This window comes from Lepeophtheirus salmonis, chromosome 6, assembly GCF_016086655.4.
Source record: "Lepeophtheirus salmonis chromosome 6, UVic_Lsal_1.4, whole genome shotgun sequence".
NCBI lineage: Eukaryota > Metazoa > Arthropoda > Copepoda > Siphonostomatoida > Caligidae > Lepeophtheirus > Lepeophtheirus salmonis.
The window spans coordinates 35,206,048-35,451,787 of NC_052136.2; the positions used below are offsets into that span (position 1 = coordinate 35,206,048).

The 245,740-nt window shown below is 31.7% G+C and overlaps 2 protein-coding genes and 1 long non-coding RNA gene across 4 annotated transcripts; 1 reads left to right on the top strand and 2 right to left on the bottom strand.

The window, feature by feature from the left end:
- Positions 1-923: 923 nt before the first annotated feature.
- LOC121120022 (general transcription factor II-I repeat domain-containing protein 2-like) lies at positions 924-17,763 on the bottom strand. Its single transcript, XM_040714871.1, has 2 exons — positions 16,933-17,763; positions 924-1,217 (listed from the first exon to the last, which is right to left on the bottom strand). The coding sequence occupies exons 1-2, from the start codon at positions 17,761-17,763 to the stop codon at positions 924-926; spliced, it is 1,125 nt and encodes a 374-aa protein (XP_040570805.1).
- Positions 17,764-54,108: 36,345 nt separating this feature from the next.
- Positions 54,109-240,278, top strand: LOC121120344 (irregular chiasm C-roughest protein). 2 transcript variants are annotated; one of them, XM_040715194.2, is made up of 13 exons: positions 54,109-54,271; positions 73,454-73,819; positions 211,621-211,850; positions 221,102-221,392; positions 227,374-227,581; positions 228,308-228,435; positions 229,264-229,525; positions 232,814-232,972; positions 235,039-235,277; positions 235,331-235,483; positions 235,985-236,149; positions 239,099-239,239; positions 239,904-240,278. In XM_040715194.2, the coding sequence occupies exons 2-13, from the start codon at positions 73,576-73,578 to the stop codon at positions 240,117-240,119; spliced, it is 2,436 nt and encodes an 811-aa protein (XP_040571128.2). In that variant the 5' UTR covers positions 54,109-54,271; positions 73,454-73,575; the 3' UTR covers positions 240,120-240,278. The 2 variants fall into 2 exon arrangements, with proteins under 2 accessions (XP_040571128.2, XP_040571129.2); XM_040715195.2 differs by lacking the exon at positions 239,099-239,239 and having other exon boundaries at positions 54,129-54,271.
- On the bottom strand, positions 163,536-168,359 carry LOC121121043 (uncharacterized). The gene is made up of 3 exons (XR_005865323.2): positions 165,392-168,359; positions 164,420-165,278; positions 163,536-164,317 (listed from the first exon to the last, which is right to left on the bottom strand). It is a non-coding gene; the product is annotated as an uncharacterized lncRNA (long non-coding RNA).
- Positions 240,279-245,740: the final 5,462 nt, after the last annotated feature.

A 245,740-nucleotide genomic window follows, 5' to 3' on the forward strand; every position in this document is an offset into this window, starting at 1 on the left:
GCATGGGTAATCAGGTAGTGAAGTTGCCCGAGCTGACACTCTGAAGTTATCAAAAGGAAGCATATTTTGAATGTCTCGAGAAATCGGTCTACACCCGTAGTATAGAAAAGCTAGAGAAACGTTGGAATGATTGTATTGTTCTAAAAGGAGATTATATTGATGAATAAAAATGAATTTTGTGATTTTTTTTTCCTATCTAACCCCGGGACTTACTGACCTATCTGTTAGATATTAACGAGAATCTCTGCCTCAACGAGTAGTTGAGATACTCTTAATATTATAAATGTCCCAGGAAAAATACGGTCGTTTATATGAAGATTTAGTTGAACACATTCGTAGGATGGAATGGATAAACCAAAAGCAGCTTTCAGAAAGAAGGATAGTTTTTTATCTATTGATGTATAAAAAGGAATTACACTGATTTACGCGCCTGTATCAAAAAGGAAGTTTTTCTGAGATATTTTATAGTAAATTATAAGCAAGCGAGGAGATGTGAATCTTTGACAGGCAATTTCAGCTATTTCTGACTACCTGGTGAGCTTTCCGAGTGTCTAAAGAGTTTCCATGCATAAGGAGGCAGAAAATCCTGGCGTAATTTCCATAACGTTGATGATAATAACAATTGGTTTTATTGTATTGATCAGTGGTCACCCACTTACAACTTCATAGACATCTTTTTAGAATAAATAAACCCCTTGACCCGATTTCTCGACTCTGTGAAGAAGATGAGGTTACACTATTTCATCTTTTTCCATGAATGTGGCCGTACAATATAGGGAATAATTGAACTCTCTATGGAGTCTGCGGAAAAGAAAAGATCAATGGAGGACCAACTATTGAGGATCTTTAGTATGTTATTTAATTACCATTTATTTAATAATAATACACTTAGAAACTCATAGATGAACGTCTACCTGCTGAGCTTAGATTGAATTCCGATGTGGTGGTGTGTATCTAGGAGCTAAACAAATATAGCTCACGGTGTAGGAAGACGTCATTTGTTGTATTTTCCACTGTGCATCCAACCGATCAGCATTATGTTCTAGGTTGTATGGATCTTTAAAATCAGCTTGCACTAGTTGGACCCGGATTGCAGATGGTAGTGCTTTTAGGAAGAAACTTCTGGCTAACAAACCAAATTCGTGTCTATCCAGGAGATTTACTGTTTCGTCAATCATGCCGATGGTGTACGCGAGCTCAATTCCCCAATATTCTCGCTATATGAAGGATAGCTTTCATGGTAGGATATGGGTCATTGGGAGGATTTTCTATCAAAGGTACCGCCCGAGAAGCTGGCAGTGACAAGTAGACGTTCGTCTTCTCTTGGGTTATACCTTTAAAACGAAACTGCCGTTCGGATTAAGCAAACCATAACGAAGGATGTTCGGTATAAAATGATGGAGGTTTAACTGATGGTGCACTGACCGATGGTATTTCTTTATTGTCGATTTCCATCATCGATATTCCAACGTTTAGGGTCACCAATTTAGGTTTATCTTTTTCTGTTTGAAAAGTAGATTCTAATAACTTTTATTATTAAACTGTTCATCGTATATTATTATATACATACTTGCACAAACTTGCTTTCTTAAAGATAGCCAATGAAAAATAGTAAATATTTTATTCATATTTAGGTTATTTATGTTAAAATTCTAAACTAAAACGATCGACTATAAATTATAAATATATAATAAGTAAATTTCTATTGTAAAACTGCCTTGTATACAATTTTTTTTCTGTTCATTTGATGTAAATATAATCAAACTGCACCCCTTTCGACACTCTTAAAGTTGCAAGAAATAATTGACCATGTGAAAATACATATTTTGATACATATAAACCAATCTTTTCAAATGTTTGACCGTGTGATTTATTTCTTGTCATTACGATTGCTAACCTTCTTCAACCATATTGAAGAAAACATACTAAGATGAACTTGTTCATACTCTTCCTAATTTCTTTTTTTTAATTCGTTTTTAATATACGTTCTGTTAGTTGAATAAGTTGTTGTTTAGATTTTTAATTTCTTTGGTGCATTTTCGATTCAACAACACATACCTTAAAAATAACTTTGAGACAAGGAAAATCGATATTTTGAATATTTTTGGATTGGATTGGGAATTAAAAATGATTTTTTCTTGAGTGGTTAAAAGGTGTTTTCGCATCCAAAAAGGAAGGCTACAATTGAATTTAACGCAATCCCTCCCCCTGTGCAATAAAAATTAACAAGAAAATACCAAAATACGAGGTTGGTCACGTTTGGTCAAATAAATTACTGTTTTGAGATTAGAAAAAGAAAATAGTTGGTAGATTTTCCTTTTTTTTTTTCTTTCTTCTATTTTTCTTCATTATTTAACAATATTTCTAGTACAATACAGGTGTGTGCGTCTAAAGCTGAACACACTTTTAAATTTTACGCCATGCATATATTCTTGATTTTATTGAGTTGGAACCGAGCTATACTTCTAGGCAAGGGTCTTGACAAGTTATAAACAAAACTCCAGCAAAATCTAAATAGAAACAGTGAAACAGCAGCCGATAATATGGATAGACGTCGAGCCACAATTTCGGAACTTTCCGCGTGGGGAAAAACTCCCACTGAAATTCCCAAGGTTCTGAACTACAGTCGCACCACCGTTTACAGTATGGTAGCCAAAGGGAATCCTGAGGCGACCTCAAGATCTAAGTCAAGACCTCGAAGGTCGGACGAAATTGTTACTGCCGTGAAAAAGTCTGTCGAGGACAAGAGGCAAGGTCACCGTCAGCGGCCTCTCCACGGAGTTCAACGTCAGCAGAAGGACCATGGACCGGCTAGTTAAGAAAGATCTTGGGCTTAAGGTCTACAAGAGAACCCCTCGTAAAGCTCTCAAGCCGTAAAATTTAAAGGAGTGTTCCGTTTTAGACGCACGCACCTGTATCTCCCTGTAATGAAGACTATAGTTTGCCGCTTACCATAGTGCAATATTGAATATAATTAATTTTATTTGTCAAATGCCTTAAAGAATTTCCCCCTCCGCCTGGATTGCATTTAATTGGACTTCCATCTATCCATTTTGCCTAAGAGTTCATATTTTCCATTGGGATATCCTAGTCACACGCCTTCTGATCCTCTCTCTGAATTCTGTTTCTAAGGATCTCGTCTCTGTGTGCCTCACTCGGTGGATCTCATCTACTTTAATGGAAGGATCGTTCATTTTGCAAATCCCCCTTCCCATCAATGTCTGTAAGAGTGATTTCTGACCTCGTGAATCATTGCTCTATGGTCAAAAATTCATTAATTCCTCCAAATCTTCTACAAAATAAACGTATACTTCTATTAGAACTAATGAGTTTCATAAAAAGGAAGAATAAGCGACTGAAAGCCCAACTGAGGAACAGCAAGAGCTCTCATCCTCCATCCACAGCTTCTTCATTGAAATTCTGAAATCTTCCACTCGTTTTTCAATATCAAAAGATGTAAACAAGTAATAAATAACGCGTGGATAATTCTAGGCTCTTAAAGATAATGTGCCTCTCTTTTTTGGCAATGCATATTCTAATATGCTAATAAGTATATTTATTTATGCATAAAAATCTTCCATTTCATTTTGTATATTTGTAATGTCCCTAATAATTTGTTGAACCTATTTGATTAATTTCATATTAATCACTTCTATATCGTATCATCTGTTATAACTCTGCTTATAACTTCTATAAAAATTTATATTTTTTTATTTACCCATACTTATTTAACTTACTATTAAAAACAAACGTTATAATATTTTATTAAACTATCTTAATAATGTTCACCATTCCAATGTAACAATAAAAACATATATTGCTAAATAATATCTTACTTCATATAAATTAAAATAAACTAAATGCTAATTATATTTGAAATATTGAAATTCCCTACTCATCGTGAATGGATCTCTTCAATGATTCGCAATCTTGGAATCTCCTTCGCAAGGAAGGAGTCCAATCTGCTCTCTTAAGATTGATGATCAAGTTAAAAAAATTTTGTTTATTTTTTATTTTATATATCTGGTTTTGGTCCAATGTTTGGGAGAACATATCTGAAGAGTTTCCGATTTATCGTCTCATCAAAAATACAGACCCTGATTTTCGCAGTTGTAGGTTAAATTGTATCTGGATTTACGAATAATGAAGAAAAACTGACGGAATGGTCTCATAGGGGGGTCTTAGCTTCAATGTGTTTGTATAACATATAATATTTTGTATATAAATAACATTTGTCGCGAATAATTTGTTGATTCCAATTCAACAATATTTAATATATTCTATATAGTATCATTTGTCATCATTAATTTGTTTGATTTTCTATGTATAACTTCTGTAAAAATTCTTAATTAATATTTTTTATGATAGTTAATCGTTTTTTCAGTTGTTTTTTTTAACCAATACTTATTTAAATTAATTATACAAATATACGTTATATTACTTTAAATGAACAATTTATTAGTAATCTACTGCTACAACCAAAGTGTTAGCCATTAGTTTTTGATTACTCAATGTATAACTTATCATATTAACGACTTTAAGAGATCTCAATGTTAATATATCAAAATTAACATTGAGAACTGATTTTTGTTTTTAGTTTCAGGAAGTAAATTAAGTATTCCTGAATTTGAAAATTTCAACTAATTTTATATTAACTGTTCTAGTGTGATTTGATGTATAGAAGATTCTCATTTCTATAACAGAATCACGAGATATCCTCCAAAACCATAACTTTAATCAATAGTACCATATGTCTCGCTCCTGTATTTTCATCACACTCCCTCGATGCCCAGCCCAACAAATATGTGTGGGGATACTAGTGATGGGACGATTCCAAACAAAATTCCAATGGCAAGTCCAATGCGATTCTAGTAAAAAATCCCGTTGCTGATTCTTTTTTATGTTAAATAATAGTTAAAAAATACAATTTTGCTTTAAATTTCTAAGAAATAAAATTGATAAAATAAGTCGCCTTCATTTATTTGAGGTAAATAATTTTTATAGTAATGTACCGAGACTTGAATTTTGCAGCATGTGTATTTTTGAATTTCTGAAAAAAAAAGCACTCGAGGAATTTGGTGCTTTACTCGTTAATCGCTTAAATTATCGTTAATCCTCTGAATACTTTTTACTCCCCCAAACACTTTTGTTTGCTAAAAAAACTCGTCACATACACAAAAAATATTATATTTTTTAAAGAATTATTGAAACTTTTAATTGAAAAAAAAATTTCGTAATTTATTTTCCAAGATTGACTAAAAAAATAATTTTACATATTTAAATCAAGATCATAAGCGTAGTTTAACTGTTTTCATAGTCTACACGCTAATATTTTAATATAGTCTGGATATAATTTATGACCAATACGTTTTTAGTATTACTGATGTTTATTAATATGAATATGAATCGCACATACTAAGGACTGGTTTCTTAAGACTGGCGTATTAAATATGACGCACCAGGTTTGTTTATTATCATCACACTCAAATTATGTATCTCTTCATTTAAGACTGTCGTCTTTACAATGCCGAAAACTATACTTCTCTAGAATGGGAATAGTACGGGGTTCAGTGATCGGAAAGGAATAAGCATAACACAAACATGATACTTCTCTCATAAATAATTAGTACCCGCAAACTTCCTCGTCTCATAATAACTGATTTTTTATATTTTTTTTTCGTAAGGAATAGAAGAATGTCCCAGTTTCTTTAGGTTTCAAAAGAAAATCTCTATTAATTTTTGGCCCAAAACTTCGAAACCAATTTGAAGATAAAAAAATAGTCATATTATTTATTTGCAAATACAAAATTATACATCTTATAAAAACTGATTCCGATAATCAACTTTTACATTTTTTTCATTAATGAATAGAAAAATATTGAAGTTTCCTTAAAAGTGTTTTTAAAATGTTTCTCCTTGAGATAAAAGGGGCCATTATTTGGCTCAAACTGTCACACCAGTCTCTAGTTCATTATAATAATAATGAATGTAAGGCACATAGCAATCAATATCTTCTAGTTTTCCCAACAACATATTCAAATTTAAATTTGATCACAAAGTTTCGTGTTCAAAACGTTTTATAAAGCACATTCAAGTACCGTGAACTGACATCGTGGACTGATCTTGCCGGGGGCCGTAGTTTGGAGACCCCTACTGTAGATTGAGAAATAGCTGCAGATGGAAGAAGGATTTCATAGTCTGGGACATTTTCAATTCTCACTAAATTCTTATTGCATACAGCGAACTGTGATTGGGTCTACATGTGTGCACGTCTAAAACTGAACACTTGTTAAATAATTCTGTAATTTTTAATGTGTTCGACGAATTAATTTATTTAACATGGAAGATGAGAGTCTTAGATACATGCCTATTCAATATGGCCGCCCACTACCAACTCCAGCCTGGACCGGAACTTGCTGCATAACTTGGCGATGAAGCTCTTGTCGAGGTTGACTCAGGCATTCTTGAAGGCAGATTTAAACTGGTCCTTGGACTTGTATTGGACTCCCAACAGCATCCCATCTAAACGCCCAAACACTGTAAAGTCAAGCAGCGAACAATCAGGCGAGTGAGGCGGCCAAGAACTCCGATCGAAGAAGGCTGGAGTCTCGATCTGAAGGAACTCTTGGGTTAAGTTGCTAGTGTGGCAGCTGGCACCGTTTTGCTGCCACCAACACCTATCGCTGTAAGTAGCCTTGGCCCAAGGGAACACTTTGTCCTTCAAATATTGGCAGTACGCCTCTCGTGGTCCTCCAAGGAGATGAGATCATATTTCTGACCGTCGGACGCAACAACAGCCAGGATCTGTAGTTTGGCGAAATCTTGCCTAGGCTGAAGGGTGTCTCATCACTGAACAAAACGACGACATCGGCTGGCTTTTCTTAAGCATGTTGAGAAGAACTTTCGACCTTGGGAGGCGTTTTCCTTGTCTACAGGCTTGAGGGATTCTCTTGTAGACCTTAAGGCCAAGATCTTTCTTAACTAGCCGGCCCATGGTCCTTCTGCTGACGTTGAACTCCCTGGAGAGGCCGCTGACGGTTACCTTGCCTCTCTTGTCCTCGACATACTGTTTCACGGCAGCAACAATTTTATCCGACCTTCGAGGCCTTGACTTAGATCTTTTTGTCGCCTAAGGAGTCCCTTTGGCTACCACGCTGTAAACGGTGGTGCAGCTGTAGTTCAGAACCTTGGGAATTTCAGTGGGAGTTTTTCCCCGTGCAGAAAGTTCCAAAATTGTGACTCGACGTTTCTCGATATTATCGGCCCTTGTTTCACTGTTGCTATTTAGATTTTGCTAGGGTATTGTTTATAACTAATCAAGACCCTTGCCTCGAAGTATAAACCAGTTTCAACTCAATTAAATCATGAATATGTGCATGGCGTAAAATTTAAAGGAGTGCTCAGTTTTAGACGCGCACACCTGTATAGTTGTTTTAAGATTCCTTCTGTAGTTACAAGCTATGTAAATTGATCTTTCGTTACGTTCATAACAACAGCTAAGAAGTTACAGGATTCACCCCACCCTTTGTCTACGTGAGATATTGGAACTCGTCCTATTACATTCAAATGCAGAAAAGTAATTTTTATGTCAGACTCTCTTTTCATTTTTTGCTGAAATCTGTAATTTTACTATGATTATTTTGCGTCATTAATTCCTCATAGTATATCCATCTCACCTTCAAAATTAAGCAATGCCATTTTCAAATGCAATGCAAGCAGTATAAGATAGAGACCTGAAGTCCTCTTAAGAGGAAACTTGAATCCCCCATCATTGAAGAGATCGGATGAGTGCATATCGTGACTTGCTAAAATGTCGTTGCTAATAGTATGTTTTTCCAAAATAGACGGATCCTTTAATTTTCTGAGGAAAAACTTATTACGAAGTCGCACATTAGTTATTTTAAATGAAATATCATGACATCTAAGCTGTTCACCTTCCATACATTCTACAAATTGTCAGGATGACCACTTTTATTTTCAGTTTCTTTTTTTAACATATCGGTGTTTCAAATTCTTTGGATCTCTGTCTATCATCATATAAGAAAACATGGTAATTGTCTTTTTTAATTCAAAAATGTATTTACTGAATAAGAGATATAAATTAATACCTCATATTTATTTCTAATTCATAAGGTTCTATAATTATCTTTAGTCTAAATAAATGTAGTCTATAAATTTATGGAGGTTTTTATAAATTATATAACTAGCTACTCGTATATAAAAGAATTTCTTTTTACTTACTATATCGGATTACTTTTTTTTCTTCCTTTTTTCAAAAGCATACTAAGTTTCAAGCCTTTGTTCATCAGTACATTGTTAGAAAGTACCTAATACTCAAGAATAATGTGTACTTAAAAATAAGTAGAATATACAATTGACATAAATATACAGGATGGGAATTTTATATCCGGAACAAGCTTAGACCTAATACCTTGGTAACCCTGAAATCTAAGTTTATGGAACTGTCCTTATCAGTCTTAACCGAGAAAATTGTAAAAGAAAATATATAAAAAAATTTAAATGTTCTACGAATACGAACGCTTCGGGGCCATTATTCTGGTGCCTGGTAAAATGATTGCAGTAAAAAGTTTGCAGACAAAATGATTGTAGTAAGATCATCGTGTATATTTTGATTTTGAGACAAAAGGGATTGTAGGTAATGTGATTGTCAAGCAAAATCATCGTGAGCAAGATAATATTATTGTAAGACAATATTATCATGTGTAATTTGATTGCAATTTATATTATACTCGGACAATAAAAAACTTGAAGGATGAATATGAACGACTGGGCTTCAAGACAGTTTGAATTCAACCGTCACTGATTCCCTGAGTATCAAGGACCCCGTCGAATGCCCCCGAATACACACCAGCCTACGTGTTGTGCAAGTAAGCTGCTGGGCTTCAAAATAGTTTAAATTCAACCGCTGCTGCTTCAAAAACATTGAATGCCCCATAATACACACTTACCCATGGGTTGTGCAAGTGAACTTCTGGGCTACAGGGCAGGTTATTTTCCTTTGTCACTGCTTCCCTGAGCATCAATAGCCTCTTATAATACTCCATAATCCATCCCGGTCCTTACTTGTGAAGGTGAACTGCTTGGCTCTAAAAGATGATATATTCCACCGCCCGCTTCATGGGGCATCAAGGACCCCATCGATTGCCCCATGATACACCTAAGCCTACAGGCTGTGCAAGTAAACTGGCTGTCTCCAAGGGAGAATAAATTATACCACCGCTGCTTCCCTGAGCATCAAGGACCCATTTTAATAACCCATAATCCACCCACGTCCCTCAGGTTGTGCAGGTGAACTGCTTGACTCCAATTCAGGTTATTGTCCTTTGCTTAGGCTTATCTGAGCATCAAGTACCCTTTCCACTACCCCATAATCAACCCACAGGATGTGAAAGTAAACTGCTTGACTCTAAAGGAGGATAAATTCAATCACCACTGCTTCCCTAATGATCAAGGACACCTTCTAATACCCCAAAATCTACCCCAGCCTACGGGACCAAGACAGGTTATTTTCCTTTGCTGAGGCTTCCCTGAGCATCAATAACCCCATAATCACCCCCACGGCCCTTGGATTGGGTAGGTGAACTGCTTGGCTTAAGATAGAATAAATTCTACCGCTGCTGAACCGCTCATGAACGTAAACACCTCTGTAATACGTCTGACGATGCATAACTTACCGTAGTTGAGTATATTTTAATAAGAAATCCGAAATAAATCAACAAATTACGTACTAACAGCTATATTTAAGCTTTATCAAGCACTATTTCAGGTATGTATGTACACAGACCTACAATTAATTACATTACTTCCTCTTTTAATCCTATTACCAGTGAATATTTTTGGTTATGATGATTAATTGATTGAGAATACTATAATACGCTATCATTTTAATTTATTCACGAGTTATTATTTATATAATACATTAATAGCATTATTACTATGTATCTCTGTAGGACTGACTGTTTTAGTCGTTTATGAGTACTTTTAATAACTAATAAAAGTCTAATAAATAATAATGAATACAGGTATATCGTAGATTCATACTAATATGTTTTTCTAAATACATATATAAATTTCTACTAAACATCACTTAAACATATAAGTTTAGAAAATGTTCAAAAAAAGATAAATTAAAATTTCGTAATTTCAACTTAAAAAATATATATTTTAAAAATATATATATATCAATAAATATACATCTTTACAATAAAAAATATTTTCTTTAAAATATATATGTATATCTAAAAACTTCAATTCTGGATAACACCTCTCTAAAAATCAAGGATATTATCCAGATTATTGAAATCATTAACAATTCCATGGATCCTCAGATTGGTATATTTATATTTCTTCTTTCTTGTAGGAATTTCTCCTCCCGCTACATTTTGCTCAATCAGTGATTCATTTTTTCCCTGTTCTTTATTGAGGATGTCTAAAAACATCCAAATAGTGGGGTGAGAGGCTCCTACGAGTTCGCTAAAGGAACTATGGTATCCTTCACACGATGTAGTCGTTATAGAACCATCCTCCTTTGCTGGATCATAGAGGGCATGACTGAAGCGTGGGGGCTGTCTTGTAATGTTGGCTGTCGGCCTTCCAATCCAATTATCTTTAAGATAGTTCAGAACTGGCAACGATTCCTCTGGATAATCATTGTAAATGAGGAGATGTTCAAAGTATTGTTCCACAAACCTTGGTGGAACAAAAGCCAGACATGTGAGCATTCACATTTTCAAAGAAAAGTTTGGTTCATTTTCGAAGATCGATTGAAGAACATTAGACTGGAAAAGGCGAAAAATAAAATAAAAAACATTCCTTTTGGAAAGAACTAAGGAAAAAATTGGCGAAAGAATTGATGGCTGCACGTTCAAAATCAGTCATTATTTTAGGAGGAGCTAGACTCGGCTCCAACTCCTTCATTTGTTGAGAAGTATTGTGTAACTTATTTCAGATTTTGCAGCCATTAAAGTATACACTATAGGTTTCACGTCCCCATTTATCAAACCATGGACGCTATAAAGTTGGTGAAAAAATAGGGGCACAACTTTAAAGGTTTCATCTGCGTACCAAGTCGAAGACTGAGACAAGAGTTGGAGATTCTTACGCGCCAAAAAAATAATGAGTATTGCAGGACCATCTTTATCGACAGGGAGAAAAAATTGTGCACCTGAATGCGTTAAAGTATATTGTTCTGAAATTTCTAATTCCAGGAGAGATGAGGGCTTGATTTTTGATTCGCCAGGCATTAGCAATGCTTCTTTTAACATTTTGAAAATTGGGGAGCTATCCAGAAATTGCTACAGGTACAACAAATACATCGGTGGCTATAGAGTGGGTAGATACTTTTGAGTTCGTAGCCCTATCTTTAGCCAAATTAAAAAAATCCAGTCATTAGCACCTGAGCTCTCCAATTCTTTTAATAATGGTGTCGTCCACTGTATGAAGTCTTGCCCGCCATTTTTTTAAGTACAGTACCACATTTAGAAAAACTTTTGTTCCCGACTGTTCTCTCATGGACATATAAATGTCCTTGGTCTACTAATTTATTTTTATTTTATAAACTTTGCTCATATTCTAAAGGCATTATGTATAAAGTCTTGGGTGTGGAATAATGACTAACTCAAATAAACAATCAGTACATACAACTTAGTGAAAGAAGTACTTCATAATTCAAATCAACCCGAAAATCAAGAAATTAACGACATATAAAGCAGTGGTGCTCAAACTTTAAACCAGGGGTTTCCAACTTTTCAAGCTATCCTAAATTTAAACTGCCTTGAAGCTAAGCAGTTCATCTACACAACCCGTGGACCAGGGGGATTATGGGGTATTAGAAGGAGCCCTTGATTCTGAGAGAAGCACCAGCAGTGGAATTTATCCTGCCTTGTAGCCAAGTAGTTCATCTGCACACCTCGAGGGTTGAGGTGTATTATGGGACATTTGACGGGTTCCTTTATGACCAATGAACCGAGGCAGTGGAATTAATCGTCTCTTGGAGCCAAGCAGTTCACCTACAACACCCGAGGGTTGGGGTGGATTAAGGAGTATTAGAAGGGGTCATTGATTCTCAGGGAAACAGCGATGAAGGACAATAACCTGTACATCCCGTGGGGTGGGGTATATTATGGGGCATTCGATGGTGTTCTTGATGTTCAGGGAAGCAGTGGCGGTTAAATTTTAAATACTTTGAAGCCCAGCAATTTGCATTCATCATTCAAGTATTTTATTGTCCGAACATAATAAAAATTGCAATCAAATTGCACACGATAATATTACATACAATCATGTTGTTCAATAAGATTTTGCTTGACAATCATATTACTCACAATCATTTTGTCTCACAATCAAAATGTACACGATAATATTTCCACAATCCTTTTATCTGCAACCTTTTTACAGTGAGCCCATTATTGTGTCCCTCTGGGTGCACGTCCAAGGACGCAAATAACTCAATAGAAATTAATGTTCGAGAGCTTCAATTGATGTTAACATTCCTGGTGTCACGCTAGAATCTTAAAGTGGTCCAGTTTGTTCAAATCAGGTATTTGGAACCTGTATTTAATCCAGAAACCCCCATAAATTAAGACCTTCTTGTGCAATGGAAGTGGGGTCTCCTAGCCAGCCGGATCTGATCCCCTTGGACTACTATATGTGGGGTGTCTTGGACAAACATTGTAATTGTAATATTAATTATCCTTAATTCTAAAATCCCCAACCTGTAAGTAACTATGAACAAATAGAGGGCGCTTCAGTTTGATATTTCAAAAAGGAGGGGAAATAACAGCGATACTTTCCTAACACAAAAAAAATTACAATATATATTTGTTTTAAGCTGTCGATGTTTTTCCTTCCCACCTCCCTCTAATCAGTGTTGCAAGGCTCGTTTTTATAAGTAAACAAAGATATTATTATTTTTATTATTTTCTCATCCGCTGTTTTCATTGATTTTCATAATTTGTAGGAATTAAAGCAGGTGACTCTACGTATTATTTACTCAAAAAAGTTATTACATAGGATTTTTATTTTTATAGCAATTTATATCAATCAAAAGCCTACGTTTAGACTTTGTATCATTTCATATTCTGTCATTGATACTTATTTTGATAGAATTATCAATTCAATGTAATAGTTAACAGTTGGTAATAAGAAAAATACAGAAGACTAGCTACTCTAAGTTTTTTTTCTTCTAATTTTTCCTTTCACGTTTTTCAGAGTCGATGTTGAAATTGAATAAAGAAGCTAGTTATGTTGTAGAGTTGAATTTTGTGGTACGTGCTGACTTTAGGTTTATCAAAAAGCTAATGTACTCCCTGGACCATCAAATCATAGTTTAAAAAGTTATCAACCTGTTGTTTTTTTTACTATTATTCTTAAGTGGATAACATATAAGTATTGAGTAACTACGTGTGAGTATGCCCATAACTAACGGAAAGTAACACCAAGGAATTTGTTCGGAGTTATCTTAAATATTATTAAAGTAAAGTTTGTCTGTTTGTATACGCATAATAACTCCAACAATAACTACCACTATTTAGTGCAGGATTGCTCAAAGGACTTCAGTGTCCTAGTAATCTTTTTATTTTTTTCACACCTAGCTAGGATTGAAGAATATAAGAACTAAGAAAATAATGACTGTATATCGTATATAACATCAATGAATTCATCACTTCGAAAAGGGTTATGAAGTGAATATGTTGAAACTTTAGAGACTCAAACGACGTAGTTAGTAGTAACTACTTAATTTCAGCTATTGCAGTTTCCATAAAAGACCGATAATGACCGATCCTAGCCCTTACAAATTGTATTAGAACCAGACTAACAGGACTACAATCTTTTTTTATACCGATTTAACACTACAGCTAACAAATTAATAAATAATGTAAGGTTGTGTGAAAAAATGTTCCGATATTAAATATAATTGAGTCAATTATTTGACAAATTGTAATATGTAATTAATATATGGAGGTAATTAGATTAACTCTAATTTAGATATGTTTGATATCCAATCTATTTGATTAGTATGTATTACAGATTAAGTCATCTAAGCGACTTATTTACATTTAATTACGGAACTTTTCATGTAATCTTGGATTATTCATTAAATATTCAATAAGAATATTAAAAGTTAACCTAAAAATAAATCAATAAAATCGATCTTTTTCTTCTTGACAGGGAATATTGAAAGATTGCAATATATTAAACTGTATTCCGGATAACTTAATAAATAATTTATCTTTAGAATGCTAAAATATTTTTATCAATTGTTCTCGCCTTTAATTTTCATCTCCATAGTTATTTCACCTCAAAATACAGCTTAATGATTAAAATCAAAGACTTTAAAGGTCAAACCTATCGCAGTTGACGGTTTTGATGGTCATTTTCGTGTTCCACAGTTTAAATTACAATTATTAATGAGTTTTTTTAGCTATTGGGCGTTCCAAATCCTGATTTTCATTAGTGTGGTAATAACGAAAACTGTTTTGTTTGACATGGGGAGAGATAGCAACGTGTGAAATGCGTTATATTGTACAATTTGTCGATTCTGGAGTCTCAGATATAATCTTTCATTCCGATACTTGTAGTAGACCGAATATACATATAATAGTTATCATGGATTTTGTTTCGTTTCTGTAATATCCTTAGAATATTAAGAGAGTTAAGCAGAAGTTCTTTCAAAATTGATCACTCTCAGATGGAATGTGATGTTGTGTATAGTAGTGGAGTTGGAACCACTTATGCGGAATTAGTATTTGCGGAATTAGTAAGTGTTTCATATAAAAAATTGTGTATTTCCTAAAAAATCATATTTTTTTCAATTACTTTACATTGTAGCTATTAAAAAAAATTATATAACAAATGAACGAGATTTGCTGTACAAAAAAGATCGATTTGGATTTATTTTTCAGTTTAGCTATTTATTCATTTTCTCATAACATATTAAATAAATAAGTTATGTAAGATTGCGTGAAAATGTTACAAAATTCAAGATACATAAGTTGATTATTTGACGGATTTTAATTTAAGAAATATAACCTCCCCTAAAATGCTCTATATTGTTGTCAATTTGAGATAAAGTCATGACATTATTTGAAGGATAAACCTCATTTTGAATTGATCTCATTATAAAAGTCCATATTTATTAGCATGCCCAGCTAGAAGAGATAGAAACAAAGAGAGATAAAAAGAAAAGATGCCATTTGTTATAACATTAAGCCTCATGTCTCAAACTGAGTAAATAAATTGTTTCCTGAGCTCCATTGATACAAAATGACTCGTTGCATACCCGTAGTAACTGAGGGATTCCAAAAAACGGACATTCAAGGGAGTCTATAGAACAAATCCTTTTTCTTTTTCTCTCTCTTTGATTCTTTCGATCCACTTCGATATCAACTTCTGTAGAGCCTTTTCACTGACGTCATAATTTGCATCATAATTGAAAGATACGTAATTTTTGAGGCTCAGTGTTGATATTTTTATTAAATAGAATTAACAAATTTCCAATAAATACTGATTAAACTCCATCAAATGGCTTTAAAAATAAAAAGACTTCAGATCTGCATTGAATAATACTTTATGCCAATGATAAATAGTGATATTCGAATTTATTAATAAATTAGAAAACTAGGTTATTTAAGCCCCTTAAATGACTGACATTAACAATGCTGACATCACGTAAAAATGCTATATTCAGTTACTGCGTATAAGTTCTATGATAAAATTTGTTTAAGTCTGAAGAAATTCAGTTGGATGTATATCAATATTCGTATATTTACATAAATATAATATAATTTACCTAACTATGATTTTCGTCTGAATTTTTTTGTCTAAGAAGATCCCACTTCAGCCTCCAACAATAATCTGCATTAAATGTCAACTCACCACAAATGAAACAAAAATCATCGGGATTGTTTAAGCAGTTTCTTTACATTTTATTCTATTTTAGATACAGTTGTATCTGAGTTCCAAATAGCTAAGGGTTTCTTATGGATCTGGCAAAGGGGTTTTAGGTACCAGACAATGTAAATACAAAAGGGAAGGAGTGGGGTAGGTTATGGATCCAGGTCCGCTACTAAGTATGTCAGGGCCCTAAAATATGATAACTATATTATTTATTAAGCCAGGGGTTCCCAAACTTCACTATGCAAAGCTCCCCCTACACTAATACATTTATAATGAGGCCCCCTTTATACGAGTTTTCAGGGGCGCTGCTGGAACTTTGGGTGCTACGCACTCTGTGTATAAGGTAATAGCGGTCCTGTTTGTATGGAATATCATTTCCTGGGGATGAAGTTTCTAGTGACGCCCCTTGTTATAAGTGCCTCTTACCAAACTGATTATGTATTTTTAAAAAACGGGGCCGATAAAGCTGAACCGAGACCGAAACCGTTGAAATGAAAGAACCAACACCGGGACTAATAGACGGCTGAACCTGAACCCGGCACATCATTGATTAATACCGATCCCAAATTTGAGATCCTTATCTCTCAAGAGTAATTTATTTTCACACTTTAAATCAGGGGTGGCCAACCTTTTCAAGAGCAGGGCCACTTTTCAGAATGCAACAATTTTCGAGGGCTGCACCACAAAACCCTGACTTGGTATTTTTTTGCTTTTTTAAAATTTCAAATAATAGCATATACAACTTGGATATGAAACAATTAACATGCATGTATTTTTTTATGAATGACAGGATATATTAAATGCATATTTTTATAATATTCATAGTTAGTGAGAAGCTTGATGTTGGATGTTTTTAGCCAATTGGTTAATGTTTGGTTCTATTCTTGATGTGCACAGACGCAAACTATGCAGCAGATGACTGTCAGTTAGATTGCTTCTCAGTTTGCTTTTATGTATTTCACTTTGGGAAACAGTTGCTCAGAGGTATGTATACGTAGTTCCAAGCATGCATACAAATCTTTTGGCAAACCGCTTTAAATTACAGTAATCTGCAGCTGGTAGAGACTTATAAAAATCAATTAGGTCCATATCTTTGAAATCATAAAATATGATAATGTCATCGTCCTGCAGCGCTTTCAATTCATGCTGGAGTTGTACAGCTGCTGAGCTTATCTCACAGGTACAAGGCAATGAGAAGACAGTCATCTCTCTTCTGAGATTTGTGAACTCTGTAAAATGAGAGGAAAACTCCTCGCTATGTACTGCCTCTCTCTGAGCATAACTATCCAGGATCTCATTGTTGTCATAAAAGACAGATTTAAAGGTGGGAAAATGGTCAACTTTTTGTTCATAGAGCTGAGAATCTCTTTCAAATGTTCGGAGGTGCTTAAACAAGTCATGTACCAAATTGTTTTGTCCTTGAAGCTTGACACTGATTTGAGATAATTTTTGAGAGATATCATTTAAGAACGCGAGGTCCATTCGCCAGAGAGGATCACACAGTTCTTGAACCTCCTTTTGTTTCAACTTTAGGAACAGCATGACCTCATCTAATAATAACCAGAAACGTTGCAATTTTGATGCTCTGCTAAGCCAGCGAACCTCTGTGAAATAAATAACATCTTCAGCCTGGCTCTCAAGTTGTCTCAAGAACTCCTGAAACTCTCTGTGGTTTAGTCCTCGTGAGCGTATGTATTTTACTGTTTTTACTGCAACGGAGTTGACATGATCCATATTGATAAGTTTAACTCTCAGGTTCTCCTGGTGTATGATGCAATGAACTGAAATAACATCTGGCGTGAACTCACGTACATTGGCAATGAGGCCATTGGGACAGCCAATCATAGCTCTTGCACCATCTGTACATAGTTATACACATATCCTGAAGTCCTCAATACCCATTTTCTGTTGTGATGCTTGAACACCTTCAAATATATCTACACCTCTTGTAGCGCCTTTCTACGGGTTCAAGTCAAGCAGTTCTTCAGCTACTTTGAAATCCTTATCTACAGCTCGAATAAATACAGCCATCTGTGCTGTGTCTCTGATATCTGTACTCTCATCTAATGCAAGTGAATAGCATTCAATATCACTTAGCTTCACCTTTAATTGATATACTATGTATTAGCCCATATCTTCTACTCGTCTGACTATAGTGTGGCGTAAAAGAGATGCATCTGAAACACTTTTTAGCATTTGTGAGCACTTAACTTCAGCAAATTTCTGTAAGCACTCTTTTACTATTTGACCATCAGCCTTTTGGTGTTTGGAGGGACTCTTTGCACTCTAAAACCTCACTATAGTATTGGCAATTTCACCCTCAGATGATCGGGTTAACACTTGCTGCTGCACTTGTTGGTTTTTGGTCAACTTTTCTGCAAGCTGTCTTTTCTCCTCTATGTTGTACTTGCCAAACTTTTTACCGTGATTTGTTTCAAAATGTCTGTTAATGATGTATTCCTCGGTTTGAACTACTGAAATCTGGCAGATTAAACATATAGTTTTGTTATTTACTGATGTAAATAAGTATTTATCTTTCCATTCAGTATTGAATTTCCTGTTTTCTTCAGCCATAGTTCTTCTTCTTTTAGTAGCCAGGATAACTAGACAGAGAGTCCCAACACCTTAAAATTTAAATGATATCTAGTAGACGATAACTCGATAAATATGTAAATAACTCTTGTGGATTAAATCCATAAGTCTCTACTGGTTCCAAAAAGAAGGATAAAGATCTTTTTCCACCTGTATTTTTGCGTGTATATTCTCTTATTTAATACTCTTTACATTACCTCTGTAATCATTATCCTTGATTCAAAATTTAGTTGTAAGGATAATTGCATTTCAAATAGGTAAAATAGCTTATAATTATTTTTTTTTGATTTGTATAATATTAATATAATTTTCATATTTATTAAAATATGCTTAATTTGTTTCCCAGTAAATATCCATAAATAAATTACTAGTAGAGGAAGAAGGGGCGCACAATAAATGGCATTGTCCCGTCCGACCCGCAGGCCACACGTTGACCAGCCCTGCTTTAAACCATCCCCTCTGTATTTCTCTCTCTTTCTTTGAGCTATGGCATACATATATATACTCTTTTCTTATGAGATCAATTCAAAAATGAGATTTATCCTTGAAATATTGTAGTGGCTTTATCCCAAAAGGACAATGATATAGAGCGTTTTTGGGGTGTTTTTTTTTTTTGTTAAAGTTAATATTTTCAGCTGTTCAATGAGATACTTTTAAATTTTTTCAATATATTTGTTTTGAAGCTATGAGCCTCTAAAAAGCACATATTTTCAACTTTAAACAATGATAACTCGATTTATAGAATTTAGAATTTTTCAACATTGGAGTTTAAAATATATTCAGATAATGTATATCTTTGAACCTTAAAAATAGCCAAAAATAGAGAAAAAAAATGTATGGCCTTTTTCTGAAGGGCATGAGGTTAGCAGATAAACTCTGAAAGTTCAGCACCAATCTTACCGTATTTTAATTCTATGATCATAAAAGTTTTAAGTAACATGATATGGCATAACTAGTCTTTTTTCTCCACTTTTCTATAATTAAAAAAAATCAACATTTTTAATGATAAATTAACATGCTCAAAAAAGACATTTCTACAAGCTGTTGTTACATTCATGTGACACAAATCTAACGTTTATTTTGATTATATCAAAGTTGACATCGATTTTTGTAATGAAAATTGTGAAGTAGAACTTTGATCATTAATCTAATTTTTTTTATTTCGAATTGAAAAATATATTCCCTGAAAAGTTAATTACAGACAAAATATGTAAATCTAAATAAGTTTTTACAGATCACACATATATTGCGTATAAGTTTTTTTTTTTTTAACTATAGAAACATTTTTTTTATAAATAAAACAATCATAAAAAGAAGACGAAAAAAGGGAAGTGAGAAAAACACAAAACACTGACCTCACCTATAATACATAATAGTAAAAATAAAAATATCATCTGACAAATTAGTAAAAAAATATCTAATTAAAAATACAATCACAACACGCATGATAAAAAGCGAAATTCATTAAGAACAGGGTAAACTATACTTTTGTGAAGTTTAATATTTTCATAATTGGACCTTGCAATCATTTTTTGCAACTTTGTAATGGATTTGGATCCAATTCTGAACGGAACAGCTATGTAGTTGAAGTCATAAATTTTTTCCTCTTGTGGGCCCTCTCTGTAGGTTGTGAGTGAGTCGTTTATCCATTATAATCCATATTCCTTCTAAATATTCATAGTCACGAAATACATCGACGAGCGTTTTATTTTTGTTCCAGTCTTTGCAAGGGGTGTCTCTCTCTATATAATCAAGGACTCCTGTAAGCAGGACCGGGCACGAGCAAACATGAATTCAAATATGCATACAACATGGGTCTATTGAAAAAAAAATGCAAAGTGTTTGGTAAGATAATAACTAATAACTATTACTTACTTTGTGGACGCCATCTTTATTGTGTTTTGTAATTCCAATCATGCCCACCCAGTGTTGTGCTCCAGGGTGTAGAACAGGCTATGACAAGTATCCACAACAGTCTGGTGTTACGATCCATCTGTGACCAAACTAAGAGAGAAACCCCGGACTTGATACCGCCTGGCTGAGAACCATTCCAAGAGAAGCATATCTGAAGAAGACAGATTAGGGACCATCCAAAAGTACAAAGCTCTGATTTAATCTGTGAGTCTAAAAGAAGTCAGTCCCCTTGGAAGGCTCTAAAGAAGAGGTAAGGCAGCTGCTCATTTATGACCTTATGACTTAAAGACCTGGAAGAAAGGGACTGTTGACTCCAATTCTTTGAAATAAAGGATCATTGATGGAGATGCTAGATGAGATCCTACTCCAGGAAATGAATGTCCTTCACTTTACTTGTTGGAAATATGGATTCCTAATGTCTCAAAACTAGGAGTACATAAGGAGGATGGATATAAGGGATGACTGAATATAATTAGACATCGACAGCTGGCATATTTTACAGACCCACTATGGTAGATACATTGAATGAAGTCTAATTCTGTAGTAAGTCCCCCTTTTTATATGTCCTAGACTAGGAGCACTACTTTGGACAAACATTCATCACGTGGTCATGTGTCATGTGTTGTTACAGCTTACCTGCTCTTTTCCAAAAGATTTGTCAAATTTTCAGAGTTACAATGACCATTTCTAGTTTTATTTTAACATACCAATAGGCCATAATTTTTACAAGTCTATTAGACTATTGGTCAATTATTTCTTGAATGCCCATAAAAAAACAATGGATTGGTTCCTTGATATATTGATGTATGTTCTGAATAACGTAAAGCAGTCATGCCTATTTTTCTGACTAAAAAAAAAAAGCAACAAACTAAATAAATAAAGCGTGCATTAAAACGACACCAATGTTATTATTATATATACTTAAATCTATTTCTTGGGGATGCAGAACTTTTAAATAATAAAGTATTCAAATCAAGTTGTATAAAACATTATATGTAACCATTCAAGCATCAAGTAAAGGATTTAAAATCCTTCAAGAGGAATTTATATATTCAAAAATAAATATATAAAACAAAACAGCAACACAAAAAATCCACATAAATACAATGCAGATTTTGTTAAAAAATTAAAATATAAATACACATTAAATGTATTTATTGTGAAGAATCAGCGCTTCATAACTGAGCCGTGCAAGACATAATGATAATTGCCTTCATTTAAGAAAAAAAAATACATGCTTATTACATACTTGGAATGTTGCAAGTGGCAATTTTTTGTAACTCACAAGTTATGTCGAACATCTACAATGCCGTGCAAAAAAACTAATTCCACGCAAAAACAATTATTAAAAATGACATTTTTTTTACTCAAAAATATAAAATATTTGCCATACACTTGGCATTGCCCAGAGTAATTAGACCTCGGCTAAAAGACAAATGTTTCTTTAGTAATAAAGAAAATAACTATTTAATACTTATATCAATTCATGTGGTCTGTCCTCCAGAAAGAATGAAAGAATAATTGTAAGAGTTAAAGAATAAAAATTAATATGATGAGATGACTGATGAGTACTTTAGCCCCTCGAGCGCTCACTTACAAAAACAAACAAACTTTACGTTTATCATTCATATACTTTTTGCTTGAACAATTATGGAAAGGTAATTATGATTCAAAATGATTTTCATATACAGAATGGTAGGATTTGAGAACCATTTTTTCTTCTTGCGACTTCTTTTGTATTTTGAGGAATGAGAAATTTAAAAAAGCGAACGCTCCCTTCAAGCTTTTGTTAATTTAACTCAGTTCTTTTTTTGTTTCCTCGGACACTACAATGAACCATTATTTTGGAGTAATTTGTTTCAAATTTCCTTTATAATCATATGTAAATATAAAATATAGAAGACAAGAAAAAGTCATATACGTATTTATTACTTATTCATACTACGTAGTACGTATACTAAATAAATGAGTGACGTCATAAAAAAGCAACATCTTGTGAAAATATTATGACAAATATTGACCATACTATTTCCTCAGGGTAACGGTGCCCGATGCGCTACTTGGTTTAATGCTTTAGAGTTGTGGGAATCGTATTTTGCGCAAGTGCGCCTGCAAATACAACTTCTAGTTCCTCTGTTTTCTTTTGGACATAAGCAAACCTTTATTCATACATCATACTTGATGGCTGATGGGTAATTTTGAACATACTTATATCATATATTAATCATGATTTTTTTAACAATATAGCTTATCTGAAAATTTAGTACACAAAGAAGCTTTCCTTCACCAAAATATACCTGTAACTTGGTTTCAATCAAAATAATATTATCAAGAAAATGTCTTAATCTTATAATTTATTGTATGATACAAATAGTATTAATTGCCATTATATAAAAATTATGTTACGAACATCAATATACAAGGTGTATATAACAAATTGTAAATAGCATGTAAGTAAATTAAATAAAACTAAAATAATTTTTGCATGAGCCTATAGAATTTTATTCGTTACATGCGGAAGTAAAACCATTTAGATAAAAACAAATGTGTCACGACAATCTAAGTCTAAGGGAGAAATAGTTATAAAATTTGGTCAAAATACTTATACTTCAGGTGGAATAAGTTGAGTATCAAATTAAAGAATGGTAGTGGTATGAAATCCTATTAGAAGGGACATTCAAGGATCACGTCTAATAAGGAGATCAAATTGACCGGAGTCCGGAAGTATAGAGAAGCACAATTAAGATTGTTTGATGCTGCAAATAAAATATGTGAAGTATATATCTGTGGTGACGTCATCTGTTATCCCTTTGAGAGGTTACGGGGTAATGTGATTTGTTTGATGTTTAGGTAGGAGGAAAAAGAGCGGCAATTTGCAATTAATAAAAGGAAGTTGAATAGTAAAGACGTGTAGTTATGTATACACTAATTAATACCAGTCTCCTTGGAGGCGTGGGTTCGAATCCCGCCGCGGCCACGAATTGTTGTTTTAATTAGTATATTTATAACTACACGTTTTTACTATTCAACTTCCTTTCTATTAACTGCAAATTTTAAGAGAGGCCACTATGCAAGAGTATGCAGGTTAGACGGGTTTGATTTACAACATTTTTCGAATTTCGATTACGAATAGTGAGGAAAAGTTATTATCTACCTTATTTTATTGCCCTATGATGCCATCTTTAGGTAACACATCCAGTTCAATGTTTGAAAGGAGACAAAATTTATTAGCTTAGTAATAAGGATTAAAATACAGCATTAATTATTATTTTACCTTTATTAATTACGATGAACATTATTCTAAGCTATAAAAGATATAAATAAAGTTTTTTTCTTAAGCTACTCTATTAATCAAATAGAGCCAAAAAATTGATCCTTCCTTTCTGAATATGTAAAAAAAAAGAAATCACGTTCGAAGAAGATCATCAACGCCTTTTTTCTGTTTTTTTGTTCCATAGGATAATTTTTAAACTTTATTTCAATCATCAACTCAATTCAAAAATTTGAACTGAATAGATAAGCTATCGAGGCATTGAATGTCCATAGAAATTAGTTCAAAAATATAATAGCTACACATGAGAGTGGAGTAATTGTATCTGTCGCTGGATAAAATTTCAAAGTAAATCTCGATTCCAATCCCATTAAAAGAGTATCGTTTAGAATATAACTTTAACTTAAATTATTTATTTCTTTACACATGAAGGAAGAGGGTTTGTTGTATATTATTAATATATAACTTCCGTATAAATAACTATATATAAATGTATAACATAATATTCTGTAAATTATGCAAGACAAAATATATTGTCAGTTAATTAGAGAATATTAAACCCATCATTACAGGATGTGGGCTAATTACTTGTTAGTGAGCATAAAGGATGAATAGATAACTCTGGCATGAAATCTAAAGAATAGAAATGAGGCAATAAAGGAACAAATTATTTAGAAATACTGTTTATATTTACGTGTTCACAATCAAATGTTTACAAAACATTCATTCCATTTGGTGATCAATAATTCCCTCCATTTCTTTGTACATAGTTTGGACCTCCTTTTCGTATTGATCATATTCATCATACTAAAGACACTCTCAGCATCATAATTGACATTTGGGAGTATTTTTGTACCCAAGGTTTTCACTTGTTGAGAGTTCCTTTAGTTTTGTGTAGCCAGGGTTCTTTTGAAGCACTTCTTTTAACTTGGTCTTGAATGGCTCTTCCTTCAAATCTTGAGTCAGATTTTCTGCAATGGTCAGGCTAGTAAGAAGAGGCAATTTTTTCTCAAGCGCAGTTATAGCCAATGGTATTTGACGAAAAAATTTCTGTCTGAATACGATTTCTTCTCTTATGGAATCATTATTAATAACTTATTGTACTCTTCTGGTTGCTGCCAAATCTTCATCAAAGCGGTTAAATATTCTCTGAAGACGTCGAAGTGTGGTATTTAGTACTCCACTGCTTTTAATCAACTTCCCTATCTTGTTATAATTAGTGATAGAGGGAAGGGAATTTTGTACGAATTAGTTAATACTCTTTTTCTTCTTCCAGAATTCAAAAACATCTTCTTCACATTGGAAATAAGTTTGTTCGTTAGAGGAAACTTTTTTTGAACCATATCTGCGACCCTATGTAATCCATGACCAACAGATGTAATGCGAACCAATTCCGTTAAATTGGTTAAATTCGAAGATCTTCTCCTGCTTTGAGACAATATGTACAAGGCGGCATCAATGATGAAAACTTTAAGTCTACATGGGACAAAATCTTCTCCTAATAACTTATAAACTGATATGAAAATCTTCTTTACATTGTTTCCGTTTGCAATCTCAATATCAATCAAGTGAATAGGTAAGATCTCCGTCCAAATGGACAATCAAAATTGCCGTCGTTGATCTTCCTTAATGATCTTTTGTTTCATCTAGTGAAAACTAAAATGTCATTTTCTTTCAATTTTTCTTTTATTCAATTTAAAACTCCTTGACATATTTCCCCGACTAAGTTATTAACGACTCATCGACCTGGAGTAGTTTTTCTTGTATATTTTTCATTGAACTTGGAGAAATTAGGATGATCTACGATATTTAAAGAGATGTTATACGACACAAAATAACTTTGCTACGTCCAAATTGAATGATGTGCTGTTTAATTCTCCTTCGTTTCTGGAAGACTTATAAGTTGTTGATGTGATTGGAGGTTTTGGAGTGGCGGATAACTTACCATAAACATCGAAATGGGCACGAGAAACTGCTACAACAGCAAGACATATAATTATTCTCCCAATCATAATTCCACACACCAGTACCTCCATTGTTAGAGACCCATGAAAAAAAGGGGAACTTGCTTTGTTGACAATTAGTGAGGAGAAGTTGTTTAAAAGATGCAACCGTACCAATGTTTTTTATTCCTTTTTTTTAATATAATCTCTTTCAACCAATCAAATTCGCTTTTTTACAACGATTCAAACTACCCTGCATACTGAACATGTACATTAAATATAAATGATTAGGGCCAGGCATCGAGCAAGTGCAAGAAAAACGCAGAGGAGAAACAAAGGGTGCAATTGATTAAAGTTATGGTTTTAGAGGATAGAATATCATTTGATTCTGATATAGAAATTAGAATTTTCTATATCTCAAGTAACACAAAAACAGTTAATATAAAAAGTAGTCAAAATTTTCAAATTCAGGAATACTTTATTTACTTCGTGAAACTATTTTTTTTTGTTTCATGTTTCTATACTACGGATCTATTAACTTTGAGATTTTTCTTAAATTTATACAATTAAAGTCGCTATATGTTGTAAAATGAGTGAACAAAAACTAATGATTAACACTTTAGCCGTAGCAGTTAGTCTAGCTTTGCTGTTGGTATCAGGGCACCTCCCCTGCTGCTTACTCTTAACCATAGACTGCATCCTTCTGTTTGTTTCAATAATATCCCATGCTCTTCCCAAAGATGTCTCCGCCTCTGCTTTCATGCCATAGATATGATCAGGTCCCGGTTTAAAATCAGAGGTTATTTTAGAATCAGCAACGGGATTTCGATAATTTTTGCCCTTTGGTCGTGTTCTTGGAAAAAAACATTTCCGACTTATTGTTAAGAATGTTGAAAACGTAAGATAAATTACTGAGTGACGTCATATAAAAAGATACATCTTACGAAAAAAATATTAATAATAACAACCATGGTATCTTCTCAAGCTAACAGTCGCATTTGTTACTTGATTTAAAGCTTCAGTTTAGTTAAACTCATATAAAAAAAGTATTTTATAAATAGGAATCTGATTTTGGATGAGGTTTAGTAGGAGGCTGGCTCAACAAATCAGGTTAATTTTTTCCCCGGAGTTGTTATTATTATTTTTTAGAACATAACTCGCACCTTACATTAATCCAATAATAAAAATACATAATGTTTAAAAAAAAATAACAAAAAAGTAATTAACAATTCTCAATCACGACATTCCCATCGCATTAAATGAATTCAAAGTCTGGCTATATTCCTGTTAGTTTAAAATCGTGGAAAGCCAACTTGGCCGTTCTTTGTGAAGGGCGAACACCGCCGAAATGTGTTGTAGACATAAGAGTCTGGAGCCTGCATAACACCTTCGACGCTAAACGGAGTCCCTCCTTGGTTCCTTCGCAGCCGTACATAAGCTCATCTGGATCAGGGTGTCTCCCTATTTTCTCTATTAGACCCTTCCAACATTCTTTATAATGCCACTCAGAGTCCCCAAGTCCCGGAAAATGTGAGGTGATTATTATTAAATTATTCTTGCGGAAAGAACATCTAAATATTGAGTGAGTACCTTTGATTGAGTGTCCTGATGAAAAACAGTGAGTAACTGCAATGATTTGTTGTGGAATTATCTTCTATATTATTAAGTACAAATTTCTATGATCGTCAACGCATTATAACTCCAGGCACTTCCGGGTACTATCGCTAGTATTCTATTAAAGAAAGCAAATTTCCCCCTGGCAAGTTTTACCCACAGCAACTTTCACGACAGAGAATATTCCAAGGCTAGTTTTCCACAAGGCGAATAACCCAGAGAAAACTTTCCCATGGCAAATTTTCTAAAGGAGTGCTTTCCTGACATCAACAATTATATGGAAATGCTCAGACTAAATTAATGAACGTTCTAGACCGGTCTGAGATCGTTGTGACTTTCAGTGGGCCAAGCTAATTAACTCCTTTAAAACAGTCTTATTTGTAGGAAAAATTTGTTCTACATTTATCTGTCTTACAAAAAAGAAATGGTCTGGATCGGTCTCATTTAAAATTTGGTCTAGACCGATTTTTAAAGATGAATTGTTGATGACGTCATGTATGTTTTAGAATATTAAACACACACCTTTATATTGTTATGTGAAGGTCTTGCATTGGTCCACTATTTGAAAGCAGTTAACTTCCGATCTACGGTATGAGATCGCGGCCTAGTCTAAAATATCCGTCAAAATCGGTCTTGAAACACTTAAGAACGAACTGAAAAAAAATTCAGTCTTACACCGAGTCGCAACTCTAGTATTTACCCTATGTACAATATACGTAGTAAAGCTTACAAACAAAGTCGGAAAACGCAATGTGTTAGAGAGAGATGGCACATAGTCATTATATAAGCAATAATTGAATTGAGGGAATTGTTTTGTTGTCCGAATACATGGGGTATTGTTGTGTCGATCCTTGTTTATTCTGTCCATTTTATTCTTAGGACCAGTCTTTGGGAGTATTGATCTTTCCGACTGTCAGTTCTTGGAACCGGTCCTTAGGATCACTTTGTTGAACGGACATTTTTTCAAATGACCACTTTGCCGAATTACCCTATTGCCAAACGAAGACTGTCCCAAAAAAAAAATTATTATCTTTCACGATGATTCTTTCTCCAATAAGGGGTGTTTAATCTTGAAGTTCGCTAGCCGAGAAAAAATAGTAAAACACTACTGTGACTTTATTTATACACCGATTTTATTAAAATTTTCACAAAAATCAATGATAAAACATAAATTTAACATTCAATCCAAAACTTTGTATATATAGAGAATGCATGGGAGAAATTTAAGGGAATAGATTATAAATGATTATATATGATTTGATTTTACCTTGAATAATTGATCTTGTGGTAACTCCATATGGTGCAGTCTTACTTACTTAGTTAAGTAAATCATAGTAACACTCACCAAAAAGTACCCCTTCTCCCCCAGATTCAGAGATCAAAAACATCTCTGTCCACATCTCGTAACATATCCATAACTTCTAAATTCCGCTCTGCTAGAATAGTCAGGGAAAGGGCAAGGAAGGACGTAGACCCCAAGGAAAACATAACTCTGACGTACAGAGAGCCTCCCACTCCCGATGACGATCCCTTATCCACTCCTCATGCAACCCCACTCAGAGACCAGGATCCTGCTGGAGTAATACTATAATTGTTTTCACCCACTGGTCAGGTCACAGCTGAAGAACTCCTCAACATAAGAGGAAATGGCAAGCAGAACCACTATTCTCCGGTGAACTCTCCCTAGTAAAATAGACTTAGATCTTAGGACCTCTAATTTTCAGCAGACAAATGCAAACTGATCGAAGCTATTCGATCAAGCCTACCCAAGAGATTGCAACCGACTTCTTTGAAGTCAGAAGCAAGTACTATTTGGCAATAGTCGACTGATACTCCAACTTTCTTCTCGTCCACAAATTCAGAGACAATATTTAAGTCGTTTATAAGCAGTCTCCTCCACAACATCACCATCTTTGGTAGACTGTTTAGATTTTTTTCCAACGGAGGACTTCAATTCACAGCTGTAGAAACACAAAATTTAAGCGCTCGTTGAGGTATCGTACATAGACTATCATCACCACACTTCCCTCAATTTAACAGACTACCAGAATCTACCGTTAAGTACATTAAGACTATGCTCTTTAAAACTGGGATCACAGAATCTGAAGCCTTTCAGAAGGGGCTACTCGATTTGAGAAACACACTGCTTCGTCATGGCTCACATCCCAAATCGTCTTCCGAAGACCAATGCTATCAAAGACCCCCGCATACATACTATCACATGCCGAGAATTGGCAGGAATGCCTCCCCAAACTTGACCGCTATATCGCTAAGCAGCATGAGTACGCAAGGAACAACTACGACAAGACATCAAATCAGCTCAAGCCCATCCCTACTGGCTCCAAGGTCTGAATCTAGGGTCCAACTACCAAAGTCTGGGATTTGACTGCTACCTCCTTCCATATGCAGAACACTGTGTAGAAACCGACGCTTGATCTTGGTTCTAAGAAATTGCCAGGACTTCATTGCAACACCTTACTGTAAAAGTACTCTCAAGTATAACGGCCAAGTCGACAACACTTCAAACCTACGACGATCTCAGAGATTGAAATTTGCTCCAAACAAAACCCCTTCGGATTGACTCAGGGCTCAAAAACGGGTGTGAAGATAGACGTTAAGAGATCGCCTCACTCCTCATCCCTAATCTTCTGACCTTCTGACGTCAGGAGTCATCTCTCAATCTGTATATTTGTTATGTAGGTATATATATAGAGAACGCATATGAAAAGTTTAAGTGAATAAATTATATAAAAGATTATAAGATTACCTTGTTTATTTGATGTTATGGTAACCCCACAGATTCTTTAACCCATCTCTAAATATTAATAGCTGGTTCATGATATCATCTCAAAAGAACCATCAGCTCTTTCACCATGAACAAGGCACAAAATTTGAATTCTTCCAAGCATGTTTATATCTTTTATAACTACGAGAAATTTCCGAGAGAAAAAATTCCTTGAAAACATCGCATTTAATTATTGTATATAGACTATATACAGGGTTTTCAAAAGGAACTTCCAAAAGAAATTAGGGAATTTTTGATGTCATTAAGAACAGATAAATACCATGATTTTATTATGTAACAGTATTCTTCCTCTTCTTCTCCCTTGACTCTAATAGTGAGTGTTTTTGTGAAAATGTAAAAAATCGAGTATCGAACTATAATTAAATATTTGTTGTCCAAAGTGGCTGAAACAGTCTCTTGACAGTTACTCACCAAAGTTTCAGCCATTTTGGACAACTAATATTTAATAACAGCTCAATACTCGATTTTCTGATTTTTTTTCCATTGTCTGTGTACTCAATTTTAATTTCGATTACTAAGTGGACAAAAAATATTATCATAGCTAAATAAATACAAATAGATCACGTTTTCCGAGTTTTGCTACATACACTATTAGATTTTTTTAATGAAGTAATAATAAATAAATTTAATTTCACAGTATTTATTATTTAGTGTCTCATCTCGGAATTTCCCTGAATTTCTGTGAAGTATTTGTAATTCGCCGGGATATGAGAAACCCTAGTTCAGGTCAAGTGATGAGCATATATTGTTCATATTTGTCATGTTCTCCATTTTACTAATTGTTATTCATTCAAAAAAATGAAAATACTTCAAACAAGTTTGACTTGAGATAAACAGTGACCCCTCCAATAATCTTTCGAATGATTTAATGCCAAGTATGTTTATTATAAATATATATACATATTAGACTGTCCCATTTTTGGGTCAATATATTTTTGTTCCTCCTCAAAGACCTTTTCTGTTAGGAACAATAAAAAAACTGACTTTACTAAAATTTCAGACCTCTTGAGCCATTTTTGACGTAATACCCGCCATTTTTAATTGAAAAAATGTATTTTTAAATCAAGCTTAGCCCCTTTTTAGGCTTCTCGTGCCGGTCCAAATATGATGATGCTATGATTCAAAAATTGTACTTTGATATTTTTTAGTATTTGGCTTATCAATAAAAAATACAGTAAAAACAAAAATTATATGAATGTACAATAGGCCTTAAAATAACCCATCAAATTTAAATGTCCAATTATACCTTATCCAAAACTTTTGTGCTTTAAGCTCTCTTTATAATGAAATTATAACCTGATTACATCCTAAAACTAAGGTTAGTCAAAATTAAATAGTTATCATTCGAAATTTGAATTCCATTTTAGTAGTAACTTGAATCTGTAATTTTTTATTAATCGTTCAATTGGAAGTGCAGAAAATTTCAGCCAGAAAGACCGATAGAATTTTCTTTATTATAAAGCCTTGATAAATCTCTCAATGGACTAACTTAAATTGTTATTTTTTAATATCAAAATTAATTTTAAATTAACTAAGGTTGGGTAATTTAATTTAACATCAATTACTCTAAAGTTAATTAACTTAAACAAACAAAAATCTCGAAATTAACTTTAACTTAACTAGTTGATTTTCATAGAAATCGAAATTAACTTTAATTTAGCTAGTTATAAAACAATAAAATTATAATTAACTTTAACTTAAATAGTTAAAAATATAAGTTAACGGACCCCTAACTGCTTCTTATACAGCATAAACAAAGACCAAGGTCACGAAAAAGGTTAAAAAAGGATCAATATTGTAAATGTTTGATTAATACAGTTGAAATGAATGTTAATTATTAGGGGAAATGATTTAATGCTCTACCAAGTTTTTATTTTAATTTGAAACTAAAATGGCTTGAACCAGGCCAATAATGACCTAAAGGACTCAAACTTTGAGCAAAGTAAGATTTTTGATTGTCTCCAGTAGAAAATAACTATGTGCATTTTTTTTTGACCCGTTTTTTGGGTCAATATCCCCCCCCCGATATTCACCAAAAAACGGGACAGTCTAATATATATATGTATGAGTGTAAGTATTTTAACCCCAACTTCTCTTGTGTGTTGTGATATTTTAACCGTTAATAATTATTATTTAATAAAAAGATTCGCCAAACTACGTTCAAATGCAAAAGAATATAATATTTGTGAATAAAATATATTAACGACATTTCTCGATAAAGTATGTATTCCATTGACTTTGACCTCCAAGAATTCACAACTTAAGAATAATATTTATACTTTAGAGATGGCATCGTTATTAGAAATGAAGGATTTTTTTTTAAATTATCCAAATAAATAAAATGGAGTCAAAAATAAAATATGAAAAGCGTATCATACATTTGCTTGACAATTTAAAAGACATTTCCGACAATAAACAAATAAAAAAATATTTAGATGTATATCATGAATATATCTATGTCTCATTTTCTGTAAAATAATTGAGATATTATTTGTATTTTTAGCGAATTTCATTTAATACGTGAATGTAATTTGGGGATCCAGGACTTTTATAAAGTTTTACGTGAAGTTCTTTTCTAACAAAAAAGAAAGAAAAAAAGAGGAACAAAATCAATTGTTATGCAATTTTTTTATTATTGAGCAGGGTGTTAGATGAGATTGGGGCTTCATGCACCGGCGATTTTGTTATGATGCAAGTGTCTGATAGCGTCTATTTTTTACCAGTAGACCAGTAGATAGTTGATGTATCAATAACCTGTACTTTAGTTGTGGGCATCATGGCAAAAGCTGCTCCAAAAATAAAGAAGATTGCATTTACAGAGGAGGAACGCCGTTGGGCCGTGAAGATGATTTTTGTCCACAACAACAGAGAGGTTTCGCATTGGAAGGTCTCAAATTTAACGGTTGTCTCGATCCAGACAGTGCAAAAAATAAGTTAGACTCTCCTGGAGCTTAGCTGAGTAAGCACTACTATGACGTCATTAGGAAGGAAATATGGAACCTCAGAAGTTCAAATCTTAAGCAATTGATTATTTTGTCTGGGACTACGTTAAATCATAAAGAAATCGAACATATCATGCCTTCAAGGACTCGCTGATTAAAAGGAAACAATGACCAACATGCCAAGGAACTAACTCCTCAACGCTTTCTCCTCCTTCCGAGTCCGGATCAAGTCTGTGATTGATGTTGGAGACAGATACATCCAATACATAAATACAATTCGGTCCCATATTCAGGCAAATCGGCCGAAAAATGTGGCCTCAGTGATGATTTAAATATTTTTATAAAAAATGTGTCAATTTTTATATAAACACTCCGTATTATGTTTCATTTAACAGGGCTTTATCTCACAAAACTACAAAATTACAGTGTATTTTATTGTTAGGTGTCGATTTATATTTTTCCCCCTCATCAGTGTTCTGAACGTTGATTGGTCAAATTTGAAAGAGCTATTTTTGAGAGAAATTCTCAACAATTATTAAATAATATTTAGATGAGTTGGAAAACTACTAATTGATTTAGGGCCTTTTTTTTTTTTGGTTTCTTTCCCTATGGAAGGTTGCATAATACAATAAATTGTGGAATTTACTATATTTGTTTTGAAATGCATCTCAAACAGTAATTATTTAATTTGTTTATATCCATTTTTGTAGAATTTTTTTTTCAAAGACTAAATTTTGCCTCCCAGGGTTAGAAGACATATATTAGTGATTAAAGTGTTTGATTACAATTCTAGTATTTTTTACGCAAGGTAAATAAAATTTAGACTATAAATATATGTTATATGAACAATTTACACTAGTCCATATACATCAGTCACTTTAATTACTAACTATTTATTTGTCCAATCATTTCATTTTGATCCATTAAATTACTACCTTATTATGTATTAGCAGTAGTAGGCATTTTTGGGAGTATTAGGGGTCTGTCTAAAAGACAAATTTTGCTTTAATAATATCGAAAATAACTCCCAAAAAAATCATTAGTGTTACTCGACGTTTTTCATGAGACACGCAATCACTCAATACTTAGATATTCTCTCCTCAAGAATAATAATAACAGCTAGAAAAAAGATAATAGTATGAAATGATGATTAATGAGTTAGAGAGTACTTTATTCTCTAGAGCGCTACCTATTTGAGCCTTTGCAACAAACGCTCGGTGCTACATGCAAAACACCTGCAGTATTTCATTAATATGACTTAATTGTTATTTCTTAGATCAAAAATATGTATACAATATACATCAGGTAGCACTATATACAGCCCACAATGTATACACGCTCAAGAATACATGACAAATGTTAGCAAGTTTTCATTAATATGACTAGATTGTTCTACTATTGTAAAATTTAGCAAGATAATTTTTTTATTATTTTTCTCAATCCCCATTAGTAACGGGTGGCCCATCTAGCGGTTTCATTTTGAACTATCACTTTTTTTTACGTCTGACAGCTGTAGTAACATTCTCATTGTGTATAATATTTTGTAAAAGGTCTCGGGTTTACAAAATGCTTAAGTTTACGCTCGAAGAAAATTGGGAAATACTGAAGACTTACTTCCAAAATGGAGAGTCTTCAAACGAAACTGCAAGAAAATTACGTCGGTCGAAATAAAGCGCCTTCCAGGCAGTTTGTGGATAAATTTGTGAAGCGTGTGCGCGAAACTGATTCGTTGATGGATAAAACAACGCGTTCCCGTGTTCGTCCAGTGCTCATAAAAATGATCAAAAGTTCTACTATAAATTCATGTACCATTTAAGAATATTCATTTATTGCTTTATCTTAACCACAAGTAATTTCTAAATTATTCATCTCAGATTTTGGTTGCAACATGTACACAATATATATAAAGGTGATACCTTGCTAACACAAAAATACTCAGTTTATTTAGTTGCCATCTGCCAATTTATTTTACTTCTTTCCTCCTAATCAGTGTTCTCAACGTGGATTGGATAAATTTGAATTAGTTCTTGTGAAGCTGTGAACAATTTGCAACAATTATTGGGTAATCATTCCATAGTTGGACCAGAATTGGCTAACAACCAACTGATTTTGGGCCATATTTTCCTTCTTTCTTTTCAGAAGAAAGGTTGCGTGCTATACAAAAATACATCTATTTAAATGTACGCAACCTCTCTCAAAACTTGTAATCCAATTATTCTAATTATCTACATAACATCCAGTATGAATTGATTTAACTTTTTAAGGGGTTTGTAGGAGTAAGACTAATTGATGAGTAGACAATGATGTAGCAGGTTTATTAGGTTACCTCTATAAGTATTTTAATATTACATTACTGAAGACTCATTGCCTAGAAGAGGAAATCATTCTTTTCTTCAAAAATAGGGCGGGTTTTTTTCGTTTTTTTTTAGTATTTTTTTCAAATAAAATAACTACATATATGTTTATCTAATTTTGGGATATATAAAATTGAATAGGATGATTAATTAGACGAATCCCTTAGTTTAAAGATTACTTTGACTTATTCATAAGATTTTATACCATTCCAATATATTGAACCATATTTAATATTTAGGACCAAACACTGCGGTCCAATTTGTTCCCATTCCGTCCAATCCAACTAATTGGTCCTTATATACGTTAAAATTGATCCCTTTTGAAGTCACTGAGGCTAGTGTTTTGTCGGTCCTTATTTATTCTGTACAATTTAGTCTTAGGACTGGTCCTTAAGACCGTTGGGCCATAGAAAGGTACAATTATACAATTCAATTGCAGGTATTTAACAATATCAACTTTTACAAAATACCTACTCTGTAATTCCTGAAAATTTAATTCAATTCTCTTGATGTTTAAGAAAGCCGTGTTCTTTTATTGAAATATCATATTTTATTAGATCACAGATTTTGGTGTAGGACATTCGAGTACACAAATATCTGCCCACGCTCTCCAGACAATAAATGAGACTAATTGAGAACAAAAGAGAGGTAAAAAATTAAGACAAAGTACTTTCATATTGCGCAGTAATAAAGATAGAAGGTGCTAATGCCGAATTAAAATTGATATATGTCTCAGGATCAGAGTAAATGAAAACTTCATAAAATATTAGATAAATAAATGTATAAAAGTCCATTATAACTTCTATTTGATCCATTACACCCCATGATTAATTTTGAAGGCTATCTGAAGATGACTTATTTTCCAGCAAATGATGCAATTAAACGAAGCAATTGATTGAAAAAAAAAAAAATTAGACTGGGTGAAATATTAAGAATTTATATACATTAAATATAAGTTACATCAACTTGATTTTTCCCATTTAGATAATGAATGGGAATCTCCAAAACACTTCTATACTTTCGTGCACGCCTCTTTTAATTTCTTTCGCTCCGAAAAAAACTGCATTTTGTAACATATCTACTTTATTTGTTCTATTTTTGGTGAAGGTATCATATATAATTGACACTTACATTTAGATTTTCATCGTGAACTCCAATCCAAGATAATTAATTTATTGAAGCTCCAAAACACTATGAAATGAACCCGTCATATATTTGGGAAGTTTCCCCCAATAAAAATTATCTAATAAATTTAGAGACAGACATATGTTTTTAAGGCCTTAATGGGCCATTTAAGCCTTGGAAGATTTATTATTGCAATATTAAATTCAAATCATTTTTCTTAAACTATAATTCGTAGTTTCGAGTCTTTGAGACCATACATAGTTCTTGTCAATTTTATAGCTTTGTCTTCGACTTACTTAGACTCAGTTACTCTTCTTTGGGCCTCAGGCAAAGCCACTAAAAAAAAAGCCGAATGGATAACGTTTGACTCTTCTCCCTACTCTTGTCTTTTGTATTTAAATACTTCATTTACATGTTATTGTGATCAACCATGCAATCGAACAGGGCCAATCCGAATCAATTTCGCGCCCTAAGCAAAATATTAGCCAATAATATGTATATTCAATATTACAGGGTGACCACGATAAATGGGAACTACTTTAAACTTCCTCCAGATCCATAATGTGGATATTCGGGGTTAAATCATACTAATATAAAAGGTTGCGTGAACAAAACACTATTACTTCAACCACAATTGTTTTGACAACAAATAATAGTCATCATGGAACAAGCAAGGAGAGACGCCATCCTCGAATTGGCTCGCGCGGGGCACAAGCCCTCTGCTATCTACATGCTTCTTAACTACCCCAAGACCACGGTGTACCAGATCTTCAATGCCTGGGAGTTTGAGGAGAAAGTCTGCCACAAATACCACAACATGAGAAGTGACCGAATCCGCACTCTCCGCTTCCTTGAAGGCCTCTGGAATTCCATCAAGGCTTCGCCATGGACTTCCTTGTTTAGGTTGGCCAAGAACCGTGGATTGAGAAAGCAGCTGGTCTCCAAGGCTGTGAATGAGGACCTCGGGTACGGGTCATACCGAATGGTCAAAGAACACATCCTCACGGCATCCATGGAGGCCACCAGGCTCACCAAGGTTAAGTGTCTCCTCAATGACCTGAAGAGCCATGGAGGAAGAATCATCTTCTTCTCCGACGAGAAGAACTTGACTGTCAACAGAAGCTACAACGTCCAGAATGACAAGTGGCTTGCCAAGGAGAGAGAAGAGGTCCCTGCAGTCTTCACCACAAAGTTCCCGGCCTCCGTGATGACCCTGGGTGTCATCTACAGCACCGGTGAGGTGATGCCTCCTTTCTTCTTCAATCCCAAGGAAAGGATTAACGCGATAAGGTACTGCAAAGTCATGGAGAGTTCGTCATCCCCTGGATGAAGGATACGCCTGCTGGGAGGGAGTTCATATTCCAACAAGACTCAGCACCCGCACACATCCCCATGAGGACCACTAACCTCTTCAACCCCCACGACATCACTTTCTGGGATCGCAACACCTGGCCCTCCAACTCACCTGACCTCAATCTGTGTGATTACTTCTGGTAGGGGAAGTTGGAGAGGGAGGTGTGCAAGGTCAGCCACAAGAGTATCGTGGCCCTGAAGGGCTCCATTACGAGGGAGTGGAATGCTGTCGATTCCGTGGAAGTCATCAGGGCATGCAAATCCTTTACGGGCAGGATGGAGAAGATGGTGGCTGCTGAGGGAGGACATGTTGAATAAATTTATTGTTTAATATCATGTCTAACTTTTTCACAAATTATACACTCCAAATTCTACTTTTATCAAGCAGGTTGAATTTTAAGATAGTTCCAATTTATCGTGGACACCCTGTATACTGCTACACAAAGGTGAATACATTAATTCCCTTAGATATTTATGCGAATGCAAAATTAAACAATGGACAAAAAGAAAACTGTAGCCAAGTATTATAAAATAAAAATATTACAACTAGACAAATATATGTTTTGTGATATGCACGGATTATTTTCGTACTAAGAAATGCAGCTATTAACTGGTCGGAGCAATGCATGTAGGTCGGTTGAAAGCCGAAAATATAGACAAGTGATTCGGGACTAATTTTAACCTCTCACATGGCAAGTAACAATAAATAATAAAAATAAAAATAGAACCCCCTTGTCTGGAGACGTTAACACTATAGACAAACTAGGACCACTTAGGGTATATCAGAGATGAAATCACAGGAGGAATTTAGAACCTTTTGAAAAAATCAGCAAGTCAATTAAAAACCAATCAGAGGCCTCTCCAGACAAATTCAGCCAGTTAATAATAAAAATGAAATCCGACTGGGCCTGACAATTAAAGACCGAGCAAACCCTAGTTTTATGGGTGCAACTTGGCCCAACTATAATGTTGGAAGAATTAAGGTCGTCCACATTTCTTGAGATATGGCATCCTAGGGATTCCTACTTCACCACTAAAGTCTGGAACTTTGCTACTGCCTTGGATGCAATCCTCGAAGGTATAATTTGGTTTCAGGCAAGGACCCGTAAAGTAATTCATTTTGTTGTTGGTGCTCTCCGAATATTTTACAGAATACCCTCCTCCGCCTGGACTCCTACGCCTTTCTCCAGTCTTTCACATTCCCCGAAGTCGTGTTCTAATATTCCCGTCAAATTAAAGAGACAGCAGAGGCTCAACTCATAGTGAAATACTCTTTGCATGAATTACAAGGCCGAGGCTATTCTTTATTTCGTATATCTTTGTTTTACTCATTTTATAAGGTCCTATATTGATTTAACATATTATTTCATTTTTTCATTGCAGATCTAATAAAAATGCATAGTTTATCCGGATTGGGATCTTGCGAACCCAATTTACTTTTGAAGGAAAAATTTGGAACATTAATTACCATGTTCATAAGGCTGGGCCTTATGAAGTTTCATCAAGATTTATTGTAACTTTGTCCATTTTATAATCTAAAAATATCAACTTTGAGTGTTTCCTTCACTTGTGATGTAATTTATGACGTGATTGAAAATCCTCTATGAATGTACTTTAAGGACCATTCATAGATCAGATGGAGTTAGTGTAATAGAATACTATGATACTTTATCCGTACAACTCCATCTGACCAATTTAACAAATGTTAAAAAAAATGTTGAGTAACTCGAATATTTAAATCCAATTCCAATGACCCTTGACCTCATTTGAATATAGCATTGACACCATTGATAATAATCATAATAAATAAGCTCCAGTAGAAGAAAGAGATAGAATTACAAAGTATCTTTTGAGTAATAACATTCATAATAGAGTGTGACATTAGTACAAGGGACTTCCATAGTTATTGTCCCCTATTTGATATCACAAAATCTCTGCTACCACAAAGCTCTTGTCCCTTTGGTTGAGGTTAAAACCTCAGTGAGGAGAGTATTTTTCCTTTCTCCAGTGTGCATGTTGGGAACACACCATGTCCGTTGAGATAAAATAAATTGTCAGAGGTAAAACTTTAAACCAAGTAGATAACGTGGACGAAAACAATAAAATGGTGAAAAATGTCTAAGGAAAACTAGATCGAAATCGAAACTAAAAAATCTCCAATTCAACGATTGCTTCAACCTTAGGAGGGAATTTACGGACTGTTCAGCGTATCTGTAAGGAGCTAGAGGACGCCTGGGATGTTGATGCCACCATAAAGAGGGCACCCAAGGAGGAGGGCGCCGTCAGGAAGGTCAGGGACACCGACTTTGTCGACAAGGTGAAGAAGATGGTTGAGGATGACCCTACCAGGTCCATGAAGGCCATGGTGAGGGATTTGGGCTGTCATGAGAAAACAATAAGGGACTGTGTATCTGAGGATTTAAAGTGCAAGAGCTACAAGATGCAGGTGGGCCAGATCTTGACCCAGAAGGCAAAGGACAACAGGCTGATGAAGTCAACAAAATTGCTCAACAAGCTCAAGCACCCAAAGCAGCCCGGGATGCTGTGGTTTTTCTCTGATGAAGAGAATTTCTGTCAAGATCAGAAGGTCAACAAGCAGAACAACAGGTGGATAGCCACCTGCACCACAATTGTTTTGTTTTCCCTCAAAAATTGCCATGTGAGGAAGGTAATGAAGACCAAGTTCCCTGCAATGGTCATGGTGTTCGGGGTGGTCAGCAGTGAAGGTCATGTTATACCTCCCCACATGTTTGAAACAGACTAAAGGTCAATACAGAGGTCTACCTGGATGTTATGGAGAAGGTGGTTCTGCCCTGGATCCAAGGGGTGACTGGAGATAGGCCCTGGGTGTGTTAACAGGACTCAGCACCCTGCCATGTGTCTAAAATCTCTATGCAGTGGTTAACAGAGAACTGTTATGACGTCGTAACCAAGGATTTGTGGCCTCCTAACTCTCTTGGCCTTAATCCTTTGGACTATTTTGTCTGGGGCTATGTCGAGTGACATACCAACAGACACCCCCATAGCACCAAGGCCAGCCTGATGGACTCCATCAAGGAGGTATTCGGCAACATGGACAATGAGATGGTCAGAAGAGCCTGCAGCCGGTTCAGAGGCCGTATTGAGGCCGTTATTGATGTCAACGGTGATTATATCAAATGAATGGCTACTCTATACCTATATGCTCGTCATAGTTTGGATTTTCAATAAAAAAAGTTAAAAAATGTATAATTTTTGTTGTTTTTTGTAGAAAAATATTTTGGCGACAATTTGATCCCCACTCCCTGTATTAGTCTTGCAAGTATGGAAGTGAGTCGGACTACATGGTGTTCGTTTTTAAAATATTTTAAATGGTTTGTCCTCGCCTGTATGTGGATGGAGCTCATCTTCTGTCTTCTCGTCATGGGGTGGAACACAGTGAATCACTTGCATGGGTTTCGTGCTTGGGGGTGGTGTTTTGTATTTACTCGTCATCCAATGGATCTTCTTACCCCTTCTTATTTTACTTGATGTCATCATTTAATATGTGTTTTATTAAGTAATTATTTGATATTTCATACCATAAACACCCTAACAAGATTGTAAATGTCAGAGTAGTGTAATATTCCTTGGTAAAGAAAAAATAAGGCATTATCTTATTCTTCCACGATCACTCTCTTGAATTTTCATGGCCGTTCCGGATCCTTTTTGTAAAGTTTTGTATGAATTAGCCTCGTCAGACACAACCGATAATATAGTCAAAATTGCGATGAGTGTAAATTTAAAAAAAAAAGTACATTGTGGCATATGTTTATTGTCACTTTTTTTTATTCTGAAATTAAAGGTTTATTTATAAGCATTTCAAGAAGCTGTTGACATCAGTTAATTTCTTAGGTTATCAACTTTCAAATGATATACCACGTTCAAGTTGGATTAAAGGTGTTGTTACAAACACATTAAACATAACAGATAGTGTCTTTGATCGTAGTGTAACAACCACACAATGTATCTCAAAAATAATGTTTAACGGCTTCCAGAAATTTCCATAATCTTTTTTTCCTTTTATGAATCAGATGGAGTTGACCAGATTATGTATTAGTAGAGTTGACATATTTATGACGATAAACTACCATTAAAAATTAGAAAAGGAAAAACTGTTGTTACATGTGCTCCTTTTTTCTTCCCTTTTCGACGTGGTGTTTTTTACTCTCTCTCTCTGAAGTAAGCAACCAAGCCTATCTTTGGTGTAAATTGTATTTAGAATGCATGATAAATGTATATAAATTTGAGTATAATTAGATTACTTTCCATTCACTAATACTATACACAAAGCAATTATATAACAGACAAATGATTTAAGCAAGATCATAATTTTGTAGTAAAAATGTCTCGCTCCCACTTTCTCCTAGGATTTTTTTTTCCTAACAAAAATGTCAACTCTCAGTATAATTAAACACCAAAGTATTACAATTACTCCCTCCGACCTAGCAATTTCTTAAAAGTCCAAATACATCACCAGGTGGTCCATTGAAATTTGAACACTTACTAATTCAATAATTAATTAAGGTTGAGTGATTGAAAATCATTCATATTTTGATACATTGAAGCAAAAACATTTAGTTACCAAACAAAACAAACCTGAGCCCTCCAGCTTGAGTACATATTGATCAAATACACTTGAACATGATCGACAAATTTCCATTCGTGCACTCCAAGTGTTATATATATGTATTTATGTAATCTGTTATTGTTATTGACTTCTATATATGTGTAATATGCACGTACCTTGGTAGAAGTCTCTCGTATTTATTCCGTGATTATTATAAGAATATATCCGAGATAGGATCGGATAACACATGGCGCAGTTGGATAATTAAAACAGTTGTAAACAGATGCAAGGAATTCGGAATCACATTAACTCTATAGAAATTTCCATTCGCGAAGGAAGAAATTGAGTTCGTTGGTTACAAAATCAATAAGAATGGAATTGCCGTCAACGCAGATAAATTGAATGCGATTCGCAAATTTCCCACTCCTACAAACAGAACCGAATTAAGATCATTTATGGGTATGTCTAATCAATTAAAATCCTTTACCTCACAATTGAGCAAAGTGGCCGAAACATTGAGAGACTTGTTGAAGGCAAAGAATGAATTTAATGGGAGTTAGTTCGCTCACATGTGATGGACAAAATTAAAGATGTTTTACTTAAGCCACCAATCCTAGCACTGTTTGTTCTGTTGGGAGAAACACTTTTAGAGACAGACACATCAAGAACCAAAGGTCTTGGATTCAATTTAATAAAACGGCATGGAGAAACATGTAAACTAATTGAATGTGGTTCGAGATTTATCACTGAAACAGAATCCAATATGCGATGATCGAGTTAGAAGCCCTTGCGATCAAGTGGGCCATTAAAAAAATGTCATATTTACCTTAGCGGACTACTGCACTTCGAATTAATAACTGATCATCATTCTCTCTCTACTATATTCAATAAATATTCTTTAAACCAAATCGAAAACGCCATCTATTATATGATAACTTCAAAAGATTTGCTGCAATAAAAATAGGTTGATTTTGATTGTTTTTTCTTTCTTTCAATATTTTTATGGAGTGTTGAATAAATAAGCAATATAATGTTACGTGACAAAGTACAAAGTTTAAATATCATTAAGTCTATTATTTGACTAATTGTAATAAGTAATTAAATTGTAAAGGCAAATAGATTAACTCCAATTCAAATATGGTTTATATCTAATGTAATTATCATATTTTCTACAACTTTAAATATTAATCACAAAGACGATGCTTCGACTTTTCAACAAGTTTTCTTCATACTTATAAAAATTTAAGTTTTTGTATCCTTCGAATAATGTGTTGAATCATTTATATATCACTTCGAGACAGTGGAATAAATTAATTAAAACTATATATTCAAACCTACGTAAATCAATTAACAAATTGATATTTGGACTAAGACATCATGTTGCTCGTAAATGACCTCATTTGCAAAATAATAAAAAAATGTTCATTTATCCAGCACTGTAAGCATCATTAAAGATTATTTTTATTTTACTAATTTATGACTCAATCTGTTGAAAGCTTTCCTATTTCAATTTGTATATACAAGGGGTCCTCGTATAACGAGGTTTTTGGGAAGAAAAAAATTGGAAATATGCGTTGTACGAGGACTATTTTACTATTAAAAATAATGAAATGTGAGGGTATTTTATTTATTTTAAAGTCTTCCGTCGACTTCATCATTTTTTGTTTATTTTTATAGCTAAGTACAATAATGTAACTTCATGGATGATTTTTTTTAAAGTTTAGTCATGCCTAATTCAGTACTATTTTGGGTGGGGGGGGGCACAGGTTTCGTACCCTGCTCTAAGTGAAGACCTTGCTCCTAGTGTAATTTTGTAAAATTTTAATTGCATACACTAGGATTTTTTTTTTAAAACACCTTTAAAAATAAGAATAAATATTTATAAAAAAAAGTTTTTAAATTAAATATGAAGTAATGTCTTAAAAATAGGCCATAACCATAAGAAAGCTTAGCCTTTTCTAAAATAAAACATGTTATTTCAAAAATTATCTGAAATATTTATCGTGTCCTAGGCCCTGCTCATGCTAAAATCGGCCATAACCCTATCAGAAATAAAAAAATTGACTAGTCGAAACACAAACACTATTTATGGTATTGCGTTATGAGAGGAATACATCCCACTAAGAGTGACTAAGTGTAGTTTGAATAATTCAATTCCACTTTGTAATACAGGGGCTCCCTGTATCTATAAACATTATTTCTCAAAGACCTGCTCAATAGAAGGGAATTAATTATTTTTAAATAGCGCATGCCCAAATATGAAAGTAATTACGTAGGGCAAATGCTGAAAAATCAAAATTCTACGTAAATATTAGGGTTTCTCTCTTTGCCCTTTTGAAATTGCCTTATGTCTTGTTAGTAATTTCTCAGTTCTTGTATCCCATTTTTAGCGAGGGTGCTTGAGCCTTCCCTGACAAGTTTCTAGTATTATGTGCCAGAATATATGTTTAATATTTTCTAAAGTTTTGTCATCATTCTTATTTTCTTGAAGAGAGAACATATTTATATTAATAAAGCAAGGATTGTCTTTCTGTCTGTAGGAATGTCTGTATAAATGACAACGAGTCACTGCACGCGGTCTACATATTGCTCCATGATGTATATCCAAGAAATAACAATGTAGTCGTATTAATGAAATATAGCAGGTGTATAGTTGAACATGTATATAGGGTGCACTGCATATAGTCCTCTCTGATGTAAATCATGTCAACAGTTTTGATTAATGAATATGAAATATTGAATTATTTTATTAGTGAGCGCTCTAAGGACTAAAAAACTTGTCAGTCCCTTTTTTTTCTCTATATTATTTCATTCTTGAGGCGAGAATACAAATAAATTGAAGTAAGTATTGAGTAGTTACGTGTGAGAGTACTCATGAAAAATAGAAAGTAGCTCTAAGGATTTCTTGAGGAGTTATCTTCCATATTATTAAAGCAACATTTCTCATTTAAACCAAAGGTTAATAGAAATACAAGGTTATACCATAACGCGTGTACCACTGATGTTTGACTTCCACTAGGCTGTTAATATTGACGTCATAGTAGATGAGTAGTTGCGTGTTTTGTCAAAATCTGTTTTTCTTCCCCAGGAGTTAGTAATATGTATCAAATTGAAAATTATAGAAATAGTGACGTCATAGACTATGAGTGGTTACGTGTTTTGTCAAAATCTGTCTGTCTTGCCGAGCAGTCGGTAGAATACATCAAATTGAAAATTTTAGGAAGCCCGATTACATGATGGTCTAACATTGTATTTCTATAAGATTTAGCCTACACATAATTACTCCAAGCAATGCCCCCCACTACCACCGGTAACTTATAAGTATAAAGTAATCAATACGAAAAGTAACACAGATGATTTGTTGTGGGGTTATAACTGTATTTTCTTGTTGTGCTCGTAGAGTATCGATATCGGAGTAATTCCTCTGTATGTCATTGCAATAAAACATATTATACATCCCTAATATTGGACCACAGAATTATTTAAAGAATTATAATGTTAAATAAGTCTCATTTTAGATCAATATAGAATACTATTAATGCAATGCCTCTTTAATTAAAAAGAGATATATTGCTGTGATATTTGAACATACAATGAGTACATATATTGACTTAATTTATTACGAATATATTTATTATTTAATATTGATGAACATACATTTTAATTTTATGTTCATAAGGTAACTTTAGTCTAGCAAAAATGACTGTTCCACCGTCATCAGTTATAAAGCATTTTCACTAACCTCGTTATTTAATCATATCTCCATATTGTAGATACAAATTAACTAATAGAATAAGATATTTTGCTCTAATTATCCTACATTTTTTGTACATAATCGATAAAAAAAGGCAATACATATGTAGCAATTTTATTGATTTTATTTTCAGGAAGTACAAATTACTTTGATTTAATTCAAATACCTGTGTTTATCATTGACATATCGTAGTATTAAATCCAGAAGATCAGTTTTTTTATTCTTACAGCTATTTGATGAAGTTTGATCAAGATTTATTGGAAATTTTGTCAATTTTATGTTGTAAAAATCTCAAATTATGACGCAATTTACGACGCAGTGAATATGCTCTATATGTATTTTAAATTTATCCTCAATAAATAATTTTATCTTCAAAAAACGCCTTTCAATTATGATGTAATTTATTACAAGTTGTAAAAAATTTCTTAAGCGTGTTTTCACTGACTTCATAAATTTAATCATAATTGAAGAAGAGACCAATTTGAACAATTTTTACTAAAGGAAAGAAAGAAGTTGATTTACAACCTATGAATGTACTATTATCAGAGGTCCAGTTCCTCTTCTTGAGGTAAATCTAGGGGATTGGTACAGAATTATTATCAAATATTTTTTTTTATTTAAAGATCTAATCAGACTATCTTTTTACTTAACTTATTTTACATACATAATTATTTGTAAAAATACATTATTTTTGAATTAATTAAAGCTGAACAATTTATAGACAACAATATAATTAAAACCAATCAAGATCCTGTTCTCAAATAAAAATTGACGAATCTATAGACATTTCATAATCCTACCAAGGATTCTGCAACATGTCCTTTAAAGAATGATAGCCTCAATCCAACTTCATGTTATCTTAAATGTGCTTTAGTTTAAGCATAAATTCCAAACTGCTTTAGGATTAACTCGACCTTTTATCAAATACTAGATCAAGCAGTTTATAGACAAGCTTTTTAATATAGAAAAATAGATTATTTCCTTTTGGATGAAATTAAAGACTAATCAATCCTTTATCCTAAATAATAATACTTTGATATTAATGAAAAGATAGCCAATATAAAGTATTTCAACAAGATCTTTGATGGCACACAAAGGAATAGGTTTAAGACATGATGCAGTGAGCTGCAATGTACTTTAACGACATTTCAATTATTGTCAACCTCTTTGTATAAGTCCTATAAAACATTACGTTACATTTTATTGCTGAACGCATTTTCCTCAGTGTTTTTTCCTTCTATCATAACTTGATGAACATTAAAAAGATGCTTAGCTGCAATGAAAGCACAGCCTTTTCTTTTTTTGAAAAAGCTTGGATCCTACCCTGTACGAGTTATGCACTAAAATCCTATTTAAAGCACTAGGATTTTTAATTATATATAATAATTAGTATAGTATATTTAATATTATTTAAATATACTATACACTTCCACTTATTGTTTTCAATTTGAGATTGTGTGAGCTGTTTTAAATTGTTTGAATAGAAGGCGTCCTAGTGGGAATTATTGCACATATAACAGCTCACATAGAGGGTTTTCACTGACGTAATAAATTGCATCATAATTGTATGATACGTCATCTCCGGGGATCATAGTTCATTTTTTTACTACATAAAAAAATGGACTAATTTCCAATAAATCTTGATTAAACTATATCAAATGTCTTTAAGAATAATTAAAAACAACATTGAGAACTACTTGATACCATTGATAAACAGTGATATTTAACAAATATCACTGTTTATTCCTTTTAATAATTAATTGATTCTTTACAATATGGAAATAAGATTATTCAACGATGTAATAACATATTTTTAATACATTTTGGGTTAGATATAGTGGCGTCACTTGTCCAGTTGTTTTTTTTTTTTGGGGGAGGGGGAGCTGTATTATAATGTATACTGTACGTATATGTGCTTCATTAAAAAATTGGGGTGAATTAAAAGTCTGTACATATTCTATGTCATAGAAATAATAATTTTGTTTCAAATGGTTAAAAATTCTGTTAAAAATATTCAATTATTTTTTTAAATGTATAATATATGAGCTCTTATTTGAATCTACGGCATTTTCTCTATTAATATGAGAAAATTATAATGTACTCACGTCAAGCAAAAAAATGAGTGCTTACCATATTCATTTCAGTGTTACCTGGTTTGTAGATATAAATCTATAGGAGGGACGTTACTTGCTTTAATCTTCTTTTTTTAGGGGGCTTTCCCCCAAAAATTATCAACACCGTTATATATTTAGGTTTCTTTTATATATACAGCGTGAAGCCTCAAAGATTAGATAATTTGAAAAGCCGTATTCACTTCTACATATTTCTATTTTGTGGCAAACTTTTGAAGCAAACGTTGATAATTCAATAATTTTCTACACTTTTATTTAAATTCAATATGTCCACAACTGGCCAAGATGAAGTCCGAGGACAAGTTGTTAACTCATCTGTGATCACGACCTTCAGGGCATCGACATTCGGGTGAGAGTTCTTGTTCGTCTTACCCTCTAAGATGCACCACACAGCGAAGTCCAAGGGGTTCATGTCGGGTGAAGACGAAGGACTTAAGTCTGCCGGACAGCAGTGATGCTCTTCCGATAGAAATGTTTCATCTTCTTGGATAAATACATAGTTGTCCCTGAGGAACGTGCTTTTCAACTATGCTAAGACATGGTACCTGAGAAATTTGTTGTAGTCGTTCGTGTTGACCGTTTCGTTTTTCTTGAAGAAGTAGGGAGGCATCTTGCTGCTGTTGGACGCCAAGACGCCCAGGAACATGAACTGAGCTGGATGTTTTGGTCCGGAAGGTTCCCTCGACCTCCACCCTTGATTAAGCCAAGATGCAATCGTTGCTCCAATTAAAACAGCGTCCACTGTAAAAATCTTCTTGTTGGAGATTGACTTGTGCGCAGAGGAGAACGCACACCCTCTGTGGGGTTGCTTGTTGCTAGAACATTTTTGATCGCACAAAATCAAAACAAATATAAAATAGTAGCTTTTTTTCAACTCTTTCGAATGGAGTAAGTATTGTTAGACATCTAGAACTGAGGCTAGACGTCCTCGAAGAGGATTCCAATTTTTGAGTCCTCACTCTGTATACTAGGAAGGGGCGCCCGCGTTGAAGGAGTGAGTAGAGGGGAATAGAAACAAAAAATGAAGATAGAAGAAAAAAGAGAGAGGGGGAATAAAGTTTGAAACCAATTAGCAAAACATGGACTAAAATAATAAACAGTTGAAAAATATCTTGGTAAGAATTTACTTTTTTTTTGTCCGCCAAAGGTAGTATTTTGGTATTATTTCTACATTCCAGAAAATGACAACTCTAGCTCATTTAAACTAGAATATATTCCTTTATTAATGAAAAAATAGCTAGATTTGAGTCACAAGTGTAGAAATTAGATCGAAACTAGAATATAATGGTCGTTGTTTATAGATGGAACCCAAATTAATCCTGGACTACAGGTGACAGATATTGATGGAACCTGAGCCCGTTATTGAATTAGGAATTTATCAAGTTTTAGAGCTTACCTCAGATGAAGGATATATATTGCATACTAAATAAAAAGAAATATAGTATATAAATTATGCTTGATTTTGAGTTCCTTATTTTCAACTTGTTCGCTGTAAAGCTTTCATTTGATCTTTAGTTTTAAAATCATTCATGGGAAATTACTCACTTCACACATATATCGCCTTCTAATATGCTATAATATACCCCAGCCCACGGGTTGGCCAAGGCCTACCCGTTTTATTTCTTCATGCTTAACGTTTTAATAAAAACAAAGGAAAACTTTGTAAACTCCTTGTTAGTCCTATGTACATAAAAACATTGATAAATGAAATTAAAATAAAATTTCAACCACGGGAGTGAGCTCAGAGTCTTAAACTACTTTGGATTAAAAAAAATAATGTAAATATTATTACATTATGGGGCCGAGGTGGGGAGAAGGATTCTATGACGCTCATGGAAGTGGCAGTGGATAAATTTAACTTGCCTCGTAGCCCAGCAGTTCACCTACACGACCCTTGGGCCAGGGTGTATTATAGCATATTAGAAGGGTTCTTTGGTGCTTGGAAACTCGGCGGTGGTGGAGTTTAAACTGTCTTGGGGCCCAACACTTCACCTGTACAAAATGAGGGTAGGGGTGTATTTGGTGATATTAGAAGGGTTCTTTGATGCTCAGGGAAGCGGCGGCAGATAAATTTAAATTTCTTTGGAGCCGAGTAGTTCACCTACACCAGAATGTATTATAGCATATTGGAAGGGCTCTATCCTGGAAATTTTTCTTCATTATTCAATAGTTTTATCATAGAATAGAATATGAACTCCAACGAAATTGCATAGGATAATATTATCTTGCAATGAAATTACGTATAATCATCTTGCTTAACGTTTTTATTTTGACAATGATAATGTACACAACGATTTTACCACGCAACGATATTTCCGTAACGTTTTTGTTCGCAACCTTTTTACCACCATCATTTTACAGTGACCCCACAAAATCAGATCCCTAATTTTTCAATAGATATTTATTTTATTTTAGGCACCTTAAAAAATAATCTAATTAATGGAAAAAATTGTAGTAATCTTTGGAAAAGTAGTTATAAGACACTTCAAAAATGAACAACAAATGGAAGGCCATTCATATATTCAAAAATGAACAGAAAGCGTGAACACTGTTTTTGTTTTGCATTTTTTTCAAATTATATTTTTTACTTTTAGACCTGTTTTATCTAATAGATAATGGTAAAAGACATTTTGATACCAAAATCATGTCTCAGTTTTCAATATTAAGGAAGTTATGACCAATTTATCATCGGAATTTCACGCCTATTTTTCGTAGTGTTTATATTATTACCTACACCAAAATTTGTGATCTAATAATATATGATATTTCAATAAACCAACACACAACTTTCTTAAACATCAAGAAAATGGGATTAAATTTTCAGGAATTACAGAGTACAGTATTGTGCAAAAGATGAAACTTTTAAATACCTGCAATTGAATTCTATAATATGAAATTCAAGTAATTTTGAAGACTATCTTGAAATTACTTATTTTCTAGCGAATATAGGGATTAAACGAAGCAACAGATTTAAAAAAAAAAAAAAAAAAAAAAAAAAACTGAGTGAAATTTAAAAAAAATTTCTACAGTAAATATAATTAACATTAAAGGGATTTTCCCAATTTAAGTAATAAACATCCAGCATTTTTAGTGGAATCCCAAAACACTTCTAGACTTCTGCGAACGTCTTCTGCAAGATTTTCACACTCTGTAAATCGACCTTTTGTAACATACCTATATATAAAACAAAAAATACTTCATCAAATGGTTTTAAAATTTTTTTATTGATGATACTATTGAACAACAGTAGTGTTGATTAAAATCAAAAATATATAATTTACATATGAAAGGTATTATTATAATCAATTTTATTTTGGATTTTTTAGAGACAATGATACGATAATTGGAAAAAAGATAATATTTTAATAAAGGTAATAGTTGATTAATGTCTTAATTATGAAATTAAGGAAGTATAATGGAGTAATTCAGGGGCGTATTTAGCCTATTTTTAAAAGGGCTCCAGCCCCCCCCCCCCAAAAAAAAAAAAAAAAAAATATCATATACATATATATATATAAAATAATCCTATTTATATAAGTATTAGGGCGTTAATGATTTTTGGGGCTCAGCTCTCCCTCCCCCAATGATGATAAAAGCTAGCAATGTCCTGTTATAATTAAATAAATGCAATACATACATATAAAGATTTGATATATAAAGGGTTTTTCAGTGATAGTGTTTCAAGTTTTTTTATATATACATAAATAAAACACATACTCTCAAAGATTTTAAAAAATTATTTTTTAGTACAAATTATACAACTATGTATGGATATCGATTTACCTAGCGTGACCACCCCGAGCACATTTACTAAAGGCCAATCGGAGAAATTAATTTTTCACTACTTTTTTCAATAAATTCACCGATATTGCAGCAATTTGGCGTTATATATTTTCTTTGAGCTCTTTTAACGTCTTATTGGTATAGACCAATGACTTCACGTAACCTTAAAGAAAATAGTATAAAGATGTTAAATCGCATTATCGAGGCGGCCAATCAACTGGTCCATTTCTCGAAATAACACGATCCCCAAATTTGATGGCAATAAATTTATTGTAACGTTGTAAGTGGCACGGTCTTGTTGAAACCACATGTTTGCAAAATCTATGCCTTACAATTTAGGAAAAAAAAAACAATTATCATGCTGGGATAGCTATTTCTATTTACAGTAACGTGGTGATTATCATCATCAACGAAAAAATATGACCCAATGATCCCTCCAGCATGAACTCCACACCAAACAATATTTCTTTCGGGTTACAATGATGTCTCGTGAAGCACTTGTGGATTTCTGCCAGACCAATAACGTATATTTTACTTACTAACAAAGCCATTAAAACAAAAATAAGCTTCATAAACTGAAGATGATTTTGCTATGAAAATCAGCATTGAACGGTTATTTTGATGATAAATTTAAATAATTTTCAATAGCTGATCAAGTGTATATTGCTACATGATGAAATGTAAACAAATGAAGTTTTTAAATCTCAAAGGGAGAAACGAAATATGGCGTCATTTTTTTCCCTCACGGGGAAAAAAATTGAAGTGTCCCTAATGAAAAAACCCTTTATAATGATTAAGATATATTTTTGATAAACGGCCAAGGTTTAAGTCCTTTATATTTTTCAGCCCTATTTGACATCCAAATACACGGAAATAGCTCACCATTGTCTTTAATTTTCGTGATAAAATGTTTTTTTCTTATAAAACTTAAATGCGTAGCCTCCCAAAAATGGCCAACGTCACATGAAAGCGCTCTTAAAGATTTTTTTTTTTTTTTGAAGTAAATGAACCAAAAAAAAGACTTTAGAAATGCCTTATTATATTGCAAAAGAAACATTTATTAAAATAGAGCATTTGCTACTCAAACGAATTTTATATGATGCTAATTAATTCTTACCCTTTGTTTTATTTTCAAATGTCAGGCTTCTGCATTAATTTCTTTTTCAAATTGAGAGTAATTACACATAACAGTTAGTAATGAACAGTTACTATGTAAAAAATGTACATCAACCCTCGTCATTACAAAAGCAAGCTCGAATCATATTTTCCGAAATTGAATCTGGATTATATTTGTATTCTTCGACAAATACTTCTAAATTTATATTTAACAAGCTATTCTGATTTATCATTACACTTAAAGTAGCAAAATTAAACATTACAATGAAATAATTAGAATTTGAAAGATTTTATACAAAAGGGGTCAAATCAGGGCTAAATGGCCCTTCTCATAAATAAATTATGGTTCTAAAATATAGTTAACATTATTGTGTATCTCAATTTATCCCAGAAATTTGAATACAAAGTCCATACTTCACCGCAATATGTCAATGAAATATTGTCTTTAATGCATATATGAAGTGAAAAAGTAAATAGGAAGTTTCTTCTTCTCTTGATTTTATTGTTCAATATTCTTTTTATATTGACGCATCACATATAACATAGTTAATAAGTAGAAACACATGAACCTAGCAAATTTCATTCATTCAAAAACGTCTTTAGTAGATTCCTTCATTCTTGAGGATTAAACAGAAGTACTTTAAGGATGTACATTCTTTTATGCGATATAAATCTATTTGCACCAATGGCGTACATTAATTACCTCAAGTTGGGAAATAATGACTTATTCCCTATTGGGTACAATAGTTTATATGTCATAACAATGCATAAACATGAAGAACTAAAATTAAGAGAGACAATCCCGCGCATTTTATTTTGAAAATTTGTAAAAGAAAAAAAAAAGGAGTGCGCTTTTTCCCCCTTCCTACTTTCCCCCTCTATAGCGCTTCTTAAAAAACATCTAGAGTGTGGGTAAAATTCCCGTGGATTTCCTTCATATTCCCGCGATGAACGTGGACGTGAAAGGTTAGTTTGTTGTGTACTTCGAGTTAGTGCGTTCAACTGTGGGGCTTATAATATATGCTATATAAAACAAAAGGATTGACTGTCAAACAGGTGGATTGAGGTAAGATCTGATTTCATTTCTTGATATGTTCTACGCACTTAAAGCAGCTCAATTTGATTCAATATCAGTATCATATTATTAATTATCTTACTATGAATGGCATAAAATAATGGGCTTGATCCTCCATGACTTAAGAGAGATATTTGCTTCACTGCTTTAAACATATTACTCAGAATGTAGTTCAGGGATGTTAAGATCTGAGTTGCTTTTGTTCAAAACAATTTCCAACTTTTGTCACTAATTTTTGTTCATAGTGAATAGTACTTTAGCCATTATATCAAAGCTAATATTGGACATTTTTTGAACCCATTTGCCCCATCGATTGGGACAAGTTGGTATTATAGGGATTATCTATAATTAATAGTAGAAAATCTATGTATTTATCCATGTAATTGAAACAGCAGATAATTTAACCATAAAGTATATATTTCAAATACTCTTGTAAATTCAGAAAATCAGTCACAATTCAACATTGGATGTATTTAGCTCCCCTAAAAAGTCGTAATTAATGCAGTACTAACTGTTGCATATATCACTGAGGTCTTATAAACTTCATAATTGTTTTTTTATTAATTGTAAATGCCATAATGGAACAATAATCTGCGGAATTTGTATCATGGATTTAAATATCCTTTACTATCGATTTTTTTTTTATTATCAATTTTTAAAACAAATTTTGTATGCCAAATGTCCATATTGTATTCGCCGTTCAACACAAAAGCAATCAATATATAATGGCTTTCCTCAAAATTGAATGTGAATGACTTTAGTATTCATCAACTATTAATTTCTGTTGATGAAATATTCCGATTAATCCTTCACAAATTGCACTAAAGGTTCGCAAAACAAACAAGTATTTGCTCAAATATACCTAAAAGAGAACTTATTTTGCATTCAAATGCAAAATATATTGCTTGTCAACAATAAAGCAAGTTAGAATGATTTTTTTTCGCGAAATTTAGTTGATTACATTTGTATTCTTCGACGAATAATTATCGTCAATTTTGTATCAATTCTGATTAATCCTGTGAACAGCGCAAATTATACTAAATTAAAGATTTCAATATAAAGACGTCTTGCCTGAAATAAATGATAGAAGGTAGCTTGCGTATTCTAATACAACATGTTGCTTGTCAACGCTGAAGCAAGCTCGAATGATTTTCTCCAAAAAATTGAGTCTGAATTATATTTTCTTTCTTTGACAAATTTTTAATCAATAAAATATCCTGATAAATACTTTAGAGGAACCCAAAATTGCACTGAGAGGTTACAAAAGTTCCTGGTCATAATTATAAAATTCGATTATCGTAAATTTTAAAGTTTTGTTCAACAATACTTGAAAAATTTCATAATTTTTAGGGGACTTATTATTTTTTGTAATGACTTTTTTTATTAGAAGAAGGTGTTCTCTAATTGTTTTGAAATTCGATTATTCGAACCTTAAATTATATCCTCAGATTGAATAGAATAAGTTAAAAAAGACCAATATTCTAATATTCCTTATTTAATTTACATATATATCCATAATTAATGGGATACTATCCGAGAGACTTTATTCCAGAATTGTATTTTTTTTTTTTTTTTTTTTTTTTTTTTTTTTGGGGGGTGAGTTTTAGAATTTTATACAAAAAAATCAAATCAATAATTCATAGCTATTCACAAACAATTTAAAAAATCTATGGTTATAAAATAGAAATAATTTTTTTTTCTCATCAAAAATCTTCAGCTTTTCACCACAATTTCAAAAATTAAATTTGTTAGAATTTTTTTTTCAAAAATCCATGGTTATGAAATAGAAATAATTTTTTGGAAAAAAAAATAAATTAAAAAAAAAATCTTAAGTTTTTCACCAAAAATTTCTAAAATTAAATTTGTTGGAAGTAAAATTTCAAAAATCCACAGTTATTGACAATAATTTATATTTAAAAAAAAAATTCAAATTATTCAGTTTTTTGGAGAAAAAAATCCTTAATAGGGGGTTGGGGCTGGGGGGGCTACAGCTACCCCTGAATGTGCAATTTGCAGCATATTCAAATTCTAATAAGAATCATTTATTGATAGAAATTGACCATAATTTGTCGAAAAATAAAAATGTAATCGACAGAAAAATCCATCTTGCTTACTTTTATGTTGACTGGCCACAATTATCATAAAGCAGCAACAAAACGTGATTATGTTCAAAAATCCATAGTGGAGCTTGTTTAGTAGATTACCTTTTTAAATGCGGCAGTACCCCAGTACCACTATACAGTAAGGTATACTAAACAAAACTATCCATAACTAATTAAGTTTCATATTACAACCCAAATATATCTTCTTAAAAATAGTTATTCTTCAAGACCTCGTTTTATTTATGTCAATGCTAAGTGTGTTGTTCTATTGTCGTTACAATTTCAAGTGTTTGGTTGACATAGAACAATTTTAATTCGTGTGTATTAATCGATATGAATTTGACATTTGATTTCACAACTTTTCTTATGGATTTGGTTGTATATTTTTAGTCTACATATTGAATCCTATGTCGTTGTGCATTTTTCATATTTCTACTAACAAAATTGAGTGGAAAATAAATATTTGAATAGTGTCTCACTTCAATATATATTTTTTTTAGCATATTCATGAAGCATATGTCCACTTGAATATATAGATATATTAGGGTGCCAATCTATATTTAGGGAACTTTAAATCTTACATATTTTGTTGGTCTTAACCCGTGTTCTGTACATCTGTGTATTAATAAAAAAAAATAATAATAATGATTTTAACATTTAGAGGTCCCCTTCTATGCCTTCGAAGTTAAAAAAATTGTTGATCTATCTGAGATAATTATAACTCATTTGGACCCAACTTCGGTCTCGTTGTAATATTTGTTCTATATCAGCTGATATTATTGAAGGTGAAGCATAATATGAAATATAAATGATATTCTGTTAAGTAGTATTATTTTTGGGGATTTTTATGGAGGAATCTAGCGGTATAATAAAATTCTGGGCGGCATCCTTGGTCCCATGTCTTTTTTATTTTTATGAATGAATATGATAAAAATAGAAGGTTTTTTTTTTTTTTTGGGGGGGAATAGTTATGTTCACGGTCTTATTTTCTGTACCAACCAAAATATTGGTCTACAAATAATAATTTAAGACAGAACCTTAAAAAAAATTTGTTCTCAGACCGAGTTTCAACACTAGAAACTTAATAATTTTTCTTAAAATTCCTGAATTTCATTAATTATCATCCAAATACCACATGGATGTATAATTTTCCTGTAAAAGGTCATTTTTTTATGATATTTGATAGATAAGTAATATATGACATAGGTGTATCTCGGCATTACTTTAATTAAATAAAAATGTACTCCTCAATTTATTGTTAACTGTCGATTTTTCCGTTGCTTTCCCATAAGTTCCATAATTGGAAGAATGAATTAACTTGATGTAACTAACTGATTTTAGGGCTTTTATCTGCTTATCGCTGAAGAAAAGGTTTGGAGATAGGTTCATTAAGGGAATGTATAGTGTCAAGACTCGGCTCGAGACGAAATTTACAAAAACAAATAACGGTCACACACTATTTATAACTTCAACACCAAAACCCAAAACATGTAATGAAGTGACTCATGTACCGTGTATACCACGCATTCTTTTTTCAATCATTCTTTTATTTAATCAAATAATTTCATCATTGTTTTCACAACACCCAGTATCATTAATCAGATTTGAATCAGCTTTTTAAAACTTTTTTCAAATCTTCATAATATCTAAAATTTATGTCTAATAAAAAATGTCCTAGAAAATGGGAGTGGCTTTATCTGGTTGGAAATCTGCGTAGGATATTACATTTTTCAAAGCTGCTATCTTGATTATTTAATTCTTGAGAAAATAAAATGTAAGTAATATGCAATAATTAGATATTGTAATAAAGAACGAGAGTAAAAATGAGATTTAGCTCGTTTGTTATAAGTGTAAGTCATTGCAAGACACGGAGTAGAATATAGGATCCACATCCGAGTAATTCCTGCCAATATCTTTGCCAGATACAGAAATTTCATATTTTTTAACCTATGTTCATAACTTATTATTATTGAATTTTTAAAAGTAAAAGTTTATAATTTAATGTTCACTACATAATGTTGCCCACCCTAATATATATTTATGTGTAAATACAAAAAAAAATATATAAGTAATGCACAGGGGAGTTAATCCGATGATAAAGCACATTTTACTCAATAATATTGTTTGTTGCATAATACAAATACTTAATATTTTGGTAGATAGGTACAATCCTAGATATTGTCATTAAGCATATTGGACTTACTTTTAATCGAGTGGTCACTATTATGTATAGGCACATACATGAATATATATTTATGTAATAAGCACTAAATTCAATCGTGTACCAATGATTGGTACATGTGCTTAGATGCATGAAAATACCGCATGAAATATAGATTTTTGTCTATAGTGTGCGTAAGCAAAGTTTAGATAGTAAAATTTAAATCAATTTTATCAAGAAAAAGATGTAATTAGAATCTATAGCACTTTTTTAATTTATTATTTATTAATTTAACAAAGTTCCACTCCTAGGTTATTATAACAGTATTAACTCTTGCATCCTTCAATCTTGAAGGATGTTTCATTAACGGAATTAGGGTATCTCACTTTGTGACCATAAGATACAATTTGAGTAATCAGCGAGTTGATACATTTTTTTTCTTTTCCAAAAAAATGTCTAATTATCTAAGATGTATAAAAATACAAGGTTATACCATAATGGATGTACGCCTGATGTTTGACTTCCACCACGCTTTTAATATTGACGTCATAGTAGATGAGTGTTTGCGTGTTTTGTCAAAATCTGTTTTTCTAGACCAGCAGTCGGTACGATACATTAAATTGAAAATTCTAGCAAGAGTGACGTCATACACTATGAGTGTTTGAGTGTTTTGTTATAATATGCCTGTCTTGCTCAGCGGTCGGTACACTACATCAGATTGAAAATTCTAGTAGGCCCATTTACATGATCGTCTAACCTTGCCAATTGTTGTAAAAAAAATATTGAAAAATAGGCAGCACAGGAAGCACTGTATAGTATGAAAGAAATATCGAAGGTAGTACTTTGTATAAAATTTAAAAAAGTGAACGTGACATTAGATGTGTTTTTCCTCCTCAATTTGTTATTATTATATATTTTTAATTCTTGAGGTGATAATGTTTTGAGTGAGTAGCTACGTGTGAGGTTGCTCATGAAAATTTTTGGCAAACACTAGTGAGACTCGGTCTATCAATGAATTTTTTTTTCGGTTCGGTCTTAAGGGACTTTATCTAGATCGATTTGGACCTATTTTTCGGTCCAGACCGCGGTCTCAGGCCGTGGACCGATTTTTTCGGTCTCACATTGTAGACCGATTTTGAGTCGGTCACTCTATGGACCGATTCCCGGCAGGGATCAAAATTAAGCTGAGTTATATCTGTTTAAACTTCGTATAACGTCATTGTAATTGAAAAAACATATGATGTCATGTTATAAACAATTTATCTGTAAAATCGGTCTAAACCGATTTTTTTCTAGATCAAATTATTATATGACACAGCTCAGACCGAGCTTTTTGTTGGACCGAAGACCGGTCCAACAAAAAGTATAACGGTCTCAGACCGCTCTAGGATTTCCAAACCGAACCCCAACACTAGTAAACACCAAGTATTTGTTGGAAAGTTATCTTCTAGGTTATAAAGTCAAATTTCGATGTTTGACGACGCCTAATTACTCCGGACAATGACGGATACTACCGCCAGTAAAAAAATAAATTGGATAAAATTCATTTTCTTAATTTTTGTTCAAGATTGTTTTTATGTTGTTGTACCACACGTTATGTACTTAAACATTAAGTATCTCTAGGTAGCCTTAAACAAGCTTTGTACGTAGCTGGTTAAAAATCAACTTCAAAGTCATCTCCAAGTACAGGAGTAATTAGGAGATGTGACGGATGTTTCTATTTGATTCTTTGTTATGTCAATGAATAATATCTACCTATTACTAATTCTACTTCTTTTTAAGTAGTTAAGTATTTTAAAAGTAGCATCTCAATTACTTTACCATTCAGGCCAAGGAAGGAAGAAGGAAAAAAAATATGTAGATTGTCTAATAATATTTTGTCTACATACAAATTAAGTTGAAGAAATAAACTTACTTTTTGAGAGTCATTTGTCAATGAGGATTAAGATCAACGAATAACTACAAAGTATATTTATTTATGCTATGATATATATTATTATAGCATAAAGGAATGCAAATTGTTCCTTCTTGTACTCTTTCTCTCTTTTGTTATATTCCAAAGTAGGTACATTGAATATATCATAAAGTCTATATATTATTTAGTTGTAGATATAGGTATTAGTGTTGTGTCCACTTGCGTCGAACCGAAGCGAGTCATGTTATTGAAAAGGAAATATAAAAGAGAAAAAAATGAGGTACCTGGCCTAATATTATTTTTCCAGGGGTAACTTGAGTAATGATAGGGCCCCTGGGTAATACAGGCTTCTCCGTTCAAAATGCAACACTTTTTGAGAATTACTAAAAATGTTATATTTCAAAAAGTAACATCAAATTTGGAAAATTTAGTTCATAAATACAATCAAGGGACACCTTAATTACATTATTTAATTTAAATGTAGCCGCATTCCAGCCTCGCGCGGAACTTTGAACTGCATTCCTTTACCAAGATCGGCTATAGTTAGGCTCAAGCAGTGATGAAGGTGGCCTTCAGTTGGTCCTTAGTTGTGTATCGGACACCCGAAAGTTGCCCTGTAGGTATCCAAAAATACCATAGGCCAGGGGTGAACAGTCAGGATGCGGAGAGGCCAAGAGTCTTATTTTTCAAGCTTGTTGATGAGGATTTTGTACCGAGTCACACGCTTTACTTGATTTAAAGGCTTCAAACCCTGACGAGGAGTTCTCTTTTAGGCATTAAGTCTTGCATCACCAAGGGGTGCATGGTGTTGTGGCTGCTGTCAAATTCACGAGCAAGGCCATTGACGGTCCCCTTGCCTCTTCTGCCTTCAAGACGCCTTTAGCTCCCTCAAACAATTATTTTTGCTTTGATTTGGACCTTATGGACGCTTTTGGAGTGCCTCTAGTTGTGACCTCTTATTTTTTTTTGGTTGACAGTAGTTTGGTTACAGCCCATCATTTCATGACATTACATCAATATACAGCTACATCTGTAGTTTTACTGTTCTTTTGAGAGATACTTGACATTTGTTACTACTCGAATGTTTCGATTTGTCTCATAACATTAGTTTAACAAACTTTCATCTTTTTTTTTTTTTTTTTGCTTTTCTAGCCTACAAGGAGTGTTTTTTGGAAAATATTTTTTGATAACATCTACATGGTTGATCGTTTTATACGATATAAGTAAAAGAAAAAAACATTACGAATAATTTCTAATTTGTTTTCAGATTCTAAAAATATTTTAATTATTTATGTATCGTTTTCTGAATTTGAAAAAAGGTTTTTTAAGGCACTAACAAATAATGAAAAATGAACCCTTACTTTGACAGTTGAATAAATTCCCCGTTTGTTAGTCGTGTTAGCATGCAAGACAACCCGTGGGCCAGGATATGAACTGTGGCTATTGTGAATACAGTTTCTGATGATATTACATGAATTGGCGGTAGATTACAACTTGTTTGTTAGTCTAGTTTAGTTATTATGCACATTAACTAGTTATTTTGCATAATAACGGATTTCTTAGTTAAACTGCATCATTTTAAAGGCAGAAGGTTCTCCACTTAATTGCAGAAAAATAATATAACAGACAGGTGGCAATAACATGGCTCTTAATTCAGTAGTGCCATATGTCTTGTACTCTTTCTTCCTTACCAAAATTTACATTCCATTAATAAGCCAAGTACACTGCAATCCATGAGCAAACATTTGTTAACTAGTGTTATTCAAGCTCAAGCAAAGTTGAGTTAAAGAATGTAATTCGTCAGAAAATTGTGGGTTTAATAGTAAAGTCGAGTTTTTTTCGAGTTCGATTGATATTCGAATCCAACACTATTTGTATGTACATAATATATAAAGAAATAACTTTTCTGTCTCTAAATGGGTTAAATTTTTGTTTTGTTCTGTGTCGTTGTAAATAAATATATATATATACAATTATATTTCTTTTTTGTTTTGTTAGTTTAAAAAAAAAAAAAAATAGTTCAATATCTTTTTTTATTTCTTTGCTTCCCTTTTTGTCGTAAGTATCTACTTATTATACAAAATCTAAACCATTTTTGAAGATAGCATCTAACTATTGTCGTCTTGTTTATCAGTATGTTTGTTAGTTGTATCGAGTATTGTTATATGTTACATTTAAAGATAGTTCAACTACATGAAGCATTTGATTGGATGAATTCATCTTTTGTACAAGGAGGCTAAGAAATTATTTTAGTGCAACAATGTCACCCAGATGCCTAAACTTTGTTGGACTTATTATAAGGTTTTTCGATTCCTAACAAATCTTATAAGTTAATTAAATTTGACTTATTTCGTTTGTTTAATTTAAGCATTAATAGAACAATTCATTTCTCAATTTAAAAAGGAAAAAAAAAGCAATTTCATTTTGATCTGTTAAAATTACGCATTTATTAATTACTGGAGGTAGTCATTAATGAGTTATAAGGCATCGACAAATAGACAACCTTGCTTCAATAGTGTAGAAAGTAACTCCTCAAAAAATCATCAGAGCTATTCTCCTTATTTAGCACATTAGATGGCGCTCCGGGGTACATTGTTTTAAAAATCTTGCTCTATACTACAGACTTACAAAAGAGTGTTTTAAAGAAAAGCTCTTTTTTCGTGGATTTTGTTTAGAAAATATATATTTAAAATCTTATTTTGATTAGATAAGGCGCCCCTCCAAAAAATATTTTCTGAAGGGGCTAGATGACAATTTTTAAAAGCAGAATTTCATTATATATATATATAAAACACTTTTTTAGTACTTATTTAATAATAAACCATCTGTCACCCCTTCTCACTTTTGGTACTCTATCAAGTATTCAATGCTGGAGGCGAGGCTTCCTACTGTCTCTGCCTATATAAAAGTTGAGGATCGAAAAAGACCCATTTTTAATATTAATACTTTATAAAAGTCTATTCTTTTAAATTGATTATAAATTGAGCTTCAATTGATTTGTTACTTTGTACGTTTATCGTATATAAATATATTATGGTAATAATTTCGATAACATCTCTTCAATTATTCTGGAAATAATATAAGTAGGTATGCTGTCAATATGCTTCGTTATTATCAAGTTCTTAACTTCGTCTTGTAAGCAAAAAAAAAAAAAAAAAAAAATATGTGCCTTGTCCTTAATGCTGCTATTCAAAAAATTATTTATATATATATATATAAAATTTAAAGAGGAGGACGATGAATTTGTGAATGATTGATTTATCACACTTTCCCTCGTTGCCTTACTAAATAATATGTATGTGTATATTATGATGATTATTGAGAGAGATGATAGAACCGTCTACATTTAAATTAAGGGAGACTGGGTACAGTTGCAATTTTTTTGCTAATGCTAATCTGGAGCTGTTTTGACTCGTTCACTGCGAAATAATTGTGGTAAAAAGGTTGCAGACGAAATTGTTAGGGTTATATCGTTGCCTCGTAAAATCGTCGTGTACATTATTATTGTGAAATAAAATTATTCTGGGTAATATAATCGTGAAGCAATTTAATTGTAAGCAATATGATTGTGAGTAATTTTATTGCAAGACAATATTATTGTGAGTAATTAAACTTGGATTTGTCTAAGAGGATGAGGAGAAGGTTGGAGCAAGTCTTATGATATTGCTAAATTAAAACCTATGTTAATCAGCTGCCTGTTTAATGAAAATGAATTACTCATATAAATAAATTACTTCTAAAATAGCATTAGAAAAATTTTATAATTATAAAAATATTTATGAATTTTTAAATCAATTTACACCTAAAATAGGCGACAATCCTTTTTATAAGGAGATGTTAACAGACAACATATTAAATAATGAACAATAAATAAATAATATCATACGCATTAACCGTTTTTCCTTTTCTAATTACAATAGATAGTAAAAAAAAACCCTATAAAAAAATACGTTAATTGATCCATTGAATTAGTTCAGTATAAATGTAAGTATCCTCCATGTACGAGAATAGTCGGACATTCTTCTTTGTTTATGCCTAATTAAAATATTTATTATTCTTATAAACATCAGTGAAGAATAAGAAACCTGATGCAATCATCCATACGGACGGGTCTAAAGATGAAGACGAAAACACTGGGGATTGATGGCCCATCACTAAAGGCGATGCATCAATTTTTGATTCAATGGCTTCATTCAATAAAGAGGCTTCTGTGCTTCAAGCAGAGATTTTTGCTATAACACAAGATTTAGAAGCTCTTCTCAAATACGAAAAAACACTGAACAATGTAATAATCAGATCGGACTCCCAATCTGCAATTACTGCAATCTTTATTCCACTTACTACTGGTTAAGAAGTATTAAAATGTAAAGACACCATCATCAAAGGAATGAGTGAGAAAAATATACATCTAGAATGGTGCAAAGGACATTTTGACATTATAGGAAATGAATTTCCAGACCATCTTGCGAAGAGGGGTATTGAGAGCCAAAACCAGTTTACTATTAGGATGCCTCCAAGTTATATAAATAAGGTAATTCATTACTTCTTCTATCAATATTGGTGTTACCGATATAAAAAAGATCAAAGTATGAAACATAACCATACTATGCTTAATAAGCCGAAGTCGAAGTGTATCAAGCTCGAAAGAAAAAAATGGAGACTCATTGTACAAACCTATACTGGACATGGCCCTATTCTAGACCACCTAATCAAGTGGAAAGACATAAGCTCAACGTGTAGTGTCTGTATGGAAGAACTGCAAAGTTCAGACACTCTCATCAATAGATGCCCCGCCCTATCTTTCAAGAAACATCAAGCAATGAATGAGGAAACTTTCGTGTTTTAAAATTTATGGAATGTAAAAAAATAAATAATATTGTTGAACAAAATTTTGAATTATACTAGGTTTTAGAATCTGCTGTGGTAGTATGTATGGCAAGCAGTAATAAATATTTAAAAAACTAACTAAATAACGTTGAAGAAGATTGATGTCACTGGCGGATATCTATGATGATGTTGTGTTTAGCTAGGTTTGTTCTATGGGTCCTTCACATTTGTGATAAGACGTCACAATTTTTGGGACCGATATTATAAAGTAAGAACGGATCAATACTTTTTTTGGCCGATATTATAAGCTATACATTTTGTGGTTATAGTTTTTTTTGTATGTGTGTAAAATAGAGCACGTGGCAAACGCTCTCTGTCTACCCTACTTATACATCAATTGTATCTTTCTTCCAAATTCTCTACACATTTCATATGCGTAATTTTATCATATGATTATACAAATGTACATAGAATCTTTTATTTCCTCCATTTAAACGGAAGTCATTTTTAGAAAAGACATTTTTTTTTTTTTTTTGTACATTAGCATTAAAAAATTATCATAATTTTCTCCCTTTTTATATGTTGTACATTTAATTTGACTAATCTGAAGCCTTTCTCTGATTAATTTTTTTAATCATTTTTAATAACACAATAGTTTGTTTAATAATTAGAGTACAAATATATCAAACATAAGTATTTACTAGTGTTGAGATCCGGTCCGATTTCTTTTTTTAAAGGTTCGGTCTAAAGTATGTTTTTCAAGACAATCTCTATTTATGAACGGATTTCCATCCCATTCCTGATTTATGAGCTGTATAAATATTATGCAACGCTTTTAACCTCATATGACATTTTTGAAACACAACTGACGTCATCAGCGGTTCATATATATAATTATTCTAGAGTGAAAATTATATGAGATGGATTTTTGTTTAAGACCAGTAGAGAAAAAACTAATTTAAATGATCAAATTAATTCGTTCCGGTCTCAGGGCGGTCCATAATTTTCAGAACGGAACCCAATACTAATTAGTACTATTCTTGAGACTCAGTTCCATAACAAATTTTTCTTTGGTCTTATGAGGGATTTTTTTATTAATCTAGATTCTGACCGTGGAGCAAAATTAAATTCAAAAGTTAAAACTTCCTTTTTCTTATATGAAGGTCTGAATGTTGTTTACAATAAAAAAATCAATTTTTTCCCTCAAATTGCGTTTTAAAAAAGTACAAAAAAAAAAAAAACCCGTGAAGATTGATTGGTGATGACGTCACTGGTGGATATCTATGATGATGTTGTTCAGCTAGGTCTGTTCTATGGGTCCTTCACATTTGTGATAAGACGTCACAATTTTTGGGACCGATATTATAAACTAAGAACGGATCAAGACGGATTTCCATATGGTTAATATTTAATTAGTATTTTTACAATTTTAGATCAATTTTGGTCTCTAATGATGTTTTTAGACCCATTTTCCAACAGTTTGGTCTTTTATAATGTTTTTGTAGACTGATTTGGACCGATATTTTGGTTAAGAAAGAGATGCTAAACATTTTGGATTCCATTATCTTATAATAAATTTTTGTGGGGCTCAACCCCCCCCCTTCCATTCACACACACACATAAAAAAAAAGGAGCTAGTGATGCCATTTACGAACACATAATCTGATTCACCTAAACTTTATTAAAAATTCCTAGATTTGACGAATAATTCCAAAAAAGTACATAATTTCATAACAATAAATTTTCATTTATTATGGAGGATGTTTCAGAAGTATATTAAAAAGTTCTAGTGATAAATTCTATTTAAACAAACTTGAAGAAATTGGATAAAATTTAGAGTTAAGAAAATTCAGTTCACAAACAAAGGCTTAATACACCATTTACTGATCACTTAGATCAGTGATTAGTTTTATAATTATTTGCTGCTCTATGAGTCTCAGACCGGTGCAGGATTTTCAAACCGAAACCCAACACTAATGAATACAAACCCCATACTATGCATAATGCGAGGGAGTAGTTAATAATGCAGTTTGTTCACTTCCTCTTGGTTTGTATGTATTTATAAAAGTTACATCTAATTACAATTAAGAAGGATATAATTAATTATTAGTAACTTCCGTCTTTTATAACATACACATATCCGAGTATCTACTTTGATATATTGTTATACATAAATAGGTCAGAAGACTTGTATTAAAAGATACACATATACTTGGTTCCTCAACACAAAAACAACCTGGAATAAATTTTCTCAAAGTTGAGTATATATTGCATTTCGCTGAGTTGTATAAGATAACGCGTTTTTTTCTAGTTGGATATATAAAGAGTGTTTTTTTTAAAAACCAAATCATTAGTTGAGATGAAAATCCGGTGTATTTTTTAGCTTGTTCGTTTTTTAGTATTGGTATCTGAAGAATGAATTTTCTTATCTTAGGCTATTGTTATTTAACTCCTGAGTAGTGAACTTCCTTTCCAACTACATTCAATTATATTCTAAATGTGATTTAACATTCGTCTATGCTTATAAAGACGGATTGTAATCTTGAGGGTTTGTTGCAGAGGTATAAATAGGGCTGTCACGATAAATAATTTTTCTTTGCGATTAATTGCTCCACAAATTCTTACGATACGCGATAATATTGCCATTTTTGACACTATTTTCAACTTATATAATGCTAATGCCTTAATAATGTAATTACACCCGTTCCAAGATCAATAAGCTTATATTTTTAAAGAACACTGGAACTGGACAGCTGGAGGACTATTTAAAAAATCCAGAATCAAATAAATAAAAAAACATACAAAAAGAATAAATGAAATTTTTTAAACCAAAACTGCTCCTGAATAAAAACCTAACACAACCAAAAACAATAAATACAATTTAGACACTATATAAAAAGGATGTAAACCAGATTGCACTTCAAAAAATAGTAAGAAGTATTCTCAGATATACAGGTAAAAATGCCAGTCAGGACTTAAATGCAAAAAAAAAGTGCAAACTAGCAACAAAAAACATGGCTGAAAGCGGATGACCCAACAGATCAAATGCAAATCTGTAGCATCTTTAGTCTTGCAGATTCCGAGCAAGAAATACCAACACTGGATTAAAAACTTTTGATATGCAGTAACTTTGAAGTGTGCGACATGAATTTATTCCAGCCGGCAAAAAATTATCGCTCATTTTATTATATCGGGTAATTACTCAATTGTTTGCATATTGCAAAGAGCCCTAGGTATAATTTTGGGTATTGTATTGAGGATAGACATCTGAGTAATTTTTGTCAATGTCATTTTCCCTCTCCTCCTTCGTCAAAGCTGATTGTAGCTGATCTAATGAAACGTCATGGTAGATTAGCTGCTTTCCTCTAAAACCTTCTTCAAATTGTCAGGGTTCACATACTGAACCCGAAAATACGTGCGATTTCCATCATTTATCATTACTATTCAACTCGTGAAGCTATAACATCTAAGTATAAAGTAATAACTGGCGCGTGTGCTCATAAAAGACAGAGAGTTACAATGAGAATTTGCTTTGGAGTTGGACTTAAAGTAGAATCAAGGATCAACATCGAATTAATTCATACCTTGCAATGGGATTTGTGCTTACTTCCCTCCTCTCACGGCTGATTGCAGCTGATCTGGTCAAACGTCATGACTGATTTACCGCTCTCTTCACAAACCTTCTTCAAGTTGTCAGGGTTACCACATTGATTTTTGGATTCTTATGTTTTTACATTTCAACAGCTCATATTTTGTAGAACTCTAATAATAACGTCCAATCTGGACATCAACAAGTTATTCAAGAAAGCAAAATAATATAACAATACTCTTTAAAATTTATGTTGTAACTAGTAAATTAAAGATTTGTCAGATATAACATTATTACATCATAAAAGTTCTTTTTACATACTGATCCAAATATACTAAATGTTAAGACAAATCAGGACTCACAGATATGCCATTTTTTTTCTAAAGCAGCGATTTGTATTACTCTTACAAATAACTATTATCAATGGAATGTTGTGATACGTCCTTTGGAGGCTGTGCAAATTGCACCATAAGTAATACAAATTCATCCTCACAATGAAAGAAATTAAATACCTAAATTAAGTCTCATAAATCAGATGAAGTGATCTACGCCTATGAGTGAGGTCACGCAAATAAATTATATTATATTAGTCCTGTAGATCAATTATAAAGTGATACATATGAATTCCGGCTACGATCAGGTTCACTAATTTGATCCGTGTCCAAAGAGTTCTCTTTTCAAGGCATGAGATCAGAATGTCATTTTTCTAATCCTTAAAGATATACTCATGTGAGTGTATCTTTAAGGACCAACTTATAGTAGGATTTCATCAAGTTTTTCCAACTTTCTAACCCCTAAACCTTCATTTATCTTAACTTATTTAGATTTTAAAATAAATCAACGAGGTTACGTGATCCAACGAATGATTATTCGTGTAAAAAGTTTTTTGCAACTTTTTAATTTGTTCAAACAAAAGAAAAAATAGAAAAACCTACAATAGATTATGATGTTATTTTGTTGGTTATAAGATGATTTCTTTGCACATCGTACTACCTAAAGTCAAATGAAAGGGTTCACACCCCTTATTAATTTGCTTAACCCTTTTGATTTCTGCAAAAGTCCGACTGATTGTATACACATTCCAAGTTCATTTAAGTTTGCCTGTTCCGTTCCGTTTGAATTCAACACATAAAAAGTACAAACTTGGTTTGTATTGAGCGTTTAAATTGGTCTCCTTCGTCCCGATATGGCCTTTCAAATGTAGTCTTTTCATAATATTTTTTTTTTTTAAATAGCGACCATGATTTTAGGATTGATCATTTTACATTATCAACAGAAATATAAAATAATGAGTTGATGAATACAAATATAATCAATACTTAAATAATGTTTCAAATATATAATCGCCCAAACATGTTTTTCTGTTGACAAACCACATACATATATTGTAATTGACTACGCAAATATTATCATTTCTAAAAGTGTATTAAATAAGTTCTATAAAACGGAAGGGGCTTTTTCTAATTGGGAATCTGAATAGGTTTTTCTATTTTCAAGGCTATTTTATTTAATTCTTGAAAAGGGTACATCTTGTGAGTTGCTCATAAAAGACGGAGATAAACAAGGAGGTTTCGCTCAAGAGTTCTAAGTGAAAGTCCTTGTTGGACTATAATTGAGAATAGACAAAGAAGTAACCAAATAAAAATATCGGATAAAATGTATAATTAATAAATTTCAGCCTATTACATATATCTCTGCTATGTTACGAGTACTCTGCGACTCGTTAAAACATAATATAAATAAATAATTTTAGTCTTTCAATGTTTGGGTATGAGTGAAACGCTTTAGGGCCATCTATTTTTAGGAACAGTTCCTTCAGCAGGTGAGATGTTAAATACTCCTTTATAAGAATATGAAATAATTAAAAAAAAAAAAACCATTTATCTAATTTTCAAAGTTTTAAGGATCAGTGTTAAAGAATATCTTAAGTTTGGGCAAACACTTGCATTGAGGAAATATAAATAATCCTTAGTCGGAGTTAGTCCTTTCTTTGATGCAAGGGTTCTTGCTTAATTGTTGAAATATGTACATTTTGCCTACCTAATATATACATGAAAATGAGAAAAGAACGCAATGACGATCTATATGTAGGCAGGGGGATTCAAGTAGTGTGTTGATTGAATAGATAAATCACATCTAATTATTTCACAGATGTGACCCGTTGGTTTTCCTTTTTCTTTTTAATGAAATAGTGTAGGGTAGACTGGGGACATTTGCGACACATTTTGCTTGATTATCTCTGTTATTGTTTTAATCCTTATGCAGAATACTAGTTAGTAATTTTTCCACAAATAGCCAATAATGGTACAATTATTCAAAGATGACTGTTGCTAGACATAGGCTGATTTGATATCAAAATATTGTCCATTCCGGGATCATTCTATCATTGTTTTTTGATCTGATATTTTAAGAATGATTAGATTTACCCGTATCCCTGAAAGCATTTGTTTTGCCTTAATTGGTTTGTTTCGTTTGTCAACAGATTCATATATTAAGGCATGGAATTCATGAACTAGAATAATCAGGTAGAATTGTTATTTGCAGTCGAGGGGAAAATTAAAAGGGGTGATTGCATCATACAAAATATCGGAGAAAATATCAAATTTATAAGAATTTTCTCGGATACCGATACAATGTTATCTGCAAAATTGCCGGTCAAAAATTGTATAATAATATTTTTGTAAACATGCCGTCAGTTTTTCATTGTCCTTGCTGTAACTCATTATCAATATTAATTATATTAAATCAAACTACTCAAATAAATTGAATTTTATCAATTCAACTGGATAACTTGCAATCTTTATGTTCACAGAAATAGCCGGTTTACTCTAATTATTTTATATGGATAGTGTAACCTACAACATAAATCCTTTCGTTTATGTATTTATTCACTTTTTATATGATGTCAAATATAGTTTTAATTAGAACTGAGTCAAGTCGATTACGGGTACAGGTATCAGACAGAATTATATACTTTCTCCACAAGTTGAGAAAATCCATGTTCCTCAACAAATAAGTAGTTAATTAAAATAATTTAGGTAATGTTATAAAATATTAATTTTTATAATGGGAAATTATTTTTAAAAGTTGCATTTATCTAATCTCGACAAAGAATAAATTTAATTAATTTGGTTGATATGTAAAGTGTAGTTATGAATAGTGATCCAAATCGTATGTATTTTGGGAATTTAAAAAAAAAATAATCTGAAAATCAACATGGTGACCTTAATAATTTGGGGAATGTTTTGGAGGAGAGCAGCTTAGCTGTCTTGATGTTTAATTAGATCAGCTACCATCAGCTGTGACAAGGGATGAGGGGGGAGAAGGAAATAATCAAGGAAATTGACAAAAATTACTCAGATGCCTATCCTATAAGCAGCTGTTACTAAGGGGAGGGAGATCAGTTTTTAATCAACACGGATATTTTTGTATATTAGAAACTGACATATATTGGGATTATGAATTATAGATTATTTATTCGTGAAGGAACTATATATTACGTAAATTTTTCATTGGAAAAGAATCCCCCGATCATCTTAATGTTTGAAGTAATCAAAAATACTTCTTCAATCTCTTTGAGGTCCTCACCGCAGCCTTAACCACCTGCGACATGGTATTTTTACAAAAACATCTTGTCGGATGCTGTTAAATTTTGGCTAAATTTAGCCAAAAAATAGCCTAGATTCGTAATATTGAATAAGATAAATGACAGGGGTTTCACAACCAAAACATAACAGAAACCAAGCACGTTCCTACGTGTTGAATCACTTTGGGAACTTTTGTATTTAGTTTTATTGTGCAACCCGTCCTTACCTTTATTGTATAACGCAACCTTTCTTCCAAAAAGAAACAGAAAAAAGGGCCAAATTCATAATGTTGTTACATAAATAAGTTTATCATAGCCTTTAGTATTTATCTCTTAACTACTCCCAGACTATCATTGTCAAATTATCTCCACAATTTTTGAAATGAATTAGATATATATTTATTTCATAGTATTAAAATCCTAAATACTCGATACTGTATTACAATTTTGATTCGTAGTATTTTATTACAAATTTTCGCTATACATTTGCATTTGTATATGATGAGGAATCAGCAAGACATAGTATTCCTGTCCTTTAGGAAAGAGAGCATTAGTTAATATATAATATAAGGCATTGCTTCGTTTATCTAGGAAGTAGACATGACGTCTCAGGTCAAACGAGGGAATCGACAGCTGACGGCATAATACATAGGATATTTTTGTGTTAGCAACATAGCACCTAGATAACATGTTTTTTAACATGTTCTATATAATATTTACATTCGGTTCAAAATCAATGATTGAACCCATGGTATTGGTTGATCGAGGCCCACAGGCTAAGATCCACTGATCCAGTGACTTTCCTCATGGAAGGGGCAAATGTTTTATGATATTAATCTATACTCGAATATTTCGCGTTTATTCGAGTTTTTAAATAATATTTTAGGGTTGTATGAGTAGTTTTTCAATTTTTTTCGAGTTTGAGTAATCCTCGAATTCATATTTAACAATTAATATTATTTTTTATAACATATTTTTATAATTTATTTGCAGATAAAATGATAATAGTGCCTTTTTGAAGGATTCCTCTCTCTTTCTTGCTGTCTACATATTTAAGATCTATTCTTCTAATTCCGTTTTTTGCTTCTTCTCTCTCGCTCTAAAACAAGTGGACAATGCCTTCTTCCAGGGCCTTATTTATCTTTCTCTACACTTCCATTGTGCTTGGAAAGGGCGATGATCAAAGGTTCCTGGAAGAGCCACAAAACATACAGACTAAAATTGGAGATACAGTTATACTTCCTTGTCGTGTGGAAAATCGTCGTGGAAAGATTCAATGGACAAAAGGAGATTTTGGACTCGGAATTTATAGATCCCTTAAAGATTGGCCACGCTACTCCATGATTGAACAAGTTCCAGGTAGGGTCACTATTATCTATTTTGTACCCTTTACGTGGTTTTAAAATGCTGAAGGGAATAATGCAAGTTTGCAAAGGATACACATGCACTCAACTCATCCCAGAATTTAAATAATAAGCCTTTAATTAGTTTATCGAAATATTTACTTAATACATTTTTTTTTTTGCACTGAAGTACAACTTTATTCTTATAGCCTAAAATCTTTAAATGAATCAAAAAATTGAAATAAAATAGAGCAAAAAAAAAAAAAAATGGAACGAAATCACTAGGAAAGTCTAAGATGTTGTTTTTAAATATTTTATTTTGTCCAAGTGGTAGGGGTTTTTTCGAACAATAAAATTTATTAAGTAATTTACAAACTTTTTAGGCTAATTTTTGAGTAATAAAAAAAAATGATTAATCCACATGAAAACAAACTCATTCTCTACAAAAATAAAAGTTCATTTCAAATATGTGGGATCATCTAATTCAAAGGAAATTATATTTCAAAGAAATATTTTTTTTTTTCAAGTCAAAGTACCTATGTTTTTCATTTATATTTAAGACAAAGAGTTAATTTTTAAAGCGCTATAAATTAATCTTTTATTTACATAAGGGTATTTGCTTTCTAAAATTATATTGACTTGATTTTGCTACCTTATAATTGCAATTTCCCAAATTTGGATGTTGTTTTATGAAATATAAACGCATTTTTGAAATGGGCATAACATATTCTCTTTAACAAAATAATTTGTTAATTTTGATGTGGATTACTTACTCAAAAGTTAGAGGCTAAAAACCTTCAAAAAATCTCTCAACCTTTAAAGAAACAGAAAAAAGGTTCTAAATTTTCTGCTGATTTACCCTATATCCTTATTATGGGTACGTTGATAGATTGAATTTGAATTAGCTCTTGTTATGCTGTGAATAATTATACAGCTCTTAAGAATGGGCAAACTACCAACTGATTTTAGGACATTTTTATATTTCTTTTCGGAGGAAAGATTGCGTGATGCATTAAAGGTAAGGACTTAATAAATAACAATAAGCTGCCTGTTATAAAATATTCGAAGGACAGTCACTTAAGCCATATTCAAGGGCGTCCGTAGGGAAGGGAGTTGAAGGGGATATAGCAGCTTCTGATGCCCAATGAAGGTTTTTTTTTTTTTATCTTGTTGAAAAAAAAAATTATTGTTTTGTAAGAAAGAAAGTAATGAGAAAACAGTCATTGGTAAATATCACAGGAGGCACGGAGACCCTTAAAACTTTTTAATCGGCTATCAGACCACTTTATAGAAGGATGACCACTGACCGCCTTTCAGCTCTACCATCAGTACTCAAATTGTCAATTCTACAACACCAGATTGAAAAAAACTAATTATGGGTTCTAAATCACTGTGTCAAGTCATATTAGAAAAAGATACATAGATATATTTTTGAAAAAGTATGTTCGGTAACTAATTGACCCAATAACGTAGCTTATATTTGTATATATTATGTATAAATAAACAAAGGAAAAAAATTATACCCTCAAAAAATATATTCATTTATCTTTACACAAGTTTGTCGTCTCTATTAACATACATAGATATTAGGTTTAAGTTTCGGTCCAAAAAAACTAAGACCGGTCAGGTACCGTTATACAATTTTGTTTTAACAAACTAGTTCGGTTCTTTGAAAAAGTTTTTTCTGGATCAGACTAGTGTTGTAATGATGCCAATTATAAATTACTCTGGATTCCTAAATCAGTATTCCGATAATTTTCGCAATTTTTACTACTAATAAAAATGTCGTTAAGGGTATTTGCACTAAAGGCAGGTACATACTTGAAAACTAGACATTTAAAATCTGAAACGGGAAGCTAAATTAACTACACTTTGTACAGGTGTTGGCACATGTGTTGCCATTTCTTAGATTCAATGTAGCTTCCATCGATTGTTTCATTTTTGATTTTTAATCGATACGTAATATAATTGATGTAGTAAAAAGAGGAGGCTTTAGTAATGTGTATCTTGAGTTGTATTGATGTGATCGGTTTAAGCAAAATGGTGTTAGAAAAATAAGATTTCGTACATGAAAGTCTTGTCAGGCAGTTTTGTGAGTGTTTGACTTAGTATTGTTTGAGCGGCCGTCAAAGATGGACACCAGCAAAGAGAAATTGCCACATATTTTACAGTCTTTCTTTGATAAAGGCGAAGAAGTCAACAAACTGAAAAAAAAAAAAAAAATATCGATCCCAGACCGAGTCTCAACCCTAAAATGGAATTATGCAGTGGAAATTCCCCATTTCATGTACAGTGTACACATATTGGGGTAAGAAAATTAATCAATTAATATAGGATATCTTATCTCAAAAAAACAATCTACAAGAAGTACATAGTATATTGAAAAATAACTCAAATGATGTGAGAAAAGCTTATTTGTCCTCCTCCCCAGATTGTGACATTTGATCCTGACCTGTTTTTCCGTTTTTCTTTCAAAGAGAGATAGAAAAATAATACATAAGACTTACTAAGTAGTGTTGTGTTGACTTGAGTTAATGGAGTCGAGTCAAACTGAGTTGTTAAGGATTAGACTAAGTCGATCAATTAGAAAATAAAGAAAATATATTCACAGTGAAGATCCAGATATACCACTCCTACGGTTTTATCCCAAGAATTTGGTATATTGGCGTTATGTTAGGAATGATGATTATCAAAATGTCAAAATCTTTGGATTTTAAACATGTAATTGATTATTTATATTTGAATTATATTAATTTTATCTTCAAACATTGTTTATCTTAAGCGTTTAGAGTTTGCTCCTCGTTTGGTCGTTTTCAACTCGTTCCCGCTTCGTTTGATTTTAATTCTGGCTAAATAATATATTAGAAAGAACAGCTGACAGCCTCCATAGCCTTAATAACGGAACTAGAGGAGGGGATTGTTCATCAATGACACAAAGATAGACATAAAACGCACGAAAAAAATGATTTTATACACTTATCAGTAGGTATAACTGATTCAATGTCAGTGTCAAATTGTATTAATATTCTCAAGCCCTTTTATTATTTCTTGGGAATTCAGTTTTGGTTCTAGGGATTTTTAGGGGTAGATATGGGGATATTATATAATTCTGAATGGCATCCCTGATTTGATCCCTTCCCGAGTTTTTAAGTTTACCCGGACAAAGAAAGGAACGGTCTATAATTTTAACAATGAGAGACTTAAGATAAACAAATGTGTTCTTGGGGTTATACTCAAACTTTTTCTTCCTCCAAACACAAGGTGTCAATTTGATGTCAAGGAGCTCGATTTTGGTATCATTTTAAGATCCTCGTTTTCTCCCAATCATTCAGATGTTCATTGTCAAACTTCAAAAGTATTTATTGATGTGATTTTCTGGATTTTTTTCCTTCTTTTTTTTTAATATTCTGTCCTTCACTGTTAAAATGTTCTTTTCTTTATGATTTGTCAAGCTTATAAAATCGGCAAAGGATACAATACGTGAATACTTAAATGCATCAAAGCTAACCTTCTTAAATAAAATTTGCCAATTTTTTGCAAAAATCCATAAAATAACAATCATTTTTTTTTTTAAATCATCTTTTTTTTACTTGCAATCTATAGTTGTTAAGATTGTGTATGGTCAATATTGCATTTCGAGGTTTTTATTTCCTTAAAATGGACCACCATATTTGAGTAATATATTTATTTTGAAAAACTCGAACAAGTTCGGGAACCTCAGATAGTTTCTCATAATGAGGTCCGCCAACGAAGCTGAACGAAGTTGATGTTTTTTGCTTCTGCTTGTTGGTTGGTCACCAGTTAAAGTTGGAGGTCAATCTTAATCTAACTTCGTACGAAGGTTATATATGGTTACTGTAACAGGCCATTAAATTTTGAGTGGCCAAAGTCAAAGTTCAAGGTGGCACAAAACGTTAAAAATACATAATCTGCCATAAATTTAGAGCACATTCAGGTACAGAGCTCAAATTCGTGGCATTATGTTGGCTTAATACAAATCTTCATGCAACAAAAAATTCAAGCTCAAGGCTAAAGTCACACGAAAGGTTAAAAATGCAATATCGATCATCACCTTTGAACCAATTGAGATAGAGAGCTGAAATCCGTAACTTTTTCTGTAGCCCTCGTGACTAACAAACAAACAGGGTCAAAAACATGACCTCTGTTGAACTTTATTTAGGAAAAATGAGTGCCCATTCTAGTTTTCCACTGTTTTATTCTTTTAATACTTGTTGATTCGATGATTGTTCGAGTCGTCACATCACTATTATTTACTAAATAAGAGCGTTATAAAATAATCATTAGATTATAATATAAACATTTGTCTATTGTGTATGTATGTAAGTATTACGTAGTAGGCCTAATGGTCAATACATGTATTGTATACATACATTTAAATATCAAGAGTGCTTCAATACTATTATCATTGAGTGATGTGTATTTTAATATCAAACATACATAAAGAGGGCTATTTATTTTGAAATATTCCCTGAACTCTCTTCATTGACATTTTTATTAGTAATATTATTCTATTTTTAGTACTCAAATAATAAAGATAATGATATCTTGAAGGACCCAAGAAATGTTTATATCTTTTGCTCCTCTGTTTATATTAATTTATCCATCTTTTTGAGTACTTAGAAATGTGTCTGTAAGATAATTATGTTTGGTAGCTATCCAATTCTGAGACAATTCCTCTCCACTATGGAATTATTATTGAATTATATTTAAGAAGGGCCCCTGCTTAACATGATTGAATTTGAATTCCCCTAACCAACGTTCAGAACACTAATTAGGGTAAGATAAACAGAAAAATCGACAGCTAAAAACAAAATACAGTTTATTATTTTGTGATTGCGAGGAAACATCGTGGTCTAGATCAGGGATTCCGCAAATATTTTCACTGATGTAGCACTTGTAAAATATTTTTTCAGGCAAGTAACCCTTACCAAGCGCCGATAATTTTTTGTTAAAAAAAAAAAAGATGTAAACCTTCTGCCTGTATTATTCAACTTTGAAAGGTATGTTACTAGCAAAGGATTACCCCGCGTTGTTCGGGTGAGCGTTAGGGTATTATTGTAGTCATTATAATTTAGCGCCTGTATGTTTATTATATGAAGTGTATTATTATGAACTGAAAATTTTTGTCTAGATGAGTTGTCCATCTTTTATTTTTGTCAAAAAGTTTGCCGAATCGTAATTAGTGAAGGAAATTGCAATCAACTATTTTCCACTAATTTTAAAAGGAAAACAATAGTTAATAGCATTTATCGGAATTGTAAAGAAGACTACAAACCTACCGAAGTTTTTTTCGTACTTGCAAAACCATAAAAGTTATGGAGAATGATGTTTTTGAAAAAATAACCTTCTATAACTAGTTCATTTTTTTGCAACTATTGCAAAAAATTATGTAATAAAATGCATGGAGAATTGAAAATACCCTGTTGTTATGTTAAGTGTATAAATTTATGTCTAAAATACATTGTTTTATGGCATTTATTCTTAAAAGTTGATGTTAAGTGAAAAAAATTACAAATTGTCCAGAAAATAACAGATATTTCGGTTAAACATATTTTTTTTATGTCAAATTTATATGAAACCGAATCTCCACAAAAATTTCTACAAACTTTGAATTTTTTATTTTATTCCATCGACTTCTTGCATTTCTTTGCACTTGAAATAATCATAATACCAAAAAAAACAAAAAAACGAAAGTGCAATTTTAACCGATTTCTTATTTAACCCATAGCTTTTTTGATTTTGAATAAATTTTAGAAAACTTCTTTATTTGTATAGTTGTATTTTGAAAAAACACTCACTTTTTTGATTTATAACTCCACCCTCTATCTAGTCTCCTTGATTTCCAGAAAACACATAAATACGTTGATTTTATATATAGATAAGACTCACTTACTAGATCTGCGGCCAAAAGTTTTTTGAATTGATATTGTTTTTTAAATATATATATTGTGCAAAAATTGAAGTACCCCCCTGGATTTCCTCCGAGTTGAGAAGGTCACTAGTCTAAATCGAAATTAAAATTAGACCTATCCAGACTGATTTTTTTGTAAGACATATCCAGACCTAATAAGTTTGGTCCACTATTCGATTAATTATATAAGAGAGGCAGTAAATCATACTAGGTGATCATACTCGTATAACGTTCGGCACGACTCGCTTGGAGATGGAAGGAGCTGGGTTCGTGGTTAACCTCAATCACATTTCAAACGAAAATTATGACAAAAAGAATTATGGATTGTGAAAAATCCAAGCTTTAAGTAATAAAATAATGCCACAGAGTTTGCAATTTGAGATCTTGTCAGGGTTTGACTGGATAGAGGGCTCTCTAGTGGTTATTCCTGTACATCAAACAACCCCTATACTAATTCCCTTGTACAAATATATACTTATGTTGATATTAAACAGTTGTATTATAGTATAAATATATATATGTGTATTATGTCTCTAACAATAAAGAACATCGTAAGGAAACAACAAATCTATTTAATCCTTTCAATTCCCTTTGGGGAGATATCAGGGAAAAAATAGCAATAAGAAGAGTTGTAGGACATTAATTGATTGAGTCTGTAGCTTCCACCTCCTTCTCAGAACTAATGACGTTGCCCTTTTTAATAATAACATGTTTATATCGATATATCTACGTACATATGAACATTTTAATCGCGTCATGTAATTCATTTTATAAATTGAGATGGGGGAGTAATTGATTTCAATTTATGGATTTTTTTTCTCTGTATGCATTTACCATTGCTCAAGCATTTAGCAATCTATAAATACCCCTCCCTATGTATAATGTGGAACACACATGCTATCATGCCCTTGGGAGAGATCATCCATTGAATATAGTATGCAAATAATATGAATACAATCTTATGCTTCTTCCATGAGGGATTGGAGGGATTCTTGAAGGAATTATTAATTATTAATATGTATTATTGTGTACATTGATAAGAGAGGGCCAAAGGAGTCTTTCAGCTATCCTTGCCTTGTATTTATAGGGTCATAATCGCCTGGGGGTGTGGGGATTGGAACCCATTATTTTTTTATCAGTAGTTATTATCGGCCTATTTATGGTATAGGCATCTCAGGGAGGGGTAGTGGATGTAGCCATCCAAATTTTTTTTATCGTTCTACGAGTATATAATTATCGTATATTATAAAAAAAAAAGAGAGAAAAAAAAAAGAAGAATTCAATTATTGATTCAAATTTAGTCTCTTCCAAAAAAACTACACTCAACATGTTTTTTTTTGCCAAATTTGGTAATTATATAAAAACGATTGTCATAAAAGCCTCACTCAACCCACAAAAAAAAAACATACACACACAACCGGAAGACGAACCTGAAAGGCAAGTCATCAATTGTCACTCCAGTCAAATCAAACAGATAATTAAACCGTGATTATGGGACTGTGAATAGGAGATAAATAAATTTTCAAAGCTGACCTGAAGAGTAATTCTGTTTTAAGCATGTTCCTGCACTAAACGGACTTATGCCGTTACAAATTTATAATTTTTTTAAAATAGGGTTGTTGGCTTAACAAGTCAAGTGCACTAAGTGCTTACTTTTTCAGTTTCCCTTGACAGAGTGTTTATATGTATATGAAAACCATGGAGTTGCAAATTTTAAGTACTTTAGCTATTTAAATAAAAAAAGACACCAAAAAATGACATAGTAGCAATATTTTATTCAATTTTCAACTTAAGATTTGTTATAAAATAAGCAAATTGGTGAAAGAGGTCATTTCCACTTAGCCTGTCGTTTTTTTACTGTTTGTCTTGTCTGGCCACTTAATACAGGTTTGACCGTATTTATGTTTATATAAAAACTATAGTTGGAGTTACAAATTTTAAGCACTTTTGGCATGTAGATTAAAAATATATGGAAAATTGAATTTGTAATCCTGAGAATTTTAATCAGAAGAGCAGCCATCACATTAGCTACAAACAGAAGGGAGGTGTAGGAAATATACAAAGCCTACTCGCGGTATCTATCCTCAAATTTACTCCGAGTCCAAGGAGGACTTACACTTATAATTTTACCAACCTTCAATTTTACAATCCATCATTTATAGTGTTGTGTCGGTTCTTATTTATTCAGTTCAGTCCAGTCTTAGGATCGGTCTTTAGGACTGTCAATCATTGGGACCAGTCCAAGGATCCTTGGATCTTCCATAAAAATATCGATGGTCTATTCAGCCAAATAAGATATATGAAACATGTAGTTAGATTATTGTACATATCTTGCAAAATATATTATATTTTTCATTAGAATACAATATAATACGAACATATGATACGGTGATAATTTATTCTTTTATATAATGGAAAAATTAAAAAGAGTAAAAACATACTCATTGACGTCACAAGGGATCGATTATTTAAGGACCGACAAGTGGGACACAACATTAGTAAATCACAAGCAAAGGCACTTGCAGCTATTTCATTCGTCGATGTTTTATTCTCAAGAAATTAGTAAACTTGTATTAACATTGTTTTATTAATTATTTTTCATTTGAATGACAAAGTAGAAGTTATAATGTTTGACAAGAAATCTGTCTACTCTTCATGAATGTGTTCAATTATAGAATTTCTTCATTTTGAAAAGGATCATTGTTGAGGTTTGAATTTAAAAGATTATAATATACAAAAGTTCTTAGATATATTACTTGGCGTTCCAAAAGTCTTGGAATGTTATGAGAATAAAAATTTCAGGTGTTTTGTTGGGACTTTTTTTTTTGTAAATATCCGGTTCGAACTTTTTGGATCAATAGTTATCAAAGTGAGTGAAGATTAAATACACTTAAGTGAAAAATGGTAGCTAAAATATAAGAGGTTGCCGTGTAAGTCCACGCCGGTTATACCAACATCATGAGCATACTCTCAGTCATCAACCAGACGGTCTAGAGGATCAGGAAATGTTTTTTTTTCTTCTTCTCTCAAGATACCATTATACCAGAATTTATCAATGGTTTTATATTTTTGGCTTCCACTTTTTACTTAAAGAGTATTTAATCTGACCTTGAAATCTGACTTCTAAAACTGTCGTGCCAAAAAGTTCAAACAGATTTTTAGATATAAATGCCTAGGAAACCTCTTAAATTTTTATTTTAATAACCTTGGGTATATTGCCTATTTCCACTCACCTTCCAAATCATAAATAAGATAAGTAGGAACATCGACAGGTGACACAAAATACAGTGTACATTTTGTATGTTACTAGTCTGACGTTCCTTCTCTCCCCTCTACCTCTCAAACCAAATAATTAATTCATCTTTTTTAAAGAGTATAGTCATTTGTATCTGGTCTTTTGAAGAAAAAAAAATATCAATAAATCAATGTTGATTTTTTTAGTGTACATACAAGTATGACAAGAAATAAATAATAAAGGAAATAATCATTATTGGGAAAAAGTGTCTTTCAAGCAATATGGCTACAGTCGTGATATATCTCACTCGTATTGTTTTGGTCTTCATCTATCACAAAGGACTGTCGTCCAATATAATACATATTATGTAGTCACTAAATACATAGTTTTTTCTATGACATTTACACGTTTCACAAATTTATAGTGAAATGAAATAAAAGTTTGTAATACTCTAATAAATTAATTAATAACTATTATTATAAAAATATTTTAGATATATATACAAAAATAATTAATAGTTAAATTACACATTTATTCAAACGAGACCAGGTACGGATTACTTTTTCCGGATCAATTAAGGACCATTTTTGTAAAATGGAGGCCTCGTTGGCTTATATATTTGAATAGCGTGTTGCACAAGCCCTCTTCTCGACAGCGCTCCAAACCTAGTAATCCAGAGGATTTAATTCTGGCGATGACGGGGGTCATTTCTCCTTATCCCAGAATCTTTGTTTCCAAAAAAACAACCTACAAACAGTATCTTTGGGTGGCCTATTGTTGTCATACATCATTCCCATCGGTATAGGTCTTCCGACAGCGGGTTTTCTTCTTCTGGACTCCCAAGTTCTCGGCTCTATGGAAACCGTTTGATCAAAATCCACCTATTTGCTGATAATTTCATCCATGTCATCCCTGGTGTGGGCACGATTTCTCCCAGATGCACATTTAAAAATTTCATTTTCAATACCAAAACACCTGTTTGATCCAAAAATAGTGCTTTTCGAGATGCTAACAACCTCCTTCATTGTCCTGAATCGGTATACAGGCGGAGAAAATCAAGGACTCTTTTTCTTTGATGTTGTTTCTTAGGCATCTTTACAGCTACTGATGTGTGTCACATCTCTATAGAAGGCTTTAAAAAAGACGGTTTAACTGATTACACATTTTTTTTTATATCTGTGACCAAACTGATCTATTATTAAGGTTTTAAATTTACTGTCACTATATACGCCGCACCCTGTACAGCAAAGTTAAATAATATCATAATTTGGTTAAATCTCAATTATTACTACATTTTAGAGTATAGTCTTTGGATTTATTTAAACAATAGAACGACAATTGGTATAGATCCTTCCTCCACAGTCTGCTAATATCAAGAAGGATTCCACCTGTTGCTGAATTAAATAATTTTATTTTCAGATTTGTAAGGAAATGTTTATTTCATATATTCAGTAATTTTTGCCCACTTTCTTTACCATTCAAGATTGATTAATTACCTTGGGCCAGATCGATTTTGATCTAACTTGATATGAAGTACTTGCTGTCAAATTTTGAGAGGTAAAGGTCAGGGTAGAACAAAAAGTTATAGATACATAATGGACCAAATATTTATAAACATATTAAGGTACATAAATCCAATTGGTATCTAGGTTAATGAAGATACTTCATAATAGCATAAATAGGATGAGGTGTACGCTCCGCCAAGTGCCTAATCACCCTTTAGCGAGTTGCTCTTCTTCGATTTATTCATTTATATCTTGGTAAACATTCTCGGAATCGACTGCATTTAATACATGACTTACAACCTAAAGAACAGATTGTGATGAAATTTTGACAACTGTCGTCTGATGGTTGGTTCAAACTAAAAATAAGGAGAATTTAAAAAAATAACGGGATCCATGTGTTAAGTACAAGAATTTTTAACCCATGTGTTAATGGGGATGAATTATAGTTTTTCAAATTCAGGAAAGGTAATCAAGTCGGTATTAAAAATAATGATAAAAAATATGATCTTATCCAGATTTTGACTGTATAAGTTTAAGGAAATACTCTAGTTTAATTAAACTCCGACTTCAAGATTGTACTTTGATTCGAAACCTGAATGAGTCATGCACAGGTCTGGATTGTAGAGAGTCGTTTTAATTAATTGTACTAACTTCTCTGTATTCAAGTATATGTAAAATAAGTTTATTCTCTATCTACATACATACTTTTTGATGAAAGAAAACATATTCATAATTAGACATTGACACACTGAGGAAATATAGAATGTAGGAAAATGCCTGATCCTTGTAAGCCCTATATATATATATAAGATAATACAGCTGCCTTTTTGTTCTTGTCTCTCTCTAAAAAGTCAGTTGTATTCATACATACGTTTTTTAATGAAATATGAAACTTTTTTTACTCTCTTTTTGGTAGAGAAGTGAGTTTGTTGAATGATAAACGATTTGAAGAAGAAAACAATCCTACCCATTTATCATAAGTAATTAGGTATCTGCTACAACTGGAGTACCTTCATGTTTTTGAGGTGTGTGTACAATGTATGTCTGTATTAGTGTTGGGTTTCGGTCTGGAAATCAATTAACGGTCTATGACTGTCATAATTCTTGTTAGAGAGAATTCGTTCGTTCCATGTTATTTTGGATCGGTCTTGTAGATAATTTAAATCTTCTCACTAAAAAAAAAATACATTTTTAGAATAGGCAATTTAGGTCCACGGTTTCTGTCTTTGACCGTTGTAACCACTGCGATCAAAGTGCACTTAAAAAAAGCTTCATGCTGTACTGCAAAATTAAATTAAAAAGGGGGATAAATTGTGTAAAATGAGAAAAAAAAATTTAAAAAAAATGTCCTTTAATGAAATATTTACACAATTTACTCTACAAAAGTCCTCAGAAATGTTTGGCCTTTCCTAAAAAAGTTGTCATTTTGAAATTAAATATTTCTACGTCATTTGATCAATATTAATTTGTTTTATTAGAAAAGACCACTGAATGATATTTCATAACTTCCAAAAAATATCATTGAAAAAAAAAATTCAGTGCAATTTGTTTCAGACAGGGCTCCGTAATAGATCAGGTCAGCCTTGTGTTGGACATAGGATCCAGATCGGTGTATAACAAATTACTGAATACCGAACAAAAAAAAATCGTTCTCGATCGTTTTTAGAATGATAAATTTCTGTCCACGGTTTCTGCATTGACCCATTGTAACCAATGCGGCCGACAGTGGGCTCCACACTTCCAATGGGTTTCACGATGTACTGAAAAATTCGAAAATTTCTTGAAAAAAGAAGGATAATTTGAGTAAAATGAGAAAAGTTATTTCAGAAAAAGTTATTATATTAAACATTGGCACAATTTACCATAAAAAAGCCTCGCAAAGCGACCTTTAAAAAATAAAAATAAACAATTCTACGTCAATTGATAATTACCATTAATTTTGTATTAATAAAGGTATGATTTTCTAAAAAATTGGCTTCACACAATCCGTTTCTTTCTCTGGTGTCCAAATGGATCAAGAGATAAATAGCTTAAGACCAAAGCGATCAAAAAATTCGATCCTGGGACTTAGTCTCAACATTAGTATGTATGCCCTTAATGATATTCCTTGCAGATTTTATTGATGTCCGTGTGATGTGTATATTATTTTATATTATATTGGCACTGCGACATTCTCTATTGTCTCTTTTTAATCATTCCTTAGTTCATTTATTTAGGTTTGCTTTTTCTTTTTATGATAGATATTAGCGTAAACAACAAACATCTACTAATATATATGTATGTAATTTTGGTGGCAATGTTGGTACTGTGAACAAATGTAATGGTTACTACTAATTATAGTCATAATATTTAGTAGACAACCATTCTTGTTGTAAGTGCCAAAATGGCGTTGTTTCTCTTCTCTTTTGCTGGATAATGTTCCATTTGAAGTCAATTAAAAGTCTTTTGGTATACTATGTGACGTAAATAGTGAGTCAACACAAAAACAAACTAGTATGATTTTCCTCCTGGATAAAGTGTGGATTAATTACATTTTTATCAACCCTTTTGGTGTCTCGCAAATTGCACTTAAAGTAGCCAAAATTGATCGTCTAAATGATAAATTTATCGATTTTATGTATAAAAAGCCATATTTGAGCAAATATAAGTCTCTTTAATCAAATAATGGTTCTAAATTATTGTTAAAACTCATGGTATCTTAACTCATCCCGCAAACTTGAATGCCTATAATTGAGACAAATATGTATATGAAATAATAGGCTCATTTTTTAAATTTTTTTTCAAGTAGTTATTACGTTGACGTATAAAATATCGGTTCTAATAGGTCAAACACCGTTATTATTTAATTAATAACGGTACGACTTCGGTCTGTACTGGTCTTGTAGAAAAATTCAGTCAAGAAAAAAATCAGTCTTAATCCCAAATCTAAATAAATTTTAGAAGCGAAAAATTATTTTTTACCAAGAAATTTTTTTTTTAGAAATTGAAATTTCGTTCCATGGTATACATGGTTATAAAAATTTCAGTCTATAATCTGAATTTTGATCTATATAGATCCATATCGGACTAGAAAAATTAGTTAATACCAGACGGAGCAAAAAAATAAATAGGCCTCGGACTGATTCTCAACAATAGTTTATTATTCTATTTACATCCAATTTTAATGAAAAAAAGTATATACTTAAATTATGCTTTAATTAAAAATAATGGTAACTATTATCGTGCACGAAAGATACTTAAAGTTTTACTGAACGAGTTCAATTGGTATACTTAAGAAGCATAGGCGTAGTAGATGATGTGGGATCAGGGATATTCGGGAAATTAATTTGCTTTACTCGGATTAATGCTTTTTTAAATATTTTATAAGCCCTCCAAAAACGTCTTAAATAAAAAAATCCCTCAAAAATGTCTTTAAAAAAGAAAAAAAGTTATCAAAGAAATGTCTTTTAATTAATCCTTGTTGCAAATTTTTATTGAATTAGTTGATAGTATTCGGGCAAAATGAACATCACTCTAGGTAACATTTAAAAAAAAAATGATTCTTTGACTTGAGTACTTGGAAATTTGAGACTTAATTCAAATACGGATAACGATAAGAATGTCTCAGTTTCCTAATTTTGACTTCCTGTCAGCCTCGTTTTAAATATTAAGTACGCGTTCGTATCGGACCTAAAAACTGTCCCATAGAACAATCTTTGATAAATGACGTCATTATATATATCTACTTGTGATGTCGACATAAATCAATCTTCAATAATTATAACAAACCCAAAACTTAGACTTTAATTAGTTGTAAATGTTGAATAATACCAAAATGTTCACGTGTTATAAAGATACTTAAAGTTATGCTTAACTTATTGAAATGTTAAACTTAGTGAGTTTACCATCATATCAGTAAACATGATGCCTTGTAGAGGGCGTTCTAAAACTTGGGGATTTTTCAAAGACCGATAACAGGGGGATCCTATTTTAAGTCCCATATTAAGGACTGATACAATACTATGAATTGCCAATGACGCCAGATCTGGAGATTGCAAAGATTAAGTAATGCATAGATCGGACTATCCCAAAATAGCCACATAATAGCCGAGGGCCCGACACGCCCTTGTCAGTTATGTTTTGAATGAGAAACTTTGTGATGATGGCATGAAACTATAAGGTTATTTATACAACTGATAAAGAGAGTGAATTGAGTAAAAACGTGGGATATTAAAGACATTATAATTGAAAAATTCAAGTTTAATTATTTTGTCCTAACATTATTATAAATATTAAAAAGAAATTCTACACCAGTCTTGAATTTTCATAGTTCATATTTATTATTATCCTGTCATTACAACGGTGCAGCTGTCGTTTCCCACTTATTTCATGTAGGAGTCTTGTCTTCTTATATTGTTTTGTCTCTGGTCTTATTCAAAACATAACTACGGGGAGGATTTTGATCTATAGCGTTTACTTATAGAACATTAATACGTCATTGTCTATTAATAATGACGTCAGATCTAGAGGGTATTGATCATTTCTAGCTAAAAAGTATTACATTAAATATATATTATCAGAGAGTACAAAGCAGCGTCAGACAATATATTTATAAGTAGATCGTTAATTATAAGTTCAAAAATTATTTTCTTTTTCATTGGCCATAGATAACACTCTCATAATTAATATACATTCATGAAATGATAAAAATATTATGGAATGACTAGTCAATAATTTGAATCATATAATTTACATAGTACATAATTAAAACATCAGTGTGATTAGAGAATTCGATTAATCAATGTTGAGACGTAATTTGTTACATTAATCTTTGCTGAACTAAATTACATTCCTTCAATTAGGAGGACATATGGACTAGGAATCAGTACAAAAAGCTCACATATTATTTATGTCATTTTAATGATTTATAAACTGTTTCTTATTTGTACTAACGTTCCTTATTGGGAATTTAATATGTGTTTTCGAAGCAGTATGAGATCTTACATGTCAGATGTCACCATGTTAGAATGACCACATCTATCATACTTCTTCCAAAATACCAAATCTGGTTCAAGAGATCAGTTTTTCAGTTTCCACTTGTCCCACAGCTTAACGCAAGTTTGACTTTAGTTCATTTTCTGGACAAAAAGTTCCTTATTCGGAATAATATATGTTTTTTTGAAGCAATAGGAGATGCCCCATCTCATAGTCTTTATATTTGTACAATAATGAGATGGATGATCTATTGATGAGCGAGTTGACTTTAATAGCATAGATACAACTCCATCAAAAATTATATCGTTCATTACTTACTCTTTATTTATTTTTTGTGACGGATTAAAGGGATCCGTGGCCTCTAAAAAACAACTCGCCCACTATTTGTCATACTTATATAAATAAAGAATATGAGAGTTGACAAAATATGATGGTTAAAGATCGCATTTTTTGTTTAAAGTAAGTATAGCGATCAGAAAAGGAAAAACGGGTGGCTCTTCTCTCTCTGAAGTAAGCATTCTCCCCTATCTTGGGTGTAAAAAGAAGTACTTGTATTGCTCAGTATTTATTATTTATTAACTAAATCCCCAGTGTTTCCCGTTCATACATTATTTTATGAAAAAGAACAGTAAAAACAGGAGTCATTGCACATTTAAAGCCAAGTGTGTATGGAGTGTGGAAATAAAGAAAAAGAAAAGCACAACAAAGACGCACATATTATGTACACAAAAAATTCTTTCAGCGGAATGTCCAAAAGAATGTTTCTTCCTTTTTCTAATTGAACATGATCTCCTTACCCCCCCTCCCTTATTTTAACTCTCTTTCCATTTTTTGTTTTAAAAAAAAAAGATTTTTTCACTCATGAGTCACTTTTTCTTGCTTCATCATACCCACTGCATGAAGAAAATACATATTATGTAACTTTCTTTGTTCGATGTAATAATTGCTAGAGATGTAAAAAATTGTCCGGATCCACGCCTGTGCAAATTTAGAAAAAGTATACATTGATAACTATGAGAAACAAATATTGACCACGTGGTCTTTGTTTCGCAACTGGGGTTATAGGTTAGTGGGCTCCAAGGTGAAAAGAAATACAAGGTTATACCATAACGCGTGTACGACATATGTTTGACTTCCACTACGCTTTTAATATTGACGTCATAGTAGATGAGTGTTTGCGTGTTTTGTCAAAAACTGTTTTTCTTGCCCAACAGTCGGTAGGATACATTAAATTGAAAATTCTAGCAATATTGACGTCATAGACTAGAAGGGGTTGCGTGATTTGTCAAAATCTGCCTGTCTTGCCCAGCAGTCCGTACGATACATCAAATAGAAAATTCTAGCAAGCCCGATTACATGATGGTCTAACCTTGAGTGGGATCTTTGTTCGCAATTACGTTCGAATTTTCCAAATATTGAAGAATTATTTACTAGAAAATGTTTAAATCTATAACTTTTTTTATAGGATGGTCGCGAGGATTTTGACAATTTTCACATCTTCATCCTTGTAATAATTTCTTTGTTGAATTTTGTATTTGTGTGTACTTTCATATGAGATAGTGAAAGCTCAGTCATCTAGTATACATACTATAAATATATATAAACATAAGATCTTTCGTTTAGAAAAAATAATTATGTATTATTTGAATGGTCCTTTGTTGAGTGGATTGCAGCAGTATTATGTTTTTTCACACACTTCTCGTAAATTAATCATTTTACACGTATATTATAATATTATGTAGATGGGTGGGGTAATATACATTCATCATGTATAGACCTGAAGTCATATGCATTTCATGTATTGTATAGATATATAGTTGTAAAAAATATGACACTATACGAGACTTTTTGTATAGCATGGAATACTAGACACATGGAATTATCACGTACGCTGCTTAACTAGTGTTTTCTTTATTTCCCCTCCTGAATTAAGGGTGTGAATTATTTATGTTGACTGCTATTAGATAGATCAACATTATTAATGTGCTCAGATTAAACAGATTTCTTCCTCGTGTGAACATGAAACTGCTTGAATCCAAATAAGTTTAATACAACATCCTTGTTTTAAAAACATTGCCGTGTGGACGGAGAATACATGGAATCGTCCGAGTTCTACAAAGTTTGAGTAGTATCACTACATTCCTTCTCAAGTCACCTTTTCTTTTTTGAGTATTATTTTGTCTAAAGCCATTTCACATCTACTTCCTCTTTGTTTACATTTCTAAGAAGCACCCAAACTATGTACATATGTATAATTGAAGATGACAGTTTAATGTTGCTTGAGAGTCTCATAGCTTTAGGTGTATTTACGTGTGTGGTTTTTGTTTTTTCTTTTCATTTATCCTTCTTTTTTTTTTTTTATCCATTCTACAATTTCTGATGTAGAAATAAATGTTCATTTTCATATTCTACAATGCATCTGAGTATGTAACATATTAATAGTATGCATTAATGTCTACTGCACTCGACTATAAATGACATGTGTACCAACATAAAAAAAAAAAAAAAAACTGGAGAATGAAATTTGTAATAGGAAAATAGCACTTTCTTTTTGATCAGTTCAATATATCCTTCATACATGAATGTAAAGTCAAGTTAAATCTTCACGAATAATGTACCCCAAGGGATTCCCACATGAGGCGAATATAGAAGATGTGATAAGTTGAAAAAGAAAAAAAAGCGTCCACCTCATTTTTTACTCAATTCCTTTTAGAGGGAAAACCCTTAATAAAAGAAGATAAAACACAAGCTAATCATGCTTGATTGTTCAATGTGTGTAGAATTATATAAACAATACATAATGGTTCAGAATTTAGGGTCCTATAGACGTTAACGATATTAAATAATAGTAGGTATTGAATATAGAGAGTCAAGTCATAAATATTGCAAGTGTATTTTTTTGAGAATATAATGAGTTCAAGAATGGTGCAAGGACGATATTGAGTAGTTTTTGCACCACTCTTCATCTTTTCTACCTCCTTGACTTAGCAATGGGGGGTATGGTGGAGAGGGAGGCCAATTCAATTTCCTGGCAGGGTCAGGATGGCTGCTATGGAGGCAACATTTCCGGAAGATCTTGTTAGGTCTAGCTGCAAGTTATTCAAAAATGCGTCTCCCCTTCCTTATTCTACAGAGGGACAAACACATGTATTCTATATTCGTTAATACAAAAAGTTTAATTAACTTTGATGAAAAAGTGAATCAGAATATTACCCGAGTAAAAAGACAATTTTTTTATATAGTAGTACTCAATAGAAAACTTAACTCAAATAGCTGAATTAGAGAAACCAATTGTGGTGTTAACTTTTTTTTACTTCTACTTAAGTTTTAAATGCATGTATTAGATTATTGTACATTTCCGATATAGTTTTAAAGTAATTCTTTCTTTCTGTGGATAATTTTAAAAGGTTGGAAGTACTCGGGGCTTTTCGGAGGTTTTGAGTTAAACTCCTCAGAATAAATTATATCGAAAATATACTCCAAATTTGGAGTGATATTGTTATGGCGCTAGATATGTACCTTATGAAGAATAAAAGACTACATAAATTAGCCTGAAACCTTAATTTAGTACAAAAGGAAGACTTTTCTAACTAACATATTTTGGGTTGGACGGTTAAATGGTGAAAATATCTTACAATGTCATATTGAAAGTTGGGTTAGGTCTTGCACCAAAGAATGCAAAAATTTTAATTTAAAATTACCAACTCTCATTGGGAGAGCGTTTGAGGCTATTAACTATAAAAAGCGGATATTGTAGATAGAATACCCACAGTCATTTCCTATAATAATGGTCCACAATGGATTGTGCTATGAAAATATATTAATAAAGGCTATACAAAAATCTAAAAAATATTTTAATTTCTGAAGAGGAAAGAATATCAAATGCCTTGTATGGAAATCCCCTTTTTTCCACATTAACAAACCATTTTCTTAGAGATACTACGGAGAAATGGACATCATAAATAATTACATCCAAAAAATCGTTCGAAGGAAGAAAAATATCTCTTGTTGGGCTTAAACGACTGTAAGGAGCAGATATAATTCTCGTTCGGTAAAAGGTTCTACTCTTTACGTCAGTTATTCACCCCAAATTATATAACAGCAGTTGATGTTACCAAGGGTCTTAATTCAATCGTAACACATGTTCTCCTTTCGCTCTCCAAAATGCCGATTCCCAGGATATTAGTATATTACAGGACAATATTAGTAGGGTTTTAAATACCAAGCATTTCTTACTATGTGAGTTATTTGGTTGTTGGCAACTTGAACAGTGCTGTTTCAATTTTCTAAAGCGTTGTTTCATTCTTAAGGAAAGAAGAGAGTAACACGGATTATTTGTTGTGAAGTTAGAAGGATTGATGATCCAAATCAGAGTAATTTCTATATATATCCGCCTTGATAAGGAGTAGGATTTGCATTTCTTTCCTTTCTCTCACGACTGCTGGCAGCTGATTTGATAAAACGTCATAACAGCTAAGCTGTTCTCCTCCACACCATTCTTTAAATTGTCAGGATTACCTGGTTAATTCCCGCTTTTTATTTATTGAAATACCGAAAATCTTTCGATTTACAACTTAAATATTAAATCTGTATATAATTAATATAATAATCTGTGGGTAATTTGATCTTTTTGATGGGACTCTTAATTCAGGAACACTCTGTATATCTTGTACTATCAATTGCGTACATATTTAATAGGAACTATTATCCCCTAATACCATTACGGATGATACTCTTATTAAAGCATACAAGGATCCATATTTTGTTGCTTCACGAGCTATTTGTCATTGTTACGTATTAGTAGAATTATTTATAAATAATGTCATTAAAAGTAGTAATTAAGTTTTAATAGACCTATTTTATCTTATTGACTGCCTCTGCATTCTATTTATATACTTACATAGATAGGTCTAACTGCATGCCCATTTTAGTTTCTTAATATGGTGGATACATATAGGTATCCATATTAGACTGTTTTAAAATGCATTCACAATAGAATTTGAAATGGAGGACATCATTTTCTCATTGTTTGGATCAGTCTAAGATAATGTGGATAAATAATATTTAAGAGATTTTTATATTGACAAGCGCCATTAGGTAATGATAAGATGATTTTTTTAAATCCGGGTTCCGATTCTATATCCGATTTTGACATTATTTGTGACACTACGAAGGACTATTTAACATTTTATTATATTTTTAATACACTAAAAAATAACTGTTGAAAGCGTAGTAACTACACTCAGAGGCGTACCCAGGGGAGGGCTGCACCCCAAATTAAGGAATTTTTTATTCTTACTGGAAGATTTAATATTTGAAATTTAATTAAATATTTAGAACTTTTTTTCAAATGATTTAATTGTCTGTGAATAATTACGGATTTTTGATAATTTTCTCAAAAAAAAATAATATTTTGAAATTTTTTTTCCAGCGAATTTAATTTTTGAGAATAGCATTATATTTTTGAAATTTTTGTCCGAAAAATTTAGTTATTGAAATATTTTTCCAAAAAATATATTTTTTTCCCTAAAAATTTAATTGTTCAGTTATCAAAGAATTTTAGCTATAGTTTATAACCTTCATACCTGGTCAAACAGCTACCTTTCACCGAAATAAGCTTTTTTAACAGTTAACACCATATTTCTTGTTTAAATTTATCCTTCCCTTTATATTAGTCAAGGTTGAGACTGAAGATAGAACGGATCCACATTTTCTTGGTTCTGAATCAATTCGGATCTTCACACATAAATATTTGATCTAAATATATATATGTAAATCTAAAATTAGACTGATACTTATTTCTAATTTTATAAACATTTTTCTGAAGATCATACTTAATTCTAGTAAGGTCTGGATTAAGGTTACATTTTACTGATTACTGATGCAGCAACAATGAATAACCCTACCTTATTACCATTATAACATAATTATTAGTTTTTATTATAATCATTGTTTTTGATATGATAATATTCATAAAATCCCTCAGATCTTTTTAATGATTAATAAAAGTTTGAGTATTCGAAACCGATTCGGATCTCGAATCTTTTGGGACAATACAAGTTGACTATTACAGTACCCCTGTACTTTGAGTCCGGATTCCAAGTCCTATCTTTAGTTGAGAGTGGCTATTGAACTAATCACTTGAGATTGAACCGAACAAAATCGATTTCGGACCGCGTCTCATCACTAGTATACAGTATGTGAATATTTGATGTCCCTACCACCTACCTATCTATTATCTACGTGTATCTCCCTAAAACAAATAATATCCCTTCCGTCTTCCATCATTAATCTTATTAGTCCTGATTGAACTTGACACTTGATTTAATCAGTCGTGTTTTACATAATTAATTCTACATGCGTCCCCTCTATTTTCATACTTATTTATATTTGTATGTATAGGCACGAAGTCACTCTAATTGATTTTATAATTCAATTTATATTGATACATGTGTGTTTGGATGTGCATGTAAGTTGCTCGCAGAGATAGAGTTGCTAAGACAACCAAATTTGTCTCAAGACATTTACAGACGAGGAATTGTATGTAGAGTTTTTATGTCTACATATATTGTAGAGTAATGCTAATTGTGTTTATTTTGAGGACTGTAAAATAAAACTAATTAACATGGTGCAAGTTTGACAAAAAAACCTTTTTTGATAAATTTTAGAGTTAACATTTCTCAGAAGAGATAAAAATTGTAATAATATTTTTTGTAAAATTATGAGGTTGTAAAATTTTTTAGACCAGACGATTTTTTTAGTTTATAGAAAGACCCTTTCTAATGGGGAAAAAATATATTAACCCAAAAATGGAATAGTCTTCCTATCTATAATATTATTTCAATCTGATTAAATCTTCGTTTGAGTGAGCTGTTGTTATTTGTTCTTGGTTGTTATGTATGGTAAAAATAACTTGCTTTTCCAACAACAGGTGTGTTGGACATATGAATGTACGTTCATATATTGTGTTGTTTGTTATCATAATCAGTACACTTTCTTCTTCTTCTTCTATTTTCTCCTGGTATTGATAAATAAAAGAACAAGAGAACAAGATACAGTAAGAACTTGCTAATCAGCTCTCTATTCATTCGTAGAAACGCATTTGACGTTCACATTTGCTCTTTTAGGAACAAAAGTTACATATGGATAGATTTGTGAATTACTAGACCCCTACGTAAAAAATAAGAATCGAAAAATGTCATTGTAACTCTGACAATTAGATGCATTTTTGGAAGGAGAGCCACTTCGCTGTTATGACGTCTTTTAGATTAGCTGCAAGGATACAGAAAGGGATTAGTCCAAGTCTACTACTTTGAGTTCAACAAGGACTTGCATATGTATATATATCTCTGTAACAAATCAGCTGTATTACTCTCCATCTTTCATGAGCGCAACCACGTGTGATTACTTTATACTTACAGTTTATATCCTCAAGAGAAAGAAAAAAAAACTACCCCAAGAAATCATTAGTGCTATTTTCTGTCTTCTTATATGTTCTCTCCTCAAGAATAAAAGGACCGTGTTTAAAAATAAATATGAGATCTATGAGAGGAAGAAATGAGCACAAACATTGCTCTGTATCTATTCAGAAAATATGGAGGAATTACTCAATGTCGAGCCTCGATTCTATTACTCTGAGTCCAACTAGGCCTTAGACTAATAACCCCCTCTCCCTCCAAAAAGCTCAGATTGTTCAAATTACCATAGAATATTTAGGCAATTAATTTAATTTGATTAATAATCACCGTAGCAAAGGAGATTATCATTTGACAAGATTTTGAATAATTCCATCTTCAAATTTTCTATGCAAGGATAAAGTCTCAAAAAATAAACATTGATTAATTTTTTTTTCTAAAGGATTCAAATTGTGGAGAATTTGATTATTCATATATACAACGTGAGTTTTTTTATTTTTTTACTCCCTATGTGGTTATATACAAAGTTTAGCAAAGAAATCCGTCGCTTCTGATTTCCAGATTTTATTGAATATATGATGATAAAATTACGCAATGCTTTTTTTGCGGCGATTTATACATACAAACGTTTCACTTAGTAGCCAAAACACCGCCATTAAGTCAACAACAGAAGATTTCAAGCTTCTTACAATTTAGAGTTAGAACGCAGGGGCGCTGTTGTGATGATTTTGGTGAGCAACGGTGTAGATATTTGTAATGTTGAGGTTCTAAGATGACAGGGATCGACAGGAGAAAGGTTGCAGAGTTGAGTAAGATACTGGTGGAGACCAAATATACCAAGGGAGTGATCACATGAAGGAGGTGCCAGAGAACAACAGGAGGAAAGACCTCCCCAACTTGAATCTGACGGATTATTTTGTCCTGAACTACCTTGATTCAAAGGTTAACATAAATCCTCATATTAGCAAGAAAACGCCATCCGCCTTGAATGGAAAGAATTAAAGTAGACTCGTTCAGGACCCAAATCGAGGCCGTTATTAAGACCAATGGAGGCTACATTTAGTGAAATATATTATGGATGATTGCATCTGTTGTCAGTTATTTTGTTTTTCGTAAAAATTTGTATAAATATCAATTTAAAGTAGATAGATCAAAAGTGTGGGATTTTGTTTTTATACCCTGTATCTGATATTAATTCAATTTCTTGGTTTGTATTCCATTAAAATATAACTATATTTACAAAAAAAAAAGTATGGAAAGTTAAAAGTAGCAGCTTTTCTTCTAAATCGATGGTATTCAAATGGTTGTAAACTCCTTCAAAAGAGAGAGAGAGAGAAAGAGCGAGAAATACGTTATCAGTTCTCTATTCATTTGTAGAAACGCATTTGAAGGTTTGAATTTGCTCGTTTTAGAAACACACACGTTCAATTATCTGGGTACAAACAAGAAATGTTAGGTAAGCCTCACTGGCTCATGTTTTAATACTTTTTTAAATCCTCTGGGAGTAGCCAACTCTGTGTTATATATAAATGTTCACGTTACGACCTTCTGCTGTGTCTGTTGGGGATTCTAATGGATACATAGAGACGTACATGTTCCGACTGTTATTTTCACTTTTGAAAAAATAAAAAAGTTACGACACTTTTCATAAGAAATTGTTCATATGCTGTTATGCATATCTATACAGTTATGTCCAGAATAAAAGTTCCATCCAAACAATTACATTAATCATAGATTATGGGTTGTAATAGAATATATATTAATACTTTTTTTAGAGTTTGAACAGTGGGGTTACTTGCTCAAAATCAGCTCAATCCATACATTATGTAGTTTTGGAGTCTCTACGCAAAAATTAAAAAAGTATTATAATGGAATAGTCTTTGTAGTTGGAAACTTAAGCAGTTTTTTTTCTTTTCCAACTTTTTAATTATCATACTTTGATTTGTTAAGATCAGGTGAAGAGGGAGGGGAAAAGTATTTGTTCTAAAAGGGCTCAAAATGCTCTTGTTACAATTATTGTACTTTTTTTCTTTTTTTTTCTGACTTGGATAGTGAAATCTCTCTCAACAAACACACACTAATATTAATGTAATGGCGTCAGAGTTATTGGAAGTCTAATTCTGTGGCACTCTGTATATATTATGTGTACTTAGATTCTATATATGTACCCATCGAACATTTTTACATACAGTTGTACACCGTATCAATCACTTTATTATACATCCTGCGTCCATGGTCCTATTTGTATGTATTGTATATGTCATTTCTTTCATTTTCTTTATCTGTATTCCCTAGCTCTTTACCCCTGAGTTAGCTGTCACAAATCCAGCCCCTTTTCTTACCTTCTCAATGTATTTATCTAATCCTAAGAAACCCTCAAATTAATTGAATGGGTATCGTGATCATCGACAAAATCTATGGATTATTTTTGTATTCCTTCATATACTCGTAAATGGTTATAAGTTATTTATGTACATAGATAAATATGGAAATTAGAAGGTTTCGTTTTTAGCATGATCTCTACATTTATCTGGACCAAGGAACTCACTGCTGTGTATTGATTAAAAAAATATGTTTAAAAAGTGTGTGCTATCAATATCCATTTTTAAACATGCTTAATTAATTGAAATAAATGCTTTAAAATGGAGCAGAAAACTATTTTCAAAGATATAAGGTCCAATTTTTTCTTATGACTTTATTAAGATTTAAACTTTTAGATTCTTAAAAACTTTTTGTTTAAGTCCATTCATTTTTTCTATAGGTCTTTATTTTACAATATATAATATTAAAAAAATACATCATAAGAAATGGGGTAATTTTATTTAATAAAAAAGTAGAAATAGGTATTATAGTTCGAAATTACTGCCAATAGTCTTTAGAGACTAAACTACACTAAATAAATAAAACGCACTAATGAAAAATACAATTTTGTATAATTTTATCTGTCTATAAGATAAATAAAAAATAAACACGAAGAGAAACATAAAATACACAAAAAAAATCGATGCCCTCTCCCTGAGTATTCTATTAAAATCTAAAAATGGGCAATTAGGATTGTCCTATTTTTATGCCTATTGAATACCCTGATAATTTGATTAAAAAATTTTATGGACTTAATACAGCTCTACGCAAAATACCCTACAATATCCACCGCTATATCGAACGTCGATGTGTATCGGGCTTAGGAATTTTCAAATCTAAAGCCATATATCTTGAAGCAGCCACAATATGTAAGTTCGTAACTGTAAGATATCCATTGGTGCATTCAAGGTCCCCTTTTTGCTACGTATAACGAGTTACGAATGGCGAACCCAATTGTGTTATCTTTCTTTGAAGGAATTAATTTATTTTTGGGAAGCCCACTTTTTTAAAATTAACCATTTTCATACAAAAGTAATTATATATATATATATATATTTATTGGATGTAAGACTACCAATAATCATAAAATTGGTTATGAATATGGATCGTACCGTGAACTGTCAGTGCCAACACGCAGTTTGTACCGTACCCGTAAAAAAAAAGAAATAAAAAAGATCACTCAAAAAACAGAACATCCTAAGTATGTACATTTAAGGAGTTAACTAATACATTCTAAGCTCTAAAGTGGAAAATGTACGTTTGAGGGTACTTGGTATAGACATTGTTTTTATTAGTTCCAACCATTAAAAGCTATAATATAACTTCTTACTCATCTTCAAAAAGGTTCTGGAGTTTATTTTTGCTATACCTTCAATTATGAATCATTTAATAATTATAATACCTACCATACAACTCTTGGATGGCTCTCAACACCTCATTATTCCTTCATGTATTTATGAAGAGCCCTGCTTGTGTCTTTGGGAAGAGATTCTTTATTTTGTTTATCTTTTAAAGTGGGTAGACACGTAATTTCGAACTCAGTTAGAACTTTAATAATAGTGAGTATTTTAACAGTATAGCTTTAATTACACGTAGCTTACAGAATTACAGAATAATGCACAAATGTAATCAAGTTGTGATGATCATAGGTGCCGTTTTTGTCACACACTTTTTGATAGGGAATAACAAAGAAAAGTTGCAGGATTATGGTTTCACCATTTATGGTTGTCAGTGTCGAAAAGACTACAAATCCCACGAGCAGATCCATATGGACAACATCAAGAAGTCAATTACAGCCCCATTGAGACAGTAATCATTCAAACTTCTATAGCAACAATATGGCTAACATCTTGCCTGCCTCCATGTGGACCTGACTACAACCCCCTTGACTTAGTAGTTTGTGGCGTCTTGGAAAATAATTTCTACTGCACCACTCATCAAAATTTGAATTCGCTCCGAGATGCAATCATGACAGTATGCTTCACCCTGGACACGGACAATCTTTATAGGCAGTAATTGCTTATGATAGAGGGTATATTGTATAGAACCACTAACTAAATATATTAGTCAATGCTTTTGAGTTATCTTTTTCTGATTCCATAAAAATCACGTCTTTCCTAATTTAGTAATGACATTACAAGTTTTGAGTTCCCACTGCTACTTAACTTCTGTGAAGTAACACCTCCTTCCCTATCTACGTAGATAAGATTAAAATATCTCATAAAGAAGAAATGGAAAATACATACATTTATGTATTATGTACATTTAGATATAAAAAGAGACTTGGTAATATGTTGTATGTTCTATGTAGTAAGTACCAACTGAAGAGGAGAGAGAGACCCTTTATTAATAAAATGAAAATATATGTATGGTTTAATTCTTTCTTTTTTTCTAAGTAGTAATATACAACATTATTTTATGTCTTGGACATGGAAGAATTAGTCCAGGGAGGAGTGAGTTTTCATTTAAACAACTGTTCAATAATGTTCATACATACACTGTACAACATTAATGTCTTTTTATTTCACTCTTTCCCGGTGCAAACGTTTTGAAAATACCTACAATTTATGGAAGGGGAACATAGATGGAAAGATGTATTTAAATATCTTGAGATAATCATTTTTGCATGTTCATCGTTCCTCAACTCAAACCTATAAATCAAGTGGCGAAACGAAATCCACGTGATCAATAGTTGGCCTTAACTTTTTTGACCCCTAGTGGTGTCGAGAGTATATAAAATTTTTGAGACTCAAGTGTACGAATTATGCTTAATTTTTGTGTACATTTAATATCCAAAACATTTTTGGATATATATATATATATGATATATATTTTTATTCAGAATAATTAATCTTAAATATGACCATCGTAGGAAGCAATAACTGTTTTCAGGCGACGGTGAAATTTGCTGCAGATGCTTTTAATGTAGGCCTTTGGCATGGCAGCACACTGCTCATTAACAGAATGCCACTTGAGTCATCAATTTTTGGGTATCGGATACTTACCACTAGATACTATAATCCAGAGGATTCAGATATGGTAATTGGTGAATGCCAAGAGTTCACAAAATCAAAAAACTGGATCCAAACTGATGGTTTACTTTTTCACCATCTCTAATGTCAGGAGTGGTACTTTTTGGGCTGCTCATGGAGAAATAACGCCAGCTTCTTCTATGGACTTGAAAACATTGACATCCATGACCATCTCCGTCATGGAGAGATCCGGCTGTTCTTTAAAGGGTTTGACTACAGCTTCAGTAGGAAATTTTCTTGGATGATCAATCTAGAGGATCTAGAGGCTTCTCCTTTAGATCCTCATCTCTATCCAGAGGCTCCTTGATACGGTATATTTGGATGCAATAACTGCTTTTGGGGACATTCCTACGGCATGGAAGGTTGATATCTTTCGCCTTTGTTGATCTTGCGACTTGATAATGAACTCTATTTTTTTAATTTAACGTAAAGAATATGTTGAGTTTTATTAAGTTTTAAAAATTGTCTCTTAACTTAAGTACGATCTGGTTCATGAATGTTACTATAGCTGAAAATAATATGATCTGTCAGTATGCCCTCTTCCATTATCATATTATGTTCATCTTTGAATACTACTCAATAGCTAACTTTGTAACCTCCATGAATTTAACAGAATTAACAAGGTCTGCAAAGAGAAGAAAAAGCTCCATACGTCATGAGGGAAAATGATTAAGTGCCGTCATTTATGGTATCATAACATCTTGCGTGGGAAAAACAATCTCCCTAATACAAATAATCTAATTAACTTGAGTTCAACTCCTTCCAATTCATTAAATATATTTCTATATATATATTATATGTAGCTTTAATAAATGACATTTTGGGTTGTTCTTCTATTGGCTGCAGGTGGACCTAGGGGTTCACTTCACGGTATCCATTTCCTTGGGATTTTATTTCTTTCAAAAATCCCCAGAATATATTGAATTTAATTATTTCCCCATAATTATAATATTCCTTTAATTGGATACATATTTTTGGAGATTGAGTTGATGTGAAGTTTGTAATAGTGTTTGGTTTCGGTCATGAAATCAAATGATTGTCTGAGACAGTTTTAAACTCTTATTGAACTGGACATATTCAATCTTTTTGAAAGGTTTGCTCTCTATAATATATAGAAATATACCAATTTCATAGGTGGCATGACGTCAGATTACTTTCTAAATACTTGACATTTGGACAAGGATTTAAACAAAAACAAGCTTGAATGTATTTTTTTTCCAAATTGAATTTGGATTACATTTAATTTTTTCGACGAATAATTATCTTCAACTAACAAAGATTATCTTTCGGAGGTTCCCAAATTGTACTTAAAACAGCAAACATTGCAAAGTTAAGAATTGATGTTTTATTTGAAAGGGTCATTTCGGGGTTAAGTTAAGTATCGTTAGTCTAATAAAGGTTCTAAACACTATTTAACATTCCTGAGTATCTCAGATGATACCAAATTTTTTGAATACAGAGCCTTAAATTGACCAATATATGTCTAAGAACTATTTGACCGTTAAATATGTAAAATTTATTGGACACAAATCTTGACTTTTTCCAAGATTATTTTTTGTGTATACTCACGACATGTATAAATTACCAATAATGGCAATACAAATCCCAGCAAATCGTGAATCCAACTTTGGAAAGCTTTCATTGACTTATTAAATAATTTACGGATTTTTTTCAGAAATATCTACTGGTAGAACAATAAAAACTAACGATTCTTTGTCAATCAAATTTATTTATCTTACCAAGGACGACTAAGATAGATACCCAAAGAAATCCTTTGTCTTGACGCGGGAATAAATTATTGTTGTAGATACAAGTAAAGCATAATGTAATGTACCATATTTAGTTATTATAATCCTAACCCTTCGAACCCTAAATTCGCGTACATAGTGTTACATTCTTCCCTTCCCTCCCCTTCTTCTTATTTTATTCTCTCTTCAAGCTCTTTACGGTGCGTCCCTGTGCTCCTGGCTCATCAGTCCGACTACGAGAATAAAATCTTATTTATCCCTTTATCCAGGTATTGACTCATACACAATAGAGAAGAGAAGGAGTGGGATAAAGTATCGGAGAATACGTGAAGAAGACCTTTAGGGTTAGGATCGAGACCATGGTATAGACCAAGGTTGTTGGCCACTCTGAGATTTCATTGTTTTTATAAAGTAAATTCAATCTATAAAGGCTAATTGTCTGACTACTTGTACTTTGGGAGAATCTTGATAAAGTTGAAGTTGGGCTAATTCGTAGGGGATTTGCAGGGACACACTGTATACTTAAAAGATGCACTTTCATTGAAGTAAAAATAGGTAGAAACCTACATCTAAAAATCCCCTTTTTCTCATTTCCCGACTATTTAAGTAACATATCTACATATGATTATGAGTATGAATTCATTCAGTAAGTACTCAATTTGGATTTTCTAAAGAATATTGGGGAATCCATCTTCTTCTTTTAGGTATACTTACATATTATTTAGGACATACGTCGGTACATGCTTATCTTTGCAAAGCATTCTTTAATAGAACGGAGTCATACGTTCCTGCCAATACATAAATAAATAACTATGTTGTATCTTTACTATGGCGACAAATAAAACATCCATCTTCCATATGAAAAGACACCCCTTTACACGTCATTCTCTTTGACTTACTTATATTTATCATTTTACTTAATCTACATATTATATATATATATATATATTAGAGTTAAGTTCTGGTCTGGAAATCCTTAAGATCGAAATATTGGTTTAGAAACAAACGCTTTTTTTCCACTGTTTGTGTGAAATTTATGGCGTCTTAACTTTTATAAAATTAGGAAGATTTTACTTATTAAATTCATTCTGATACGGTCTTATCTAAATAAAATTAAAATGACGTGACCTTTTCTTTTCTCTTCTTCCTGCAACTTTGTTTCATTAATAAAGATTTAATGCTTATAAGAAAAAAAAATTAAAACAATTTAAACCGAGCCAAAAAACCAATTTGGTCTTGATGAATCCCACAAAAAAAAGGTATTTCTTTTTTTATTAAAGAAAAGTAAATTTCTGTCCACTAAGACTACATCAAAATATCAAAAAAAATCAATTCAAGAGCAAACCGGATAAACTGAGGTTCACGTCCGAAATATCCGGTCAAACACTTCCGACTGAGGCCAAAAAAAACTATTTTGATTTGTCGTAGAAAAGAAGCACATTTTTAAGTGAAAAACATATTGTTTGACTTATTTTTAAAAGAGGAAATTTTGGTTCTAAATTTCACACATAACTGAACAAAATTTTTTGTTTCGGACCGAGTCTCACCCCTAATATATGTTGTATGTATGTGCGTTATATTTATCTATTTATTTACATATTACATTATAGGCTACAAGTTTGTATGTTTGTACTTAGTTACCTATGATAAAGAGAGTTTATTTATTTTGGAGGGGGGTAAATTGATGTATTTGTTTGTTTTTGGTGGGGGGAAAGGGGGATCTTATAATAGGTGAATGAATGATGTTTATTCGTGTGACGCGTCTTCCCACAAGATCTTAATCAAAATATGTAGGCAGCCAGATAGTTGTGCGATCCATTCTTTGTAAACCTTTTAAATATGATTACTCATTATAGTTTTACATATTTTGATACTATTAGAGAAGTGTATTAGTGGTGTGTCAACATAAAAACAATCTGGAACAAAAATCTAGAGAAAGGGAAAATTACAATAAATTTAGTATACATTCAGGCACTTAATTCATTGACATATTTTGGTCAATTATAGGCTTTGTATTCAAATTTGTAGAACGAGTTAAGATATCCCATAATTTTAGCTATAAACATTTATTTGATTTACATTCTCTCAAAAAAGTACCGGGAATGGTTAATTTAAATTACCCGCACTGAAGGGATTTCAAAACATTTTTTTATAGGTCGGCAGGCACTGTCTTTCATTATGATGGCAAGTTTGAGTACGATCCGTGGACCAGTTTGCTTGCAACATATGGATAAGTCAGTCTACCTCACTAGTGGTTCACGATTTTTACAATGAACAAAATTATTGAACAAAAAGTTTGCCTTACATTTTTTGTTGGGAACAAAACTCAGCTTCTGAACGACTTTCTGCGGTCTGGTGCATCATGAGTTCGTTCCAAAGGGACAAACAGTCAATAAAGTGTACTATTTGGGCGTACTAAGGCGTTTGTTTGAGAAAATTTGTCAAAAACGGCCAGAATGGTTCAAGAACAACTCGTGGATTTTAAATGACGATAACCTGCCATCACACACAAGCCAAACACGCAATAAATACTATCGATCAATCACCTTATTTACCTGATTTAGCTCTGTGTAACTTTTTTTGATTGTTCCCCAAACGTAAATTGCTACTCCGTGGAACCCGTTTGTAGTCTATTGAATCTGTAATACAAAATTCGTCGAAGAAGTAAACGCCATGCCAAAAAGTGCATATAAAAAAGGTTTCGAGGACTGTAAAATACGTTGGTGTATGTGTGAATTGCATCCAATGGAGATTACATTGAAGGCAACAACATAAATTTGAATGATTAAATGCGAAATTTGTGTTTTACTTAACAATTCCCAGTACTCTGAATACTTCAATTTATTTTTATCATATTCTGAAAATCAATTTAGGATATTTTAAGTGCAATTTACAAGACACTCAAAGGGTTAATAAGACTAATTTGTTGATAGAAATTGAATATAATTATTCGTTGAAGAATACAAATGTAATCCAGGCTCCATTTTGAGGGAAATCCTTTGGGGGCTTGCTTTTGTGTTGCTGGATTTCATATATTTCAATAAAATAGCACTGTTGTGTTCATTAAGACCATCATCCATTATATGTACATATACTTATCCGAAGTTAATAGAAATACAAGGTTGTACCATAACGTTTGTGCAACTGATGTTTGACTTCCACGATGCTTTTTAATACTGACGTCATAGAATATGATTGGTTGCCTGTTTTGTCAAAATCTGTTGTTCTTGACCAGCAGTCCGTACGACCCATCGAATTGAAATTTCTAGCAAGACCTTGTACCTATCTTAATATTATGTAGATATTTAAATTCGTCAACATTATGACATCCTTACTTATGAATAAATTGAACGGATTGACAACGAACTTATTCATTATTTGGGATTAAAAAAAGTTGATATGCAATTTATTTTTTCACTTCATACATACAGCTCAATATTTCACTAACATATTTGAGTTAATTATGGAGTTTGTATTCAAATTTCTGGGATGAATAGAGGTACTCAAGAATGTTAAATATCCTTATAAGCCTTCATTTGTTTTGTGAAACATCATTTTATTGCCCATTTTAAATACATACAATCTATCTATGTTCATATGTATTCATTTGCTTTGTCGAATTAAAATGTTAACTATTCTCTTTCGTTTCAGGTAAGATTTTGTATCATTATACATACTAAAACGGATGTTATTAAGTGAGTTTATTCAGGGATACAATTATTAGTTTATGGCCTTTATTTAATTTAAGAGACAGATACGTATTGCGCCCTTTCAATTAAAATCAATTGATTTGTCATTCTTTATTGTGTCGATCAATTTTGGGTACAATTTGCAACACACCTAAGGGGTTGAAAATAATGATTTCTTAATAGAAATGGACTATAATTATTCGTGGAAGAATTCATATGTAATCCACACTCAATTTTGATAAAAATTTGTGCTACGTTTGTGCGTATTACTGCGAATTCCCGAATTCAATGCTTATTCGATCCTCAAATTATTTATTTTATTATGTTGGCACCTGTGTCCAAAATGTATGTTGACAATATCAGCCATTTTGCTTTGTTAGTTTGTTTTTGAAGATGTAAAAAGGTTGGACGTCTTTTTGTCTGCTCCCCGATTTTCTATTGTTGAAATGGACTTGTCTGCAATGGACCTATCATTTTGTCTGTTCACAATAGCGTTCAGCGTGAAAATGTTCTTGTAAATCTTGACTCCATCGCCATTCCTCTTGAGATACGAGAGCAGCATTTCGCATTTGCCAAGCCTATACTGTTTTATGGAGTCAGCGAGGAGATGCCTCCTCGTCTTTACATATGATTTCATCCCAAAGTTGTCATGGACGTTTCAAATAAGTATGGTTATAGAGTCGATTTGCATCTTTTTAAATGTCTGGTGGATTAAAGTCGTGGAGTCTTCCTTGATCTTGGTATCCACATCAGTTATAAAGGTCGATGAAAGCTTCAAGTTGTGCTCATGACTCCCAGAAGTCCTTTCAACACCATTCTCTTTCTTAATGTTATAAGTAGTCCGTATGGAAATGCATTCCCTTTTAAGTTTTCACTGTCGTGTAGTTGCTTAATGGAACTTCATCGTGGTCTCACTCTGTATATATATATACTTAACGCAGACGGAGGATGGGTGGTGAAGGGCTGTCTCTGATTTGATACATTACTAGTTTGTATTTACTTTGGAAAACTTTGTTTATTTCTTGTTGTTGTGGCACATCCTTGCAATGCATTAATTAATTAATATTGCATGTTTATTTTTCTTTACATATTTTCTTTCTGTCTTGACAAATCCAAACAAAATTTATCTTACATATGTAAGTACAATTAGATTGCTATTTATACAAATATTGTTGAGAAGAAAAACAAAAAAGACAAATAAGAAGGAAATTAATGATGATTAAAGAAGAGTATTTATCATTCATTCGTTTCTGCAGGAATGTTTTTATTTTACCTCTCTCTCTCTCTCTCTCCTCGTTACTTGGAGATGTTAAACATATTACATACTCTTCAAAATTATTTATTAATTTTCTTTCCATTTTTCAAAAGTGACATCCCCTCACATTTAACTACAAATTTGAAATAGTCAGCTTCTAACTCTCTAATAGGTAGGGCTGTGAAAATTGTATAAATCTTCTTAGAGTGTAAATCAAAAAGAAAAGTACATATATGTTGGCAACTTTGATAGATGCCACTTCTCCTGACGTAGATCCTTCCTCCCTGATACGTCTTAATTTTCCAAATAGGGAGAAATAATTAATAAGAACATTAATATCTTGCAGATTACCAATTCATACTTAAGAAAGAAAAAAATGTATTCTCACAATTTTTACAATCCTAATATTAGTTTATCAATCATCTCAATTATAATAACCCGTGCTACTAATTGGAATAATTTTGAGCATGTGGAAAAAAAGAAACCGAATGTCAAAATGGTAGTCATGTCAATTTGAAGAATGTTTTGTTGTCAGAACGTTTCGTCAGCTAGGAGCAGCTGTGACGAGGTGGGGGGGAGTAGGAAATAAACAGAGGTAATAACTCTGCAACGTCACTACTTTGATTGAATCACACAACCTTTCCTCGAAATTAAACAGAAAAGGGGCCAATATCCATTAGTAATTACCCAAATAAGTCAAACATTCTAACTACTGTATATCTTTTAATTACTCGCAAATGATCATTTTCATATTATTTCTTTCCAATTTTTATAATGAATTGGATTTATATTCTTTATGGTATTACAATCCTTCATAGTTTTTTATTCGATACTGTAGTATTTATAAAGATGTGTGTAAGAAACGGAGGAAAAGGCGGGAGTAAGACTCTGATTAATATCGGCTGCCTGTAGTAAGCTTTTGGGGAGCATAAATGAATTACTTTTATACAGAGGAGAACCTTCCACATTTAAAATGGAATTAATGCAGGGAAAATATTATAATTGTGTTTAAATTCATATATATTTATTTGGGTATGCATTTTTTAAATCAATTTACATCAAAAACAGGGGAGGATTTTTCTTTTAGAGAAGGGGATTCTTAATTTTTTCTTCTTCAATTCCCCAATTTTTAGTAAGCCAACTCTCCATTTCCCATCAGAGCACCAGTCTTTATAAAATTTGATTTTAATACATGCAGTGTACGTAAATGTACGCTTTTCATTTTTGTTTGGATATGTTATATTTTTTGCAAACAGTTATGACGTGAAAATAAATTATTTATCAAGTTGATGATACGAACCAAAAACAAAGAAAGGGCTTTAAATTCATCAGAAAAACAAATTTAACGTTGAATCCTGAGTATTATATCTAGTTATTTTTTGTAAATGACGGGCAATTTTCCCCAAGGGTAATTTTCCGTGCACGACTTTGATGATATATTCCTTTATTATACATTTCTACTAATATTATTCATAATATTATACATATTTCAATTTCTCAAGTCCAATAAAAACGAATGTTTTCTTTTTGAACAATATCATAAAAAAACATATTTTTTCCCTCGAAAAAATAAATAAATACATTTTTACTACTCTAATAAAACATTAGTTCTAGTCTTATTTTGAATGATATTTCATGTTATATACAAATAACTCTTCATTTTTACTTATTTTATAAGTCTTATGTATGATATAAATAGATTATTAAAAGCATTGGAGTAACTGAATTGACATTTCCTTGTTTGCTGTTCCAAATTCCAGTTTCACTTACTTTTTCATGTCCTTATAGTTTACATATTTTTTTTATTATACGTATCTAATAAAATTATGTGTTTAAGTGTTTGTTAAGGGCGGCTGGGTAGCAGTAATACCCAACATTACCCGGAGTTGTTAGATATCGATGAGCATACAAAACTTCCTTTAATACCTGGAATAGAATTTTCCCAAGAAATCCTCGGTGTCACTACGTTTTTCATGAACACACTCACATGTAACTACTCAATACTTATATCAATAACTATTGACGTGTTCTGTCCTCAAGAATGAAGGAATAATAAAAAGAGTTTGAGTTTTATATGCTGGGATAACAGATGAGTACTTTAGTCGTTAGAGCGCTCATTAATAAGAACAAACAAAATTCATTTGAACACGAAAGTGTCTATATTTTATTCAAATCCTAACATCTACTGTTACTACGACTATATTATTTCTTCTTAAATGAAAAAAATTGATACAATTTACATCAGGGATCCCTATATAGACTGAACCCTGTAGACTTGTTCGATGCTATATGCACACGCCCGCAATTTTTCATTAATACGACGACTACATTCTTATTTCTTAGATCAAAATGTGCTACATGAATATACATCATGGAGCAGTTTATATAATGCCCCTTGATGTAATATATTCATGCATTCAGATTAACAAATTTTGCTTACTGGCATTGTCAGGAGTTATTAGGAGTCAACTAACATGAAATTTTTGCCTAACTTCCCAAGATATCCTTGATATTTCTCTTCGTTTTTCATGATCACACTTACACTACGTGTCACTCACTATTTAGTGGTTCTCTGCTCACTAATAATAATACTAAAAGCTTGAGGAAAGAAATTTTACATATTTGATAAACCTCTTCTAAAGTCCCGTTCATTTTTGGAAATTTTATATGAAGTAATTCCATTTTTTTTTTTAAATATGTGCTGAGCGAAACGCCTGCGAGATTTCATTCATTTGATAGAATGCTTCCATTATATTATGATCCCTTTTTTCCTTATACTGTATTGGTATATGATATACATCATGGAGCACTTTATACAATGCCCCTATGACTGTTTTTCTTACAGATAGATACCCAAACAGACATACACATAAAGTTTGCTTTATAAATATAGATTAAACTTTAATTGAAAATTGGTAAAGAGTTCAATAACTACTATTTGAGGTATTCAAAGTATTTTCCCTTGGCTGCAAACCCCGACTTGTTGCCGAAATGAGAAGCAAGCTGAAAAAATCTCCTTCATGGATGGGAACTCCCATGCCTCCCTGATGGCTGACTTGAGGGAGTCAATGCTGTTGTGGTGAGCTTTGTTAGACTTTTTCTCTGCGGTGTTTCACTATAATAGTCCAGAGGATTGAGGTCGTGAGATGAGGGATGTCAGAAGTCTGAGCCTCATAAATGTACAAATTTTGACTTTAGATAGGCCTGGTTTTTCTTCGATGTGTGTCAGAGGAGCTCTATCCTGCTACCAAAAATAATCATCCTTTGGTTAATTTGTCTTTAACCAGGTACTTAAGCACCCTTTAGTAGGCCTACGGATCGGCTGCTCTTGTTCGAAAAAGTGATCTGGGAAATTGGTGGTTCATTGTTGATCTTGTCCTTGAGCTTCCTCATGAAGGTCTTGCCCCTTTTGCGCTTCCTGCACTCTCCTGGAGCTCTGAAGAAGGGCTGGATATTCTTCATTCTCTTTTTTACTGTATAAACAGTTACCAGGAACTGCTAAACAATATCTGTAATCTTCTGTGTGTCTTTATGAGAAATCATTGCTTCTTGACTGAACCAGGAGCTCTTGTAGAGAGAACCTTCAGGACCAAACATCCTGCTCAGGCTATGGTTCTCGACCTCGTGGCATCCGAAGGTAGCAAGATGCCTCCCCTTACTTTTTCAAGGCCAACGGTAAAGTCAACTGAACGTACAGGGTACATAGTCTTGCCATTGTTGAAGATCACGTTCCCTAGGGACAAGTATGCGTTCATCCAAGACGGTGCCCCGATAAACACGTCCAAGAAGGTGTAGCCTTTCTGAAGGGAGAACATGGCTTCCTTCTGGCCGGCAGACTACAGGACTTCATTCTCAACCGACGTGATCCCCTTGGACTTTTCTGTTTGTTGTGTCCTGGAGGGCAAGATAAACAAGACTTCTCACCCGAATGTGATCCTCTGAAGGCCGTGATCACGAAGGAGTGGAACAACTTGTCCTTGGACTTCATCAAGGCCAGTTATGCTTCTGTTCGTCCCCGCATTGAAGACATCATTCATAATAGAGGCGGACATATTGAATAAAAATTGTAGAAAAGTGTTAAATTACCAACTTTTGTTTCAAAAGTTTGCCATAATAATGGCACAAAATAAAAATATTTATATGTGAATACGACTTGTAAAGTTTTCTAATTTTCGAATCCTTCCTCTGTTTATATATTAGTGTTAGTTTGAGTTATAACAAGTGTTGTGACGGTCCATATCAAGGACTGTTGTCCAATTCAGTCACACTTGTCATTTATTAATACTATAATAGTCGTAATGTTTTCATGCCTTTTTCATTTGTCAAAATTGACACAAAGCAATTAAAATTCGAGATTTTTTATTTAGACACTATTTATTTTCTAAGACATTAATTTAAAAAAAAAACACCAATCATAATAATATACATAATTATATCTATTTACAAATCTCCCTTTAAAAAAATGGCCTAGAAAAAATAAATATACGTCATGAAATAAGTAAGTTTAGTTACAATTATAACTAAGGAAAAAAGGAAAATTCATACATCTTTGTTTATTTTTAAAAGAAAAATGTGATGAAATGAGCATTTTTTAATTCGACAAATCAACGTTCAGAACACTGATTAAGAAAAAAGAAGCAGAAATATCGACAGCTGACAACAAAAATACCTCTACATCTCTAACTTTAAAAAAGATTCCAAACCCAGTGACAGATGTCTAAAAAATAGCATATTATTGATTTATCTACTAATCTGTGTAACATCTGATCATTATATAGTTATAACTCTCATTAAACAATTAATGACCAATTTTCTATTTATAGAAACTTACGAAAATAAGTTTTTTTGTAAATATTTATCTTAGAATCATATTGTATTATAAATATTTACTACTTATTGCTACAAATGCAATAGGGTTTCTATTTCCCTCTCTCTAAGGAATCAGAGGTTTTCAATTCTTTAATCCATGCTGTTTGCCGATTAAGTGGGTTATTATGATATTGCAAACCAATTGTCAATTTTTTCTATATACATGTTTTATGTTTTTTGTTAAGAGCTCTTTTCAAGAGGGTATTTCCCTCAATTAGCACTTAAAATTGAAGAGTGTTCACTGGATGTTTTAGAGACTTATTGGTTTCTTTCATTTTATTTATTATGAATAAAGAATCCGTTTTGATAAGAGTAATTATTACCCTTACTGAAACGCTCTGTGTCCCCCCTTAAATAAAGACTCTTACAGGGTATTATAAAAATTGTAGTTACCTCAGCGGTGTAAAAAGTATGTCCTGCGGTTATGTAAAAATAAAAGAAACCAAAAATAAACGTGGTCATCCTGACAATTTGAAAGAGGATTTTGAGGAGAGTAGCTTAGCTGTCATGACGTTTTATTAGAACAGCTGTAAGTAGCTATAAGTTGAAGGAAAGACACACAAACCCCACTTGGTATCTACCAATGATATAGGCAGGAAATACTCCTCAATTATTCTCCAAGTCCAACAAGAACATAAACTTATAACTCCAGTGCAAATCCTCAATGTTTCTCTCCGTCCTTTACTAATGATTACTTTAGATTTAGATGTTCCCTTCTCAAGAATGTAATGTGAATGATAATAGCATCAGAAAACAACAAAAAAGTGCTTTCTAATTCATAGATCCCCTTTTTTTTATATTTGACCGCTTTTAAGCCACAGATTTTCAAATTTAGATTTTTTTAAATTCAAAAATGTGTTGAGCATTTTCTTGTTTCGTTGCATGGGATGGGGTGGGCATTTGGGAGAGCAGCAGGAGAAGGCGGAAGCTGATATTACTAAATTAAGGCCCATGTTAACATCAGCTCAAAGAAATACATTTTTTGTAAAATAATTTGAAATACTAAATTTATTAAAATCATTAATTCAATTTGAAATATTAAATTTTTGGATAAAAAAAATTCCAAAATTTAATTTAAAATATTTAACTTTTTGGAAAAAATATCTAAAATTCACAGCTATACACAAAAAAATTTAATTTTTGAAATTAATTTGAAATGTTAAATTTTTTAGTAAAAAGCAAAATTTTACCAGGCCCGCCAAAGCTTCAGGCGCCGTGCGGCCAATGTTAAGGAGAGAGGCGGATCTAATTATAAATAATTGAGTGTCGTTAAAGTAGCTTCCATTAAAGTCGCAAGCCTTTATTTTTCCATTCCCTTTTTTTTTAATAGACCAGCAAGCATTATAAAGAAAAAAACATTTTTTTTGTATTCGTAGTCGTAATAGGCGAATATGTACGTATTTAATTTGTTTGGTGGTCCATAATTTATTAATTACAGTGTCCACATGTTAATTGATTTTTGGGACCTTCAACATTTTTAGGAGCATTGATAGGGGGAAAATATTGTACAATTATATTGAAATGTATAAATATTCTTATTTCTTTATTCATTCAAAAAAAAAAAAAAAAAAAACTGAAGAAGGGTGGAAACCCCATTTCTAAACTGTTATTTTTATCTACATTTTGCCCATTCCAATGCATGGATATATAATTTGTTACCAATTGTTTAGTACTGTAGAATATATCTAAGCCTATCCTCCAACCTGGCATCTTTTTCTTTTTACCTATAAATAGAATAATGGATCCTTGGATTATCATTAATGATCCACAAAATACTTAATATCAACTACTAATTGTCATCAAAACATTCACAAATGACCCCAGTAAGATATAACGACTGTCTAAGTAATAAAGATTTAATTATTGCGTTAGATTTATTGCAAGTAACACACACGGTGAATGTTTCATTCACAATTATTCCTCTCATTTTTTTGATAGCGACTTGTATTCATATTGGATAACTAATGAGATAAAGAAAAATACTCGAATAAGATTTAAATTCGAATCAAATCATATCCAAAGAACTAATACACATATATTTAATTATGATGATATATGCGTTAATATATAGACATTAGAGAACGTATACTTTTTTAACAAATACATTTGAAATAGTGAAATATACTAATATTACATATGTACAGTGTGGTCCAGAATTATAGTCCCATTAAGTAATTCAATTGGGGGTATTCTGTGTAAATATTTGGGTACCCAATATTTACACAGCCCACCCTCCAAATAAAGTGGAAGAATTGTTGTAGGACAATTTTGAGCACTTTTACCACGCCAATGCAGTTTCCAGGCTCAACTAAGATTCTGTGGTTGCTGCTGCGTGAGCAATAATTCAACGAGAATTCCGCGAGACATGACAGAGACAAGGCGTGTCTGTCTTGTCGTTCAGAGAAAGGTCAAGCACAATATACCTGTAAAAATGTATAAATATATATTCCAAACAAACCATAATCATCTGGACTGCTTACAAGATCATCAATATGACATTACAGTCAAGAAGAACCAAAACGTATGTTGCAACAATATGGCGGATTTCTCGCCTACCTTCAGACCTTTGTGGTTTGAGGAGAGAATAATGTCGGCTGTATCCCTTGTCCATATTTTGATTAGCTCATTATGACAGCGTGGTACACAATGGTCACACTTTCATCGTTGAGGTTGTTTATGAAAGAGGGCACATTGAATAAAAAATATAGAGCTAAACGCAGTATTGAAACATGTCACAAAATATCACTCTATATATAAATACATTAAAACGTCCTTTTATGTGTGTGTGGGTGGGATCAATCTAGGTCTATTTTATTCTTGGATCAATCTAGGTCTATTTTATTCTTGGATCAATCTAGGTCTATTTTATTTTTGGGTCAATCTAGATCGAACTTGTACCAAATTAGTACGGTCTTACAAAAGTTACAATGGTCAGAAGATTGGTCTAGGATTTCCAGACCGAGGCCCAATACTAATATCTTAAAACAAAGAGCTATCTCCATTTTTAAAAATAGAATAGTTTGAAAAGTTGAAGACAATGATCTTTGTTTTAGTAATTACAAAAGTACATTTGATATGCTGTTGTTACATTATGAAAGCATTTATGTATAGAGATGAATGTGTAATGCCTGGAGGTAAGTACATCCACCCCTGTCACCTCACACCCAAAGTAACTACAACAGATAGGTAATACAACAACATTCCTAGAGAGTGAGAGGTTAAATAAATATCTTTACAAAGCTGCTGAGATTTTTGTCTCCCCGTTGTTGTATTCATACAAACAAAAAGAATCATCCATGGAAAATGAACTTTGAGTCTATTACAACACGAAGATATGTCTCATGAGAATTAGGCAAAAACAAAAACATAACAATTTTTGACTTGATAATTAATAACTCCCTCCAAGAACATACTCGTACATACAGACATACAGACCATCAACAGAAAAGCAAGCTTGAATAAGTTTTTCTTTTTTCAAATTGAGTGTGAATTACATTTTTTTTAAAGCGTTCCTTTCATTGATCCGATGGAGTTTCACTGATTGAATATAAGTAAACATTATAGTATTAAAATTAACTCATATGACCTAGGAATTGACTTTTGAAGTCTATATACATTATGTATATTTCCCCATCGACCTACAATCGAACATACGCACATGGATTTCTAAAAATTACATTTTTATTCTTCCACGAATAATAATCGTCAATTTCTATGTACATATTACTCATATAAATACGTTGAGGGCGCTGCAAATCACAAAAGTACTCAAAATTGATCCTCACGATAAAAGAAGGAAAAAATGACACATTTTATTTGAAAGGGACCATATTGTGACTAAAATAAGTATCCTAAATCAAATAAAGGTTTTAAGGTAGTGGTTGTATACCTGGGTTCAATCCGACCATAGGGGTTCGATGAGTCAATCTCAGGGGTTCGGCAAAAGTGAAAATACACATGGTTTGTGATGACACGCTCCACTTGACCAGTTAAAAAGGGTTCGGCGTATAGTTATATGAAACTGGTGAGGTTCAGTATCTCTAACAAGATTAAGAAATAGTGTTTTTAAGTATACATAAATAAAATAGTATCTGAAATCATCCCTCAAATTTCGAATATAATGTTTGTAATATCTAAATATGTTAGTAAAATATTGGGCTGTATGAAGTAAAACAGAAATTGGATTTTCTTTTTTATCTTGATTTTTGTTTAGGATTGTTTATCTGGTGACGCACCAGATATGTATTTATAAGTACTAGTGCTGTAATGTGCCTGATAGACGATCACGGAAGTTGCTGCTCCTAAAACTTTAATTTTTTCTCGCTCCAAATTATATAAAAAACAGCTAATTTTAACAAGGTTAGTATTTTAAAGAAATAGCCCCACATTTAATCGTTTTTGCTAGATTCAAAATTATGTTATCCTCTGTGTAAGTTTATCAATAAAAGTAATTTTGTACCTACTGATTCGATATTCCATATTGTCAAACGTATAACTTAAAAAAACCTATATAAACGTACTCATTCAGAGTTTAGGGCTTATACGTAGTACTTTAGATTTAAAGCAACCTTTTTTTTATATAAATCAAGTACAAAAAAAATATATATTTAAGGTGTTGAATATGACTAAAAAGAGGGTCTAAATCTTGGTGAGGGTAAAAACCCCTCCTAAAGTTGGATTCACCATTTAGTGAATTAAATTTAATTTTGGTGCGAGTCCTTCCTTCTTTTTTCTATCATTAAAAGAAATCATGATAAATTGACATGAGTTTATTAAGGTTCCCATAAGTCTTGCGCCGATTATACCGTTATTATTTAAGATTTATATTTAGATTTGTAAACTAAAGGCTAGCTGCATGGGTGAACTTTTAATTTTCACATTAATAAGCTGTGTAGGGCACTGAAAGTATATTATCCCATCGTTCATGAAGTTCAAATAGGAATCGGAAGTTGGTCTTAAAGTTCAAGTCGGACTCGTCCTCGCCCTGAAATTTAAGCGAGTCCACAGGCCTGAAGTCCTTACTAAGGACTTCAGTGAAACTACCATCAAAGTAAATATGGTAACTGTGAGAGACGATTTATAACATAAATATGGATGTAAATCCTATTTATTTTATAGCGTGCAAGTTTGAGGTTGTTGACAACCTGAATAATGGTTTTTTTATTATCAAAATCTGCGATCATTATTCTTACATCTAAGCGTCACGAAAGCTAGAATACTCTTGATTTTTAATGTTTTTCTAAGCCATAAATTTTACATCTCGAAGGTTCAAATTTGAATATTTATTAGCCTTAATTGGTATTTATATCTGTTTCTATATTTTGATTGAATACCATAATTTTTATTTACATACACAAAATGCTTGCGATTTAGAGTACTGAATATTCTCATCCCTCAGTAAGACTTTGAAAAAATGATTAAAAATAAATTCCAATAGAACCTATTATTAATGACATACATTTTGTATGAATCAAGAATGTAAATTTACGTTTATTTAAATAAAAATAAATTATAAAACAATTTTCAAATCATTAATAATTATTTATATTTTGTTTTTAGGGGCTTAATTACAATAATAAAAAGTTTAAACAATTATGTTGTTGTTTTTTTGTAGCAGAATATGAGGCTCAAAGTTTTCAATTTTGTTTCACCAACTATTTATATGATTATAAATCTTTCGAATGACCTATTTTTGACCAATAGCAATTACTTCCTTACAACGATGAGACTAAAATTGCATTTATTATTTTTTTTTTTGCACAACAATGCATCTATATTTTCTCATAATTATAATATGTATTCAATATAAACTTCAATTATATTAAGTATACATGTTAACTAACAGAGACACAAAAGGCTCTCCTAGTTCTAAATTATGGGTGAGCTTTTACTTTCTTTTACTTAATACGGATCCCTTCTTAACGTCATTTCCTTGCACTCTACAAAAATCCCATTGTTATAGATAGTATATACAAGGACGAAGTTTTACTTGAGGGCGCTTTTATCACAGGTTTTTAACTCAGCTGTTGTTGGGGGAGGGAATGAATGTCTTAATATTTTTATTTGCCTTTTGTGAATCTGTAAAATTTTGTAGTTTTTCCTTTGGAAATTTGTTCATTTTATTCTCTAAAAAAAATCAACTATAGGCTCCAACATGAGTTTTACTTTCTGTTTATGATGCAATTTGTGACATAAGTACTGTAAATGCTTTATAGATATTTACACCATCGATTAGATAATAATGATGATAAAATGATTACTTAGATTTTAGTAAGAGTTTCTTTTCAAATACCTACATATGTAAAGAAATAATGAAAAGTGAATAAGAAATGTATCATTACGCATCATGTACGTTCTTTTAACAATTTTAATCATTTCACTAATTCTATGCATGTGAAGAATGATCCCTCATTAATCACAATTAAAGCACTCAAAATGTATTATTTATGCATTAAAATGTCTATTGTATATATAAACAATATGATAGATGAATTTGAGTCATTCAAAAATGCTGCATTAATTTTTAGATATATTTATTGTTGTTTCTTAAATAGAGTATTCAAGCAATTAAGCAAACTCAATATTGAGACTTAATAATTACTTTTTATGAACTTCACATACTTAGAGTGAGTTCCACGCGACAAAAAAAAAGCAAAAAATTAACATATTGTTTTGTATTTTCTTTAACTTATATAACATATAAAATAGTGTTGTGTCGATTTGAATAATTATCGACTCGAATGAGTGGGGGATTTGGAATCAAGATTTGCGACTTGAATTGATTACACCAGCATAGGCTCGTGAATTTTTTCACAAGATATAAAACATATTGAGGGGATAGCTTTGTAGGCCAAGATAGTGACTATGGGAGTGTGTGTGTGGGGTGGAGGGAGGGGATGCCACGCCCTTCTGACTAAAATCCTATTGTCAAATTTACCGTAAAGACGTTTATGGTCCCAAAAATCTTTGCCATCATTTTCAAATAATAACATTTAGACAACGTACTCCGGACGGGAGAAATTATTTATTATTATAAAGGTTCGATACCAGAATAAATATCTATTACCCTCATTTTCTTAGATGGGATTAATTATTTGTTTACCTAAAATATTTACTTATACCTCATTGGTGCAGCTTTATGTGGCCAATAAGATCATTATTATTTTTATTATTATGTCGACTCTACTTGAAGTCGAAAGTCGTATCATTTTTTTCACCGAACATAAAGTACTTGCAGTATACTTATCTAACCTTTTCAACATACAAAATGGATAACATTGTGTCAACTCAACTTGAGTAAAGGATTATTCAACTCCACTCAAATAGTGTGTTCAAATATGTTATTTAATTATGTTATAATATTTTGAGAGGTTGTTATTTCTCTTAAAAAAATGGACTATGAATAGTAAGTTGCACAATGCCTACTCTGAGTGTATAATGACTGCTTGATGTACAAGACTAGCACTAGGGGGCCCTCTATCCAGTCATAATCTGAAAGAATCTCAAATTTTAAAGACTAAGAAGAAGTCAAATTAATTTGAAAAATTCAATGGACTCCACGGTAGCATTTTCTTGCGCTATGTATACTTGACTTTGAGCTTGAATTTTTCACAATTAATTATTATTTTAGTAATAATTATCGTTTCAAATCCTATTGAGTTTTGCTGCAATACTAGCACGGAGCATCTGCAAACGAGTTGTGCCAGACGTTAAATAGTACGTTTTTACTTAACGTCACAATGATTATTGAGGGCGACATCGATGAAGTTTTTATTTTATAAAATATAATAAATATTATCAACCTTGGCGTCAGGGGCTGTTCATTTGTGACATTAGTGAAAACAATCTATTTCATTTTTTGAAATTAATCAGTGGGTTGTGACAATGCTTAGTTGTGCAGGGGTCTGTCAAGAAATTTTTAAAATTTCATATAATTCGGTCCAATATCTGACTGATCTTGATCCAGTCTCACATCAATATTTTGTAATAAAAAAAAATCAAAGAGAAAAATAAAGTACAAAGTACTTACCCGAAACTTGAAGTAGAATGACTAAATTACGAAAAACGTGACTTTTATGGAATCAAGAAAAACTAACTCAAAATCCATTTTTGATACGTCGAAATATTATGTTGAGGTATATTTTTTATTCAATATGCCCTCCTCTTTCATAAGCAATAACAGCCTCGATACGCCTGTGAAGGTATTGGCAACTCCTGAAGATGAAGTCCTTGTTTGTGGTTTATCACGCTATCATGATGGCAGCTTGAAGCGAATCCAAATTCGTATGAGAGGTACGATAGCCATTCTTCTCCAAGGTGTTTCAAACTGCCGAACCACTGGGGTCGAGATCAGAGCTTAAGAAGGGCCATATGGAGTCAGTCATATTATTCTACAGAAGTTTTGGTTTTTCTTGGCTGTATGGGACTCTACTGGACTTCTTGATGTTTAGGACGTCTCTAGATGGAGATGTCAACGGTTTCTGCAGCCACCTTAGCACTCACAAAGGTGTGGAAGTGATTGCAATCGCTTTACCTGCTTTTTGGTTGCTTCAACATTTTTATCAAATGGGATAAAACAAAACATGTTTCAGCGTAATGAAATCTTGTAATTAAAAATAATGGCTATAAAGTTGTATTTAAATGCTACGCCAAGTTTTGGGTCATCAGTCTGTACACATTGTAAGTATTAACTTCAATAAAAATTAATAAATGGTTAGTGGGCATGCGCAGCTATTTCATTGTTCATCTGCCTTTTTCCCCCTTTCTAATTTATCAACTCAAGTGGATCCTCAATGACTCGGCTCGGTTACACAGGACTCTAGTACACACAACACTAGTATAAAACTTTCATATTTGTAGTTTTATTCTTATAGAAGTGGCATATTGTACTTATTTTAGCTTTTTTGTGTGTGTGTGTTAAGTTGTTTAAATTAGTTTGATGCAGATATTTTATAAAATATTTTTTGTTGTTTTTTTTAGTCCATTGACATTACTGTTGACTTAATGTATACTGTATATTTCCATAGCTGCACGTCTTAAGAAATATGTAATAACAAGAATATAAGGTCAACAATGCACTTCCTCCATAAAACGAATGATGTACTCGCTATTGTACGTACTTTTGGATACGCGACTCCAAAGAATCTCAAATAGGAATCGATTTTATACATATTTCAGGATTAATTTTTTTATATATATTTTTTTTTTTGTCAAAACGTCTCGTTTTATCCAGCGCAGTGTTTGGGAATTTAGATATTGTACTCATTCACGTCCATTAGACGAAATGAATACATGAATATCAGTGTTGGGTTTCGGTCTGGAAACCTTGCAAACCTCTAATTTTTGTTGACCAGTGCTAGTTTGATCCTGAAAAGATGCGGTGTATATGTTGGACGACATAAACTTATAATAATAGGCGTAGAAAAAAGAAATAAATTATTTATTTTTTTAATAGATTGTTTCATTAATTTCTCGTGTTGTTAATTACTAAAAAAACTTTTTTTGACGGTTTTATGATTATTTGACTTGGTATTGTGGTCAAATATAGACAGCAGTAAAAAAAGTTTTGCTTTTCGTCGATAATGTTTCGGTCATTTTGATGTCGAAGATGCACCATACTCTGGAAGACCAATTGTCGAAATGTGATTAAAATTATAGAAATTATCAAGTCCGACATTGTTTTGATTGCCCAGGAGATAAAAATAAAGAATAGAAAAAAAATCCATTAACAATAATGGATTTATTTTTACAACAACTAATTTCATTTGTTTTTATTTATTACAATACAAAACACTACTGCTTATTCTGTTTTTGGATTCGAGTCTGACTTTTCGAATTCGATTAAGTACAAAGTTTTGAACATTTCGCACATTTTGGCAAAGTAGTTTCTCCTTTTTATCTTAACATAAACATTTTTTTAAATAAGAAAGTCCAGAGTCTGTAGCTATTTTTTACTGTCCTTTTAAGTAATAATAGAAATTTTGCTAATCATTACTTAAATGTTTCAAGGTTTGAATTTATTCAAGTTCTAATAAAGTCAAATTTTTCAAAAAATATTTGGGAGAGTTTAGATCATACTAGATCCCAATTCTAAATTATTTTAAATAGAAAAGGTCGCAGGTTAGTTTGTCTATCGTATATGCAAAATGTTAATTTTGTAAATTTTGCTATCTTAGTAGAGCCAAGAAGAGTGATTATATTCTGGAATCAGAATTTTTTAACCCATGTCTGTATGATACAAAATGAATTGCCATTATTTATCAATCGTCTTTTTTCTATTTTATTTCTCAATTATTTTTAAACAAGTTAAAAAAAAACACCTTTTAGACTTTAACGGATTATTACTTCGAATTTAAAATTATTATTATTTTTTAAAACACAATTTCGTTGGGAGAATTTTTCAGATAACTATTATGAGATTAGACAATCTTAATCAATAGAAAGCTATTCAGGAACATGAAAAAAAACATAGACACATAGAATATCCAGAGGTATTTCATGCATATTTCACTGTCAGAATTATGTTTTTTGTGCAAAAATATAAATATATATATATTCGTACACATGAACACATAATGAGTATTGGGAAAGGAATAAAAATATTTTGGTTAGACTCAGAACGACGCAACAGGGTGGTAGTACATTAAAGATGGAGTGGTAAATTATATAGCCTGCTATAATACTTTAATAACACATGAAACTTAGCGTGGTAATCCTGACAATTTGAAGAATGTTGTGAAGAAGACCAGCAGCTTAGCTGTGATAACGTTTAGTTTGACTACCTGTTTGAGAAAGGTAAAAACACAGACCGTATCTAGAAATGATATAGGCAGGAATTACTTATATGTCAATCCTCAATTTTACTCTTAGTCAAACTAAGAGTTAGACTTACCACTTCCCCTCAAATCATCTGGGGTTCTTCTCTCGTCAAACTATGAAAAAATAATAATAACAGCTGAATAAATTACAAAAAAAAATAAATTAAATAAATCAGGTTGCGAAGAAGAACGAAACTCACACACTAAAAAATCCTTGAGTTTTACAACCCTACTAATATTGTCCTATAACTGAATAATATCCTGGAGGTGTGCATTATGGAGAGCGATAGGAGGGTGAGACAAATTCTACTACTGAATTAAGACCATTGTTAAAATCAGCTGTATGTTATATGATTTTTTTTGGGGGGAGGGAGAAAATGAATTACTGCAATAAGAGGATTCGACATTTAACTACACATTAGTAAAATATTATAGTAATTTAGGCAGGAATTACTCAAGATTATTGCAACCAAGACTGTTGTGGTCCCTATTGTGGTGTTTGTCCTAATTTAGGATTGAGGAATGGGGCCCAGTCCCAGTTGTTGGTCATTAAATAAGTTAAAATCGATCCCGCGTGGCGTCATTTAAAAAAAAAATTATTATTCTGTTATATTTAATAGATTAAATTATATAACTGTGGGTATAAATATAATATGTTCGATTTATATTGCTTTAAAATGATAACATAAATATTTTTTGCAAGATATGTGCACTGTGCTGAATATATATCTTATTTAGAATAAAAACCTTCGACATTAATTGCAAAAATTCATAAGACCGCTTTTATGTATGAATATGTACCGAATAAATAAGAGACCGAGGCAACAATAGTTGTCCCTGCATTTAAATTGCCCCTCTATTTTACTTCCTAAAAAAATAATATTTAAGAAAACAAATTTGAAAAAATGGGTATTTAATAGGAAGTAGAAATATATTTTATATTAAAGGTTATTTGAAATGTTACACTGAGGATTAATTACTTGAGAAAGTACATTTTGAACTCAAATTACAATTGAGGATCGACATTGTCTTTATTAAGTAGAGAGTTGGATTTGTGTGTACTTCCATCTTTTCACAGCTGCTTGTAGATAATCTAATAAAACGCCATGACAGCTAAGTTGGTCTATTTAAAAAAAAAAAATTGAAATTGACAGGAATACATCGTCATTTTTCGTTTTTTTAACATAAATAGATATGTCATATTTTATACAACTACATAGTGGTAGAAATAACTTATTTTTCGACATGTGCTAGCAGGGAATACTTACATACATATTTAAGATTAAAAAGTTGGTGGTAACTATTTAACCCCCCCTTCCCACAAAATTGCGTTTCATTCACTCTAATATTCTTTGTAAAAACTTTATTTTTGTATTTTCCTACATATATGTGTTTTTAAGAAAACTATTTTAGATGAAGTTAGAGAAAACCTCGAACAAGAAAAGTTAACAAAAAAAAAAAAAAAGAAGGCAGATTTAAGGATAAAAACATATAAATAAATAAATGAAAGAAACAAAAATCAGAATAATGATGAATCAACCAGGGAAAAAAAAGCTAATTCTAGAAATCAAGAAGAAGGAGAAAAAAAAGGAAACTTTTTTTTAACTCATTATGTCATTTACAATATAATATACGTTATACATACTTACTTAAGGCTACCTTTGCCTTAGAACAACTACGTGTATATAGATTAGAAAGCACCTAATATAGATTGCGAGACGAGGGAAATAAGAGAGCATTTAACAGAAATTTGGACATGGGTCAGTGACATGTTGTTGACTTTATAATATATGTATATGAAAAAAGTTTCATAAAATGAAATTTATTAGTGTTAAGACTCGGTTCACGACCAATTTTTTTGATTTATGGTTCGCACTTGAGTTATTTTTTCTATACTTATTTTTTGATACATGCAGTGGAATGATATTTTTCTACCTACATGGACTGAAATGTTTTTATTACATAAAAAAAGATTGTACATTTATTATCAGGGACGTTCGGAGGATAATATATTTAAAAAAAAAAAAATTATGAAAAAATTTGAAAAATTAAATTTGTATTGAAAAAATATTTGAAAAATTTAACTTTTTGTAAATATAATTCAAACATTTTATTTTTTCGAAAAATATTACAGAAAGACAGAAAAAAAATTCAATAATCCATGTCAGAAAATTAATTTTTTTTTTTTAAATTTAAAAAAAATTCAAATGTTCAATTAATTTTCAAATATCGAATTTAAATAACGACGCTCCTGATTATAAATAACAGGGTAACCTTAAAAATCTAAAAAGTACAGTATTTGTTCTAGAACAAATACTGTATATATACTGATCTGGAATATGTGCAATTCTGTGTTTTCTAAGAGCCAAAGGAGTATAGACAGAATCAAAGGAATATATTTCTAAATTGAACATCCATGTCAAAAAATGCTGGAATTCAGAGTTCCGTATTCCGGGAGGGACGGCGGATGTAAAATCCGAGCTATCTCTGTTAAAACTTTGTATAAAGTCATTTCACCTACCGTGTTCACAATTTTCAAAAAAACGTTTAATATGAGCGGTTTTTTTTTGTTTTTTTTGTAGCGAACTAGACCAAATTTTACCTTAGATCTCTCTAGACCGAATTTTTCTATGAGAACAGTATAGCCCGAAATTTTTAAAGGACCAAATTATTGCGGTACAACAAAAATGATAACTGTCTTGGACACCAGTAGGTAATAGTTTTGAGAATCGGTTAAAGGTCGATATTTTTTTTTGCGGTTCATCAATGTGTTATTTTGATAGACCCATCTGGAACGAATTTCAAAACCTATAGCGAAATTTCCCTTTCTAAAAAACTTGAATATTATAATTATTATTATTTTTTTTCAAATTTCATTTAAAAAATAAAAAGATTAGATATGGGACTCGATCAAGACAGAATTTTACAACCGAAACCAAAGTTGGGAATCGAATTTGAATTATATCCTTCAGTTTTCTCTTTAAAAAAAAATTTATTAACCGATCCGGACCCCAATATTGGACTGCACTCCGGCTTATTACTGTGGACCGGTCTTTAAAATAACAAAAAATAAAACACGTAATTTTTTTTTTTTGAAATACCAATCACAAACGACATTAACTGCAAGACCATATCCAGGATTTTAGACCACACCCCCTCACTAGGAGGTACGTAGATGAGGTCATCATTTTATATTTAATTGCTTTCTATGAAAAGTACATAATTATTGTGCATCAACACAAAAGCAATTCGATTTTGTTTTCTTTAAAATTGAGCCTGAAATAGAGATAAAGAAAAATATTGAAATGTTTTGAATATTGTACATCCTCAAATTTAGTCGAGTTTTATTTTTATTTTTAATCCTTATCTTTTTAAAATATCTTAAAATTGCTAACCTTCTTCTTTTTTTTCCTTTTTTTCTTGTAGAAAAAAAAACTTGTTAATGTGTTTTCCCTTCTTTTTAATGTTGATTATTTTAAATTCCATATCCACAGATTGAATATAATAATTTTAGAAAGACCAGTATTCCAATATTCTTGGTTTGACAATCATTTTCAGACTGCTTACAGTAAGGAGGGTTGAAATTTATGTTTGTCCCTGTCCATACAATAGCAAGTTGGAAGGATTTTTATAATAAGAAGATTTTATATTTTATTTACTATCAGCCCCAAATTCTGCCCGTAAATTAAATGACGGTTTGAAACTTTAGATAACAAACTTTGGTATTTTCACTCATACCATAAATATGAATACAAAGGATTAATTGATAGAAATAAGTGCATACAATTTTGGTATGTTTGTGTATATGATTTAAAAGAATATACTCGTATTGGGTATTTCTTATTTCTTGATGTACATGTGTTAAATATTGTTTTTGTGTTTATTAACAAATATTATAAGTAAGTAGATACTATCTATGCAAGTATGTGCGATGATTAAAACTTTACTACTACTAATAATTAAAAAAAAATGCAGTTATTTATTTTTCTTAAAAAAACAAATAAAAGATTGACAGTTTCGTCTTTATACCTCTGTGACACTGCATAAGGAATCGATGCAAACAAGTAATAATTGGAAGGGTCTACTGAGTAAGCCCCATGAATAAGAGGTTCCAAGTTGTACGATTCAACAAGCTGGCGGGTGGCTATAAAGCAATGAGGTGGTGCTTTGTCATCAAAAAAAAAATTACCTTGTGTTGCCTGCCTTCATATTTTGCGCATTTTTAGCGTATAACATGGTTCAAATAGGTTAATTGTTGTTGATAGCAATCACCATTAACTGTTCTTGCATTTTGGCATCATTTTTATCGAACAATGCATGAAATTCGACGTTTTCAACCTTTTTCGGTAGGCGCTTTTCATTTCTCAAGTCAAAATCACCACTTTGAAATTTTTCAAACCACCTGAAACAATGTGTTTTGCTTAGAACATGTCTACCGTAAGCTTCCACAAGCATTTGATGGGCTTGAGAAGCGTTTTTCTTCCATTGGTAACATCAAATCAATTATGTCTGCACATCGTAGTTTATAGGCATAAAATTAGACATTCGTACGAGTGAAAAAAGTGCGTTGTTGAATGAAACTATACAAACAACGAGTTAAACATTGTTGACAAAAGTAAGCATTTAGATTTTTGGACCGGTTTATAATCTCTAACTGGCGACACATAGTGGCCAATAGCCGAAAGTATCATTTGATAGGCGCATACCTAGTATGTTTGTAGTTTATACAAAATCAATTGAATGAAATCTTGTTGTCCTTGAGCTAATAATAGTCTTAAAATAATGATAGAAAATATATTCATCTGAAATACATGTTTGACATACTTTTGGACTTTGTCAATTTATTTATTTCTACCTATATATATATATATCTTCATGTACAAGTAATAACATATATATATAGGAGTTAGGAACACAGTGCGTATTCCATGTTTTTGTTTCTTTGGCCCTGATTCAATTTCTAGGAAATATATGTATTTAAAGTCATTTGTGTACAAACATTTTTATGACTATGTAATTATTCTGTTTGTAATATTTATGTAAGGTTTCCTCAAAAAGAACTGCATTAAGAAGAAAAGAATCAAGAATTAGCTGCAATTAATTAAAATGAACAAACATATGCCTTGAAATATTTATTTAAATATTATACTTTCCTTTCTTTTAAAATTCAATATAAAAAGGGGCAAAACAGAAATATAATACAATACAGGGTGACATTTTGAAATGTTCCCCTTTTTCATATGAAAGAAAATAGTTAATATAATCATGGTATTTAATCAAAATTCTGGATGGTTTGATTAATATTAAATTTCGTACACTCTAAGGGGGATCCATACAGTTGTAAATTATAAGAACTACCGTGTGTTAAACAATTTGAAATAATGAACGTGATAACTAAGACAATAGCAATAATTTTTGGGATAAACGCAGCTTAGCTTTTATGACGATTAGTAGCAGCTGTAAGAGGAAGAAAATAAACACAAATCATATTCCATATCTTAGAAGTCATACACATGAATGACACCAATATCGATCCTCAATTTTCTTTTTGTCCAACAAGGACTAGTTCCAGTCGAACTCAAACTTGCCCTGAAATTATAGCCACCCTGGTATAACTGATACCTTTAAATCTTCAACATATCTATTTTTAGATAATATATTGATCCATAAGTAAATAATTATTTATCCAAAAAGCTATGAGAATATAAGTTAATTCTATTCAGCATTTGAATAGTGAATGATCATTAGAGTACAAGAAAATATGATATAAAATACGTCTGATATTTTTTTGTAGTTGATAATATAAACAATTTTACAAGCTGTTTTCATTATCCTTTTGTTCTTGAGAAGTTCGTGTGAAAGTCATGAAAGTCGGCAAGTAACATTGATGATTTGTTGGAGAGGTGAAGGGGCAAGTCCCTTAAGAGCTTAAAGTAGAAATGAAGAACGGTATCGAATTAATTCCTGCCTATATCCTTGCTTTATACTGAGTATTACCTCTAATAACTACCAATACTTGCAACTAATTCAATCAATCGTCATGAAAGCTAGGCTTCTCCTTCAGAAACATTCTTCAAATTGTGAGAAAAAAACATACTAACTGAGAAAACAAAAATAAATGTGTTTAATAACATATTGGGTGTAAACATAGAAATTGATTTTGCTTCTGCATGTAAATATTTTTCCGTATTTCAGAAGCAACAATATACTAACTACTATTTGCTATGAATTTATTCTGTGCAAAACCATGGTGTGTGGCTTTAACAATCCTATCTGCAATGCGTTGTTGCATTCATTCAAAAGAAATAGGGACTATTTTACTCGGACTATTAGCTGCAATGGTGTGCATAGGCATTACACAAATATAATTTTATCAATATTTTATTTGAATAGCTACATGTACTAGTATACAAGAACATTTTTAGTGAACTGCATCATCTCTTAGTTTAATAAAATAGTTATATATTCTTGAAAAATAAACTTTATAATGCAATTCAAACCAAATAGCAAGCTTTATTGCTGAATTTAAGATATTTAACCCTGCCAAATGAACGACCTGATAAATTCGGTATTTATAACTGGCATAAATAAATAATAAGCTTACTATCTAGTGACTAGGTTATGCTTATGATGATAACAAAGTTTGAATCTCCGAGCTTCAATATTGGCGAAGATATAGTCACCTAATTATTGAAAGTTAAATATCTCAGTTCAAGCATTTGTACAATGTTTTCGGGCTGGTATGCACTGATTTTATCCCCATCCCTGATTTATGAGCTGTAAAAACATATGGTTTGTGAAGATTATTCAACTTTTTATACAATTATTGTGCTGATTTGAAAACACAGCTGAGAACTGGGTCAACGATTTGTCCGTTTAATAGAAAGTAAAACGAGGGTTCTCTTTTAGAGAAGACATTTCTCAATTATGTCAAACACCCTTACTATTTTTTATTTATTCAATTACCTTTTTTACACTGAGAGGCCTATTTGAAGGTGCCCGGTTCTTATTTTGCTTTGAGGCTATTTGGCCTAAATAACATAAATAAATGCGGGTTATACGTCTTTGTTTTTTAAGTTGATGTTTCCATTAAACTTTTTAATAAAAATATGGAATGTTCATTTCTATTCACCGCATTTTTTGGTTGAAAAAAAGGATCTAATTATGTTTTTGCTTCATATTATGCCTCTTAGTTAATCCCTGAGTCTTTCATAACATGAATGATCCATCATATGTTATGATAATTAATCACATAAAAGTGATAAGCACATTTTCCGTTAGAATCGTTGTCGTGTTTGTTTATATATATATTTTTTTACTATTCTAATTCTATTGCCTGTTTTGTCGATGGTTCGAACTCATTCTATTTAGAAGGTAGGGATGTATTAAAGTTTGTAGACATAATTCCATAATTATGACAACAGAAATGTTGTCATAAGTTTATTCCATATTTTGATTTAAAAGTTGAAAAGAAACATTAATTTTTAATCAAATAAACAATCATGACGTATTAACTTGTGTTGAGACTCTGTCCAGCACTGATTTTTTTTTTTTTTTCAGTTCGCTCTTAAGTGATTTTTTCTTGACCGATTTGAACCGATTTTTTGGTCCAGACTGCAGTGTCAGACCGTGGACCAATTTTTTTTTTGGTCTCAATTTGTAGACCGATTTTGATTCGGTCTCACTTTATGGAGCGATTTTTTTTTTCCGGTTTCAATTTATGTACCGATTTTTTCGATCTCATATATTATGAGAGATCAATTTTTTTCTAGATCCACTGTCATTCATTTTTTTCAAAAAATCTAAAAAGTAAACCATAAGTTCTAGAACAAATACTGTATACACTATTCTAAAAAAAGGTCCATTTTAAAAGACACCATTTCTTCAAAATATGTAAAAAAAGTATTTATAAGTTTTTTATGAAAATGTTAGCAGATTAGACATTCTGGAAACTGATTGTCTTAATGATTATCTCTTTCACCATTAAATGCCTCTTTTCGGAATGTAAATGTTTAATTGCATGCACAAAAATTTTGTTTATGCAATATACAGTAAAATTAAGTGTAAGGAATCAAAAAGAATATAAAAAAAACCTGTTAATACAAACATTTGTTGAAATATGCAAGTAATTGATTTATGCGTCGATCTTAGGTCTTGAATTTGGTTTCAATATGATGATAAACAATTTAGTAATCCAGACTCACTAAGTTTTGAAATTACAATGACATACGTATTTTCCAACGCCATAAACAAATATTTTTGGAGCTTGAGAGTAAGGCTTGAAGTGTCTGGGATATATGTATAGTAATTAATAGTCTGTACAGAGCGTACAGCAGGAATTCATACTACATAAATGGAATTGTTGTCAGATCAGTGTGATAGAGATGTTCTTTACCAAAGACACTAAAGAACTCGAATCAATAAAATATTTCTTATAGTAGGATATCAAGTGTAATTGACAATAGAAGGAATCCCTCTAAGTAATAAACAAGAAACTGTGGATAGAGGATGGACTCCGAATGATGTTATTGAGCAGAGAGTAATGTTTTACGAAGTTAGAAGTCATTGTCATAGACATTGATGCTCAAAGTAATCTCTACAATGAATGTACCTTCCAATTGAAGGTGAGATCCACTGGGTAATGCATGTGAGCCTCTTTTTAAAAAGACGATATCCTTGAACATCAAGTTCAAGGCTGGAGGTGTGGGACTAGGATATCCAAATGAAAACATATCAATTCAAACGAATGCAGGTCCATATATCAGTAGATCCATCCAATTGACCAAATCGCCAAGATATTTATTTACACTACACACACTAACTACATACAAATACACCCTTCATTGAATTCAATCTCTTCTTTTCTCTATTCATATTCAGTATTCAGTCCTTATTTAGAACCACGGTCCAGTCTGGTCCCAACAAGTCCAGTCGCACTTTGCGGTCCTTAAAGAAGGTAAACTCGATCTCTTCTGATGTGATTGAGAGTAGCTTCTAGAATCATGGTAAAAGCAATTAATGGATTTTGCAAAAAAACTTTCATGTAGGTTTTTAAGGCTTAACAGTTAGTTTTGGTACATTTTTGGGGGGCCTTCAAGGTCATGGCTGCATTAAAATAGTATTTTCTATAAACCAATTTTTTGACTAACATGCAATTACTTCATATAAAACAAACAAAAAACCCCGTAAATTTCTAAAAAATATTCTTCCTGCTGGTTGGTATGTATCTTTGCACACTTTTTTTCAAAGAAGATTATAAGGTTTAGAGACAAATAAAAAAGAGAAAATAAGACAAATGATTTTTTAACATTAGTAATTAATTTGAAAGTTGAGAGAAAGGCAGTTCCAATTGATTTTTTCTTCTCTAACCCTTGTAATCTCCCTTTAAACAAGTGTAATAATATACATAAAAACATGCAACCAGAATAAAAGAAATTAAATAAAATTATTCAGTCATTGTGTTATGTTTTATAAAGTAGAAGGGTTTAAAATCAATTTTAATTTGTTAATGTTCAGAGCAACCCCGGACAAACCTACTCTGGTTATTATAATGAAAAAAAGAATATTTTTTGGCAAGATATATGTTAATATATATATCATATATCTTATTTGGCTTAATTTCGAGGAAAAACTTCAATAATCGACTGTCCTAAAACCGATAGGACCGACATAATACTATGAATAGGTATAACTTATAGCAGGCCTGTGGAATTCCTGAAATTTTAGTGCGAGTCTGAGTCTAACTAGTCCAGCTTTGGATCATATAAAGTACTATTCAGAGAGTAAACTTCTAACAATACAAAAACTTGCATGCGAGGAAATGCTTAAAATTTACAGCTCTATCCAAATTAATGAGCTAAAGTTCACCAAGTTAAAAGGGGAATTGAATATGAATAAAATACCTCCTTGAAAGTACAAATGTAATGTTATGGAATATTGATGATAACGTATGTACTACTACATACACGACTATACACTCATCATATTTCTGCAGGCGTAATAAATTGTATATAGGAGTGAGTACATACATGATATGTATACTGAATAGAGGTAGAAGATGATGATGATATTTGGTAGGGATTAAATAAACAAGTCTTTTGAGAAATGAAGAGCGGATGTCTTTCCTATCATCAAAATTCAAATATATATTTACAATATTTTGGGTATGTATGTTTAGATCTCTCTACCTTACGGTTTATGAATATGAATATTTTCTTTTTCATAAAGTATATCATGTATGAATGGATGGATAGGAAATATCATATTTAGAAAACAATAAATTAAGTATTTTCTCGATAGAGAAGAAGAAAAAACCCCTTAAAAGTAGTAGGAACTCTTAACCATAATTTATACACGTACGATATATATAATGGAATATTGATATAAAATCCTTTATTATATTTTTATTGTTTAGCATGGAACTTTAAAGTTCAAAATAATATTATTGTTACTAGAGATATACCCATAAGCAACTTGGCCCATTAATCGTTACTCCTAAATTATTACACTTTGTATCCAAATTCAGCTCTTAAAATCTCGTTGGACTAAAACTCCTCTCTTATTTTTATTGAATAGTAAAACCCAAAAAATATCATTCAACCCCCCTTTAACAAATAAACATTTGATCTGTTGAGCCTTTTTTATGAAAATCAAGTTTTTACAGTATAGTTACGATTCAAAGCCATATTTCCACAAGAAATAGCCCAATCAATGAAGAAAAAAAAAAGTTAATAACAATTGATGATGTTATTTTGATTACAATTGATAAAAAAAAGAGAGTATTTATTATTTCAAAAAATCGGATAAAATAACTAGTCATGTTGTTTTTTTCAATTGTTTTATATTTTTCCTTCATATGAAGCTCTATTTTGATTTGGATTTTTGAAACTTAATTATTAAATAGTTATTTTTAATCATTAATAGAGTTAGTTTGATAAGTCAAAAATGCTGCTTGTATTTTGGACAAAATTATACACAAAAAAAAAAAAATATTGTTGACACAATACACAAATATTTGTATAGAAAAGCACTGTGAATATCATTTTCTGAAATCATATGGCAACTGTTTATCAAAACTTTATTCATGAAGACACTTCGTATTATTGCATTTTGACATTCCATTCAATATTTATTTTTCAAAATAGGGAAATCCTTTTTTATATAAAAACTGATTGCTTTCATATACCTAGGTACATATAAGTAAGTAATATTTTTTACAGAAAATGCTTAATCTCTGTTTTTCCCTTACTCTTTTTTGGACCAACTAAGGGTTTTTTTTAGAATATAAAAGTTATTAAATAAAAAAAAAAATAACTAAATTAAAACAATGAATAAATAAAATAACTTTCTTTTTAATAGAAAAATGATAATGTATAGTGAATCTATATTAATAAAGCAAAGTTTGCTTGTTTGTCTAGGGAAGGCTCATTTTTAACTAGAAGCTTATGAAGCATAAGCTGAAAGTGTCATATTAAAAAATAAGAAAAAAAGGGAGTGTTTAAGTCATAATCATGTGTACGAGTTTTGTTATCGTTGGCAACCTGAACAATGTTTTTTTTTTTTTAAGTTTATCAATGTGTTAACTTTATTCGTTCATTTTTGAGGAGAGAATATATAACTATAGAGTAAGTACGTGTGAGTTTGCTCATGAAAAAGGAGTGTAATACTTATGATTTGTTGAGAAATGATCTTCTATAATATCATAGCAAAGTGTGTCTGTTATTCGACGCCTCATACTGTAGAGTAATGGTGGTAACTAGTTGAATAATTCAAAAGAAATATTATAATTCCTTAAGAAATTCATTACACGATTGTTTTCATTCAATTCCCTTTTACGTATTTTACTAATTGTACAGTAAAGGGAAAATAATACTTTATTTTAAACATTTTTTTTGCCTTTGGATTATGATAGTGCTTGTTATATTTCATTTTTTCAATAGGCCTTTCATTGTTTTTTTTTTTTTTTTTTTTTTTTTTAAGTTTAAACCATTCCAAAAATTCCCGGTCGACATCCAATTTTTACGACTTGATTACTTCATAAAGGGTTTCTACTTGGCAATAATGCCCCTGTTTATTTTTGTTTGGGGTTAAGAGATATGTCGTCTCTTAAAGTAACCATATTTTTAAAGAAATTCTTTCAGACGTGGTTTTGACACTCACTTCAATTTAAACAATATTTCTAGTCCTAATTATATCTATTCACAAACATTAAACATATATGTGAATGATAAATTAGAGTTGTATAGAATATGCGTTAAAAAATAGAAACCGAAGAATGATATGGTAACTCTAACAACTTGACGAATGTTTTGTAGGAAAAGGAAATAAACACAAATCTCACTTCAAATCTACAAAGGACATAGGCAGGAATTACTCTGATATCATTCCTCAATTCTACCTTAGAGTCCAACAAGGGTTTACCTTTGTAGCTTCCCAACAAATCTTCAGGGTTTATCTCCGTCGTTCATGAGCACACACACTTCATACACTTCAAAAATTATAGCCCTTATATTACATTTAAGATTAATATAACTAGGAATATTAGTAATAGTCTGGACCTTTATTTTGTTAAATGATACTTTTTTGTACTTTCAAATCGAACTTATTTGATTTTGACTTTTTTCTCAATATTAAAGAACAGCTTGCAGCGCCTACGAATGAGTTATCAAAATAGTTTATTAATAGTAAGGTATTCAGAGTACAGTTATATACATGAAATGTTTTATAAAGACCATGGTAGCTTGCTTTTGTGTTGAGTTTTGCATATATGATCTATTTGTCTTTTTTATTTACCAGAGTAAGGCATATACATGAACAATAACTGTATTTTAATATGTATGTTGTAGGACCTACTTCCACAGAAAAAAAAACTCAATTAGACATAAGTAATATATGTACATAGGTATACATAATATTAAGAAATAACTTTATGTGAGCAAAATAAGGAAGCAAAGAAAAGAAGCGAATATTAGTAGTAAAACTTTTCATTTTGCTAGCTATGTACTGCCTATCTAGACTATACACACAAAATATGATATTGATGTAGTGTCAAATTAGACGATTACCTCTCATGTTGTGTTTTCAAATATGATATGTATATTGTATACTGTCCCGCTTTTACGTATATAAAGAATTACACCATTTCAATGTTTTGTTAAAAAGTTTTACTCTGAAGTTTCATTAGGCAACCAAACGAAACAGAATTATAAAAGTTTGATCTTTATGATATGTTTTGATATGTCTCCAAGTCTAAAAATATTGGAGCAACAGTCAATTAAAAAAAGCAAGGCGCGGGGATCTCCTCCTTGTTGGTGTCAGTACTGAGAAGGCTGCAAAGAACGTTGGCATATTCATCCGGACTACCTAAAACATCAAGAGTTCTTTACAGATCCACACAACCCAAAAGAATCAAAACTTTTACTAAACCAAAACGGCTGACTTCTGGCAAGTTTCCATATGAAACTCCTCGAGCTTTGAGTTCATCGTTTCCGAGGTGCTATCATCATTGTACATAGCCGCCAATCTGTTCGCCTACGTGTTGAGTCTGTTATTACTTGTGAAGCAAGACATAGTGAATAAAAAATATGACGAAACATAGTTTTTAAACATATCACAATTTGGTTTTGAGTTGTATTTTCTTGATTATATAAAAATCCAGTTTTTTCATAATTTAGTTTTGCTATTGCATGTTTTGGTCCTCACTCTGTATACTCGTAGCATTTGGGATGGTACAAGAGGCCCAACAATGACCCATTCACACCCAAAAAAATTAAAAATCCACAAACTAAAAGGGCTTGTAACTTTGCTAAATTGGCACTGAAAGGCCTCTAACTTCACCAAAATCAATGTTTTGGTCTTTGTGCAGAGGGATAAAATTATTAAGTATACAACGGGACAGTCTAATGTATATGCAGACTTTCTACTAATAAATATGCGTATACAATATTGTATATAACATAATAATATTTAAACACGAGAGAAATCGCTATATAAAAGTGATTAGCAATATATCAAAGTTTAATAAATAGTAGCATATTTAATAAGACTAAGTGATGATAATTCTCCCCTCTCCTTCAGCTACGACAACTTCTATGTACTAAGTAATATGTAATATGTAAATTTATGAGATAGATGTAACATGTGGTGATTCTGTTGCTTATTTGTTGAATCAATATTCATTATTTTTGCGAGGCTATAAAAAATGAAAAAATAAGATAAATGGATGTACATAATATATAATTTTGATATTTTGAGTATCGCGACATACATAAAAATCTATCTTTTATTTATTTTATACATGTAAATTAGGGTGAGGCTGGAATTTAAATGTATGTATGTATATATATTTGTATTGTACATATATAGGCTCTATATAAAATAAAATCTGGACAAAGTTTGACTTCATCAAGATGAATAATGATTACAGCCGAGTTGAGGGCTCTATTCAGGGTAGGACCTGTATTTAACGACCAACGCATTTTTTATATAAATTGATTTTCTCCCAAATTAATCCTCCGATATTTAACAAAACCAATGCCAAATAAAAGCTGAAAAATGCAGGATAATCTGTTGGTGTGTTGCTCAACTGTGCCCCACACAAAGAAATCAATGGGGTTGAGGTCTTGTGAGGTGGGAGGATAAACACTGGGTCCAAAAAGGAAACATGTTCTTAGTAGTGGGGCATGGAGCCGATTCATAATCACCTCCAAACTCTTCTTGTTTGTTCCTGACACGCCAAACTAAGAATCCGATCAGGTTTAAGAATGTTTCTCTCTCATCATTGTCTCTTCTGGCGCGGATCTAAAAAAAGAGCACTCTGCCTTTTCTACGATTGTCGAATAAATACTTCGTTGATCGATGTTATTTATTTAAAACTGACGCCAAACACTTCTGACTAGCTGCCTATAGAACAAACAACTTCCTACCTGAGCAAACCTTTGTTGTTAAACAACAGCTGCACGCGGTATTAGAGATTGAGAGTATTAGCACACATTTGATCCCCTTTTCTATGAGAAAATATCATCAACAACCATGGAAACGACGTGAACAGCTACTATTGCTGAATTAGCTTGAAGGCCAGCATTATGCATAAGGCCAAAAAGCTTGATCTTGCTCACGTCACAAACGCCTATGCCAGCTTCAGGTACAGGATCGAGCGTGTGGTGGGGGCTGACAGGAGCCAAATTGAATAAAATCTTATTTATATTATAATATTGTTAAATAAAGGCAGAAGACAGAAAACCTTGTTACACTTGTTCTTAATCTTGATGAAGTCAAACTTTGTCCGTATGTATCATACAGCCAAAGACCAAAAAATAGACTGATCTGGCAGAAAGTAGGTGTGTGCCCTTTCAAGAAATACTACAAACTAAAAATAACCTCCATATGCACCATTAATGCCATCTCTCGGACTTTGCACAGACTTTCCAAAGACCCTTGTATATACTAATGAAGGCATGGTGGGGGAAAAAGTTATTTGGTATTTCCCGCCCCCTTTGTTTAAATAAACATTTCTTGTTCACTATTGGTTGCATCGAATCATACGATAAGGCTCTGTAAGGGTTACCTTTTTGGACAGTATTACGCTTGGCCGGTTCAGTCGAGTATGGAAGCCTCAAGGGAAGAAATTTGCAAATTTTTACACGTTCACTACCTGGAAGGGCAATTTGTGAGGAAATTTCTCTTTCGGTTCATGTTACACATCAGTGGTTCGAACGATATTTTTTCTAGCTCATTTATATTTTCTACTGTGAACAATTCGACCTTTTGAAGCTGGCAATCAAAGAGAGGCAGCCAGCATTGTGGAATAGGAGACAACAAGATAATGAACAGAACGGGCCAAACATAATTTAAATCAAATGATAGTAACACTTCTTATGATCAACATATTTAGGAAACCTTCCAAGGACCCAAAATGAAAGACTGGTACCAAGGGTTGACGATGTTTTAGCCAGATCCTATGACTGGACTGGACCAGTACAATTACCCATTATATAAATATTGATAAGTGACGTCATCATAAATCAAACTTTTATAATTTTTATGAACCTAGCTTATACTCACCATAATAAGGCCTAAATTAAGAATAATGGTAAAATATTCATGGTTTTTAACGATACTTAAAATTTTACAAAAGTAATTCAAATGGTAAAATTAAATACTTTAGTTTAATATTAGGGGCAATGTTGCTTTGCGGAGAACGCATTAAAATTCGGGATGTTTTTCAAGGACTGGCAAAGGGGACTGAACCGATTTTAAGTCACTCTATAAAGACTGATTGTGTTGTGTTGGTCCCTATTTAAGACTGTTGTCTCGTCCAGTTCAGTCTCGGTCGTCCGATCCAGTGCATTCCTGTATATCAGTTCTAAGCTTATAAAGTTCGATACTTGATGACGCCAATTATCGAACTGTATTTCTTTTTTCCAATCAGTTCTAAACTTATAAAGTTCGATACTTGATGACGCCAATTACCGAACTGTATTTCTTCTTTTCCAATCCGTTCTAGTACTGATAGTCCGGAGGACCGGTCCTAAGGACTAATAGGACAGGTACTAAAACTGAACTGGACTAGACCGAAAAAATATGGAATGATACCACCAAGGAAAGATTAAATCCTAATTTTGTATGTTGACTTATAAAAAAGGTAAAAACGCCCTCAATGACGTCACGAGGGAACAATTTTACCTTCTCTGTACCGCTGTCCTAAATAAAGACCTACACAACATTATGTATTTATGGGACGCCATTTGCATTCGATTCGAAAACGTTCTTAAAATTTAGGACTGGACCTTTTTGGACGTACAAGTTTTGGAACCCTTACATGCAGAGTAAATATATATTCAAGATTATGAAACTCTTTACCATTTTTGTGGTAATCATTGGTAACTTTTCCAAAAAAATGGTATTAATATGTTTTAATCCAAAATATATATAAGGAAGATTCAAAATCCAAAAATGTGATTTTTATCATTTTAATTTTTCCTCAACTTAATTGACTTGGGGGGTATGGGGGGGGGTCTATTGCTGTGTCGGTCCTTATTTATCGGGGGTTGTTCAGTTCAGTACCAGTCTTTGAGACCGGTCTTTAAGACTGTCAGTACTATATCTGATTAAACAAAAAAGAAATAAAGTTCAGTGATGTCATTACAAACATACCTTTTTTAGTATAAAATTACTTTCTTAGAAAAAAAGAACAGAAAAATATAAACTACTACAATACACGTGTTTAAAAGAATGACTAACCAATAAGCCAAGAACAAGTTTCTGTTAGTTCAAAAAACAACCTTAAAATTAACAAAAAATAACTAAAACAATTAAAAAAAAAAAGCAAACGACTATTTTGAAATATTAGATTTGAACTTTTTTTTAAATTACAAATGATCTTTCACAAAACCATCAAGTATCTTGCTGAGAATGAAGTATGAATTTTAATTTAGAGTTCCATCAAACTTTCAAGTTAATATCTTGCAGCAGCAGTAATGAGAATCCCTCTTAACCCCTCAACGTTTATAAGTTTCAAATGTGCCAGTTTCTCCGCGATAACAGCTTTGCAATTTAAAATGGCATACTCTTTTGCTTTGGTCTTTTCTAGACCATTAACTTGAAAAGCTTTTTAAGTTTTTAGGACTGAACTGGACCGGACCGAGACTAAACTGGGAGGGACTCCAGTCTTCAGTCCTATATAAGGACGAACACAACCTAATGACGTAACAATTAAGCTTGTTAGAACATCAGCCTCACCCTAATATATATATGTAATAAATTTGTATGTTTGTTCTCCTTCTGAGTGACATATTTTGTCACATGTCATAAATTTAATAATAACCCTCTCCCCTCTGGTCATGTTAGTCTAATTTTCTCTCTCCCTTTCTGACTCTCTCGGTGGTGTATTTTTAGTGAGTAGTCCTTGATTTTCAACAATATTTGTTGCTATCATCAATGATTAGCAAATAATTTATAAATATAATTTTATGTTGGGATTTGTACGTCTCATATAACGTGTTATTTAATTATATCATGATCGAGTCGCTTTAATCAACAAATCATTCAATGAATTCGTTTAATTTTGATTCATAATGTGTTTTATATATTATCTGTACATGCTCCAATTTTGTACAAGTTTTAATATCAAAAAGGATATGAGTAATTTAAAAATGTAGACATGATATAAAGTAGATTATTGAGGAAGATAATGCTATAATTGAATAGTATTACTTTGGTAGATCAGAGGAAGATACAGGGTCAGTTTTAAAGGTGCTGGTTGGGAGGGGGGTAAGGATCCCAGACCTCATTGGTGGAGTTTGAAATTTTATTTATAATTGAGGTTCAGAGGCAGGCTAGGCTACTCAATAACCTTAATGTACTTCTTCTTGAGCTACTCCTTTGTTGCTTTGGGTTGTTTTCGTTCTGGAAGACCTTTTACACAAACCCACTTTCAGTACCCTGCCCTAAGAGAAGAAGATTATTGCCCAAGATTTCCAGAATACTTCAATGTGGTGAAGTTGTCCTTCTGCCTTAGCAGAGAAAAACTGCAAAAAACATAGTGCTTAATGGTTAGGGTTGTGTTCTTGGAGTTAACTCATCATTTTCTACCTCAAAAAGAAAAAAATTCTAATTCAAATAATGCCTGTTACTATTAAAATAAACCAACCATTAAAATTATAAACTGTTCTTTCCTTTGTTAGTGGCAAACTTACAAAATAGGAAATACATATTTTCTCCATTGTATATAGAATTTACATGTCCATATTAGAATCTTTTGTTCAAGGGGGATGTCCTCCCACAAACTCCACCTATGCTAAGACCGATCACTTAATTGTAGCGAGATACGAGCTATAATTCTAAATATATGCACCAAAGGGAAATTTTGCACAAAAAAGGCCACAAATGATAAAAATGAACTAACATTTATAAAGTCGAAAGGTCTTTTTAAGATAGAAAAAAACAAACTATACACTAAAATTAACACAAAATTTATTAAAAAAGGTCATATGTTAAAAAGCCCTGCATTTATTTTATTAAGTAATGAAATGTTTATTTTTTTATATTGAAATAATGGAAATGGTTACGCACATTTATCGTTGCCCAGGCTCATGTTATAATCGGTCCTGTATAGGCAACTGGTAAACATTTCAGTTGAAGAAGGAACATCATATAGAAAGTATGTAACCGTGGTGTTTTATCACAAAAACTATCTGGAACAAAGATCAACAAAAGGATAAATGTCAAATATATATTTTTTTATTTCATTTATTTTACATACAATCCAATATTTCATAAAGATATTTCCATCAATTATAGGTTTTGTATTCAAATTTAGGTATAAATAGAGATACCCAAGAATGTTAAGTATAGTTTAAAACATTCAATCCCTTTATGAGAAATAATTTAGTCCAGATATTATGGTCAATTTCTTTCTATGTATATGTATTTATTTGCTTTGTCGAATTTCAATGTTAATTACTTTTTATTCGTTTCAGGTAAGATTTATTGTTATTATAATGATGAAAAAGGTTGTTATCAAGTATTATTCACGGATACTACGACTGCCATGATGGGGGGGGGGATTTACTAGAAAGAGTATACTTAATTATACATAATAAGTGGTGAGTTAACACAAAAACGACGATGGTACCATTCGATATCATTTTGACTTTGCCTTAGCATATTATCTAAAGATGATCAAACTACATATATCAGATCGAAATTGGGAAACTTATACATTCACCACGATCTGCAATATCGAAATACTCTAAACCTTGAAAGCGACCAAAACATACACCTTATAACTCACTAGGAATAAACTTAAAGCCATACGTACCAGCCTGTGATAGCTTCAGATAACTCTGCCTCATGAACAACTTATAAAAATAATAGTGTTTAGTTAGGGAATTTATCATGCTCTTAATTTCATGATTCCTAACGTCGGTCATTGGTCTCCTCCAATCCAAACCATAGGTATAAGTAAAGCGTTAAACCAAATAGTACATCGAGTAGTACCGTTAGACTGAAAAAATGGTATGATCAACATTGGGCATAATATTATCGCAAGATGTCGATTTTCTATGACGTCACTCATTTATTTATTGTACGTGCTACGTAGTATTAATAAGTAATAATATGTATATAATTTACATATTATTATAAAGCAAATTTGAAATAAATTACTCCTAAATAATGGGTCATTTTAGTATCCGAGGATGCAAAAATAGAACTGAGTCAAATTTCCTAAAAGCTTCCAGGAAACGTTCGTTTTTTTAAATGTCCCATTCCCAAAAATCCAAACAAAGTCGCAAGAATAAATAATGGATATCAAATCTTAAATATTTCCCTAATTGGAAACTTGCTGACGATTCTGTTTGTGAAAATCATTTTGAATCATAATTGTTCAAGCAAAAAGTATATAAATAATGAATTTTATGACTTCTTTAATCATAAGTTTTATTTGACGAAATTTTGTGAACATATTTAAATTTGTTTTTACAGTTATTATTATTATCTTGGCGTATATGTATACAAAAATAGAATACAATTGAATAATTAAAAAAAAATGAAGTAAATAAAAGTAGGAACAGTACTTGACTCATTCACTAGAGTACAGGAAATGATTCTCCAAAATGCTTCAAATAATAATACCTCCAGCGGACAAGAAAACAAAATTTTACTAAGATATTTTTTTTGCTAATAATGATGTTAGCCTTCGATGTCCTACTTGGTTTAATGCTTTAGGTATAGTATTGTTGTGCCGGTTCTAATTTATTCGGTCCTATCCAGTCTTAAGACCTGTCCTTGGATTTTTTCTCTAAAAGTGCCAATGGTTTATTTGGCTAAATAAGATGTATGATGATTCTATTATATAACGGAATAATTAAAAAGAAAAAGGGAAAAAGAGGCTAAAGACGTCACGAGGGATCCATTTAACCTTTTATAAGGATCAACAAGTGAGATTCAACTGGACTGGAAGTGACCGGAATGGAACGACGCAACACAATGTGTAAGCCTTCTGTGAAAATATCCTCAAAAAATAATAGAAGCTCAGAAACAATGAATAAAACTATTCCTCATCCTAGATCCACTTAGACTACTATTAAGTAGTATGATGGGACCCTTCTGTAGAGATATATCTTCATCAAATTTAGTTCGCTCAGCAAAACTTTAAGAATCTTTTATAGACAGGAATAGGCTCACATTTACTTTATATATATATATTTATTATTCTTATAAACATCATGTATATACCAGGTCACGGGGCCTTGAATTACTTGAACCGGACAAAATGCCAGTCAGAAAATTAGTAATACTTTTGTAGTCTGTGTAAAAAAAGACTCAAATAAAGGTAATTTAATATTTGAGTCCAAAAAAGGGATGTATGAAGGCTATCAGAAGACTTAGTCTTTTATTAAGAAAACCATTCGATAAATATTACTAATGTTTAATCGGACAAAAAGAAAAGCCTTTTCATATATATAATCGGATAAAAATGGGATGGTCTTTTCATAAATTAGTTAATGACGTCTTTAAATCAGAAACTTATTGTCGAGTATATCTTACTAAAAGAAAGAATATTATGATAATTATTATCGCACTAGAGGTTGTACAGAGTTATTAGGGGTCGACCTTATGTTTATTTCTTTAATGATGTAGAAGGTAACTCAGGAAAAAATATTACTCTCAAGTTTTTATGAGCACACTCACACCTGCCAAGTTATTCAATACTTATATGTTCTCTCTGAAGAAGAATAAAAGCCTGAGAAAAAGAATTTAATATAACGTGATGAACCAGGTAGAACAAACATTAGCCCGTTACTAAGCCTCACTTTAAGCCACATTCATTTTTTATATAATATATAAAGTACTTCCTTTTTTTGGAAATATGTGTTGACCCTAACCTTACAAGATTTCATTCGTTTTTACATACTCTCATGTATCAAGTGTCTACAGTCAAAAATGACTGACTTTCAGCATAGATATATACAGGGGTGTTTCTAGCTTAGTCCCAAAAATTATTAGCACCAATTTATAATTATATAAATAGGTTTATTATATAGTTATATACCATCAGAGGGTGTCCGTGTTACAGGGCTGAATAGAAACAAAGAATAAAGGTGGAAGAAAAGAAACAGAGACATGATGTAGAAAGATATTAAGGGAGAAGGAAAGTGGATGAAAGTGACAGAAGAAGAGATGTATAAAAAGGGTACAAACCCTGGTTTTATTTCGGTCAAAAACAGCGAAGTCCCCAAAAAATATCATAGATATTAGGTTGGTTATTTTATATGTCTACTTACTAAATTATCTTCGACTATTTTGGATTCAATGTGTGATGACACCAAGAACTGTCTTATAAATATTTTAAAGATATGATTTAAATAAAAATAATAATAAACAAGAGGTCTAGTTACGCAACAAGGGATACATTCATACATAGAAACGGATGGAATCTACTTTATTCATATAGAAGATGAGGGAATAAACAACAGGCCTTGGTGTTGTTTCAATTAATTATTATTAGAACCTTTCCAATACATCTGTGGTCCATCTTCCCCATCAGTCCATATCTAATGGATACAGAAGCGAGAAAGAGAGAGGTATCGATATACGGGAGCAAGAAAGAGAGAGGTATCGATATTGTACACGCATAATATATACATAAATGAGGTAGGTACGAGTACTACTCTAACAATCTGACAATTGAAATCTAGGCTAGTAAGTAAAGTTAATGACTAAGATTTGTAACTTGATGAGATGAAGAGTAGACGCATATATGCATATATTAAGAGAAAGTGGAGCCAATCTAATCAAAGAAGTGGTGCTTCTGCTGCTGCCGGGTAGTATCTGCCGGTCTGCCCTTCGTCTTTTTTATGCATTATTAACTACAAATTAGATTGAGGTTAATTGAAAAAAAAAAAACTTGAGGGAAGGAATTTGTTCTACCTTGTGTCTCTTTTTTCCTCCTCTCAATTTTCCAATCTATATGTAAGTATTAGTGTCGAAGCTCGGTACGAGGCCAATGTATTTATTTGTCAATTTTTGACGTTTCTGTTTCCTGTACGTCCAAGGCTTTGAGTAGTTGTAATTTTTGGTTTGGTCTTAACTGAATTTCTCTAAACACATTTGGACCTAAATTTATTCGTTTTCATATTATGGATCGACTTTATCATTCTCACTCTGAAGACCGACTTTCTACCCTAGTACCCATTTATATGAGTTGTACAGAACGGATTTACCTTACTAAAGTAAAAATTGTCATTGGATTTAGTTCTCAGCGGTCAATGTTTCTGCTTTCCACCCTATCAGTGTCCTGAACGCTTTGAATGTGCTGTCAACAATTTCCAGCAATTCTTGAAATATATTTCCCTAGTTGGGAAATATTCACTAATTACTACCAACTGATTTTGGGACTTTTTTTGTTTTTGGGCGAAAGGTTTCGAGATACAATAAAGTTAATAACGAGCATACAGCAAAATTTCCTTTTCTAATAAAATACATAAATAATATTTTCTTTCTTTCTTGTTAGACCGATCAAGATGAATTTTATGTTTAGACCAAATTTTACAAAGAGACATGTCCAGACAGAACCATAGCTAATTAATAATATCGTACAAAAAATGTATTACGTTCTCAGACAGTTGTAAAATTTTCAGACCAGCACCCAAGACCAGTTCTAATATATATTTGAGACTCACCCAAGTTTGATTTTTTCAGCAGATTGGTCTAGTTCTTCTACACCGATATTTCGGTCCAAATCGAGATCCTTATACCGAAATTTTATCATTTTTTTCGAATCTTGGGCCTATTTTTTCCTCTCTCAATCTATGCATAGATTTTCTACCATTTCCGGATTTATTAAGTTGTACAAATATGATTTGTCCAGAATATTAGACTGGATATAACGTTATTCCAGCTCGAGGTTTCCAATTTTGAAACACAACTGATATAATCCACAGTTCTTGATAGAATCGGTCTATACCAATTTTTAAATGAAGCCAGTTCGGGCCGAACTTCTTTAAAGGAACAAATGATTTCGCTCCAGTAAAAATCATAACGGCCTTAGACCGGTCTAGGATTTTCAGACCGAACCCAACACTAATACTTATGTATCCGATGAGGCTAAACCTTCATAAAAAGTGTCACAAAAAGTGCTAATGAGTTTTTTTGAAATACATATTATGGGAACAAGAATATTAAAAAAAGATAAAACGAAAGAAGATATATCTAAATGAGTCCTGTATTGACAGGTAAATAAGAGTGATAAAAATTAATTAAAAGTTTTGAGTGAAAGCAGGATCATAAAAATAAACATTTTCTATCTCATATTTACTTTTAATAAATATAACATATACTCCTAAGGGTTACCCAGGACAGTTGAAACTTTTGCTGAGACTCTGTCCAAGACGGAACTTATTTCCGGTTAGGTTTTATGTAGGAATATATATCGTATCGAAATCAGAAAACAAGATAAAATTGTTAGAAATGTCGAGTTTTGTTTCCGATATTTTATACAATGCTGTCAGAAAAAAAGAGGGAAACATAAAAAAATATGTGTTTTTTTGTTTATTTTTTAATACTTGTATCTTTTTTTTTTTTTTTTTTCCTCCCCCTTTTTTTAATAAAAGATTGCTACTCGCGGCCGAAGATCAACAGGACTTTAGATTCCTCCTGTAAAATATGTAGTTCAATTTTTTGTGGCCAGGGTATTTTTAATAGACAGAGTACTCACAGCAGAGTGCAACACAAATTTATACTTCAACTAAGTAGAGATGGGTTTTTTGTAAGGAAAAAAAAGAATGCAAGGAGAATGTGGGAGAAAGACATATTTTACTACTGAATTAAGACCCCTGATTATCAGCTGTCTGTTATATGACTCTCGGAGGATAATTTGAATTACTGCTATAAAGAGAATAATAACCTTCTACATTTAAAATGCCGTTAGTGCAGGGAAAAGATTAAAAATATATTTATTTCATAGTGCATTTTTAATCTAATTTACACCAAACATAAGAGAGAATGCTTACTTCAGAGAGATAAGTTAACATCAGGAGGACTGATTAAATAGTGAACAAAAATGAAAAAAGAACATCCACAACATTTTCGTTTATTAATTTCTAATCAAAGTTTTTTCCTTACAAAAATAGCTTGTTAAGCTTATCTTCCAAACAAATAACTCTCTTGATAAATCTGTAATCTAATATAACACAAATATTTTTTATTCAAATAATGTTGTCTCTTACGAGTCTGTCTTTACGATCAAGTACAGCATTAACAAACAAGGGCTTAAACAAGATGTAAACGAACAAAGAATGGGCACTTATTAGTAGGCAAAACCTCCGCATCAAATCATATTGAGTTAATTATCTCAATTTTTTCCAAAGTTATGGTGGATTACACATTTTTTTGGCTATGTGTTACCTTGACTTGATCTCTTCACAAACAAACAAACAGACTCAAAACATAACCTCTTATAAAACTATGACATCACTTAATTTTATCTTTTTCTTTTTGTAAATCAGTTCTAGTACTAACCACCCTTAAGAGTGTACCGAACCAAATAAATAAGGACCAAGACAACACTAAGTACACATATTCACTCCTACCAGACGCCCCTATAATAAATAAATAAGGCCGCACTTACAACAAAACCGGGTATTAACCGGACCCATGCCTACTATATCATATATTATAATAACATGTATTTAGGATTAGCATTTATGTGTACTGAAGAATAAATGCTATATTTTACTTCATTATAAATTATTATTCATTTCAAATAACTCAGGAATGAAAGGAGAGTATACATGTACTAATAACTTAAATCCATCTCTTGTATCTCATTAGTTGGATATTTTATATAAACAGAAATAAAAATCCGTCAATAAGATAAATAAAACATTCGCGTAAATAAATAATGAATTGTCATAATTGATTGACAAGGAAGGATTCCCCCAATAATACATAGTATATCTTCTTTCCTCAGATCATTAACCTTGAATTTCAGAATACAAATTATAAATATTTATATTACATATATTGTTTCAACTGCTCTTTAAATACATATACAATACATACAGTCAAACCTTATCATACGGTCACCGCACAAAGTTTCTAATTACTAAGTAAGAAACCTGGTGTAAGAGGTATATATACTTTTGTTTGTGTCTTGAGTATTTGCCCGGCACGGAGGCACACAATAATGCTGGACGTTGTTTTTATTCTGAGGACATTTTTTCTAAAACAGTTTTGCCTGCTGAATCTGATGTGTAATCCTTAGTATACATAGATCTCAGGGTTATTAAGGTCTAAACTTGTATATAAAGGTTATAATAGTCGATAGTTCAGCATTCCAATTTTGGAGGTGTCCCTGTAGCCCTGGGAAAAATATTAAATTTACCGCCTGAATGTACTTTTAAGTATCTTTTTTAAATAGATAGGTCTACCATTAATTTTCATGTCTATATCTTCTACCTAATTGTGATAAAAGCTAGTTTTTGATCAGTATATTAAAATATGTTTATATGCTAAAGGAATATGTTTTTGCAGGGAATTATATATATTTTTCTATGTTTAGAATATTTTTATTATTTATAGGCATTCGCCCGAATGTACTTTCAAAGCCATGATACATAGATATAAATATTTACTTTTTTAAATTATGTGACCAAGTGGATCTCAGAGTATTGTCAATATATTATTCTTATTAAGAAATATTTTTGATATTTTTTTTCATTTATATTATAAAATTCAGGCGGTTAAGGGATACATTAAGAAAATTAGACTCATTAAATCACTAGACTTCGCATGATATTGAATTATCATTTATATATTATAAAGATATAATCAATCTACTTTCTATACTTTCAATAAAATAGATAATAGGTGTTAGATAGAGGGGTGACCTTTATATAACACCCATCACGTTTTATTTAAAATGGGATTTCTCCTAAACTTATCCTCCGATTTTAATAAAAACTAATTATAGATGAAAGCTGGATCCTGAAAAATGTAGCTTTCTTATTTTTTGTACTCAAAATGGGCGTCAATAACGGCTTCAACTCCACCTGGTAAATAGTTGCAGGTCTTGGATCACAGTCTCAAGAGCAAACTCTGGAGTTCCTCCCGGATCCTGGAAATCAGCTCAGATTTTGTATTGTATTTGTGTATTGCACAACTGTGCCCTACAATAAGAAGTCCATGAAGTAGAATTTTTTTACGATGTCTTTGCATCTTTTTGACGTCCTAAAATGGCCCTGCTGTTATTAATCAAGTACCAATTTCAATATCAGTGTATGGTGCCGGTCGACAAAATAACTTCTTTTTTTATAATGCGTGGCAATCGGGCTGTAGAAATATTAGTAGAGTGAGTGTGGTTTTCTTTTACAGTCAAGATTCTAAGGTTGTTGTTTTTTGTCGCTATCAGGTGTTGTTCCCGTAAAAATAAATTATGAGCAAAAAATGCTTTGACATAATATTTTATTGAAGAAAAACTTATTACAATTTAGTTCCTGAGTTTTCATCGATGCAATTTATAAAAATCAGGTAATCCCTTCAATTTCTAATATGTAAAAAACGATTTTTTAAATTTATTTTCATTATTTGACATTTACAAAATTATTTGACCGTAAATAACTCCATTGATAATGATGCTGGATATCTAAAATTGGGACCATAAGATTTACTGTCATGTGAGAATTATAAATTGGTACAATTTGGGTAATTAAACCGGGATTTATTCCGTAAAACCCACATATTTAAGACCTTTGCGGGAAAGGCCAATTATTACTAATTGTCCATTATACTGATCATCCACATCCAATGTAAAATAAGAAATGTTGCCAATGAAATTATGCATCTTTTTGTATTAAATAACTATCCCTGTGAAACCTCTAAATGATAAGTTATTTAAAGAGAAACAACAAACAAATCAAAATTACCGGGTGTCAAAATACTATTTTTTATTATAAAACTTTTTACATTGTCTTTTAGAGAAAGGTATTTATGTTGCCACACCCTGTAGTTACGTTTTCAATCATTTAATACCCTTGTACCGGTATTCGTAGAATATGACTAGCTACTGTTCCCGTTCTTCCTTAAAATATAACTAATGTTTCATGAAGAATTGTCGCATCACTTTCAAATTAAGATATATATCTTCATAGATAAAAAAAAAAAAACACCAGCAATATGAATAATTTTTCTCATAATATATTTTGTAACAACAGAACGTGATGAATTTATTTATCTCCCTTTTTTTTCTTTCTTTATTTTGGTCAATAAATATGTCAATTCCTTCATACTTATATATTTTTTGCTTGAAGGAGAAAAAATATATATTTCATAAGCAGATGTTTAAGTTATTTGTACTATAATACTGACAACTAACTCTCCCTCTCTATTCATGCCATATAATAAAATAATAAAATGATTTGTTGGGGAGTGATGATGAAGACTCAATAATTAGATTTATGGATTTTAATATAGTCTTTTTATTATGATTATATATATTTAAAAAAAAGAGAAAAAAAATATTTGTTAGTCCATGTATTATGGATGTCATTTATAATTTGATGTTTCTACTTCTAATATATGAGTATAACCCCAATTTATTCTCATCATTAAAAGTTGACTCATTTACGAAAAAAATAGGGGTTATCGGTCCTATATATTGTAGATATTGTCGGTCCCGTTCCTGTTATACAGGGTTGGCAGCGAAACGTGGACTCGGGAGATTACTTTATAAATACTTTTTTTTTTTTTGCAATAATAATTACAAATATTAGTATTAACAAAACTTGTAAACAAAGCCTTTGCAAACTTGGTCAATAAATATGGCCATTTTCAGCTTCAATCACAACCTCTGCACGCCGCCAGAAGGTCTTGTGGGAGTTAATGACACACTCTTGCAGTGTTTAGCCACCCTAAAACAAGTACAATATTTTTTTTAGCAATAAAAATAACTTAAGGATAGTATACAGACAAACTTTGCTTTATTAATATATATCACAATTACTGCATATGAAGCAGGAATGGTTTTAGAACTTCATATATATGGATTGGATTTTTGTGGGACCACCTGTACAGTTTAGAGATTAATAAATGGAAAAAGGTTCGTGGGTGCGCTCTTTTTTTGTTTAATATTTAACAGGTCATTGTTGTGTTAATATTTCTCTTTTTTCTGAAAAAAGAATTCTCGCCTATCTTTGATGTAAATTTTTTAAAACTGTATAATATATGTATTAAATATTTGTATAATACTATTGCTGATTCAAGTGTAGAAGATTCTCCTCTGTATAGCAATAATTTGTTATATTCCACTAAAATCACATAATTGACAGCTTATATTAACAAGGGTCTTAATTCAGTAATAATTTTTTTTAATAGAAAGTCTAACGTCTAGTATTATACCGTCATTTTGAGTTATACAAAAAATTGACTTATCGTCATTAATCAAATGTTTCAAGCTTTAATCATAATTTTAGTTACAATGAAGTCGAATTTTCTATAAATATTTTGGACAAGGACAAGTCTTCTTGAGAAAATTGTCGATTTTAGTGAAGTTGAGATTTTTTTTTGTTTTGTTTTTTGAGTTTATGTAATGCTTGAGTCCAACACTAGTATTTAACAGCAAATACTACTACTGCGTGTGTCAAAATATGCTAGCAATTTCCAAACACCAAATGTATCGCTGCACACAAGTAAGACCATTAATAAAATCTTGCAGTTTTTAAGGTTTTTAATTTAATGGGTCATAGGAACAAGTCCTTATTCTCCAAATGCCTTAAAAGTATGTATTGTACATAGAAAAACAATTTTTAGCAAAATTAAAAATATCATTTACTTTGCCTTATGTACCATAGTTTTTATTCCAATACGTATTTAAAAAATCGTAGAAAAATCGTTTATTAAATTAATAGAAAATGTTTTAAATATATATATTTTTTTAATTTTACTAAAGGTTGTGAACGTCTTATTATACGCTTTGAGGGATTTGGTAGAATGGTTTCCTTTTACATATTTATACTTTAATTCCAATTCTTTATGGCCTCTTTTATGTTCTTTTTGATTTCACTATAATTTGTGAGCATATTTTGTTCATTTTCATCGCTATTAAATAGAATTATTATTAATGAATATTAACATTAATATTGAGACTTGGACCGAAACTGTTTTTTGTTTTGTATTTCCGGTTCACCCTAAAAACATTTATTCTAGACCAACTTGAGCGGATATTTTGGTCCAAACCACGATCTCAGAGACCATAGACCAAAATTTAATTGTTTTCAAATCGTGGACCGATTTTTTCGCTATGAATCTATCTCCGATCCCGTCTAATTTTATGAATTGTACTAATCTGATTTATGAAACACATTCACATATGACGTCATCAGAAATTCATTTATAGAATCAGTAATGCAATCAATAATGCGTAAATAAAAAAGCCGACCGTAGTCTACGTATATGTATATATTTGTTGGTTTTCGGTCTCAAAATCCTAGACCGGTCTAACAACACTATGATTTTTAGTAGACCGAACTGATTAACAGACATTAAATATGTTGCATAAATCAAATTTTTACAACTCATAAATCAGGAATGAAAATAAAATTGGGCCATAGATTGAGAGGGAAAAAAAAAAAAGTATTGAGACCCAAAATTATTTCCACAATTAAATATCCGTCTACAGTATGATATCGTGCTGGACCGAAATATCCATCCGAATCAGTCTAAAATATCACTTAACTGAACCAGTGATATAAATTCAGTCAATACTAATACATATGTGGCCTGTCAACACAAAGGAAAGCTAGAATGATTTTTTTTTTTTAAATAGAGTGTGGATTACATTAATATTCTTCGACGAATTATCCTCAATTTGTAATAACAAATTATTCTTATTAATCCATTGGATTAGTCATAAATTGCTTTTCAAGTATCCAAAATGGATTGTCGCAATGAAAGAATATTTTATTTATAAGGCCATATCGGACCCTATAAAAGTTATTTTAAACAAATAAAGGTATTAAATTAAAGCTAAAATTATTAAGTAACTAACTCGTCCCACAAATTTGAATATAAAAGCCCATAATTGACTCAAAAGTGCCTATGAAATATTGGGTTTTATGTGAAGTAAAAAAAAAAGTTTGGTATTTTTCTTGCCTTTATATATTTTCAAGAATGTTTTAATATTGACGCACACCACAAATGTTGACCATATTCTACTTTTATGCATAAATAAAAAACGAAAGCAATTCATTTCTCTCCTCTTTTTTTTTTTAATATTTTAATGTAATATATTACACACTTAATGAGTTGCATATTTTTATATACTATTTGAAAATTGTTCCTTTCTACTTTAATTGGCAATTTATTATAATAATTATTGTATCATGTTCAAAGTGAGGAACATTTTTGAGAGTCTCGCTCATTTTCCCTCCTTAATTCTTTGTTTGTTTATGTATGTATGTAGGCCTATCAAGAGCATACATACATACATTATGAGAAAATGACACCATTTATCAAAAAAGACACTTTTTTTTTGTTTCAAGATTTAAAAAAAAACATACATACAAACATGAAAAATGAAACAGGACAAGAAGTATGTACGAGTTAAAATAAAGAAAGAAAAACAACAACGACACGTTCAGACAAGTAAATGAGTTTGTAGTTACATACAATATATTTTTTTTCTTTATTTCGGTTTCTATCCTATGTATGTATGAATACTTCAAGGATGTACAATACAACATCCCACAAAAATTAATGAAACGTCGTTGAAATTTTAATTAATAAAGTTTCAAAGGAAATATTACTATAATATACGAATTATAGTACTCATACTATGTATGTAGTCAATAGAGTTGTATATAATATGACTTGCCGGTATGCTTAAAATGCAACAATCGAAAATACACATGGTAATTCTGACAATTTGAATAATGGATAAGGGGAACGTATTTGAAAGGAAGTGGTAAATTATATAATGGTAAAGTCATCAGGGGAACCCACCAATGTTATTGGAACAAGGTTAGGAAATAAGAAAATCGCAGGACAAACACAGCAGATTTATTAAGTGACTCATTCTCTTAATTGTGAGGTTATTGGGGACCTTTGTTTGAGTAAATGTAACGGTTAATAAGTACACAATGTTGTCATTTTTTTCACTTTGATTTCTTATTTACTAACGCTCTGTTTAGGATTTTCAATTATTCTCTATCGTTATCTTCATCTGTTCATAAAGTAGTGACGCAGTTTTAAGACATTAAGCTCAGACTCAAAATGAGCCCCCCACAAACAAAATTTGCTTCCTTAATATAGAAAACTTTTTTTTACCTTTTTTGAATCTATGGGTATTAATGCTTTTGTTTTTTTCGATGCTATGGTTTATATTCTTAAAACAGTTAGGACATAGCTAGGACAAAATTAGGGAGGGAACGGTTGCACAGTCAAAGTGAGACCCTCTCTAAAGCAGGTATTTCTATAGTATACTAATTATGATATTAAATACATTGATATCAAGGTAAAATAATAGTCTAGGGTTGTAAATTCTAACCATTTTGTGCATTTAAAAAATATAAACCGAAAATTAACCTAATAGCCCTGACAATTTGTAGAATGTTTTGGAGGAGAAAGGCTAAGCTGATATGAGATTTGACATGATTAGCTACGAGCAGCTATGAAATGAAAGAAATAAACACAATCCCACTCCATATCAGGCAAGGACAAAGCCATAAATTACTCCAATGTCGATTCCCCAGTCTACTCTTTGTCCAACAAGGAATTACAACTACATTTAACTCTTCAAAAAATAACCTTATCATTTCCTTCATGATGTGCAACTTTTTCTTCTCTAAGCAGAGTTCATCTTTTTAATTCAGTCAAAAGGGTGGGCTCATTAAGGGCACATTCAGAAGAAGATTTTGTAAAGTTATATTAATTAAAATATTCAATAATATGTAAAATAACTAAACCAAAAATATAAGATTTATAATTAATAAATAATATATCTCCGATTAGAAAAGATATAATCAGACCAGTCTTGGGCTTTCTAAACCAAAACCCAACTGAACTAACAACGTGATAGACTAGTATTTTTACTTTTGAATATTTTAGAAAGTAATACACCTAAATAAGAAAAGTTATTTTTGTAGTAAATGGATTTCTATAAATAAAAGTCGGATTACTTAATATTATGATTCTTTTCGAAGAGAGAGAGACCTAACTTTGCAAACCAAGGGGTTGATCTTTTTCATGTTAGTAATAAACAGTTTGCTTGCTATTGATGCCGTCCAATGCATTGTAAAAAATTTTTGGTTGACCATTTCTTCGTCTCTTGGTTGCTTTTATAAAGGATTATTATTTATTATTGTAAAATCAATTAAAAAATTGGTATTTACACTCCTAAATTTAATTAACATAATTAGAAAAGTTTTCCTTGTCCTTAAAACAAATATACAAAAATGTATCATATGTGTCTACGTTTCAAAGAAATGTATTATTAATTAATTACCATAATACAAATCTAAAGATGTTCCTTAAACTTGTCAATAGTTATAATGAAACTATTAAAATATCCTCAACTTTAGTAAATGATTAATTTACATACTAAGTAAAGTCACTCGGTGTACAAAACACTTGCTAACCATAATACGTAGTTGTGATAATTAGTTAACAAAATATCAACCTCCTGTTCCCGATTTTTTACCTCGAGAAAAATGAAAATGACCTTCATAACTCAGAATGTATGGATTTGTGGCCTTCTGAGTGATTTTTCGGGAAACATTATTTCTAACATCTACATCACATAGTGTTGTTTTTCGCCTTGAAAGATATAAATAAAAGAAAAAAGCATAAAATAAAGTTCCTGAGTCAAAAATATTCTAATTATTTATGTATCTATTTCTGAATTAGAAAATAAAAAATAAAGATATAACGAAAAATGAACTTTCCTTTTTTTGGAAGTCTAATTAATTCTTAATTTTTGATCAAAATGACAACTAGAAGGGGCACTCGGCAAAACCTCGACCTAAAATTAAATTTGTTCTAAAGTCATGTCGATTACCGTTTTTTTTCGTTTGTACTCCTTTGACTTCTCATTTAATGGTCTCTTACTGTGACCATATATAATTTTCGTATCAAGTTTGATCAAAATTAATCTATAACTTTTCTGGTAACTAACAAACAAATAGAGGCGAAAGCTTATCCTCTGTATAACCTCGTTGGCGGAGGTAAAAATTATAGTTTTTCGTTAAGTGTAGACATAAAACTTAATAATGATAAAGCACCTTTAAACAAATGATATTTTAAAAGTTATTCATGATTTGTTAAAAAGCATTTTGGTATATTTATTAAGCTATCAAAAATTCCTGTGATCCTTTTATAATATTATAGATGTTTGTATGTCCTCTAATGAAAACGCATAGCATGGGTAGACTTTAGATATAAAATAAAAGTTTTTCAGTATTATGAGTTACGTGACTTGGGCTATGTTTCATTTTCATCAGACAAGATTCTTAGGCTCTGGAGGGCAAGTTTGTTTTTTCATTAATAACTTTATTTTTTTCATTTAACAAGATCAATTCTCCGTGCCTCGATGTTTTTATAAATGTATGGCTTGTTAATTCGAAAATGCACCAAAAAAAATTAATTAATCCAGAAAACGAATTATTGTCCATACGGAAAAGTGGAGAACGTATATTGAATGAGAATTAAAAAAGCCCGGGAAGAAGAGAAATAGTAAATTAGTCTTAAAATGGTTAAAGGAGGAACATATTTCTAATTATATTGCCCAAAGGGATGGAAAAACATCAAATGTTGTCTATCAAGAAGTTTAACTAAATTTTGTAGTTATTTAAATCATAAATAAAATAATTTGAAATCAAGTATATAATACACGGTACGTCATAGTGTATTATAAAATTAGACCACAAAAATAGATTTTTATTTTTGCTGCAAATGTTATTTTCATTTTTTTTGTAGGTTAAATCATCCAGGAAAATGTAATCTCAGAGTAAGGATAAAAAGTTTTTTGGAAGGAATATTATCTTGTTGAATTTCGTATTCCTTAATTTTCCTTTCATTTTTTTACGACTTGTAATTAATGAGGTACTTGAATTAAAACAATGTTTTAAAGAATTAAAAGTACTTTTTCTATTAAATATTATTCCTATGGCATGAAATAAACAGATCAATCAAAAAAAAAAAAAAAAAAAAAAGTTTAATTCCTTAAGACATTCATTACAGGATTGTTTTAATTCAATTTTACAACTACTCTACTGACAATATAATATCCATTGGTAGGTATAAAAAATGGAAGAATGAACATTCTTTTTTTAGAATATTTTTGGCATATGTTACCTGTGAATACAAAGACAGGCCAGAATGATTTTTCTGTAAACTATGCCTAAATTTCTTTTCATAGACGAATTATTCTCAATTTCCATCAACACAAATTAATTTTTTTAAATCTTCTACCTAATTCATAACTAACTAAGTGTGGCCCATCAACACAAAAATAAGCTAGAAATTTTTTTGTATCCTTCCACTAATTAATAATCGTCAATTTCGAAAACCAAATTATTTTAATTCATCCACATGAGACGATCCAAATTGCACTTTAAGTAGCAAATTTAAATAAAGATATATTACATTTGAAATGAAACATATTGTAGACGAATTGACTTGCTCATAAATCGAATTAACAAATTTAAACTATAGTAAAGATTCTTAGGTATTACAATTCATCCCAGAATTAGATTGGGCTGTAGTTATTTATGAAGTAATAAAAATTAAATTGGGCATTTCTCCTATTTTTGATTTTTGCTCAAGATTGTTTTTGTGCTAACTCAAGACATATATCTTAATTTTCATTTCATCAAATGTTTTTAAATTAATATCTTAAATAGTTCGCTCCTACGTTTAAATTCTTATTTTTTGTCACTTATATTTAAAGAAGCACTTTTTTACCTTTTATGTTTGCCTTTGTTCCTGTTTTAAATTAAAGAAACGCCTCATTTTTAATGTCCCATATTTTGGGTCATCTCCCCCCTCCCTTCACCTTCTTCACACAAATAAGTCTTAATAATTTTGCCATATTAACATAATTATTATTTCACATATTCTTCTCGTCTTTTAACTATTTCTTTCTTCTAAAAAAAAATAATTAAATATTTTTTTAACTAAATGGGCTGTAACAGAGATATATATTAGGGGGGTTTATTTGTCAACTTTTCTCCAATTTTGATAACGACAAGGACAGGAAAAAAAATTCAAACTCTAAGAAAATAACTTGTACAAAATCTGGTCAAGTTTGAAAAGAGGCAAAAATTATTTATTTAATTATTGTCCTTAAAACAATTTCGATAGAGATTATTCTAACGTGGCCCGGGACTTTCGCCTTAAAGGAAATGCCCCTTAATATATGAATAAATTTGGCTTAAACGTTCTCATTGTTTATTTTTGGTGTTCATGGCTAGAGTCTTTTAATCTTCAATGGTTTGGCAGAGAAACTGTCTTGGTTCAAAGTACAGAGCTGATGGAGTCCTCTCTATCTTTACAATTAAAAAACACACCTAGTGCCATCTTAAATGAAGAATCTATTTAATTCTACTTAAGTAAATCTCCTTGTGATATTCGTAGATGAATATAGATTCATTCCTCCTAATTCAACAGCAGCATTAAATGAGGCAGTATCCTCCTCTTCCAAATGAAATAGAAGCGGTTAACTGTCCTGATTCATCGATGAATGAAAACTTTCCTCATCATACTGTGCGACAAACATCTGCCACATTATTTCTTTTAATTGATACGTCTTCTTCTGTGATATCATAAGGATATTTTGATATTTTATGTACATATTTATTTCACTCTTGATCTTTCCATATCTTTGTAACGAATTATATATATATTTTTTTTATGACTTTAAAAAAAAAAAAATTAACTTTGACCGAGATTTGCACGACCTAAAGGTGACGTCATCGTTGAAAAATAAATTCGAACAAAGTTGAAAAACAATCCGCCCTAATAAACTTAATACCTAGAGGAATATGTATATATATGTATATTTAATCTTCAAAAGAAAATATAAAAATTCTTAATAGAAATATAAATAAACATTAGAAAATTTCAACTTTTTTTTTTTGTCTTCTTTGAATCTATGCGTAGTAGTACTAAATTATACAAAAATGGTATGAAATTTTAAAAAGTTAGGCTTAGTATATTGTAAATTGTAAGCATTTTGGACATCTACAAAAAGAAACCAAAAATTAGCCTAATATCCTTGACAATTTGTAGAATGTTTTGGAAGAGACTAATTATGAGTTATGTAGTAATGTTCAAGTATACTCCATGCCCCTTGCATTGTAAAACAATGCTGATCCGATCATTGTTATTTACAAATAAACGTGGTCTTTGTTAAGAAACTACTACATCAATTTGCATGAAAGCATATTTGATTATTTCAACAATCATCTTTTAAAATGTAATGATTGTACTACATAACCTTACATATCAGAACTCTATCGGGGCTTAAAATTGGCCCGCCCCATGTTCATCCAGTGTGCTGATGACAAGAGGTAGACAGAGCTCATACTGTCACGTGATGTCACCATATTTTCCTGCCAGTGCCAATGAGTACATCAAAGTCCTGGAAGATCATGTCAATCCCTGCATTAAAGAACTTGTAGCTGGGAGGCTTTTCGTCTGGCAAGAAGACTCCATACCTCACTACAAAGAAAACGTTGATCTAGTTGTCATAAATTGTTTTTTGGACTTTGTCGGGCCCAATGTTCAGGTTCCTAGGCCACCAGATGTCAACCCCATAGACTTCTTTGTGTTGGACGCAGTTGAGCGCCCCACACAAAGATCCTCTTGCAACATGAAATCCGAGCTGATGTCCGGAATCTGCCAAAGGAGACTGTCGTCAAGACCTGCTTCCATTTTGGAGGTCGAGTTGAAGCCGTTATTGATGCTCAAAGGGATTATATTGAATGAAAATATGTTTTTTATTCAGCTTTTATAAGGAATTTGGATAAATTAAGATCAGATAATTAGCTTAGGAGTAAGTTCATATTTTTTTAAATCTTGTTGGTTGTTCAATAGAGGTTACACCCTGTACATAATATTTGTAAGCAAACACATAAAATAAATGAATGCATTAGTCACTTGATTTCTCCTTCTTGAGTTGAACTACATACTTAATTTATTTGCTTACCCAGCTCACTCTTGAAGTTGAAGTAGAACCGTTTTCATAATCTTCAGAGTCAGGGGTCATAAAATGAAAGAAAGATTTTGTTTTTTTATGTTGTATGTATATTTTTACGTTCTTATATCATGTCCACTTCTACAAATACATACATAGGCCATATACCTTATTATATACATATTCCATGCTTTGAGAGAAATTATATTTAATTAAGGGGGATTTTTATGGCATTTATGAAGAGGAGGGGAAATATGAAATATCATAAAAAAATAGTAATAATACGAAATTTGACCTGGTAATAAACAAATAAGGAGGAAGGGGAGAACATGCCGTTATCTTTATTGTATCTCTCAACCTTTCATGTTCTTAAAAGAAAAATAATAGTTTTACAAAATGATATAGGACTTATAGTCAGAGCCTTCCTTGTTATCCGTCCTTAAAAATTAAAAAAACGCCTTCTACGTGGAATCATTACCACAAAAACAGTTGACCAATTAAACTCCTTCATTAAAACATCCTGTATTTTTTGCACGATAATATTTTGAGCTTTGAAAGTGCCGCAAATTGCACTTAAATTAACAATAATTCATTGTCACACTGACCAAGATTAGTAGAAATATAAGGTTATACCATAACGCTTTTTGCGACTGGTGTTTGACTTCCACCACTCTTTTTAATAGTGACGTCATAAAGAATAAATGTTACTAAGAGTAGCTATATGTCGCCCTCCTTGACGGTTACTGTTAGAGCACCGCTATTATTCTCTATGACGTCAACACCTATTTGTATTGCCTAGTAGTCGGTACGATCAAGGACTCCTGTAAGCAGGACACTGCACTCACGCGTTTCCAATAGTGGTCTTTGTTTATTCTATATGGAATGTATCTCTTAAAGTGTTTTGCTACAAAATAAAGAGTTTTTAAAAGTATATTGCTAGGGAGAATCATAAAGATAATAAAAATGAGGCTATAATTTTCTAATAGAAGTGGTATTTTATTAGTACTTTAATCAAAATAAACATTAAAAACATATAAAAAGAAAAGGCACTATCAAAAAGTACAAAGTTGGTCCAAGTCTACAAGTCAGAAGATTTTGATTGAAATTTAGCTTTTTTTTTCTATTACCTTCTGAATTCTTAGCTGCCATTCTCTTTTTTGTTAATAATGGGATGTCGTCATTCTGTTTTGCCCTTAAGTTTTTACCCATGACATTATGTCGAAGAACTCTTTCAGGCATACATGCTGATTGGTGGGCTATCGAAGGTTATTGAGTCCGGAGGCGTGTCTCTGATGACCATTAACTCGTGGCCTGGTGCACAGCTGATCTTCTTCTTCAAAGAAAAACCAAATTACCCGGCAACAAAGTTGGGAGCATTACCCTCTCCCTTGGAACCTAGTTCCTGGAGGTCATCTGGTTGCCAGTTAGTCAAAATGAGCTCAGCTTTTACCAGGTCTTCATCCAGCAGAGCGTTAATTTCTGAAGTAGTCATACCTGAAAATTTAAAGAAGTAAAATATTGTAATGATATTATTATATTGTAAAAATAAGTCATACCTAAATAAAGAAGCTTACTATTAACAAATATCTTACTTACCTGAGAATTTGACATGCCTCAGAATACGAATCTTTTTCTCTGCTTCCAGAATCTGTCTCAGGCTGATGTAGTAGATACCTCCACTTAGTTGTTTGTACCAGCCGAACCTTCTCTCGATGGGATCAGACTGGAACGTGCCGAGGAGTACATAGGAGAAGTCTTCATCTAGGAGAAGATACTCTACCAGATCTGCTGCGGCAAGGCACGTCTGCCTTGTTGCTAGGAAAGTTTTTTTTCTGTGAGGCCAGGTGCTTTACTGTTTTGCCAATCGATGAGAAAGTCGAAAAATCGCTCAAGAAGGAGAGGCCAAGTTTGTTTTTCACAAAGATTGGTTCCTGAAGCTCATCTCCCTGTTTGTAGCCAACTCCAGGTGTCTCTGAGGAGTTGAGAAACTTCAAAAACTCGTTGAGAATGTCTTCCTATGTCTTTGTTTGATTCAATTCTTCTTTTGTTCCCAGAAAGGAAGCCAAATAGATGGCTTGAATCACAGTTTTGACCTTACCTTCTAAGGTAATGCGTGACACTGCCTTTTTGTCAATCAACCCACCAGAGTGGTACATTTGGAATGATACATCTGTATCAAAGTGGCTACTACTTGGGGCCCCAATTTCTCATCATGGGATAGCTTCAAAAGGGCAATGGGAGTGTCTCCTTGGCCAATTTGTCACAAAGTTCTTCCACAAAGAGGTCCGTCTCCTCCATCAAGAGTTCAAATTCCAGATGCTGTTGTAGGTCATTGAACATTTGAGCCCTACGTGACGTGGTCAGAGCTTGAGTTAGCTTTGATGGTGCTTTAGGAGTTGAGATGCAGTTGAGGCAGTTTGGTCATAGGGATGGTACTACATCTGGTTTGAGGTACCTGTAAAAGAAGGACAGTTGTAAGCATACTATCTTCCCAACACTTTTTACAAATTATCAATCACGAAAACAGCAATCCGTACGGAACACATCAAAAGTGAGCAGCTGTCTTACCTCTTCTTTAGAGCCTTCCCAAGGGTCTGACTTCTTTTAGACTCACAGATAAAATCAAAGTCGTTGAAATGCAGGGAACACAGCTTTTTATTTTCGGAAAGTGCCTAATCTGTCTTCTTCAGATATGTTTCTCTTGGAATTGCTCTCAGCCAGGCGGTATCAAGTCCAGGGTTTCTTTCCTTGTTTGCCCATAGATGGATCGTAACACCAGGCTGTTGTGGGTCGTCGTCATATCCCGTTCTACACCCTGGAGCACAACACTTAGCGGGCATGACAGGAATTAGAAAACATAATAAAGATGACGTCCACACTGTAACTAATAGTTATTACTTATTATCTTACCAAACACGTTGCATTGTTTTTGTTTTTTACAATAGACCCATGTTGCACACGTATTTGAATTCATGTTTGCGCGTGCCCGTTTCTGCTTACAGGAGTCCTTGGTACGATACATCAAATTGAAAATTCCTTCAAGCCCAATTACCTGATGGTCTAACCTGCATTTTTATTAACCTTGACACTGACTGAGTTAGGTAACAATTTATATATTATATTTTACGTGCGGAAGTACCCGGTACTGCCCATAGTAATCAAGCATCGACGAACACACAAATTTTGCTTTAATAATATAGAAGATACAACCCCAGGAAATCATTTGAAGTTAATTAAGTTTAATTAAAATTTTCACTTTTTAATCATTTGATTATATTTTTATGTACCCACTGCAATTCTGATGCCCCTTGCCCTCTCTTCTTCCATATTATTTACACGTCATGTGTTATGCATTATTTGTATAAAATGAACAAATGACAATACAAGACGCATGACCCAAATTCCATTCTTTTCCTTAGGAGGGTTTGTCTTTCAACTTTTTTTGAATTTCGACTACGACTAATTGGCCTAAGTAGCCATCTGGTATAATAATAATTCAAAATTTCAATGCTCAGTGATGATGTCAGCTTAAGATCGTGCACATCTCGAGCTAAATTTGAAAAAAATACAAAAATAGGATTATTTACTCAATACCGATTAAAATTAATTACCTGTTTGATATTTTGCATAGAACAACTTTGCTAGACATTATTGAGACCTATAAAAAATATTAATTAAGTTTTTTATATAATGTGGCTCTATTGAGCAAAAACAGGATAATGGTGTAAGAATGATCTGATAAGCAGGATCTAAATATATGTTTAAAATCTCTCCCTTTTTTGCTCCATGACCTAACTTTACGATAGCACTTTATTAATATTTTCTATAGGTCTGAATAATGTCTATCATATATTAGAAAAATGGATTTTTTTCGGTACGGTCTTAAGTAACTTTTTCTTGACTGATTTGTACTGATACATTAGTCAAGGGCGTGAAATCAGACTGGATTGAAGTAAGGCAAGTGCAACTGTCGCTATGTAGAGCAAGTTATATTTTCCTAACCAATGACGAATACCTTCTTTTCAAGTAGAGATCGAACCAGGAGGCAAGCTAAGTTTTTTGAATTTGACTGAAAACAAAGAGAGTTCTTTTGATCCAATCAGAGTAGTAATGATAGACCTTATTCGTGGTATTCATCCTAATGTCTTTGGTTTTGAGACAATAACCAATGGCAGGGTTAACTATACTTTGAATGATACAACGGTGTCAATCAGAGCTATCTTTGACGGGACAGTAATTCACTCCTGTTATAACATCAGACTGTAAATCGAAATTTAGATTGTGGGACAATTTTGTCGGTCTCAATATATAGACCAATTTTTCCGACCAATTTCTCTCTTATCCGAATTTTTGAGTTAGATAAATATAATTTATGTAACACATTTAACTTCATATGACGTCATTGTAGATGAGTGTTCCCAATTTTGAAACACAGCTGACGTCATCAACAATTTATCTATTGAATCGGTCTAGACCAAATTTTAAATAAGACCGATCCAGACCATATTATTTAGTGGACCGAAAGCTTTCGGTCCACTAAAAATCTTGGATATATAATTTATATTATTATATAAAGGAATAATTAAAAGAGGAAAAACAACCTCATTGACGTAACGAGGGATCGATTTTACCTTCTTTAAGTACCGACAAGTGGGACTGGACTAGATGGGACCGGACTTGACTGGACCACGGTTCTCAATCCTAAATAAGGACCGACACAACACTAATCATAACCTCTGTTAGAAGGTGGTGTGGGAACCTCTAGAAGACAATCCCAGGTATACCTTCATAGCCCTCCTGATGGTCCTAGTAAACACAGAGTAGTCGTTGGCACAGGAACTCCGGATATTGCTTTAAATTTCCACTTTTAGGTTTTCACAATAGGTCTTCTTCATCTTAGCCACCTTGAAACCCAGGCTCCTGGATTACTTCAAAATGACCATAATCTTCAGTCTTCCCCTTAACTTCAGTATCCAGGAAATGTGAGATGCCCTTCCTTATGGCTGTTTGATCACTCATGATGACGAAATATATATAAACTGTTTATTATTCTCGTAATTTGTTTTTGCAAATAGAATGGCTGAAACAGAATGTTAAAAATGAATCACTAAACCATCCTTATATTAATGAGAAAATTAACATTAATGCACTGTCCAAACCCTTGTGTTTGAGCATTGTCCATCAATAATACTTTATTGACAAAATATTAATTCCTGCCTTTTTTGTTTTTGTTCAAACTTTGACCAGGATGTGGATGATCTAAACTCGTCATCATCTCGTAGGACAATCAAATTTTTCTACAGATTAACCTCCTACACTATAATAGCAAATTTAGCCGCTTTAGCCGTAGTTGAAATTCGAAAAAGTTGAACAATAGACCGTCCTAACCTACATACTTTAATGTTTGATGGAAATTAAAAGAAAATTTATTATTCTTATTGTCTTTCAAACATGTTAATGTTATTGTTTATTTAGGAAGGTTTTCAAAAAAAAAAAGCATGTTTTTAGCCGTATGCTTTCTTTTTAAAAAAGGAAAAAAAAATGATGTTTGTCTTTATTGTCTATGTATGTATATGTGAATGTATTTCCATATGAATAGAATAGAATAATAAAAACTACAATTACTAATGAAAAGGCTAATGTGTTAAAACATTAACAACAACAAAACAGTCTGCATTTTTTTTATTTTTTTTAAATCTAACAGTCAACTGTTTCCACAAATACGAAAGCTACTACCAAACAAATGATACGTGAACCAAGTGTCTCCTGTTCTTGTTACTGTAGTTTTGGTTGTATTCTAATTTAAAATGTTCTGAAGTACACCCTTCACTGTGGCTCTGTTATACATATATATATACATAAATTAGGGTGTGTCGTTTTTGTGAAGGTTTGATCATATTTTGTTTATTTTTTTGTAATTTTGAAAATAGTCTATTATTGGGAAATGTTGTGTATTTGTACATAATAATTTATGTAAAATACGATCTCAAAGGTGTGGGTATCATTTTATATGAATGTTATGTACAAGTTGCAAGTTGTATAAGAAAAGTGTACAAGTTTTCATTTCTTCGTCCTAAAATGCATTATTCTAATTACCGACTATTATTTATTACTATCCTTTCATTTTGATCTATTAAAATTATATGGTTATCATGTATTGATGAATAATATATCTGTGGGCATTATGTGCCACAGAATGCTTGTAATTTATACTAAAATTACCAAAAAATATACCATAAATACATTGACCATTAATAGAATATTCAACTATTGCATTATTCTCTTTCAAAGAAATGTAAATTCTTCATTTCAAGTTGTTCCTCCTATTTTTTGGTTGCTACTTGTACACAACATTTATGTAATTGATTTCTTTGTAAAGATAATTAACCCACATTCACTCTATCGTGAAGACAAGATCAGTAACCTACTTATTTGTATGAAAATGAGCTATTTATTAGGTAAAATGATAATGATAAATAATTTTTACGTACTTTCATTTTTTCACTGTTGACGTAAAACTATTTTACAGAATAAAACCAAATTTGATTTGTGGGACCTATAAATTTTTTTGGATAAGAAGGAAACTTGAGCCATTTGATAATTATTATAGATTATATACTCCAATTAAGAATATGGTCACGAATCTAATGTTGATAATGGCTTAAAATCCACAAAATATGTATAAATAAAGTTTCAATCTAATTGTGAAACCTTCTGAATACGTCCAATAGCCCTAAAATTTGACTTTGCCTTTTCATAGTTTTACAAATTTCCCCAAACCCCCATCATATATTTCTAAAACTAGGATTTTCGACCCACTCTATTGTACGTAGGAGGGGGGTACTTCTCTCTTCTCGTATTTCAATCTAATTATATGCAGTGAGAAGAACGAAGAACTCTTCCACCCTCTTTCTTTCTTATTTCTGGGTCTCTTGGAACAATATATTATAAATAATACATGAGACAAAGTAGGGAATATACGCCTTTCATATAATATGTAATTAGATTATTATTTAATATTATTTATAATAATTTAAAAAGTCTTGTAGATAATAATGATTTTTTTGGGTAAGGAAGAAAAAAAAGACGACTAGAGGAGGAACACGCAGGGTAAGTTAATGTTCTAACAAGTGTTGTCACAGTTCGTTGAGAGTGGTGAGTGCATTTCTTCTTCTGAAAACTCAAGTAATAGCTTAAATTATTAAGCCCCTTATATTTTGAGAGTAATTTCCACCTGAAGTATTTCTATTTTTTAACTTTGTAAAAAAATAACAAGCCAGATTTCAATATCCCTTCGACAAGTGAGTTATAGGTTACTGTTTATATGACCCAACTAGTCCTTTTTCTTCTAATAATCAAACTACTCTATCAAGGGTTTCCGTAGGGGTAGAATAGAGGAGCTGTAACCCCCCCCCAAAAAAAAAGGACTTATACCTATTAACTAGAAAATAAGGGATATTTTTTAAAGATTTATTTTCTTTAAAAACAGATCATTCGGGCAAATTATGCATCAAAGCAAAAAATTTAACTTATGAAATTATTTGGCAAATTTTTTTCTTAATAACTATGGATTTTTGAACTTTTTCCCCATAAAATATAATTTTTGAAATTTATTTTCTAAAAAATTACTTTTTTTGTGATCATCTAGGGATGTAAGAAAATTAATTTTTTGTAAATAGCTATGAATTTTGTAGAAAAAAAATTCAAAAAATTTAATATTTTTTTCAAAAAAATTTAATTTTTAGACTTTTTTTCCTAGAAAATTCCAATAACCAACCCTATCCCCCGGAAGAATAAAAATATAATCCTGCGGACGCACCTTACTATTCTGGTGATGTCTGGTGTGAAGTACATAGGAAGAGTTTTTATATTTCTAATAATATTATCATGGACTTGCATGCTACTCATAACTTTATAAAATTCCTAGAATCAACAGTGGAGCCCGAAGAAAATAATATATGTGTACAGAATTTACGTATTTTTACGTTATTTTTTATACTCTTCTTCACCTTTAATAACATCCCCTGATAAGTTTATAGAATCATTTTTTGTATGTGTTTAAGCCTATCTTTGTATCGTTGATGAACATTTCCCTGTGTAAGTTTACAAATTTAGGCGATAGGAGGCTGCCATTTATGGCATGTTCCACCGTTCTTTCTTATATATTATTTAGTTGCAGTTAAAATCAGACGAAAAGAAGAAAAATTCTGAACAAGTTGAAAACAACTAAACGAGCCGTAAACTTTAACGCTTTAGAATTATATTAAATTTAAAAATATAACGAGTATAATCAAACGAAAGTAATCAATTAATGTTACACCCCAAGATTTCCAGATTTTGATAAAACCATCCCTAACATACCGTCAATATCCCAAAATCTTTGGATAAATCTCAAAGAGTGTGAATCTCTGGTCATGGATATTATCTTATAATGATTATGATGGCCCCGTTACCTGTATGTGTCTCTTTTGGAACCTTTCCTCTAATGAAAGAAGAATTAATGTCACAAATCATATTGTACTTAGCCAAATGAGTCAATCATACCAAAAGCTCATTTAACATATCTTTGAAGGGTACTAGAAAAACTGCCCTAGGGAAAATTGTCCGTTTTTGTTTAAACTTCATGATGAATAATATCACAAAATACATTTGCCTAATATTATTTATGACAAATATCTAAACATATTTTGTTTGTTCCATCCCCCAAGGGAGTGCTTTCAAGTATATTATAACAATACAATTTGCTAGCATTTTTTTTTTTTTTAAAGTAAATCCAATTTTCTAAGTAAGAAATGGATCAAGAACAAGGAACCCCTCTAATACCAAAAAATAGTTCCAAGTCCATCATAATATGTTAAGATATTTGTAATAAATTATATTAAGCGAATGTATAATGTCTCATGAATTTGGAACAAAATACGGGCAATTTTCCTAACTGACAATTTTCTTCACTGGTAATTTTCTCCAATGCAATCTTTCTCCGGGCAGTTTTTTGCGCACTCTCTGAAGTACCATACTAAAAAAATGTGGATTCACTTTCCAGTGAAAGGGCCGCATTTCAAAAAACACTTTAAAAAGTTTAGATTGTAATTTAACAAAATATAATATGTATTCGTTTAAGAAAAAACAAAAGGGTATCAATAAACTAAAGTATATATATATGGTATTGTCCGCTAGGTGATGGTACAGTCGGTACCTTATTTTGGAAAACTAATACAATTTTGGCAATTTAATGTGATTGCTGCTTTTCACATATCTCTGTGTTTCAAATAAAGTTAAAACGATTGAATTATTTATATGCATATTTTATAAAGACAAAACACTAAGTATGAATTAAATTTCAAATCAAACTATGTAGTAAATTAAATATATTAATTAACAACATAAAAATAGTAAAAGTGCGTTATCGATTAGGAACGAGAAAAATTGGATTAATCAGATAAAAAATATCTTATTATTTTGAGAGATCAAGATAGAACAAAACGTTAAAAATGCATCATCCACCATAACTTTCAAAAATATTGTGGTACATAGCTCTAATTGGTGTCATTATGAAGGTTTAATAAAGTTGCTACATTTAGTAAATAAATCAATTCAGGAAAAAAGGACCTTAGGGGAAGGTTAGCACACTATGAGTGCCCATTCTAGTTTCCATTGTAATGTATTGCTCTTACTATGGGAATAAGATTCTAGAACGATGTAATAACATATTTTTAATATATATTAGGATCCGATTTATAATTAAACTAAGTAATAACGGGTGGGCCATCTAGTGGATGCATTCTGAACTACCACTTTTTTTGACGTATGACAGCTGTAGTAACATTCTTATTGTGTCCAATATTTCGTAAAAGGTCTTCGGTTTACGAAATGGTTAAGTTTATGCTCGAAACAAATTGGAAAATACTGCAGACTTACTTCCAAAATGGAGAGACTTCAAACGAAACTGAAAGAAAATTACGTTGGTCGAAATAAAGCGCCTTCCAGGCAGTATGTGGATAAATTTGTGAAGCGTGTGCGCGAAACTGGTTCGTTAAGGGATAAAACAACGCGTTCCCGTGTTCGTGCTCAATCGAAAACATTGCTGCTGTTGCCGAAAGCGAAAAAACGAGCAAAGAGCTGCCGTTACGGTCAATGATGAGCGCTATCGGCCCATGTTGGAAGATTTTTTGTTCCCTACAATAGAAAAGGAAGACATCGACGACATTTGGTTCCAACAAGATGGCGCTACGTGCCACACAGCCAACGTTACAGTGGATCTTTTGCGCACTGTCTTCGACAATCGCATCATAAGCCGAAACGTCAACGTCAACTGACCACCTCGTAGCTGCGATTTGACTCCGTTGGACTATTTTTTCTGGAGAACCGTCAAGGATAAATGTTACGTCAACCATCCAGAGACGATTGACGATTTGAAACACGAAATTGGAGTCTCCATTGCAGCTATTGAAGCTCACACAATCGAAAATGTATTGAAAAATTGGGTCGACAGAATGGGCTACTGTAAAGCCAGCTACGGCGGCCATATGAATAAAGTGGTGTTTCATTATTAACCGGAATGTTGAGGCTTTCAAATAAAAAAAAAAATATTGAACAATATCCATCGGTCTTTTTTTTATAGTGATATCAAAAAGAAAAAGTTTTGTGGGCCAATCTTTAGAGGGATATATTTTTGATAGACAGTCAAGTTTAAGTCCTAATAGTTGACTATTTTCCTTAATATTAATGGAAAAGGGTTTTCATTGCTATAAAACTAGGCTGCTTAGTATCCCATAATAGCCGACATCAACAACGATCAAGTTACATGAAAATACTCTATTGGAGGATTACTATTTAAATTAGGGTGTAGTACTGATGAATTACATCTGTGTTAGTTATGTCGTACAAAAAAGAAAGGTATATTAATAACCAAACGGAGGAAAATGGATTTTTTCCCTTCTAATTTGCATGAAATAATTAGAAAAAAAGTTACACTTTTTTTCCCCTTTTCATACATACAATTTGGTATATTTTCCCCTTCAATCTCACAGATGAAACATTAATTAGAAAAGTTTTACTTATTTATTTTTTTACGACTTACTAAATTGGATCATATGTAAGTGTGTACATACATTGAATGGTCAAAATTCGGAGAAACAGAAGACTAAAAGTAGTGACAAAGTTTGTTGTTTATCTTTTTTCATTCTTATTTTTAACTGAAATGCATTTTATGTGAAGATTTGATTTGGAGGAAAGAAAGAGAGAGAGAGAGGGGGAGAAAAAAACCGAAGAGATATTTTTAATGTAGACTTTTTGCAGTTAACCATTATTTATAAAAGTTTTACATTAGGTAAAGTTATGCCTCGGATTACAGGACAGGCATTTGGTTAATGTTTTGAGTGTTTGATGGGTTGGTTGGTAGATACTAAAGGACTCGAGGGAAAGAGTAAATAATAACTCATTAATTAGTAAAAAAAGACATGTTTTTTTCTTCTCTTTGCTGATTGGCTAAAAATTGTCCGCTGCTATAAGGTTTATTTTAAAGGTATTGAAGGCAATTTCTGTACTACTTTTTGGGCTTAATTTATCGTAATTAGCCAATATATTTTTCATAAGGGTGACTTATCGTGCAGTATATTGTAATAATAGATCAACTCTGAGTAAAAATTATTCAGGCTGATCGCCCATTAAAATGTTTAATTTTCCAAAAGACATCAATCGAAGAAGTGGATCAATGCCATCAAACGTGGGAATTGGACTTATTCGGTACAAGAGACCAACTCCAACGTCATAAGAGGCTCAAAATAATCTTTGAATAATCGCTAGAAGTGAGTTCATGAAGGAAAAGGAATCTTCCAATTATCAATATGATGATGGCAAATATCTAATCGATTTCTTAGATGATTTAAAAGAAGGAAGACACATTTTCTTCAAGAACTAACTCCTCAGTTACAAGAAGATACTGTGTTATCTGAACAACAAACTGATATTTTATATTATATTGCTCGCAACATTTTAAACCAAATTAACACATATCAGTCTGTTTGTTATATTGGACACTTGTTATATTGACCCATATTAAAAAAATCCTTGATCTAGAAAATTATACCGGATAATTTTTATGCCACTGTATCAAGGAAGTCTTTGAAAGTATATTCATTACAGCCGAAAAACGATTTCGCAACCTTATTAAAACTCAAAAATGTAATGATTTAAGAAAAAATAAACAAGATATATCCCTATCCGATTTTCATAATATTAAGACAAAAATTATTCGAAAATATTGCCAAGTTCATGTAGAAAAGCACGCAAAACCTTCTCGAAAGAGACAAAAGAGAAAGGAGGAACAATGTTTAGGTCAGTAAAAGTGCAAGTTTATATTAAATTGTGCAACAGAGGTCTTCATTATTGGGGACATTTATTTATAACTAAAAATTTAAGGAGAAACTATCAAAGTACCGATACCAATTGTTTCGATATAAATCCTGAACAAAAATCAATAAAAGTAGCAAATTCCAATTCATATTAGAGTCAATATAGGCTTTTATTTCAAATTTTTCGGCTTGAGTTAAGCTGCTCAATAGTTTTAGCTATAGTTTGTAAGCTTTATTTGACTGAAGATACTTTAATTGACCTCGATATGATCTTTCATATAAAATATATCAATCATTTATCATTCTTTTATCGCAAGTTTTAACTTGCAATAAAGTTTAATCTTGGGTTTAAACTTTCAGTGCAATTTGCAGCGCCTCCAAATGGTTAATAGGAATCATTTGTTTATAGAAATTGAGGTAATTTGTCGTAGAATACAAATTTAATCTCCCATTCAATTGGGAGAAAAGTAATTCTTGCCTTTTTTGTGCCGCAATGCAAGTAAGGTTCAGATTACAGGATCTTCTCTAACATAATGATATGAATATACTCTTGTAACCCAAAGCCTTAATGTACCCAATATAATTTTTCTTTACTTACAAATAACTTAAAGTTTCTTAACGTTAGTATAATAATGGTCTTATTAGATAGCGATGAAAGGTGAGGAGGAAATGTTCTAAAGAACAATGCCCTAAAAGAACGCAGAGATTCTTTTTTACGTCTATTGTTAGTAGGAAGATTACGTACCTAACTAATAATGTATTTAAATCATTGTTTATACTACTCCAAATGAAATAAGGGGGGAGGGAAATGAGGAATAAAGGAAATCTACTTAAGAAGTATAAGAATAATAAGGGGGATGTAGGAGGGGGAGGGGGTACGAAGCTCTTAACTAAGTGATTCTATTTAATAAATGATGATCATTTCTACACATTTGTATATATATATGTGGCGATTTGCGTATGTTCGTACATTAGGGTGTCCCCAAAAAATGAAAAAAATATTTTCTTACAGTTTAGGCTCATTTGTATGTGGTCACACCTATAAAAAAACTTTGAGGGAAGAGGTGACAAAAGCAATGAGCGAACATTATCTTGTGTCATTGTTAGAAATCGGATTTTTGTAGAAAAAAATTCCAGTTTTATTCGCTTCGCGCTCTACAAAAGTTCCATTCCTAGTCATTTTTGATCTTCAGGGCCATCTCCCCAATAATTTTTTATTGGCATTGTGCGAAGATATATTTTTTTCTGCTTCAATAATTTTTCAATCGGCTTTTTCACCCCTACTTATATAAAAGTTAATTCTCTAGAACCCCCGGTTTTCAAACTGAGACCAGACCTGAAAAAAATAATTGTAAATGTAAACACTGTTAACCAACAGAGAATGAAAAAGACAATCTTGAAAGTGTAGGGATGAGAAGGTAATTCAAAGGTGCTAGAAACAACTGAAACCCGGAAGAGGGAAGTTTCATAATAATGGCGTCGTACATTGATGAAAACAAAGTCATGTAACTTTTACTTGTTGTATTTCAAAAAGTGCAGTGCCGTCTATTGGGGCAGCTAGTCATTTATTATTAGTGGTTCTACTTGAACTTAAACTTGTGTGTAGGGACATTTCATGCTCAAATGCTTATTATAGAAAAAGGTTCTGATCATAAGTCCCTATAATTAGTTTGAAATTTGAGCAAATACAATGGAATTTATTGTCCAAAAATTAAGAATGTCAAAATGTAATTCGAGAAAACGTGAAGGGTTTACTATCTATCCTTAATATGGGAGTTAAAATCGACCCGTCCCTGCTATCGATTCTTAATAAAGTCCCAAAATTTCAAACATCTTTTCCTCTAGTATTACAGTAAATTATTTTAGTTTAGCAATTATATTAGTTGAGAATAACGTTGAGAATCTTTCATGCAGGAAAATAGTTTGGCATTATTCTATAGTTAGGCTAAATTAAAAATATTAATTAAATTCCTTAAAACATTAGTGTATATTGATTAATGATGATGTCATATGATGGACGTCAATTAGTAAAGATTACATTATGGTATCCTTTTATGGGTTTTTTTTTTTTCTAACATGTAGGAGAGTTCTTGAGCGTCAAAATTTTAGAATCGCTTAATTTCAATGGTTCTCTCTTATGGTATTATCAACATATATCAATTTTTAAAAAATGTTTGCGAAACCAGTTGAAAAAAGATTAGAATTAGTCTACTATTTGTAAGACATTCATGTTTAGTTTAATATTAGGACCTTAAGACTGTCGGTCTTTTGAACTATAAGTACTAGAACGGATTTAAAAAAAAAGAAATAAACTTGATTGGCGTCATCAAGGACCAAACTTTATTAGATTTTAGGAATTATACACAGGATTGAACTGAACAGGACTCCAGTCTTCACTCTAAATATGGTCTGACACAACACTAATGATAAATGTTATCAGGCATTATTTTTTTTTAGAGGCGAGTGGCTTTTTAGCCAATTTAGAAGAAAAGGTTTTGTTTTTGATAAATGCCAAAATTGACAAGTCATAGGTTTAGAGGAGACAATGAAAAATGAATATAAATGATTTTTTTTTCTCTAAATTATAATACTTAAAATTTTTTGTACAAGGGGACTTTTTTTTTTCTTTTTTTTATGATAACTATTTAAGTTTCACAAAAGTAGGGGGATTCCCCTTTGGCCTTAGGGTTCCAGCGCCACTGATTAGAGGGACTATAGATTACCCACCATTCATAGACCGAGACATAATTCTACTGAAAAATTAATGGGGGTGCTGTATTTATTTGAACATTGATTTTAGCTGTATGGATAAAATGTATAACCCATGCCTTGGGACACCCTAACGTACATGTGTCTAGTAATTTTAATGAAAGTAGAAAGAACATTTAGAAGGAAATTATTGCTACTTTGGAATAACTCATCTCACAGAAGGAAGAAAGCGAACAAACGAAGGAGTTTTTCACGAATGCTGCTGGTATTATTCACATTCTTTAAGAAGAAAAAAAAGACGCATCTACCTTCATTCCTAGAATTCTTGGAATAGTATTCCCAATAATTTCACAAAAATGGAAAGGAGAATATAACGATTTATAAACAGACATCTCAAATGATATTGACGTGTGTGTGTGCGTTTCTTCCACGGATTTGCTACACATAGGGAGGGAATCTTATGTCATGCATAAGATTCAGGTAGTGAAATAGTTATGTAACACTCATGATGGGGTTTATAAATTAATATGTCGTGTTCGATTCTTAGGTCAGCTGCTGTTGTTTCCAGAGAAGTGAAAGTCATCTATGTACATAAACATTCACTCTTAAACAAAATCCATTTTATCAAAAAGTAATATAATTAGGACCTTTATTTGACAACCAACACGATTGTTTTTAAATGTCTTTTCGCCTCAACTAATCATCCGATTTTAATAAAAACCAATACCAAATAAAAACTGAATATTATTATTAAATCTAATCGCCATTAGCATCAATAACGGCCTCAACTCGACTTCAGAAACGGAAACAGGTCTGAATGACAGTCTCCTTTGGCAGATTCTATAATTATTACCGTATATTGGACATCAGCTCAGCTTTTGTGTTGTGTTCCTCAACTATGCCCAACACAAGGAAGTCCATGGGTTTGAAGTCTGGGTAGACTGGAGGCCAAACACTGAGACCTTCAAAGCCATCAAATAACTACCAGGTTAACGTTTTTTTGCGGTGTGGTCATGAAGAGAAGAGTTTTGTTGGCAGACGAATGGCCTCCACGATGTAATGTCTGAATCCAGCGATTGACATGATCATCCAGTACTTATTTACTCATTCACTTGATCTTTTGGGGTTGTGGCTCCAAACACCATAACGGTTGCTAGAAATTTTGGCTGATTCACTTTGAATATTCATGGCTTTCCAAACAAAGGAACTGTCAAGGCTTAAGAAGCTAAACACTTTTGGTTACCCGTCAAAACAACAAACGTCCTAACTTCGTTGTTAAACAACAACCGCACACTGTTGTAGTCTAAACAAACCACTTAGGGAACTAATTATCTAGATTCAACTAGAAATATTTTGCTGTAAATAGTGTAAAAAGTGTGTTGTGCGAGACATATCCATTTCATCACTCTCAAGATGTAAATAATATGTTTATTAAGAGTAACGTAAACATTAGGTTATGCACAAACAAATCGTACTTACGTATGAATATGTCAGTATTTTTTAAATTCTCGAATACAATAATGTAAACTATTTGTCTCTTACATAAAAATCGAAATATGTTTACCCATCTATCCATTTATCTACATAATACTGGGTGCAAACTAAAAATTCACTCAGTTCGAATATCATTAGAATATACTATACGGATAGACGCAACATAACTTTCTTTTTTTAAAATACGTGGTAATCAAACTGTAGTAGGGAGGGGGGGCGGTTTCATTCTAGGGGAGAGATTCTAAAAAATTCCTTGATAAGACAGACAGTCGCTATCACGCGTTGTAGTTGTAAGGAACGTGCGTTTGCCGCCGAAATTAAATACTCCCTAAAAATGGTTTGACATAATATTTTATAAGATTTAACTAATTGCAATTTAGTTCCGTTAATTGCTTCAATTTCAAATATACCTATATAAATATTTTTCAATTCATGTTCATAATTTGAAATGCGCAAAATTCATTAAATACAAATAATTCAACGAATTATTATGCTAGAGTCCTATTATTGGTACCATCATACCTGGTATTATGCAAAAATTTATTTTCAATAAGTTTAATCTGTTCAAATTGGATGTATTCCGTGGAAAAAAATAATTAAGGCCTTTACAGAATCGTCAATTGCAAATAACTTTATCAATTAATCATCTGCAATTATAGAATAAGAATTAAATATGCATATTTTTTGTTTTTGTATAAATTACCAATGAAAAGTTATTTAAAGAGAAACCAAAAAAATCCCGTGTCTTAAAATTGAGCTGTTTGTACAATGGGGGGGATGTCAACTATCGTATAAGAATTTAAAACTATGTAAAACAAAACTTTAAATATGTCATTATGAATCAAAAAGAAGATTTTTTTGATTTTTAAAACAGATCTAAAAATAATGTTTTCTTGCACCCACAACAAATAATCAAAAGGATTAGCATTATGGCTTTAATGTAGTCATTTGGAATTTCCCAAACTTTATTGATGAGGTTATTTGCATTAAAAATGAGTGTTTTGCTACAAGCATCCATCCTTTTCAATCCCTGCATCCTCTTCCAACTTCTTTTTACCAACGTCAGTGATGTTGAACGGAGCTTATGTTTTTTGGTGTCTGTTTGTTGGTTTGTTTTTTTAGTCACCAAGATTACGGCAAAAGTTACGGATCGATTTTGATCAAATTAGTACGAAGTTTATATATGGTAACAGTAAGAGGCTATTCAATTTTGAGAGGTCAAGATAACACAAAACGTAACAAATGCAATGTATCACTAAAAACTTTATAATCAGTCACGTACAACTTCAGAATTTTGAATAGTATGAGTGTGTACATTTTTTAGTTTCCACCCGGTATATACATTATACATACAAGTGTTGATTTAAAGCGTTCGCAATAAAAGTGTGTGTGTACATTGAGCCCTGCATTGCATTTTATATGATTTAGTATTTCATCACCTTCATTATTCATGTATGTATGTTTGGGATTCCTTGTCAATCTTGCTCATCTCTCAAATAATGTTGAATATTATTTATATTATGTAGGAGTGTTTGCACTACTGCTAAGACTGAAATAAATTAATCCCCCAACCTTTCATCCAAAAAGAAATAAAAACTAGAATTGGCACTTGGTAGAGCGTAAAATCTGCGCCTAAAATCAACGTATCTCAGTTTTATCCATTGACGAGTAAGCAAACTTACCTTTATAACAACTCAAGTAAAAGTTGATTATTATTTTATTTTTTAATAACTAGTTGAGTTAAAGTTAATGTCGATTTCTATGAAAATTAACTAGTTTGGTTAAATTTAACTTCGAGTTTAATTTTGTAACTAGTTACGTTTAAGTTAATTAACTTTAAATTACTTTAAGTTAAATTAACTCACCCAACCTTGGTTAAGTTGAAATTAATTTTGATTCTAAAAGATAACTATTTAATTGAGTTTATTGAGATATTTAACAAGACTTTATAATAAGGATTATTCTGTTGGTCTCTCTGGCTGGGATTTTTTCTACTTCCAGTTGAAGGATCAAGAAAAAAAAAATACAGATTAAAACTCACAACAATTTCTGTTTCGAAGCGAAAAATCAATTCTAGATAAACTAACTAATGAAATGGAGGTCAAAGAAGGCTAAAATTTTATATTCTTGATTTTTTATGTAATTTGAAGCTATATGTAAAATTATAAAAATATCGGGTATAATATACAAAAGATTTGGTGTGGAATGATCCAGTTCCAAAGTTCGATAAATGAATAGTGTCGATACTTCGATAAACTTCTTTAGTTTTTAACTTAGAATAAATTTAAAAAAATGTAATTTTAACTTAATCAAGTTAAGTTAAAATTAAGATAATGCAGTTTGAAAAATTAACTACTTAAGTTAAAAGTTAATTTTGATAAATAATAAGTTAACTATTTAAGTTAATGTTAGATAATGTTGTTTAAATAATTAACTGGTTAAGTTAAAAGTTAATTATCGCAACTATTTAACTTATCTAAGTTAAGTTAAATTGCATTAACTGGCCCAACTCTGGTTTTATCTAAGTTTAATTTAACAGTTAATACAGATTCTCAACTTTAATTTTCTGCTTTTGTTTTGTTTGTGTGTTTGAATTTCAGTTAATTAAAGCTTTCCCATTTTTTGCTATGATGGAGATCATTAATACTCATATGTACTTATGAATACTTGGTTGAATATAATAGTACAGTAAATTGAATACATAATATTTATTGACTTAGAAGTATCAAAATAATAAACCCTCTTTATGAAGTTGAATACAAAAAAAAAAAAATAACATCTAATACCTGCAAGCAGTTGTTTATTTAAGGAAGAAGAGATGACGAAATCCTACTATAAGTAGAAATAAGTTTCATTTTTTCTTGAGCTTTTTATTTTCTCCATCCTACCCTTTTCATAAGATGGAATTGTCTTTTTAAAAGAAGCTTAATGAAATGCAAGTCAAGAAAGAAAGAAAAATTGCACTCCTTACACATTTGCTGTTTTATTTTTGAAATATAGATACAATAAAACCTGGTTTGATGATCACCTGATATAAGCGTGTCACTGCACAAAGCAGACATATTTAGTTCCTATGCAGGAAAAACGTATCCCCCGGCCAGGGGTCATACAAATTATTGCATAGGTAAAAACTTGTCATTTTTTATGGAGTGCGAAGAGAAGGCAAGAGCGATACATATGGTACTCTTGATTCAAGACTACTATTATCGACTAAACTGTATATGATTTTTGTTTGTTTGTGGGGTGGAGTAGAAAATGAATGACTACTAAAATGAGAAGAACCTTCTACATTTGATATAGAATTAAGGCAGGGAAAATGTTATAATTGTGATTAAATTCATATATATTTATATTACTCTGCATTTGAAAAACAATTTATACCAAAGATAGGGGAGAATACTTACTTCAAAGGGAGAAGTTAAGAAAATGAAGACCTATGAACAAAAAAAGAAGAAAAATCACCCGCAACAACAGTTTTTCGTTCTCTAATTTTAAAGGTAGTTTTTTCATTACAAACATGGCAACTCTTAGGATAGGTTCATGGATGAACCTACTTTTAATGTTTAATTTTTTTAGCTTACATAGACAGTTACTATACAAATACAAAATAAGGAAGGAGTGGCCGGCTATAGACTCGCAGTCAGACCCTCTCTGGACGAGTTAATAAATAAAATATGTTCCACACAATTCTGTCTTTCCCTTCCTCTCTATCTGTAGAGTGAATGTTATACCATTGGCATATACCATCAGACGTAAATTTAGTCCTTTATTTATTGTATTCTTTTATTCACTGTTTTTGACTATTGAATTGTTCTAAAAATTCCAAATCTAGTTTAACTCGTAACTTTTTAGTTCCTCTATTCTGACTGCTTAATACAAGTTTGACTATACTCATTATTCACGGAAGATTCACTTTGGTGTTGGGTTTTTTTTTTGTTTTTTTTCATTATCTTTATATTTTCAATTGTCTTCGTATATTTTTGTAACAATAATAATAAAAATATCCTCTTAAACTTTTCCACAAACATAGCATTATCATTTTAACCAACACTATCAACCATGGCTTTTATCAGTTATTTTACAAAATGACTATAGTTTGTTAATCATTTAATGCTTGTTGTTGCAAATGTGAAACATATTTTATTTTATTTTTCATTTTTTCTATGAACCCCTATGAAACATTTTCCACTTGTTAATTTTTTTTTATATATCACTTTAGGGTGAATATTTGGCCTTGCATTTGTAATACATTTGTTGGTTACATCATACCTAAGCGGGTAATCATTCTACTTTTACCTTCGACTCTAAGATTATGACACGACCCTTCAACAAATCGTCTTGATATGTTGAACAGTAGATAGTCCTTTGTGTTCATAGTTAGCTAGTAGAACATCAATGATGGTACTGTACTATTTATGTATATATCTAAAAGAAATAAACAAAATTATCATTATCTTTAACAGTATCCATCAATTGTCCTTTATAGGGTTGTTTTGAAGATGGAAAATGGAGATAAAAGACATTTTAATTTGTACTTACTCGGGTTTCTTAATTGTGGGTAAACAAATTTTTAAATTACGGGATTTTGGGAAATGTTGGGATCCCATTACTAAATTATGAATTCCGTGAATTTAAGTGCTTCTTTTTTTGGATATTTTAAGAAGATATAATAAGTTGAAAGGTAGTCCAACAAAATCTAAAAGGTTCTTCCTTTTTTTTTCTTCATTTCTACGATCTCAAGCCTAAAGTACCCTATTTCATTTGCTGTTTTTGATTCTTGGTTTATTGCACTATTTGATTAAATGCGTTGAGAAGTCCGTGGTTATCATTATTGGTTATTATGTACTGCAAAATTAGGAGATAAATCCACTCTGGAAGATCAAGGAAGAATTCGAATCTACTATATTTTCCCAATTTTTAAAGATCAACAATGGAAGTGTGCGTAAGAAGACCAATTTGCCTTTCTTCATGATTTGACATATTCCATTCATCCACCGAATGACTCATGGAAACTTAATAAAGAGTAGTAACTCAAAAGAAGGATTAATAATATTAAATTATCTTCTCTTCTGAAAGACAAACAAGATAGCTCCCTAAGAAATCCTCGGTTTTGCTCTTCGTTTTTTATGAGCACACTCACGCCAAACAACTCAATACTTTGATCCATGTATATGTATTCTGTCCTTTAGAATGAAAGAATATTTATTAAGTTTGAGAGAAAAAATTTAAGATATTGGGACGACTGATGAATACTTTTAATAATTACTAATAAATAAAAAAAAATGTATTTTAACATAACAGTATTTATACCAGCATTGCACCTGGTGACTTGTTTTTCCTATATTTAAACATTCAGACGGACAGAAAGAAGAACCTTGCTTTATTGATATAGTTAATAAAATACAAGATTTCCTCAGAATTTCTACTGTAAGTGTAAAATCCCGATAAATCCCGGGAAAAATTTGTCGATTGAGAGAAACGCCAGTAGTAGTTTTTAAGCAATATTGTTGTTATTTATTTGTGCTTGTCGTGGGCTTTTCAATCATTTGGGAGAGGACCTGATCTGTATCAACCTGAATAAAGAGGGTTCGCTGTGTTTCTAAACATTGAAACTTTTCTGAACTCTCTCTTACCTCCTTTCCATCTCATTTTTCTTTACATGATTTGTGAAGATGATACAATATCAACAGAGTTTTGAAACATCTGTCATCTTATCTTTTTCTTACTTTTTGAAGACACTAATTAGAAACTTTTTTTATTATTATTATTTCTATGTTTTTCGTTATTATTTTTTCCCCTCTCTCCACTAAAAAAGTGCATAGTATCAACACTTGATTCATTAGATGCGTTAAAAAATATCAACTTTCTATGAGATTTCTGACCTATGTTTATAAGTATTCATGCACAAACATTCACATCCATTAGTGTTACGACAGAGGTGGGAAAAGCTCAGCCACTCGTAGGGAATTTTGTTGATTGAAGGAGATCAATTATATTATTGAAGGGAGTTTGTATCCTGATTCTTTGAGTTAAGGAAAAATTGCTTTAATCAATAATTAGAGTTGAGATCTTTGTAATGAAAAAAAACTAAGTTTAAAAATTAGAAAAGGAAAAACGGTTTTTGCGTGTTTCCGTTTTCTTCTTCTTTGTTCATTATTTAATAGGTCTGTTGTTAACTTTTCCCTCTGAAGTAAGCTTTTTCACCTATCCTTGATCCAAATTGTTTTAAAAATGTATAATAAATAGATATATATTAATTTAAAAATAACAAGCAGTTGATAACTACAAGACTCTCACGCGTTCTCCTCGCACTCTTTTTTTTCCTTTACAAAATGTCAAGTCTACTAATAATATCTAGGAATGTGAATTACCACAAAAGGTCGTAAGGTAAAAATACTTTATGTTGGGAGATGAAAGTACTGATTGAGTGGATATATACATAGGCAATCATTGTTCAAAATAATTCATCCCAATTTGTAAATTTACGTCACTAATAATATAGATTAACAAAATTATGACATAGTTGTAGGTGATTTTGAGTGTACGACTTTATAATTGGAACTTTTCATGAGGAAAAAGTAAGTACTGCAATTCCAAGTCGAGCCTTCAGTCTTGGCTCACAAATCCAAGCATTTAAATATTTTTATCAAATCAAGTTCAAATCAATGAATATTTACACCGAATCCAGGTTTGAGTCCTCACATTGTGAGAAAAATTCTTGAAAATGCTCTAAAATCCAATATAGTCTCCAGTCCAAGTCTAGTTGCAAGTATCAAGTCACAGTTATCACCTCTGGTGTTAGGTTTCGGTACGGAAATCCATACCTAATCTGGGCCCATTATAATTATTGTAAGACCGAACTTATTCGATCCAAGTATAATTCAATCTATATAGACAAAAAATCGTTGTTGATCAGTACCACAAAAAAAATTTTAGACAAGGAAATTTTGGTCTGCGATTTAGATTTAGGTCAATGATTTTCGACCATGGACTGAATTGAAATATCAGTCTCTATTGGTCAACAAAAAAATCAATTAAAACTGAACCGGGAATAGCGGTCTCGAACGGAGTCTCGAAACAAGTTTCTGTCTACAAATCTTCATAATTATTTTGTTCCCAAGAGAGGATTTTTTATGTACAATTACAACGGAAATAAACCAAAAAGCCCACGACCATAAGAAAAAATAAGTAATATTTTAAAATAACATTTTTATAGATATTTATACAACTTTTATTAGCTATAAAAAATATATATAAATGTAGAAATGAGAATCTAAGTTCTTCCCTTATTTATGTGTAATATCTGCTAGCAATTAATTATCATTCTATAAATGAGTGAACACAAAAACAATCTTGAACAAAAATCAAGAAAAGAATCAAGAAATGCACAATTTATTTTTTGATATCATAAAAATAGGGCATACGTCTACTGCTTCATATTTGATTTTTGGTCTCGAAAAGTTGGGCTGACATCGTTTAAAAATGTTTATTCGGATAAAAAATAAAGAAATGTAAAGTCTTAGTTATATTCTTAGAGATAGCTCAGAGATTTTGAAGTTGTAATTTTAACAATTTGTATAGAAAAAAGTAGAATTATATCCTAAGAAATGAATAAACAATTAATCATTTTTTTTTTTTTTTAGTTTTCACCTAAAATGAGTATTTATCATACAAAAAGGATAAACAAACAGAAGTGAACACCACAACGACCTACTAAATAATGAAAAAAAAAAAGAATTAAGAGCAGGCGTTCAACCAGATTCCTTTTCTAATCCCTAAATTGGGTTTTTTCTTTCAAGAAAAAACATTGTTATTCATAAAATCTTAACGGTTTTTGAAAAGCATATAAAAATCGAGAACCACTCTAATGTCTACCTTAGAACGTTTCAAAATGTAAAAACAATGTAATTTTAAACGGAGTACAGCATTGTCTCCTTATTTACAGGAGCGTCCAAAGTGGCTGGACTGGAGGGGCTGTAGCCAATGTTTAAAATGTTGGGTCTCAAATTAATGAGATCTGCTCCCATTAATGCTCCCGTTTCTGAGGTCGAATCGATGCCATTATTGACGCCAAAGGCGTTATATTGAATAATAGTATCTATTTTTTAATCATGGTCGCTTTTATTAAAATCGGGTTAATCCATTTTAAAAAATATATATATTGTAGGTTGTAAAATAGTGGTAAGCATAACTTATCATTTTAAATCATCAATAATTTTTGAAAAGAATAAACTAATTTTCATATGAATTATTGATTTTTTTTTTTTTTTTGAATATTCAAAAGTCTACTCAAACTTAATTTAAGTGTAAAAATATTCAATTTAAAAAAAAAGATTTGATACGAAAAAACATGTGACAGTTTTGTAATTAACGTCTCAAGAACTACAAGAATGGAATATGGAACTAACAGGATTTTTTTTTACTTGTGCTATTAAAGTATTTTAACTTGCTTGAAAAAACAATAATATTCTTTTTAACTAGTTATTTTTTAAATTTTTAATTTATATTTGCTTTTGAAACTTTTTTAGTTCTTAATTATTTGCAGCATCAACTTAATTGAAAAAGTTATAAGCCCTGTTGGTTTCAGATATTATATATTTTTTTTAATATTTCACATTAAATGAATGGTAATTTTTATTATTTTTTTAAAATATAGATAATAAATAATCGATATTAATATAGAAATACTATAACTATTTGAACATCCCTAGTACATGGACAGTAGTGTGCCAATTTCCAAGTAAACAAATTTTGAGAAGGGACCCCCAGAAATGTAGTCAATTCATTTCCATAATTTTGAATTCTTTGAATGCAACTAACTCCACGGATAATAGAGAGCTATAGTTAATACTATTGACATCAAAGAATTATAAATTGCCGCAATATGGTCAAATTGACTAATAAAAGCCGGATATATTCCGGACAAACCAAAAATTTTAAAACCTTCGTAGGATACCCAAAAACTAATTGCCAAATCAACTAAGCATCCACAATTACGGAATAAGATATTTTAGCAACTAAATTTAGCATCTCTGATATAAAATAACTATCCCTCTAGAACCTCTCAATAAAAAGTTATTTAAAGAGATAAAAAATCAGCAGGTGTTAATATACTAAATTTCGTTTTGATTCAGTGTGTGGAAAATATGGGACGTCAATTATCTACTATAACTGTCAAAATGTGTATTATCAAAATAAAATAAAAATAATTTAATTTTTTTTAGATTGATAAAACTTGTTTTATTCTCTTATGGAAAAAGTAAGTTAAGTTACTGCAGCCTCTATAAACCCTACACTCAACAAACGTAAAAAATATGTACTAGTATTTTGTTAGTACATATTTATTCGGTTCAATCCAAGGGTCGTTCCTTGGGACCAATCCTTAAGAATATTGGTTTTTATTTAAAATAGAAAAAATAAAGTTAAATGGGGTCATCAAGGACTGAATAGTACCGGACGGAGACTGAACTGGACGGGAAGTGCAGTCTTCTGTCATAAATAAGGAACGACGCAACACTAATCATAAAAAATGAAGGAATATAGTTGAGTGACGTCATCAAGGACGGAACTCTATCAGTTTTAAGTTTGATATGTAGGACTGAGCTGGACTGGGTCGAGATTGTACTGGACGGTATTTAGACCTCTTCAGTTCTAAATAAAGACCGAGACAACACTAGTTGGGGATACCTACATCACTGCTGAACCAGGTACATATCCATAGCTACCAGATTGACAGTTGTAGATTTATGATGGTTAGTTAGTTAATCAGTTAGTCGTACCCCTCTTTTTTTACGAGTAGTAGTAGGCTGAATATATGTAAAGTCTACGTCTTTTGTTTCCTCTGTTTTTCTTCTTCGAATTCATATCTTATTATTCCAACAATGCTTCGTTCCTCGCTTTTTAAATTATCTCTCTCTGTCTCTCTATTCATTAGGCAGCAATCCTCGTACATTGTAAGGGAAAGATAAATTTTACCTCATTAAATATGTAGTTTAGTGTCATTTCTTTTGTTAATTTTGCCTTGGGGAAGAGGAGTAATATTATTATATATAAAAGAAGTTACGGGCGATTGATGGATATATTATGTACCAGAGGCGTCACAAGCCCTTTTTTTGGATGAGCCCTACAACAGTTTTTATCATATATGTATAAATATATGTTGTATACATGTATAAGGTACAATTTGTTTATGCAAATTCAACATATTGGATTTTCTTAAATGCGTTATTACATTACATTATTAATGCATTAATACTTCCATCATCCATGGAATATTCAATTATTGCATGATACAAATCCCAAGTACTGTAAATAAGTTGATTATACAAGTTGCAACAATATAAAAAAAAGATGAAAACTAGCCAATAGTGTTGACACTCGGTTCAGGACCGATATTTTTTTTCAGTTCGCCTTAAGGGATTTTTTCTTGACCAATTTTTCGGTCCACACCGCGGTCTCAGACCGTGGACCGATTATTTTGGTCACACTTTCTGGACTGATTTTTTTTTCGGTCTCACTTTATGAGTCTATTTTTTTTTGGTTTTTGCGAATTGATTGATTTATTTCGGTCTCATATATTATGAGAGAACAATTTTTTTTTTCTTTTTTTCTAGATCAACCGTAATTGATTTATTCAAAAATAAATAATCAAAAGTACACGACATGTACTAGAACAAACACACTATCCCCATAATATAAATTTATTCCTCTGATAATACAAGTAAATCATTTGAGTAATACGTATTAAGTAGTATAAGTAATCAGAATCCGTTTCTTTGCACATAGGCTTGTTTTATTACTTTATTATTAAGTGTACCAAATTAGTTCGGTCCAACAAAAAATAAAACGGTTTCAGACCGGTCTAGGATATCCAGACCCAAACCCAACACTTCTAGCTAAGCCCTTTTTACGTATTGCATTAAATTAAACAATCTATTCATTAGTTATAGTATTGTTAAGGATGTAACGCTCACGAAATGTTGTCCTCAATTCCAAATCATAGATATCCACCGGTGACGTCATCATAAATGGTTCGAAGTCATTTCGTTGGGAACATTTTTGCCTCTTGTTTTGAATTTTATGTACCTAGAGTCTTAACTTTTCAGGACGTTACCTCGTAAACATAAAATTCTATGAAATAGTTTTTATTTCTGATTTTATTGCCTTTTGGAAAAATGAATTGATGTTGCCGCAAACTGTATAACGGAATAATTAAAAAAGAAAAAAACACTCTCAATGACGTCACGAGGCATCGATTTTACTTTATTTCAGGCCTGACAAGAGGCGCGTAGTGCTTTTTATCAACTCTCAGCCTGGACGGTCGAAAGTCAAGGGATAAATTTGAAGAAAAAAATATATGGTAGCTTGTCTTCTGTATTTTACTTGTTGTCAACTGAAATGACGAAGTAAGTAACTACCTTATTTAAGCAAAGACCAATAAGAACCGGGCTGTTAAGAGTTTAATCTTTTTGGGTTTTTAGAGAAAAAATATTAATTATTATTTACAATGAATTGATAATTATACCAATATAATAATCAACGACTCTGTATGAAATGACTCCAATTTTAAATAAAGGCCTTTGATTTATAAAAATTAACATAAAAGTCCAAATCCCTTTAGAGTTAATACAAGAGTCAACTCATAAAAACACCTGAAAGTATAATACATTGCATCTTTGTCTATTTCAAAAACCTGATCGTAAAGGAAACAAGGACTTGACTGCAATGGAACGCAGTCCTAGATCAAGAGAGGCATAATACTAGTTGAACCCCTAAAAAAATGATTAACATATTATATCTCATTCTGACACAGTCTATACTCTTAAAGTATAGTTTAATCTAACTGTTCGATGAGAAAGTGATGATAGATGCCTATAGAATTATTGACAAGACACTTCTTCATACGATGTAGTCTTTATCACCAACAAGGTAATGAAGCTTTCTTTAAGTTGGTATAATATATAAATAAAAATGAGATGTTTATTTAAAAATACATTAGTTCTGTGGAACATTAGTCATCTTTGTGTTTAATCGTTTAAGAGGGTTACACCCTAAGGAAAGAGTTGAAAATCGTCATGTGTTCATCTTTCGAAGAAGAAGGGGAATAATTATTCACACCCTTTGAGTCCATGGACGCGAATCATTACCCTCCCAAAAACACAAGGAGAAAGCTCTTCTATGTAAATAGTAATTAAATTAACCTTCACAATATGTACCATATGTTTGATGTTTCATGTACAATAATAGCCCTCTATCCAATCAAAACCTGAAATGACCTCAAATTTCTGTCAAGAAATTCAAATTACTCCGTGACATTTTCTTGTCATATAAACTTTGCTTTGAGCTTGGATTTTTCACATTTCATAATGTTTTCAGTCATAATACTTGTTTCACATCCGATTGATTTTTACCGCGATACTATCTGCAGAAAAGTCCTACCAGACATTAAATAGTCCCTATAGGTAGTAGGGTTTCTCTTCTTGAATAAGTCGGTCAATCTCATATTTAATCATTGTTTTATGCTACAAGGAAAAGAGCGCTTTCATCAATGGCACAAATGAATAGGCAGTACGCCACTGAACTGGAGTGAATCAACTAAAATTATTAATCGAGGCGTCTGTAGGGGGTGGTTTGGAGGGACTGTAACCCCACCCCCAATAAAGGATTTTTTCCTTTTTACCAGAAAATTTAATATTTGAAATTCAATTTGATTTTTCAAATTTTTTCCAAAATATTTAATTTTCTGTTAATAGCTATGGTTTTATGAAGTTTTTCTCCAAAAAAATTATTATTTGAAATTTTTCTTTAAAAAATGTTATATTTCAAATTTAATTTTTGAATTTTTTTGTGAACGGGTATGGATTTTTGAAATTTTTTTCCAAAAAAACTTAATTTTTTGAGTATAGTTTTGGAATTTTGAATTTTTTTTCGAAAAAATTTAATATTTTAAGTTTAACTTCTTAAATTTTTTTTTCAAAAAGCTCAATTTTTCAATTTTTTTTATTTTGAAACTTTTTTGTTGATAAAATTTCAAAAACCAAGCCCTTCCCCTTCAAAAAAAATTATTATCATGCGGATATTATCTCTTTGTTTCTTCACAAATTTCAACCTGAATATTTGGGACAAATATCTGCATAGAATTTTTACCTTCTCCCAAAAGTAGTTCCTCTTCTAAGTGTAACGCCATACAATAATGATACTCATAAAAATATATACGCTATAGAGAGTTCATTTCTCCAAACGAAAAAGAGACGGAACATCTCCTACGATAGGGCCCTCAGTCCACTGAATAGTGCATGACTTTCTGTGATGAGCGTCTTGGAAATATGAGGAACCCTGGTACTTTATTATCAATGACTTCCTGAAAGAGAAACAAGTCTTTGGTATGGGTGCAAACCGTCTCCACCGATATTCGATAGACAACCTCACTAATTGATAAAATGGCTGAACAGTTCTTTAAATCAAGCTTAGGTCATTTTAAGGGCGTCAAACGGTCCCTGATGCCATTCAAGATGAAAGCCTCGATGGTTCTTACGTCAGAGATAAGGAGATGTCTCAAAAAAATCAACTATGGTTCCTTTTTGTGACTTTGATGAAAGGAGACACATCAATTAAGGAGCATATAACAGCATCAAAATAATAAAGAGAAAATATTTCTCATCTTCTGAGAGATGCTTCGAATATTGGTAACTCTCAGAAACGTTGTAGGTTGGGGCAAAATTATTTGATAACCAGAGGAGTGTTTGCCCGTTTTGCAATGAAGCAAGAGACACTACCGACCATTTCTTCTGGAGTTGCAGGCTTTTAAGTGTAACTTATGATCGGATCTCATATGGACTACCGGATAATTTTGGAGCAACAAGAGGTAGAGATAATTTTTTAGTACACTATTGTGGGAAGAGGGGAAGACAAAGTGAACGCCATTATTACAAAAAATCAAGAATTAATGAATGCAAAAAGGACTAAGAAGGACTTAAGCCTGACAGACGTCACCCCCATTATTAAGTTACATATCAAAGTAATTAAAGATATGGACTAGTTCTGCAGTTAACTGAAGACGATGCCACTAACCTTATTTAATTTTTAACTGTTCTTCTGTTACCTTATATCTTTATTTCTATCATTGTTTTGTTAAACTTACAACTTTATGTTTATGTGCTAAGCTTTTGGTTTGGTCGAAAAGTTTATATTTGGTTATGAATAATGGCCAAGAAAAAAAATCATGCGGACGCCCCTGATTAACCACATAATGTTAGTATATTGACACTTTAGTTTGGTTGTACTGTCTATTATTTGTAAGGTCACTCGAAAATGTTCAAGGGTAAATACTCAATTACTCGACAAAATCATGCCCAAAAGTTAATAAACTTTACAAAATCCTTATATGGATCGTAGAAAACAATACTGGAATTGTGACGTAATTTATTTTACTTCGACATCTCCATACAAATAATTCCCTATGTAAATTTTATACCAAATAAATAATGCCCGACATAAACAGTAATTGCTTGTAACCCAGTGATTGGGGTCCTCTTTGCTAAAGGACAATTTCTCAGAAAAGGAGAAATTATATTAGTTAGCAAGAATAAATCATCTGAAGGGGGGAGGCCCTTTTTCCTGCTGATATAATATGTATTTTTCATGAATTTAAATTAAATTATATGGGGAATTCTAGGTGGATTTCAACAACTGAAAAGGTTTTTCTCTGATGATGAGTTTACTTTTAACACAAAAGATAAAAAGAAGAAAGAAAGTTGAAAACCAATGTCGTGAATACAAAGTAGATTATAAAAGTCTTCTCACTTTCTTGAAAATGAAGAAGAAAAGGAAGAGGCACCCAAAGTCTATTTACAACTACTATATGCATGGGTATACGTGTATTAGGGTGGGTCTTTTGATCAACTTTTTCGAATTTTGAAAAAAGGGATACATAAAAAAATAGTATGGGTATATTATATGAGTTTGCTCGCACGTCATATTTGCTCTTTCTATCTCGAAATTAGAGTCAGCGATAGTGGAGAGTTGAAATTCAAATATTGCATCTATAAATGATGAGGAAATAACTTTAGAAAGCAAATAATTTATTATTACTTCGGAAGAGCATTAAAATAAATAGAAGGTACCATTATTTGTAAGAGGTTGCGAGTTTATTTCTTATGAAGTGTTCCGATGGAGAAGGAATCGTAGTCGATCGTTGGACTGAGGGATGAGGCAGATCACATCTTATTCAGTAAAGTACTACACCTTTTTTTTTTTGTACCTACCATTACAGATGAACGTATTAGGAACTTATGAGTTATCAAATGTATTAACTCCTGAAACAGAAAATTACTATTAACAAACATAAATAGAAATATATCGTAGAAACTCAAATGATTGTCTAATCCTTAGAGTAAACTTATTTCTGCAATTGAGATGGATTCAGTCCCTCTCCTTTCGGGTCAATAATATATTCTTTGCAAAGCGAAGTTATGTCCTTATTATTAAAAGGTCGCAATAATTGAATTTCAACTATATACTGTCGCTGTCTCAAATTTCGAGATAGAAAGAGAATATATGACGTGCAATCAAACTTATACAATGGCCCTAGATTTCTCTTTGGGGAGAGGGGGGTCATTTTTTTCCTTTGTCTTTTCCGACTATGATATTCCCCAAAAATAATAAAGGAACTTTCTTAATAAATAATTTGGTTTATTTTTCAAAATTATTTTTTGAGTGATCTATTTCCGGAAAAGGTCAACTTCCTGGACTCTACCAATATTTAAACGGATGACCACTAATTAGTGTTACATCATTTTGATGGTAAAAATCTTCCATAAATACTGGTTTTACGAGGTTGTGTGTTAATTACAATCTGCTGGGGTGTTTTATTTTGAGCAAAGTTATGTTAATTTTATTTTTGTATTTACATGTTTTGTTAGTAAATGAAATACGTTTCAATTTAATACTAAATAATGCTCACCCTGTAGTTTAATGAAGGTTATTTAGACTGTAATATTTTTATGAATTGAAAAAGGTATATTTAATTTTTAAAAGGACCCTGATTTCATTTTTATCTTTTACATTAACTGCGTAAATTATCAAAAAAATTCCGACTCATACTAATCATACAAGATGCAAAGAGCTCAACTTCTGACAGAAGAAAAGACAAACGTTGAGCAACACACCAGATAATCGGAACTGATATCAATGATCCGGTAGGAATTCTGGAAACGGACAAAGGAGACTTTCATTAAGATCTGCTTCCGTTTTCGAGGTCGAGTTGAGATCGTTATTGACGCCATATGCGATTATATTAAACAATAATAATTTTGTTTTTATTCAGCTTTCATTTGGATTTGCTTTTTACTCAAATCGGATGATTAGTTTACGAGAAAATTCATGGACAAAAAATCGTGTTGGTTGTTAAATAGAGGACCCCGTACTTAAATTTTTTTTCACTTTTGATGCATAAATCTTGAACAGAAAATACAACATTTGATTTTAGGGATTATTATTGGTTTAGAATACCAGTACGTCTCTCCAAGAATCATAAATGATAATAATTGGAAAAATATATATTTATATCATCCACAAAATATGCTTAAATAAAGTTTAACTGAATCGGGGTTGAAACACTTGTTTTAATGTATTACAAATTTTACAAATTTCCGTATACCCATATCATCGATTTCTAAAATTCTGATTTTCTACCCACTCTAACGTACATACCTATAGAAAATAATCATTTGCAAAACAATTTAAATGCTTTCTCTTACTCGTAGTATGAGGTCGTATATCGTAATAGTGCCGCCTAATTTATGAGCATCATTTTATTGAAAATACTTTTTTATTTGCTTGTTTGTGCATGGGTTTTCTATATTATACACATATACAGAACAAAGCAAGTAATTCCTTCTTGATGTTGTTTTTTTTAAATATATACATGTCCTGTCAATACTCAGGCAAGTTATAATCTTTTGAAATTTAGTCTGATAACATTTTTATTCTCCGAATAATAAATTACACTAGTCCAACAAAAATTCTATAGTTTTTTTTAATATAGTCATTGTATAGTCATTTTTAAGATTTACTCAAAAAACAAAAACTGACCAGTGGATACAATCTTTGAGAATATATATATCAATGTAGCCTCCGTTGATCTCAATAACGGCCTCGATTCCGGTTCTGAACTACGTATAGGCCCAGGAAAATAAAGTCCGATCTTAATTCTTCCATTTCTGGACGATGGAGTCAATCAGGGACATCATCTTGGTGGTGTGAGGACCTCTGTTGGTAATTGACTAGCGGTAGCCCCAGATTAAATCATCAATCGGATTCGTCAACCTTATAATCCCTCTCCTGGGATCCTTGGTATCCGCCAAGGCTTTCCTACAGTCCACAAGAATTCTCTTGTAAATCTTTGCCATCTTTGAGACCTCAAAATTCCTATTATCCAGATCGTTGTTCACCAAAATCGTCACAATAGCGGACCTGTGTTCTGGTTCTGAAATCTTCTGCTATTGACTCCATGTCAGTTTTTTGGCTAGTATTATGTCAGTCCTTATTTATTTGTGTCCATTCCTGTCTTAGGACCGGTCCTAAGAGTACATGGAACCCATCCTTAAGATAGGATCGGAACAAGACTGAACTGAAGGGACTACCGTCTTCAGTCGTAAATAAGAATCGATACAACGCTAGTTTGGGCTACTAAGTTGAACTTTGATATGTCTATTTCACAACAAAACAAGCATTGTGCAATTTTGTCATAATATATGCCGGAAAAATCCGGAAATCTGAAGGCCCAATTTTCACTCTTACACTATTTATGTACTATTCCCATCTAGATCTTAAAAGTTTATTTTGAATATGATACATAATGAATTTCATCAACTTTATGGGCTATCATCAACGGGCTTTAGAAGCTCTTTCCTCATTCCATGCACACTTCATCTAAACCCATATATATATTTGTATAAAATGGAATATAATGATATGATATAATATAATTTATTTTTTATGTACATACCCGTAGCATATATATATATATATTTCTTTTTCCTTTGTAGTTAGTTACCCCATCGTTGTAATTCTCTTCCTCCTTGTTTCCTTACTTATTCCTTTGTACAAAGTATGTACACTCATTTTTACAATCATATTCAACTAATAATAAGATGAACATATTAAATATAAAAGAAAAGTATTATTATTTTTTTTTAAATATATGAAATAAAAAAAAGTACGTTTATTAAGAGTCTATCATAATATATATGTCAGTGACGTCATCATCAATCAGTCTTTGCGTCAGGTAAAAAAAAATGCCACCGATCAACAAAGTATTTATTCCACAATCATGAAAAAGACAGAATGTCCTTCTTGCAGTCCACGCCAGACGAGACAAGGTTGAGTTTATAAACTTGTTAAACCTGCACAGGTTCTTTGCCTGGAGAGTCAAGAAGGAACTGGAAGAGTCTAAAGGTGATTATGCATCAATAGCATAGCGTGCTGATCTCAAGATGAGATCAGCATGCTAACAGTGGGATCAGGATTGCATTGTAAATTGGCAAAAATCATTGGGGATGAGCAATCCATTTAAGTCCTGGAAGATCATGTCAACCCTGGATTGAGGTAGTGGCAGCTGGTAGGCCCTTCCTCTGACAAAAATACTCTGTTCCATGACACTCTGCAACCTGACCCTCTCTGACTCAACCCCTTCCACTTAGCAGTTTTTGATGTCTTGGATAAGAATCCCTGCCGCACCGCTCACGTACTATTATGAGAGCGTGGTACACCTTGGACACTGCCTTCTTCCTCAAGCGCTGCTAATCTTTTTACCGGTGTGCCGTAGCAGTTACTACTTGGGAAATTCAATGCTTAGCTTGAACGGTATCTTTTCCAATCAAGGATCAGTGTAAAATTGTTTTTGATCCATTGTTTTAAAAATAAAAAAAAGTAGCCTCACATTTAGCAGAATAACTCACAAATTAAAGAACAGATTGTTATGAATTTTTGACAGCTGTGGTTACAATATAAAAATGAGGTGAATTTAAAAAAAAAAAAATAGTGTCTTCGATGCGGGAAGCCCGGGACTTTTCTGCCAATTTAATACTTTTTTTTTTTAATTGGCTAACAAAGATATTTTAACCGAACTTTTTAAGTTAGGTTGTAGAAAGAGAAATTTTTTAATTTAAACATCGTATATAATAATTGTGGCAATAGAGTTATGTATGTAATATGTAGAACAATTGTTGTTGTTTTTTTACTTTTTCTCCCTTGATTATACTGTACGTATACATACATTTGTCTATGGGAGAGAGAGAGAATAGAAAATATGTTCCCATATGCTTCCAAGCACTGTATACAAGTATACAAAAATAAGTAGTAGATAGGTGAACATCCATGGCGAGTAATGAGCTGAGAATATAATAAAAACAACAGCAACGTGTGGGAAGAGAGATCAGGAGTTATATAAATTTATCTACACAAATACTTTGGATTCGGATCCAAGGCCCGTCCTATCTCTATTAACTAATACTAAAAGCTTTTAAAGATCACGAAATTCCTTCAATTTTTTTTTTTTAAAGATCCTTAAAAGTTTGATTACCCGAAGTTTACTTATACCGTATTCAGGTACTTAAGGTCAGGGTCCAAGAACTGTCATATGTCTACCGGTAGATTAGATTTTCTACAACCTTATATATTATAAATTTAACTTTTTATGGGAACCCGAGGGATATGTTGGGTGACTGATAATTTTGAGACGTTTAGATACCTGACATATAAGTTTTTTACATTTTACATGATAGCCTCTAATAATAACATATACATTGTACATATTTTTACAATAATTGTATCATTCATCCCGAAATGAAACTGTTGTAATATAATACATCTAATTTACTATGAAGAAAATAATCTGGAATTTATGACTATGTTTATTTGATGAATGCATGTCTGATTGTAATTTACAAATAGAAAATGTAAATAAACTAACAACGTCCTTTTTTTTTTTTTTACCTTAGATGGTTTTTTTTATTTCCCCTTCTTGGTGTTTCTTCTTCTGTGTTTAGGGTTGGAGAAAGAGAATAGTGAAAGAAAATCTTTTAACCATAGATATATAAATATATATCTATGTGAAGGTTCTCTTTATTTATCGTTTTTTTTAGTTAGTATTTTATGATCTCATAAATTTCCTTGACCAAAAATTTTATTTTTTTTTGGTAATCTTCATTAGAAGGGGAAGGAGGCAAGAGAATGGAAAGCACATCGTGATCTTCTGAAACGACCAACGTCGACCTCAAGGGGTTGAATGAAATAGGAGGGAGAGGGATTCAACAATTATGAAAGGCACATTACATAACCACTTTATTTTATGATTATCCAGTGTTTGGAGAGGCCTGGGCTAATTGTTACAAAGTTTGTAAAGAATTTTCTCACTAAATTGCACTTATCCTACGTCTAACCTTTGCATCCATCAAAAACAAAAAAATAATTAAAATGGCTTATTTTGTAAACATATAGTTGAGCCCAAAAGTATTTCTACCATTTCAATATTTGCCATATATGTATATCCGAAAGCTTTAATAATTGTTTTTAACTTTCTTTATAATAATGTTTTTCAAAAAGGTAACAAAAACAATACTTTTTCTGGTTTGTTTTTTTATCATGATGAAGTCTGAAAAGATTAAGAGACTTACATAAAGTACTTGAGAGATTAAGAATTTCCTTGAACTATCTTTTGAGGTATAAAAGTCCGATGAAGCAATTTCATGCTTCAGTATTATTCAACACTCGATATGACCAAGAACAAGGAGTACAGTGAGGATATCCGCCAGCTTGTAATCATTTGCCATAATCAAGGTAATAGCTACAAAGATATTTACATCCCAAAATCCTCTGTCCAAAGCATCATCACCAAATTCAAAAGAACTGGTCATGTCAAGAATCTTCCTTGACATATAAGAAGTCCAATCTAACCTCAACAAAATACGATATGCAGTCCAAGAGGTTGCCAAGAATCCAGCAACATCTCTCTAATCCATGCAGCAGGGGTTGAAAGCAACATGAACTTTAGTTGGACGCTCAACTGTGTAAAGGGTTTTGCATAAGAATGGGTTCCGGGGCTGTGTGCCAAAAAAAGAATCAACTCCTCAAGAGTAGGCAAATAAAGGCCAGGCTCAAGTATGCCAATGACCATAAAGATGATGAACTCTACTGCTGGTGCACTGTACTGTGGTCAAATGAGACAAAGGTGGAGTTGTTGGGCCACAGCCAGTATCAGCACATTTGGCAACAGAAGGATCAAGCCGTCAACCCCAAAAATACCATTCCAATAGTAAAATACAGTGGGGGAAGGATCAGGATTTGGTCTTTCTTTACTACCAATGGAACTGGAGAACTTCACAAAATTGATGACACCATGAAAAAGGAAGACTACGTCGAGATTTGCATCAATCACCAAAGATGCTTAACCTTGGAAGACATTGGTGCTTCCAGCAAGGCAATGCCCCAAACACACATCCAAAAAAGTTCAAGAATGGATCAATAGGGATAAGGTTAAGGTCATGGACTGGCCAGCCCAAAATCCTGACTTTAACCCTATTGAGAAACCATATACTACATTGAAAAATGCAGTTTGGAAAATTCATTCAACAAATCTCAATGATCAAACATGAACATCTTCTTATTTTGTCTTGCTATTTTTGCTAGGGTACGAATAGTTTTGGGCTCAACTGTACCTTGTGGACCGTGACTGCTAATTTAGCCGTGAACATTTTCACTAAAGGTAATTTTGCAGCATATAATTTCGTCTTTTGTAATTTCGCCTTCTGGGTATTTTACCGCATGACATATTCGCTGCATTTTATGTTGTATATTATAAGTTTCAACTTTATCTTTGCCCTATCAGTTGTATCATCTCAGTTATAGATCTGAAGAAGAAGAAAAATGGAAAATAGCGAGAAAATAAAGAAAGAATATTTATTATAAGGACAATGGATTCACAAATCTATGATCCTGATTCTACATATTTTGAGAGGACTAATTGACTAGTCAGGAGCGTCTGCAGGTTATTATTTTTCTTTATTTCTGGGGATGCTAGGTTTTTGGAATTTTTTTGGGAAAAGACTTCAAATATTACATTTTTCCGAGAAAAATTTCAAAAATCCAAAGCTATTCTCAAAATATTAAAAAATTTTCAAAAAGAAAAATTCAAAAATCCAGATTGTTCAACAAAAATTAAATTTTTAGGGAAAAAATTTCAAATATTTTTTTCGAAAAAAATTTTCAAAAGTCCATAGCTACTCAGAGAAAATAAAAATTTTATAGAAAAATATAAGAAAAATTAAATCTTTTGAATTATATAACTGTGGGCAGTTGAACTTTATATTGTGCCACAGAATACTTAAATTATATTAATTTGTATTAAAATAGTCAAAAATAACACCATCAATCTATCGATCATCCATGGAATATTCAATTATTGAATTTTTTGCATCTCACGTAAATCCTTCATTAAAGATGTAATTTTTGGCTATTTTGAATACAAATGACTAAAATAAAATTATATGTTGCTCATTATAAAATTCAAAAAGCCCACCGATACATTTATTACTCATGAAAAATAATAAACATGTCACTTTAATGGACCAAAATGGAATTATGGTATCAACTTATAATTAATTTGAAATTAGGATCATCTATGTTGTAATCAAAGAATGGATTTTAAGACGAAGAAATTGTCGTTTTTACAATTTGCTTTTAAAAGTTGTAAATTGTAAAGAAATCGTAACATGTACACAACATATTAATCAAAGGAAAAATATCACTTAAATCCGGGCTTTTGCTGTCGATTTATGATTTAAAAAATCAGGACCTTAACTTTTTGCCGCTGTTCACTATATTAATACAAATTTAAATGGTTTGAATGATTTCCGGAAAATTCCCACCTCGTGAATCTGGACATAATAAAAAACATAAACATATATCAATTTTAAAATAAATAAATATTCAAAATGGAATATTATGAGCACTAGCTCATAAATAATCAAAATTTTCATGATTCTCATAATCATTTAAAGTAGTCACAACATATTGGTTACAATCTCGATATCGTCTTCTTTGAGCAGGCGGAGGATGACTTGCATGCTGTTGAATGATCTCTATGACTATCAAGTGTTCTTCATCCTTTAAAAGTTCGAGAAAGAGAACTGGATGGCATGAAACAGCTTGCGAAGAAAACCGATGGTACCATCCTTCGAATGACAAGTTTATTAATAACCTATGTTAATCGCATAGAGATAATTTAACAGCTTGCAGGGTATCCTTCACCTGTTCAAAGAAGACGATATTGTGATTGTAACCAACGTATTGTGACTATTTTAAATAATTATGTAAATCGTTAAAAGTTAATGGAAAATAGATATACAAAAAAATCGACTTTTTATTTGAAATTGGTTTACTAATATAGGTGGGAGTTCCCTTCCCGGTAATTCACCGGGGGAGGGGGGAATTTTCCGGAAACGTTTTTGTTCAGAACCGGGATATCTCGATATCCATGATGACTTATTGACGAAATGAGAACATGGTTGTGTAAATTTTCTGTGCACATAAATGAAGCTCTTTTTATGAATCATTACATTACACAAGGTCATATTATCTGCATAGTTGAACTAATAATCCTAAAAGGGCCTTCCTTTAATTATGTATATTTGTCATGAAAAAAAAGTAGAGAAAAGCAAAAGTCGTTGACTAATTATTTGGACTGTTTAAAAAAAAAATTGATAAGGCTCTATTTTTATATATTCCTCATGAAGCAATCAATTATAAAAAGCATATTTTACATGACTGGTATGGATTTTTTTTTAAATCACAACACTCCTTTACATATTATAATCTCCAACCTCCACAATTCCCTTGTTCAAAGAAAATAGGGTATGCGATTTAAAACCTTACTTTCTTGGGGAAGAGACAATGCCACGTTAGTCATTTTCGTACGTTCAAAGTTTACATTATCAGGGCATTTTCTCTTCCCCAAAGAAAAAACGTTATAAATCACAGAATTTTGTTATTTTGAAAAGGAGAATTGTTCAGGTTTGAAGATTATAATATTCAAAGTTCTTACTAATAAATTATTATTGTGGAGTGTGGAGACTAAACCGCGAGCTTTTGTAGAAGGGTTTTCTTTCTATAGGCTTATAGTTTTGGTCTAGTTCTTTATTACTTATTTTATGTTATTTTTAATTTTTCTATAATTTTGTTAGCATATTTCATTCATTTTCATCGCTATTTTATAGAATGATTATTATTTTTAATTAGTATAAATATTAGTGTTAAGACCCGGACTAAACCCGATTTTTTATTTTGTTTTTTGGTTTGGTCTTAAAACATTAATTTTAGACCAATTTGTATGGATATTTTGATCCAAACTGTAATTTCAAGAGACTGTAGACCGAAATTTTTTCGTTTTCAAATCGTCTCAATCTATGGACCGATTTTCCCCCCTCCTAATTTATCAGTTGTATTAATATATTTATAAAACACATTAAAACCAATGTGATGTTATTTTTCTGATGCTCACAATTTTGAAACACAACTGACGTCATTAACCATTCATCTATAGAACAGGATAGACCGAATTATAAATGAAATTAATTTTTTCTTTGAGTCCAATTCAGACTGAACTTCTTTAAATGATCGAATTAATTTGGTCCACTAACAATCTTACGGGTCTCAGACCGGTCCAGGATATTCAAACCGAAAACCAACATTAGTATATACATGTTTCACTTCTTATTAAAATTTTTTTCTTCTAATAAAATTGGTTTTTTAACTATCAAGGCCGAGTTTTTGTATTTGCCGAATTTTACTACCAAGTCGATGCAGACCGAATTTTTATAAAACTAATCCAGACCGAATTTTTGTAAAACCAATCCAGAACGAATTTTTTCTTTGAGTCCGATTCAGACCGAACTTCTATAAAGAATCGAATTAATTTGGTACACTAACAATCATAACGGTCTCAGACCGATCAAGGATTTTCAGACCAAAACTCAACTAAAGTATATACGTGTTTCATTTATTATAATTTTTTTTTAAAGTACGGTTTTTTTACCTATCAAGGCCGAGTTTTTTGTGTTGACTGAATGTTACTACTAGAGTGGTCCATACCGAATTTGAATCGAATTGGCGGGGTTTTACAAAAGTTACAACTATTCAGACCGGTTTAGGATCTCCAAACTGAAACCCAACACTAGCCCTACATACTTGCTCCTAAATAATAGTAAAAAATGGTGAAAGGTGCATATTTGTAGGTAGGTTTATTTATTAGGAGTATTTTTTGTAGATAGTAAATAATAAATTAATATAAAATTGGAAAGCAAGAAGTTGGGAAATGCATTAATATAACTCTTACAGCCGAGAAGGAATTTCTTTTTAAATTATGAGAATAGAGTAATTCAACATATTTTATCATCAATGACACGCCCAATCCACTCCTTAAAAAAATACGTATCATAATTTCTCCTTATTTTTATGTTAAGTTGAGGAACTGCAAAATATTCAGGTATATTGTGACCTCTTAATAATAAAAAAACTGGGGAGATTTTTATGTAGGGATGTAAAGGTCTCAATATTTTGCGTTCTGTTCATCTTAAATATGAAAAATGCAGCTGAATTGAATACGAAGGTCTTTTTTCTAAATAATATCAAACTCTAAATACCTGTAATAAAGACGACATTTTTCCTTTTCCCAAATGAGTCATTTTTTCTTAAATTATATACAAGAATATATTAAAGCAAAATAGAGTCCTTATATCATATTGTGTTTGACATTTTGATAATGTCAAACTATAAATTTCAGTAACGATTATTCTTTTATACATAGATTTATACTTAAAAATTTTAATCTTAGAAATTTAAAACAAAAAACTTATTACTACCGAATATCGTTTAATATGTTTATTTTCAAAGAATTGCCACAAAAAATGAATATAAATACTCTAAATGAATCACTAAGTGTATTAAGTATATTAAAAGAAGAAGGATTTATGACTCAAGCCGGAAAATAGGAAGAAGAAATGACGTTGATGGATGCAAGGATGCCGCTCAGAATTTTATAATATCTATAGATCCCCTCCTAAAAATCCCTAGGACCAAAACTGAATTCACAAGAAATAATAAAAAGGCTTGAGAATATTAATACAATTTGAAACTCACAATAAATCCCTTACACTTAATATTCTTCTTCACCTTCAATTATATCTGCCCATAAGTCTATAGAACCATTTTTTAGCATATGTTTTATAGCTATTTGGTTTCATTGATGAACATTTCCCTGTGTAAGTTTACATATTAAGGCTATACGAGGCTGCCAATTCTAACATGTTCCACCGTTCTTTCTTATATATTATTTAGCCAAAGTTGATTTCAGACCAAACGAGAATGATTTCTAAACAAGTTGAAATCGACTTAACGAGTTGTAAACTCTTAATACTTCAGATAAACAAAGTTTGAAGATATAATTAATACCATGAAACTGAAGTAATCAATTATTGCTGCATGTATAAAATGCAGTGTAAGTTACACCCTAAATGTAATATATCTCATATTATTAGTTACTTGCATTTGAAAGTAATACGTTTCTTTACAGTATTACCTTCTGTGAAGTAATAAGTAAAGAGTTACTTATTACCAGGCTCCCTACCTGTATATAAAGTGCACATTACTGTGAGGTTCTTGTCTCTTTCTCTGATAATTGAAAATAGTGCGTGTACAACCACATAGAAAATGTTGAATGATCCTTCGTTGTTGCCATCTTGAAATCTCCAAACCAAATCGTCTTCTTCTTGTATTGATATAAACCCGTCTTTTCTCCTCTTTATTTACGGCTGTGTTGCGCCTGTGTTGTTATTTTTGACAACACCTCACCTGTGAGACAGCTCGGATTGTAACGGACGTTACCAGACTCAATAACTGTAATAATATTACTGTAATATATTTAGTAGCACGTTATATTACTCCGTTACTGCCTAATGTAACGCGTTGCGTTTGTAACGCGTTACGCCCAATACTGATAAAATCCCAAGATTTCAACATTTTGATGCGAATCATCTCTAACTTAAAATCAATTCTCCAAGATCTTGTAATAAAAACCAAGGAGTGGGATATCTTCTTCCACGTATCTAGAATTCCATGTGTTAATCATCAGCCTATATCCAGAAGGATAATCAACCATTCTATTTTCTAAATGGTACTTTAAAAATGCTATCTAACTTATAAATCCCGTCTTTACCATATTGTATTGTGTAACCTTATTTTCGAACAGTAGCAGAACAAAAGATCCATAATCAATCGGAAATTACCTAGCCAGTTTTTTCCAACTATGCAACTATTATCAAATAATTGCTGGAAAATGCATATACGAATTCAACCAATCAACATTCAGAAGACTGATACGAGGGAAATAAACATATGTAAATATCGACAGCTGACAACGAAATAAAATTGTTTTGTTAGTGAGGTTACGTCGTGAAATACATACAGGGTCGTAATGGTTCATCCGGACCATCTTTAACTACATTCTGAACAATAAGAAAGCCTTTAACTCGGTTATTTCAATTTTGAAATTGAGAGATTAATGGTTAGCGTTAAGTTGGTTGTGCAACTTTTAATTCAAAACACCTATTCACGATGGAGGAGACCCAGAGGAACACCATCATTACATTTGCTTCCAACGGACACAGCCCAGCTTGCATCAAGAATATCCACTTGATATCCGAAGAGCACATTCACCGACATCTAAACCTGCTGCAGGGAGCAAGAGGCATGTAAGAGAAAATCCCACAAGTCTGGAAGTGATAAAAAATACACGCCCAGATTCCTCGTAGGCATAAAACGGTCCTTGAAGATATCCCCTGTCACTCCGCTTAAACTTTTTTTCAAAAAGCGCCAAGTAATCCATTCAAAATTATCCTGGACCATAAACATTGACCTGAGGAGGAAGCCATTCCGCCTCTACAATGGGCATATCCTTACTTACAAAATAAAGCCAACCCGGGGTACCCACGGAATAAAATTGACAAACTATTAGAAGTTCCATGCTAACCAAATCATCTTTAATTCGGATGAGAAACAATGAACTGTTGCCACATCCCACAACATCCATTACGACAGATGGTTGGACACAAAGAGAGAAAGCAAGAGTCCCCAACTCATTAAAACCAAGTTTTCAGCCATATCATGACCCTTGGGGTCAATTAGAGTAACGGCAGGGTCCTTCCCCATCTTCTTGGAGAGAAAAGGAGAGGGTGGGCGTATACAGGTACTCTGAGCTTCTGTTTGACCAAGTTATACCTTGGATAAAAGCTGAAACCAATGGCGTCCATTTCCTGTTTCAACAAGAATCGACCCAAAGCATGTTTAAAGTAGAGAAGGTGCCATTTTGGGGCCCTCTAACTACGCCGATATGAATCCCATAGATGACTTCTTTTAGTTGGAGTTAGAGAGGTGTCTGACAATTCAGACAACCGCATCGACTCCTTGAAAGCCTCCTTCATCAAGAATTGGGACAAAGTCTCCTACAAGGACGTGGTTAATGCCTGCTAATCCTATGGCCTCGTATCGAGCAAATGATAGCCTAAGATGGCGGACACATTGAAGGATATTTCTTTTCTTTTGTATAAATAGAACTTGTAAATTTAAATTCAAACCTCTACTTGTTTCTTTTATAGATCAGGATGCAGTTCAAGGTTTTCTGGATTTACCTAAAAATACCCAGTAAGTCTGCTTTAAATTAGGAAGAGCCCACTGACAAAAACATCAGAAGAGATGTGAGGATTGCTGTTCATTACCAAAAAGAGAGTCGTAATACAACCCTAGTTTTATTTACAATCTACATATGTGGACTGTCAACACAAAAGAAGCTTGAATTAGTTGTATCAAAATTGAGTGTGGATTTCATTTGTAATTACCATCAATTTATATCAGGAAATAATTCTGATTTTCCTTTTGGGTTTGATGCAAATTGCACTTTAATTAGCCAAAATTGATCGTCACAATAAATTCATATAACTTTTTTACTTAAATATGTCCATAAAATATTAGACTGTAAATACCAAGTAAAAAAATTAATTTATCCTCTCTTGATTTTTGTTCCAGGTTGTTTTTATGTTGACGAGCCACAACTATTGCTTTTTGATCTGAATTGTTGTTAGAATATATCACATGTTTAGTCACATGAATATATGAACCCTAACTCAAATAAGGATGATGATATTGTTTCTTCAACCATGAAATTTGTATCTGTTGATTTCTAATTTTTTTTTTTTTTTTTTTTTTGAATGTGATTACGCTTAGATTTTATATGTATTTTTTATTTATTTTTAAGTTGAAGTATGAAACCAAAAATATGTAATAGTAGGTGTTCCTATATTTATTTATAAAAAGAAATGAAAAGTTTTCTTTGACTGACAAAATAATACTTACTTATTTATATGTGTGAGGGGGAAAAACGTATTGTGTGTCCATTTTAAGAGTGTTCTATTTATTTTGCTTTTTTATTTAAAGTAAGATATTTTTGGTGTGAAATTACTTTTTTTATTATTGTTATTTTTGGTAAAGCCACTATCCAAACAACAAACAGGTCACATAGAAGAAACTAGCTAAGAAGTTGGTAGAGAGAAGTATTCATTACTTAATATTTAATAATGGCCCTAACAAGAATGCACAAAAAACCTTTTCTTTTCTTGTTATCTTCTTTGCATTAGATGACACTCAAGTATATGCTCATTTAGTCATTCTACTTTTGCATACACCGGGTGCAACCGTGAAATCTGAACAATCAATACTTTGATGAGATATATTTCTGTAGCCACTAGACATCTTTAAAAAATACAAGGAGTCCAGCTGTAACGTAATTTCCAATGTAGCCCCCTCTTTGCACGTCTTTTTTTTGTATATTTATATTTTGGACAAATCTGCCTAGGGATTGCTGACACTGTCCATGATATTTTTGTGTCAAAGGATACAGTCCCTGGACTCTACATTCAACCAAAAAACGTATTCCAAAGTGTTGGCGACGGGTGAATATGGAGCCATATTTATTTTTCCCATAATGATGGTATTGCTCAACCTTCTTTGAGCAACTTTGGCAGTGTGGGCAGGGGTGCCGTTTTGTTGCAGGACCACGTTATCTTCCGCGATGTTCACCCGAACACATAGGAAAAAGTGAGCATCCAGGAGCGAGTGTCAACATAAAAAAGATAAACAAACACAATGTCTACATATTGTTATGAATTGTTCAACGTGCCTTACGTTATTTATGTTCGTCAGAACCTATGAATTTGCCAATAAGCTAGAGTTTGGATTTCAGCGTCACACCTGGTATATACTAAAGACACTAAATATAGGTTTTTATAATAGGAGTAATAATGAAAAATGCATGGATATTGTTATAAATAATTATCATGTTCTACAGGATCTGCCAAAAGTGTGATGATGTGTTGTACATGCATATTAGAGCAACGTAGCTTCTTTTTTTCAAAATCCAATAAAATATGTTTGATATATTTATTTTACATTGTTTTGAGAATCATATCAGATAGATTCCCCCATTGTTGAACTTCGGTATTTCAATACTCAATGATTTTTTTGTTTCTCTTTAAATAACTTTCCAATGAGAGATTTTAGAGGAAAATAATGTTTTACAAAAAGATGCTAAATTAAATAAGTATCATTTTTTTTATATAGATGTAGATGGTTAATTAATTAAGTAATTAGTTTTTGGGCGATTATGCTAAGGTCTTATAAATGTGGGGGTTTCTGTAATAAATCCGGTTTCAATTTCCCAATTTAAATCAACTGTACCAATTTAAAATCCTTGATTAACATTGGATCTTATGGCACTAATTTTTTACTAGAAATTGAAGTAATTTACATTATATAAAATAAAAAATAAATGAGGCGTGTGCAGCTAAAGCTTAGGAGGGAAGTATTTTAGTCTCAAGACTAAAGTACTCCCTGGTTCATCACTTAAAAAATAATGAAGCTTTTATTACTATTCTTGAGTAGAGCACATATAAATAATATCAGAAGCGGTTCTTTTCAAGCTTTTGTTTGATTATAATTGTTACTGGATTTTCAATTGTTAATTTTATCAAATTAATCTATTTTTCATCCCTAAAAAAATGTCTGGAACCAAAAATTCAATAACATTCTTTAGATCAGAGCCGGTTTAAAGGGTCACTTATTCCTGGTTCCTCTCTAAATTAAGGTCCCACTCACTATTGAATGTATTTACAACAAAATGATTGACCTTTTTAAAAAAAAAGTAGAATGGACATCGATGATTAAAATATAGAAAAATCTTATTCTAAAACTAGAACAAACCATTATTTTTCTTTTTTTCTACCAAAAAAAAGTGTTTATTTGAAGAAAAAAAAACGCATTTCATCTTCTAAAAAAGTATAAAAAAATCAAATTTTAATAAAAGAATAAAAGGGGCCTAACATTTATCTTTGCCTCAGGCCCCACTCACACTAAAACCGACCCTGAATTAGAGATAGGACGGGTCTTTGTCCTTAAAGTCCAGTATCCGGCTAGGGTCTAAGCAAACTTGTATAATAAGAAGGGATCTGAGACCGAATCGGCTTCGGTTAATCAAACATTACAGATCTTTAAATAAGATCTTATGGATTTGCAGATTTTAAAAAGCTTGTAGTATTGCTCAACACTTAATCCGAGTTTTGAATAAAATATATTTATGGAACGAAGCATCTAGGTGCTCGGGAGTGACATCTAAATAAGCAGTTGCCTCCCGTAGTTATTCCAATGTTATTATAGCAATAATTTTAATAATAATTACCTTTTTATAGTAATTACTTTGGATTATTCATTGTTTCGGCATCAGTAATGAGTAGAAATTTAACTTTATTCTGGATTCTATTTTATTTAAGTTCAAACTTCGAGTAAAATACTCATTAAATTCGTGGTAAGTATCGAATCTCTATCCGAAAGTTAGGGTACCCAATATTTACATCAAGAGATTCGGATCCGAGAAAATGTGAATCTGTTCTATCTTTACAGCCTCCAATGAAAATCAATAGATATTATTACATTTATCTATTGAGTATATACAAAAGTCCATTTATAGAAACTTGAAATTTGAAATCATAATATCTCTTTATATCAATATTAAACAAATACAAATGATGAATAGTATGATATTAATTAGTTAATACTAACATGGTTTCTTTTTTTTCTTTACAGATGATTGGTCCCTCAAGATTCATCCAGTTAAATTAGAAGACGATGATAATTTTCAATGTCAAGTATTGGGATCCGAGACATCAAATGCAATGCGCTCTCGTAATTCTCGTCTCACAGTATTTGTACCTCCAGGAAATCCCCTTATCCTTGGGGGTCCTATTAAAGAAACACTTGAAACATCTTCACTCGAACTTGAATGTGTGTCTCAAGGAGGGAAACCGGCTGCTAATGTAAGTTCTAAGAATATAAGTAAATAAACATGAGAGGGTAAACATTCTATAGTATGTAGATTGTTCATAATATAGGCAATAAATTACGTAATAATATACTAGAAGGTCTTCACATGGGTGTAACTAGAGCTTACCACTTGCTGTAGCAAGAGAGAGTCAAGAGGCCTCCCCTTTTTTGTACAGTAGAAACTGCTTAAGACGTCAACGCTTAATGTGGATATTCATGTGTATATATAATGGACATTTAAGAAAGTCCCAAATTAGTTATTTACAGTCCTCTCAAGTTTTGAACTTGCCTTTATGTGAGATTTGTAAGTCAAAAATATTTTATATAGTAACCTCAGCGTCTATGGATTCATTTTCTTCTTAAAATAGCTCATTACTGTCCATCTCCGAGATTTGGTGATTGAAAAAAAGTTTTTCAATTAGAGATGACGATCCCAATCTGTGCCTTAAAATAGATTTTTATAATTAAATGAAAATTAATAGTTTTGATTTATAAAAAATATTATTAGACGTGTAATTTAAATGCGTGAGAATATGAGAGTGTGAGAATTAGTGTTGGGTTTCGTTCTCGAAAACCTAGACCGGTCTGAGACTGTTATTATTTATTTATTTTGAACCGAATTAGTTTGGCCCAACAAAAAAAAACTTGGTCTAGATCGGTCCAAAGGAAAAATTCAGTCTAGTTTGTTCCCAAAAAAATCGGTCTAGACCAATTTTACAAATAAATTGTTTATAACATGGCATCATATGTTTATTTCAAGTACAATGACGTGATACAAAGTTTAAACAGAGATAGCTCGGATTAATTTTAATCCTGCCGTCTCTTATATGTATACAGTATTTGTTCTAGAACTTACCGTGTAATTATGAATGGGGTTTTTTTTTTGAAAAAATGAATGACAGTTGAGCTAGAAAAAAAATGTGTCTCTCATAATATATGATACTTTAAAATAATCATACCATAAATTGAGACCAATTCAAAATCGGTCTAAAAAGTGAGACCGAAAAAAATCGGTTCACGGTCTGACACTGCGATCTGGGCTGAAAAATCGGTCTAAAAAGAATCACTTAAGACCGAACCGAAAAAAAAAATTCGTGCTGGACCGAGTCTAAACACTAGTAAGAACATGTGAAAATGTGTGAGTCTTACGTATACTCCACGAATCTTGGGATAAGGTGTAATTTTTTATATAGAGGACAGATTCTATCGATGAACACTTTAAGAAAAGCGCTTTCTATTACAATATATATTATAAAATTTAGGAAAATGAAGTATATTAGATTCTATATATATATATATAGTGAGGTAAGACATAATCAACTACACTCCTCAACAACATTTTTTTGCATTTACAACTAAACTATTGGTTACATAAAGCTGGGTCACGATATACTGATATACCTCATCATTTAATTATAGAGACCTGGGCGGATCCAGTCCAATTTTTATTCCCACATGAGGGGAATATAAAGGGAGGGGCTGGTTGACAAAAAAGAATGATTGACATTTTTACTCCTTTCCTTCAGGAGGGGAAATAAAGAATAAGGCGCATAGCTGCATTATTGATTATTCTATGTGTCTAGAATTCCATGGTATGATAAACCTTTATGTTGTTTTTTACTGTTAATTTGCTTATCGTAATCTATTAATTATTATCATCATTTTTGAATAAAAAAAGTAGTTACAATTTCGTCAGTTCAGGAATGAGAATAGGATCAGGAGAATTCCGTACTAAAAGGAATGATGGAGGAAATACGCTAAAGGTTCTTTTATTAAGTTTTCCTATTTGCAGTGTTATACTTTTTCCGACTCCAATTGAGGAAGTTGCTCCCAGGCCAATTGTTAGGGATTCAGAGGTTGCAGAATTAGTATTGAACCTTGTTTTTTGTTTTTCTACTTCCTCAGTTTCCAAAAGGGGTGCCAAACCATAAAAAAAAATCTAAATAAAAACACTGTTAACTAACAAAAGAGAAGAAAATATCGTAATGTAAATACCTGTACCAACTAAAAAGTGATTAAGACGCAAGGCTAATCTTCCTCTTTTATGAACACACCCGAATGTTGTATCAGATTTTGAATTTAGTAGAAAATGAAGCTCACTACTCAGGAGTTAAATTATAATGACAACAGCCGAGGAAAGGAAAGTTTATTATCCACATTACCAATTCCAAAAAAACGGGCAAGCTAAAAAAATACTCTGGATTTTAATCACTATCAATGACACACTGATTCTGCTCTATGGAGGGGGTGCAGCTAATTTTTATTAATGAGGGAGGGGCTCGCACACTCTCCAATTTGAATACCCCTTATCGTTTCCCTCTATTTTCCTTTCCCAATTTTTACATACATAGCTCTTCAGCATATCATTTCGACACAGTGGCAGAACAATTGGTTACGACCCTGCATCTTCATCGTTTTCATCCTTATTTGTCATTAGTGAAATATAAGTTTTTCAATTGGATTCAATGGATCTTAAAGTTATGTGTACAATATATGTTACAACTTTTTTTGTTGAATGGGTAGTTTTTTTTTTTGTTTTTTTTTTAAAATAAAATATAAAAATAAAACTGCAAAATCATCAAATTTGTCTTTATAAATAATAACCCCTTCCCCCTAAGTAGAAACGACAACCCTCAAACGAATAAAAAAATAATTACTGACAAGAAGCTTTTTCCAAATGTATTTTTATTTCATTTTCAACTTTAATTTGATTTTAAATTGACATTTCAAATGATTAATCCTCCCTCCCTCTAGCCTAATATTTTCTTTCTGCTTACTCATTAAATAATATTATGTCATGTTATTATGTCCCAATAATGGCATGATGATGAAGCTATTAGTGAGTACCTATGTCATAGGTGTATAAATTAGACATCCTCGTTCTTTAATTAATATTTTTTCTCCATTGCACAAAAACATTTTCTGATGAGGACAATCAAAAAACTGAGTTTGACAAAGTTACAGGTCCCTCATATAATTTTTGGAAAAGTACAAACAATTTTAGTTTGAAAAAAAAAAAAAAAAAAAAAACTTGTATTTTTGGGTCAAAATGGGCTATTTATTAAGCCTCTTATACCGTCCCAAATAGAATGCTATGAGTCAAAAATTGTGCATTTTATAATTCTTAATATTCGGTTTCCCTTTTTTATCAAACATAAAAGGTACAGCAAAATGTAACGCTATTTGAATCGATAGTTGTTGAACAAAAAAGAAGAATCTTTTGTTATCTTCCATATTAATAAAGCAAAGTTTATGTGTATGAATTTATGATGGAATAAAAAACGTTAATTCTTTATTTAGGAAATAACAATGTATGTACATTAAGGATATTTTGTAGGCGTTACGCATGTCGGATCGAGCGTATGTAGCTAAGGCCCTGCCAGGTAGCGCTCTAGAGACTAAAGTAATCCATGGCTCATCAATAATTACCTAATATTAATTTTCTCAAACTGTAGTTCTTCTTTTTTCATTCTTGAGGACCATGTATTGCGTAGCTGCGTGTGACTATAGAAAAACGGGGAGTAACAGTTAGGATTTCTTGGGTAGTTATCTGCTTTGATATATTCTTTGAAACAAAGTTTGTCTGTTCGACTACCCCTGATAAAACAGGGATACTGGAAATCATGAAGCGCATCTTGGACCACTTAAATTATTAGAAACAACCTAGCTCAGTGAACAACGACTTTGGGCCAAATTATTCTCTTGAATTCAAACTACGTCGTTTCGATACTCGGTTACTCTTATATGTATAGACATAGCGTATATGGACTTCAAAGAAGATTTCTATGTAATATGGCGTAATTATAATATTTAAATCTATATTTATACTTAATCCGTGCAACTTTTGACCAAAACATACCCTTTTTCGAACTAAAAGGACTTGAATTTTTTAAAGTCAAAGCTTTTTATTGTCCTCAGAACAAAAAATCTTTATGTAGAGGGATGAAAATATTAACCCAAAAACGGAACAGTCTAATATACATATAAAGCTACATATACATATAGCTCTTTTCAATAAAACTATGATCTATTTAAAATTATTCTCCCCTTATATATGTCAAAAATACTGCACGCAAGAATGGATTATTTTAATCAAAGACTAGTCTAAGCTAATATATAGGGCAAGTGTTAAGACTAAATATAGAGTTGGGTTTTTGTCTAAAAATCCTAAGCCGGTTAAATACTGTTATAATTTTTGTAAGACCGAATTACTTTACAATTAAGGAAAAAATGTCGTGTAGGAGGGTAAAGACCCACTAATGATGATTTTTCCTGACACCTTGTGACCCGGAAGTGGCCAAAATCGTCTGAAGTCCTACTTTGTTGAGGAAAATAAAAGAAAGAAAAAGTGAAGATTGCCGGCCACTCGATGAATGCGATCGCTAAAAGAATCAACGTAGCGTCCCGTTCAACCGTCTATAGTGTCATCAATAAAGAGCGTCAGTACCACAGCGTTTCAAGGTACAGGTTCTAACAGGGAGAAAAAGGTCACCCATATCAAGTCTTTGATCCAGATAAAACAGAATCCTCTTGTCAAAGATCTTATCTGGTTCTTCTCAGATGAAAAAAAAATTCTGTCAAAACCATAAGCATAACTCAAGGAACAATAGATGGTTAGCAAAAAGTTCTTCATACGCCCCTAGTATCATGAAAGCCAAGTACCTACAGCATTTTATAGTTCTTTGCGTTGTTAGCAACGCAATTATGCCACCCTTCATATTCAAGTAGGGCCTGAAGATCAACGCCAAGGTTTACATCAGCAATCTGCGCACGCAAGTCTTTCCATGGATCAATTTATGTATACTGTATCTATGAACACATTAGTCAAACATCCAAAAAATGTCATGAAATGCGATATTTCATTTTTTACATTGATTCTTCGAAAAAAAATGTATTATCATTTCTCTCTTGATTAATTTCATTTGATTGCATATAATATATTATTATAATATACGTACAATTCCCCTGCTCCTATGCATATTCATTCTAATATTCATAGTTTGCTTTTGCACTTGGAGTAGAGACTGTAGTGATGTCATGCGTCCAATAAACTGTAAGTACGAGTTAATGTCTGATGATTATTTTAAAAACGTTAAAGAACCCATTTTTTCAAAATGAGCTGGGCCTTGAGCCGTGAAATTGTACTAACCTACCGAAAAGAATGAACTTCCAGCATGTGTCTTGTGTCGTGATTCCCAATCGGCAATGCTTCCAGATCCCTGAAACGAAAATGTGTAAGAAATGCCGTCAAGTCCTCAAGAAAAAAAAAATGAATGTGCAAAGAATACACTCTGTAGATATCAAAGAAGAAATTTTGAGTTAAATATCATTTTTTTTTTGTTTTCTTGACGTAGAACCAATCAGAAAAATAACATCTCAATTCAAGAGCAAAAAAATGTTGAAATTTGGTTAACAAGTGTATGTTTAAAACATCTTATGAGACACATTTGGTGGGTAATGTCAATAATCATCTCAAAGATTGTACACCTTAATCTGGAATTCGATAATCAAGACTCAATTCAGTACTCTCTGCTTCAATTATCCTGTAGCTTCATGTTAAAGTAAATGTTTTGGTTTAGATATATGTTATGATGTCACTTAAGGTATATAGATTAAAACTCGTGGTTATCTAAACAGAAATATGATGAAACCATCTTGTATTTATTTAGAAGGGTGAGCTTTTGAAAAACTACTAAAAATTTAATTTGGAATTTAAAAAGCGTAAGATTTCTTCATTTGGCGGAAGTATGGAAGCCTTCCCCCCCCCCCCAATTAGGCTTCCTTGTGCATCGTCAAATATATAAAAGTCATCAAGAAATGTCTTTTTAAAAAATGAATCAAAATCCTTGAACTAAAATATTTCGCCAAACTTAATTCTCCCCCCTCACATAAAAACGCTTAGGGGCTCTAAAGTGAGGAAAAGATGGAGAATCCCTAATCCAATGTGTCCTCTACTTTTTTTTAAAATCTTTATTCAAATCATATATAAAGCATAAAATTAATATAATATGAATTGGCAGAAGGAATTGTGTTGCACTAACATAAATAAGTATTTTAGTTAAAAATTAGACATCCTAGCCAAGACCTGCAACTAAACATAATCAGACATTTTAATAAGACGGGTACAAAATTATGTAAAACAATCACATACTAAATATATTGAAGCATATATATACATACATAGTAATCAATCTGTTGGTCTCCCTATATGAAAGCGTTCATACCTCCTAACAATTCTTTTTAAGCTAGTCATCTATTTAACCGAATTAGAAAGTTTGTATTTGATTATTTCAATAGTGCAATCCCTGAAATCATCGGTACCATTGGTATTTTTAAAGAAAATGCAGCATTTCTAGCTGGAGAGGACAAAACTATTGTTTTCAAATATTCTATATGGAACGGCTCCTTACATTTCAAATAATTGGCTAAAAGAACTTTGGCGAAAGCGAAATGCATTGCTCAATTTTCAATTAATCTTCCCCCTGGTTTATGGATTAGCGAAATAAAATAGTTGCCCTAAGGTAATAATATTTTCCTCCTCCACATTAAGAGAAATAGTGTCACTTAAATCCCAATTAGTTTCTGTTAACGCATTAGAATATTGTTGATATGAACCGGATATCCACCCTAATGGAAGAACCAGATCAGAACGACTAAAACTCACATTATAATCTGTCAAGAGCCAGAAACTATTATTGCAAAGAACTGCATAACAACGGGGCTGGTTTTAAGGGAGCACAGGGGAAATTGCCTTATGCCCCACGCAGTATATATATTTTTAAATTGAAATATATACATTGAAAAGAATTTGTATTAAAAAGGGCTTAAAAATAGAAAAGGATAAACCATTCCCTAAAACAAAAAAGTAAAAATAAATAGTTTTTTTTGAAAAAAAAAGACAGCCAATAAATATAGACACAATATATATTAAAAAAGACTATAAAGAGTTGACCTTTTCTAACACTACGCCATTATAAAAATATTGTTCTCCTAAATATCCATGCCATTTATGAAAAATACCGCTGTAGAATATTTTGACCTTTCATTTTATATTAAAAAAAGTGATATTATTTTTTTTTTAAAAAAACAACTAAAACCTTCACCTATGGTCACTTTTCCTCAATTGGATTTCATGCTATGTAAAGCATCTTTATCAAACCTACATAATGACACCACTTTGATCTCTGTACCTCAATATGTTCCAAAGTTATGGTCAGTTATCCATTTTTTATTAACGTTTTGTGTTATCCTGACCTTTGACTTTAACCTTTATCAAAATTTAAGTGCCCCTTACAGTCACCATATGTAATCTTAGTTCCAAGTAGCATCAACATGGATCTTTAAATTAATTACTGTAATCCTAATGACTAACATACAAACAGAGGAAAAACATAACCTCAGTTCAACTTCGTTGACGAGGTAAATATCAAATTTGAAAAAGAATAGAGCCTACACATTTGTTTGCCTCAGGCCCCGCTCAGCCTGAAACCGACCTTACATAGAATCCGTACCGGAGTTTAAGGATCTGTTACATCCCTAATAAAGATTAAGTAGAAGTAAGCTAATGGATTTATGCCTTAATGTAAAATTAATAATATTTTAATTTGATAGATTTCCATTGAAGGAAAGATGATTATTTGTAAGGGGGTGAATGGGGGGGAGTTGATACAACAGACATTATCGATATTTTCAATATATGTATGTAGGTATATATCTACCTACAAATATATATTTGTAATTATTGGAAGAAAGAAAGGATATTCCAACTAGAGATAAAGGTACATACTCCCAAGGATTCATAATTGATGAGTATAGGCTTAGTTAGTGGTAATTTTTTATCATTATTTCTTATACTTTATCCCCTTCTGTCAAAGGAGGAGGGCAAGAGCTCTCCTACCTCTTGCCCTCAATGATTAATCAATCCTTATCGAGTAACCCTCCCTTATAGTGATTGACGCTCAATCCCCAAGTTGTCATTAAAATCTACAGTGTCATGTGGTTTTTAATTATAATTATTATTTGTTATATAGGAGTATATACAAATTATATACATCCATGATGATTCCTCAATGATACGCAATTTATTTGCATTATCATTGTCTATGTGTACATATATAGAGCACTTTGACTGACATAGTTAATATTTGCCGTACTTACATTTGACAAATTTATAATAAAAGTTCATAACACTTCATTAAATGTCTTTAAAAAAGTCTCAAATTTGAAGTAAATACTACTTGATGTCAATGACTAATCCTGAAATTTGAATTTAATCAAAGTATTATGTACTAAAAATCCCTTGAATATTTTTTTTTTATCCATTAGGGACAAGATCAGTAGGATTATTTGAGAAAATATATTAATCTTTTCATTGTAATAGTTAATTTATTTATACAATATGGACATAAGATTCCTTAATTACATATTTTTAATACATTTAGGGTAAGATATTTTATAAAACAAGGAATGATATGGACAAAATTTTGATAGACAGTTAGGTTTGAGTCCTTTTGACATTCCAACAATTCACTATTTTCCATAATATTGATGAAAAAGGTGATTTCACTGCTATAAAACTTAGTTGTTTAGGCCCCTAAAATGGCCGAGAGCAATGATGATGACGTCATGTGAAAACGTTCCATTATATAAGGCCACATTAATTAATTTTTTTCAAATTATTTTTAAATTCCATTATTCGAAAATATTTAATTTTATATTTACAAATTGAGTATAATAAATTTATTACGTTTTTGTTAAATTTCTATCTGGTATAGATATTCTTAAGTGAATTTTTCTATATCGATTAAGACCGATTTTTAGGTTAAAACTGCGGACTCAGACTGTGAATCTAAATTAAATCGTGTTCAAATTGTTAATATATTTTTCCGGACTTAATCTAGATGAATTTGTTTTTTGGGTCTCAATGTTGATTTTTTTCTTTTTGCAGATTAACTTTCATATATGTTTGTATTGTTAAATACCTAATAGGCTCTATGACGTCATTGTATCGATGTACACAATTGTCGTTATAAACAATTCATTTTTAATAATAGGTCTAGGCCGAATTTTAAATGAAGCCGATCAAAAACAATTTTTGGTGGAACTGGTTCAGATCAATAGGTCGATAAGTCCAGATCAGGTCGATAGGGAGAGGGCTACAGCCTTCCCCCTATCGACCCTTTAATCACTTACTTTCCCAAATGAACAATGTCTATATTATATATCTTTTTTTATATTCACACAGATTGACTGGTATGATGATCGAGGGAATCTACTCAATGATCGAGCCACAATTACCTACTCCTCAAAAAGACTCTCAGATGATGAGACCTCTCTCAAATACAAACTCTACACCTCAAAGTCAGTCCTTAAATTCAGTCCCACTCTTCAAAATCACAATCGAAGTTATCGTTGTGAGGCTTGGAATGAGGCAGGGAAAGCGAGGGAGCCAACCTATGTTACACTTGATGTCAAATTCTCTCCTAATGTGGTTGTCATGCCTATTCGAGCCGGTGTTATTCGTGAAGGCGATAAGGTATTCATTTATTCCATATATTTAAGGTATTGTTTGAAATTCGACAAGTTCCACATATCGTTAGTATAAATGCCTCATGCTTGTGATAATTAAAGCTTAGTGAGACGACTTATCAAGTTGACAGAGATCTCTACATATAATCTAGGGTTATATCACTTCCAAAATTTTGACATTCCGTCCGGTCCCATTCGAAATCTTATGGACGATATAACAATATTTGCTATATGACGTCATAATTAACTTGAAACTAGTATTGCGCCAGTTCCAATTTCTTCAGTCCAGGCTTACGATAGGTTCAATTGGCCCTAAGGACGGTTGCTCTTTGGGATCTGTGCGTTCAATTCCCGGTCCTTGATTTTTTCTTAAAAATGTTAATAGTGTGTTAAGCTAAATGATAAATATCAGTAATATGTTAAAAGCATTCTGCCTATTTGGTGCGTCAACATAAAAACAATCTTGAATAATTATCAAAACATAAAAAGGGGGAAATCCCAATAAATTATTTTACTTGATGTCATACCCACATTTGAGTCAAATATATAATTTTTATTTAAATTTATAGGACCAGATAAGATACCAGGGAATTGTATCTATAGTTTTGAACCTTTATTTGATTTAAGAGACTTATATTGAGCTCGCTTTTGTGTTCAAGGCCCACATATCATCCAAAAAATATATATGTATAATGCAATATAATACAGACCTATTTTTTTATTATATATAAATGAAGAATAAAAAAAGAAAAACATTCTCAATTACGTCACAAGAGATCGACATGTCGGACTGGACTTGACCGCGGTTGTCACTCAGAGGAAGGACCGACACAACACTACTTGAAACTATTGACCGATAACAGGGTCAACATCGATTATAAGTCGTATATTAATTACCAAATCTATGGAACTGTGATTCCCGACCAGGGCTTTGCGAGTTGATCAAGAAAAGTCCTTTATAAAAGAAGATCATACTAAAGTTAAAAAAAAATTAAACCAAAGTTAGCTGATAACCCTCCCCCCCCCTCTCTACACACACAAAAATAATACGTCTATATGTTTTGCAGTGATAAAAAGCTTTTAATTTTCACAATTAGGAAGAGTAATTAATTAGAGCAGGAATATATTGTAGTTTACCAACATATACTTTATATAAATATTACACTCGCCAGAATTGGGACCCTTTTCATTTAAAGGAAACAAAGAATTTAATTCCTTGTTTTATGAATATCTAAATATGTAATTAAGATTTCCAAGTTACTCTGCAGATCTTTCGTATTTTTTACAAAGGAAGTCGTCTCTGAATCAGGGTCATTAAGAGAATTTTGAATGAGGGGATTTTATCTGTGAACATTGTACACACATGTGTATAAACTATAATATTAATATACTTGAATGTCCTTGATGACTTTCATATTAATACATATTCAATGTACATAATTTAAAGTAGTGTTCAGTCGACATGAATCGAATAGATAGAGAAAATATAGAATGAGAAAAAACTAAGTAGTCTTGTGTCGGTCCGTATTTAGAAATTAAAGTTGCAGTTCCGTTCTGTATATGTAGGTTCTAAAAAATTACAAAGGCCTGTCATTCAATACTTAGGACGTTCTTTCCTCAAGAATAAAAAAATAACAATAACAGCTTAAGATCTTTTTTTAATATGATATGATGAGCCAGGGAGTATTTTAACTTGTTGCTTAACCTCATCTAAAGGCACATTCATTTTTTTTTTTTTAATTTTATGTAAAGTACTTCCCTCTTTTATATATATATATATATATAAAGTACTTCCCTCTTTTTTTATTTTTTTATGAGTTGAACTAAACGTCTGCGGGATTTAATTCATTTGAGTCTACTTGATTAATCATCGACCAGACTCGAGTTGAACGGAGTGAATAATAGTTAGAATTGACAAAACACTCATTTAAAATTCAAAAATGAACGCGATGATGACGTAATGAGCTACTCAATTATGTCTAAGTCGTATTCACCCAGCTCTCTATATCTTTTCCATTGCTCTAAATATTACTGATTTGTTTAACAGCGTTGTAGCTTTCTTGATAAACGCTAATACATGCATATATTATAAAGCATTAAACCGCATTGTTTCATATATTGTACTATTATCATAAAATGCCATTTCATTTTATCAAACTTGAAATGTAAAAAACGAAATATTAGCACGTATTATTATGTTTATTGTTTTGTATACATAAATGTACATTAGCCTGTTTCTGAAATGCAGCCAAAATGGAATTTGGAATGGGAAATGGCCTTTTCTTTTATTTGAGGTTAAAGAATTGGACATTATGACATTTAAACGTATCATTTGTGAGCCGATTATTAAAATTCAAAATATAAATATTTTAACTCAAACTGTATAATTGTTATTTTTATAAAAAAAAAATTAATTATTTCTACTCCATAAATGCCCACAACATTCAGTCTGTTGTGAATATACAGGTTCTTGCACTTCATTTGGAACAAACTTTGACCTCATCCAGATCCCGTAAGAATTCAAGTAGTATTTTGGTCATTTGAAGTTTTCAAAATACTTTTTGTACGCGAATAACTTCATAATTAATTATATTAGAGAGCTATAATTCGTGCCATACGATCTTTCGTCATTCAACAAATTCCAAGTAGGTGCAGTTTATGAAATAAAATAGTTAAGATCGTTTTGATTTCATAAATGCAAATATTGACATATAAGCTCTGAATTAGGATAAAGTTTTACTAATAACAACAATTTCAAATGGTATCACATGGTCTACTACAGTTTTGAAATTCTGAAAATTTTTCATTACATATCTATTCCTTGAAAAAGTGCATCACAGAGAAAAATGGAAGGCTAGGCCAGATGATGCAAAGATTTTTTTAAATTCAAAATGGAGTATTTTCAATAGATCCACTAATGCTTAAACCATAATTTGACTTTAAAATCCAAATTAATCACTCTGGGACCGTTTATGTCAGAATAATATTTTTCTTACGCTGACGAACAGATTGGTAGCTCTTGACAATGAAAACTGTGTCCATGGGGTACAAAGTTATCATTATGGCTGCTCGGAGAACATTCAAATTTGGATGAGAGGTCCGGCCGACAGCTACAAGACGACCTATACTGCAAAGTCCAGGAGGAGGTTGTCAAGGGTGGTGGAGGGCCAATTATAGAGACAGACTAGAAGTCAGCCATATTGTCGCTGCAGAAGTTTTGGTTCTGTTTGGCTATTAGGGGCTGTAATATACTTATTGATGTTGAAGGTAGTCTGGATGGAGATGCCAATGGTCTTTGCAGCCTTCTCCACACTGACACTGGCGTTGCCTTTGTTTTGTTCCTCCTTAAACATTTTAACACTTACGATACAAACCATAAAATCTTGTTTATTTTCGTTTCAACTGCCATTTGGTTGTCTAATGAAACCTCGTATTTAAAAATCCTAGAGATAAAATAGTAATTAAATGCTTTGTATTGGGTCTTAACTCTGTAGAAGATTAGGTTTTTTTTTAATTAAATATAAACAGTCCTGCCTTAAAGGCTTAACTCAACTTTAACTATCGATTGATTCAAGAACGCTAAAATGTCGTCTTTACAATATCTCGCAATCTTTAAGTCCAATGAAACTCTTTCAATATCAACATCTTCGAACTCTTTTTATCTATATTAACTTAAATTGAGTCAAGGAAGAAATAAATGCTGTTTTTTATTCAAAATTCCATTGTGACTGCAAACTGAAAACAGCTTAATGTCTATACAAACAATAAACATTGTTTATTGTTTGTAGTTATTGTTCATATTATCCATTCATTTAATGTGTGTGTATTTAAAAAGAAAAAAAATCGGGGGTTAAATGGAAATATATAATTTATTCTTGAGATTTATAACATTATTTTTTTATATTGCATTTCATTATTTCTTAATGTATTTTATACATGGTTGTAATTTGTATGTATAAATCTTTTATTTTGGTAGGATCTCCATTTGAACTACTTAACTTTCAATGTTATATGCGCATATATTGGGTACTCGTATTACTGGGTCCAGAGAAAAAAACCACTTATAAGCATGAATTTAGTTCAATATTTATTAAAAACTATATGATTTTTTTAGTTATATAAAATATATATGTGGATTGTCAACACAAAACAAGCTATAATTATGTTTCTCAAAATTGAGTATGAATTATATTTGTACTCTTCAACCAATTATCGTCTATTTATATATATATAAATTATTCTGATACATTGAAGGCACAGAAAATAGCTCTGACAGTAGCAAAAGTTCATTGTCACTATTAAAGTAATAGGCCGTATTGGGGACAAATTAAGTCGCATAAATCAAAAGAAGCTTTTAATGTGTAGTATATATTCTGGAGTATCTCAATTACTTCCAGAAATATAATAAACGAATTCGAATCTGCCCGTTTTTTGTGATAGGCAATTGAAAGCGTCCAGCTTTAATACATCTACTCTTTACAATATTCTAAAGAAGTACGGCGTCATAAGAAATCGTAAATCTAAAAACCCACAGGTTATCGTCTCAATTCGACGGACTATATGAATGTGTTGGTCATTTATTTTAATCTATGGAATAGAACGAACTTCCCTTTCAGGAACCTGGTCCTCCAACTAAAGATAGAATGGATTCACATTATCTGTGAACATCTGGGTCGGTTTGGATCTTTAGATATAAATATTCGAGTAAATTGCTGGTACCGGAACTAATGTATCCACATCCGAAAAAATGGTCTCGGATATGGCATCTCTTCGAATAATACAAGTTCACTTATACCATATCCAGGTATTTCGTATCCGGGTCTTAGTCCCCCTGCCCTATCTCTACCCCAAACCATTGCCAATTTTAGAGGGCATTGGAGGTAGGCAATTGTGCCGGCCCCGTGTGTTATAAAAAAAAATTAGGGTCTGGCATTTTTTTTCTTTTAATTCACAAGGATTCTAATTTCCTTTCTGGAAAAGCAAAATTCGAAAACTAAATTCTAATTGTAAAAAAGTATGAAAAATGCCCCTCATATTTATCGTTGCCCTGGGCCTTGCTCTCGGTTAAAAGGGCGCTACCTCCAACAAGATGATGATGCATCTAGCTCAAGCCTTCCTCACGGTTGACTTGAAGGAGAAAGTCCATTTGGAATATGTCATAGTCTGCATATTTAGAACAAGACTGTAGTGTTAGATTATAAAAAACAAAATCGTGTCGTGTACGATACACTTAATATTTATGATCTCAAAAACTCTGTCAACAAGTGCTGGGATCAGATGTTTTCTGACTAAATATTAAGACGTGTTCCGTTTTCAGGTAGTGTCCGTTGGAAGAGCCGAGGGCACGGTGTTCATCTCCCCATGTAGTATTAGAGTGGGAATAAAGGGAATTTCAGTCAGAAATTTTTGATAATTTAACCAGTGACATAAAACAAAATTGAAATGAGGGCCTCTCGGAAAAATTTATATAGGTATACCTTTTTCCATCAAAAGGGCTTTAAAGAAATAGATATAAATATTACTTTCTAAAATAAAAAGTCATTTAACTCAATATTTCCCAGTCTGGGAAAAGGTACTCAAAAAGAGAAGTATAATTTATAAAAAAAACGTCATTCTGTTAAAAATGAAGGAAATTATTCATTAAGAAAGGCCTTTTATTTTTCATTTATATGTAAAATGAGAAGGCTCATAGTGTGTGTTTTTTAAAGTCACTTGATATGAGAAATAAATGCAATATCAGTAAGAGCATCACCCCTTCCTGGAGGTAATAAATAATTGCTCCTAAAGTCCTAAGACACATTAAATAAAAAATCCTTTGTAAGTTTGAGATAGTCGAAATATATATGTTCTTGTAGATTTCTTTGCTTCATGTGTTTCAAATAAATTATCTGCACTCTGTAGGATCATTGTTCGTTGTATTTTATGCAAAAAAAAAAAAAAAAAAGCAATAAAAAAGATTATTTTGATATGAGACATTTTTATTAAAAGGTTGGATTCCGATGCACAGTCTCAGCCAATCCTCCTCCACATGAGAAAAGCTATCGATGGTACATTGAGAATGAACCTATTCGAAGTCATTTCGGATTCTACTACGAGATATACAATGTGAGTCGTCACTTTAACGACAAACAGATCAAATGTACAGTAGAAAATGATTTGGGGAAAGCCATGGGAGTTCGAACAATGGAGGTTGAATGTGAGTAGTTGTGACAGTAGTCATACTATTAATTGGTGATGGATTTGAGTAAGACTCGAACTCGGGGGGAAACTTGACTCATTTTCTGAAAATTGCTATATTTGAAAAATTCGACTAAACTCGAAGTTGAATGATCAAAACTATAAATATTTAATTTTATCTTTTTACATTTTATTGAGTAATTAACTTTACCAACTTTTAGGCTTTCGCTACGGGTTGTTTGTTTGTCTGTTTATAAGCCGAGTTACGGAAAAAAATTATAGATCGATTTTCGTGAAACTTTTTAGGAAGTTTATTTTACCAGTAAGAAGTCATTCAATTTTGAGAGGTCAAGGTGACAAAAGATGTTTCAAATGAAAAACTAACCTTATATCTTTAACAAATTAAAATACATAACTCATTTTCATTTTCATGTGAGAGTCAACGATAAAAAAACATGATCCCCCATAATTTTTGAAAAAGTTAAGGTCACACTTTTATTGGGAGACTTTTTCTTTTGTCTAATGGGGTCTAGTTTTTTTTTTTTTTTTTTTTTTTCTGAGATAACTGACTTAATTGTTGTACTTAAATTTCATCAATTCAAAAACAATATGTTTCTTTGTCTGATAACTTGACTCTAACTCTACCCAATATTCAATTACTCGAACTCGATAGTTAAAACTCAAATCCAACCCTAATTATAATTAATGTCCATACATTTACTTATCCGCTCGTATATATCAACAGATGGTCCCAATATTATTCAAAACCCCAAGACAGTTGCTGGAGATAGGGAAGAGGTGGTCACACTTCACTGTATTGTAGATAGCAATCCTCCTTCTCAATATCACTGGACCAAGGATGACTCAAGAGAAGTATGTTTTTTGATAACCATTCATATTATTTATATTCTTCAAAACTCAACAACAATCCTTTTCAAAATGAAAAGGTTCAGTAACTTAAAATATATTTTCTTGTGTATAGGAGAGAACATGCATTGAAAAGATACATTTTTGAGTATTTTATTGATAGTTTTGTTTTTAATGCAGAATTTGAGGTATTTGCCACAGATTCCTCGCTTTAATGTAAAAAATAAGGAACCACTCATATTGTGAAACTTATTAAAATGTGTTATAGAAATAAAATGAAAATATTAAGCATAATTAAAGGTCACAAAGTGAAATTTATTTTTTGATAATAAAGAATATCATTTCATCCCCCAAAAAAAGTTGCCAAACATTCTTTCAAAAATGTCCAATTTTATACATTTTGTCTAAAAGGTGATATTTGATACATTTTATTAAAAACATCAGACTTTAAAGGTATTAAATTTCGTATTTAACCAAAAAAAAAAAGTAATCAAAAATTTTTCCTTAAAAAAATAAAAATAAACATGTCACATCAACAAATAAAAAAAAAATTATGAAAAAGGAAAGGAAAAATAGAAAAGTGCCATGGTCCTGAAAGAACCTCACATTTGGTCCTTGTCTCAGGTTCTACTTACGGTAAAAAATTGTCAGTTTTGTTTCCAAAATTGTATTTATTTTGGTATTTTTTTCTTTGGGAACAAAAAACATTTTATATCACATAACCTCTTCATTTTGAAAATTAGAATTGTTGAGTTTTGTAAGATTAGAATATCCATAAATAAACTCACTTTAAATTAACCTCCATTAATATTTGTCACTTTTCTATGTATATAGATCATCAGTAAATCACAAAATCTTACTCTACGACTCTCAGATGCAACAGCTGGTGAGTATTTATGCCACGCAATAACCCCTGGCTACACATCCGTCACCACATCTCCAGCTCGAGTTCTCCTAAAGGGAAAACCAGTGCTTCGTAGTAAAACCTTACAAACGGGCTCTATTGGTCAAGATGCTCACATCAACTGTGAGGCGCACTCTGTTCCTGAGCCCAATGTGGTCGTTTGGCGATATCATGGGAAAATACTAAATGAAGGTAAATATATTTATGGAAAATGTTGAAACCCATCTAAGGTGAAGAATGGGAGGGGGGAGGGGATCAATATATTTTTAAAATGATTATTCCTTAGTTAACCACGAGATTTGGTAGAACAAAAAATGATTTTGCTTTCCAAAAAATCTTAAGCAGAAGCTCGATATTGATTTCAAATTTGCATAAATTTGTAGTTGAAGTTGCGTGATTATGATCTTATAATACTTAATTCAGACTATATTGGCAGTCAAGAATCTACGAGGTTTTATAGGTATAACTGATTGTTTGGCGCTTGAAGTGATTATTTAATTAGTTGCGTTTGATAAATTCACATGAAAAGCTCTTTCTTGATTAAAATTTCTTTCTGTCTATGATATATTGGCACTTGACAATGCACAAAAAAAAAGATATCAATGTGTCCAAGTCATCGGTCCACTGCACCAACAAGCAGTACAAGGAGATCGGGAGTGTTGATGAAAAGCCCAGGAATGATTGCCCGAGGTCCACGACGATACCCAGGTAATAAGGTCAAAGATCAATTTCAAAAAGAAATGCTCCATGAGAAAGATGGCTCTCGAGAAACCATGCGTAGGGTGGTCAGGTAGGATCTAGAGATGAAACCGTATCGTCTACAAAAGTGGCAGCTTCTCAGCGAGACCACAATTGCCAAGAGGCTGACCCGGGCGATATATGAAATTTCTCAATTTTTGTACGCACGTATCAATCATTTAGACTGACGAGAATATCTTCACCGTGGAACTAGCTTACAATAGCCACAACAACCGAGTGCTGGATCGAAGCATCAAGTTCAGGAGTCAAACGCCTTTCTCGGTGATGTTCTGGGCCCTGCTTCACCTCCTGCTGGATGAAGACGCCTTTGATCTTCATTCCTGAGGGTGTGAATGTAATGGACTTCTCCATATAGTTCATTCTGTAGAGGAAGGTTAATGTACCGCAGTATCGATGACTTGAAGGTGCTTGCATGGGACAACTTGTCGGAGGAGATCATCGGTACAGTGTGTAAAGTTGTTTCAAAGTGTATGAGATTTGTATTTTCCGTTAATGGTGGTCATGTGGAATGAAATGGGGCTCATTTTGAAGGAAATTTCACGTTGATTACAATGGTGTAAAAAGATGCTTCGGGAAATATATATTTGGGTACTTTTTTAGCTTGACAAGTTGTCCCAAGTCTTATGGGTACTCTATATATATGATCTATTTGTAGAAAAAAAAACCGGACTTTATGTCTTATATATCTTGTAGCCCAAAATTGGATCACCCTAGTATAGTGGTGTATTATTATACATTTTTATTTCTAGGCTAAAGATAACCTCTCGTATTTCATAACTACATACATAGTTAACACTCATAAAAATTCCTTTTTTATAATATATTATTTGAGAAACAGAAAGAACTTAATATTTATTTCTGTTTTTCGTGAAAAGAATGTAATATATTTATAATCCTTCGAATTTGATATACTATTATTTTGATATTAAACTAGCAAATGATAATATTTCAATACATACATACATATATTGCTATTTTCAAAATCAAAGTCATAATATCTCTCGCTTCAACAAAAAAAAAAGTATCTCATACAATTCGATCAAATTCTTCTTTTTATCTCCTCAAGTTGGGTGGGAGGGTTGAATTACATTTCCTTCTCTGAAATAAATATCAAAATGACCTCAAGATATTTAGTTAACCTAAAATAAAGAGGGTAAATAGTTTTTCTCTCTCATACAAGGAGAAGTTTTATGAATCGAATGTTGAAGAGGATCTATTTTAATATACAGTCATATATATGTCGTGTACTAGAAGAAACGCTAAAATGAGATGAAGATTTATCTGTATTTATGACAAAAATAATACGTTGATTAGAGTTGTACAAAATATAACTTGATGGTTTTATTAAATAAATAAAAAAGGACCCATCCTGGCAATTTGAATGTTTCAAATTGAAGGAAGCAAGAGTTCATACTAATATAAGTATTTCTTATTTAGAACTTAAAACTCCGACACAGCACTAAAGAACAGGGATTTCCACTTCAGAATATTCCATAATGTGTCAGAACAAAAGGCAGTTGGCTGTAGTGAGGTAAACCACTGAGAGGATTCTGCGAGGGATTCAAAGGTGCGGTGATAATTAACAGCCAGCTACCCTTCTTTTCTTATGACACATCCTTGGATTATAGCGAAGTCTCAATCACTACTCTTTTATCCTATTTGGCTTGTTCATAATAATAATCCATCGTGTCGAATGATAATTGGTGAAAAGAGACGGAAGAAAGGACTTTTTCTCTTCGAATGACTGTCATGTTTCTTTATTTTTCTTATTGTCTATTTTGTCTCTGTTTCAAAATCATTACATAGAGAGATTTTGAGAGATTGAAATTTCGTGTGGTAATACCATAAGTTTCCAACAGAAAGCAACCTTTTACTGTTTGTTGTTTAAGTAATAAACATTACATATTTTGGTTTTGAAAGTCAAACACGCCAGTATCTTTATTGTATCACGCAACCTTTCCTTCAGAAAGAAACAGAAAAAAGGCCGAAATCATCTGGTAGTATTTTATTCCATACTGTATTACAATAATGCATAGTATTGTTTAATTAAAAGAGTAGTTATGATTAGTTATTTTACTATTTCTATGAAGAAATAGCCCCCCAACAAAAAAAAATTATAGAAATTGTAAAAGAAATTAGCAAAAGTAAAAAAAAGTTAAAAACTAGTAGAAATAAATTGTATTCTGTTCTTTTCGGAAACGGAGCATAACTATAGAATAACTCATCACGTTGTGTATTTATGAAAAAGAATAAATTATGAAATCGTATGCCGTATCGAGGGAGAAGAATATAGTAAGGCGAAATATTCTTGAGGCAAAAATGCTTTAAGGTGAAATGTCCTGAGGGAAAATTGTTAAAGGTGAAAGTACCGGATACTAGAAAATTCAATGATTGTATTATAATCATCAAAAGTACTACTTTTAACTCTTTACTTAAAAGTATTCGGTTGTTTTTTATTTGTTTTGCTTTTAGTTGCAAATTGTACAATCTACTTATACAAAATCCTAACTCGTATGGTACAGTCAAACCTGGTCTAACAACGACCTGTTTTAAGCGTATCACTTCACTAAGCACCCAAATCCAGTTTTCAAATTTAGAATTGATACAAATCTTGCACCAAGCGGTCGCTTTTTCAGTTTCTTTTATCAGACGTCTTGGCTTAGGTTTGACTGTATATATAAATATACTTTTTACTGTATTTATCTATTTTCATTTTTATAGAGAATCCTCATTATCGTATTGTCAACTCTCCTATGCAAAGAGGGGTACGAAGCACACTAATTGTTCGTGGAACTGTTGATTCGGACTATGGACCCTACAAATGTCAAGTTCAAAACTCGTATGGTCGCGCCGAGCTTCTCATTGAATTGGAAAGAGAGCGTAAGAAAATATAGTTTAATTAATCATTTGAGTATTTTGTTGTCTTATACTATGTAAATTATGGATAAATAAGCAAACATGCTGACCCATGTTTTCGGGGTAATATTATTTTTCCCTGTACAAATACTTTTGATGCCCCTCAATGGTTGTACATGCCATTTTAATTAGGGTTTATTTTTATTTTTGCATAATAAAGAAGTAATATGGTAAAATTTAACGAGACTAGCTTAAGGGATAGAACACAAATATATAACAATTAATAATATTGCTATTTAATAATTTATTTTTGAATTGCCTTCGCTTTATGTTCCAAATATTTGTACTTTTCAAAATATAGAATGCCCGAAGTATACGTGATGTTTTGATGTAATAAGACTTCTACTAGCATAATCATCTATTATTTTCTCATGCAAGTTCCACGCAAGTTAATTTTTTGAAAAAAATTCAAAAATCCCTAGCTGTTCTCAAAAAAATTAAAAAATGTCATTAATTAAATTTTTTAATATAATTGTTTTTGAAAAAAAAGATACAATGATTAAATTTTTCGGAGAAAAATTTCAAACATCTATAGCTATTCAGAGAAAAATAAATTTTTGCCAAAAAATTTCTAAAATTAAATTTAAATTTCACAAAAAATGTCCTCCGGCGCACCTCCAGCGGATGCCCCTGATGGCTGAGGAATCCGATCCATTCATAGAAATACCACAAGATTGTTTTTTATAGTTTTAACACAGGTAGGTATGTGTCGGTCCTTATTTAGCGCCAAGGGCCGCGGTCCAGTCATGCCCCACTTGTAGGTACTTACAAACGATACCTCGTGACGTCATTGTTTTCTGTTTTTTTCCATTTGTTTAAATTATTCCGTCATATAATACCAGGGGTGTCCGCAAAAGGTTAGGCTCGAGGGGATTGAGGACTCCACATTAAGTAATTTATCCTTTTTACTATAATTTTTTTTTGTCATTCGCGATAATTATGTAGCACAGCAGAACATTTAATATATAAAAAAAATTTCCAAAAAATTTAATTATTTGTGAATATAAGTTTTTTCTGAATAGCTATGTATTCTTAATTATAAGTCCATATACATAATGTATATGGACTTCAAAGAACAACCGGGTGCAAACCTAAGCACTTTGGCGATTGGAGGTTCAGGGTTTATTGCGTGAGCCCACCACATATTCACTCTAGGTTAAGATTCGGATACCCGGGCCTATTTTATTACAAAAGCACTATAGTAATTGACATTCCAACGGAAGTTAAAGGCTTTAGGCAATTAGGAACTTTGTATGGTAGAAAAATTGTCTATATCCCCTCGATATAATGAGTTATGAGCTATTTATTTCTATTCACAGCAAGGAGGTTTAACAAGGATTGTTTTAGCTGATCCAACTCTAAATGAAACACTACTTGACAACTATTACGTTGTCGCCCATTTCCATTATGTGCTAAAAATAGGGGATTAATAGCCGGATTTATTCATCTTAGACCCTTTAAATTATTAAAAGCAAGATGTGTAATATTTTTACTGAGCAAAAAAATACTAAAAATATATCAAGTATAATTTTTTGACTCATATTGTAGACGGTACAAAAAAAAAAAATTATAAAAATCCAATTTCAATACCAAAAAAAACAATTTCTTCAAATTAACATGGCATGTACGACTGTTTTGAGTTGACAAATTCAGTTTATTAATTGTCCTTAGCAGTAGAAATAAGTAACCCAAAAACGGGACATTCATTTATCCTTTTATGTCCAATTATAATGTATAATTAGCCAATAATTCATTTTGGGGTATTTCTTTTATTAATCATGCGCTAAATCAATGTTATTTCTCATCAATTAAGTAGATTTTGTTATTTCTCATTTAATTTGTATTTGATTATTTAGAATCTTTTTATATACATAAATATATTTGTTAACAATATGAGAGATTATTGGTGTTTTTGTTGTTTTTTTGTGAACGCAAAACTATTGAGACACACACAAAACTTATTTTAGGGAAGCAAATTAATTTATAAATAAATAAAAAACTTTTTTGTAAAATAATTCCCTTCATTTCAGAGCCCTTTCCTTTACTCGTCATGGTCATAACTATATTTGCTGGAGTAATACTCGTTCTTACTGTTGTCATCGTAGTCATTCTATGTCGAAAGCGACTCTTCTGCTGCTGTAATCTCCCTCACACTAAATCCTCTCCAGAAAAGTATTTTAATAATCACATGGGAACAAACAATGCAGAAGCCTTGGAGTATAATCCTTGTAATACCAATATTCTCATACGGGACAAAAAGTCTTGTGAAGTAAGTTTTGATTGACCAAATTCTGGCAAATTTTAATGTATGTATTTATAAAGAACTTAGACTCGCCTGAGGCGGATAGTGCTTGTTGGGATGCATCTGACTCTCAAGATGGACTTTATCGAATAAGATCCGAAAACGGGGAATCTTTGACGACTCAAATGTATCGGGATGGGACTGAATTAGAACCTGAATTTCCTCCTAAACCTGTAGGTATTCAACATGGGGGGCAGGGTTAGTGGGCCCTGGGGGAAAGATAAATAAGTGGGCCATTTCCCTTCGTTTTTATTTTAAATTTGATTTAGAAAATAAAATGCGGTTTTTTTAATGACTTTTTTTTAAGAAAAAGAAATATTTCGAGTGGCCTTTTGTTATAAACTTTTTATAATGACCTTTTTAAAAAAAATTTATAATAATATCTTTATAGAATTTTTTAATAAATTGTATCAACATTTTATTTAATGCTGTTTTTTTTAGAAAATATTATTTTTTTTGTATATAAAATAGAAAGATAGTTAATATATTTTCTATTTTTATGATAATTATAGTAAAATATCTTTTTTTTTTATAAATTTGTACAAAATTATACTCTCCAGGGGCCCCCAGTCAAGAGTGGGCCTGGGGAAAGTATTCCTCCCTAAAACCGGTCCTGATCTTGATATATTGCCATACTAATTCATTTTATTGATATTTTATTTTTAAACTTATAGGATGTTATCAGCACTGGGTATATTCGGTATGGTAATTATGTTAGAGATTTTGAGCCTCCACAGTTAAGAAGAGATTCTTTGTACTCAAGTGGAACTAGTCAATCTGTTCTCAATATCTCAGATCCACGGTTTCCTGCAACCTATTCTAATACATTTCATCGACAGGTTAGTGTCCATTAGATTCTTTAGGCTTTCAGTGTTAGCATGAGAATACCAACTTTGGTAGGAAATTATAAAATAATTATTCAAACCGTCATATCCGGATATAAGAAATTCGGATATAATAAAAAATATACTTATTATCAACGTTCTATTAGATACCAATTTTTTACTCCGTAAATGAGATGAGATTGAAGAATTCCACTAAGGATTTTTCCTTTTTATAAGTGCAAAATGTAAGCTGGCGCCAAAAAATTTTAGAATATGTTTCTTTTTAAATTAATTTCATATTTATTTTCAATCAATACCTTTCATATCATAAGTAAAAAACAGGATCAAATATCCACTGATTGCCTCAAATGGGGACTGTCAAAATTATCTAAAAATTCAGTTTTTTTATCTAAATACTTCGTATTTAAGAAAATCCAAACATAGTCAACAATTCATCTGTAAAATATCCGGATTTGATTATATTTTTCATAATCATCAAAGGTTTTTTCCTTTCTATTACCAGATTATTTGCAGAGGTATCAAAATGGTTCTAAATGCTATAATTTTAAGGACATTGCACATAACTTTTTTCATCTCAAGATATTTTTTATATTTATTTTTTGACTTCGATATGCTGATATTACGTCAAAAATTAGTAAAGTCTTGCAAAAAAGTTCAAATATCCATGGCAATAAAAATAGGTTAATTTTGTCTTCCAAATTTTGCTAAATTTATATTTCTTACGTGTATTTTAAACGAAACATAGTCAATCATATCACTAATATTTAAACATATGTATATTCACTTATTAGTTTTTAATTATCATGATATTCATATCATGACAAATTTTAAGTCATTAAAAAAAAGTAGGTAGTTTCTTGCTTTAACTGTTTAAGCATATTAAGAAAAAAAAAATGTAATTACAATTAAAAATGAAAAAAAATGGAAGGCAGTTATATATAAATTTGTCGTTCAGAAGATGATAAAAATATCCAGTATACTCAAAATAGCTCTACAGTCCCAGATTATAGCTAATAATTTCAGTAACACAAAAAACTTAGCTAGAAAAAAATGTATTTTTAATGAAAAAATTATAATGTCTACCCGAATTTATTGATTGTTTAAAAAGAATACGAGCAAATTTGCATTGATTCTTAGACATAATTATTTGAGAAAAACTTAATAAAATCATTTTTATATTTATGTGGAGTTATGACGTTTTGATGTATCAGATATCGGAATAGCTTAATACTACCACCGACTCCATCGATACTTTTGCTCACTAATTTATATGCAGTATTAATCAACAAAAAAAGGTTTAGTATTATTTCAAGTGGTCAACCATTAAAAGGAGGTGAGGATTATAGTATTGAATAACCTAGGTTTAATTCTAAATGTAGGAACCCCGAAAAAAAAAATTCCATTTTTATTTTAACATGTAAGAAGTAAAAAAATATTAGACCTTTGTAACAAAATTCGGATCATGTCCTTTTCTTGGTCTAAAATTACGTTTATTATTGTTATTGAAAGTTCTAAAACACGGAAATTACCTTTAAAACCTTCAACAGATCTAGTTTGGCATTATAATCTTTAAAAACACTTCACGTTTGAGCATATTTTTACGATTCAAAGGCATATTATGCGGAGAAAGTACCATATTGACAGAAATCAAAGTTAATAACGATTGATCAATAAAATAAAGCATTTCCTGAAAAAACTTTGAATGCACGCAAAGATAAACTAAAATTTGAGACACTGTAAATATTTATCTCGATATATTTAATATTTCTCTCTAAGACCGACTCCCTAAGGGTGTCAAAATTATGTTGAAAAAGGACCAAATGATTTATTAATTGTCCTTTGCATCAGTAGTTCTATCTGCATTGATAAAGTCGCACGCATTAGGCGTGATATTCACTTAATTTTTATCTCTGAAAAACGATTTTCTTATGTTTTTATGTAGTAAATTGGCATAAAATCTCCAATTCTTACCCAAATTCAAAATTTAAGAATCCTGCATCATAATCTAGCTTTGCTAATCTGAGGAAGAACCATCCATCAATGACCCCAGAGCTGGAGCTATTTTATATCCGCGCAGATAAAATACATATCTAATATTTTTTAAAGATTTAATGCTATTTAAAATCACAAAGTCTTGCCTAAAATTCAATTTCAGTTAAATTATTAGAGATTAGTATTCATTATTCAGTAGACCTTGAGTTAAAAGTTTTGACTTATATAACACATATTTCACAAAAAAAAACGAAGCTACTAGGAAATTGCTTGTAAATACTCATCATCTCCACCTTCATCCATTGAATGTGGAAAGACTATTCAGTAATACCATGAATATATATTGGCCAACCAGGAATAAATTAACTCCTGAGCACAGAGAGGAATTAACTTTTTTAAATTTCAATTTAAAATTATGTACAACTAATTATTATCGATATATTTATGTATTTCCTTGCCTAACTCTAACTTTAGGACAAAGCTAAACATTAAAAAAGTAAATCATTTTGTTATTTGTTAATGGAATTCCTTTATACATAATAAAGAATTGGAAATGTCAGTATATCTGAATGTAAATTCTTTGTTTTTGAAGATTAGTTACATTATCAAACTTTCAAACATCTTTTTTTCCTAGAAAAGATATCGACTTGACTTTCATTATTATTATTATTTTATACATAATTTTATATAAACTTATCAAAACCGCAACACAATTACTTATATAAATTGGTTTAATATATATATTTGATGAAAAAATTTAAATTGAAAAGAAAATATATCCACACCGGGCTCTTATTTATGTATGTTGTCTGGTGCAAATCCCACTTAAACTGACTCTCCTAGAACCACTGTTGGGATGCTCAAAAGTCTACACTTTTTGGACCTATAAATGATAATTATCAAAATATATGTGATAAATATAATAACATTATAAATTCATATTTATTTTAGATCCCATCTGGTATTAAGGGTCCTAGTCAGTATAGTACATTTTATCCTCATCCTGTCACTACTCTGGAAAAACCTCGGAAAAAGTCTCTTGATCAAACAAATAGTTTTTCCTCACAACAACCCCTCCAACTGCTGGATGATGTAAGTATCCAATCATACATAAAGAAATATACGGAGATGCAAAGGATTTGGATTGGCTGTTCGGCATAGTAGGGCTGTATTAGATTAAATTCTTCAGTCTGGTGCAATGAACATTAGCTTTGACAAAGGGTATAAACAGAGATACAGTAATAAATACATTGATCAACGTCTGAGGGTTTTTATTGAGATACATTGATTTTCTGATGCCGTTGAAATAAAAATGAAGTAAAATTGTACAAAGTCAATTAAATTTTACCATTTGATTTTTAACCATGAAAAATGCCCATCCCTCCCTCTTCTACATGAGGTTAAATGATTTGGTTTACTCTAGATATTAGTGGAGCTCATTGGTGCAAGCCTTTTTATTTGTTAATCCCATTTTGACATTCACTATTTACCTTAAAACATTAACTAAAAAGGGTTTAAATTGTTGTAATACTTGGCTATGTTTAATCCTTAAAATGGCCGACATCAACAATGCTAAAGTCACGTGAAGACGCTCTATTATTCCAACAGTAAAGTTCATTACCAGTTAATGTATGAAATAATTACGTCATATCATGTATCAGCTTATATTTTTGCTTAATCATTTGCGCACCTCTGTATTTATTTTTCTATGGCCCAATATTCAACATCTCTCAACTGATTTAACTATTTTTTTTAGGGAAGTATTAACGTAGATGGAGTTGTATCTACAACACTTCAACCGACGATTACCAATGGTGCCAATTCTCAAATTAGTTTAAACAATACAAACACTAGTCATACAAGTGACATTCAACCCCATAAATTCAATCAAACAAGCGCAGGATCGATGTATCACTATCCCCCTTTAAATACGACGACAACAAGCAATGGAGGGCTTGCTACTCATGTTTAAATATTATGTAACTCATTATTTTTGTTGTGTCTTTAAAAATTATTATAATAATCAGAGTTTCCCGTTAAAAATAATTATGTATAAATAATTATATTATCAGATGATATTTCTTAACATTGTTTTTAATTTTATAAAAACAATAAATTCAGTGATTCCTCATTCTGTTTTGTACCTTATTTAAAAGAAATATAGGTAATAGTCAAAGTTGTGAAATTATTTTCGAAACTGTCTTGACGCATGCGTACACCTCACTAACGCAAAAACATTCCTTTTGAAGACCCCAAAAGAAGCTACCTTCAAATGAAAAAAATTGTTTGTGTCGCTCATGGACTCCATAACGTGGCTGAACTTGCATGTAAAGAATTCCTAAAAACAAACAAGCTCATTTCAGAAATCAAAAAAAAAAAATGTTTTTAATGCCGGGCTAAGAAAACGGAACTTTACTGCTTCTTATCAAATTCCCTTACCTCCAGCACCTATCATCACACCCTAGGGAACTTAGTTGAAAGCAGTTGATTACTATTTTAATAACCTCGAAGTAGTCAGCGAATATTTAAACAACATTAACGAAAAAACACCAACGGTCGTTAAAGCTAAGGAGATTATAAATGATGAGTTTATTTATGAAGAATTGTCAATAATTAATCATAATATCAACCCAATTACCGAGGTCATTACTGCGTTAGAAGGATGACTCTTTACTTATTAGCTTGACTATTGTCGAACATTTATGCGTTGATATCAAGTTAGAGCCATTCAAAACAAAATTAAATACATTTTTAGATGAAAATCCAGCGTACAACGATTTGCGAGACCTTGCAAATTCTGAGGAGACAATTTACAGAAACACACCTATTGTAAATTGTGACTTATAAAGGATTTTCACCATATTGAAAGCCATTCATACAAAAATAAGATCCTGTTTATCAGTAAAAAGTGTCAGGAACAAGCAAATTATAAAATGGAATATTGAAATATTAGATTCGTAAGAGTAAGTATTTATCAAATAACTTTTATTTATTCCTAAATACAGTAATATGGTCAAGAACAACAGCATGAATCGTATCAAAAGGAGTCTTAGCTCCAAATGGCGTGCAATTAGTTTGTCTAACATCAGTTTCTTCGGGTTAAGAATTGGGCATGCTCCATGGATTCCAACATGTACAATCTATTTAAGATAAGTGTAAGTCGTTTTAAATACTGAACATACTAATTTACTTTTTCTATTCTTAGATTTACAAATTACTTAGATGACGAAAAATGAGGATTCTACATGGAATTTGAAGTATGATAGGAAAAAGACGGATTTTATTTCTCCTCATGATTAGTATATTTTTTTCTGTATATGTATGTATAATTTACATTTGTCCTTAATAATTTGTTGAATCATTTCGTAATATTTAATTTTAATAACTTCAATTTCGTATCATTTGTCCCTAATAATTTCTTGAATCCATTTTGTAATATTTAGTGTCGTTTGTTATTATTAATTTGTTTCACTTTCTGTGTATAGCTACTATTAAAATTTCTATCGTTTTTTATTTTACCCATACATATCACTTAGTATCACAAATATACGTTATAATACTTTAATTTATAAATTTACTAGTAATTAATTTTTAAAAAATATTTATTGCTAAACTTAACATACAATCAGTACGGGTACATGTAAAAATAACTAACTTTTGCCCTCGCAATAGTTTGCTGTATCCTACTGCAGTCCGTCCTAAAGGTCTAGGGATGGTGCATAGTTTAGCCAGCCCCGGTATCACAATTCATTAAAAAACTAGATAGGCTGGAGCCAGAATGTCTAAATTAACTATTAGTCTACTGCTCTGGGTTAAGTGATAATCAGAAGTTTTTGACTACTCATTAGTCATTGTATGACATATCATATGACTTTTATTCATATTTGTTAATAAATCTATAATATACAAATTTGTAAGTTTTTTCATGATTTTTACGAAGTAAATCAGGTATTTCTGAATTTGAAAGTTTCAACTACTTTTTATATTAACTCTTCTAGTGTAATATGAAATATAGAAGATGCTCATTTTTATACCAGCATCACGTGATATTCTATCCTCCAAAACCATAACTTTTAATCAATATGTCTCGTTCCCACTTTTTACACAGAGTCGCTTGATGCTACATAAGTCTAAAGCTTTAAACCAAGTAGCGAAACGCAACCGTTAGCCTGAGGAGATACAACGGTGCAGCGTTTTATCACTTTTTCGCACTTGGTCTCCATAGTTTAATATAAAATATACTTTGTTACATAAATTATATAGGAAAAAATAACGCAGAATAAACATCATAATCTTTGAACTAGAATAAACAAATTATTTGTTTAACATAACTTCCCTCTATAAAAATCTTCTCTAGTTAAGCTAAATCCGTCTTCCGGACTTCGAATGAACATCTTCTAAAAAGTAAGATATATTAAATAACATCATAACTCCTAATTATATCTCCAAATAATAACTAAATAGTACCTCTAGCGAAGAAAAAACGTAAATGTCCACCAATACATTTTTCAGCTATTGATCACGTGTGTCCTCGTTTTACTAATTGGTTTAATGCTTTACTTATGAGTTATGACTTACATATTATGCTCTTCTTAAAAAGAGTGAGGTACAAAGTTTGTCTTCCTGATCTTACGTAAAAAATCAAGATATTTATTTTTTACCAAGGCTTGTCAAGTTTTATCCAAATAATTTATTTTCTAAAGGTCATCCTTTTCAATCAAGTAAAGAATGAACAAATTAACAATACTTGGAGATTAAAAGAAAAAATAAACTGCGTTCACTCTTTCTGATCAATTTCTCATTGTTTCTTAGGGGTCGTATGACTATTTTTCCAAATATTACTACAATTATTTTTTGTTGTTTATGAGTACAACCATCATGAGCTTTAAGAGTGCTTAAAATAAAATTAATATATATTAAAAATGATCTCCATTGTATTTATATATTTTTTTTGATAAAATTGTAACTCAGATATTAGTACAGAAATTTTATTATTGCTAAAGGTATAATTTTTTTTTTAATTGCCATATATTTGTCATATGAAGACTGCACGTAACGAAATCTAGAACACAAAGTATACTTTCAAAACTGTATAAAGCGATCAAGCAAAGGAAACTGAAACAGCGACCAATTCGTACAGTTAACATCTTGGACAAGGTTTCCTATTTTCTAACAATTCTAGGTTTGAAAACTAGATATGGCCACTTAGTGTCGTTAAGCCAGGTGTGACTCATTATTTTATAAGAAATAACTATACCATGGGCTCTGCTATGGAAAAAATTTAACAGCATACATTGGTTACAAGACCCTTTGCCGAAAACCGTATTACTGAAAATCACAATGCCGAAAAAAACTAATAAATATTCTTATTGGTGATTTATTTGGCAATGTCTCTGAACCGGGGGACGGGTACAACACTTTTAATTATACAACGTTTTCATGTGACGTCATTATTGATGATGTCTGCCATTTTTGGGGCCTTAACAACCAAGTTTCATAACAATAAAATAATTTTTTTCATTCATATTAAGGATATAATTGTGTTATTGAATGTCAAAATGGGATCAACAAATATCTGAAAATGTTTTTATTGAATTTTAATTTTTTTAAAGTATCAAGTTCAAATATTATTCAAATTAATAAACAAGTTCTACCTCATCTCGTTTGCTGAGGAAAAATGGGACACTTGTGTCCTCTAGCTGTTTTTAGGGGGTTCTTATCCCTAAAAAATCTAAGTTTAGTTATGTAACCCCTTTTTTATATTTATTATATATAATCGGTAGTACGGGTATTGCCTGGAATAATTAGGTGTCGGTTAATAGAAATTCAAGGTCGTACCAAAACACGTTTCTACTTATGTTTGACTTCCACCATGCTCTTTAATAGTGAACCTATTAATCATATCATTTCTAGTATTATATGGAGTTAATATGCCAATGTTATTCTCTATGACGTCAAACTATGTCTGTCTTGCCCAGAAGTCGGAACAATACCTCAAATTGAAAATTCTTGCTTGCCCTAATCCTGTATTTCTATTAACTTAGAGCTAAATGACCAATTAACCAATTTGCTTTATTAATACTCACCTTTTTTAACTAGCACACGTAACTACTCAATACTCATATCAATTCATATGTGTTCTGTCCTAAAAACGAAAGAAGAATAATATTGGTTGGAGAAAAAAATTGACTATGGTGAGTACTTTAATCTCTAGAAGGCTCACTAAAAAAAGCGGACAACCCCATGATCCCTTTTGTATACTAAATACAAAACGCGGGCGATATTTAATTCATTTAAACATACCAACGTTTATATTTTATTCAAATCTTAACGTAAACTGAAAATGATCATAAATTATTAATGATGTACATCAGAGAGCAATAAGAAAACCAAACAGAAACAGTACTTAAATCTAAAAGGGGTGAGGAATGGGTAAGAAAAATATGTGAAAGGTCTTTTTGGAATTTCAAAGAAGAAGGGTGGAACTTCTGAGGTAACAAGGGCTCTGGACTTTGCAATTCTTAATTGTAAGCCCTCATCACTAGTCGACTCACTAACTATAATCCCCTATTTGGGTGGATGATTTGAGAGGTATATATTTAATTAGTCTGGTTTTCCATTAGCTATATTTAGTATTGGTTCGGTTTTTGCACAAATTTCCATATCAATCTCTTTTTTTTTCTTCATTTTTTTAACATTCTACATAACATTTACAATTCTAGTGTGTTTTTTTGTTTTTTTTAATTTTCTTCACTTCTAGCTAGGATTGAAGAATATATAAATGATAGTAAAAACGTATAATAATAAGTTCTCGCCAGTACGTCCTACTGTAAACTTACGGTATTTTGTCTCTTTGAAAGAAGTTATGTTACGACTTCAACGGCTTAAATAAAGTAGTTAGTGTGGCTCCGAGAGTGCGAGTTCCCATAGGAATAGTGCTGACAGAGGAGGGAGTGAAGGAATCTCCTTGTAGATGGAAGATACGGCAGCAATTCCTCCATTGTTCCAATAAGCACCGGTCCTAGGACTGACAAACTTTATTAGAAACGCAGTTTCTTTAGTTGTTTATAGATTAATCCAACACTACCAAGACATATCTGGATATAGTGTTGTGTCGGTCCTTATTTATTTGGCCCAGTCCAGTCTTAGGACCGGTCCTATCCGTCCTTAGGACTGTCTGTCCTTGGAGTTTATCATCAAAATATCGATGGTTTTATAAGATGTAAAAAGTATTATATTTTTATTATAATACAATATAATAAGAACATATTATATTGTTGCTTGGTTATATAATTATGTATTTATTATATTAATAATCAATAACCGGACTGGACCACGGTCCTCGGTTCTAAATAAGGACCGACACAACACAACCTGTATATTCAATTATAAGGTGTAGTAAAAATAAATCCATTATTTTTCAATGAATAGCTTTCGTAATACGTATCTTGCATTCTAGAAATACGATCGATTTACCCTAAATGGCGTTAGAAAGATAAATTTATGCTCTAAAAAACTTACATGACAGTTTTGTGATTGTTTATCTCAGTATTGTCTGAGCATGCACCAAAGATAGACTCCAGCAAAGAGGAG

What these genes read in the sequence shown, in the direction of transcription:
- LOC121120344 (XM_040715194.2), top strand. Translation starts at nt 73,576, where the DNA reads ATGCCTTCTTCCAGGGCCTTATTTATCTTTCTCTACACTTCCATTGTG. An exon ending in TTATTCGTGAAGGCGATAAG is followed by an intron (nt 221,393 to 227,373) that starts GTATTCATTTAT and finishes TTTTATTAAAAG; the next exon opens with GTTGGATTCCGATGCACAGT. An exon ending in CCCTCCAACTGCTGGATGAT is followed by an intron (nt 239,240 to 239,903) that starts GTAAGTATCCAA and finishes TATTTTTTTTAG; the next exon opens with GGAAGTATTAACGTAGATGG.
- LOC121120022 (XM_040714871.1), bottom strand. Translation starts at nt 17,763, where the DNA reads ATGATTGGCTGTCCCAATGGCCTCATTGCCAATGTACGTGAGTTCACG. An exon ending in AGCGGTTTGCCAAAAGATTT is followed by an intron (nt 1,218 to 16,932) that starts GTATGCATGCTT and finishes TCCTTCATATAG; the next exon opens with CGAGAATATTGGGGAATTGA.